We start from the raw sequence: 288358 nt of genomic DNA, 5'->3' as shown, positions 1-288358 counted from the left end.
ACAGTGGCTTCCTTGGAAATATTTAGAAGAATTCAGACCTTTGCCCCAGAGATTTGGCTACATTCCAGTGGTTCACTTTAGAACTTTAGTCATTTTGGGGCCTGACTAGGTCCAGTAAATAACAGGAAGGATTCTGAGTATCTAAAAGGAAGTAGAATATCCACCCTTTCTTGCACTTGAAACAAAATTATACTTACATTGCACAAAATATAATTAAATGATTATCCCCAAAACAAAACAAAAACCCCCACCCCTTTGCAGAAAGCATAGCTAGTTCACAGGGCTGCAGAGTGCATGATTGAGCAAAGTAAGTTCATGTCATGTCAGGCTATGACACCAGAGAGAAGAATGCTTATGCTCTGGGGTTTCTGCTTTCTTTCCTGCTCTCCCGTCTGGGTTTTTGCCCGTGAGATGGCATCACTCACAGGCAGGGTGGGTCATCTTCCCTCAGTCCTCTCTGGAACACCTTCACAGACGTGCCTGGAACTGTATCACGCTATCTTCTAGTTGTTTCTGAAGCTAATCAAGGTGATACCTAAAATGAAACATCGCAACTGGGAGCGTCTCAGTGGCATATCACTTGCCTAATATTTATGACGCCTTAGGTTCAATGCTTAGTACCATAAGAAAAGAACAACAACAAAAAGAGTGGTGTTGGAGAAAAGCAAGGTGCATTAGGATGTTGTATGGGCGAGGGAAGCTATGAGGGGAGCAGTACATAGCCTGGTAGTTGATTGGGCCTTTGTTATCATTTGTTTCTTTGTTTGTTTGAGACAGAACTTGCTAGGTAGCCATGCTGGTCTTGAACTCACAATTCCCATTGCTGGAATTACAGATATATGCCACATAGCCACCTACAACAAGGTCATTATATGGGGCAGTGGTGGCTGTGGTTGTGTCCCTGGAATTAGAGCAGCCTGAGACCCGAGTCTATGGGGTTGTTGACACTGATTTCTCTGTAACCTTGAATGCTTATCTTACTTTGTGACTTGAGCACTGGGAATGACTTTGTGGATGCTTGTGACCTGGATAAGGGGTTCATGGAATAGCACCAAAGAGGTTTTGTACAGGGGAGATTTTCTACTCTGATGAAACAGTGTGAAAAACAGTTTATCCCAAGCTGTTCAGAACTGCTTGAGCAGGGAAGGGGGTAGAGGCGAGAAATGGTGCTGGAGAGGAGGGAAGAACAGGACAATAAGAAGCACTGAAGAGTGTCAAGCAGCCAGTTGTGGATCATGGAGGGATCCTTGGGTGGATAGGTGAGTTTAAGAGAAGCAAGAAGAGGCCAACAGAACATTTAGGAGACGCAAGAACTCCTGGGAACTCCTAACCCAGGTGATGCTCAATGAACAGGAACTGTGCCAGTGATGCAGTGAGAGAGATGCTCCTGAAAGGGCATTTGGGAGGCGAAGGGGTCAGCGAAGTTGAAGAGGATTCTCAGGCTAATTGACACAGGTGATGCCAACAGCTGCCAAAACAGAGGAGTGGAAAGATGTCCAGTCCAGTTTGTAGCCTATTCAATTTAAGGAGTATATGAGTACAGATTCCTAACAGGGACCTGAGGCCTGAAGCACATCAGAGGAATCTCGCTTGGATAAAGAGGATGCCAACCTTGGATAAAGTTTGGATAGCTCTGACACAGGAGTGGTTCCGAGAGCTTGTAACAGAGAACACACCTAAGAAGTGTGGAGAAGAGTGGGGCCAGGATGAATCTTGGGCTGGTTCTCCATGTGATCTTTCAGTTCTGCATCTACCCATCTAGAGCACTTTGTCTCTCCCTTCTCACACTCCCTTTCCAGGCCTGCTGTTTTCTCTGCTCCCCTCCTCTCTCCTGGGCCAAGGTCAGATCTCAAAGCCTGACTGACTCCCCAAGGAGGGATTGGATGGAGGACGGACTCTCTTCACCTATTAGGCTGACAGGACAATCACATATCTACAAAGACCTATCAGCGTCTTGTGTGGGATGCTGGTCAGATTTCATTACTTATTTGTTAGTGAGCCTGCCTGGATGACTCACCAACTGCTCTGAAAAAACGGCACAGGAGAGCCCAGCACAAACATTCCCCCAGCCCTGCCAGGCTGTAATCTAATCTTTGCCTTCATTTGCTGAGTCCTTGAATGTGTTGCTTAACCTTTGGAATTCCTTCCCACCTCTAAGTCCCAGGGAAGACAAAAGAATTGTTTCTTATAAGACACACCGAGAAACCCCTTCATGGTTATCTCAAAGACAATTCACTTGGGCTGATAACCGAAGCTCATCTACATATAGATTAACCTCTGGACTGAAAGATGATAACAGGAGAAAGCATTGTCAACCATTTCTTGACAAAATGTACCTAGATTTTAAAAGTCTGTGCAGTTGAAGCAATTTAATTATGCTTTTAAACGTTGAACAAATCCACCACCTGCAGATAAATGAATTAACACAATGCCAGGGAACCTGCAAGGCACTAAAGGTGAGATCCAAGTCAACCGGATGAGCTAAGGTATGTGCCTGAGTTACTGCTATCCAAAGAGGTGTTGTGTGCTCTGAGGGAGGTTCAAAAGAGCATGAGAAATGCCCAAGCCTTTCAGGGAGAGGAAAGAGAAGAAACTGTGCCAGCCATTGTGGTCAAACAACTTATAGGCATTTGTTTTAGTTCATGTTTTCCAAAGGCCACAGTTCATGGTGGCAGGGAGGGGCACCAAAGAGTCGTTTGGTGTGTAATGTTTAAAAACTGCTAGGGCAGCTCACAGTGGGACAGGGAGAGTGTGGCTTCAATAAGGGGCTGGGCTGTAACCTTCGGTGGCCCAGCCCCAGTGACTTACTTCTGCCAGTCAGGTCATAATAACCTACCAAAAGGTTGCACAGCCTTCCCCAAGGGTCGCACAGTGCTGACGAGTAGGGGAACAAGCACTCGGAACATGACCCTGAAGGGACCATTTCACATTCAAATTACAACAGAAGACTGCACAGAACTGTTTTGTTTTGTTTTGTTTTTTAATTTCAGCCTTGAAAGATAGAGCTTTGTGGTCTTTTTGATTGGTTACTTGATTTTTGTTGTTCTTTTCAGACAGGGTTTCTCTATGTAGCCCTGGCTGTCCTGGAACTCTCTCTGTAGATGGTGCTAGACATGAACTCAAGATCTGCCTGCCTCTCCCACACTAGTACTGGGATTAAAGGTATGTTCCATAACCACCCAACTGAGTTCTTTTTTTTTTTGGGGGGGGGGGGCTTATTTTTATTTTTTAAAAGCATCTGTATACATGCATATGGTCACGGGTACTTTTGAATGTCTCCCTGGGGCTGCAGCTACAGGTGGTTGTGGGTCACTAGATATGGATGCTGGAAGCCAACATTGGGTCCTCTATAAATGCCGTCTCTCTAGCCCCTTACCTAAGGTTCTGAAAGTGAAAATAATTTGTGGATAAAAATAGAATATTAGCACTTATTTCATTAGAAACAATATGTAGTTGGAGGTTATACGACATCACTGGCGGGTTAAGACTCAAGATGGAATTGCCTGACATGATGCTGAGTAATTTGGGCTCTGTTTTATAAGCAATGTAGTTACTGAAGGGTTTGTCAGGAAGGCTAAGGTGACAATAGTGACAGGATGAAATCACAACTCTGGGGCATTCTGGAGTGATGTCAGGGATCAGATGACATGTCCTAATGGAAGGGCATCCTGAGAGAAGGGAGCCCAGTAAACACAAAGCTCTGAGAGGAAGCCTCCTCAGCAGAGGCATTGCAGCTCCCAGGGAGGGGTCCCCGGCTAAGCTGGGGAGCCCAGGAGCCTCAGCCTTACTCCACTTCTTCAGTTTTTTTTTTCATTGCTTCTTGCTTCTTCTGATGAGAGAGTCACACCAGACAGCAACCCCCATAAAAGAGATTTATTAGGATGGTCTAGGGTGTGGAGGGACTAATCCAGGGTTGGCTGCCCCTGCTCCAGGGAGAGGACAGCAGGGAATTGAACAAAGGGCAGAGCTGATTTCTTAGGGGGCAGAGCTTTTCAGGGCAGAGATTTCCAGAGTGAGGACTGGTGAGATTTCACATCCAGAGTGTGTGGAGTGCAGGGGCTGGGGTTTTTCACCCCCATTTCCCTGCATTGGACCCATGGGTTAGGGTGAGAAGATCTTTCCAACCTCAGGAGGCTTTGGCTGAGGTGCCATTGCTGCAAAGCTGCTCTGGGAGGCTGGAGAAGAGATGCGGCACCGTGGACAGCTCCTGTAGTATCTCAGAAAGCCAGCAGGCTGAGGAGGAGGTTTTGACAGATGCCACCATTTTGACAGCTCCTGTGGCAGTACCTGACTGAGGTGCAGGCCAGGGTGGAAAGAGGGGCTGTTGCTTTGACAGCTGTTGTAGCACGCTGCTCAGGGGCTACAACACGGACTCAAGCAGGAACTGGGGGCAGAGGCCATTTATTTGTGTTTTATTCTGGAGGCACAGTGTGTGTGTGTGTATGCTTGCTTGCTGCTCGTATCTTGAAAACTTGAATGAGATTATATTATAAGGTTAAGACTGAGCTGGAGAGATGGCTCAGTGGTTAAGAGCACTAGCTGCTCTTCTAGAAGACCCGGGTTCAGTTCCCAGCACCCACATGGTGGCTTACAACCATCTGAAAGTTCAGTTCTAGGAGATCCAATGCCCTCTCATGGCCCCTGGCAGCACCAGGCACACACACAGCGCATACATGCAAGCCGGCAGACAAACACTCATCCACATAAAAGTAAGTAAATGAATCTTTTTTATAAACAAGATAATGGAAGTCTTGCCTAGTTGCAGGAGATGGCCAGTTCAGGCTTAGCTAGGCTCACCCTCATAGATTGCCTGGAATTTCCATTGCCCTAGGTTTCTAGCTTGGCCCAGAGATGTTCATCAGGCCACAGTTCCAGTGTCTCTCCCAGGACTCTCCCCCTATCTCCCCAACCTGATCTCTTCTGTTCCCACCTACAGTCAGTCCCTCCCCAGTTCACCCACGATGTCTATTTTATTTTCCCTTCTCAGTGAGATTCACATGTGCCCCCTTGAGTCCTCCTTGTTACTTAGCTTTTCTGGGTCTGTGGATTGTATTGTGGTTATCCTGTACTTTATGGCTAATAGCCACTTACAAGTGAGTACATGCCATGTTTGTCTTTCTGGATCTGGCTCACCTCACTCAGGATGATGTTTTCTAGTTCCACCCATTTGCCTGTAAATTTCATGATGTCATTGCTTTTAATAGCTGAATAATACTGCGTTGTGTAAATGTACCACATTTTCTTTATCCATTCTTTTGTCATTTTTTAAATTTTATTTATTTTTTTATTAATTACAGTTTATTCACTTTGTATCCCAGCTGTAGCCTCTTCCCTTGTCCCCTCTCAATCCCACCTTCCTTTCCATTCTTTGGTTAAGGGACATGTAGGTTGTTTCCAGTTTCTGGTTATTATGAATAAAACTGCTATGGCCTCCAATGGAAGGATTGGGACACCAACCCAGACACAAAACCTTCAACCAACAAATTTTCCTGCCCACAAGGTGTGCTGAGGTAAAGGTGGAGCAGAAATTGTGGGAGTGGCCAATCAATGACTACTCCAGCTTGATACCCCACCAGAGGGAGCCCATACTGACACTGTCCAGAGGGTTAGGAACCTGCAGCTGGATAGTCCAGAGAACAACAGTAGAACCAGCCAATGAAATGATTCGTAATGATATTCTGATATATTCATAGACTGGTGCCTAGTCCAGTTGTCATCAGAGAGCCTTCACCCAGCAACTGCTGGAAACAGATGCAGAGACCCGCAGCCAAACATTAAACATTAGGCGAAGCTTGGGGAATCCTGCAGAAGAGAGGGAGGAAGGATTGAAGCAGCCAGGGGCACCAAGGGTACTGCAAGAAAACCTGTAACATCAACTAATCCATAGGAGCTCATAGAGACTGAACTGCCAACCAGGGAGCCTGCATGGGCCTGACCTAGGCCCTCTGTACATATGCTACAGTTGTGTAGCTTGGTCTTCTTGTGGGATTTTAACAGTGGGAGCAGCGGCTGTCTCTAACTCTGTTTCCTGCCTTTGGGACCCTGTCCTTCAACTGGGTTGCCTTAGCTAGACTTAATAGGAGAGGAGACACCTAGTCTTACTGTAACCTGACATGTCAGGGCCGGCTAATATTCTCTCAGTGGGAAGTGGGAAGCCTACCCTTTTCTGAAGAAAAACAGAGGGTGAGTAGATGGAGGATGGGGAGGGAGAAGAGACGGGGAGGAGAAAAGGTAGGGGAAACGGGTTGAGTTATGAAATAAAAAAAGGTAATGGACTAAGTTGTTTAGTGGAGAAAACTTTAAGTCTTCAGAACATTCAAACCAAGGCATAGTTATTGCTTATTGCTTTTAGTCAGTTTTTTTGGTGATAAAAAGCAGATAAAAAGTGCTCTGAGGACCCCCATCCACTACATGTTCAAACTTGTAAAAATCCGAATTAACTTAAAAGGAGAGAACCTGAACTGAGGATGCCACAGGAAGGGGTTCAATGCTGAAAAACAAAATGGCCCTGGGAAGTGTTTTCCTAGGTGTAATAGTTACTTTCTCATGGTTATGATAAAATATCCTGTCAAAAGCAAATTTATAAGCAAAGGGTTCCACTACCCGAGGGGCACAGTCCCTCATGGTAGGGCAGGCATGCAGTGGGCAGGGAAGGCATGGTGGTAGAATCTAAGCACTAACGGGATAAAGGAGAATGAAAAACATAAAAGACAGCGGGTTGGAGAGTTGGATAAGAGCAGTTGTTCTTGCAAAGGAACTGGGTTCAATTCTCAGCACCAACATAGGAGCTCACCACTATACATGCAGGCAACACATTCAAACACACGAAATGAACCTAAAATATTTTTTTAAATGCAAAAGGAAAAGAAAAGTAAATGATAAATGAATTAAAAATGGATGCAAGTCATTTGGAACTTTAAGCTATGTGTACATATGTGCATATATGTGTACTGCAACATGTGTCTGTGGTGATCCAAGGAAAACCTCTTTCTACCCTTAATGCTCTTGATTCTCAGGGCTTCAAGGCCTAACTGGAATCTAGACACCTAGAGCTTCCAGGGATCTCCTTTTCTCCATCTCCCATCTCCCTTAGGGGCGCTAGTATGTTTGCACTATGCCTCCAACTTTTACATAGGTTCTGAGGATTTGAGCTCAGGTCCTCATGATTGCGTGGTGAATGCTCTTATACCTCCACAACCAGTAATTCACAGCTGAACAAACTTACTGAGTAAATCAGATGGCTCTCCCCAGTATAAGTGGCCACCATCCAGTCCCTTGGGGGCATGAGTAGAACAAAAAGGGGGAAGAAGGTTGGATTCACTCTCTGACTGTTTTATAAGAAAGCAGGCTGAGCTACCCATGGGGTAGCTACCATGGGGTGCAAGCCAATAAGCAGCACCCCTCCTTCACCGCTGCATCTGCTTCTGCCTCCAAGTTCTAGTCCTGTTCTAGTCCTGAGTTTCTGTCCTGAACTTCCTTCGATGGCGAACAGTGACATGTAAGTATAAGCCAAATAAACCTTTTCTTCCTTAGCTTGCTTTTTGGTCATAGTGTTTCATTACAGAAATAGAAACCATAACTAAGACACTGGGTTCTGGGTTGGCTTTTGAAACCTCAAAGCCCACCCCAGTGACACACTTCCTCCAACCAGTCCACACCTTCTAATCCTTCTCAGATAGTGCCATTCCCTCATTCAAATATTTGAGCCTGTGGGGGAGTCTTTGTTTAGTTTTGTTTTTGTGTTTTGTTTTGTCCTTTTTTTTTTTTTTCAAGACAAGGTTTCTCTGTGTAGCCTTGGCTGCCCTGGAACTTTCTGTGTAGACCAGGCTGACTTCGAGCTCACAGAGATCCACCTCCCTCTGCCTCCCTAGTGCTGGGATTACAGATGTGTGCCGCCACTGCTGGCTGCAGGGGTCATCCTTATTCTAACCACTGTTGATATATAGTATAAACAAATGCAATTTATTATTACCAATACATGTGAAGTAGAAGTCAATAGGATATATTCTATATTCTAGTGCAAGGCTTTCTGTATCTCTCTCTCTCTACACACACACACACACACACACACACACACACACACATCTCTATCTATCTACACATATATATTAATACACAAGTAAATGTAGGGGGTTAATCAAGGGCTAAGTGTGGTGGCCCTCAGGAGGCAGAGGCAGGTGGATCTCTGTGAGTTCAGGGCCAGCCATGTTTCACACACAGCAAGTTCTAGGCCAGTCAGGAGCACACAGTGAGACCTTTCCTCAAGAAGTACTGAGCCTGTTTCTAGAATCAGGCCTGTAAAATGCTCACACAGTAAAGCAAAATGTGTGTGTAAGCCTTTCTCGGCAGGAGCTCTTTGACTCTGGTAACTGAGCTATATTTTACCTGCCAAGCCACAGGCTAGTCTGAGTTTACCATGCAATTCTGCAACCCCATAAAGTTAGGGTTCTTACATAGCTATAGACAAGATACACAGCCACATTTATCACAACGAAGGATATCTTGTTACTAATGTTTGAGGCCCATAAAAGATCTAGAAAACTAGGTTACACCCAAAGCCATCAGCTTACTTGAAAGCAACCAACTTCCTTTTTTACCAGCATCTACTGTACCTCGCCAAACTGAAAAAACTTGTTGCTGGTTAATTTTGGTCTCTTACCACACTTTATGTGTGTTTGGGAAACCCTGCCATCTAAGAATAACTTTTTGTTTCCTTTCATCTGAAGGAGTCCTGGGTGCACATCTTTTCAAACCACACAGCTCTGTTGCTCGAAAAAATAGCAAGCTTTCTAGTTCCGGAGTGTCACATTAACAAGTGAAAGGGAAGAAAAACAGTAGGGCTGAGCTAGGAAGGAAGTCCTTTGTTTTCAAATCTCCAAACCACAGAACTTGTTGCATAATTTATCTTGACTTTTCACATTGCCTTTTTTAAACAAAATAAGTCAAAATAACTGTTTTGCCTCTTCAAAATGGCTGGAGCATTTATGAACAGTCTCTTGGCCTTTTCCCTGCCTTGACATCCATGTTGTGAGCTAAATCTTGGGAAAGAACTGGGGCCAAGTAACCCTTCACAAGCTGAGCACACACAACAACCCTTAGCTAAGATAGCAGAGTGCTGAAGAACCAGAGGGGAAGTAGAACGGCCATCGCTATTTGGGATGCATGGGAACAGCCACACCGCATAATTCATCCATGCACGAGGGTATTAAATTCTTGTTTTGAAATTAAAAACAAGAGGAAGCACAACTGTGACTTCTTGTTCCTCCTCCCTATAGGATTCATGCTGGGAGGGTGGGGGAGGCTCTTGTTCTCTTTTTCCTTTTCTTTTTTAATTTATTCACTTTTTTATTAATTACAGTTTATTCACTTTATATCCCATCTGTAACTCCCTTCCTCATTCCCTACCAATCACACCCTCTCTCCTTCATCTCCTCCCATGCCCCTCCCCAAGTCCACTGATAGGGGAGGTCCTCCTCCACTTCCCTCTGACCCTAGCCTATCAGGTCTCATTAGGACTGGCTGCACTGTCTTCCTCTGTGGTCTGGTAAAGTTACTCCCCCCTCAGGGGGAGGTAATCAAAGAGCCAGCCCTTGAGTTTATGTCAGAGACAGTCCCTGTTCCCATTACTAGGGAACCCACTTGGAGACTGAGCTGCCATGGGTTCTTGGTTCTTAATAAAAGACTCAAAAGTAGCGCTGGGTGTGGTGATGTTATGTCCAGTTCCTGAGACCCCCAAAAAGACCACCAGGAATCAACTCCACTGCAAAACACATGAGGGTTTATTAGATATAAGCTCAAGCCCAGGTCACAAAACTTCCTCTGCAAGCAGGAGAGGAATGTGGCTGGGTGGTCTAGGGGAACAGGGTTTTTAAAGAGAAAAACTGCAAGTGGCAAGTTACATGCCTTGGCGTTACATGATTGGGTTAAGGGAAATTGACTTTTTAAATGATTGGTTTACTTTAGGCGTTAAGTCTATAAATGATTCTGGCCTGGCCATTTGGACTGGTTTTCTAGCAACTGTATCTCTACTGGGCAGGAAAAGAATGTAGTAAGGCTAATTCCTCCCCTGCAGGTGGCTGGACATGTCTCCACCTGGCTGGCCTTTGTTCAGGCTTGTGTTTTAAACTTTAAATCAATACCTCAAAAACCTAAATTTTAATTCTGTAGTCTCTCAGTGACTATTAGCAGGCAGAGGCAGGTGGATCTGTGAGTTCAAGGCCAACCTGGTCTATATCTCTTCTTCTCCTTAAACTCATCAAGTGCAGTCGGTGTTGCTCATCTACTCTTGGATATCTGGTCCTTCAATGGAGCATGGTCCCCCATCAAAAACTGAACCTTTAGAGAAAGTGACTCCCTCTCCCAGCAGCAATTATTTGCCAATAGCTCCTTAGCTAAGGGTGAGACTTTGTGCCCATTTCTCCTCTTGTGTTCAGATTTTGTCTGGCTTGAGCTTGCGCAGGTTTTGTGCATGCTGTCTCAAGTGAGTTCTTATGAGCAACTGCCCCTCTGTTTCTAGAAAACAGTTCTGAATTTTTTGCAGAACATTTATTCTCCTCATGCTGGTACGTGTGGGTGTCTGTGTTAATGTCCACCCACTACAAAAGAAGCGTCTCTGATGAAGTCTGAAAGATTCACTTATCTGTGGGAATAACAAGAAGTAAAAAAAAAATAGTAGTAGCAGAAAAAAGCAATAGTGGGTTTTCCTCTGGGGCTTATGCATGTCTAGTCACAGGTTCTTGGCCCCAACTTGGCCCCAAATTGATGCAGGTTCCAATTTGTAAAGGAAGCTTAAATCCAGTCATAAAGTGGTTGGTTTCTCCCATGCTATCATGGCACTATGGTACCAGTGGACATGTCTTGTCAGGGCGGAGATTTTTCTAGCTTATAGGAGTCACAGTTGAACAAGACTGGCAATAAGGCAAGTGAGGGGGATAATGGAATAAAAACAGGAGAGAAGGAAACCAAAGTTTCCTTACTTTACAGATAATGTGATTCTGTACAATAGACCCTAAAGACTCTAGGACAGGGAATCTTGAGTTAAAGGTCCACTTCTAGGGTGCTTTCTAAGGGTGAACACAGAACTGGACAACCAGGAGCAGATCACAAAGTTAAATATTCAGAGAAAATGAAAGTAAGCACTTATTGAAGCAAGGAGAAGGTGCCCTTTGTGATAGGCATGGGGGGGGTGTGATGTTCCAGAGCCAGTGGACCATCAAGTGGCTTCTGAGTAGGTATTTTTGTAGGGCCCCTGCTTTCTATTATCTTCCTCCTTCCCATTACTTTCTCTCATTGGCCTGGATGGTCAATGAGAAACAGGGGAGTGAGGTTGCCTCCAAGCTGCAAGGCTGGGGTGTTATCTCTCTTTACAATTCAGCTGCTCCATGGGAATGTTACCTCTTTTCCTCTGACCTTGTCCCTGACTATTTCTGCTAACTCCTCACAATTTCACCAGAAATTTCCTACAGATAAACAGGTTCAACAAAGTAGCAGGATACAGAATTAACACACAAAATCAGTATCCTTTTATATACAAATCACAAGCAAACCAAGAAAGAGATACAAATCACAAGCATACCAAGAAAAAAAATCAGAGAAACAATCCCACTCGCAACAGCCTCAAAAATGCATTGAAATAAATCTAACTCAGTGAAAGACATTGAAAAAGAAACTGAAGGTACAAGAAGATGAAATGATCGCTCATACTCATGGATTATGTTCATGGAAAAAAAATAATTTTGTATGAAAACACAAAAGGACAAAGAGGGCCAAAATAACCCTGAACAACAACAACAACAATATTGCTGAAGGTGTCACCATCCAGGTTTCAAGTTAGTATATTGAGCTATAAGAATAATAGCAGCAGTATAGTACCGGGATGAAAACAGAAGCAGCGAGTAATGCTATTGAATTTAGGACACATATATAAGCCCCCACTCCTACAGCCACCTGACTTTTAACAAAGAAGCCAACAATACACATTGGAATGAAGAAAGCACCTTCAACAAATGGTTCTAGACAAACTTCTACATGTAGAAGAGTGAAACGGGGTCCTTATCTCTCATCTTGTACAAAATGACCTACGGCCAAGGAATTGTGTTTTATCTTATTACTTTTTATTATCACCCTATTACTTATTTATTGTTATTGCTTTTCTAAAATATCATGACCAAGGCAACTTATGAAAGAAAGCACTTAATTTGGAGCTCATGGCTCCAGGAAGTTGGCCCATGATATCACTGCAGGGAGCATGGCAACAGGCAGGCGGGCATGGTGCTGGAGGCAGTAGCTGATAAAGAGGGTGAAGGAGAAGAAGGAGGAGAAAGAGGGGGAGAGAAGAGGGGAGGGAAAGAGAAGGGATGGGAGATGAGAGGGAAGGAGAGGACAGAAGAGGAGAGAAGAGAGGAGGGGAAAGAAGGGGAGGGGAGGGGAGAGGAGGGGAGGGGAGGGAAGGGGAGGAGAGGAGAGGAGTGGAGAGAGAAAACACTAACTGGGAATATCTGGGAATGCTTTTGAACCCTTAAAATTCATTGCCTCCAACAAGGCCACACCTCCTAATCTTTACCAAACAGTTCCACCAACTGGGGACCAAACATTCAAACATATGAGCCTCTGGGGGCCATCCTCATTCAAACCACAGCAACTTACAGAAGAGTTTATTTGGGTTCATAGTTCCAGAAAGAGAAGAGTCAGTCATGGCAGAGGACCCTGGCGGCAAATGCAGGCATGGCAGCAGGAGAGTACTTGTCTAGCATGCATATGCTCGGGGTCTGACCACCAGTACTGTGTAAACTGGGTGTGGTGGGACACACCTGCAACCTCAGCACTGGGAGGGGAGAGGCAAGAGAATCAGAAGGTCAAGGCCATCCTTTGCTATGCAGCATGCTGAGGCCTGCTTCGAAAACATGAAACACTTTAAAAAATATATATATATATATTTATTTATGTACATGAGCACTCTCTGTTGCCTGCATAACAGAAGAGGCATCAGATCCCATTATAGGTGGTTGTGAGCCACCGTGTGGGTGCTGAGAATTGAACTTAGGACCTCTGGATGAGCAGCCAGGGCTCTTAGCCACTGAGCCATCTCTCCAGCACCGCATGAAACACTTTTTAAAAAGAGTACTTTAATATATTCCTGCTATTTTTTTCTGTCAGTTTCAGTTATTCATTGATTCCATTTCCTTGCAAGCTTTTACCAAGTGCATGCTATGTCCAACAGTGATACCAGATGTCAAATATCTCAAAACACACAAGCAGACTCACTTCAGTTATGAGGTGTTTACTATAGCAAGGCACTACCATGGTCCACTGTGATAAGGGTTCCCATAGAGAAGACCAAGAACTGTTTGTGTACATTGTTGCTGGGCCAGAAGAGTGGCAGCCAATGTGTCTTTAACCCCCAGCCTTCCCATTCAGTTATTGTCATCCTCATTTTGGACATGAGCAAGCTGAGTCCCAGAGAGCTTATGTAATTTGAAGCAGAAGAAATAGATTTGAGCACATAAGATTCTGGAGTCTGTATTCTTAGAGTGTTAATAGTCTGTTTAATGGTCTTTCTTTTTTTTTTTTTTTTTTAATGGTCTTTCAAGTAGCCAAACAAAGAAGTGTTCATGTGACATAGTCTTTATATTTACTTTGAAGTGAGGACCCAGATTTCTCAATTCTGTACCATTTGGCTTAGTCTCAATTGACATTCCCTACCCTTCCAATAACTCTCAAAATTGACAGCAATGACAGCAATGGTTCATATTCACTGAGCACTTCCTGTGTCATAGACACTTGGTGCTTAGTATAGTTCCCACCCAATCTTCGTAACCTGGTGAAGTAGCCTGTGGCATTGTTCCTGTTCCATAGAAAGATAAACTGAGGCTTCTAGAGTTAAGTTACATGCTGTTCAGTGACAAAGCTGAGACTTGACTGTAGATCATAATCACAGAGCAACATACATAAACTATCCATCTATCTATCTATCTATCTATCTATCTATCTATCTATCTATCATCTATCTTTCTACAGGTATCTGCATGAGTTTATAGTTACCCCTTGCATGCAGGTACACATAGAGGCCAGTAGAGGGCGTTGGATTATCTGGAGCTGGAGTTACAGGCAGTTGTGAGTATTGGGACTTGAAGCAATGTCCTCAGCATGACCTGTAAATGCTCTTAACCTCTGGGGCTCCTCTCTAACACTACCTCCTAGCTTCCCAGAAAGTTTTAAAAATCATTTTGTTGCACCACTCCTGAGTTGTCTGCATTGTGGTTCTGGAAATTTGGGGTGGCTCTGAGGCACGAACAATAGTGGGTGTGACCTTTGGATCTGGAACCAAGAGTCCTCAGACACAGCCCTTTGTAAACTCCACGTAACTAGGGGACTCTAGGGTTCCATCCCACTGAAGCTATTTGTGTGGTGAGAATTCTGGAAATTTCTTTAAGCACAGAAATATTATAAACATATGCTTGTTTGTTTGCTTTTTTGTTTTAAATCCCGAGTGTGGGATATGGGGCTGCTTCGGACTGACCGAAGCAACTGACTATGATTTGTCTTGTGCCCTAACAGAAGTGTGGTTTTGCCAGCTGCAGAGAGTTTCTGTGATCGTGTGACGTTTGGAATTCTGAGAACTTTTTCAGAGGGTATATAGATGCTAGAGCCCCGGTAGGTGGTGTTGGTGATTGGTGGTTGATCAGGAGGGTTGGTTGTGGTTTGTTAGCAGTCATGCTCAAAGAAGAAACTAGATTCAGATCCCCCCTCCCTGTATTCTTCTCTCTTTCCTATCTAGTAATGAAGGAAAAAACGGGGGGGGGGATAAAGGGTGGAGAAAGATAAACCCACAAAGTAGCAAAGACCAGCTACAAGCAAAGAAACAAGAAGAAAGAAATTAGATTTAAGGTTCTCTCTCTCTCCCCCCTCTATCCTCTTTCTCTTATATCTAGTGATAGGGGTGAAGCTGGCAGGAGGGGGAATAAAAGTAAAGATAAAAGAAAAAAGAAGAATCCACGAAGTAGTAAAAGTCCAGTTACAAACTTGCCTCCCTCCCTTCCTTCTGATTCCCTCAGATGGCTGGTAAGGCTCTTGAAGGGCTGGCTCGCCCCTGAACCACTCAGAGCATTCTCAGTAGCCTCACTGCTCTGCAGGAAGGGAGGTAGAAGAAGCAGCTGCCTTTCCCCAGGCACTCAGTCCTAATGGGTGGCTGTGCTCTTCCTTTATAACTCTTGGGGCTTGGAGTGAACTGTACATGAGTGGGGCAGACAACAGACATGGATTGTTCCTTAGTAATGATCCTGGGACTGCCACGTTCTAGGGAAATCTAGGCACAGTGGAGGAAGCAGTGCCAGCTCCAGGCTAAAAGACTAATGAGGAGAAAGGCTGAGAGAGCCCGGTAAATGGCAGAGGAAGGTAGATCAAGCCCACAGCAGAGGAAACGTAGCTTTCAGAAGGTCGACCACTTCCTGTGTGTTAACTCTGCCTGTTTGCTGGGAGTTCTGAAAGCTCAAGACTGCAGTAGAGAGGCCTGAAGTGTGCTTGGCCAGCCTGGACTTCCACAGTGTGGCTCTAGGCTGCAGAGTTTAGACAGTAGAACTTATCCAGCCTTGAGGAGGGGGCCAGAGACATGCTAAGAACTTACCTGGGAAACACTGAAGTGATTGTGAACCCTGGGAACCCCAGGGCATTCGTTCCTTGCTAATGGGTCCTCTTCCATGGAGGAGGGGGCCACTGAGACAGGAAGAGGGCCTCAGAGAACTTTGCCCTCCTCACCCCCAACATATCTTTAAAGCCTCACAGTGGGAGGCTGCCAACAGGTCAAAGATGAGGTTTAGTCATCCCTGAAGACTACACCTGATAAACCTGAGCCCCCTTGGGCCAGCAGGCAGCCCTACAGGAGAGATAGAAGAGTAGATAGCCAAGGGAGCCATGGGTGTGTCCTGGACCCAGCAAACTGCAACTTCCTGGGTACAGCTCAAGATCTTTTCAGGAGTGTCTTGAGCACTAAGAACAGTAGTAATGTTAAGACATGGTGGCACACACCTGTTTAATCTCAGCCCTTGGGAAGCTAAGACAGGAGGATTGCCATGAGTTCCTGGCCAAGCTCGGCTACCTCCTAAGTTCCAGGCCAGCTTCAGTTTCCCTATCTTTAACAAAATGAAACACTCCGTTACTCTGGAAAGCAGGAAGCTGTGTCCTCTGGTGGAAAGAATGTGTCTTAGGGAAGTGCAAGCCCTTAGGTACTGTGGTGTAGCCTTTTGGAAGGAAGTAACAAAAGAAAGTGCTGAGTACTCAAAACCAGAATGGCAAGTGGGACCACGCAGGACCAGTGATGTCATCTCTGAGGGACACAGGACACCGAGGCCGCATGCTCTGACTATCAGGAAAGATCTGGATCAGGAAGGACTGTTCCTGGAGCCGACAGGGAACAGAAGGCTATTTGCTGATGATGCATTGCACCTATGCTTTCCTGGGAATTTTTTTTTTTTGGGGGGGCAACCTCAGGCCCTCAGGCCCTCAGAGTCTATTCTGTATAGCAGGTGGGATTGAAGATGAATTAAAGATTATGAAGCTGCCCTGGTAAACAGGGTGATTCATCCCAGCAAAAGAACCTTTACTGACCTCCATTAACCTTGGACAGCCTGTGGGTGTCCTCATATAATAAACAAACAAAAATATGCAAGGGCCAGTATTACAGATGCAATCTTGGTGTTTATTAAGTAAATTTGCAAACACAGAAACAAATCAATTCAACAAATATTTGCCAGATAGCTAACAAGTGCCTTTGTGGGAATTCATATTTTCATTGAGAGGTTTAATTTTGTAATGTTTTGATTGACACACAGAACTGTGTACATTCATGGGTTACCTTGTGATGTTTTAATAAGCTTCTTAATTATTTTGATTGCAAGAAATTTATTTTATCTTGATGTAAAACATATGCACACATGCAAACTTGCAACAGAAATTTCGTGAAACAATTTTTTTAGCTTATTAGGCAACACACATTCTGCTATTTTCTCCTTAAGAGAGAGAGTTACCCTATGCTATTCAAGCTGGCTTTGAATCTACAGGCTCCTGTGATCTCAGCCTCCCGAGGAGATGGGACTGCAGGTGCATTGCATCATGTCCGCTGAAACATCTGCTATTCTGTTCTATTCTGTTTCCATTTGTCAAGAAAGCAGGCAACAACCAATGCTGGCCAAGATGAAGGAGACAAAGGAATTCATATGACATTGTTGGTAGTGCAATTAGTGCAATCACCATGAGGCTCAATATGGAGGGTCCGATCCTCATAAACCTATAACAGGACAGCAATATGGCCTACCTACACAATTCCTGGGATCTATTAGAAGATGTCTAACCCTAGCCTAGGGGTGCACATCTGTGTTTATGTAAGCATTACCATAGCAGCTGAGTTAGGAAACAGCCTAGATGTCTATCAACAGGCTAATGGGTAAAGAAAAGATGGTCTGTGTATATAAACATACATATATACATACACACAACTTTTTTTTTATTTCTGTGTCTGTGTCAGTGTGAGTGTATGTTACATGTGTGCAGGTGCCCATAGAGGTCAGGAGAGGGCATTAGAATCAAATACTCTGAAGCTGGAGTTACAGACTGTGAGCTGCCTGACATGGGTGCGGGGGACCAAACTCAAATCCTGTTCAAGAGCAGCAAGTGTTCTTAATTGCTGAGCCATCTCTCCCACCTCCATAATGGAGTTTTATTCAGCCACAATGAAGAATGAAATTATGTCATTTTGGGGAAAATGTATGAAACTGGAGATGATTATATTAAGTTAAGTAAGACACATTAAAAAATATTACATTTCACTGTTCATATGCTGTAGGAGGCACAGTTTAGAGAAAGCATTGGAGAAACCAGAATTGTGAGACACACAGGCCTTTTTCTTCAGAAGGAGATGACTGATGGCTGGTCACTCAGAAGGCTGGAGGGGATGTTGCCTAAACAACCTGCTGATCTTTTTGCTGTTCTATATAGCCAGCCTTCCTGAATCCTCCAAGACCCTGAGTCTTATCTCTCAGTTTATAAAACTTGCATATGAAAGAGGTCCCATGTACTTTGCATCTGCCACCAATAGAATCCAACCTTGTAGCCATTACAAATCCTTCCTTCTTGGCCTCTGACACTGAACACTGTCTCACAATCAAGAGAATACAGACTCATTGTAAAGGTCTCAGGCCTTTTGCTACTTTGCAACGGAGTTTTGGTGTAACTATGCCTAAAGTTTGTTGCGATAGTTGTCACATGGGAACCTCTTTCCCACGTTTGACTGTGCTTAAATGTGTAAGAGAAATAAATAAACTGCAAGGACAGACTCTGGAAGTTGTGACCCAGAACCTGCTGAAGTGTGCTGAACCAGGTTTCAATCTTCACGTCTCTTGGATCATTTCCCTGCCAGGCATGAGGCTGTGTGTGTGTGCGTGTGTGTGTTGACAACATGTGGGATAGAAATTAAAATACATGCATATATATGATGTGCAAGGAGAAAGGGACAACTTGGGGAGAAGAAAAGGACCAGCTGAAGGTACAAAGAGACAAGAACAAGTAACAGGGAGTGGGTATGAGCACATAAGAACGTCATTATGAGACAATTCTTTTATATGATGAATACACACACAGACACACACAGCCAGTTCAGACCCACTGATTTTACTTCATAACCTGCTAATGTGCCTCAGCTGTTGTTTGGAGGATACCAATTGATTCATGAAGCATTGAATTTTTAATCTCCTCTCCACTTATCTAAAACTTGAGAGCATCCAAACAGCAGCTGCAGATCACCAGTAAAAGCTTAATTCACTTTCTAGTGCCACATCAAAAGTGCCTGGACCTGACCAAAGTGACAAAGTGGCAGGGAATCAGTGACCTCTGACAGAGCCTGGAGGGAAACCAAGAAAACAATAGTTTTTTTTTCTTTTGACTCTCTCCCCACAACCTTAAGATCATTAGGGAAGGTAGTTTCATGTCTGCAAGGAGGTTTGGAGGCAGAGCTCAGTGTTACAGCACTTGCTTGTTATTAAGAGAGAAAAGCATAGATTAGTTTACTAACCAAAGAGAAACAGCCACAAAAGAGAAAGAAAGTAGACATTGTGAAATGGCTGGAGGGTCTATACAGAGACCATAACTTGAGTCAGGCCCAAACAAATGCACAATACAAGATTCGTCTAATTGTACAGAAGCTGTGCACATGTAAATATGATCTTATTTTGGCTTTTTATCATAGGTCTGAGACCAAATAAAAGCTCAAAAAACAAACAAACAAACAAAGAACAAGAGCAAAAATAATCAAATAATCCAATCCATGCCAAGAGCTGTTAAATTGGGGAAGTTCAGTAGGCATGTGGGCTTTCTGGAAGGTAGTCCGGTATTTTTCAAGTTCTGTATCATGTGGCACCCCCAGAATTGCTTCCAGCCTCTGACACCCTTTGTCTCTGTGCTGTTGCATCTCTTTAAAAAAATTGGCATGGTGTGAACCCTCACTCTCTGGGTATTTTACCCACTCTGTTTGAACAAACTTCCTATGGGATCTTTATGAAGATGTACATGGTGTGAACCCTCACTCTCTGGGTATTTTACCCACTCTGTTTGAACAAACTTCCTATGGGATCTTTATGAAGATGTACACTGTTCAGATAAATTACAGCCTGATAATGGAATTCCTGATTTGATTCAAACAGTTTTAGAAGTTGTTAATTGAAAGTTGACAGCTGCAGTAAATACCTTTGTGGACCTTCTGATGCCATACCAGGAGACAGGCTTGAAACAGATTTGTGGCTTCAGATAAGCTTTCTCTCCGGAGGTGGCACCATGAATCCTGGTAGGCACCACAAATATATAGGCAAGTTGGTTTAAACTTCCCATGAACTCAAAATATAATGAAGCTACCTAGAAATGTCTAAATTAAGTACAAACCTTAGTGTCAAAATATACAAACTGTTTCATTGTAATTCCTTATACCTTGTCAGCTTACGGTGTAATATAGTCATTCTGAATTTACTTTGTATCTTGGGATGAAAGTTGTTAAAATTATTGTCCTGATCTCACTATAAACTAAGAAATAGCTGGAAAATGTGTAATCAGGTCAGTCCTAATTGAAAAGACATTTATTCTTGTGACCTCTTGGACCCTGTTAACCTTTAGGCTTTGTTAACCTTTGTCATTCTGAACTAACTGTGAACTTATGTAACAGATACATATATAAGAAATGTTTAGTTTTAATAAAAAGTCATATAACCTGTTGTATTTTCAAATTCATCTGTTTTCGTGATTAACTGCTTTTTGACTATGAAGTATTTTTTTTCTGTCGTAGAAAGCTTTGTCTCAGAAGTATAAAAATTGTGACAGACAATAAATGGGGTTGAAGTTGAAGTTTTTAACTTCATCTACCTTTTCTCTTGAATGTTTGTGTGTGTGAATGCTCTGTTTTCTACTTCTCTCTTATTTCTTCTTCCCCTTACTTCAGATTCACAAATAAGTTAACAGACTCCATCAGCCCTCTCAGACAATTAGGCATACTTTAGCCTCCTGGGATCTCTACAAAGAGGCTGACCTACAGATCAAAGAGCCTTTTTTACACAACCCCTGCAGTTTTTGGCTGGAAGCTGCTTTTTGTAGACCTGGCTGCAGGGGAAAAAAAAGTGGTCAGTTTAACTTTTCCTCTTTAGCCAGTCCTGAGTCACTAGAGAAGAAATCCTGGACTGTCTCTCCTTTTTCTTGTTTTTTCAATCATCTGTCCTGATTAGTTGCCCGACCCAAGTGATAAAGTAAACCCTAAGAAACAAAGGGAATGTTGGATTCCACACCCGTTCCAAATTCTCCCCTGGACCTGCTACAGAACCTTGGCAGATCCAGCTTCTGCTTTATCAGGAAGCTCTTAAAAAAAAAAAAAGAAAGAAAAAAAGGATAAAAACAAATAAGAAATTCTTGAAGATTTATTCAAGTTATCCCTAGTCATTGTAATGCTCGGAGAGCATGGAGTCAATGTTGGAGGATGTGATAGGCAAGGTGTGGTGAGCGCTGCTCCAATCTATGATGTTAAAAGGCCCCTTTAGGTGCACACAGCCAGGCTCTGTTGCCAATGCCACTCCTTTCTTGGGCAAAATGTTTGCATTTTCTTTTAGGTGGTTAATGACCCTTGGTCTATAGATGATTCATTGTTAGCTTAAGGAAATGGTGGGAAGCCATCTTTTTTTCTCCCTGGATTTCTGACTTCCTTGCTTCAGTTGCAATTAGAAAGGAAGCATGTACATGGCTAGTTCTTGACAATACACAGAGAAGGAAGAGTGGTGACCATGTCATTAAAGGGTAAAGATGTGGCCAGGGTTTTTCCTATTCATCCAGCCTTGGATGTGCAATGAAACCTAACGATGTGGTGGCTACCTTAGACACTCAGGAACTCTGGATCATAGCACAGAACAGAACAGAAGATTGACAAGCTGGGATCTGAGCATTTGGGCGTCTACCTGCACCCATGTTAGAGTCACACCACTGAGTGTTTTGTAACAAAAAACAAAACAACAACAACAAAAACCCAACCAAGAATTACATTTCCTTCTGTTTTAGATACTGAGGTGGATATCTTGATACTTGCAGCTAAAGGCATTCCTAATTTGAAACAGCCAGCAGAAATACACCAGGGACCAGATATCCCCAGTCCTGGCAAAAGAATGTTCTAGAACTAATGAAAGTATACTGGGTTTTAGTAAAATGCTAATTTGAGGATTTTGGTTCTACAAAAGGATAAATTTATAGTTGAATAAAAATGCCACTGTCACTTAGTATCTGTGAAGAACCAGTTCCTGGATTCCTCTCGACACTTGTCTTGTTTGCCTTTCTATTGCTGTGAAAAGACACCATAACCAAGGCAGCTTATGAAAGGAAGCATTTAAGTGGTGGCTTGCTTACAGTTTCCGAGGGTGAGTCCATGACCATCATGGTGGGGAACGTGGCAACATGTGGGCATGATGCTGGAACAGTAGCTGACATTGACTCATAGGTAGGAGGGAGGGAGGAAGTGAGGGAGAGAGAGACTGAACTTGTTATGGGCTTTTGACACCTTAAAGCCCACACCCAGTGACACATTCTCTCCAACAAGGCCACACCTCCTAATCATTCCTGTTGGTTTAATGTTCTTGTGGATTGTATACAATTTATCCTTGTTCATTCAAGTGCTGATTTCTCTACCCCACTATCTGGTTTCAATCTGGATATTGCATTATGATGCTTATTCTAAACATCACCAAGTTTGTGTAAACATGCCACCATTTGCTCTCTGTATTTTCAACAAAACAACTGGCCAATGCTAAGCAATGGAGAGAATAGGGTAAGACATCCTGGTCCAGAAGGGAGAAAAAGGAAGAGAGTGGGAGGAGTTGGAGAAGAGAGATTGGCAGGATAGGACCTGGAACCACAAGGAGAGAAGAACCGGACCTAAGATATGACTAAAAGCAAGTAAAATGTGGAAAATCTGAATGGGAGGAAACTATGTAGGCTTGGAGGTTTAGGATGGAGTAACTGTTGCCCAGCATTATGCTCTAGGTTAATTAAATAATGCTAGTCCCTGTGTGGTGATTTGGGTACACAGCTGGTTTAGGAATAACCCATTTAACTAAAAGATAAATCAATAATAAATGTTGATATTCAACAACACGTTCCCAAAACAGTTCTCCTAGCTGGGGACCAAGCATTCAAATACATGAGCCTATGGAGGTCATTATCACTCATGCCACCACAGCACCCAAATCCTCAAGTCTATGGTATGAGATCCATTTTTACATTCTTTAGTGTACTTTAAGACATCTCTAGATGACATCTGACAACTTGTACAAATTAAATAGAGTATAAGTAGTTGTGATACTGTGTCCTTTAGGGAGCAAGGATTAGAAAGTTGGCACTTTCTTTGTTCATTGCAGATGCAAATTTTTTCAAATACTTTTGATCTGTGGAGTAATAAATGGAAAAAAGAGGAATGACTGGATAGTACTAGAGGAGCAATCTGCACACACACACACACACGTAATGCTTTGTGGCAGGCACTCATGCAAGCTCACACACACATACACATAAATAAAAGATGTCTTTTTAAAAAATCAAGCTTCAATTTAATCCTTATTTAGAAAAAATAAGTTATAAAAATGGATTAAATGTCAATGGATCAGGTTTTTTCAGATGAAGAGGAGTGTGTCTAGTACAAAGAAACAGAAGTTCATTAGCTCAGGAAATCTCCACGATCTTCTACTTCCTAGAACCAGGAATGTTTGCTGTCTGTAACACTAGAGTGATCTCTTACAGACAAGAATAGGAGGATGGGCTGAGCAGGTAGAACCAGCAAGAGGAGCTGAAAACTGTATTATGGGATGTGGTGGAGAACATGGAGAATGGAACCAGGGACACCAGTTTGACATGTTAGTTACCTATGCATTTCTTTTAAAAAATGTTGTTTATTTTATTTACTGTGTGTGTATGTGTGAGAATGTACACATCTGTAGATGCAGAGATCAGAGGACAACTTTCCGAGTCAGTTCTGTCCTTTTACCAGGTGAGTCCGGGGGCTTGAACTTAGGTCATCACGCTGGCAGATAAGTGCCTTTACCTACTGAACTCTTTTGCCAGTCCTATCCAGACATTCCTTAAGGGCACCAAAGTCTTCTTTCATCTATTTGCATCCTTGTATGTATAGACCACATTGTATCCAAAACACATTCACTACAGAGCATCTCACTGTGGTTTACTCAACACTAGACCATGCAAATGGTATTTCAAAGAAACACATGCCTGAGAGAAGACTGAGGAAGCTGTGCAATGATATTCAAGACAAAGAGAAGGACTGAGAGTTGAACATTCTTCCTCCTTCTAAGACTTTCGGATGGACAGCGTGTCTCCAGAGTCCTGGTGTTAAGACTCTCTTTTCATAACCTTGTTCAGATCCACCTATCTTAGAAAGCTCCAGATCCATAGATCTTAGAGAGCCCCAAACTCACAACTTGAAAACAGACTAGAAGGCAATTAATTCATTTATATTTTCTTGAAAAAAAAAAAAAAAACACACACACACACACAACTGCCAGTTAAATAATTTTATAAAATTTTTATTGACTTTAAAAGGTGAAGATCTCTACAACCTTCCAGAAGTTTGTCCACAAAACACATGTCCCTCTTTACTACCCTGTTTATTTGGCCCCATGACCAGTCTAGTTGCATTCCAAGGCATCTCTCCAAGCACCTACGCCAAAACATCCAGGTTTGGTTGCCTTTCCTGGTTAACCTGGTCTATTTGACTGCAGCAGTAAAAAGACTCCATTGTTGGGGAGAGGCCACTTTTAACACATGTTGCTTATTTTTATTTTGTTATACATTTTAAGCAGGAGAGTAGTGGTGGCTAGGTATGAGGGAGAAAGAAGGAAAAACACATCATCAATGGCTTTAGCTAAGATATTTCTGGAAAAATAAAGGTTTTCCATTGAGCACACACCTGGGATTTTCTTGCCTCATATAGGTAAACAAAATTGCCACAGTGCAAGTTGTATTATCAACTTACAGTATGAAGATGAACATTTCGTACAAAAGGTCCTTGCAAGTGACGGGTAGGAGAAGAGAACGGGTTGGTCATCCTAGCTTCCACTGCAGTACAGTGGCCATTGTGTTCATTCTGGGTAAACTTCACAAATGTCCAAGGTAAGGCGGCTACCTGACAACATTCACACCTTAGTGTTTACATGCCAAGTACAGAGTTCTGCTGGAGTCTCAGACCACTAAGCCTCACGGACACCTCAATTGATCTCCTCTCTTAGGTGAGCATCTGGGCTCTGTACCAGGTCATATGCATGGCAGTGGCATTCTCACCGTGATGACAGGTGCAGTGTGCCTTGGTGTTAGACAAGGCCATACACACATCCTCAGGAAGAAGACCTGTTTGTTTGGAGTTGCCCAGTTGGAAGAGGTGGCCAGTTTAACTCTTCTGTTGGGAGCCATTCTACACTGCTGTTATCCCAATAACTGACTGTGGAGATGGTCACCCAGAGGCCATCTACACTCTACAGAGAAAGGCTGTTGTCATAAATACATTCATATTCTTGTTTTCCCCACCCACCATGAAATTAGTACACAAAAATAGTCCTTTTACTTAAGCTGTTTTTAACCTTCAATTAGTGGCTGGGAAAGAAGAAAAACACATTTTCTTAAGCCAGCAAAGCATTATAGTTGTTGTTTCACTTCTGCAGGATTAAATTCAGGGGTGAGGAATGCATCCAACTAATGCCGCTCTAGTAAAGGGAAGAAACGTGCTCAGAGTATGCTGAAGGCTGTGAAGATTTACATGGATGGGGACCCATTTCTAGAGGCCCTCCATGCATCAAACACCAAGCTGGTGTCAGAGACTCCAGATGGGGTCCAGGAAAGGATAAACAGAGAGGAACAGACTATTCTGGAATAGTTGCTATGCAAATTAGCTGGGGTACATGCACAGGTCCATAAAGAGCATGGAGATGGCTCAAAGGAAAGCCTTTCTGTGTGAGGGCTGAGCAAGTTCTGGAAGGATCGCTAACTGAGATGAATCCAAGGTGTTTTGCCTAAGGTAGGCCATGACAAATGGATGAGAAGGCAGACATTTTTGGAAAAGAAAGAGCTGCCTATGAGAAAAATTGCTTCTGCAGCTGTGAGAAGCAGGATGAAGGAGACAGTGTGGGCTAACCAGACAGCCAAGGGTACAGCCTAGAACCAGGTAGGCCAGGATGTCTTAAGGTTTCTGTTGCTAAAATAAAACACCATGGCCAAAGCAACTTGGGAAGAAATTTGGCTTACACTTCCGTATCGCTGTTCATCACTGAAGGAAGTCAGAACAGGAACTCAAAACAGGCAGGACACTGGAGGCAGGAGCTAATGGAGGGGCGCTGCTTACTGGATTGCTCCCCATGGTTTGCTCAGCCTGCTTTCTTACAGATCCCAGGACCATCAGCCCAAGGATGGCCCCACCCACAATAGGCTAGACCCTCTTCCCATCAATCACCAATTAAGAAAATGCCCTACAGGCTTGCCTATAGCCATATCTTATGGAGGCATTTTCTCAATGGAGGTCCACCCCCTTTAGATGACTTCAGCTTTTGTCAAGTTGACATCTAGCACATGAGCCGACCAGATAGCTAAGAGTCCGGGCTAGAACACTGAGAGGCTGGGATGTCCACCTAGTATATATGTATTTCATTTATGATGAGGTCCTCCAGAAATGGTAGCATGGTTTTATTCACCTGAAAGATAGCCCCAAAAGAAACAGATGGGTTGGAATGGGGAAAGATGGCAGAAAATGGGTGGCGAAGCTTTGGCAGGGATCATGGAAGGCGCTTAAGTTAGGCTGTTTCGTGTCACTGTGACTAAACACCCATGAGAATAACTCCAAAGAAGGAAGAATGTGTTTTTTTCTCAGTTCCAGAGTTACCCCAGTTCATGGTTACTTCCTATGTGCTAAAGCAGAGAGCTTCACGGTGGTGGGAGTGTATAGTAGAGGAAGTTTTCTACTTCATGGCAGCCAGGAAAGGGGTGGGGACAGAGACATGATGTTCCTGTTGTGTAGTAACTTCCTCCTAACTGAAACTTTCTATCCTTGATAGACTCTCACTAAGACTTGGTAATCACTAATACTCAGAAGTTCTAAAGGGATGGTTTTTAAGTTTAGGAAGTAAACAAGTCACAAGTTTTAGGAAGTCCCTGAAACTTACAGATTCCCAAGGTTCCCTCCCTCCACAGGCATTAAGAATATTTGAGGAGAGATTTCTGCAACCTGTGGAGCTGCCTGCGACTTAATGCAGAGAGGTTTGGGGTTCCAGCTTTTGTGGGTCAGCACCTGTGCTAGGGTAGGCTTTGAGTGGTGAACCTGCTTTCAAGTTGTCTGTGCTCTCCCACCCATATGCCTGTAAGTAACTGCAGTAAACTTGCTTAAACGTGGTGTAAGCAGAGAACCAACAAACCCCTCTAAGCTGGGCTTTGTGTCATCACGTTGGTTGATGTTCCTATTATTCACATCTCCTCAGGGACAGTGTCCTACTAGACCTAGTATATTTATTTCATAATAAATCTATAGGAAACTAGTTCCTATTATTCACATCTCCCCAGGAATAGTTTCAGAGCAGACCTAGCCAGTTGCTAGGAACCATCTTCCTCCAACTAAATCCTACTTCCTAAAATTGCTACAACACTCAAAAATAGTAGTAAGGGCTGAGCCTCCAACACATCAGCTTATGGAGGACAGTTCATATTCAAATAACTGACCTGGATCCGAGTAATGTTTGGGAGGGGAGGTGGCTTAAGTCACAACAGAGGAGAAAAAGTTAAAAACAACAACAACAACAACAACAACAACAATAATCATGAAAGCAAAGACTGAACAATTAAAATTGGTGGCCCTTAAATTACATGATAAGAATATTGTGCCTGTTTAAGGAGATAGTTAATTTAATTTTATGTGTCAATTGGCCCAGGCAAGGATGGACACCTAGAATCCTGGTCAAACTTTTTTTTTTTTTTACATTTATTTATTTGATGTATGTGTATGTGGAGACAGGAGAAGGAGATGGTGAAACGTGTTGAGGTAAGGAGACAACTTCAGAAAATTTGTTCTCTGCTTCTGCCATGTGGGTTCGAGGGATCAAATTCAGGTCACAAGGTGTGGCAGCAAGCATCTTTACCCCCACCATGGCCCTCCAGGCATCTGGCTGATTTGGTCATCTGGCTGAAAGTTTCCATGGAGGGACTTTGGGTCCCTCAGCGTTTCCTTGTTAGTGATGCAGATGGTCTCAGCCATTCAGCAGAGGGTCTGAAGAGAACAAAGAAGCAAAGACTGACTTCCCTTGTGCAAGAAGAGATTCCGCCAGCGAAACCCTTGATCTCAGGCCACAGCTCAGAGCCTCCAGTCTGTGGGTTAACCTCATAAGCTACGGGGCTTGCCATGTCTCAGCTATGTGAACCAATTTCTTAAAATCTCCCCCTCCCTTCTCTCCCCCTTTCTCTCTGTTGTAATCTCTTTCTTTCTCTCAACCTGTCTTCTTCTTCACTTACAAATAGAGAGGCTTTTCATATGTGTGTTCAATCAGTTACGGATCAAAATTTCTGAGGGAAAGATGTGCCTGTAGTGAACATCACTCCCTAATTCGCTGTCACAACTATCCCCACCGCAGTTACAGTTCAGCAAGCACTGTAAGTCCTCTAGAGACGGCTTCAGGTATACGGGAGGCTGGGACTGCAGTACACCCAGACAAGGGACTTGGGCATCGGTCGAGATTCTGGAACTGTCCCCTTTTTATAACAGACAGAGAAGCATGACTGCAGAAACATGCTTCTTGGCCCTGTGTGTCTGGAGAACTTTAAAGGAGTATTCATCCCATCACTAAAGAAACCAAGAGCCTGTGTCATAGGTTTAGTTCCCACTTCTGCTACTAAATGTCCAGAAAGTTCTATCCAAGCCACACAACCATTTTGAATTTGTTTTATCTTAGGTAAGATGACACTAAATGATCCTCCTATCAGTAAGATTGTTGTATACATGATCAGGCCCAAATTGGTGCTTGGAGCTCTAGAGTTCAGGTTCACTCTCTGGTGAACCCCCTGCAGAAGCCTAAGCACAAATGCCTCCCCTGAGTCTCTTGGCTCACAGTAGTCCTGGTCCTGAGAACAACAGAATGAACATTGGACAGAAGAGTCCAGATCTTTTAAGGATGCAAAAGATAGCTTTTAATCTTATTTTTATCATTATTTTCCCTAGGCGTTGGGTCTGGGCTGAGAGCCAGGGACCTAGACGATTCCCAATAAAAATTTAATGAATGCATCAATATTTGTTTAATGACACAGTCAGGGAGGTCAAGCAAAGATAAGCAAATAAATACTTGAAATAATCAGTCTGCCAACAGAAATTCTGCAGATAGAAGGAGAATTTGTTGCCCTAGTGTGCAGAGAGCCTGCCCTGGAAATAGGTCAGTAAAACCTCTTTTGTAGTGTGCATAAGAATGGAATATGTGTAGCCTACAATAAACTGTTTATAATTTGTAATCAAAGTCAAGGTCTTGACATTGGAACATTCATGCTACAAAATGCAAAGTTCCAAGGTAGAAAACTGTTCTGTTCTGCTTTTGTAACAAAGGGCTCTCTTTGGACATCCAGTCTGGAAAGGAAAATAATTTTTAATTAATTTTTTATTTATTACAGTTTATTACTTTGTATCCCAGCTGTAACCTCCGCTCTCATCCCCTCCCAATCCTGCCCTCCCTTCCTCTTCTCCTCCCATGCCCCTTCCCAAGTTTACTGATAGGGAAGGTCCTCCTTACCTTCCATCTGACCCTAGCCTGTCAGGTCTCATCAGAATAAGCTGCATTGCCTTCCTCTGTGGCCTGGTAAGGCTACTCCCTGCTCAGGTGAAGGTGATCCAAGACCCAGCCATTGAGACAGCCCCTGTTCCCCTTACTCAGGAACCCACTTGGAAACTGAGCTATCGTGGGCTACATCTGTTCAGGTCTTCTAGGTTATCTCCATGAATGGTCCTTGGTTGGAGTATCAGTCTCAGAAAAGACCCCTGGGCCCAGATTTTTTGGTTCTGTTGCTCTCCTTGTGATGCCCCTGTCTCCTCCAGGTCTTTCTATCTCCCCCTTCTTTCATAAGATTCCCTGCACTCTGCCCAAAGTTTGGCTATGTGTCTCAGCATCTGCTTCCATACTCTGCTGAGCAGAGGTTCTCTATGGTAGGCTCCTGTCCTGTTCCCTGTCTTCTCCTACTTCCAATGTCTGTCCCGTTTGCCTTTCTGAGGACTGAGCATCTTACCCAGGGTCCTCCTCCTTGCTTAGCTTCTTTAGGTGTACAAATTTTAGTATGTTTATCCTATACGTCTAATAGTCACTTATGAGTGAGTATATACCATGTGTGTCTTTTTGCTTCTGGGATACCTCACTCAGGATGATCTTTTCTAGTTCCCAACATTTGCCTGAAAATTTCATTATTTTCTTGTTTTTAATTGCTGAGTAGTATTCCATTTTGTAAATTTCTGTATTTATTCTGGCAATTACGAATAAAGGTGTTACGAACACACATCAGAATATCTAAGATCAAACACTCAAGTGACAACACATGCTGGAGAGAATGTGGAGAAAGTAGAACCCTCCTCCACTGCTAGTGGGAATGTAAATTTGTACAACCACTCCGGAAATCAATCTGCTGCTTTTTCAGACAATTAGGAATACTGCTTCCTCAAGATCCAGCTATACCCCTCCTAGGCATATACCCAAAAGATGCTCAAGTACACAACAAGGACATTTGCTCAACCATGTTTGTAGCAGCTTTATTTGGAATAGCCAGAATCTGGAAGGAAAATAATTTTAAAGATGTATTGTATTGTTTTTTAGGTGTGTGTGGATGCACCTGAGTACACGTGCCTCTAGAGGGCAGAAGAGCCTCTGGAGCTGAGCTGGAGACAGCCTCAGTGAGCCACCTGTAGCTGTGCTAGGCACTGAACTCGGGTCCTCTGCAAGAACAGTGTCTTCTCTTAACCACGGAGCCAGCTCTCTGTCCCTGAAAGGAGAAACAACTTTAAGTGTCACGTAGTACAACTATTTCCTCTTTAAAGTATGTATAAATATCACTCTGTTGTTAGATTTGGGCTTGCTAGGTTGCTTAATTAGATGTAATTTTTGCTCATCAAAGAAAGCCTTTTCTCTACCTCCCTCCCTTTTTAATGAATCATGTGTATGTACCCTGAATAAATATTCAGTTGGAGGAGTGCATTTGCAGCATAGAATTTGTAATAATGAATTCACCTTTCCTTTCATTCTAATAGCGGTTTTAAATTTCTGGATTGCATAGAGTTCTCCTTCCTCCATGGACAGAGGAAGAGGGAAAAGCACAGCTGCTGGTCCCTTACCCCACATTCACTCAGGACTTCAGGAAAGAAGTGGATAGTGGGGTGAGGCCTCTCTGGCAGGCCCTGGCCTCTTCAGTGGTGGGTGGCCCCACTCACAGTTAGCTTACACTCAGTGAGGACTGAATTCACGAGAGATGACTGTGCCTCTCTTACAGTAAATGTGGGATCATATGACACTTGTGAGCTTTGTTTCCAGAGACTTGCATAGAGGAGCAAACAGAAAGAGAGCTGCCTCTCCCTTCCTTGCCATCACTTTTCTTTTTACAGTGTATTCTCTTAGGGGATGTACAGAATAATGAAAAAAATAAGCTTCAGATTTTAATTTTATGCTAAAAGATATAAGGCACAAAAAGACCTGACCATCTTCTTACTCTAATAATCTTTTTCATTTTAAAACATAAAGATAACTGCTTTTAACGATAAAACGCCAATAACACATGAAAGTGTGCATTTGGACAGTTTTCTTCCTTGCCCAGTTCCTCTCCCAGGAGGTTTTTGCTAATGATTTCTTCAATATCTTTCCAAGAGAAAAAGATCACATCAGGTTATCTTTCCTTTTTAAAAAAATACTTGCTTTTATTCATGCACGTATCTGTTTGTATGCGATGTGTGTGCAGGCTCTGAGGAGATGCCAGAAGAGGCCATTAATCCCCCCTAAAGCTGGTGTGACAGGCAGTGTGAGCCACCCAATATGGTACATTTTGGCCCAGCAAAGCTACCTCTCCTTAGCTCCCATTTTTATCATATGGCCATTCACTATAGATCTCATAACTTTAAGTACTTATGATGATAATCTTATGGCAGATGGACATAAAATCTTTTCCTGAAGGAGTTTTTCCTTTTCCTAGTTTGCCCGAAGCACCATGCCTTGTGTAGATAGCGATGTAAGAACCGCTGGTCAAAGTGTGCTCCCAGTCTTTTGTCCACTTTTGACACCTTTGTCATCCACTTGCCCCCCTAAAAGCCTGCATCAGGGGTCCTCAGTTTTTTGTTTTTTGTTTTTTTTTTCAATGCAGTTTATTCAGGAACCTTGAACAATCATCTGACCCTGGGGAAAGCCAGCCCACAACTTAAATAGCCTCTGGGTAGCCAACCCCAGCGTGCCATGTGGGCAATGAAGATAGGTCCACATACATGGAAGCAAGCCAGATCCTTGGCCTTAGCCAAATGTGGAGTTGTTCGTGACAGAGAGCACTCACCATCGGGAAGGTGGAAGGTGGAAACCAGCTCCTTCTTTAAGGCGCGGCATTACGCAGCTCTCTACAGTTCCCCCTTTTTGTTTTAGATGCATCAGGCAAGAGTAGGGGTCTGATCTCTGATATTAGAAATAAATTGGAACTTTGTACTGATGTTCATTTAGGTGTCATCCACCAAAGAGCATCAGACCTGTCTGATACCTTCTTCTCAGAGGCGGGACCTGGGGCATCGACCCGCATGCAATCAGACATGCTCTTCTCTGGGTCGAAAGCGGCTGACCCTGAGTGCAGTGCTTAGCCTCGCATCCTGAGCATAACATTTTAGCTTTTTATGGTAGCCAACCATGCTTGGGGAGACTGTCCTGCATCAATGGCTGTAAAGGCCTGAATGGTCATGGCTGCATCACACTGTTGTGAGACTCTAATCTTGCATATATACCACAGGCAAACCAAGGAGACCAACACCAGAAGGCCTGCTAACGCTCCCATGCCCGCCCATTCAGGTCCTCAGTTTTAACTAGGAAAGTGCCTCACTTCTGCAATCCAAAATGTCAGTGGTTTTAAGGCACAGTCAATTGTCACTTACCCGAGTTTATTAAAAAAAAGAGAGAGAACAGAAGTAACAAATAAACAAAGAACAACAGCAACAAAGGCCCCAAATCCCAGCTATGGGGAAGAAAAAAAACAATGATTTGCACATTGCTGATATACTGGGGAGGACTGAAAATGAATCTCTGAAAGGAGTACGTGCCACCAACCAATAAAGGTACAGCCCTTCGCCACCTGGCACTTAGGATCCGTTCACCCCAACACCCGTGTGTTGACAGTGTCCTCCTTTGTTGACTTGTTTGTTTTCTGGAGATCTCAGACAACCAATAATGGGGAGCCATAGTGCTGTGAGGCACTTGTGGTAGGAGAAGGGCATTATGGGATTAAAGATGGGGTGCTTATGAGATGTCTGTTATAGAGTACAGAGAAGAATGCTGTCCTGTTGGTATTCTTCTCTCTCTCTCTCTCTCAACCAGGCTGGTCTTGAACTGAGAGATCCACCTGCCTCTGCCTCCTGAGTGCTGGGATTAAAGTCGTGCTTCTCCATGGCTCAGCATCTTCTCATCTCTTAAGGACAGATCAACTGTCTCAGTAAGAGGGCGAATGGCCAGTGGCAGCAGCATCCACTCTAAAGCACTCTGGACATGGTCTTACAGCTCTCTTGATCAAATGGTGTCTGACATTTCTGTCCTGCTGCGTAATGCCTATGTTCATGCCCCTGTGTGGAACTTCAAATGTGAAACTGAAAGGAAAACGACAGTTGTGGGCAGAAGATTAAGAAGCAGGACTTGAGGGCTGGGGGCACGGCTTGGATCAAGAGTGCTTGCCCAGAACCTAATAGGCCCTGGATTCAATCCCCAGGACTGATAAAAGAAACATTTGTTTTAAAGCCAGATGTGTTGGTGCACATCTGTAATCCCAACACTTAGGAGAGAGGCAGGAGGGTGAAAAGGTCACTCTCAGTTGTACACAGTGAGTTTGTGGCTAGCCTTGGCTACATAAGATCCTGTCTCCAAAACTAAAAACCAGGCTTGCAAAAAGTGGCTCATTGAATTAAAGTGGTTCACCTGCTTCCAAGCGTGATGGCTTCAGCTGGATCCCCGGTGAAGCAGAAAACTGACTCTAAGTCTTCTGACTCATACATGCCCCAAATGAACAAACGAACAAACAACTAAACAAATGAACAAACAAACAAAGTAATTTTAAAATTGAAAAGCAAAAGTGTTAAACAGTGTTCAAAACAAACTTCATAGAGAAACAAGGAAGGTGGCGGAGAAGGCCGGGCTGGGTCAAGGCCTTAGCAGGTCAAGGCAGGAGAGACTGCTGAACCCCAAGATCCTAGCCCCATTAACTAACTTTGGGCTTTCAGTGGGGGGTCCACTACCCATACTGCCTTTACTTCCCAATTTGTCACACAGGAAGAGAATGACCCCACTTCAAGGCTGGAAGGTTGAAGTCACCTCGTGAGAACACTTTGGGACGTTAGAGGCAGAAGGGAAACTGCATGCGGCCACGGCTGTGGCTGGTGGACACAACTGTGGCCTGTGGACACGACTGTGGCAGCCCTCTGCTGTTGGCTCTGTCTGGTGATCCACAGAAAAAGCATGGCAGCTTGCAGCCAGCTCAAGCAGCGAGAAAAACACAGCAAGAGACTCTTCAGAGTTTTCAGAGCCATGTATCTCCAGCAATGAGCCGGGGACAGAGAGTCTACAAGAGGCCCTATTGTGTATCTCTCTCGTCTGCCCAGTGTTCCATCTTCAAGGACGAAATACGGCTCACTGTAGATTATGGGTTTTCGTAAAGGATAGCAGTGTTCCCAGAGTTAGCTATATTCACCATTCACCAGGATGAGCACAGAGGGAAAAGCCAGATGCCCTGGGCTCCTCCTTGCATAGCTCAGGTAAGGGCACTCGGACCAGTTTCTGGATTCCACCTGTTCTGAGGTAGAATAATTTGTGGTAGAACACAGGCTGTTGATCTGCATGGACTTAGGCAGAAAGACTGAAAAATGACTGTGTACGTTCACAGTTACTTCTGGGAAAGAGAAATACTGGAGATGCCGGAGGAATAAGAAGCTAGAACTCCTCCCTCCTTCCCTCTGTCTTCCCCTTTTTTCCTCCAGGTTTCCTTGCTTCTTTCCTCCTTCCTTTCTTCCTTCCTTCCTTCCTTCCTTCCATCTATCTTTTCCTTCCTTCCCTCGTTCTAGCCTCTCTGCTACTACTGGGAATCAAACTTAGGGCCTCAGGCATGCTGAGTGGGAAGCGCTCTTCCACTTGAGCCACAGCCTCAATATTCTCTTTTTAAACCTGCCATTTACATTTATCATATGCTGACTTTATTCCTGGGCCTCGTGTTCCTTCTGGGGTGTCCTTCTCTTCCATGCCCCCTTCTCTTTAGCACAGGAACAGTCTGTCCCTTCTCAGTAATGAGTAATGACCATCTCAGTGAGGGACCCTGGCCGCAAGCTCTGTAAGCACAGAGCACGCACAGTGGGGCCTTCGTTCACCTGGATATGCTCGCTGACAAAGGCTCTCTAGTAGTCGGGTCTGATGAATTCCGGTCACTTTGTGCTTTATAGCAAGACCCTGTCTCAGGAACTGGGGGTGGGGGAGGGGGGTGGGGAGGACATATCTACAGAAGCCCTTGAGATCGCTGTCCTTCCCAGTGACTCGGTGCTCTTTTGGGCTTCTGGAGTGCTGGCTTCTGTGCCATCTCTGCTGTCTGGTCTGGTGCGCTACAAAGCAACAGCTCTCAGGCATTTGGTAGATTGCTCGACCGAATAGCTCAGTGGCCTGGCAGTCCCTCCTGTCCTTAAGGGGAAGGCTTAAATGTCTTGGTTCTTACAGCAGTGTGGGGTTTTCTGGGTCAAAGGATGTGTCAGTGGGAGGGCTGGGACTTGTTAACAATGACTGTCAGGCAATAAAGGCAGGAAAACAGAAGGAAGAACCATGGCACAAGGACCCAGCAGAAAGCAGCTCCCTGCTCGGTTTGTAGACCTCTGTCTGCGGGCGACCCGGGCCATAGAGATGCCTGTGTTCCCGAGCCACAGCATGTTTGAAGCTGAGGACGAGCTCCAGTGTGTCCTTCTGTGGCCTGAACTTTACTCCATGTTGGAAGCAATATGACCATCCCCCTCTTCCTACAGCTTACATAGGACAGGGGGAGGCAATTCGAGACCACCCCTCCCCCAGGGGCATTCGCTCGCTGCGGGTGGCTCTGACACCCCCACTCAGGTGGATGGGGAGCTGGAGCCTAACCAGGGTTAGTTGTTTGGCTGCCTGTTATTGATGGCCTCCGGCTTGGGCCCGCTTTGCTTTCCATGGTGCCCTCTTTCTGGTCCGTCTAGATGCACGCGGCCTTCCTTTACAGTCGGTTTTCTGGGCCACTGCCCCGTTGACCCTCATGGTTCATTCTCAGCATCTCCTGCGGGGCTTCCCCTTGTGATTGACAGGGACTCTTTAGACCCTTGTCTTCAGGCCTCTCCTTTAGGGTCTTCAGGGGGCAGGGTGAGCATCAGCGTCAGATGCTGAGCATCCTGGTATGAGAAGCAGGGTCAGATACACACTCGAGGCATGAAGCGTGCACGAACAGGAAGCCAGCCAAGTGCTCCGCCGCCGTGTCCCGACCCCGCCCTTTCCCTCCCTTCAGGAGTAAAAATCTTTGACAAGGCTCGGCTTAGTATTTCCTGAAATGAGACGGGAAGGGGGAAACCCCAGTCCCTCCTTTTAGACGCGTTTCTGGTTGGACACTGCACACTCAGGCAGGAAGCACTCCTGTCAGTGCAGCTGAACTGAAGAGAAGCCATTTTGATGGCCATTTGTCTCCGGATTTCACAGGCCTAAATGGAAAGTGAACAGTCTATTGATTTGATTTGCCTTTTTCATCAGTAACGCGGGAGAAAGAATTACTTGTGTGGCTTACTTTTCTAGTGGCATCAGCACCTGTGTATCTCTGACAAAATGAAAATGTCAATGGAGAATAAAATGGAGCTATCAAATAATGAAATAATTCTAGTACGGTATTTTTTTTTTAAAGGACAGAATGTTATCTGCATGTCGGTATGTGACAATCAAATTTTTAGAGAGACTTCTATAATTACCCAGACAGCAAAGGCTAAGGAAGCGGAGGCTTGGGTTCTCTTGTGACATCGTATCATGATAAGGAGACTAGACATTGTTCCGGGGACACTCTGGAGTACTGATACTATGCCCTTGTGTCCACTGTGTACAGGTTTCAGGGCAAGTCCACTGCTGGCATCCACTGCTGACAGCTTTTAGTTTCAAACCTGTTTCCCTATGTGGCTTTAAGCACAAGCTTTAAGAAGCAATGCAGGTTAGGTCTCCCGTTTGGCAACAGAAGACATTATATTCCCTCTAATGTCTTGAGATGTGGATGCAGGGTAACATTAGAAAGAAGGGATTATTGACAGGGTACCAGCGGGGGCTGGAGACTCAGTGCTAGAGGGCTTGCTAATCACAAGTAAAAGCACTGCTCCTCTTGTGTCTGCGTCCAGGCAGGGGTGTAGACTTCATTTCTTGTCCGTGATCTGCAGTTACACAGCACAGCCCAGGCTTCTTGTCACTGGTTTCCTCTGTCCCCGGTATAACCCTGTCCAGTTTGGGGTCATTCATAGCCTTATGTGTTCAGTATCCAGATGATGCCATTGAAAATCTATCCCTACTCTTGCAGAGAATAAGGCTAATTTGGAAGGTCTGAACTTGCAAATCCACAGGAACGTTCATTTCATGTAGCCAGGCCTTTTATTCCTGTGTCTGCTCCTAGGCAAGGAGGAGAGCCACTGCTCTGCTCCCCAGAAGTAACACCCTCTGGCCCCTCACCCCACACCCCTCACCATGCAGAAGTCCCTTCACATCTTCCTCACCGTACTGAAACTGCATCTCCAAGGTCAACTGTGGTTATTTCTTCACAAAGTCCAGTCCAAACAGGATTTGGTTTCATCTTCATTTTTCTCTACTCCAGACATCGATTTTCCTTGCCCTGCTCTGATGTGGTTTATGTGGTTTATATTTATCCACCTAGCTCCTAATTGGATTTTCTTAACTGGTCCTTTGCATAGCAGCATCTTGGCTGGGAAGACCAAAGCCTAGTATTAGCTCTCACCCTGCCACTAACTGTATCAAAATTAGGATAACAGGAGGTGTTATATCCTTGGTTTGGTGCCGAAATTAAATGGAATAATTAATGAAATATTTACTCTCAAGCTTGGCAAGAGAAAGTACTCGTGAATGTTACCGGATGGCACAACAGGCTCTCAAATGTGAAAACAGACGGCTTCCCTCTCATCCCTGCCCCCTTTAGCGCATTTTGTCCTCCTCATGCCACACAGGGGCAGTCAGTAAACGTTTATTGATGCACAGATTCACGCACATGGTGGCAGAGCTCAGGGAAGGAGAAACGACCCGGAGGGAGATTCCAGAAGTCTGCAGAAGCAGCAGAAGCCTCATTGTTCAGTTTTTAACTAAAACATGATTTAACACGTTGAGTGTTTGAATCCTTTCGGGACATAAGGAGTTTATTGAAGAGGAAGCTGCGTTAGCAATTAAAATACTTGCTAGTGTGACAGTTAGCCACTGTTTGGCCTAGGGACGGCGTCCAGTTCTTAGATTGAAAGCTGCTCTAACAGGATTATGTCCCGGAAAGGCGGCCAGGGCCCTGGAAGCCTTGACTGGAAGCATGGCGCCATCTACTGGCCTCGCCGGAAAATGACGCCGGGCAGCGCTTGTCTTTGGAAAGGGTGAAAGTCCTCAGAATTAACCCTTCTTTCTGCAGAGTGATTGAGACTGGACAGGAGCAATCAGAGAGGGGCAGGCACAGCAAGCAGCAGGCAGGAGACACCGCGGCAGCGCGGGGCGCAAGGGGCGAACGACGATCTTGAGGGTGTCGTTGGAGGGCGCTTCCCTCTCCCGCCTCCCCACCTCGTACTCGCGGATCCCCTCGCCTATTGGGCTCACTTTTCTGTTCTCTGCTGCCTCCAAATTCCGAGAGGACTGTCTGTCTTCTCTTTTTGTCTGTAAGGAAGCCAGGGCTGGGGAAATCTCTCCCAGTTATCAGCTGAAACAGCGCGTCTCCTGGGGGACCCCAGAGCAGCCTCCAGACCCGAAACAGCAGCTCCTCACGTGACAGCCACCCCAAGAGCCAGGTAAGGTGACTGCTGACTGAGAGCAATTGCTGGAGTCCTGGTTCCCACATCCTTCCTGGCATGTGCTCTGGCCACCTGCACTGGAGGGAATTGAATCCCAAGGTTACTCTCTGGTGATACCTCCTTTAGAAGAAGGAAGAGAGTAATACTGACATGGAAGCCAAACTATCGTTTTGCATTAGTAAACTGTGCCAATCGTCAATCGATGGGTTGTAGACCACTGTCTTTCAGGGGAGGCTTTTAGTGTAGGAAGGCCTGGGAGAAGATGTGGGCGCTTCAGGCTGAAGTGCGCGCGCACTCGGTCAGCACGCAGCGAGTTAGTGGTCTAGGGGTTTTCAGGGCTGGATGAAAAGTGCATACAGACTGTGAGCCTGCCATAGTGCTACACAACTATGACCCCCAGTTCCTGAGGGACTGAGACAGAAGGTTCGCAAGTTCAAGGGCAGTTTGGAAGTTACAAAGTTTTTTAAGAAACAAGAGTGGGGGTTTCAGATTTTTTAGTTCATTGCTATTCGTCTTTTTTTTTTTTTTCTTCTCTAAAAGGAAGATTATGAAACCTGCCTGTCAAGAAAATGTGAGAATTCAATGAAACATGATAAGAATTCTTTTAGTTGAGCTGGCGGCTGGATTTAGTTAATAAAGAAGTTAGTTAAAATAGAGGACTCACGAAAGTAACGCCTCGCAAACTGCACCTGAAGTGCAAGCTTCTTACTAATTCAGGGAGTGGCCTTGTCTGCCTTCTCATCTGCTCGTTCGCTTTTAGAGCTGTTAAACCACGAGTGTGCTGTCGAATGGTATTTTGGCTTTGGCTTGTTCTACTCGAGCAAGAATGTAAAGGCGGTGGTGACGCTACTGCGCCATCCTTTCAAGTCAAGAAGTCCCTCCAGATAACCTCATTTCTCTCAAGCTCCTCCCTATCTGCATGCCTAGCTGCACGGCAATAGTTGAGCTACTTTCCACGGTGAAGTTATTCCAAAATATCTAACTTGGCTTTCCGAGATACGACTTCCTTCCCTTGTATACCCAGACGCTTCCAGATGCTTGAGCCCTGGCATGGCGATAAATAATTAAGTAACTAATTAACTTCACGGTTTGCAGGAAGAGCTGTGAGCTGCTTCTTGGGAAGCATGCTCCCGTGGAGCACGGTACTGTGAGCACTGGCACCACTGGCCCAGAGAATCACAGTTGACCTTTCGCACTTCCTGCCTCGTGTTGAAGGTGCCTGACCCGTGCCTCATATCTATATTATTATCAGAGCTACTTGTATTATTACTATGGCTAGTGAGCTCAGAGCTCAAAGGGTAGCTGGAAATCTGGCAGGTTTTCCTCTTCATTTTACAGATGAGAAAAAAAAATCGTCTGCAATCTGGGTCTTCATAATATGCTCTGGGGCTTAGATGGTCACGAAGCTAGTATCTGAGTCTCAGGGATCTGTTTGTAAGGGAGTCTGGGTGCTAGAATACTGCTTGAGAAGCTCCTTGTGCCCCTGGTCCGTGGCTTTTCTGGAGGACCAGATAGAGCCATGATGCACTAATGGCCTTGGGGGTGGTGAAAACCTGAGCCAGGGCACGGCGTCCACTGGAAGCATGTCCAGAGGTGGAGGGGTGCAATTAGCAGTGTGTAAAGGGGTGAAACCAGTGTCAGTCAGAGTCCTGTCTTCAGCCTGAGGTGTCCGGGCCTCTTCTTCCTCCTCCTTGGGCCCCCAGCCTGTAAGCCCCACAGGAAAGCCTACCTCTGTTAGGAAATGGCTGTTTGGAGCTGGAGGGAAGAACCAGCTGACCAGGACCCTGTGTTCTGTATCCAGGCTCCTCCTAGGAAGCCTGTGTTGCCACAGGTGGAGATAAGTCTTGGCTTTGATTGGATGGGGTGTAAAGGTCACAGCTATTGGAAGGAAGCTGCACTTAGCAAGGGTGTGTGCGGGTCTTGTGGGAAGTCACTGGTACTAGAGAGGGCTTTGCAACTCATTTAAGCCTAGTTACCTGATGTTTTTATAATTGTTCTAAAGCCTAGACCTTCCTGCAGCTCATGACATTTCTGGTTTTTTCTGCCTGAAAAGTTCCCGGCGCAGCTTGCACCACCACACCCTGCTTATTCTTTTTATTTGTGTTTTTTGTTTTGTTTTAAGACAAAACTTGTAGCTCCAGGTTGGTGCCCTGGAGCTCGCAGTGTAGCCCAGGCCTTCCTTCTGCCTCTGCTTCCTGAGTGCTAGGATGACAGATGTTGTTTTGCATTCTTTTAAAGGAAATTTTAATAATGGCATTCTGGCTGGGGTCTTTTCCCGAGGTATGGCCTCAGCTACATGGAGTGTGCCAATCTTGGGATTAATTGCTAGTTCACAAATACTTACACACTAGTGTGTGCTCAGCAATACTGATGGTCTTATACAAAAAGTGTTACACTCAGGCCCTTGGCTCCCTGAGATTCTGGTCCAGCAGTTCTGAAGCGGGCCTGGAGTCTGACAAGCTCTAGGAACAGTGAACTAGAAGGATCCCCTAACAGTGTAGTAAACACTTTCAAGTTTGCATTCAACATCAAGATGAGCCCTGAAAGGCAGCCTTTGAGCTGACAGGAAATGGCAGTCTTGGTCTTTACGAGGGGAAGCAGGGACCCTGGAGAGGGTTTGCTAGAACAAATGACAAGCTACAGGGAACCCAAGTGTGCCTCTCTAACCACAGGGTCTGTATCTTCCAGAAGAAGCCGCTCAATTTACCTTCACTTTGTCCTGGCTGCGAGCGTTCCTTGACTTGGAATTCTAGTCCTGCCTGTTAGGACCAGCTTGCTGCTTGGTGCCGAAGCTGGGGGAAGCCGCCTCCGCTGGCTAGCATCCTTTGCAGCACTGTTAATCTTGCAAATGAAGTTGAGTAAGAAACAAGGAAAGGCTTGTTTTCTCACCCCATGGAGAGTAGCTCCAGGCATTATCTGCTTTGCCGTGGAGCGCAGACGCCAGCTGCTTTATAATGAGGCTCATGGCCTCCTTGGAGAGCAGGCCACAGCCTATCAGACTTGTGCTTTTTTTTTTTTTTTTTTTAACAACCCATACCTGTTGTCAGGTACCTGTCAACTCCGATGCAGAGAATTTCACCCAAGGATTAGTAGGTTCTGTTCAAACTTAAAGCAGCTTGAAGAAAACCTCAGAAGCAAACACGCACACACACACACACACACACACACACACACACACACACACACGTCTTGGCTTTGATTGGATGGGGTGTAAAGGTCTGTGTGTGTGTGTGTGTGCATGTGTGTTTTCTGTTTTGCCTCAGTATGAGTGTATAAGTCCTTTATTCTGGAGGGGACAGGCTTCTGATACTGTGACTTCTTTCTTGTATTATGATGGTTCTAAAGTGTGGCCCCCCGGGTAGTTGTAGCTCAGTGCCTCCTGAGAGTAGAAATACAGGTTAGTAGGTTGCCTGTCTATTCCAGTGCACAGAGAGAGTCAGAAACTCTGAGGAGTAGGCCTGGAGTGTGTGTTTTAATATGCTCACCCTGGAGGTTCTAATATATGCCCAAGTGTGAAAACCACTGGACAATTCAAAGTCCAAGGGGGGCGTGCCTTCATTTCAACAAAGGGATCCTCAGTAAGGTAACTGGTGGGAAGAGAGACTGACGTGTGTGTGTGTGTGTGTGTGTGTGTGTGTGTGTGTGTGTGTGTGCTGCATGTGAAGGTCAGAAGTTAACATTAAGGGCCTTCTTTAGTTGCTTTCCACTTAATTTTTTTGAGACAAGGTTTTTGACTGAACCTGCAACTCAGCAGTTTGGTAAAACTGGTTGGCTAGCAAGCCTCAGGGACCTTCTCTCTGCCTCCCAAACACTGGGATTCAGGGGTATTCTGCCATGCCTGTTTTTTTCATGGGTGCTGGATTCAAACTCAGGTCCTAATCTTGTGCAATAAGCACCCTACTGCCATCACCTCATCTCCATTTGTCCTGTGTTTGACTTTAGTCCCCATGATAGGGATAAAGGGAGCAATAGGGATGAAGGGGCAATTAAAAAAAAAAAAAAAAAAGGAGACTGGAGGCTAGGGAGGAAAGAGGGGTTTTTGTTTATTTAAAATATTTTTTTTGAGAAATTCATGAATAAGCACTGCGCCCATATCACTCCCAGCACCCTTACTGCTGTAACTACTCCTGTGTCCCCACCCTCCCTCCCAAACTCATGCTGACTTCTTTATTATTGATACACATATATATATTCACACACTCATATATACAACCCACTGAATTCATTTAGCATTGCTTGTGTCTGTGTGTCCAGAGCTGACCACTTGGGATTGGATAACCCATTTGAGAATACGTCCCTGGAGGAAATGGCTATTAGACACCTACCTGTAGCTAGAAGATGCATTTTCATGACAAAAATGACAGGGAAAACAAATATGGCCTCCTAAAAGGGGTGCGACCTGTTAGGTGGGACTGTGTCCCAGGTTTCCCCGGGGCCCCTTGACTTCAGGAAGCTCCTCAACACCAGGCAAACCAAGGCAGGTGTCTGGCCACTGGCCACTCTCGCTCAGTGATTGGCTATTTGGTTGATGCTGAGGCCACCTCCAGAGACGATGATAGCATTGTCCTGGGGCAGCAAGGACACTGGGCTTTAAAAATTCTGCAGGTGATTCTGATACATTCAGGGTTGGGGACCGCCTGCAGACATCTGTGGGCCTCTTCTGTTAAAGCTGCAGAATGTCCCAAAGTCAGTTGCCGCTGAAGAAGCACCGTACCTCACACCATATTAAGCAAGGAGCACAGAATGCTGAGTGTGGTGGTGTGTAACCATGATTCCAGCGCTCAGAAAACAGAGACAAGAGAATTGCTGGAAGTTCAAGGTCAGCCAGGGATACACAGTGAAACCTTATCTCAAAAATCCAAACCAAACCATCTTTCCAAAATCAAATGACCTAAATTTAAGAATAAAAGCTGTAAAACACTTGAACTATAACAATAAATATTCTTGACCTTGTACTTAGTAACAAGTCCTTAGATATAAATTTTAAAGCATGGGTAGAGAAAATAACTCTGGCAAGCAATTTGGCATCAAAAGTAGTTTTAGAGCATCAAAGGGACTACCAAGAAAGCAGAAGGGCAGTCCACATAGTGGAAAAAAAAATTTGAAAAATAACGTATCTGATAGAGCTTAGTATTCAGAATTGATAAAGAATTCCTGAAATTAAAACAAGAAAATATAATTAAAACTGAATAAAGGATTTGAATATGTGTGTGTGTATAAAAAGTATCCTATTGCTATGACAACACGTGACCAAGGCAACTTATAAAAGAACATATTTAATCTGGGGCCAATAGTAGCAGAGGGTTGGAGTCCCTGACCATCATTGCAAGCATGAGGCAGCACGCAGGCCTGGCAATGGAGCAGTAGCTGGCAGCTTATGTGTTGAGGCAGCAACCACTGGGCAGAGAGTGGCACACTGGGAAGGCATGGGCTTTTGAAAAACTCAAAGCCCACCCCTAGTGACACACCTCCACCAAGGCCACACCTCCTAATCTTTCCCAAACAGTTCCAACAACTGGGGACTAAACATTCAAATATATGAGCCCATGAGGATCATTCTCATTCAAACAACCACCATCGCCACCACCACTACACACACACGCACACACACACACACACACACACACACACACACACCTCTTTGTTCCTCTAGAGGACCCTGACTAAAAAAAAATTGTGGTCAAATTGTGAAGCTGGAGCAAGAGAATTGTAAAGCTGAGTCCTTTTAGTGGGCTTAGTATCATATGAAGCTGGTTCTCCAGCCGGAAGGAGCCTACGGTCACTAAAGACCCCTCATGCAGCACGAGAGCTGGACATCCATGGTGTGCACGCACTCACTGAGATAATCACACTTTTGATTCACTTCTGTGGGTGTGTGGAATTTAGTGATTCTGCGCATGAGACCTCTGAACATTTCTGGAAAAAAAATCAGGAGAATAACAGCTGGTTATTTTAGTATTTTGGGGCAAATTTACAAAAGAAAAAAACAACTGAGCTGAGTAATAAAACTGCCCGGGTCCAGATGCATACAAACTACCTGAAGTCTAAGTGTGCCCTGGGAGGGAGTCTTCTCTCCTGCAGCCAGAGAGCTCAAGTGACAGGAAACCAAGCCAAGTTCTCATTATACCGTTAGCCGAGAACTTGGTAGTGACTGTGTCCCTGAGGCTGGATGCTTCAGCAGTTGGAGTAGTCCCACAATCTCTGTCTCTCGTGTGGGGCCAACAGAAGGGAATCACTCAGTCCACAAGACAGGGTGTTTCCGAAGCCTCCTTCTGGTGCCCCTGGTTCCTAGTCCGTGATGGGAGCTTGGGGACGCTGGCTCTGCTGTCAGCGTAAGCACCCTCATGAGCAGCTGCAGCAATAGTACAGATCAACTCATTCTGAAGCAGAGAGGCCAAGAGAGTGAAAGGCTAGATGGTCACCCCTCTGACTTTCCTTTTTGTCTGGATTGCTACCAGAGGGTGGCAGCTGCGATCAGGGTGGGCCTTCCCACGTCAGTCATAACAACCAGGACGCTTCTTCAGGAGCGGCTTCTTACTCAGATTATCCTAATTTATCGTAAGTTGACATTAAAACCAACCATAATGTCTGGCATGCATGAAACCCTGGGTTCCATCTCCACCACCAGTTCAACCAGGCATGGTAGCTCACCCCTCTAATGCCAACACTCAGGAAGTGGAAGCAGGGAAATCAGAAGTTCAAGGTCATTCTCAACCCCAATTTGGGTTTAAGGTCACCATGGGCTCCATGAGACCCTGCCCTCCACCCCCCCCAAATGCCATTGACACTTTTGCAGATCTTTAAGAAACACAAATTTCAAGCCATTTCTTACTTTAACCCTTGAGGATTCTGTGGGTAGGGGCCTAGGACCTGGGTTTTATTTCTGGAATGCAAGGAGCCTATAGGACATAGGACGGAGGAATGGGGACCTGAGGAATGACCCGCAGGAGCCCGAGCTCCTGTTTTGCTGTGCTTTGATCTTGTCATGTGACTCCTGGCTCCTAACCAAGGTGAAAGGCTCCCACTGTCTTTGTACTCTTTCACAATAGGGCACATTCCACAGAGGGAACAGCAGGGCTGCCTTCAGACCACCGGCTGTGGCTCACATGCTGATTTTTTTCCATTTTCTTTTTCCATTTTAGTTTCATGGAACAAACACGGAGAATCCTGAGCCAGCTCCTTCCCACCTCCACTTCCCAGCCCAAGAAGAAAAGAACATCAGTGCTCTCTTTCTTCTCCAAGGTCAGACACAGTGTCTTTTCCCAGTCTTCACTATGTAAGATGTGAGCCTGCTACTCTGTAGCTTGAACAGCTTTGTCTGGGTTCCTTTTGGAAGCCATGGGTGATGACAGTTCTTTCAACAGGGATGGAGGATGCTTATGAGAGGATGAGAAGGATTCGTTGTGCTGCTAACTCAAAAAATTAAAAAAAAGAAAAAAGAAAAACTGCGATAAATATTTACTTTAACTCTTGAGGTATTCTGTGAGTGAGGGCCGAGAACCTGAATTTTCTTTCTTGAGTGGTTGTGATACAAGGAGCCTATAGGATGGAGGAATGGGGACCTGAGGAACGCCCCTCCACCCCCAGGAGCCTCAAGCTGCTGCTCCTGTTGGTCTGTTTTGCTGCACTTCTGAGCTTATCCTGTGACAACAGAATAGCAATGATGCTGGAAAGTTACAGTATCTCATCCACAGTGCTGAGAAACAGCTGGGCCTGGACCCCGCACCTGTACCTGTTTCCTAAGGATGAGGGCTAGTTTTTATCTTTGATTCTCTCTGTGTATGTCTCTCTATCTCTCTGTCTCTGTCCCTGTCTCTCTTTGTGTGTGTGTTCATTCTAGTGTGAATACAGTTACTCTTGTGTCATGATGCACAAGACAACTTTTTAATGTCTGTCCTCACCATCCATCTCCTTTGTGACAGGGTTTCTCTTCTCTGGGGAATCTCCCCCCACCCTCCTCCATCTTGCCATAAGAAACATGGGGTTATGGACAAGTGCTGTTGTGCCTGTCTTTTCATGGGGTTTAAACTCAGGTCCTCATGCTTGCATGGCCAGTGCTTTCCCCACTGAGCCATCATCTCCTGTCCCCGTTGTCGGGTCTTTCATCATCTGGGGGGCTGACTCTAGTGTGGGTTGCCTTGGTCTGTGTCCTGAAGAACACCAGGGCCTTCTTAGCATTGGAGCTCATCTGCTCAGCAGAAAGGTGGCCTATTATCTCCATCTATCTTTTAATCTTGCGGTTAGAGTTTAGCTTTGGAAGTGTAGGATTTTGCATAGAAGTGAGCGGTGTTTCCCCATTGTGAATTTTTGCTTTTTTTTTTTCCTCCTGAATTGCTCAGATGCATGAATTAAAAAATCAGAACAACCTTCAAACGTCATGAAATGTTTGTATAATTGGTATTTGTTGAGATGTTGCCCATTGAGTCACACTCCAGTGAGGGGTCGGGGAGAGGAAGGTGACTGCTGAGAAAGGTCTCTCAGAGTCTGTCATTTCGCTGGATGGAGATGGAGGATCATCAGCCTGACCGCACAAGTATGGAGAGGGAACCGGGTACAAACACGCCATTCATTTGATTTATCTTGAAGTATAGCGGAAGAATAAGGAAGCGTTGGAAGAGGGTCAAGGAAACTCTTCAGATAGGAGAGTTACAGCCTCGTTTAGACTATAAAAGGGACCTGTGTCTTGAGGACAGTCAGCTTAGGAAAGCTCTTAGCTTTCCTCTTAGCCTCTGTCACACAGGTCACTGCTGTGTGTGTCTCTCCCCAGAACTCCTCAACTCCACCCCTGCATTGTTTTCTCCATCAGTGTCTTCATCATGTAGACAAACATGTTTGCTGACAAAAGTAAATCATCTTTAAAGGTTGAGGTGTAGCTCCTCAGTAAGGTGAGGGCTCAGTGTATGCAAAGCTCCACTTTAATCTCTAGTGACACACACACACACACACACACACACACACACACACCCCACACTCAGGCATGCTTTAGTTATCTTTAGTCTAGAAGGAAAGACAAATTTGAACAGGCAAAATAGCATTTTCTCTAGAGAGAGATATTTTGGCTGATCAGAGTATTACTCTGAGACCTTTTTAATTGATATTCTCTGTCTCTTGTGTTTGTGTGTGTGTGTGTGCGCGCACACACAAGTGCATGCCAGACATGCGTCTTCTTCATTTGCACTCCGCTCTCACTGAACTAGAGTTTATTGATTAGACTGGGCTGTCTGACCAGTGAACTTTAAAGCTTTAAAGTTCTTTCTCTGTCTCCCTAGTGCTGAGGTGATAGACACGCCCTGCTGTACCCAGCACTTCTGTGGGTGCTGAGGATTTGAACTCTGATCTTCATGCTTGGTGAGCAAGCACATTACCAACTGAGCCACCTCCCTGGCCTCTGAATTAATGCGCTTTTGACCACCCAGGTCTCCTGGAAACTGAAGTTGCAGAAGCGGGAGCCTTTGAAGAATGTGCTTTCCATCTTGGCAGAAAGAGCCCAGGATCCTAGCGCTAAAAAGCGCTGTCTGGCGATGAGAGGCCTGGGCACTGTGGCTTGTGAAGCTCCTGAGAAGGTAGGGGAGGTGGAATTCAGATGGCCTTCCCAAGAGCTCTGAGCCCCGGGGGCACAGAGTCCCCACAGCCGGTGCGGGTACCCCATGAACTGCTGACACTGTAACGAGCCACAGGGAGACCCAGCAGTGAACAGCAGCATCTGTGTTGAGGGGCCTTGGGTATAGATCCAGACCAGTTGCTCAGGATCTTCCAAGGCTGCAAACCACTGTTGGTGAGACCGGGCTTTCCAGGAGTTCCGGGTCATATTTCAAGAGTGGCTTTTGCAGAACTGCCTCTTCCAATGGTAGGACTGAGGTTTCTCTTTCCTTGCTGACTGTCTGTTAGGGGTCACCCCCCAACCAGGATCCACACTCTCAAAACACGACGACCCATTTCTTCAAGGTGTCTCTCCCTCCTATCTGCTCTACTGGAGTCTTACGTAGTGTAGCTCAGCAACCAGGAGAGACATCTGGTGACTTTTGTCGCATCAGGCTAGAAGCAAGCCATTGGCTCTTTATACGTAGAACAGATTATATAGGGTGTGACTTGCTCAAGGTCGTCTCGGCCCGGCATGTCTCAGCTCTGTCAGCCTTGGGAAACAGAGCTGTTGGCAGCACTGACTCGGGTTGGTATCATTCTCTTTGAGAGTTTCAGCAGCTTTTTTGTAATTCGTGTTTGTTTAGTGAGAGACATTTTCCATGCTGGCTTCCTTTGCCCCTCTCCACACTTATGCCATTTTATGTCTTCTTCATTATAAAGGCACCTAGCATTCTGAAGGTTCCCGAACACTCTTTCTCTTGTCCACCCTCTGCTCTTGAAGGACCTCCCCACCTCCATCACTCAGAGGCCTCATTTCTCTTGGTCCTTTCTGTTCTTCTGAGACCAAACTGGAACCCTGTGCTGGATTACTAGATGCATTTTTATTTGGCTGAGTCTGTGGCAGGTTTAGAAGAAAGTGTGTGTGTATAACATGTATATTATACATTTTATTATATATTGTACATATGAATGGCATGAACACAAGAGAAGTAGTTGTGAGGAGGAAGGGGAACAGCACGAGGAATGGGGGAAAGGAGGATGGGAGGATAGTGGGGATGAATATGAGCAAAGTACAGTCATATATATGTTAAAAAGCCACAAAAGGAAAGCCAGGCCTCAAAGACGCAACTTGGGCTACTGGAAGATTAAGGGTGAAGTTGCTTTACAGCTTGAAAAATGTGTGTGTGTGTGCGCATGTATAAGTGTGTGTACTGGAGTGTGTATGTGTGTGGGTATGTACGTGTGTGTGTGTGTGCATATATGTGGGAGTGGGTGTGTAGGCATGTGTCTCTATGTGTCATCCTAATGTTTTTTCCAACCTTGATAGCAGGTGAGGAGGTATAAGAAAGTTATGCTTGATCTCCTCGTGAAAGGTCTGTATGATCCTGTGAGTTCTGAAGTGATCCACGAGAGCATGCAGACCCTGACTATTGTGCTGGGCAAGATCCAGGGCCAAGGGCTGGGCTCCTTCTTCATAGACATCACCCTCCAGACCAGGACTTTATTGGATGATGTAAGTGGGAAGGGTAGGCACAAAACTGCGGGCAGTGAAACTGTCCTGGATTAGAAATGAGAACCCAGGCTTCGTGATGATGTTGCGTGCCTTTAACCCCAGCAGAGGCAGAGGCAGAGGCAGGCTGTTCTCTGTGATTTTGAGGTTGGCCTGGTGGACATAGTGAGTTCCAGGACAGACAGGACTATATAAAGAGACCCTGTCTCGAAAAGCAGACATGTGGAACAAGCAGTTTATGTAGAAGAGAAGAGGGTGATGGGCTCCCAAAGAAGCTAACAAATGAGAGCAGAAGCAGGGACAGCTGTGGGGGTGTAGGGGTGGGCGCCAGAATAGGATCTTATTTCTTTGATTGGGAGGAGAAACTCAGATAGTAGGGAGAGGCGATATGGCTAAAGTGGTGGAAGGGAGGAAGAGGGAGAGAGGAAAAGAAGAAGAGGGAGCTGAGAAGGAGGGAATGAGAGGGAGAGAGAGGGGACATAGGAGGGAGAGAGGGAAAGAAGGAGAGAGACAGGAAGGGGGAGGGAAAGAGAAAGAGAAAGGGGACAAAGAATTGAGACATGAAAGCAGGAAATCTTTGGCTGATGCCATGTCAGCAGCTTCCATATAGACCGAAAGACAAGCCAAGGTGTCTAATGCCGGTGGTGTATGTCCACTTATGGATAAGGAGACACAGGGTCATGGGTAGGATGCTCACCCTTTAATGTACCTCGGAAAGATGGCTGTGTTCTGCTGTGATGGAGACTGATGATGGAGACCTGGCTCTATTTTTTTGTTGTTGATGGAAACCCACAGGAAAATGACAGTATGCGGTGCTTGGCCTTCATTCTCTTTGGGCAATTGGCTGCATTTGCTGGGAGGAAGTGGAAGAAATTTTTCACCCACCAGGTTAACCAGGCAGGAGATTCCCTCCTGACCCATTTACAGGACAAAAGCCCTCAGGTTGCCAAGGTGAGCCTGCCATTCTTTTCTCACCTCGTAAGATCTCTGCTGTCCCTAGAGAGGGATGCAGCTCTGTAACTTGAGAAGTCAGGCCCCGAAGCTCCTGCCAGTTAGAATGGCCTGTAAAATACCTAGGTAAAGCTGGGCAAAGGGGCCTGCAGTCTGCGGTCTTCTCCATTTGTCCTTGGACCTACCTCTGCCTCACCCAGCACCTGCCAATGCTAGATAGATAGGTAAAGGCCGGGTCCCCAAAGGATCATGGGGCTGGGTGAGTGCTTCAAAAACACTGGGTGCAAAGGACTCAAAAGATTACTTTGGAAGAGGAGGGAGGGAGGGAGTTCTCGGATGTGGTGTAACTGTGAGAGGGGCTATGTACATGGCACAGCTGTGCCCTCTCCATGCGCCACAGACTAAGTCATGTCCAGTTTGTGAGCAGAGCTCCTTTAAGATCCATTCACGAGTGACCTGACAATTACTTTCCAAGCCTCAGTGGCCCTGGCCGTAGAGTGGCTGCAGCTCGTTGAGATCACCTTCCCCACCTGGGATTCTAGAACTCTCTAATAGTTTAGGCAACTGGATGGCAATGCTATTTTCCTCAGGCTTGCAGAATGACTGTTCGAGCCTGTGTTCCATATCTGAAACCCAGGATGCAGCAGAGTTTCCCAAGTGAAGAAGATCAGAGGAACCCCAGGCTTTCCAGGCACCTGGTGAGTGAGCCAGAGCAGGAAAGAATTCTGTGAGAATTCCCTCACCTTCAGGCCTTGAACACCGGAAGCGACCCAGTGTAGCAGGAAGTTCCCTCCCACTACCCCCTAAAATAACTCAGGCTAGTAGTTCAGTTGCAATGGAGATGCAAATGGAAAGATGCCTGGAAGGTGATACACAATGTCATCGTTGGCTGAGCTCAAGCCATTGGCTGCTTCCACTCCTGCTTCTTCTTCCAGTGTCCCATGGCAGCCTCCCTCACATGTACCTTTTCTGACTTCTAATTTCAGAGCCACTATCATCCAGAGGTCCTGCTGTTCTTTTATGCCAACAAAATCCTGTAAGTCCAGAAGAGCAGGGCCCATGTGGCAGGATGCTTGGGCATCCTGTTTCCTCTGTCCTGCTTCATCGGATACCTCTGACTCTCATGTGACTGCACCAGAAGAGAGAATGTCAGAGGGCAACTGAGGGCCGAAAAAACACTCTGGAAGTGTATATCTGCACCCCACGTAAAAGTTCTACATTGTTTAGCTGGATCTCATTTCTTCCCTATACAAATTACCTCCTTCTCTAAATTGTGCCTGTGTGTGCACATGCACACGCACATGTGCACATGATTGTGGCGGTCAGAGGACGGCCTCAGATACTGTTCCCCAGGCACCTTCCACCCTTCCATTGAAACAGGCTCTTACTGACCTGGGGCTTGCAGATTAGGCTATGCTTGATGGCTGGTGAGCCCCAAAGTTCTGCCGTCTCCTCTCCAGCACTGAGATTATAACTATACTCCAGCTTTTTTTTATTTGTCTAAAACTTTATTTCAAAGTTGTTCACCTCGCTATTAGTAAGACGTTCAGTTAATGTGCTTTGCCAGTGCCTCCAGGCCTGCCCATTGCCGTCAATGGACTCTGAGAAAACCCACCTCTTGGCACCCAAACTTTTTGGGGTGTGGGCCTGGTACCTACCCCAGCCCAACAGATGCACACTTCCTTAAAAACATTTAACATACATGATGTCCCGAAAGTTCTTTTCTCAGTTCAAGCATTTCTAATGTGTAACTTCTGAAGCTTGGGGGAATAATTGATACTTTAAGTACTTTAAAAATGTATATGTTTTCGATGGTTTGCTATTTGCTATTGATACCTTTTCTTTCCAAGATACCAAGAAGCTGGCTTGCAAAGTGTCTGTAACTTCTCATGCTCTTAAGATGTCACTGTCCTAAAATCACCTTTAAAAAGGAAGACACTCAGAAGAAATATTGCTGAAAATCTGCAGGATGATGATAACTTACAGAATAAAAACAGTAACATTTACTGAGAGTGCTTACGACTTGTTGGGTACTATGGTGGTTTGAATGAAAATGGCCCCGTAGGCTCATATATTTGAATGTTTGGTCCACAGTTAGTTGAACTGTTTGGGAAGGACTAGAAGGTTTGTCATTGTTGAAGACAGTGGGTATCACTGGAGATGCAGTTTGAGATTTCAAAAGCCCATGCAAGACCCAGTCTCTGTCTTCCTCTTCCTCTCCCTCTCTCTTCCTCTCTCCCTCCTTCCCCCGACCCCCAGGCCTACTGCCTGTAGATCAAGATGTGAGGCTCTCAGCTACGGCTCCAGCACCATGCCTGTCTGTTTCCTGCCGTGATGGTCATGGACTAAGCCTCTGAAACTGTAAGCAAGCCCCAGTTAAATGCTTCCTTTTATGAGAGTTGCCTTGGCCACGGTGTCTCTTCACAGCAACAGAATAACAATCAAGAGAGGCACTAAGAACTTTTTGAAAACATCATTAGTTCAACAACTGTATGCAATAGGTGGTATTATTTATTTATTGGACGTGAACATGCATCATGTCAGAGGACAACTTGAGGAAGCCAGTTCTCTCTTTCTGCTGTGTGGGTTCCAGGGATCAAACTTGGGTGATCAAACCTGGCAGCAAGCACCTTTATGTGCTGAGCCATCTCACGGGCCCTGGGTTAGGTGCTGTTATAGTTTTCATTACACAGATGAGAAAACAGAGGAAATTAAGTAACTTGCCCAAGATAAATAGTAGAACTACAGCTTAGATGCACGTGATCCAATTTCTGGAACTGAAGTGGAATAATTCTTCATGGAACCATTGATGGGCAGTTAGCAATGTAAAAAATACAACAGTGGACACCACCACAGAATTCTGTTCTACTGAACCCAGATAACTTTTGTTTTCGTCTGTACATGCCAAGACTATAGGGTTAGGAGTCATTTCTAAAGGCCACTATGCATCCATTCCAAATCTACATTTAATTGCTTTAATAACTAAGTATATATTTTATTAACAATTTCACAACTAATGCACTGATGTCTTGGTGACCCATCCTCACTGTCTGAAGAGTCTCATCACTCATAAAAGAAAGAGCATCTATGTGCAGTAACGTGCATTTTTCTAGTCCTAGCCTTTCAGGAGAATGCAGTGGAAAGATCACTTGAAGGCATGAGTTCAAGGCTGGCCTGGGTAGCATATTAAGTCTCCATCTCCAAATAATTTTTCTCAAGAATAAATTTCTTAGCCCCTTCTTCCTACCAACTAGCTTGCTCCCCAGGTTTCCCTCGCCACAGTTCTGAAACCCCCGCTGTGCACGGTCACTCCTGGAACACAGCGTTCAGTTTGGGAACTGGAAAAGTCAACAAGGATAGAGAACACAAGAGGTTATCAAAACACTGGGGGATCTGACGAGTCATTCTGAGAACCCGGAAATTCTGTCACCAAGAACTGTAGAGACAGGGAGTTTAGGAGCGTCCCGGGAGAGAAAGAATGCAGGCAGCGATGGCAGACGTGACAGCAGGTGCTGAGGGCTAGTGGGACTTCTTCCTTCCAACCCCATAGCTGCTGGCAGCAGGAGCCCAACATCGATGCCTTGAGTGAGTCCTGAGTTCTTTTCCTCCCCAGATACTGGCTTGCTAAAGCGAGACAGCCACGTAGGCTTAGAACTGGGGCAGATCTGCTTAACGACCACCCAGTGACATGAGAAACAGCTGAATTTGGATGACGTTCAGAAACAGTAGCGGTAGGGGAAGGTCTGTGGGGTTGCGCGCTGTGCAGCAGGAAACACAGTGCAGTTAGTGCCCCTCAGTTATATTTGATGGTGAGTTTCTATGGCAGCCCCTCGGCAGCACACCCAGTGAGTTCCCATCCTCAAGGCCACACCCTGTGTGCACTCTTCCGCTTTGGAATCTAGGTTTATATTGTGACATGCTTTGCCCGTCGGAATATAGTGAAAGTGCACTGTGCCCATTCTAGAAGCCCTGACAGCTTCCTCTTTTGCATTCTGAGGGGAGACCAGCCTCTGCATAAGCCAAATTACCACAAGCAAAGCAGGAAGCCTGAGATCACCTTAGGGAGAGGTGGGAACCCAGCCTGCAGCAGTGTCTGAGGCCCAGATTTAGGACCCAAGCCAAATGTTATATCCAGACCCCTGCTCTGAGATTGATGACTTTTCACTTAAAATTAGTATAATCTGGGAAGGGTCCTGTTGAGGGTCTGGAGATGACCTTTGTGACAGTTACAGAGGCTGGAAACGCCATTATGACAGTTAGAGAGGTCTGTGGGAAGTGCCTGGCTGTGAAGCTCCTCAGGCATTCTCTCTCTCTCTCTCTGTGTGTGTGTTGTCTTGGGGGTTTGAAATGTTTACAAAATATATAAAGTTTACAGAGCGAATCAATTACAGGGAAGCTTTTCCGTGCTTCAGTCAGCATGAATAGCCAACAACTTTGCCTACCAACTTGAGAGCCAACCTAAAGGTTATGCTTTGACTTTTTTCCTGACTTAACATTAGATACAGGAAAGCCTGGTCCCTGCTTTCAGGCTAGAAAGAAAGGAAGCATGTGAGAAGAGTCATTCTTAAAGAGAGGATGAGAAGAGGTGATGGATAAGGGAGCTGAGGACCAGGCAGATGTGACCAGCTCTGACAGTTTGTGTATAAAGAAGCCTGCAGGCCCCAGACAATAGAGTCATTATACAGGGAGACGCCTCACACTTTATTAAAACATTATAGTGTGTGTCAAAAGGCAGCATGGGTTGTGGCGGAGGGCTAGGAATTAGTGACATACATATTTGTGCTTTCTTCACTTTCCCAAGTTTTCTGTAGTGAGCATGTATTACTTTTACAATCATAAAATTCATGCAAAGATGTTCTTTTACAATGAATGGGAAATGTCTGGGGAAGTTACACTGTGGATGCCCAGGATGGCCCTGTTCACCCTCAGTGGTTGCTCAGCAACTCTCATAGCAGTTTGTTTTAACCAGTTTGTGACAAGAACCTGTAAATGCCACGCTTTCTGGTGACAGAGAGGGGCTTGCAATTGATTATCTCTTTGTTGGTGGATCACTTCAGTTTAGCCATTGTTGAATCTTTTCTTCCTGCATTTATGTGCTAAATGTGATTAGAGAAGCCTCACCACTTGGGAATAGGAGGGCCACAAGTACTTTGAGGCCTGTCCTGTCTATAGGAGACCCTGTCGGAGGAACAATAAAAAGCCCAGACACTTGGTTTCTAGATAAAGCCAACACATCTCAGTTCTCTGTGGAGAGATGGCCTGATATGAAAAGGTCGTTACCGTTTGCCAAGTTAAGCACAAATCCCCAAGGCAAACATCTAACATTGCAGTATGTGACAACCTATGATCTTTGCTTTGCTTTTGCTTTGCTTTTCCTAAATCCCTGTGGGGAGTGCTTTGGTGTCTAGCTCCCAATTTGCAGGTCTGCCAGACAATGACCCAACTCCAAGGGCAGCGGACTTCAGTGATTGCATTAAGCAATGCTGAATGCTTGCCATATTTTCTGGTAAGCGTAAGGAATTCCAAAATGGCCATATTTTGTTTCTAACTCTCAACCGTTAGCCGGACATCAGCTCCCCCTTCCCTCAGAAAAGTCCACCTTGTTGCCCTTTCTGGTGCTATGGACCCCGCAGCAGCGGCTGCATCACCCTCTCATCAGTTCTCAAGAATGGAGCTTGGAACTGGCTTGACATGGCCACTTTGCAAAGATGAGTTGAATCTGTTGAACTGGAAATGTTGGCTCCTTGACCATGCATGCATCCGGTGCCTGCTAGGTTTTACAATGTGTGTGTGTGTGGTGTGTGGTGTGTGTGTGTGTGTGTGTGTGTGTGTGTGTGTGTGTAGAAGGCCAGAGGATGGCCTTGTGACACCTCAGAAGCCATCCACGTTGTTTATTGAGTTGGATCCTCTCAGTGACCTGGAGCTGGCAAGCAAGCCTCAGTGATTCAACCACTCAGCACTGGGTTTACAAGCGTGCACTGCAGTGCCAGCACTTTTGCTTGTGTTCTGAGGATTAAACTCAAGTCCTTATGCTTGTCTGACAGGCACCTTTCCTCACCTCAGGTTTTAAAATTTTAACAAACACCAGAATCATAACGGAATGAGAACAACAGTCAGTTGTTCACGCTCACGGAGCTCTCCCTGTTGGAGGTCTGTGACTGCTTCCAAGAGCTGCAATACTGTTTGATGTTCCAGGGCTCTGCTCATTTTAACCCAGTATTCCCAAAAGCTCTATTAGTAATTGTGTACTGTATCTTTGGGCAATCTCTTGTCAATAATTAACACCCTGCCTTCTGTTGCAGAGTGATTGTGCAGTCATGTTCCTTACAAGCTAACGAGTTTCCTAGAGCAGTTTGTAAATGCTAACAATGTCTCCCTGCAAGAAGAAAATGTTTTTCAGAAACATAGATCTGAGATTTGGAATGTCATTTCCTATGTCGTATTCCTAGGGGCACATGCCTTTGTCACAGCCAAAACGGGGTGAGAGAAAGCCTAAGCTTTCCAACATGGCTGCCCAATATGGGAGCAGACAGAGGAGCCTGCAGGGGCGGGGAGAAGTTCAGTTCTCAGATGGGTTTCATTCATGCTAATGGATGTTATATTTGATGGCCAAAGGCCTGCCTCCATGTTCTCACTTAATCACTAGCTGATTCATATCCTCCCTCCCCCAATCCACTCCTTGTCTCCTTCTCCCTCACCTTGACTTGTGAGGACAGAGCCATCTCTAGGCATCTTCTCCATCATTCTGAGGGTCTCTTGCTGAACCTGGAGCTCACTGATTAGGCTAGACTCAACAGCCAATGGACCCTGCTGTCTCTGCTTTCCAACCCTGTGGCTACAGACACATACCTGTGGGCTTAGATTTTTCAATAAGCCTACTTTACTTAGGGTTCTTAAATGCTTCTACCTCTCTTTCAACTCACTGGCCAGAGATAGGGGAGAAAGAAGGCTATTAGGAATAGGGGGTTGTGGACCTTTTTACATGTGGTTCCTTTGGGCGAGTCCACTCTTTGTTGTCTGGATACCAGCAGTCCAAAATGCCAACACCAAACAGCAACATGAATCAACATGATTCATCAGAAATAGCAAGACTCCGCTGAATCAGAACAAGTCAGCAAAAGCAGCAAGACTCAGTCAGATTGCCATGAGAAGTTCTCTGGATCGTTTCTTTCTGTGAAGTGCAGTGTCAAAAAACAAAGACCAGTGAAGTGATAGTGATCCAAAAAGCCTTGTCTCACTGTCCATGGGCTTCTATACATCTCCTCTCCTCAGAATCCACCCATGGTTCTGGCTATTATGAATAAAGCTGCTATGAACATGGTTGAGCAAATGTCCTTTTTGTGTACTTCAGCATATTTTCAACATATGCCTAGGAGTGGTATAGCTGGATCTTGAGGAAGCGCTATTTCTAGTTGTCTGAGAAAGCGCCAGGTTGATTTCCAAAGTGGTTGTACAAGTTTACATTTTTACTAGCAATGAAGGAGTGTTCCCTTTTCTTCACATCCTCTCCAGCATGTATTGTCACTTGAGTTTTTTATATTAGCCATTCTGATGGGTGTAAGGTGAAATTCATAATAACCGGAACCTGGAAACAACCCAGATGTCCCTCAACTGAGGAATGGATACAGAAATTGTGGTACATTTACACAATGGAATTCTACTCAGCAATTAAAAATAAGGAAATCATGAAATTCGCAGGCAAATGGTGGGATCTAGAAAAGATCATCATCCTGAGTGAGGTATCCCAGAAGCAGAAAGACACACATGGTATATACTCACTTATAAGTGGATATTAGACATAATATAAGATGAACATACTAAAATCTGTACACCTAAAGAAGCTAAGCAAGAAGGAGGGCCCTGGGTAAGATGATCAGTCCTCACTCAGAAAGACAAACAGGATGGACATTGGAAGAAGGAGAAAACAGGAAACAGGACAGGAGCCTACCACAGAGGGCCTCTGAAAGAGTCTACCCAGCAGTGTATGCTGGGGCTCATAACCAAACTTTGGGCAGAGTTCAGAGAATCTTATGAAAGAAGGGGGAGATAGTAAGACCTGAAAGGGATAGGGGTTCCACGAGGAGAGCAACAGAACCAAAAAAAAATGTGGGCCCAAAGGTCTTTTCTGAGACTGATACTCCAACCAAGGACCATGCATGGAGATAACCTGGAGCCTCTGCTCAGATGTTGCCCATGGCAGCTCAGTATCTGGTGAGTTCTCTAGTAATGGGAACAGAGACTGTCTCTGACATGAACTCAGTGGCTGGCTCTTTGATCACCTCCCCGAGGGGAGTGCAGCCTTACCAGGCCACAGAGGAAGACATTGCAGCCAGTCATGATGATAACTGATATGCTAGAGTCAGATGGAAGGGGAGTAGGACCTCCTCTATCAGTGGACTTGGGTAGGGGCATGGGAGGAGATGAGCGGGTGGGATTGGGAGGGAATGATGGAGGGGGCTACAGCTGAGATACAAAGTGAATAAACTGTAATGAATATAAAAAAATATTAAAGTTAAAATAAAATAAAAAAAAGAATCCACCAACAGATGTTTTCAGCTGGCCAAAATCATGCCCCTCGCATGAGACATCTCGAAGCAAAACATCACATGCCCTCTCACAAGACAGTTTCTAGCAAAACATCACCTGACACACTTGAGTCTTGGAAGAAGCCAGAAACTTCCATTTTAATAACCCCTCCAGCTTTTTATGTGGGCACTGGAGAACTGAACTCAGTTCCTCGCAGGCACGCTAACTGAGCGGTCTTCCTAGCCACAGAGCACTGATCGCCCTTCCAGATCCTCAGCTTTGTTTGTTTTCCTTTGAAACACGGGGCGAAAGATCCCATATAACGACTGATGCTCAGTGACGAAGTCTGTGTAAACCCTGTTCTTTCCTTGGTGGCCACTTATTACGGAATCTGTCTCTCCAAGAAAACAAAAGGAAAGCATGAAACACAGCCTTAGGGTAGACCCCAGTTGAAAATCAACAAACTTAATAGAAAAAAAAAAAAAAGCCGGCCTGGGGCGTAGGTATTTAATTCCAGCACTTGGGAGGCAGAAGTGAGCCTGGTGTACGTAGTAGATTTTAGGACAGCCAGAGCTACGTAGTCTTACGAGTGCCATCAGTAAAATTAGGAATGGCAGGTTGTTTTACAGAGTTGCCCCTTCTGATTAACAAATACCCGCAGCTGGTGAATAGGGTTTGCAAGTAACTGTCTGCTTTCTGTAGTTTAATTATACTCAGGATGTACAGTTCTGTACAGGAATAAGTTAATCAAAAGCCAGAGAAATCATTTACAACTCAAGTGAGCAAAGCCAATTTCCCCAGCCAAAGTCTTATATTTTACAGGAGCAATGTCCTATATTATACACGTTTCACTTGTTTGGATGAACTATTGTTTTCATGTATTACTTCCTCTTGTGATCTTGGAGGAAGCATACGGGGAAGATTCTATTATCAATGGAATACGTGCAGGTAAATCTGTTTCTTCTGAAAGACCTTTCTTTGTGTTTATACCTGGATCCAGTGTTGATTAACCCAAGAAAAGTAATAGCTGGTATAGCCTTTTGGACTTTACAAGGCTTTTCTTTCTGTCTTTGTTTCTTTGTTTGTTTCTTTGTTTCTATCTTTCTTTCTAAATCCAATTTAGACTTGTTTATCAAAAACTTACGTTTGAGTCTTCCAGCATATCTATGTGTTCCCAAAAGGCTGCGTTATTTCACTTCCTGGGCTGTAGAATGAGAAGAAAGCCGGAAGGACCACAGTGGGTCACTGTTTCTAAGGAGCATCCTTCTCATGTCTTGCGTTTCTTGTCTCTGGGGGTGTGATCCATGCTGTGACCAGTGTCTGGCAGCACACATGAGGCCTGGATGGGGAGCCAGCTTCTTCCCCTTGCTCAACGAGTTCATGGTAATCTTCTTATTATGTGGCAGTCCACACTCTCCATGGACAGGCACAGAACAGTCATTTGAAATAACCAACCAGCACCTCAAGGATATTGCTCAGTAAGGAGTGTTAGGCTAGGCTCTGGGTTCAATGTCCCACACAACAGTAAAATAAAATAAAATAAAATAATAAAATAAAATAAAATAAATGAGCAACAAACAAATGGACAAGCCCAGAATCTTCTCTTGGGTCTGTTCTCCTTTCCTCTCTGCTGGTTCTGTGGCTAGGAATCTACACAGAGCATGAGAAGTGTGAGGCCCTGTAACAAGCGCCGGATGTGAGACACCTGGAAGAGATGGTTTGTCTAGGATGGAACTCCTGCTGACACCTGGAGAGGTGGTGCAGTAAAGTTTGTGCCCTGAAAGCATGACTTTGGGTTCCTAGTTCCCATGGAAAAAGCTTGGTGGTACACTCCTGTAACTGAAGGGCCCAAGTAGCTGCGCTGCGGCACCTGTGCTGCCATGACAGGCTTCATGACACACTATAGGCCTGAGTTTCTGTTTCTTGGAAATGTTCCTACAGTTGCTGAGACACTGTTTCTTTTTCCTAGAACATGAAACTATAATCCTTGGAAATGAGATACACTAACTCAATAACCACCCTGAAAATCAGAAACAATAATCTAGTAACTGCCTTGAAAAGTCTCCAAGCACTTGAACAATCAAATTAAAGGTCAGTTAGAAACTTTTGCTTAGTTAGGCAAAATTATAGTTACCTGGGTACTTTTTGTTAGCACTCTTCATTACCTGGGCACACCTTGTTACTTGGACACTCGATGAAGTCCCTCCCTGTCCCCTAGATCAGTACCAGCCAATCAGTTTGTGACAAGCTTGGTTCTGCTAAATGCGAACCGATCATGTAACTGCCAAAGCTGGAACATCCCATTCCTTGCTTAAACCACAATAAAAACCCAGTTTTGCAGTTACTCGGGGCTCCCTCCATAATCCACTGTGTTGGACGCCAGGGAGTCTGAGCTTAAGCCAGAAATAAAGGCTCTTTGTTCTTGGTAGGTCTCCTGGTCATATTTGGGATCTTTGTGATCTGAGAATAATATACCCAGTGCTGGGGAGGCAAAATGAGGAGGAGCCCTGGGATTTCTGGCCATCTGGCCTGGCTGAATCAGTGAGCTCCAGGCTCAGGGAGAGATCCTGCCTCAAAAACTAAGGGGAGAGTGACGGAGGAAGGCATCCAGGATCTGTTTCTGATCTTCACATCCACACACATTCACGTGCCACCACATCTGCACACATGCTTATGCTCTCTCTCTTTTTTTTCTCTCTCTCTCACACACATGAAAGAGAGAGAGAGAGAGAGCAAGAAACATTCACATATATGCCCATACACTCTTGTGTGACCTAGCCAGGGATCTCTTTTAGTCTTCTCCCTTTTCCCTCCTTTCTTCTACTTTTTGAGGAGCTTGCAACTTAATAACTGTTAGTCCTCAGACCTCGGACAAATGGCTAACTGAGGTGCTTATTAACTCATCAAAGCAGACATTGCTCACCAGCCTCTTTCAACCAGCCTTTCTCAGCTTGGCTGTACCTGTTACAGAGACATCCTGGTTGGCAGATCTGCCCTCTATCCTGAACTCTCCAGCCCTGAAACTGGGCTGGACCCCTCCCTCCAGCTTTATTTCCCTGTATAACCCAGCCATTTTGACTACACTGCTCTCTTGGTCTCCTGGCTTGCTCCTGGCCTCTTGGTTCCAGGCTTTCATCTGCTACCCCCCACACTCCTTTCATGGTCTGATTCAGTATGGGCCCTTCCAGGTGCCCCTAGCTATGCTCACCCTCAAATCTACACTAAGCCTTTTACTTAACCCATATCTAAGAACAGCCATGTCTTCCCTCCCTCCCTCCTACTCTCCCTCCTTCCCTCTCTCTTTCTTTTTTCATCCAATAACTAACTTTTAGACTCTAGGGATTTGGCCTCCTCTGATCCATAATTACATCTGGAGAATTTTGGGACTTAGAGTTACATCAAGCCCTTGGCATTCTTCCTGTCCATTTGAAAATGTTCTCTGTCAGGAACTGCTGCTCTCCTTAAAGGATCCCTGTGTGGGAACACTGACTGACAGATTCTGCGTACACAGCCGCAATGGCTTGAGCCAGCATCTCTTTTCAGCTGCTGGAATGCAGCCGGAAGAACAGCTGTACTGGCCAGAGGTAGCGCCTGTGGGATGGCTTCTTTGTATACCCTGAAACTTACCTTCTGCTCCTCTTCTTTGGAAACTCCTGGCCATGCAGGAGAAGACTTCAGTCTAGCAATCTCTCTCTGCAGCCCCCTTGGTTGATGCTTCAAACCACAGTCCAGGCGAAACAGCTCCTCATGCAGGGATCCCCTGGCCAGAGTCAGGGTTGAAACAACCGCATGTGAATCTGGTCTTCTTAGCTTGGTTTCAGCGATGCTGGAACCAAAGACCAACGACTCTCTACCCTATTTCAGATGGGTCCTGTACTCTCTGGCCTCCAAAGACACAGGGCTGTTGTATCATTACATGTGAGCAGTGACCGTGTGGGATACTCGTTTTGCTACCGGGCTTCTAGTGTGTGCTGTCTCATTATGGCAGCCACCAGACACAGGGGACTGTTCAGTTCTTTACATACAGCTAGTCTGAATGAATATGTCCTAGGCAGGGAATGCAGCTCAGTGGTTAACGGCACGGGGATGCGTGGTGATGGATACAATACACAGCACCTTTTAATGTCTGGTTAATAAATAAATGAAGAAGGAAAAGAGGGAGGAAAAAGAGAAAAGAGGGAAGGACTTGGCTGTGTGTGGTGGTACACACCTACAATCCCAGTAGTCCCTGAGAGGCAGAAATAAGAGGACTGCGAGTTCCAGCCAGCCTGGGCTGTCTAATAGGACTCTGTCTAAACAGAGCCGAACAAAATCAAACAGGGGATGAGGATATGACTCAGACAGTGAAATGCTCACTCACTGAAGCACAGTTAGGATACCCAGGACACACACGTCTCCTAACTCCATTCCTGGGCCGGGGCAGGGTGCAGAGACAGGCAGATCCTGAGGGTTTGCCGGCTAGCCAGTCTAGCTGAAATGGCTAGCTCCAAGTGAAGTGAGAAGGCTTATCTCAAAATAGTAATAATAAAATATATAATATAATTAATAATATATTATAATATATAGTAATAATAAGATAATAAAGTGAAGAATAGTAGAAGGTACATGATGTTGACCTCTGGGCCTTCATGTATGCATGCACAGGTGAACAGCCCCACACAATACACATGGAGGTACACATATACCCTTAGACCCACACCTGAACAGGATGAGATGAAAAAAGAGAAAATGGAAGTTTTCCGGAGTCATGAGTTCCTCTGCACTGAACTGGGACAGTCCTCAGGGGTGGAAAACTGAAACCAGAAAGCAAGTAGAGACTGAACGGCACAGGGAAAGGAAGAGGGTTGAGGAGGCTTGCGTAGAAGCCATTAGTGAAGTGAGGAAGCACCCGCATTCTTTCTTCCTGCAGACCCCAGGGCAGCAGGTGCCTCTGGAATGACTTGGGTGTGGGAAGGGCACCAGAGCACTCAGGTCCGCGCTATAGGCAGAACACTCACTCGTAGCCTCTCTCTGCGGCTGTGTGGAGCCCACTACGTATGCGCATGCAGAATATGGCGCCTCTCAAGGCCCCAAGGTTCTCCCCACTCACCAGTGTGAGATCACAAGAAAATGTCTATCCCCACAACCTTGTTTGTAAACAGGATCGTTCTGTCCAGAACCCAGACCACCACAGGTAAGCGTAAATATGGATTGTCTCCACGGAAAACCAAGAACGTCTCCCCTGAGCTTTGTCTCCTGAAATCACAGCTTTACATTCAACTCTGTTTCTTTTCGGCCAGGCGCAGACTGGTGGCCTCTGGGTCGCCACAGCTCGGTGTATTGATGCAGTGCCACTGGCCAGGACCCTGTCAAGGATAAGCTTCCCACGGGCTTCTTGGCAGCCCCCAATCTGGCACGGTTGCTTAGAACCCACTCAGAAGGGTGGTGAAAAGGGCTCATTCTCAAACATTCTGAACGAACCATCAGAGGCGGGGCACGGGTGAGTCAGGGCTGTGAAAACTCCCCAGCCGTGTTCGATGCGCAACTCGGGTTGAAAGCAGGCACTGGCTGACAGCCTTGACCCACTTCCGGAGAGTCTTGGAAAACCCATGTGCAGTAAACATTGGGAAAGGAGCAGTGGGCTTGAAAGTGTCTGCAGGGTCAGCTGCATCGGAGGATGGAAGGTGCAGGCACGGTGCTGGAGTGAGAAAGGAGAGCGAGCGAGAGCAGAGAGCACCTTCCCTCACAGCCGGGGCACCCCGGTCCCTGAGAGCCCCCAGGCCTGCCCAGCATACACAGCCAGGAACTGCTGTGGCCTTTGGTGGCCACAGACCTTCAAGTAGAAGGGGCTTGTGGCCTAGGTCAGAGGGATAAAGTCACAGCTGTTCGGTGAGTGACCACGGGAGGGCAGCAGCACCCCTGCCTTCTGCCTAACCCAAAAGGGTTAGGATTCCCAGGCCACCCTTAGAATTCCCGCAGCAAGGAAGACTTTGTTCTTCAGGGCAGGAGCCTGGGGTGGGGGGTGGGGGGTGAGGCGGGGAGGTGGCTTTTCCAGCAAAAGCAAGAGGCCTTTTGCATTCCTAACTCTAGCCCTTCAGAGAGGCGTCTGCTGGAATCTTGTTAACTGCCCGAGGTGCCCCCACCTCGTTACAGGGGGCCGCAGCCTGCCTTCCTGAGGCTCTGGCTGCAGGTTCACTTCCAGGCTGTGGGGTGCCCTGCCCTGTGCATGCTCTGTGGCCTGGCTGCTCCCAAAGGAAACATCACCCCTGTTTTCTTGGTCTGGCTAATTCCCTGTCACCACTTTCACATTCCCTGTCACACACACACATTCTCTCTCTCACACACACACACATGCGGGCACACACACACTCTTGTGTGTGTATGTGTGTATATGCATGTATGTGTTTGTATGTGTGTATATGCATGTATGTGTTTGTGTGTGTGTGATGTGTCTATGTGTTTGTACAGTGTAACCCAGAAGTCAACACTGGTATCTTCTGTCATTTACCACCTATTTTCTGACACAGGGCTTCTCACTGGACCTGGACAAACAAGCCCAGGCTTCCTGCCGTCTCCATCTCCCCGGCTCTGAGCTCACCACGTCCCAGCCGGCTTGCTGACCCTCACACTGGCGTGGCAAGTGCTTTACCGACTGAGCCATCTCCCCCGACGCTGCATTTCTAAAAACCTGCTTTACCTACTCTAGTGTGTGTCTGTAAAGATACATCTCGTTGTGATTTGATTGGCATTCTCCTAATGCTTAATGATTCGGAGCAGCTTCTGATATGTTTCTTCGTTGTTTGGTCATCTGTATGGGTATTTGCTCAAAGTCTTTTATACTCCCAAGTTTAAGATATCCAATTGTTTTCCTTATTGAGTTGGAAAAGTTATTTGTACATTCTGGCAGGAGGCCCCTATCACACCTATGAATTGCATATACTTTCTCCCAGTCTCTGGGCTACTTTTTTTTCATTTTTATGATAATGCCTTTGAATGAGCAAAAGTTTTAAATGTTGACTAAATTAAATTTATATATATATATATATTTGTGTTTTTGCTGTAATATCTTAGAAACCACTGCTAAAATTAAGGTTGTGAGAACATTGATCTTTGGCTTTTCTTCTAAGACTGTGACAGTTTTTTTTTTTCTCATATTTTGGGCTTTGATCCATTTTGAGTTAACTTTTCTATAAATGTATTTTTCTACATTTGTTTGCCAGTGTGTGGGGGCCCCTGTTCCCACGGAGCCTCCATATGGAGGTCAGCATGTGGGGGTCTGCTCTCTCCCTCCTCAGATTGAATGTGGGTCTCGCAGGACAAGTCCTTCGCTGATGGACCCATCTCTCCGGGCTCTGCCACTTCACATTCAGATCTTAGCTTTGTCCTGCACTGCGTGCTTGCTCGCTTGCCTCTGACCTCAGCCTAAGATTCTACAAGGCCACTCACTCAACCTCTTCACCGTGGCATGCTGCATGTTCTCTCTCTCCCTAGCAGCTCCTGGGATGGTCTTTGGGGCCTGCTGCATAAGATGCTACCTTGGTGTACCTTGACATGGATGTTGCTTTCCTGTTCATTGTGTTGTAATCTGAACTGTACCTGTTCCCTTGTTGGTCAGTGTTCTTAAGGACTTGGTAAATTCTGCCTCTCCTCCTCGTCCCTCCTTCTCTGGAGGACTATAGGGATCCACTCCCCATTGTGGCCCATTTTCCCATTGTTCTTGTTTGTGTTGTTTCTCGGCCATTTTTTAATGCCGCCATCAATCATTTTACACAACATAGTCGACATTTTTATCTTGGGATCTTTTTCTTCAGTTAGTCATCTTGTTCTGCTTCAATCCACAGCGATCTTTGTGCTTGCCTTCCCCTTAGCCCTCACTTCCATCCATACTGTCCCCTTTCCTGCACTTGCTGAATCTCCCAGTGAATGTCCTTTCTATTGTGTTGCCAGGCATTTCAGGCACTTAAATATTCACAGAATGCCATGTCCTACCCCATCTCTTCCCAGCTAGGATGACACTGCGGTGCAATTAACCTCTTGCATCTCTTATAGCCCATTTCCCAGTTTTCCAACTTGCTCCATATTTGAGAAAACCAAAGAGAGAGAGAGAGAGAGAGAGAGAGAGAGAGAGAGAGAGAGTCACTGCCAGCCAGAATCCAGGATTGCTACAAGGGAAGCACACAGAAGGGGAACAGAAGCACCAGTTACGTACAGTGTGCGTCCTCCTTCCTCAACTGTCTTGACCTCGGTGTTCTTGGCTGTATATCTAACCATACACGTTTTACTTGAACATCCAGCCCTATTTTGGGCACTAAAGATACAACGAAAAAATACCCCCATGGTCTCTGTACCCTTCTAATGAGGGCAAATGGACAATGCACAGAATTCAACATGCAGAGACTGAGTTTCCGACAGTGATAAAGACGTCAACGAGGCTGGCAATGCTGGCTCCTGGGCCTGGAAGCCCTGTTTTGTTTAAAATATTATTTTCCATCCGTTCTTCTCAAATGTCACTTGGCAGAGGAGAGAAGATACACTTCACAAATAGGTAGAGAGTGAGTATTCCAGGCCAGGGGACATGTGAAGAAGCCCCCAAAAGCAGGATGCAAGCATGTTCAAGAGCATCTAATGGATATGTGAGCATAGTGATGAGTCTCTGAGTATGGAAAGTCACTCCCGATGATCAGACACTACAAAGACCCAGCTCTAGTCCCGACTGTCACAGACACAGTCAGCCTCTAAAGATGGCATGAGGTTGACTTCTTTACAAATCTCTTGAGAGGTTGCCCCTTTTGGTCTAAATAGACAACCTCAGATAGGACAGAGACAGAGGGGGAAGAGCTAGGCAAGGAAAGACAATGCCTTTGGCAGGATCATTGTGAAGCAAGGCTAGAGCATTTTAGAGATGTTGACATATTTTCTCATTCACCATCAACAGTGAAAATGGAGAATATACCTCTCAGTGCCTGGCCCGATCTCTACCAGCTTGCTCCAGCTGAAGGAAGAAACCAGCCATGTGTCTGTGAACAGCAAACCTCACCATCTTAGTGTCTTCTCGTGGAGCTGTGATAAAATACCACCAACCTGAGAGAGAGGTTTGTTCTGGCTCTCAGTTCACCATGTGGATGTGGAAGGGAATTTTGCAAAGCAGCTGGCCATGCTGCACCCGTAGTCCAGAAGCAGAGAGCAATGATGACTTGCCCAACTCACTTGTATCATTTCCTTCAGCCCAGGATCCTCTGCCCAGGGAATTTTCCTCACAATTAACAAGGGTCTTCATCCTACATCAATTAACATAATAAAGATAATCCCGTAAATGCAGGCCGAAAGGCCCATCTCTCAGGAGATTCTGGATTCTGTCAAGTTGACAACTGGCATTCACCATTGCATCCAACTTCAATGTATTTTCATCAGTGGTGTTCTGACCAATTCCCTGACCTCTTGGACCTTGCATGGCCTACCACAGACTTCACCTCTAAAGCCACATTGCCTCATTTTTTAGTGACTTTCTGTAAGCAGATTTTTCCATCCAGATCACATCCCTCATGTTGGCTTGGAGTACTTTCCTTTACAAATAAAGAAAAGTACAATGACTATTAAAATAGTAAAATCTCTGGGAGTTTAAGAGCTCATGAAGCTGGACACCCTAGAGGGGAAGGATTTGGGGCATGGTATGACAGTTTATCTGAATCTGTTAGGCATGTTCCTATGACATGTCAGCTCTATTCTCAGGCTGGCTGCCTGCATGGCAGCAGGATGGCAGCCACTGTTTGGGCCTCCACTTCTCTTTTCCACATTTTCTAAACTGAAGAATTTAATCTGTACTCTAGACTTTTGTGTCATTCAGCTTTCTATTATTGTGACAATATACGTAGGATGACAGCTTACCAGGAAAACAGCTTTATTTTTGCTGATGATGTCAGGTGTTCCAAGCCATAGTTGGTTGGTTTTGGAGCCAACAGTGAGGCAGAGCATGGAGCAAACGCTGCTTACCTCATCATGACCAGAAACCAGGGAGAGATAAGGCCAAGGTTCTTATAACCTCTTCAAGGATATCAGTGATCATAAAACATATTTCCTGTAGGTCTTCCCTCCCAATGGTACTACAAGATGCTAAGTAAGACTTGAATATATGGGCTTTGGTGGACATTCAAGACCCAAACTTCAGTTGGACATGGTGTCATGTGCCTTTAATCAGGAGGCAGAGGCAGGCAGATATCTGAGTTTGAGGCAAGCCTGGTCTACAAAGTGAGTTCCAGGACAGCCAGGGCCATACAGAGAAACCCAGACTCAAAAAAACAAAAACAAAAAGTAAAACTTCAGCAGCTCCCAATAAAGTCTTGGTAAGCACTCTAGTTCGAATTACTTGCATAACAGGGTCTCTCAGAATAACTCTCTGGACCATCAGGAAGGAAACTCTGAGCTTAGCCTAGAGCCCCTGCATCGCAGAGGATGCAAGGCTGGATGGCAAGAGCAGAAGATGAATGGAGGCTGGGGAAGCAGCCAAAGTGTGCCTACTGTAGCCTGACCGCCTGACTGCTTGACCGCCTGACCGCCTGACCGCCTGACCGCCTGAGCTGTTCTCATAAGCACACCTTCCAGAAGAGCTCAGTCCTTTCTGTCACCCCCAAATGAACTGAAAGACTCAGCTAGCCACTTTATCCTCCTCAAAACCCAGTCCCACCAAAAGACAAACAGACTTTGGATGAGCCTCAGTGGCCATGGGCAGCCAAAGATGGAAGCAAAAGTAATGAATGCCAGCAGGCTGGAAACTCTGTGATGACGTGAAAGCACAGAATGAATGCTCTGTGTAAAAAGTCAAATAGAATGTCACACATGGTGGTCACTGGGACAGAAATAGCAAGAACCCCAACTATGTCTCTATGTGCACCCCTCCCCCCCATTCATATGGGGAAACTTAATGCCCAGGGCCACAGTGCTGGAAGACAGGTCCTTTGGAAGGTGTTGAGTCAGCATGGCTCCATCCTCGTGGATAAATTGCCACTGCTGCAGGAAAGGACTGTAGAAGTGGATGCAGTCTCCTCTGCCAGGTGAAGACACAGAGTCTGGCCCGTTTCGCCCTTCAGCCTCCTGCCCCACGAGGGCACAGCAAGAAGGCCAGACGCCAGATGCCAGAGCATTGACTTTTCAGCCAGATGCCAGAGCATTGACCTTTCACAGTAGACACTTCTCTACTGTGAGAAGTGTCTGTCTCTGGTATTTTCTGGTAGAAGAGTAAGTGGAGCAAGCAGACTTCTCGCCTGCTGGGATGCCGAGGTTCCTTCTCACCAACAGGCTGTGTTTTAACTACATCTCCACGATTGACAAGTCTGAGCATTCATGCAAGCGCGAGTGGAAGTCACAGTTGACTTCAGGTTGTCTTCCTCAACCACCTCTCTCCTTTATGACATGGTTTTTCACCGAACTTGGAGCTCACCTTTTGGCAAGGCTGCTGGGCAGTGAGTCCCTAGGATGCCATCTCTGTCTCCCAGTGCTGGGGTTACTGATGTGGCCACTGTGGATGCTGAGATCCAAACTCAGGCCCTCATGCTTGCACAGCTAAGCACTTAATGCCCCGAGTCATCACTCCAGCGCCTGCTATACATCGTGATGGAGGATTGCATAGATTTATTGCGTTAGAGATCCCTCGCATGAGAAAGCCAATGACTGGACCTGACAGTGCTTGGTGCCACAAGTCCCTCTGGAAAATAGCTCTAGACAACAGAAACTGTTTACAACTCAGGCAGACAAGTGAAAAATCAAACGCCATGCTAATCAGAATGGCAAAAAGGTCTCAAGGAAAACTAATTAGATTCTGCTTAGGAGACATATTTTTCGACCACATTTTCCAATCCAAGCAAAAAGATGAGAACAGTCCATAGACTTTCCCCACCAGAACCATTGTTTCTAGATCTGAAACACAAGGCTTCATAGCTTGTGTTTATGTCAGGATTTGTAAAATAGAACTTAGACAGCTGTAGGAAATGAAAGCATGGCTCCAGCAAGAAACAGGAGGTTCATTTTCTGCTGCTGTGTAACAAACTACCACAAATTTAGTAGCTTTTAAAAAATCACCAATTTATTAGTTAACTCTTCCAGCGGGTCAGGAGCTCAGGCACAGTGGAGCTGGTGTTGTAGCCCAAGAATAACCACACAAACCACTCAGACTCCAGTCTTGGTCAGATATAGATTGTTTATTGAACACCTGTCCCAAGCTGATCACAATCAGGGCCACAGAAAGGACTCGGGAACCTGACTGTGACTCCTCTGCTTTCAGGGCAACCTTTTTACAGGAAAATCAGGGACAGAAGACAAGGGGAGCAGGCAGTAGTACATTTTAAGTTCATCTTGGCTGACTAGGCAAAAGTCTTATCAGCTCACCTTTACGCTGACTGGTCCCAAGTGAGGAAAATGAGTTTAGAGTGTGGTCTTCCGGAATACAACCAGGGTACAGCCAAGTGTAGAGATATGCAGAATGCAACCAAAGTGTAGCCAAGTGTGGAGATAACAGAGTATTTATGACACCACTGAGTCATAGGAAAATATAAGGTTAACTTGACCCTCAGGGTTTGTTAGTGTCAGCTATGAGTAACTACTTCTGGGAAGCAGAGTTAAAAATTTTTGAATTTCACCTTATGAACTAATATGGCTTCTGAATACAAAATGGTTTCAGCTATGTTACAAAGAGCAGGCCTCAACACTGGGTCCATGGTTCAGTGCCACAAGGCAGTCCGTGTGTGACTCGAGCCACATTCTCATCCAGAAGCGGAGTGGGGGAGAATCCACTCCAAATCTGCTCAAGACATCTGCTTGAATGGCATTGCTCAAGCAGCAGGGTTTTGATTACTCTCCTCTGGAGGCTAGCATTCTATCTTAGTGGCCCCTTGAAATCCCTGGAGATTGCCTGCAGTCCTGAGTTCCCCCGGCACAGCCAGTGCCTCACCAAGGCAGAACTCTGTCACCAATATCTCTGCCATGACCTCTGAGATGGTCAGTCTGAGGACTATTAGGAGTTAAGGGATGAGGCTTGATTCCTGTTTCATACTCTCTCAAATTGTATTTACTTATGTATTTTATTTATGACTGCTCTGTCTGCATGTATGCCTGCATGCTAGAAGAAGGCATCAGATTTCATTATAAATGGTTGTTTGCTGCCATGTGGTTGTTGAGAATTGAATTCAGGACCTCTGAAAGGGCAGGCAGTGCTCTTAACTACTGAGCCATCCCTCCAGGCCCCAGATATAGCTCTCTTGAGCTGTGTGTTCTTGGGCAAGTAGCTGAAAGTCTCCTGCCTACAACTTCCTTATGTATAAAATGGGTTAATTGTCTTTATATATTAATTAGGATGCTTCAACTTCAGATCAATGAAGAGTAATGAACAATCAAAGCCTTATATTCTTTTTTCTTTATTTTTATTAATTACAGTTTATACACTTTGTATCTCAGCTGTAGTCCTCTCCCGCATCCTCTCCCAATCCTACCCTCCCTCCCTCTTCTTCTCCTATGCCCCTCAGCTTATTTTCTTACAATAAATTTAGAGGTGCTACTTTACAAACAGATGCCTTCAGCATGTTTAAAGTTGGATTTTTTGTGGTGATGATTTCATTTTGCTTAGTTCTGCTCACCCCAAAGTGCTGGAATTTTGCTCTCGGCGTCATGCCTTCCTGGTTGCAGTTTGGATCCAGTAGCTGTTAGCATTCTGCCCATGCAGGAAACAGCATTGTAAGCAGTCAAAGATGGCCTGGGTTAGTGCCTGCTTATTCCCCCCTCCCCGCCTTTAAAATCTGACAAGGTTTAGTGTCTTATAAATAATAGTCTGTGTCCCACTCTGGGTGTGTGTGTGTAGTGTTTGCCTGCATGTTTGCACTTTGCAAGGACGTGTGAACGCACGAGTGCTCATGCAATGGGAAGCCAGAGGGTGATGGGAAGTGGCTTCCTTCAAAGCATGCCAGTTCTGCTAGTCTCCCCTTGCTGTCTCCACCACCTTCCTAGGCGCTGGGATTACAGAGGCCACACTTGCCTGGCAACACATGCCTCTCCTGCACCACACTTTCCCTGCCATGGTGACCTGAAATACTCTGAAACTGTGAGTCGGAACTTTCCCCTCTTGTTTCTGTCAGGTGTGTTTTGGTCACAGCCATGTGGAAGCAACTAATATATATTCATATAATGAACGCTGATCATATTCGTCCCGTTAGTCTGCTTTGTCCCCACTTCCCTTCCACGTTTCTAACAGAACCAGCCTTCTTGGTTTGCTATTTTTCGCCTGTAAACTTCTTACGGCAACAGTGAAAGTGAATACTGAATGCCCACGTCAAGAAAGCCAGATGTGCTGATGTGTGCTTGCAATCCCAATTCGGTGGAGGCGGAGACAGGCGGATCCCTGGGTCTCAACAGTTAGCTGGCCTTCTGTACCCAATGACTTCCCAGCTAGTGAGAAACCCTGACTCAAAAACAAAGGACAAAATGTGGGCAGTTCCTGAGGAACGTGCCCTAAACATGTCCTCTGATTTCCCTGTGTGTGCGCGCACAAACTGAACACACACGGACGCGCACACATGCATGCTAACGAAATTTGTAGCGTAATAGCAAAAAGGATGAATGGACTACCAGCCTGGTTGTGGATTGGGTATGAGATCATATCACTTAAGAATGAGGTGATACATAACTTCAGTTCAAGTAACCTGTTCAGTGAGATCACTGTGTAAGACTGCGCCTGACAGACCATTAGAATCTGTCTGACTGCTGTTTACTGCAAGGAGAAATACTCCACTGATATGCGTCCTTGACCTTAATAAAATGTGCTCAGCCTTGTTATAAAGGTGGAGTTCATTTGAGCCAGATGAGTGATGTCATTGTTAATTTTTCACTAGGATTTCTGGGAAAAAAAAATCAACTTCCCATGACAAATGTGACTCAATTTCAATTTGAACAGACACATTTTCTACTGTGGACATTCTCCCCTGTGTGAGAAATCTCCCCAGTGTAGGCATCTGTTCCAAAGCGAGCATTCTCTCTAGGGAACACTGCATTTGTAGGTAATCAAGCTAAGATGAGGTCATCCTGCTAGGATCTAATCTGCCATAAGGAGTATCTTTATGAAAGGGGGTGCATTTGGACACAAACATGGTTGAAGATGATGATCTGGAGACACTCGGACAGGCAACCGTGTGAAGCTGTAGGCAGAGACTAAATTGACAGTTGCAGGGTCAAGAATAGTGGCCACCAACCACTACCAGAAGCCGGGACACTAGGAAGGCTTCTACTCAAGGTCCCACAGGGAGCAGGGCTGGGTCAACGCCTTCATCTCAGACTTCTGACTTCTGGAGCTGCTTGAGAACATGTTTCAGTTGTGTGAATTCCCCTGTCCTCCAGTTTACAGTCTTTGTTACAGCAGCCCTGTGGGCTCTTTAAATCTGGGAATGATTTGAACTGAGACTAGATTATGAAACAAATCAAACCCATAGCGTTACTATGGTGTAAAATCTGGGGGTGATTTTCGTGGGTTAGTATTTGTCTTGGCCAAATAATGTGTGCCTATTAGAACATCTGCACTCTTTCCAGAGAGCAGAGCTGGCACAGTTTGCGGGCAGGTGGCTCGTTGTAACATGGGACTGCAGGCAACAGGAGGCGAACAATAAATCCGGGAGCATGGTTGAGTTGGTCACTGCTGTGAACATCTGAGGCTCTATCTAGCTTGGCATCTTTGAGGACTCGTGTGGGATGAGCCTCAGATTTCCCTTCCCAAAAAATGGAAGAGGAGAGCCTGTTTTCTTTTTCTGACCCGACTCTTCTTTCATGCTGTCAAATCATTTGAACTTCTGGCTCTGGACATGGATGAGTGTTGAGCGCTTCCCAGAAGCCCTTTGCCTTGGTGCTGAGAAGCAAGCTGGGTCAAAAAGCAAATTGGTAAGGATGAGAGTCTTCTTCTGGCCTTACCTGTTCAAAGCTGGTTGCTGCAGCTGTGGGTCAAAGCCACAGCAAGACTGCTCTCATTCAAGGACGGGAGCACAGAGCCAACCCTCTTCATTGCAGGAGTGATATGAATTTGCTGTCCTGGTTGTTTCTGTTTAGGGTTTTGGTTTTCTTCTTGTTTCCAGTCATGGTTTAAAGCACCTCTGTTCTCACTCCTCTAAGGTCTTGTGCTTACAGCTTCTGGTTCCTCATCATCTTAATCTCATGAACTCTAAGTAGAAATCAGCTTGGAACCCCGTAACTGGACTCCCCTAGCCAGTGAGCTGCTGCAAATGGCTTTCTAAACTGTTAATCGTTTCATCCTTGGGACTGGTCAAAGAGAAGGCTGAATCAAGCAAAGGATATAGGCTGGTCCTCAATAGCCAGAGTGGCCTTCTGATTTGTCATGATATGTGATACACATTCCATCATCACCTAGTCCATAATACTAGGTGAAAAATGTTGGGGTACACTGTGATGCATTGCAAGCTTCTTGAAGGCAGGACCTTATCACTTCCTTCATCTCTGTATTGTCATGGTGCCTGGTGTAATAGCAGATGATCAACAAACAGTTACTAAGTAAAAGAAGAGAGAGAGGAATGGAGGGAGGGAGGGAGGGAGGGAGGGGAGGAGGGAGGGAGGGAGGGAGGGAAGGAAGGAAGGAAGTAGGGAGGGAAGGAAGGAGAAAAGAATTTATCTCAACACTCCCAAGCCAGAAGCATCTACTGGGGGCTTTGCTTAGCTTTTCCTATCAGAAAAAGACATTCATATGCAGTGAGTGAGAATGGGGTGATGGGGTTCCTCTCTCACCCAAAGTCCTTGGTTCCAGGAAGCCAGATACCTTCATTCCTGTATGCAACAGCTTAGCATTCTTTTCACTTCCTGTGTCTCACCAGCCAACTGGTGCCTTCTCAGGCTCCACCAGCTAAGAGGCAGAAACGATTTGGGAAGGAGGGAGTCAGTAGCATAGCACAGGAAATGCACATCCCACATTTTCACACACCTCATACAGTTTCTCCAAACCTCCATTACTATCATGAAACAACACTGAGCCTTCTCCCCTGATGGCTCTTACCTGGAATCTTCCTGCTTTTCTCTGATAGGGAGGTCACAAAGAAATGTCTGCTTTGCACAAGCTAGACTCTCCTCTATGGGCCAAGGCTATCATGGTGACCTTAGTTTCCCTAGCCCTTGGACCAACTCCAGGGAATAGACTCTTGCTCCAAATTATCACACTGTGGAAATAATTGAAGCAATTTTTATTTCCTAGAGGCACAAGACTGGGTGGCCTGACCTAAGCTCTGAGTGATGGGAACGGTTTTAGAGCAATACTTGCTGAGTCAACAATTGTCTCATGGATTCCAGATGTCCACAGTTCTTCCCATCTGTGGACTTAAGAAGCTTAAGTATGAAATCCAAGCCATTTCAGTAGAGTGTCTTTTCAAAAGCCAGCATCTCTCACTTCTAAACTCAGTCTATTCTTGCTAGTATCTTCTCTTCCCTGATATGGATGGAAGTGTGGCTCTATAAATGCTGGGGTTGTGCAAACAGAGTGAGAGTGTGGGAGGCCAAAGTGGACAGCTGTCCTCTGAGCATCCCTGGCAAAGCAGGGGCAGGGGGCTGGCTGCTCAAGAAAGTCCCATAGCCATTTTTGCAGACAAATCTCTGTGCCCCTTCCTCCCCTCCTTGCATGTTCCTCTCAATCACTCCTACCTGCCTTCTCCCTTCATTTCTCCTGAGGACATTTTCCCCTTCCCCTGGATCTAACAAACCCTTATGGTTGCTTTCCTTTAGGATGACCTGATTATGTTGAGGTTCAGGGACTGATGGGGCTGGACACTGTCTGTCTTCTGTCTCTGTCTGTCTGTCTCTCTGTCCTCTACCTGTCTCTTTCTCTCTCATTGTTTTTGGTACTACAGGTGGTGCCCAGAGCCACTTTGCCAATGGTATTTTGTATGGAAATCCAAAAGACAATGACAAAGGTTTGTGTGTATGTGTGTGTGTGTGTGTGTGTGTGTGTGTGTGTAAAGAACATAGGTCAAGACACTGGAGTTGTAGGTCTTTCATCTCCAGCCCTTGCTTGCCCGTGGCCATCATAGAGCATAATCTAACGGGATGGTAGGGGCTAGGGTGAAGCTCAGTAACACCGTACTAGAGCCTGTGCTTAGTATGTTGAACTCTCACAGAGCTGCTTCGGAGTCCACCCAAGGCCAGTAGTCTTTCCCATCCAAGGCTGACGCCAGCATGGCAGGAGAGAAATGTTCTCAAGGTTCCAGGAACACCCAGCCTGTGGCAAGGTCACCCCATGAGGGCACAGTACTGACTTTACAGGAGTCAGTAGGACCTCACAGACCAGATAACGGACACAGATGGTACAATCTCTCAGCGTCTCTAAGCGCCACCAAGCCTGGCTAACTCTTGCCCCTACTCAATCCTTGCTCTGTATAACTCTGGGGCCTTTGGTAGCCGAGAAGACAGGCTGAGAGTGGGTGTGTGGGCCTTTCTTGCCTTCCCTGTGCATCTGTACTGAGGGAGGTAGAATGGCCTGGCCTCTGGCAGCCTGTTGACCTCCACACAGCATCAAGTCAGGGCACTTCTGTCACGCATAGAACAAACTTGCTCCCATGAAAATCCCGGCATGATCCTGGATCCTGACTGTAAGGAAGCTGTGTGTGCCGAAGCTGACCGACACTAGACCTTTGGCACTGTGGAGAGGTTGCAGTGCTGTAGGTCCAAGAGGCTAGTTACCTTATCTTGGGTTATTTCTGGCCTCCAGAACAGCCACCCCTTGCCTACCTCTGTGTCTGAACTACCATCTTGTGACTAGTAGATAGAAACCTTTTAGACTCTATTAACCCTGCAGACCACTAACTTGCCCCAACCCGGAAGCTAAGAATGTTACCAGATAGTGTTGTGGACCTAGACAAACTTCCCTCGTCTTGCTGTACCCAGCAATGTATGTTAAACTTGCCTCCACTTACAACATTTTTGTTGTTGTTGTTCTGTAAAACTGCAAAAACTTCCTGAAATTACTTCCATGTTGGAACATGCAATTCAGGGTAACCCTAAGTCTGTGTTCTCAAGCCGTGGCCACTCGAAATGGCTCCTGAACAAACTTTCTCTAATTCCCTTTAAGATGAGAGCTGTGGGGTCCCCCCACCCTCAACCCCTGAAACCCACAGATGGCACACACAAAGGTACTGAAAACCTGGGGTGCTTTATCCTCTCAGCAGCCTGACCCTATGTCAGAAGGGAAAGGGTCACTTCTTAGGTAAGCAGGCTGCATCTGGAGTTTAGTCAGTATCTGTGGACACGACTGGGACCCATCTGATATATGACAGATGCATCTTGGAGGAGCAGAGAACTGGAGCTTGATTCTGATGTTAGCCCAGCCTCCACACTCCTGGTCAAAAGTCAATTCCTGGATTTCAGGCCCTGGAATCCTAACAGCCGGATCTGTAGCCCTGCTGGTCTGTGCAAGTGAAAAGTTTCCCCCAGGCCAGGCAGAAGCAGGTGAGACAAATCTCTGTGGGAAGGCGGGGAGGTGATTGATTTTGGCCTGTGGCCAGCACCGGAGGGGTGTGAAGAGAGAAGGGAAAACAGAAATTACACCAAGTAACTTGGACGTTTCCCAGCAAGCAGCCAGAGGTGTTAACAGAGGTTCTCTGCTGGGCTCGTTGTGGCCATGGGGCTGGATTCCAGCATTCAGATTTCAAAGCTGAGTAGTGTGCAGGTGGCCAGAGGAGGCAGAGAGCAGCTGGTGGGCTGCAGGGAAATCACCCTCACAGCCAGGCTCCCTTCACAGAGCTTCAGCTTCATAGCCCTAGCAAGCCTCCCCCTTCCTCTCTTAAGTCAACAGACTTTCTTTCTAGAAAAGCCAAGAACCAGCCTACCACCCAGCAGGCACTCTGACACACAGAGAGAAGCAGGCCTGAGCTTGCTTGGATACCCAGTAGGGAGCACCCAGTTGGGAGTCCATCTGTCTAAAGAGACAGAGTTCCTTCCTCACCTCTGTCTAAGGGAAGAAAGCATCAAAGCAGTAGGAAGAAGAGAGAGAGATGACATGGCTAGATAATTTATGGGTGCCCCTGGGAGCCACAGGAAGAGGCTCATCATTAAGTCCCTGTGGCCAGTGCAGCCATAGTGCTTAGACATTAGGCTCTTATGACCTCCACAGCACATGATCGTACAGAGCCTGAGCTGAAATAAAAGGGGGTAGGGTAGCCAAGATGCTTCATTTGGAGGGGGTCACAGAAAGGTGTCCCTAATTTAAGGAATCATTGGAGGGGGGATTGGCTAGGGCTGGAAGTCAGGTAACATGTCAGTAAGCTTTCTGATACTATAACAAGTATCTGAGATAAATAACTTAGTTATGAGGATTCCAGTCCATGGTTACTTGGCCTGATTCCTCTAGGGCCTGCGGCAAGGCAGGAATGCATGGTAGAACACATATTTGCTAGAGGAGAGCCACCCACTTCATGGATTGTAAGGAAAGAGGAGGGAGTCACAAGATTCCTTTTAAGACTTAATTGTCCCCAAAAGCTCCCTACGAAGCTCCACCTTTTAAATACTCCACTGTCTCCTAGTAGCACCACCGTGGGGAGCAATCCTTTACCTCAGAGGGACACAAGAGAAGAGCCAAACTTTAGCTGGAAAGATGAGGTGGTCAGCGGAAATGCCACAGATAAACTTAGCAGGCTTTGTTTGTCTCAAAAGACAGTTCATGATCCAAAAGAGACTTTGAGAGCTCAGCTTTAAAGAAAGAGCAATGGGTTCTACATAGGAATAAACGGGAAGAGTAGGGGAGGCAAGTGTAGACATTTCTGGTTGCCTACAGTTGGCTTCTGTTAGAGGTCAGTTGGCAATTTCTGACAACTTAAGATCATTTATCACTTTACTGTTTACAGGGGGTTTCAGTTTGCTTAAAAAGGACCCTAAGGTGCTGGTAATTTCCTGCTTAGTAGCTTCCCAACTCAACCAACCAACCAACCAACCAGCCAGCCAGACAGCCAGCTAATAGCCAGCCAGACAGCCAGCTAGCTAGACAGCCAGCCAGACAAACAATCACCACCACCACCACCAAAACAAGGACCGAAGACACACTGTTTGCTCTTAATCACCCTGAACTGTTCTAGGCCTGGAAACTAAAAGACCTTGTTCTTTAGACTTAGACTTTCCCACTGAGGAGTGATCCACAAAGGTGCCAGACAGCTCCAAGGATTGAACCAACTGGAGCAGTGAGGGAATGAAGAAAGGACAAAGACAAGGACACACAGAAAAGCTGGGATCGGGCAGACTGGGCTCTCTCATGGAGAAGGCACAGCACTTCAGAATCTCAGGGTGTTGATTGCATTGAGAAGAACAAGAGACAGGGTTGGTCATTGCATACAGCAGAACAAGGAGTTGGGTTTTATGGTATAAATGAACAAGCAGGAGCAATCTCAATAAGGGAACAGTCTTCAGTCAGGAAACACCCCAGCGGGAGAAAGCCACAGTGGATCTTTTCTGCACACACTGTCAATGTTTACACTTGGACTAGAGGAAGGCCTTGCTCCCCACTCCCTCATGGCTTCCTGGACTGAACGATCTCTTCCTCTTTTGGAAAATACATATGATTTTTATGTCCTGAAAAGACAAAATAAAACAACAACACAATAACAACAATAACCAAACCAAAACAGCTTTCCTCCAGAAGGTTATCCTTGTGGAGATCTATCATTGATCCTTCTACCTACTCATCATCTCTGTTCCTTGGAGGGCTGTTCCAAATTCTCATATTTGCTGCCCCTGTCACTAATACTTATCTGGATGCCATCACTTTCTGAGTTGGAGAGAGACTTCATGCTAGTGTATTGTCCTTTTGAGGTAACCTAATTTCATGTGTTCTCATGGGGACTGATGTGGTGGATAGATGTTGGCACCTGAGGACAGACCAGACTTGGGGTGAGATGGGACAGAATAGCAGATCTTTGCAGAGCTTCGATTACTGCATTCAGAGGGCCGTCTGCCACTTTCACAAGTGTCATAGCCTTGGCTATCTGAGCAAGTTCATCAGGTCTTTAAAGGATGAAGTTTTATTCGTATAGCCCTGCAGAAGATAGGCAATGTGCAGATCTTCGTAATTATGGGTTCACCTTGACCTTATTTTGCAAGCTAAGGGACAAGTTACCTGAGTGTGACAATGCTTGCCTCTCCCCGCCCCTACAGTAAATCAGAGAATGTACTTGACAGCAGCTTCTTCTACTTTCAGAATCAGGCTGAGTTTCCTCTCCATGCTCAGGGTAGACAGCTCTCATTATCAAGTCTAATAAATAAATCACAGCTTAGAGCCATGAGACTCCAACATAAATTATGTCTGGCACCACTGGAGAGAAAATGAATCACCTATAATCTGGTAAGTGGGTCATCTTGATTCTGTACACTGCCTTATGGAGTTCAGTGGTGGATTGTATTAAACTCAGATGAAGCAGAAGGACATTGTTCAGGTTCAGGGCTTTGAGTGGAATCAAAACAGCTGGGCCAAAATACAAGAGACATTAGGCCCTTTACATAGGAACTTGTGAGATGAGTCTTGATTGTCTGCTTTCCTGGAGTTTAAGAACAGCTCCTGTCAGTTCTTCTTCATGTCTGACTTTGAGAGACACTTGTATCTGTCTAATAAGCACTGTATTTTTAATTGCTATTTAGCAGTTGCTTGCAAACAGTTTTAGACACCCAGTGTATCACTTTTCTTTTGACATGACAGAATCAGCTTAAGGAAGAAGTTTGCTTGGGCTTTTAGCTCAGGGGATACAATCTATCCATTGTGGTGGGAAAGGGACTGTGGTGGGCAGTTCCGGCTGTGGCTGCAGATGCTTATTGTATGGTTTGTTCTAACGTTGTGGTGAAGCAGAGAGCTCAGACTGCACACTGGGCTGGTCTGTAACATTCAAGATCCCTCGCTCAATAACCCAGCCTCTCCATGACTCAGTTCCTCCAACTAAGCCCAGCCTCCCAAGGTCCTTACAAAACAGTGCCACCTGTTGGGAACCTAGTATTCAGACTGGTGAGCCTGGAGCACAGGGTGGGGAGTGCATGCCACATTCCAGCCATTTGGAATGTATTTCACACTTACAGGAGAACAGATCCGAATACGGTGCCTTCAAGTATGGCACTCTGACATAATGATGATTTTGAGTTGCAGGCAAACAGCAGATGGTGAAGGAAAGCAACAATTTGAGTTACTTATCAGTTAGTATTTCTCCTGAGTGCTATCTGCTTCACAGGATCACAAACTTTGCTTTTCTCCCATTAACCTGTCTTCTAGGTTTAATTTCCTGGGCTCTAGCCACAAAATCTAGAAAGGTGGAGGAAAAGGTGTTTCCTTCCTTAAATGATACATCTTTACATAGACTAGATGCACTGCTCATTAGTCAGGTGTGGCCAGTAGCCATTGGATTGGACAGTAAGGCTGGGAACTTCCACCAGAAAGCATTTATTTCATAATGGCAGCCTAGGTGGGTGTTGATGAAGACAGGCAGGAGTCAGAGAGATGACTCAGTGGTGAAGAGCACTTGTTTCCTTCAGGGAACCAGCGCCTACGTGGTGGCTTGGAACCATCTGTGACTGTAATTCCAGGGGGCACCAGCCATACACAAGGTGTACAGAGAAGACAGAGAGGTAGAGAAAGGCTTTAGTTTCTTCATATTGTAGATAGCTCTGTAAGCTGTGCTGTCCCAGATGGAGTTCATGGTCTATGAGTTAGAAGGACCAGGGGTGGTTTTCAAGCCTTCTGGGTGGACCTGAACGGTACTCGTATCTTCCTGCCTTTCATTGACGCTACCCCTATTAAAAAGAAATAAGATGGGGAGTCAAGAGACCAGGGGCCCACAGGTAGAATTTTCCTTGGTAGATGTCTTTTCTCTTCCAGCAAATCATTTGGTTCAGAATCTAGCAGACATTATAGCAAAGGAGTGAGGCTTAGAGTCCAACTGAAGTTGGGTTTTTTTTTTGTTTGTTTGTTTGGTTTGTTTTGTTTTAATTCTTTCAGAATAATTTTTTTAAAAAAAATTTTATGTGTGTGAGCATTTGTGTGCATGTATGTACGTGTGCCTGGTGCCTGTGAGTTCAGAAGAGGGCATCAGACCTTCAGGAACTGGAGTTACAGATGCCTGTGAGCCACTGTGTGGGTCCTGGGAAAAGAACCTGGGTCCTCTGAAAAAGCAACAGTACTATTAACCACTGAGTCATCTCTCCAGTCCCTGACATTCTTGAGTGGGCTGTCGGGTAGCTACCTCACTAAACAGCCTGCAGAGGTGGCATATCTAGAGAACCCCACGTCAAAGACAATACAGTTGGAACAGTGTCGCTGGTGGCAGAAGGAGGTGAGATGGCTGTCGGACAACTCTCTGCACACGGTAGTTTGAGTGAGAAATGTCCCCCACAAGCTCGTGTACTTGAATGCTTAGTCCGTAGGGCAGGACACTCTCAGACCCAGTGGTAAAATAACGACCTGGAATCTTTGAGCATAGTCTCAAGCTTAGGCCTTTTGCCTGGCTGTCTCCCAGCTAGCTCATCTAACTGAACCCAACTAATCCTGGCATTACATCAAGCTACGTGGCTAGATCTACCTCTCGGCTAGGACGCAGTCCGTCCCTGTCAGCTCTGAGGCCGCCATCTCCCAAGCTTGCCGCCTTCTCCCAGCGTCCCTCTCTCGCAGAAGTTCTGCGCTCCACCCCCTGCCCAGCTATTGGCCGTCAGACCTTTATTACAGCCAATCAGTAGTGAGACAATCTCTGATATGTTCTAGGTTGTCTTAAGCAGGAGAGGAAAAACGAGTATTTACAAAATAGAAAACTGGAAAATGGGCCATAGAAAATCCTGCCAGCACGTAACTTTCTGCCGGTTTAGCAATAAAAAATTGAATATACAGAGACCCACCTTTACACAGTGTACCCCAACAGGTGGTGGTGCTGTTGAGAAAGGTTATAAAACTTTTGGGATGCCCTTGCTGTAGGAAGTATGTCACTGGAGTTGGGCTTGAGGTTACAGCTTCACCTCACCTCCAGATTATCCACCTGGCTATTAGCACAAGGTAGAGATGGGACCTTTCAGCTTCCTGCCCCTGTCACCTGTTGCCATGGCTCCCCATCATTATGGGCCCACCCCCATGGACCCAAAATCTAAAATAAACTCTCTTCTGTGAGTCGTTCCTGGTCATGGTTACTGTAGCAACAGAAAAGTATCAAGCGTGCTGTGTTTTGAAACTTTTACTCTTGTAATACAAGGAATTATATGGGTAACCTGGGCTGCAGTGGTGTGAGGAAGGATGCAGAGCAAAACAGAGAAGGAATCGGGGACTTTCAAATTAGCCCTGAGTTCACTGGGATGCCCTCAGATGCACGGGAAGACTGGCTTTATCATAAGGGCACTTATTGCCTTCTTAATAAAAACCTGTAGCTGGGTGTTTCCAGGGCTGACTCAGCAACTTTGATGATGCCACCACTGACTTGGGCTCTTCCTATTTGTTCTCCATTGTCTTTGGGTTGTTGCCTCCGGATCTCAAGATGGTTGCTGCAGTTCCAGTATAGCATGTCTGCTTAAACTAGGAAAGCAGATAGTAAAAAGTATTCTTTTGGCAAGGCCCTTTTCAATTTTGAGTATTGACAAGTTTCTCAGGGAGCATCTTTTTGTATCGTGCTAAGCTGGGTCACGTGCTGGGGATTACTCCCCGAGAAAGCCACCTTTCAGCTTCTAGAGAAGGAGAGAGGCAAGAAAGAAGGGTAGCAGAATTGGCTTTGAGAGTGTCAACAACAATCAATGTCCCTAGTCCCAAGACCAAGCATCATGCTGTAAAAAAACAACACAAAGTCACGACTTAGAGGCTACCTGTGGGACTCTTCGTCGGTCAGTTGCCTGTCCGAGCATGTGGGAGGGGATCCTTCCCACCTTCAACACTCTTAATTTTATTTAAAAGTCCTTGCAGGTGGTGAGTGAGTTGTTCAATGGTATTATTATTATTATTATTATTTGATTTTTTTTGAGACAAGGTCTCTATAGCCCTGGGTGTTCTGGAACTCACTATGTAGACCAGGCTGGACTTGAACTCACAGAGACCCACCTGCTTTTGCCTCCTGAGTGCTGGGATTAAAGCCTGAGTCACCATGCCTGGCTCTGTGGCAGCGCTTTTAATTTAAAGAGACCCAGCTGTTAAAGGCCCTTCTTTACTCCGTTTGCTGAGGGACAAACTCCCCTGCTCACAGACAGATGGAAAATGACTTGCAGAGGCTGCCTCCCTGCTCTGGTTTCTGTTTGTTTTTTTTCCCCCCAGGGAGAACAACAGGTTCAAGAACATTGAAAATGAAGACCTCGTGTCTGAGCTAGGCTGAAGGCATGCCTCATACAGTGGAGGACTCTCTGGCCCCTATAGAGCTGAGGAGAAGGTTCTGCATCCATCTTCTCCAATGAGGCATTCATTGTCTCCCCAGGCAGGTTCACGGCTCCATTGTCCAGATGTAGGCCTTATAAAATTTCCTAGAGCTCTGTCCACAGTTCAATTCATGCAACAACAAAAGACTGACCACCCCATCCCCCCCCCCCCCCCCAATCCCAACACACACACCTGAGTCTTCAAACTATATTCCCAAAACACAGACTGTAATTTACCAGTTTGGTCCGGAAGCAGTTTGGTTACTGCATCAGGTGTGGCAGGGACGGTCAGCACAGCGCAGTCCTGAAGGCAGGATCCTTCTCTGTGGGGCCGTGAGAGTAGTTGGTGTGCTTTCGGGGAACAGGGACCTGTTTTAGACTGGGTAAATACTCCAAAGGCTTAGCGTCTTTGTGGCCAATTTTTGTCTTTAAATGGGCAAGTAATGCTGGGTGATTTCATCTGATGTTGTTCGGATGCTAATGTGTAAGTATTTTCGCACGGGATTCATATCTTGATAAGTGGTTAAGTGGGCTGCTTTCAACAGTGTGGTCGGACTCCTTTATCAAAGCTTACGCAGAACATAGTAATGACTTCCTCCTGCCAGCAGAGGGCATCCCCGCATAAACCTCAACATCGGTGCTTCCGGGTCCCTGGCCTGCAGCATGCCCTGGAGATGTAGGCTGTGCTAACCTCCATAATTCCTTAAATTCAATAAATCCAGAAGTCTCAGCAGGTAGAGGCCCATGTTGTGTGCAGGCAGGCAGGGCGACCTGAGTTCAATCCCCAGAGCTCCTATAAAAAGTGAAGGAGAGAACCAATCTACATTGTTGACCTCCAGCCTCTGCACCCATGCCTCCCATACTCATGTCATGCACATATGAAACACACACACACACACACACACACACACACACACACACACCTTTACTAGTACTAATTGTGTTTCTTTCTCCCAGGAATCCTGGCCCATAGAGCAGTACAGGGATTTACACGCTGCAAAACACTGTAACTTCCACAACATTGTGGCCCAGACAAACTGACAAATCAAATGAACCATGGAATCCTTCAGCCACACCTGTGGGAGCCTGTTGGTGAGAAGTCATACCTTTGCCCTCCTTTCTGCTTCCATAGTCCTGGGCTGTAGACTCTGCGCACAATCTTGATATCACCTGGGGGTTGGAGCTGCAATATCGCTGTTGATGTACCTGGGGAACATCATTCAGAGATGAATGGCTGCTGACGTTCATCGCTTACCTTGCCTTTTCTTCCTGTGGCCAACATACAGACCTTCACAGCCAGGAATCCTTGAAGCCTTCAGCTCTGCTGCAGAACTTCTCTGGGGTAGCCTGAAGCAATTGCTTCCTGAAGCATCCCATCATGCCCCAGGGATAATAACCATGACAACAGAATGAGCATCAGGGTACCTTGTAAATTCATCAACAGGTCCAGCTTTTGTAAACATGGAATGAGTTAATAAGATAAAGGAATCTCAGAATTGCTCTGCCCCGAATGTGTGCTTTCTATTATGACATTTTAACAATGCAATATATGCTTAAAAGTATGTAGGCACATGGAACCAAACAGGATCACCAATAATGTAATGACTTATTGCCTCTGCTTAGCTGTATTTTCCTATAAGGTGAAAATCCCCCATAACTTTGGAATTGTAGGAGACACAACTGTATTCACCGTCACTTCGAAGTAAAGGGTAATTCAGCAGGCTTTGGTTGCTCAAAACCTGCACATTCCTAACAAAGTCTAGTATCTAGGAGGACTGGTTCTCAACTGGCTCCTGAGTAGAATGTCTGAGCTCTTGGAATATAATGTGTCTAGACCCTTGATCGGAGTTCTGTGCTCCTCTGAGGCCTGGAAATCAGGTCTGATCTTCGGGGAGGAGGCATCTGTAGATCCAGCAGCTAAGGTCAATCCCTTTGGCACAGCATGATCACTTGACTGATCGTGCCCCATTAAGATGGAGGGCTCAAGGCTCAAGTGGAATACCCTGGTAAACAGTACGTTACCACGAGTCATGCTGCACTGTTTCTGTCACTATTAAGCCCACCCACAGGTGACTGTCCTGGGAGGTGGCGCCTGGAAGCTTGTTGTTGGTTTCTCTTATTTGTCATTGATGCGCCTCTTCCCTTGTGAACCCAGATCTGTGTACCATACCGTAAGGGTGCATGCTCCAGCTTTTCCAAGTCCTTACAGTAAATCAATAAACCTAAAGGGGGTCTTGGGACTCCTAAGAGCCTCTCAGTTAAGGGAGAGACAGCGAGAGGGTGCCAGCAGTAAGGAGTCAATAGCACGCGAGCTGGAAGTGGACCTCTGAGGACTCGCCATGGGAACTCTGAGGGTCTTCCACTTGGACCTCAGAGAGCTTATTTCTCATATTTCCCCATCCAAACTGTAGACTTTTTGGCATCAGATCTTCTCTATTTCTTTCTCCCAAAGTGCCCAATGTAGTACCTTGCAAAGTAGATGGTGCCAACTGCCCAGCTGTTTGGGGTTTGGGCTTCTCAATGACACTTCATAGTCTCCAGAAGAGTCCTTGGCTGAATGGAGCTGACAGGGAGGCACAAAAAGCCATCAACAACTTTTCCTGAGCAGGGACCATTCCTGTGGTGTAGTTTGTGATCCAGAGTTCCCCATGAGGTCAGGCAGAAGTTGGTTGCTGATCTAGGCACATGTTTGTGCATTCTTTCCCAGCACCATCTGCTTTCTGTCTCTGCTCTCTTCCTAGAGGACTCCTCTTTATATATCACTTGTCTGGGAATCTCCAACTCCAAAACTGGTTGGAAGAGCCAGCCTAGGTCAATGATAATCACATTCTCATTGGCCATTGAAATCTCCACTATGTCAATGGAGCTCAAAATACAGACTACAACATTTTTGTTTCTCAGTCAAAGCTCTACCTCAGTTCTGTGCTCATTAACTAAAGGGGAGAAGACAAACCATACATTTATATCTATCTACTTATCTATCTATCATCTATCTATCTGTTTATCTGTCAATCAGTTCTGGGAGGCAAAAGGTGAAAGAAACTCACCATACAGTCCTCTTTCCCACAGCAGTGCCCACCTGTCCACAGGGAAGCTCTAGCTAGGCTGTCTGTGGAAGTCTGCTGAAGGGCCAACATGATCCCATTCCATGGACATTGATGCTGCATCAATTGTTGGGATAGCTTTTTGGTTTGGAGTGGGAACAGCCAATTCTTCCCAATAAACTAGAATTCAGTCTAGAGTTTAGCTGAGCTGCTTAGTTAAGCCTGGTGCCAAGGAGACTTATTCCACAGGTGTGGTCCCTTGGTGGTTGTATTTGGTTTCCTGACCTCAGACTGTACTTGGAATCTTGCCCTATCCTATTGCCATTTCCTCTGTGCCACTGGATGCTAACAGATATCAAGATATAGGAACTTTCACACATAGCAGAGTTGAGAATGAACAAAGAGAAACAGGAGGCTGTCCAAAGGAAAGCCTTGAACTCTAAGACCTGGAAAAGATTTTAGCCGTCTTTGTGATGTTCTTACTCTCATTCAGTGAGATATGGATCACGCCTCACCTCCAACAGCCTAGATGTCCAGCAATAACACAGTTGTTTCATTTAAGCTCAGATCTGCTGGCTGGCTCTGACACAAAGACTCCATTGCTTTGACCCCCACACTTCCCATCAGTAACTTGGAATGCTGATCCCAAGAGACTACTGGTAGAGTACTGATGATAGAACTGGTGTGTCTAGGAGATCAGCAAAGAAAAGCCATCTCAGCATGGTGGTGCTTCCCTTTAGCCCTTCGGATGCAGAGGCAAGCCTATCTGTGTAAGTTCCAGGCTACCAGGGCTACATAGTTAAGATCTTGTTTCAACAGAAACAACAAAGATAAACATAAAGTAAAGGGAAGACCATCCTGGAGCAGCAGAGGAGACTTTCATGTCAGTGCTTTTTTGTGTGTGTTTGTGTAATTGTGGTGTATTTGTGCTCATGTGGGTGCTTTGTCCATGTGACATTCTGTGCCTGTATGTGAGCATGCATATGGAGGTCAAAGGTCGATGTTGGTTTTCTTCCTAGATCTCTACCTACCTTAATTTTTTTTTTTAAGTGAGGCTCTCTCACTGACTCTGGAACTCATCCACTTGGCTGGGTTGGTTGTGTTGATCTTCTTGATCAGGTGAGAAGGTGTCCAGGAAAGGGAAGGCTATCCCGAGACATGGGAGCCCAGGAACCATATAGCTCTGGGAGGAGGCCTCCTGAGCAGAGACACGGCAGCTCTCGGGAGAGGGTTACCCCAACTGCTTACGAGCTAAGGAGCTTAGGAGTCTGAGCTCTGCTCCTTCTCCAACTGTTGCAGCTTTAGGGAAATGTTACCCCAACCTCTGATGAACCAAGGAGCTAAGGACCTCAGCCCCACTCCTTCTCCAGCCAATGCAGTTCCCAAGGGCAGACAGCCCCAACCCCTGATGAGTTGAGGACCTTTGGAGTCTGAACCCTGCTCTTTCTCCAGCTGATGCAGCTCCCAGAGGAGGGTTACTCCCCTCCCCATAGGCTGAGGGACTTAGGAGCTGAAGCTCTGCTCCTTCTCCACTGCTTCTTTCTTCTCTTCTTCTTCATTGCTTCTTCTTCTGATGAGAGAGTCACAACAGACTTACTGGAGGGACGAATCCAGAAGAGGAGGTATGAATAGAGGAGCGGCTGCCTCTGCTCCCAGGAGAAGGTGGCAGAGAACTGGGCAAACACAGCCTTTACACAGGGGTTTTTTTGGGGGGGAGGGGTTGGAGAGGGAGGAAGAGCTTTTTAGGGCAGAGATTTTCATAGTGAGGATTGGTGGGAATTGAAATCCTGAGCTTGGGGGAAACTTAGGAATGGGGTGGGGGGGGTTGTTCAGCCTTCTCATCTAAAATTAGTGCAAATCTGTACACAGACTTGAACTCTAATCAAAACAACTTTCCTTAACTGAACTATGGATTTATACTAAGGGTCAGCTTTCTAGTTCTGGTCCCTGGTTGGCAGAGTCAGACCATGTAAAGCTCTGAGCCTCAGAGGAATGTCTAGTTTATAGATTGTTGCCACAAAGATGGCACTGCAGAAGCTCACAGACTAGCTTCAGTTAAACACACCTCCCTCCCCAGAATTTCCTGTCAGCAGCAGCCTTAACTGAGGCCTCAGGTGCTGCTGAGTTCTCTGCGGGGTTCTCTGTGGTTCAGCTTCGCAGTTTCACCAGGAGATTTAACCTTAGCCACGCTGGAGTTCTGAAGTGTTGCTGTCTGGAGGTGTAGAGAGGACAGCAGTACAGACTGAAGATCCGAGCAACCCTTTTCAGGGACCACAGGGTATGGCACCAAGGAAAGCTGAAAGGGTGAAAAAAGGTACCCAGGGAAAGATGGAGAGAGCCCAGAAGCAAAACTTGAAGCAGCCCCCACCCCACCCTGACAATTTTCTACAGAGTATACAAAGTTTACAATGTATGCAAAGTAAACAAAAGGAGTCTGGCCATGAATAGCCAATTGGCTGGCCAGTGATCTCTGGGGGAATCTTCCCGTCTCCACCTCCCACACCAGTGTGGGGATTACAGACCCGCAGTGTGCTTCCCACTTCAGCTGGGTGCTGCGGTTGGAGCTCAGGTCCTCAGGCTAACACAGCCGGGCTGAGCTATCTTCCCAGCTCCTTCTATTCTGAAGTTCAGTTGCAGCTGCAAGTCCTGAACTCAGTTTTTGTTCTTGTGGGCAGGAAAGAAGAGATTTGAGAAATTCCTAGCCAGGGCAGAGAGCCCATTTCCAGCACTAGGTGTTTTTCCCCTGCATCCTGGACCTGCTTCATGAAGCTGTAGGAGTTTGGCCCTCACCTTTCTGTGCATGCTATGCTAGCATCCACTTGCCTACACTTGTGTCCTCTTGCCTTTGGCTACTTGCCAGCCAGTGGGACCTGTTTAGATGCAGTGGAGGCCAGAGTTACTGGGGAAGTGCTCAAAGGCAAGGTGATATCAGTAAATATCCTGAGGTTACCCACTTCATTATTGAGCTAGGACTCTGCCTCCCAGAATTCCCACACCTCTGCAAGACACAATGGCTGCCTAGGGTAGGTTCTGGCACCCTTCATAGGCTTCTTCCTCCTTTCTATTGCTTTCCCATTACCCTGTCAGTGTTTTCTGAGTCCTTCCCCACAACTCTTGAGTCTTAACCTTAGTCGCTTCTGAAGGAAATAAATCTATATTGGTACCATGGTGTCTGTTTCTCTTTCCCCACCAGTTCCTCCACTCCCTCCCTCCCTTCTTTACAGACCAGGCTCAAAGAAATTATCTGTAGAAGGAGCTAACCAGGAGGAGTCCCTGCTGTCCTGGGACTCCAGGCAACTAGAGGCAAAGATGTAAAGAGAGAGAGGCCTTCTGCGATCCAGATCCTCACCTTCATGTTCCATCTGCTGCTCCAATGGCAGTCCCACCAAGGGCTGGGCTGCTGTGGTGACTGCGGCCCTTGAAAGAGCACGTAGATTCCAGTCCTAGCTCTTCCACTTCCTACTTCATGGCTTCAGGCAAATGCTTACCAGGTTCCAGGTTTCAACTTACCCCTCTGCAAAACTGAGGGGCTGGAAAGAATGACCTCTCAACTCCATTTCTTGTGTGCATCTATATTTGTTTAATAGAGAGGGGGGGCAGCTATGAGTTGTCATTAGGGGAGAAAATGTTTGATGCACACTCACAACCATGGTTATGAGGGGTTGTGTGACCCTTCCCCCTGCTACATGGAGCTTGCCGGCTCAAAAGAACCCCAGCAATCAAGTTGGCTTCCCTTTTGCCTGTTCTAATCATGCCAGCTAAAAGTCTGGCTTCGATGCAGGAGAAACCTGGAGGTGATAAAGTCAATGCCATAAAGGATTTACTAACAAACTTGTTTAGGAAATACTAAGTTACAGGAAGTAGAATTTAGCTAAAGGAGCATGGCCTCAGGTAGTGTACTGACCGGGGAATGTCTGTGGCTGGTAAATCATGCCTTTATAACAGTGGTCCTCAGCCTTCCTACCGCTGCGGTCCTTTAATAGAGTTCCTCATGTTGTGGTAAGTCCCAACCATACAATTATTTTTGTTGCTACTGCATAACTGTAATTTTGCTGCTGTTATGACTCATAATGTAAACATCTGTTTTTAATGGTGTGAGGTGACCCCTGTATAGGGTTGCTGGAACCTCCAAAGGGGTGGTGACCCGCAGGTTGAGAACCGCAGACTCATAAGGTTGTAGACACCATTGTACTAGGGGTCAGCAAACTTCTGTACAGGGTTAGAGACTGACCGTCTCAGGCTGGTGGACCAGGTGGTCGCCACTGCACCCTCTCAGCTCTGATGCCAAGAGATGGCAGATCAAAGACTACAGCTGCACTGAGGATGAGGGAGAGGGGGACAGGTACCCAGGGCACTGAACTTAAGAAGGCCAAAAACCCAATAATCAAGTTAAGTATTTTAATGCTGTTATTTCCCTAATTTTTTTTTTTTACCAAAAGAGCTACCCCCAAATAAACAAAATATGAAAAATTCAAACGAAGAATCAGAAGATATATATGAGTGCTTGGAAGTTGTTGTGTTTCAGTAAAACCCTTTGGCTGGTAGGCTAGTTTGCTGGCACAGGTTAGGCAGTCCTTGGGGCCTTTCAGGTAAATGTTAATCTTAGCCTCATGTGGCTAGGAGTAATTGTGACATATTCCTTTTAGGGACACTTACCCCTTCTCTTAGTTCTTAGCGCTCTTTGGGCTTCTCATCTCCCTCTGTTTTACACCCGTTACATTCTTAAACATTTTAATAGCCTGTGCTTCCAATTGGGCGTAGAAGTTTCTCTAATAAGAAAGCAAGGGGGGCTTGAGAGATGGCTCAGTGGTTAAGAGCACCGACTGCTCTTCTGAAGGTCCTGAGTTCAATTCCCAGCAACCATGTATAAGGACTCTGATTCCCTCTTCTGGTATGCGTGAAAACAGACCATTCATATACCTAAAATAATTAAATCTAAATAAATCTAAAAAAAAAAAAAAAAAGAAAACAAGGTTCCTGTTCAGACTCTTGGGCTGTCTTCACTCACATCACTGGGTAGGGAGACTCCCCTCGTGGTTGAAACTATGCGTAATACCCAGCCCCATACACAAACACCAAGATGGCTGTAAGAGTGACCAGCAGGGCCAGTGGAGTGGATATACTTGACAAGAGTGACTTGGGTCCCAGTAGGGCCATAGCAGAACTGTGTGAGCCTCTGCTGTGCTTCGGAATTCTGTGAAATGTGAAGCTTGGGAGTTATTTATTTCTGGACTCTTCCAGTTTCTTTCTTCAGACTGCCGTCGACTGTGTTTATTATCTGAAACAGTGGGCTTGACAGATGGTTTGGCGAGAATCTGGTAAGTGGCTCAGAACCTGCTCATCTTGGCATAGGCCCATTTCAGTAGTAATGTGTTCTAACCAAAAATTGCCTCTGAGTCATCGAACAGAGACAAAAATGTAAAACTCCATGGTCTATATTTGTTGAGTAATGAATGAAGCCAGGGCTTCACAATTCTCATCACAGGGATTACAGAGCAGTCAGCCTCAGCCGGAAGCAACCTCAGGTACCTGTGAGGGGTGTGGCTCAGGTGGCTATTTGGGGTAGGTTTGTTCTTTGCCATCTCAAGATGTTGAGAGCTTCTATGACAATAAAGACCAGCCCCGTTCCTTAGAGAGCTGGAGTTGACACCAAGATAGCAGAAATCTATCTATCAAGATAGCCTCAGCAGCTAATTTTGGAGTCACTGCCTGATCGTACGTGTGAACCCCATCTTCACCCCTGTAAACAGTAACTTTCACAGTGCAGGGAGAAGCCAATGAGGCTCTCATGCCTTAACCATGGTAAAAGATTGGGTCAGGTAAGATGTCAATTAATGTGACAACTCATGATGAATCTATGTTCCAATAAAAGTTTATTTGGCTCATCCGGATCAAGTTTAATAATATTTAACAGATTCTTTGAAGAACATGAATAATTATAACAGTTTTCCGGGAACTCCTGGTCAGTCAGCAGCATGTCCCTTTACTCAAAAAGTAAAGCTTCCCTCTGAGGACAAATGGCACATAAGGAGTGCTGTGCATTGCATTTTCTTAAAGGAAAAAAAAAAAGTAAAATCTAAACACTTTATATATTTACATATTTTCATTTAAAAACTGGTCAGCGTGATTGTTTTAAAATGTTTCTAATGCATTGTAGGTTTCAATATATAAATCATAGTTAGCTAGATTTAAGGTGCTGCCATGTGAGGGTGAACACAGCGCAAGGAGATCTCTCAACAGACCAGTTAGACTTCCTGTGGGTATCTTTGGGATGTTGGCAGGGGTAGGGGGTGGATAGACACCAGTGGCAGAGTGTTCAGGAACAGACTGGGGACTGTTGGTGTCATCTCCCATCCCCATGCTTCTGGAGAGGGCTCTGGGCTCCAAGTTCATCTTAACCTAACCCATGAGGGCAAGGTTATTTTGAATCCCTTTGTCTTGGGTTTTCCACATTGACAGCTGGCTCTTCAGGACACTTGAGGTTGGCACCCTTTTTTGAACACCTAGTTTTTCTCCCTGGGTTTCCTGCCGGCAAGGTTGCTAGCTCTCAGGTCATTCCTCCAGGGCCCACTCTTGGCTAGGACTAAATGGATGCTCATGATCAAGGGCAACGTTAGTGAAGCATGGTGGGGCCTCTGTGGAATCTTCCCTCCTAACTCATTTGCTTCTATGGAAAGCACCTTATTGCTTTTCCTACAAATGAGCACTCTGTGCCAAGAACATTTGGGCCCCAAGTAGGCTTGGAGAGGAGCTGTGTGCATGTGGGTGGGGTGGGTGGAATGCTGTGGGCTGGACAAGAGGGAGTCTTGGAATTACTGTCTTCAAACTCACCCGTGAATGACATCCACTGGGGAACGGGGGGCTGTGTTATGTTGAGTCAGGAAAGTGCATAGGGCATGCAGGAGGCGTTTGTATGCACAGGCCTGGGAAATGACGAAACCTATCCACAGTCCCCAACTTCAGACTGTGCTGTCGGGGGCAAATACAGGGAGGCAGTAGGTGAGCATTTAAGCACTTTGCGGAGTTATAGAAATCTGGTGACTAGGAGAAAGAAGCTGGTTCTGTTTCCAGTTTCAGGATACAGGAAACATTGTTCTAAATTAAAGGAAAGGATGGGGAAGATGGTAAGGAACAGTGAGAAGCACTCAGGACCAAGTTTTCTGACCAAAAAGCCAGAGTGACCCCAGCAGAGGAAGACATTATACTGTGGTCAGACACTGGTCCAGGGGGCAGGAGCCGGGGATTCAGACTACACTGATACTCACTAGGCCTGTGGTCCTAAGTCATCACAGCATCTCTGGGCCCAGAGGTCCAGTGGAGACTAGGTGGGTCGCATGGCTTGGAGACTATGTCTGTAAGCTCTCTCTGCCCCCTTGACCCTGGTAGGGCTGTAGACTGCTGTCCGAGATCCCTTCTTCCCTGCACACTGTCGCTTAGAAAACACACGCCTTCCCTTTGAGGGGAAAGTGATAGCTCCCAGCCAGGCTCTGTTCAAACCCGCTTCCGGAGGTTAAAGGCTAGTTATTAAGGCAGTTTAAGAAACGGACATTCCTCTCGCTCCCTGGATCCTCGTGCGTTCTGCTAACCCCAACGCAGCAGAGCGGGGCTGAAGGAGTGGTAGCGGGGCAAGGACGTGGTCCAGCTTCCTGGGTGGCGTCTTGCTCCTGGAGTTCTCCTGCACCCCTTTCTGTGCTCACCACCTTTCTTTGGAGAAGGCTTCTGTCTGCACGAGGTCGCCAGGGTGCTCGGAGATGCACGCACCATTCAGGTCACCCAGTTTGTTCTCTGGTAGGTCCTCAGGCTTGGTGCAGAGCTTTAGAGCACGCGAGATGAATACGTCTAAGTCGAACTGAGGACTGGCACCCCCATCGATGGGTGTCGGGTGTCCCGGGGGCGAGGCAGAGAGACGGGGTTCTGGGGCATCAGGGGGAGGACTGGCGCGCTCAGGGCCACTTTGCGTGCTCTTGACCCACTGCGCAATCTCCAGGAAGAGGCTGGCCGGCTCATCCTCACAGGACACCGGGTCTGTGGGTACCGCGGCCTTGGGCGGCCCGGTGGCCGCCTGCTTCCAGTGCGACAGGTCCAGGATGAGCTTGGGCTCGGAGTAGTGGTGGGGCTTGTTGTCTCGCCACAGCAGCTTATCTAGGTAGGACGGAGACCCCACCTTGTAGTCGCAGGAGCGCCCGTAGTCAGCCTCGAAGGCGCGCTCCATGGACGGGTGGGACTGCTCCAGGAAGCGCTCGGAGCTGCTCTGGGAGTCCTTGCGTGGGTCCACCTGGACGTCCTCGGCCAGCGGGGCAGAACCAGCGCGTGGGTCGCGCTGCACCTCGCTCGCGTCCTGGCACCTGTCAGGCCGCCACTCCAGGTCTGACGACAGACTCACAGGATACCTGCAGGGAGGCAAACGGAGGCACCATGGATGAATGGGGAGCCAAATCGCCTAATCGCTCATTATTCCTCCCAGTCCCTAAAGTGCAGGTACGCTGACCCTTCGAGGTCGGAAGGTGGTGGTGCAGGTGAACGTGAGCCTCAATGGCTCAGTAGGGGACTGATCCTTGAGTTTGGCCTTCATAGTCTTTAATAGTCAACGTCGTTCTTGAGCACTCACTGTGTGCAGGCATTACACGATAGACTCGAGGATGAAAGAACACAACCACCATCTTACGAAACTTTCTAATAGGTTCACCTGCATCACTCATAAAATAACACGGGGTCTTGTTAAACTGCAGATCTGGACCCTGCAGCTCTGTATGGGGGAGGAGGGCTGGGATTCTGAATTTTTAGCAGGCTCCCTGTTGCTGCTGATAATCCGTGGATCCCACTCTGAGTGGCAAACCCAGGCACTTCCTAATCCTGGCTCAGATTTGAATCACAGAGGAGGATTAAAAATAAGTGTCAGGTAGCCCTGGCTGCCCACCACCAATTTTCTGGTTTAGCAGCTCTAGATGGTCCTGCCTGGGCATGTTTCTGAGACTTCTCCCAGGGATTCTAAGATGTAGCCAGGCTGGTTGACTTAGCCAGGATGGATCTGGACAGGTGCCTTGTAGCACCCTGCCTCCAAGCAGAGCAGACGGGGCCTACAGAAAGATCACAGACCCCATCGAGGGAGGCCAAAGAGCCTTGGAATTCTGCCCTCTGCTGACTGCCCTGTAGCCAAGGAGACTGTTGCCAGATAGCCAAGAGCAAAGGAAGGGCAGATGGGCAGGCAGGAGGCTGGCTGTCAGCTCTGGCTGAACCCCTTTCTTACGCCAGGTGCTCAGGTTGGGAGCACAGACAAGGTGGTAGCTCCTGGCCAGCTGCTCCCTCAGCCGGAGCTCACACAGGACAATTAGACCTGCAAGGCGAGGCAGCTGCAGCCCATAGACTATGGGGTACTCTAACGCTGGTTGGAGGAGTAGGGGAAAGGCTGGAGCTGCCCGCCTCCCAGGGACACTATTCACAAAGGCATGGCTCTCAGGGTTCAGTACCATCTTCCCCCAACGACCCCCACCAATGCCCTTGAAATTGCAGGGGTTTCAAGGAGGAAGAGCTGGGAAGCATCAGCAGTTGTCTGCTGCACCCCAAATGCTGGCCATGTATTATCTACTACCTTTGCAGGGGACTAAGTTTCACCACCAAAGCCTTAAAGATAAGAAAATTAGCATGCCACAAAGGTGAATGTCACCACAGCACTGACATGGACTTCCTCGCCCCTGCCCTTTGTGCAGGTGTGATGGGGAAGCCCAGAAGCAGGAGTGTCCAGCTTGCTATTGCCCTGGACTGACCAGCAGTGATCTCCGCTGGTGCTGATCCAACACTCTGTGCCCTGAATTCCGTGGCATGGAAGCGGGCCGGGTACAAGTCTAAGAACTACAGTCTAGGGCAGCCCCAGCATGAGGCTGGCAGAAGAGCCTATTAATCTCCATTTGCTGACAACGAGAAGCTAGCAAGCCTGCCCCAAATAACAGTGCCCTGCCCCCTTTCTGCACCCCCTCAATTTGAAACCTATCATCTGTCAAATGACTAAAAAAAATTGCCTATCTGTCACTTATGTAACAAGCTGTCACATTCCCATGGCAGTAGGGCTCCCAGTTAGCCCCCTTGGAGCTGGAGCAGCTAAGCACCCCCTCCATTGCTCTTTCTAAATTGAGCAGTACTGGTGCTGCCTCCAGAGCAGATGGCGGGGCCCTGGGGCCCTGAGAAAGCCAGGACAGGAAAGAACCTATGAGCTCAGGACTATCCCCGCAGCAATAGTTTAAACAAACAAACAAACAAACAAACAAAAAAACAAAACAAAAACCTACTTTTCTTCAGTACTGACACTTGTCAAGGATCCCGAAGCCAAGTGAAGCTTAACAGCAAAGCTCTTAGTCTCATGGACGCCAACACAGTTAGGGGATGGCCCCGCACGGGTTTGCTGTGGAACGCGATGCCAATGTCTTAATCTTTCTAAGCTGTGGCTCCCTCATGGACACTGACGATCACACAGCCTCCTTCAAGGGCACTCACAGGGGGCGTGAATGATGTGCAAAATGAGAAATGTTTTGCGACAAGGAGTTTGTGCCTGGCGGTTCATACTTGGCCTTCCAAGGGCAAAATCTTGACTAAAAATGTAGCTCGGCAGCAGAGTGATTACTCTAGGAGAAAATTCCAGCCCATCGTTCACAAAACACTACAGCTGGTGACTCAGTGTCACTTGCCCCTGTGGTCAGTGGTTTTAGGGTGTCAACGAAAGCTGGACAGAGTGGAAGTCCCTGACTCACGTGGGAAGTGCCTAATAGGGGGCTACACATGGGCAATGTTTGGGGACAGGAGAGAAGCAGGAAACGGAAAGTGCCCAATGCAATATACAACACGAGAGAAGGAGGTCATGGAGGATCAGTGGGAAAAGGGAAGTGAGAGAATATGGCAGCGTGGCTCAGGACGCTAGCCTTGGACACACACCTGTCCCAGTTGGAGAGCTGGCTCTGGCTGGCAGCCATCAGCACGATGTCGTCGATCTCGTCTTCGATGCGGAAGGGGTGCTGTGAAGTGGGCTCATCCTCTGGGCAGGAGTAAGGGCTCATGTAGGGGTGCTGTAGCCCCATCTCAGCTGTTAATCGGTCCATGGGGTTAAAGGTCAGGATCTTCTCCAGAAAGTCAATGGCTGTAGGGAGCAAAGGCAGTCATAGAGGTCACGTGCTGCTCCTGTCAAGCTGAGAGAGGAACGGGGTGGGCAAAAAAGTCCAGAATTCCTAGAGCTAAGGCAGTGCCTCCGTTTCCCCACCTTTCTCTGGGGGAAGAGGGCCACATGCTAAGCTGGCAGCCTGTCAGAGTGCCTGCGTGACCTTTGTAGAGCAAATCTACTGTATTGGCCCAGGCCACTTGCCATGAGATATTTATGTGACAGAAGGATACACTTCAAGACCAATAAGAAATACATCTTACTCAAGCCATTGGGGTCTTGGATCTCTTTTCAAATCGGCTGAGGTTGTATCCCACCTACACTCGAGGCCCACTGGAGAAGTAGCACATATAACCTACAGAACGACTCCTTTGCACCACAGGGTTTGCTGAGCTCATGTTACTTAACTGTTACAGCCACCCCATTATGGTCTGGATTGGAAATGAAGGCTCCATGCCCAGACCAGTGATACTCAGAGAAAGACCTATCAGACGGCGGCTGGATCAGGAGGGCTCTGACCTCACCCGTGGGCCCACTCATCAGTGTGTTCATCAGTGAATAAACTATCAGAGGAGATGGTGAGGTCGGATTGGTGGAAGTGGGTCCTGGGGTGTATTCTTCAGGGGTGTGTCCCATAGATGGCCGCTTGCTCATGCTCTTGTCTGCATAGCCCCTCTGCCATAATGCCCTGATTCCCACAGGCCCAGGAACAAAGGGCCAAGTGACTGAAATTTGGAAACTGTAGGCCAAATGAGCCTTTCCACCTTTCTGTCTCTCATGCATCTTGTCACAGTCAGAGAAAGCTGATTGATATATGTTCTAAAGCAGTACCACGCCTATTTTACAGGTAGATGGTGTGCTCAGGATGACATAGCTAGTCACTGGGAACTGGGAACTGAGCACCAGTCCAGCCCTGAGGCTGAGAAGTCACACATTCTCTGTACTACGGCAAGCCTTCAGGGGCGAGGAACCAGTAAGGCAGACAGACGGGGAGTGGAGCCTGCTGGCCTGCTACTGACTGACTGCCTCAGGAGTTGCCATGTGGCTGGGAATCTGCACTCTTGAGAGTGCACAGGCTGACTGTCCCTCATCCAGAGTGTTTGCCAGCTGAATCTTGTTTTGAATGTAAGATATTTTCCAATCTTTAAAATATTTATATACTCCTTCCTGGGTGTGAACCCCTAATACCCAAAACTAAACACCTACGTGTTCTAAACTGTGAAACTTCTTAAGCTTCTAGCTAGAAAAGCTCCTATTGCCAGGGGTGCTTGATGTCTGAATCCTAGACAGCATTCTCGTCTATGGATGGAGGCCCACCTGCTCCTGTGCCACAAGGTAAAGCCAGAACCCAGCCTCTTGGGATGGTGCCCCCCGTGTAGGCTCAGGTACCTTCACTGTTGACATCAGGGAGCAGCTTGCGCAGTGGCCTCTTCACTTCCCAGGTGCTGCTAACGAAGGATGGCATCACCCTGAGCAACTCCTCCTTGTCCTCCTCCCGGACCACAGGGATGGTCTCCAGGATGAGCTGCATCTGCTCCAGCTCGTGAGCCCCTGGGGAGGCAAACGCCACACGGATAAGCCAGGTAAGCCATTTCCCTGCACAGCTGCCTCGGATGAGGCTGCTCCAGAGGCGCTCCAGCTGGCTAGAGAGGACACCAGGGGGCAGCATGGAGCACAAGGCTCTGGCAGAGGGACTCACCCCCTTACTCGAGGTGTGGCCACTGCAGAGTGCTTGCTATCTCTGGGGTTGGCTTTGTTAAGTGAAAAAAGGCAGGGCTTTCTTATGGGCGAACGTGAAAAGTCCCTCAGGGGCTGGGAGACTGTGGACTTTTGTGATATAGGGCTTGCCTGGCTGACACAGGCCAATGGGGGAAGGCCTTGTGGTCAATAGCCCTGCTTCGGACCTGAGTTCTCTGCTTCCTGTCCACCACAGTGATGTTAACCAGCTGTTCAACAAGTTGCCGGTGCTACTGACCCGGCCACTTCAGCTACAAGCCTTGCCCTGTAGTGAGTGACATTATAAGCCAACACAAACTTCTGCTTCCTTAAGGTGCTTCTGTCAAGTATCCTGTCACACTGACGAGGGAAGTAACTCATCCAGGCTTGTATCTAGTTCTGCCTGAGGCACATCTGTTCTGCTAGTGGCCTGGCATTCCAGGAGCAGGTTCTCATGTGGACTGAGTCAGGGGACGCTAAGGCCGAGAGGCTTGGCACACTCTTTACTAGGCTCGGGAAGGAAACAGTTGTAAAGAAAGGGTGAGCCATCTCTGTAGGGTTCCAAAGAGGAGGATCCCACCCAGAAAATTCTCAGGAGCAAGAGCGTAGGGAATAGCAGGTGGATTTTAGACGCAGGGAGGACGGTGGGTTCTCGAAGCTCTGAAGGAGAGGTAGCAGGGCTGGACAGAGCCTCGCGTTCACTCCTCCATCCGTGGTTATGAGCTGGCGCTGCGGTGGCCTGAATGAGAACGGCTCCCACAGGCTCTCAAGTTTGAATGCTTAGTCACCAAGGAGGGACACTGTTTGGAAGGATTAGGAGGTGTGGCCTTGTTGGAGGAAGTGTGTTACTGGGGGTTGGCTCTGAGGTTTTAAAAGCCCACACTAGCCCCAGTGTCTCTCTGCCTGTGGATCAGGATGTAAGGTTCTCAGTTACTGCTCCAGGGCCATGCCTGTCCGCTCCCTGCCATGGCGACCATGGACCTACCCTCTGTAACTGTAGACAAGGCCCCAATTTATGTTCTCTTTTATAAATTGCCGTGGCCATGGTGTCTTCACAGCAACAGAACGCTAAGACAGGTGCTCTCTCTCCGCCAGGCTGACCCCTCAGTCATACCTGGCCTTCCTGGAAAGGCCGGCCTCCCTGGCCACCCACTTCCACGGAGAGCCAGCCCTTCTCTGCTCCTGCAGAATCCCAGGCTTCCAGCAGCCGGTGGCTTAAGGAGTATCATGCCCTAGTGACTCCCGCAAGCCCATCAAGCACTATTATAGTCAAGGGCCCACAGCTTTGGGAATTCCTTTAAAGAGATGCCTTGGGCCTCTCCCTGTCCTAAGCTCAAAGCTAGGGGACACCAGAAGTGTCCCTTGTGGGCTATCCTCTCTGGATGAACACTTTAGATAATTCTCCAGGGGACCAGAAGGTCTAGGATAATCAAGTCCGATTGTCAGACGCTGACACCTTGCTCTCTGGACCCTGACTCCTCTCTGACTCCTTCTTAGTACACCAGGAATACACAGCTCTGAGCCTCGAGTCACCTCCTCAGCGAGGGTTGAGCTGGCAGGGAACTAGTCCTCATTTGTGAGCTCCTGCTAGGGAGTAACTGTGTCATACCAGAGAAGCCAATGGAGTTTCACAACTTATACAGTGGACAAAGGGCAGGACCTGGGAGTCAGACAGCCCCAGAGGAGACCTGGCTGCCCGTCATCTCTCTTCCAACACCTTATAGAAAGAGGATGACTTCAGACACTTGGAATGACTGATGAAAGGAACCCATTACGTTGGCACAGCAGGGGTGCCAGCTCATGGCAAATGTGTGATAAACCTCATCTTCCACTGCTTTCTGGAGCTGGGGAACATGAATTTCTCAGAGAAGCCAGTGATATGCATCCATGTGGAAGACTGAGGCCCATTGGTGACAGATGTCACCTGGGGGAGGCACATTCCCATTCTGAGTTTACGAAGGAACCACTGAAAACTGGGAGCAGGGTGCTGCGGTTCTGAGCTCTCTTTCTTCTCTGCTGACATGTCCTTGGGGTCAGAGACAACCTTACTAGCTGCTGCCTTTCCTTTCTCCTTTGCAATGAAGTTCTGATTGTCACTGTCTACCTGAGCATATGGAGGTCAGCTGTACACTGCTTTGGTTATCCAACACTGCAGCCAGAGGGACCAGGGCTGGTTTAGAATCCTGAGAATCAGCAAAAGCACCAATTTGTGAAAATGGGCGGGAATTAGGGAAGGGTGGGGGAATCTCAGACAGAGGAAACAGTAGACTGAGAAGCAGGTATGGCGACCTGGCCAGAGAGGGAGATAGAAGACATCAACCCAAGGCCCAGACTCAGGAGGAGCAGGGGACAGCGGCTGCTAGCCAGCATGACAGGATGAGAGTAAAATGGATTTTTCTGGAGTAAGGACAGTCAGGCCTGTGGTGTGGGTACAGCTTCCATGGCCAGTATTCAGAGGCCACTGAGTTGTCAGTAGCTTAATGCACTGAGGAGTTCACAGCTGACGCAGGAGGGAGGGAGTGCTACCTTGAGGAAGTAGCTTACTGTGGGCATGCATCTGAAGGGTATCTTCATTCCCCTACCCGCTCCACAGCATTGCAGCATTCCCCAACACTGCCTTTCCACCATGACATGTCTGCCTTGCCACAGGTCTCACTAATTGCAGGCAGCTGAACAGTGGCTGACAGCACTGAAACAGACCAAGTTGAGGTTTTAGGTGGTTTATATCAGGCATTTTGTCAGCAATGCAAAATGACAAAGAGAGACGAGCTAGAGGGGCGAGGAGAAGCTGGAGGAGAGGAAATGGAAGCCACAGTGGCACCTCCAGGCAAGGAGCAGGAACAAGGATGAGGATGAAGTACCTTGCGAGAGCCAAGAGTGGATGACTGCCTGGGGCATTAGCAGAGCCATAATGGAGGCCAAGGCACAGACTGAGTTTTCTAAGCAGAAAAGGGTTTCTTTATTTTGTGTCAAGGTGAAGAAAATCTTGATAGATTAGGGAAGCAATGGGTTACTTGTTTGGGCTACAGGAGAGACAGTATCAGAGAGGGAGGGGGAAGAGGCTGAAATACTGAGTGGGTGTTTTCAGCACCGAATCTGAAGGTGTCGGAGTACAGGTGATTTAGCTCACTCCAGCTGTTAGAACAACATATCCTGGACCAAACGGCTCACAAGCAACAAACATCTGTTCCAGAGACTGAGATCAAGGCACTGGCAGATTCAGTGACTAGGGAAGAGCTTGTTCCTCATGAACGGGACATTCCTGCTATGTCCTCACATGGTGTCAGGGGTGAGGGGATGCTTTGGGAACTAATGCTTTGGGATTAGGAGCACTAATCGCACAGACCATTTCCTCCAGGTCCCATTTTTAAATAGTACCACAACAAGGTGGTGGCTACTTCAGACCAGAGCAAAATGGTTAGTTGATTGTAAAAGTCCTGTGCTCATAAGCTAATTTGAGCTTTTATTGTATTTTTTTGTGTGAAGACATTACTATGAAATACTACATCTATGAGAAGTAATCATAAAAAGCAAAAAAAACAAAAACCAAAAAAACAAAAACAGAAAAAGAACAGAAAAAAGTCATTTAAGCAAAAGGTAGGTATATTCTGGGCTTGGTGAGTGTGTTGTACACAGGTTGAACACCACTGGGAAAGAAGCATGTGGCCTCAGTCATCAACTTACCCGCGAAGAGCATTTTCCCGGTGAGCATCTCTGCGAGGATGCAGCCAGCTGCCCACATATCGATGGCTTTTGTGTAGTTGTTCGGGGACAGGAGCAGTCGTGGAGAGCGGTACCACTTTGTCACCAACCCTTCTGACAGATAACCCTAAAAGATAAAGTCCCCTACGTTATCAGTCAGAGATCTGCAGATGCTGCCCCTCCCCTCCTTCTTGGTTTCCCCTCCCAGAGAGGATTAGAGCTCCTTTCGTAATCCCTTTTCCCTTTGGTCCTTTTCTCTTGATCATAGCTGTGGGCCTAGGAGTCTTATGTGTGGGAGGGCAGGATTCAGGATATCAGTATTTTGGAAGGAATGGTTTTCCATACCCCTTGATATAACTGAGTCTGCTGACATTGGTTAACAGGAGCCATGCTCAAGTTCATTGCTGCTATCAACTATCATAAAACATTGTTTTTGTCTAGTGGCTGACTCTGAAAAGTAGCCATAGATTTGAAAGCGAGCCAGTGGCATTTATACCGATGATGGGAATTAACACTGCCCCAAACCCAGGTGCCAGGTAGGCCCCTGCTGAGAACAAAAAGAGTTTTTTAACAGGTACAGGCAAATGATGCACCCACCAAGTAGCCAAGAGCCACAGGGCAGCCAGGGGTTCTGTATGTCCAGGGAATCCTGGGTATCTACAGAGTCTTGAAGGATACTTTGATGATTTGGGTCACTGTATCATAATATGTAGTCTGGGGTGAAACTGGTCCTAATTGCATATGGCAATGCTCTTTTATACACAGATAGGGCAATATAGTCAGGCAACATAGAATTTGTCCTCCATGTAACTCAGAAACTGGGTCCAACAGTGAAGCCAGATCACCTACATGGAATTCCCAGAATAGTTCATCACTGAAGGAAAAGCCCAGACCCATTTATAGGAAAAAGTAAGAACAAAGGTCCCATAGGAAATTCTGGGATTGTTCTTGGTATTTGCTGTTGCTCCCAGTTTTGCATTGAAAATTTTCTTTGTTCTGATATAAAGAGTATCACAGACTCAGGTTAAAGCAGATGAAAAATGAGAAAGCCCAATTACCCTGGTTGAGCAAAGACTTAAGAGCAGGCCCAACACTAGTGGGAAAAAGTGGGGACTGAGCAATATGCTGGTGACATCGTCATTTGAGGATTTGGGACTGTACTCCTGGCTCCTCCCTCCTCTCCCAGTCAGGCCACCACTGCTAGAATCCTTCAGACCCAGGGTGGCTAACAATAGCTCTAATTTTCCTGCACCTTACTTACTATCTTGGAGCTGACCACAAAGACATTCTCGGATCTACCCTTGTCCACAATTGTCTATAAAAGGCATTCCTCAATTTTGAGGGTTCCTGCTCCACAAATCAGAAATGAACAGACTGCAAGACCACACAGGTGTCTCACTCAGTCTGGAGCATTTGATCTTTTTTTTTTCTTCCTGGTCTGTTTGCCATTCTACACAGTTGTGTACATTTCAGTCATGCTTATTCAATGAATTCTCCATGAAAACCTGAAGGTCTTGGAGACGGGGGGTTCCCTTGAAGGTAGTGTGCCCAGAGAAGGCTTAGAAGTGCCATACCTCCTTCAATATATCTCACTCTATTGCATTTCCTTATCTGTGTTCTCTAAATTTCAACCTGTAGATGTGTTTACTTGAGTTCTGTGAACCACTCTTATCAAATGATCTAACCCAAGGAGGTGTCATGGGAACCCAGAGTGACAGCTGGCTGGTCAGGTGTTCCAGAGACTGGGGCTCGGTACTGGGGTCTAAAGTGGGGACACTCTGGTGGTACTGAGCCTTCCCTGTGGGATCTGATGCTATCTCCAGCTAGATTAAACTGTCTTTACGGATATTATACTGGCTAGCTTTGTGTCAACTTGACAAAGGCTAGAATCATTTGAGAGACAGGAACCTCAATTGAGAAAATGCTTCCAGAAGATCAGGCTGCAGGCAAGCCTGTAGGACATTTTCTTAACCAGTGATTGATGGGGGAGGGCCCAGCCCATTCTGGATGTGGCCATCCATTAGCTGGTGGTCCTATGTTCTATAAGAAAACAGGCTGAGCAAGCCATGGAGAAGAAGCCAATAAACAGCACCCCTCCATGGCCTCTGCATCAGCTCCTGCCTCCAGGTGCCTGCTCTAAGTTCCTTTCCTGGCTTCCTCTGATGATGAAGGAACAATCATGTGGAAATGTAAGCCAAAGAAACCCTTTCCTCCCCAAATTACTTTTGGCCATGGTTTCATCACAGCATTGATAACTGAACAGGACAGAATCTAGCTGGTGGCCCCTGAAGCTACCTGCTGGATCCTCACTCACAGGTCCTGGAGTCACGGAACTGGTCTTTTGGTAGGAATAGGAGGGTGAACTGCACATGTGCGCAGTACTCTCAGGGGTCACAGAAGGACCTTAGATCCCCTGGAACTAGAGTTGCAGATGGTCGTGAGCCACCATGTGGGTGCTGGGAATTGAACCTGGATCTTCTGAAAGGGCACTCATTTCTCCAGACTCCTTCTGTTAGTTTTGTCCAGCATGCCTCTATCCTCCTAACCTTGGTATTTCACAGTTCAATTTCACGATCTCCAACAATTCCATCATGTCTCTCCATTTCTAGTTTCAAGCCCTGGCAACCATTGTTTTCTGTTCGCCTGGACTTTTGTACTTTTTTAAAAATTAACGTATTGATAAAGTCTAACTATGAAGCTTACTAGGAAGGTTGGCTCTGAAACCCCTTTTAATTTGTTAAATAAATATTTTATTTATATGTGCACAACTATTTGCCTACATATGTATTTATATGCACCAAGTGAGGGCCTGTTGCCTATGAAAACTAGAAGAAGGCATCAAATTTTCCAGAACTGGAGTTCTAGACAGTTGTGAGGCACCTTGTGGGTGTTGGGAACTCAATCCCTGTCCTCTTAACCGCTGAACCATCTCTGCAGCTCCAGCCTCAAACTCTTGATGCTCCTGCCTCCTGAGTGTGGATGAAAAGCGTGTCCCACACACCCAGGCTCCTTCTGGTTTTACTTCGAATATGACACATATAAGTGGAACCAGTTTTTGGCCCTTCGAGCCTGACTTTCCTCACTTGCCACATGTACAACAGTTTTCCATCATTCTTAAAATCCCAGGGACAAGCCAGAGTGTCTGTAGTAGTTCCTTACTTCAGGGCTTGGTTTTGTTTTCTGACTGGAGGGTGAGACTTTCAGAAAACTAAAGCACCGTGACCAGCTGGGACATGGTTTAAGAGATTTCACTTTCCCCAGATGAGCTGCCTGGTTGGGCCTCAGTGGAAGAGGATGTGCTTAATCCTGATGTGTCTTGATGTGCTGGGGTGGGTGGGTCTCCCCTTTTCTGAGGAGAAGGAGAGGGGGGAAGGGGTAAGAAGATGGGGTTGGAAGGAGAGGAGGGAGGGGCTTTGATAGGGATGCAAAATGAATAAAAACAAAAAGACTTTTCACCGATAAGTCAATAAGCAATCTTGTATTGACTTGAATGTTCTGGAAGTAATCTCCCTTACCACAGAGTCTAGAGCTGGAGAAAAGTGAGGACATAGGACTTACTTCCCAAACACCTGCTCATTGGCAGGACAATTTTGGCCACAATTTTGAACCCATTTGTGATACAAGCTAAGTCAACTCTTTACCTTTTATTGAAAACCAACAACACACTGGATCAGTGACAACCACAGTTATTTCCATATGGATGCTGGTCCCCCAACATCTTTACAAAAAAATGATACATGAGGGTGTACTCCTGGGCATTTGGGGATTTGGACAGTCACCATGTCTTCTGCTGAGCCCCATAACAAGAAAAGGCCCGGGACAAACAGGGGGCTCCATTTCTGGGTCTAAGGGGTAGACACTGGGGTCAGGGAATCCTGCCTGGATAAACCCTAGAAAGCTGATTGGTGGAAGCCGGCAGGGGGGGGGCAGGGCACATGACATCATACTGGTGATCTGAATCCAAAAGAGGAGTCTTTGTTGAGTGTGTTGAGTCTTTGTTGAAACACTCAGAACTTGCTAGAAAAAAAAAAAAAAAAAAGAATCCCATAAGTAACCTGGACATGGAACTTAATTCACCAGCAAAGTCATAAATGAGTGAGAGGAGGGTCTTCCGGCCTGCGGCCCCATCTGTACGAAGCCTGTCCTCAGGTCTCAGGGTTTTGGGGCAGCATGTTTGTGCACTGACAACTGGCAGAAGGGGTGACAGGTGCACTCACAGGGCACCAGTAGGCACTACCTGCAGGGCAGGGGTCGCAGGCTGGGACCAGGCTGCAGTGAGACTGTGAGGCATCCCTGCCCTGAAAGGACAAGAAACCCACTCCCAGGCAGTCTCTCCTGCCTTCCTCTCGGTGTGCAGAAGTGAGGTTCCTTTGGATAGCCTCAGCTGCTGTTCTCCCATCCTTCTGCAGCCAAGGAGGACTCTGGAGGAATGATGGGGGAGCAGAGGTGGTCACCGGAGAGGGCATACCCTTCTGCGGCTGTTCCCACCAGGCCATTTGCTAACCTTCTTGAGAGTGTAGAACCCATAGAAGGTTTTGCTTTCTAACAGCTTTGAAGTGTTTGGGAAGTAATCTAGCAGCAGCTGCCCTCTACAGAGTGTAATTGCAGCCCAGCTGATCTAGACAGAAGGTGTAATTAAAGCTCTGGGTGTTCCCTTCCCACGGGGGGCAGGGGGCAGCCCTCCCAGCTGCCTGTGTGAGAACTCAGAATAGCCCGGATCTGTATCCCTCCGGCCCCATGGGCTGTCACTACTCCAGCAAGCTATACTGGGCAGGTGGGCGCGCCCGCCATGTCTCCCCAGCCCTAGCCTAAAAGACCCTTTAATATCCATGTTGCCACTAAGTTCTTCCAGGTGGGCAGGACTATATACCGAGAGAGAGAGAGAGAGAGAGAGAGAGAGAGAGAGAGAGAGAGAGAACACAATTCTGCAGAGTTAGTTTTCTCCTTCCACTGTGTAGGTTCTGGGGACTGAACTCAGGTGTCCATCCTGCACAGTGAGTACCTAGATTCAAGGATCATCCTGCAGCCTCCTCTCCCCACCCTGCTTCCTTTAAATGTAGTTCTCTAGAAATAAAACCCGTAGACAGCTTCATACATGCATATATTGTATTTTGCTCGTTTTAGTCTCAATTCCCCTATCACCCCATCACTCCTTCTTCTTCCCACGTCCCCTTCCTACCTATTATTACTTTTTTATGACACACTGAGTTTAGTGAGGGTTGCTTGCATGCACACGTGTTTGTTTACTGGAGTATGAACAATTTACACCACTGGGGGGAAAAGCCTCTCTTCTCTCTGCAACTATTAGCTGGAAACATGAGCCCTGTTTCCCTATTTGTGAATGCCCCAGGCCCTGTCTTGTGCAGATCTTACACAGGTAACCACAGCTGTGGTGAGGGCCATGTCCATGTCCCATTCAGAAGAACAGCACCTCATAGCACTCCTCCCCACCTCCGGGCTCTGACAGTCTTTCTGCCCCCTCTTTTGAAATGTTCCCTTAGCTCTGAAGGAAGTGAAATGGATTCACTCAGATAAACTCTTGTTGGTCTCTAATACTCTGGCCTGTCTAGGAACTGGTAACTGTCCTTGCTTACTGGCTAGGGAGGCTTCCCCAAGCCAGCAGTAGACGGATCTGCCTCAGAGGTTAATTCTTTGTTGTGGGTATTCACCAAAGATCATTTAGAAGAGCAGAATGCTCTCAGAGGCCCCACTTAAGCAGAAACACACGGCCTCCTTTTCCACAATCTACTCCTCCTGAAGATGTAACTCAGACTGTGCCATTACACATTGAAGCACGTTAGAAACCCTTTTTAGAAAGGAGCCATGGCACAATGAAGAGACGTCATGTTTACCACTGCACTGTTCACGATAGCCAAGAGGCCAGCCAAGATGGAACCAGTCTAGATGCCCGTCAACATCCAAACTAAGAAAGAAGATGTGATATAATCAGCCATGAAGAATAAAATCAGGGCTGGAAACATGGCTCAGATGGTGAAGCGCTTGGCCCACAAACACAAGGACAGAAGTTCAATACCCGGAATCCACATAAAAAAAATGGTGGTGCCACACAGTTGGTATTTCTAGCACTGGGGATGCTGGAGACAGGAGGATCCCTGGGGCTCTCTGTGAAAGAGAAGAAGGCCTACATGGAGGGGAGAATAACCAGATACTGCATGTTTTCACTCAAATGTGGAACCTAGATTAGATATACTACAGATACACACACTCGGGGGTAGCACAAAAACAGAGCCATTTGAGGTGAAGTAGGAGCCCAGTGGGAAGGAGGAGAGAGATGGGGGGGATGCAATGATAAACAAAAATGTCATGATTAGGAACTGGAGTGCTGGTATAGTGATTGAGCACATGTACAGTCTCGCAGAGGACCCCAAGTTTGGTTCCTGGCACCCATGCCAGGCAGTTTACAATTAACTGGAACTTCAGCTACGGGGGATCTGACACCCTCAACTGGACTCTGGGCAACTGCCCTCACACACACGCATACCCTGCCCCAGACACATAATTAAAAATAAATATATATTTTTTAAATAATGCCATAATAAAACTCATTATTTTACATCCTAACTAAAATCACAAAGATTATATTAAGTTCCCCAGACTCCATTTGTCACTGAATTGTTACTTATTACTGTGACAGGAGGAAGAAAGGCACTTTATGGTAATGTGGTTGTCTTTGAATTCAACTAGAGTTTACTGACACAGATAACAGCTCTGGGCCTCTTCTTCATACCACCCAAATGAAGAATTCTGAATCCTATACCAGTTCAAAGACAGGACAAAATGTTTTGTTTGTTTAGACATATATTAGAATAAGCATCTCTAATCTTGCCACCCTGTGAAGCCAATGCTGGGACGATTAGACTCATGAGCGGGGGTGGGGTGGGTAAAAAGTTTGGTTTGGATTTTCTAGCCTCAGTTTCCCCATTTACTTGTGCTGCGGGGTTTCCCAGGTTTTTCTGTTTGCATCCTGTGACTTAACATTGGTCAACAGCTCCCGTGCCTTGCCCTTCCCTTTTTTCTTTTTTGAGGCAGGTCTTGCAATGTTGCCCAGGCTGGCCTGCGATTTTACATGGTGCTGGCTCACACACCCACCAGCCGAGCCCTCTTCAACAGGCCTCTCTTAACAGAGGAGCCCCGCCAGACCACAGTGATGGATTTTTAATGAGCCAGTTTTCCAGAAAAATTTCTCTCTTTAGGAAGGTGCAGGAACTGCCAGACCATAAATAGACATTTGTCTCACTGACTTTCAAGGGGAAATCCATGGAGCAGCGGATCTAAACCCGCAACAGGTTGGAAGCACCTGGGGAGTTAAAGAAAAAAGAAATCCTGGTGTTCAAGCCACCTGCCACATCAGTGACATCAGAACCTCTGGGGCGAGAGCGAGGCATCAATAATGGTTAAGAGTCCCCTGTGGACTCCAACATGCAGTTAGTTATATTTGAGAAGCGGGGTCTCGCTTAGAGATTTGGAGTTCACTGGCTTTGGGAAGGTAAGCAGCAAGTTCATAGTCCTAATTAGTGCAGCTTTCTATTTTCAGCTCCACTCAGGATGAAACAAGTCCCCAAGCAGCTACAGAGGCTCTCTGCACACAGCTGATCCTGGGAAGATAACTAGAAAATAATTCATCAAACGATAGGATTGATTGAGAACTTCGGGCTTGCCAGGCACGGTGCCCAGGGTTGCTTTCTTATTGGTGCATTTAATTATCAAAATGACCCAAGAGAGTCAAGGGAGCTGAATGATATGGCCAAGGCCAAATTCAGCAATAATTTGTAGAATGGAGACATGAGGCCAGCAGGGAACACAGAGTCTCTGTAATAGGAGTATGCATTTTAGTAGGAAAGACAGCTGAGCAGACAAATGTATGTGTATGTCCATAGAGATAAGTGTGGGGGATGGAAAAACAAAACAAAACAGCATGAGGAGATGGGGTGAGTGGTCCAGGACAGCAGCTGGACAAGAGCTCAGTTTATCCTGGAATTGCATGGGAGAACACCAGATCACCTGACCTCCGAGCAGCGGGTCTCGCCTCTCTGTCGTCTTCCCCTCACCCAAAGAAGGCAGCGAGCTTGCTCTTCCCCTCCCACCTGCAGGTCTTCCTCTCAGGCCTCCCGTTTGCAGGCAGTGCTTAGGCTCTGGGAACATCTCAGGAGGGAGGAGGGAAGTGACATTGAGCCCCTGCCCTGCACAGAGGATTTGACAGCAGCAGCAGCCAGAGCTCACTTCCTGAGGATCTCTAGCATTCAGGAGGCTGAGGCAGGAGGATGAAGCTAGTATAGATTACATAAGTGTGATCTGTATCATTGTCATCTCTCTGTACCTATCATCTATTTGCCTATCAGTCCTCATGTTTTTCCGCTTATATCTGTGAGAATTACTGTAGTTTCCTTTATCTGACCTTGCTGATGGTTGATAGACCTTGGTGTTCCACTGCTCAGCCCCACAGTTCTTTGGTTGTCAGTTCTACTGTAGGGGAAGGTAGACGTTTCCTGTTTTAACTCTGCTTCTCCAGTGCAGCCTACACAGTGTCCATGCTTACTTAACCTTCCTTGAATGAATGGAATATAAATGGTAAGCCAAAGGAATGATAGCTATGCCCAAGATTGCCTATTTGAAATTCTTGCTTAATGATATGCCCAGACCAAAGGAAATGCCAGGAATTGATCACCAGTTAAAGGGGAGTTAGCTGTTCAGAAGTCAAAAACACAGGCAGTCTCTGTTCAAGTCCAGAACCTGAAATGTAGGCTCTGTAGAGTGTTGCTGTAGACTCCCATTTCACTGGGATGTGGTACAACGGTGTGCTAGGTGAGACCTCTGGGCTGCTGAGCTTGTCTTCAGCCAACTGTGCTGTGAGATCCTGGGCTTTACCAGACACCATGCCCCTTCCCCAACTCAGAAAGTCAGAAAACATTAATCCTAAAGCACTTGAGTACTCTGAGTAACAGTGATGAGGCAGGGGTATGTCTTCAGAGAGCTTACAGTACCAGTCTGGGTGGAGAGCACATTAGTTCAATCTTAAAGAGCACTATTAACCCAGGGAACAGTCAACACTGGTCAGGCCGGACAGAGAGAGCCATCACCGAAGAAGGACCAAGGGCCAGGATGGAATCAGCTTTGGGGATTTTTTTAAAAATACCAAATTATGAACATAAAATTAGGTATGAAAGTGAATGTTTATTTTTGAATCCAAAAAGTAATGGCAACAAATTACAAATTACAGAGAAAGTTGGCAGATACTGCAAACATCACAGAATTCATAAAAATCACATTTTCACTAATTAGCCGCTTGGTAGCAAATGTGTACTGCATAATTTTTAATTATCTTTTCTACGAGAATTTTGCAATACGATTTTCCGCAGAGAGAACTTAAAGATAACTCGGTGTTTGGAAGATAATTGAAAAGATAATATGGTCTCTTCCTCCGGCGTGGGTGATACTTCAGTTTGGTTATTTGAGACATTTCTCACACTCCAAACTAGCTGTTATAGTATCTTATGCATTTGGAGGATTGTTATAGGACATCGGGTGAATAATAAGTATCCTTTTGTACGAATTCTAAGATTTGGGAGCATTTTAGTCAGTGTGTGATATACTGTTGACATCCCGTCGTCCATTTGTTGGTTATGTTCTCCTTGTAACCCCACGATCTGAGTCCCCAGGCTAGCCTTGTCTCTCTGTGTAATGACCTCAGGGAGTTGATTCAGTGTGTCACAGAGTCTCCGGGGTGAGTGAAAAGGCAGGAGGAGAGGAGTGACCAAAGAGGGTAGGGAAGCTTTTGTTACAATCTCTAAGCCATGGAAGGAGGCAGAGATATGCTAGAACCTTCTTTGAAGTCATGGGCTTCCATGTAGAGTCGGATCATCTAGAGATCTGGCCACCGTGGACGGGGTTTCTTCAGAAGAGAGATTGTGATGGGGTAAGCAACTTCGGAGAAGCTAGCATGAGATTTTGGTCACTAGAACATTCTTTCTGGTTTCCTCTCCTTCCTCCTTGGCCCCCTTAGATTCCTTTAACAAGAACCTAAATCCTGACATCACATTCAGAGGAACACTGAGAAAATCACATGCTCCCCTTCTCACCCCAGAAGAACAGGCAAGCATTTCACTCTCTACCTGGGCAATGCATCAGCAAGGATTTGGCTCCATGGAAGGAGCCAGAGACGGGGAGTCAAAGGCATGTACCAGTGCTGGTCATTTAAAGGAGGGGGTGGAGCGAAGAGGAGAGGGTCACAGGAGGTCGTAAGGCTCAGTCACTCCTCCAACTGGTGGTTCTACAGAGGACTGATGATCTCTGCATCATGTTACCCACACAGCGCTGTCAATGAGTTTGGCAGCCCCAACCGTAATCTGAGTTAACACTAATGAGGCAGCTCCTGGGCCGTGTCAGAGCAGAACGGAGTTGGACAGTGTTTAAGTGGGCATGACTAGGACATTCATACTTAAGTGACAGACCTTCTTTCCTGAAACCAAACCAACTGAGATCCTCTGGACCCTGAAGGTCACCCGAGTGACACATGTCAGTGTGGCCAGAGATGCATTGGAACAAATGCACTTTGCACTTGCGACCTCTCCTTTCATCTGGTCCTAGTTTGTATCTCTCCAAGTCATTTTGTGATCTAAGTGTAGGACTTTCCTAAGTTCTGTAAACCAGAGAAGCAAACTGTTAAGCCCGAGGGGAAGATGGGAAATGCAGCTAGTGTGCGGACCCGGCTCCTGTTCCGAGGCATCTGCTCTGACTCTGGGTCAGGATCACAGTACCCAAAGTGGCAAATACTATTTGCTTGCTATTTTAAACTTAAATGGCAGAGTATTTAAGCTAAATTGTGCTTGAGAAAGCATGCAAGATAAAGTTGACTTTTGTGTATTGCTGTTATATTTAGCAACACTACCAGGGTCTTTATTTTTTCTAAAAACAAAACAAAACAAAACAAAACAACAACAACAAAAAAACCCAGTTTTTATTATTATGTTGAAACACCACTTTCTGTTTAACTAAACTCTAAATTTTTACTGAATTGTCACACATACTTTCTGGGAGAGAGAAAATCAGTTTTCTCCAATAGAGTGACACTGGGTATATCAACCACTTCAAGACAGGAGAAGTTGAACAGAATACAATGGACTCCACAGTACTTTTGTGTGCTTTTATTTGGTTAGTTTGCTGTTTTTTTGTTGTTTGTTTGTTTGTTTTGTGTGTGTGTGGTTTTAATTTTTTTTCTTGGTTGGGGAGTTTTGTTGTTGTTCTGGGCTTTTGTTGGCTTTTGAGAAAAAACTTAGAGTTGGGGTTGTAGGGATGGGGAGAGGATCGGGAAAGACTTGGGGGAGGGAAAGAATATGATAAAAATTTTTAAATAGTAAAAATATAATAAAAAAGAAAAAAATTACCGATAATGGTATTGATTGTACAAGCAAGGGGATCTGGCTGTGTGGCCTGCATTTACTGTTCAGCTCCGTTATTTTTGTACAGATGAATGTGTGAATCAGGTGTCTGACCACTGATGTCTTTATCCATCCCTGGAAAAATATTAATACTGGATCACTTATTGAAACCCACAATGTCTTTACTTTTTAAGCTGTTAATTTGCCTGTAGGTTCATGTTTTATTTAGGCAATGAGACCATCTATGAATGAGCACAGCTTCCTTCACTTGCTAGGACCACTGGTGCAGTGCTGAATGAGACTCTAGACAGACACTTTCCCTGTCCCATGTCATGTACCGGCCTCCCTGGCAGCTCAAGCACCCACCTTGCTATTTACATATGGACTAAGTGAGGCTTCAGAAAGATACAGTGGTGGCAGCAAATAAGTCCAGGTTCCGTTTTGAACAGTGAATGCTCACATCAGCAATTCTCACTCCTTTAGTCAGTCACCTGAAACTCAGAGGCTGGACCTGCCCCACAGCTTTGAACCCACTGGATGTCATGTGGAAAAATTTGCATGTCTAACAGCTCCCCCCCAGCCTGAACCAAGCTTCTGAGCCATCCTGCCGTCCTGCTCCATTCAGGCCCCACTGCTTTTCCTGTTCAGGGTTTGGGAGCCGTGCCTCTCCTCTGTGGGTTCCACTGCAGCAGTTTCTGGATCCATAGGTCCATGGGTCCCATGAGTGGTCACTGCTGTCACCACCTGTCCCTGCATGGAATTACCCTCACTAAATACATTTGACAACTATCCATGTATACAAGCTCTGTTTAGCAAGGGCTTTGTCTGCCCCTGATGCCAGGCTGTGCCAAGATGGCACACAGCTGAGTCCTTGCCTGTGGGTCAGGACGTTCTCTTCTCTGTTCGGGGCAAGGGCTACCCTTAGTTGTTCTCGAAAGCCTGCAGGCTCTGCTTCACTTTCCACTTCCATCTTTCCAAGCACACCCTGTGACCGGCGCTGGGATTCCAAGTCAGGGCAGCTGGGATGCTCTATCCTGATGAGGGTGGAGCAGGGCAGAAACATAGCAAGAACGGGCAGGGCCAGATCTTCCCAGATGAATTAGTGGCCACCTGCACGGTATCATCCAAGGCTTCCTTATCCAAGTGACTTGGCTTGTGGCCTGATATTTCCACATTAAGAATATATTCTGCTGGGCATGGTGATGTACGCCTTAATCTCAGCACTCGGCAGGCACAGGTAGGCAGGTCTGTGGGAGTTTGAAGCCAGCCTAGTCTACATGGCAAGTAGGACAGCCAGAGCTACAAGATTGGGACCCTGTCTCAGAACAAACAAAACCCCCAAAAGACTATATTCTATTCTTCCCTCGGTAATTATGGTGGAGGTTTGGTTGAAGGACCCCTTACAGATACTCAAATGTGCAGGTTCTCAGTCTCTTGTATAAAATGGCATAATATTTACTCGCCCATGACACCCCCGTAGGCTTTAAATCATCCTTAGGCAACTTGTAATACCTACTATAATACAGGCACCATATACATTGTTGTTATAATGTATTATTTGGGGGAATAATGATGGGAATAAAGTATATAAGCCAATATTTTGGAAAGTTTTTGATCAACATTGATTGAATCCATGGAGATGGCACCCCTCGGCACAGCAGGATGACTCTGTTTGGAGGGACAGTCTGGCTGTGCAAGAGGCCACTGTTGAGCACAGAATGATGCCTGTCGCTCATGCAGTAAGCATCAGTTGGTGAGCTTCGGGTCTAAGCCTACCATGAAGAGCTTAGTGTGTGGCTGTGCTGGATGGAGAAGACAGCATGAAAGCTGGCTCTGTTAGAGTGCCACCTGCAGCTGCAACAGAGCGCTCTCAGCGGCACACTGAGGAAGGGCCCAGAACCCCCCTGGGGGAGGGTCTTGTAAAATGAGAGCTAGAGGGACATGTTTGGCTCATGAGAGAGGGTCACCAAGGGTGCCAAGGGGCCCTGGGTGGCCTGAGGATGCTGGGTACATGAGGTGGGTGGTGAAATAATGGAAGCTTAACACCTAGCTGGTGAGGGGGTCCTCAGGGAACCTGAACCCTACACACTAAACACACGATGCTCAGAGGCAGTAAGCCGTGACCCTGCTGTAACCCTCACAGCCCCCAGGCAGACCCAGCCTGCCAAGTTCTATGCTTGGAAATGTCTGGAAGGACGAGCTTTGTATTTCAAGACAGAAGTCCTGGAGTCAAGCTCAGATCACCACTCTTCAGTTCTCCAAACCTGGAAAAAGTCTCAGCCACCTTGAGGCCTCAGTTTTCTCATCTATAAAACGGGTCCAATAACACAGGCCCTTCCTGTACTACTGGATTGTCACTGGAACCAAAGGAAATGAAGGGTGAGGGAAGCTTACGCATACTGGGAGCTATGGCCAAAGCCTGCTGCATTTCTACCAGCTTCTTTAAATACACTGAGCATAACTTGCTACATCTGAAGGGGCAAGATTTGGAGCACTGGCTACAATCTAGGGCTCAGCACAGCTCTTGGGATCTCTGCCTAAAAGCCTGGAGCTGGGCCTGGTGATGTAGTGTCGGCTTCTCTAGTCTGTCTTCTTACTGCCAGACAATCAGCTGCCATTTTTCTCTGCTCAGAGTGTACCTGTGGTCCCTATTCCCAGATTTGACAAATGGATAATAATAAAGTGTGATAAAAGTTGTGTGTGTGTTAACTAGGGCACATTGGCTCTAAATTGTGGTCTTTTGTAGAGTGTGTGTGTATATGCATGTTTGTGAGAGAGAGGGGAAAGGGAGAAGAAGAGAGAGAAAAAGAAAGAAAAGAGGGAGGGAGGGAGAGAGCGAGAATATGCCATGAAGTGCATGTTAAGGTCAGAGGGCAACTTTTGGGATCAGTTCTCTCTCTGCTTCTCCTATGATAGACCTGGTATAAAACTCGTTTTTTTCAGGCTTGACAGCAAGCCACCTCTATCTTGTCAGCCTGTGCAGAGCATTTTAACCTTTTCCTGAGTGGAGTTCCTGTCTCTACGCAGGAATTTAAAAATGTGGACTCCTGCTGTCCCTACCCAGAGTTTCTCTCCCGGGGAACCACATAGGAGTGCCCTCAGTCAAAGCTGGAGCAGGTAGGAGCAGGGGTCTTTGTTCCAAGTCTCCAAATCCCAGCTTCGAACTTACTTTCCTCCCTCAGTGCTTCCTTCCATGTGTCTCTGGCTCTTTCCCAAAAGTATGAGCTTCAAAGACCTTACTGCCCACCCACCCTGCCCAACTGCACAGAGTTCCTAAGGAACGGGACTGGGACGTATACCCTGTCAGCGCTTCATCACAGAGGAGGAAGTTCAGGATTCTCCCCAGCAAGACCCAAGACAAGTCTCCCCTTGTGTACAGAGGCCCATCCTGTAGATCCCATACATATCACCAGGCCAAGGGCAGACTTCCCGCCACGGAGCAGAGGGCCCGCAAGGGATGAGTGCAGCCCTCCAGGCGAGATGCCCACGATCTAGGTTATAGAAAGACAAGCCCATAGCAACAACAAAAAGGTTCTCAAAAATTATTACCCTCCACCCCGCAAGCTGGCCAACACGTGAGGGTTCTTCATGGGCTAAAACTTTCCCTTTCATATCAAAAGTAAAATTATGGTGGAAATACGTGTAAATGGCTGACGGTAGCCAATTTTTTAAAGGCTAGAGGTTTTAGGAGTAGGTGTGTAGGGGGTAGAGGGGGGGAAATGAGAGAGGGGAGAGCAAAGCATGGATGCAGGCACTAATGGGGGGATATTGGGAGATTACAAAGAAGACTCCAACTCCACAAAACTAGTCTAAAACTAGTCCTGGCTATGCATAACTGCTGTCCTGAGGAAGCAGGGGCCAAGGGGATGTTGAAAACCGTCATGTGAGGATAACGGAAATGAATCGAGATTGCTCAGAGAAATCCTTTAGGCTAAATGTGTCCATCTCACATGCCCCTTCTGGAGAACATGTCCTTCAGGAAAGCTGTCTCCATCTGCACGGTAGCTGGGCACGCGTAAGATCTGACCTCCACCGGGTCTTGTTCCTTAGTCCCACAGCCCAGAATCTGCCGCCTCCGATGAGCTCTGCCCCCATCTCTTCCAGCTATCTGAGGGTCCTGGGTACCCAATACGGGCAAATGTCACACAGGGACTTTAGGAAAGTCCCACTTTACAGAGCAGATGAGCCAACATGGCCCAAGCTGGATGGAGTGAAACCTTACAGACCTTGAAATGCACGAGTTTAGAGGGCACAGGTGGAAGCCTGTTTGCAAAGGCAGCACTGGCTCTGTAACGGGAGCAAACACCCTGAACTTAGCAAGGTGGTTGAGTTCAAAGCAGACAGACCGAATGTGTTCAAGCCAGGAGCCACATCTGAGAACAGCAATTGTTCAAAAGCCTAATGCTGCAAAGAACATGTGGTGGCCAAAGCTTTGGTGGTCGTTTAGGGAGCAGAGTGATGGTCTGGCCACACGAGGGTTAAGCAGAAAGACTTTGTCTCAAACCCTGTTGCTAGAAATATCTCTCAAATGTCCTCATTCAATTTCCGGCCTTGGTACATAACACCTAGGGAACAGAATTTAATTTTCTATGACTGAATGACTTCCTTCACTTGCAGGACTTTCTGAATTTTGGTTTATTATGGTGCAAACTCACAGGTAGGAACAGGGAACCTTAAATTACATTTGGCAGCTTGGACTACGAATGTTCAGACTAGAAACCAATTTGAAGTTAAAAAAATCCAATAGAATTCCTGAAGAAACTTGTTCTAATTTTGCTGCCTGTTGCCTTTTTTCCACAAAGCCAACTGAGATTCTGCCATCACCTCAGGCAAGTTACATTTTGGAGGGTCAGGAGCTGTACAAGATGGCTGCCGTGTTGGCTTCTCTCTCCACCTCCTTCTCTTCTCTCCACCCATTTCCTTTTCTAGAGATCTCTGTGTGTACATGGCCTAGTTCAGAGTTGTTGTTGGTTTTTTTTTTGTTTTTGTTTTTGTTTTTTAAACCTGGCTTTGAAAGCCATGTGGCTGGGAAGCAAGAGTTAGTCAAGAGTCCCCGTTGACAAGCGTTTTGGTGTTTGTGGATGCCACCCTCTTGTTAGAATCCTGCTGGGTCTCTGGCAGGCCTCACTGGAGGCTTCAGACACTTGTCACAGAGACAGCGGTGTGTCATACTGAGCTTGAAGCTGAGGGTCACTGTCTGGAACCACACCTAAGATGTGGCTTTAGCCACAGTTTAAACCAGACAACTTCCCTAAACATAGTCTGAGAGTGGGAAGCACAGGGAGCCGTCAATGGTTTCCTGGTTAAGACACCACGGACCAAAGTAACAAAAGGAAACAAGTAAAATAAATACTGCCGAAATGAAAACACATTTTCTTTTCTTTTTCTTGAAATGCTGAAGGAAATCCCAGGGCACCTAGCAGGCTGGGCCAGGGTGCTTTCCCACTGAGCAAGACCTCAAGCTTTAAAAAATGTACTCTTAAAGACAGTATCAAGAGAGTGAAGCAAAAGCCACAGACCTCAGATCAAGAAGATTCTAGAATTCATCTGGTGAGAGAGTCTTACATTCAGGATTCATGACCCTCCAAGTTCAAAACTAATAACAGTATAATAATAACATAACCCAATTAAAATAGGCAAAGATCTCAAAATACAAAGACATGTAAAAGGCTGATATGCACATGAACGGATGCATACCAACAGAGGCTCCGCACCACTTACCAGGAATGAAATCAAGTAAAAATCACAGTGAAACCTAAAGCATCACCACTGGAGGACCAGGGAGAAACAAAGTTTCAGGGGTCATGGAGAGAACAAACCCTCGCACCTTGCCTATGGGATAAAATGTTGCAATGGAGTCTGATATTTCCGTTCTTCGGAAAGAAACACACGGCCTCGTAATGCCACATCACAAAACATGTCCATAGAGGAACTTGTCCATGAGTGTCCGTCCATGGTGGCATTAGCCCCCACAGAAGAACCCAGATGTCTGTCAATGGATGGACTATGAGACAGCTAGCATATAGATTAGATAGTAAAGTGAAATGAAGGTCTTATATCTGCCTCGACCCTGAATAAATCTGCTGTGCTGAATACAAGAAGTCAGACTCCAAAGATAAAGGCTCATAGTTACACGCCTCCATGAAATATCCGTCAAGGTCAAATGTATGGGCACGAAAGTAGACAGGTGGCTGCTTAGAGTAGGTGGTGGTGGGAACTTAAGGAGAGAGGTAGCAAGTGGGGGTAGCACTGCTATTTTGGGGGGCAATGAAATGTTCTCAAATAAAGTGTGGCAATAAATGCACAAATGAATGATTCTAAAAGCCATTCAATTACACACCTTTAATGGAGAATTGTATAGCACATTTTACAAAGAACATAAAGACGAATAAAAGCACAGTCTTACTGAAAGGAAGACTCTAGCACGTGGCCTTCTGTGTGCTGGAATTAGGGAATGCTGGGTCCCTCTGTGGGAATCTATGTTCCCGAGGCCTGCGTCTAAGTAAGTTTCATGTGGGGAGAATGAAGTTGAGAAAGCAGGGTGACAGAGGACGCAGCCACTACCTCCTCTGACTGGTCACTGTGGTGTCTATTCTCATCAGTTGGTCCAAAGTCTACCTATTACAAAGGATTTTGGCACAAGTAGAACTGGCCTTTAGCCAAACTGCAAAAGTGTTGACATTTAAGGCCTTCTTTCAAGGTGCTCCCTATACAGGTGACCCCATAAACCCAGCACCTCCTCACCAACTGTCTGCAACAAGTTCACCCAAAGGTCTTCTCACTCACTCTCTTCTTCATGCCTCTGCACCTTAGAAGAGAAACAGGGTATCAGTCCACCTCGCAACATACCTTTAGTGGCAGAAAGTCTGGTATCTTAGGTCCCACTAAGAATCATGGTTGATGAGTTCACAGGTCACTTGGTGTCTCCCTCAGCCCAGCAAGTGGAATCTGTTATTTCCAGGGCATGGGGGCCAGTGTATCCTGTTCCTTCAGAGGCCAAAGCAGGGCTCTGAGTGGGTGAGGAGGCAAGGCTACACATAGGAGCCAGCAAACAGCTCCCTGTAGACTCCTGGGCCAGAGGCAGGTACACATGGCTATTCTCCCTCAGAAGCTGATTTAACATTCTTTTCACAATGAACACAGTTTTAGTGAACTTCCTTTTGTGCCAGATTTCTTGAACTCTCACTAGAAAAACTCATTCTCATGGAACCATGCCTATCCACATCCTAGGTTTTGGGGAACTTTAAAAGCATAATTGAAAAATTAAAAAGCCATCAATTTTTTGTCATCAACAAGTTGTAGTTTCTATCTGTAGTCTATTTTAAAAATTATTTTAGTTAGTTTGTGTCTGAGTGTATGTCATGTACATACAGGTGGCGGGGCGTAGAGAGAGAGTTCCCATCGTGGTACTGGGAACCAAACTCTTCCTCTGGAAGAGCAGCCAGTGCTCTTAACTACTGAGCCATCTCCCCGGCTCCTGTGGCCTATTTTTAATATGAATATCTTCCTCATTTTTTTTTTCAGTTGCTTTCCTCAGAGCCCCTATAGATTTCTATGTACTGTGCTTTAAAATGATTTGTGTGTGTGCATGTGGTGCACACAGCATGGTACTCATGTAGAGGTCAGAAGATAACTTTGTGGAATGGGTCCTCTCCTTCTACTTTTTCCGGGGCTTCAGGGTTCCAAGTCTGGGCCAACTTGTGGGAAGCGCTTTTACCCACTGAGCCATCTTGCTGGCCACTATGTTGTCTTTTTTTTTTAAGATTTATTTATTTATTATGTATACAACGTCTGCACCCCTGAGAAGGGCACCAGATCTCATTATAGATGGTTTTGAGCCACCATGTGGTTGCTGGCAGTTGAACTCAGGACCGTAGGAAGAGCAGCCAGTGCTCCTAACCCCTGAGCCATCTCTCCAGCCCCCACTATGTTGTCTTTTAAGCGCATTATTATATAAACCTTTTTTTCTGTTATTGTAAACTCTGTAAGCAACATTGAAAACAGTTGTTTAGCATGCTATCGTGGGAGTAAACATATTTCTGTAATGTTTAGATTTTCACTTTCACGTATCAGGTTTTCTTAAAGTGGTAATGTCTGCCAATACCTGTGCTCTGCATGTCAAGGACTGAGGTGTTGCAGATGGCCACGCAGCTTTATTTTACGTCAGGATGAGCTTCAACTGTACTGAGGTAGAATGCGAGAACAGTGCCCTGGAGTCTCAGGAAGGCATTTAGCTCCATCTCCTAGAACACCTTTTGGATGATTTTTTAAAATGTGAGTTAAATGACTATGTAATTATGCGGATGGGTAACTGGCTGGGCCACCCACTTACAGGTCAGAGGTGCCCGGTGGCCATGGAGCTGGGCCTTTGGCCTAATCTCTTTATGCATATTTTAATAAGTGATATAGGTGAAGTCCTAGAAGGCAGGTTTAAATATATTATGAAGCTGTAAAGGGCAAGATTGTATGACAGAACAAAGATCCAAAAAGATCTCTTCCTGTTGGAATATTTATCTGAGCCAAAAAGATGAACTCCCAGGAACAAAGGTGGATAACTTGCGCTGCAGTACAAAAACCAAAACCAAAACCAAAACCAAACATCAACAGGAAACAAAAACTCAACCACATAAACTTAGAGTGCAGAACTAACACAAGTTAATTGGCTAACAGCCCGCTATGAGCACTTATGATGATGACATGTTGGCCAAGGACCCGCAGAAGCAGCCTGTCATTTACAGAGCAGAGATGTCACATGCACACTGACACTGTGCTGATGAGGCCACACAGGGTCCACTCTGCAAATGGACTTTATGAAAGGCCTTGACAGGATAAGGAGGTCAGTGATAGGGTAGTTAGAATGGTGGGCTCTGGAGTGCAGTCAGCTGAATATGTGTTCTCTGCAGTGGGGCGGGGACTGAGGTGTGACCTCAGCAGGGGGGTGGGGACTGAGTTGTGTCCTCTGCAATGAGACAGGGATTGACTCTGTCCTCTGCAGTGGAGCAGGGACTGAATGAGTGTCTTCTGAAGCTAGCCTCTGTTGTGCTTAGAAGCCCAACTCTCCCATAGACCACCTGGGTGACTGTTGCGCCTCAGTGTCCCCATCTGCCAAATGATGGCGCCTATTACGTTATTTTGAGGGCTGAATGAGTTAACACCAGCCAGTACTGAGTGCAAAGCCTGAAAACCACTGTGTGAGAGGAAAAGGGGCTCCAGACTACAGGGCTGTGGAAGGGGCAGGATAGGGGATATTAAATGTTCATTAGTCAACCAACGTTTCCTGAGCATATTTTATGGGTCAGATACTGTGCTAAATGCCAGGAAAATGGACACAAAATGAGATGTGTACTTAATTCAAGGGCCCATTGGGTCGATCCCGGGAGAGGAATGCACACAGGCTACTCAACAGTGTGCACAGTGCTTTGGCCAAGAGCAGGGAGTGACTAAGTCTCCCGGAGAGCTGGATGACGTGGGACATTTGAGCGGAATGTAGGGGTGAATGGCAGTTTGTGTGGGAGTGAGGGAACAGTATGTGGGACCAGAGCTGTCACTGCTTGTGGCATCTTCTGGGGCAAGATGACAAGCCGCTGATGCTACAACACTAGGTGAGGTGGGTGACTGCAAGTTATGGTCTCGAGCTCATATCTGTATGATCCTGATTTAGAAGGGAGCCATCAAAGTTGGAAAGTTCAGAGCAAAATGGTTCTCACCCTCAGATCCTTCGATTTCTATAGCACTATCCTCAACGGTCCAACACAGCAAAGGCAGGATAAGGAGGACCATGTTTCAGACACTGAAAGTTAGACAGCAACAGAAAACCTTGAAAGCAGCCAGAGGACAAAAGACATATTACATACTAAAGGCAGGAAGGAGAACCACTAGCTCATCTCTTTGGGAACAATAGCAAAGAAGGGGCATTGTTAAAGACTGGGGGGAAAAAAACTTATGAATCTTAAATCCAGGGAACATAAACTTTTAAAATGAGAGTTAAAATAAATATACTTTATTCCAGCAATAAAGAATTTGCCACCTGCCAGCCTATACTCCATAGAATGCGCCTCAGCAGCCCCTGCTGCCTGAGTGTTCCTCGACTCTGAGCCTTTTGTGCTTGCCACAGCAGAGGGCAGCTCAGATGAAGAGGTGAACACCAGGTGGGTGTTCACAGCAGGGAGGCCAGAGGAGGGAGCCATGGATACCTCTGAGCCACTGAATCAGCTACTTGTTCCCCATGGAAAAATCCATCCCCCCACCCCCACGCTGGGCACCATCAAGAAGCTGAGCTTGGGTTTGGGGATGCACCGCAATGTGTGGACGCTGTGAGCCTTTTTAGCACAACCACAGGGCAGACTGGTTGGTAAATGGCTGGTCCTCCGAGGCCCTCACTTCCTGGTTCAGCTCCTCCCTGTGGCTGCCAAGGATGACCAGCTGGCAAGCATGACAACTTCAGGACCTCACCTCAGGGCTTAGGAGAGCTCTGTCCTGAGCAGTTGCTGCTTGGGCTGAGACTCACCACTGGAGCTCAGTGGGGTTCCTTCTCAGGAGGGTCTGGGTATAGTGAGGAGAAAAGGACAGCAAGAGGCTGAGGGACCCGCCCCCAGGACCATGTGTCTCCTAATGTGTGAGAAGAAAGCACAGAGGCTCCGAGAGCCAAGAAAATTAGCTTTCCAGGTCTGCCTGAGTGTTCAGATACTTGATTCTTCAGCACAACCTACCTTCTAATCCCTTAGGTCAGATTTTTCCTCTTTAACAAGGGGATATTCCGTAGTCCTTTAAATACATCTTTTCAGCTCCACTGATTTGGAATAACATGTTCAACAGCTTAATAAGAAAGTGACCTTCCCTGCTGCCTCCCTCTACATGACCTCTGTGGGTGTTCTGGATCACTCATGATACTAATATGATGGACCCTACCCCTGTTTGGGGGTCCTGGGTAGTTCCTTCTCCACCCTCTGCACTGTGGGCTTTACTTTCTGTCAGGTAAAGGCCATCCAGATATCAGAAAGCACTTAAGAAGCTCCAAAGGGTGCTCTCCTAACTGCAAAGACTCCCTGGAAGTCATAGACATGAGCATTCTTCCTCCTAGCTCACTTTCAAGGGTTAATGCTGGGAGGAGGACACTTTCTGGTGTCTTCTCAGGCAGGTGGCAGATGCCATCAAAGACAGCTAGAACAGACAGGAGAGGAGGCCGAGTGACATCAGCCAACACTATGAGGCTAGCATCAGCTTTCTGGGTTGTCCCTGGAAGGGTTTCCTAGTCTGTGCTCAGTCTCATGGACTCCTCCGGGGCCTCAAATGAACCACGGCCTTAAACAAACCACAGCAATCCGCTGAGCCTTCAAACACTCATTCCTCTCCAACTGTGAAAACAGTGTTTTGTTTTTTAAATAACCATCTTGGTGAAGCAATTTACACCAGAAAGAAAAGTCCATGGTTTCCAAAAATCACTGTTCACGTGCCCTAACTGTCAAAATCAAGCACAAACAAGGAGTGCTCCCTTTGTTTAGGTTCCTGGTTTGGGTAACTTTGTGCCAAACCGCACCATGGGGAATAGGCGGTTTCTGAGGTAATGTAATTGAGGTTACCCAAAGCCGTGCGGTGCCTCACAGCCCCACCACGAGCAAGCCCTCCAGTTAAGGCACATGCTTCAAGTTCGCCCACACGGTCTTCCCAGCACTGGTGTGAGAAGCTCAGGGCTGAGCATTAGGGAGCACATCACGAGCACAGGCTTCCATCCACAGGCGAGGCGCCTCATTAGAGCAACGGCCGTTGGAAGGTCAGGAGTACTGCCTGAAGGCCTGTGGACACACAGACGGCTGGATCCGAGCTCTTGACTCAGGAAGCCTGAGAGGACAGCCAAGAGCATCAGCCCCCCTGATTGGTCCCTCAGGCATGCTTGATGGTGCTGGTTTGTTGCACATTTAGGAACCCCACCACGCTAGTTAGATTTTAAGGCACTGTAAGGAGATATGGTAGTGAAGCGAAAGCATTCCTGTCAAGAATGAGTTAAGAAGACAACGGACTAGGAAGCAGTTGGGGGTTTGTTCAAAGCGTGGACCTAGCAGGAAGCATAGACTTGTTTGAGAGATCTGGTCCCCTAACAATGGGAGCAGGGGCTGTCTCTGGCTTTGTTGCCTGCCTTTGGACCCCTTTCCCCTAGACTGGGCTGCCTTGTCTGGCCTCAGTGCAAGAGGATGCACTTAGTCCCGCTTTGCTGTCAGGGCGGGCTGGTACCCCTTGGGACTTCCCCTTTTCTGAGAAGAAGGAGAGGGGGAGAATGGGAAGGGTGGGGCAAGAGGAAGGGACTGGGAGGAGAGGAGGGAGGGGGCTTTGATCAGGCTGTAAAGTGACTAAATAAATAAATTAATTAAAGAAAAAATATAAAAAAGTAAGACCTTTTGCTGCCCAAATTCTCATGAATCTGTTCCTCTCATATTCTCTCCTGGGCATTTCCCACCTGTACCTCATGAAAGCTGGGTCTGCAGGTTGTCTCCTAGAAACCCCTGTGAGACCCCTTTTAGGCAGGTTGGAAGGCCCTGGGTGGCCCTTCCTGGGGAGTCGCATCCACTCAGACAATGAGGCTGTCAGTGAGTGGGTTGAGCCTTGCCTGCTCTCAAAGGAGTCCGTAACATTTCTTGGACTTTATACAGGACTCAGTGAAATCTTATATATTTTCTTTTCCTTTTGAGATCATTCATCTCCTAATATGATAAATTCAAAGAAAATATACTCTGATCATTCAGGTACCTCTTCTTGACACAAAACAACAAGGAACGAATAATCAGGTTTGTGGCGGGAGTGAGTACACGGTCAATAAAAGCCTCATGGCTGCGAATGCAGGGCCAAGCTGACTAGAGTGGGTCCATGTTTTAGCATGGGTAAACTGGCGCCTGCTACATCATGACGTCTACTTAGGCAAGTGGCTCTGTGAGGATTTAGTTCCTGGTGTATCTGAAAGCACGCTGCTGCCATCCTCACTTTCAGCTGACTAACAAGAATCCTAGGACAGAAGCAGAATGGAAGCTGGACTGCATTCAGATGGGGGTGAAAACCTGTCATATAGCACTTAGAAGGCTAAGCCAGAAGGACTCTGGGGTACATCATGAGTTCCAGGCCAAACTCTGACTTACTGAGCAGCCCCAAACAGAAACAGAAGCAGCAGCAGAATGGGAGTAACAGCTGAGAAGGGCGGACACAGGTGCAATCCACAGGGAGTGTTCATCATATGACCTTGAGCAGGGCTCCTCCCCTTTCATACTTAAATCTGTGAAAAGTCAGGGATGGGCAAGATGGCTATGAGCCTGTGTAAAGATCTCATACTCCGGGAATCAGCTTTGTTAGGAAGTGGAACCGTCAACCATACAGTCAGCTAAATGACTGTCATGGCTTGAACGTGAAATGTCCCCCAATGGGTCATATTCTGGGAATTTGTGTGGGTCTGTGTAACCTCTTAGGAGGTGGGGCATTGCTGGCAGGAAGTCACTAGCTGTGACTTCCTGCAACCGTGACCTCCTGCTATCATGGACTGCAACCTGGTATTGTGAACGAAGGCAAACCCTTCCCCGCTAAGTTGCTCTTTGTTGAGGTATTTTATCATGGCAAGAGAAACAAAACTAGAACACTATGGGTGGGTGTTTGAAGGTTTTACCACCTTCAAACTGAGGCAGATGAAGGACACAGGAGTGAAGAAGAGACATCAGCTACCCTTGAGAAAGATGGAAGAGTGAGGGCCAGACTGCTACACATTGTTAGGTGCGTCATGCACAGCCCAGAGCTCAGTTTTAACCAAGTCCTCAGCTGCGCCATTCTGGCCCTGTACTAGATTTGTGTGTGGAAAAGGGAATATTTTTCTGAAGTCCAGGGAAGTAATGGTCCTTTTCAAGAGAGATTAAGTGTCCACAGAAAACATGGCTTGTAAAAAGCGTCCTCCAAGAATCCCGGCAAGTGCAGATACACACAGTAGTGTGCACGTCCGACCCCAGCCATGTCTGAAGAGTATAGAGTTCTTTTTCTGAATTAGACTTCGCATCCATGGGATCCACAAACATTAGCTTCCTATATGTAAGGTTCTGGTAGATCACTGTGCTTCCATCTGTCAAGCACAATCAGCAAAATCAAGGCCCAGATCTCAGGGACAATGATAAGACTCCACAGAGGAGACTATTATAAATAAGAAACATTTCCCCCCCCCCCCCACTCCAAGCACGGTATTCTGTGGCCAGACACAAACACCCAGAAGGCAGAGTGAGAGCGCTCAGAGTTAGAAGACATGGAAGGGTCTGTAAGCTCAGAGGCAGTTCCCACGCAGAATCCAGGGCGCTTCGGAAAGGAGAGTCCTCACCCAGACTGCTGAGGAACGGGGAGGCCCCGGTTCCTGGGGATCCTTCTGCCAGTCAGCCCTGGAAGCCGCATGCTTTCTCATAAAGCCACTTCTCTGGGTTGTCAAGCCGCCGCCCATTTGCTCTAAGTGCCTTGAGGCATTATGAGGATTAAGTGAGAACTGATTCAAATGCACATTGGATAAATAAAAGCACTGAGTATGAAGCCTTTCATCATCTCTGGAGGGAGAGGAGGGCCGTAAGCTAAGAATGGAAAGTGAACAGGGACAAAAGGTCGCAGTGGGTAGTGCCTGACAATCCCGGGGGGGGGGGGGGGGGGTAACCAGGTTGATGTGAACACACACCAGGGTAGTAATTCGCTCCTATTACTGTTTTTAGCGCACACACACACACACACACACACACACACACACACACACACACCTGCCGTCACTCTTTTTCCCTTTACTCCCCCATCTCTCTTAACTTACAGAGAACCCGAAGAGGTGAAGTGAGAACAGTGTCGTTGCGTGGGGCTAAGGAAAGTCCCCACGAGGAGAAGTGGCAGGGACAGTGTAGATACTGAATGGAGTCATGTGAGCCTCGGCCTTCTCCAGCTCCTGCACTGGGCTTGGGCCAGTGTTAACGCTTTTCAAGAAATTCTAGACTCATGTTTAATTTTGATTCTTATCCACAAGCTGGAGAGGCAGGCAGGGCACAGCTCTTGTCAATGGAGGGGAAACCGAGGCTCCAGGGTGATAGTGCCATCAAGGGGAAGGGAGCCCCATCTTCTCAACTCCTCTCACTTCGGGGTCATTCATATCACCAAACATTGCAAGACCTGTTTCAACAACTGGGACTGAAGGCACACGCCTGTAATCCTAACACTAAGGAGGCCAACGCATGAGGAGTGTTGTAAGTTTCAGGCTGTCCTGGGCTACAGAATTGGACTCTGTTTCAAACAAACAAAACTGCTAGAACAGCCGATCTTCACCTCAAGGAGCCATCTTCCCGACTGCGCTGCAGCCACAGTGCGTCTCCAGGCTTTGCCCACGACACTTTGCTAGACTACCTCATCAGATGGTGGCCTCCCAAGAGTACTGGTTTACTGCACTTAAGAGATTGTGGAGCTGGAGAAACAGCTCATTGGTTAAGAGCACCTGCTGTTCTTTAAGAGGACTTGGGTTAGACTCCCAGGACTCAAGTGGTGGCTCACAGCTACCTATTAACTCCAGTTCCAGGGGATCTGATGGCCTCTTCTGGCCTCCTTAGACACCACACACACACACACACACACACACACACACACACACACACTACAGCCATTCATGCAGGCAAACATTCACACACATAAAATAAAAATAAATTTTTTAAAAAGAGAAGGTTTTTGTGGGGGCTGCTCTTCCAGGGGACTCGGGTTCAATTCCCAGCACCCACATGGCAGCTCACAACTGTCTGTAACTCCAGTTCAAGTGGATCTAACACCCTCACACAGACACGTATGTGAGCAAAACACCAATGCACACAAAACTAAAAGCAAATCCTTAAAAAGAAAACAAAAGAAAGTTCGAGAAGGTTTTTTTGTGTATTCCAAATAGAAATGCTATAGATTCTCTGGATCTTTTTGCCATAAAAACAAAAACAAAAACAAAAAAGAAAAAACAATTGGTGTTAATGCCATTGGTTCAATGACTTGACATCATAGCTCCTTAGGAAAAGGAAGGGAACCAATAGCATATAGTATTGAGAAGACAGAGAATCTTTTGTTTTTTTTGCCATAGCTTCTTGCCTACAAGATTCGGTTGTCAATCTTGACAGATGACATGGCTGCAGGAGTGTGTGCAGAGGGCAAGAACATGGTTAAGATGGCAAAGTGATTTGTGATATTGAGAGCCAGAGGCAGTGAGGCTGGTGTGGGGTGGGAGGCTAGTGGGAGACCAAGTTCCAGCCAGTGAGGGTGGACAGGAAGTTGTGGCTCCCCTGCATGTTATGCCTTCCTACTGCACATAGTGGTGGAACAGGGAGGGTCTGAGAGAGAAAAAGTGAGCTGAACCATGTTCAAGGTCAGAGCCACCCTCATTTTCCACGGCCCACTCTCACCCTTGGCTATCAACATTTCATGGTGTACTTGCTTCCTTGCCGTTCCCAAAGACACAGCACGTCAGGAGTGAGGGTCTTGAAAACAAATCATGGTGGTATGTGCTTCTTTCAGTGAGGTCAGAGTGCACCATGGGGAATTTTAACAGAACCATCCTCAAGCATGGCTGTCCTAGCACACTGAGAGGAAGGCCATCATAGGGCCCAAGAGGGCAGAGTCGTCAGCTGACGTGCGCGTCACTTTATCAGCTTTGCCTACTCATCCCAGATTGCTCACTCTTCACTGACTGATCAAAAGGACCTCAGAACAGGCCAGCCCTCGTGAGAGGGCCAGGTGACACAGATCATAGTGCTTCTAGTGTGGGGAGCCTTCCGGGGTCTCCTGAGCACTGAGTAATGGAATCAGCGGATTCGAGAGAAAAATCCATGAGCCACACAGAGCTCTGGACTAAAAAGGAAGTTTAGACACTGTCCAGTGTGACCTTTCACTTGTACAGCCCAGAGTTATTGGCCACAGTCATGTGGCAGAGCCATGACCAAGACCCAGATTCCCCCGACCCACAACAACTTCTCAGGCCCTGGATCTCTCTTGCACCTTTCGGCTCCTGATGACAACCCCCTGAAATGCTGCGTGTGTGTGTTGTTGAGTGAGCGGCAGGTCACTAGCAGCAGCCTTTCCAGGGAAACATACCTTGTGTGAGTAGTGCTGATCCACGATTCTTGCCAACCCGAAGTCCCCAATCTTGAGCACAAGGTCCTCTGTGCTGATGAAGATGTTGGCAGGCTTTAGGTCCCTGTGCAGCACATTGGCAGAGTGGATGTACTTGAGCCCACGGAGCAGCTGGTACATGAACAGCTTGGCGTGCTCCTCGGTCAGCGTGCCCTGCTCCAGCAGGCGAGCCAGGTCAGTCTCCATGTACTCTTGGACGATGTAGGCCACGCTGAACTTGAAGAGCTCGCCCTGCAGGTCGGCACCCTTGGGTCCTAGCACCTCATACACCTTGACGATGTTGTCATGGTCCAGGCGCCGGATGATTTTGATCTCTCGAAGTGCATGCTTCATGCTTTGGGCGTCACTCAGAGCGATCTTCTTCACGGCTACCTTCCGGCATGCCCTGCTGTCCACAGCCGACAGCACCAGCCCGTTGACCCCGAAGCCGAGGGGTTGGAAGTCAATGAAGCGCCCACCAAGGTCATACCCGTAGACACTGGAGATGCAGTCACCTTTCTCAGCCATTGTTGACTCAGTGGTCTGGGGCCGGCTGTAGAATGTAGGGGCAGTTGGAGAAGGCCAAGTTCCAGCTAGTGACTTCCCCAGCACACCTCATTCTGTCAAATCTCACAACCGAGGGATGCTTTTGCTCCTGGTGAGGTCACTGCTGCCAGCTGTCAGGGGACAGGAACGGCTGCAAGTCCTTGCTCACCGACCTGCTCGGCTGGAGGCTGCAACGGTTCTTACCAGCACTGGGAGGGTTTTCCACCAACTCCTGTGCTTCAAGAACCCTCCTAGATGCTTAAAATGGTTCATGCCTCTTCCAGATCTGGCAGTATTAGAAGGAAAAGCCAGTATCGTTATCTTCCATCTCCATGGATCTCAGAGTAAAATATGCGGTAACTCTTCTTCCCCCCTTTGAATCCTTCTGTCTGACTCAAGTGGAGGAGCTGCTTGCTGAGCTGTGTAGCTTTACTTAAGTGGGTCCAAAGCTTAATCGGATCAGAGCCTCCCTCTGTGCTCTGAGCAGTCAGAGGGATCCAGTTAATGGATTCTGGAAGCTTCTAGGGGCTTCTTCTCGTTTCTTCTTCTCTTTCTTCTCAGTTTATCTTCCTACAAGTTTCCTTTAGGTTCCAAAACCCCAACCAGCCTGGTGAGGAAAGATCTGGAAAAAGCTACACTCTCTCATAAGCTCGGGAGTTACACCTGCTGTCCCAAGTCAAAAAAGAACTGGGCTGCCAGACCGGGACCCTCCAGAGGCTTCAGATGGGGGCACATTCTCCTTCACTCATGTATCTGCGCCACCTTGAGTGAGACCGCTCTGCTGGATGCGGTAGGGACGCAGGCATGTAGCATCTTTCAGACGGTCCCCTTTCCTGTCAAAGAAACAATGTTGGGTAAATTTCCACACTCTGGCTCCCAACACCTTCCCACTTGCGTCTTTTGTTAACTAGCCCAAGTGTTATTTGATCTGTCCAGCCAGCTGAAACGCTGCTTGCTCAGGGGATTCCAGCTCTGCACAGCTCAGCCACCCTCATGCTGTGTGCAGCAGTGCCCTGGCAGAGGAGAGAGACCGCTTGATTTGATAAGCCCATCAGACGGTGTGCTTCCCTGTCAGTGCCTGCTCCCCCAGGGCTGACGTGCAGACTGGGGGTGGGAGTCATCCCTTTTGACCTTTGCAAAATTAATCTGTTATGCTTTCCAGACACACACACACATCAGCGCTAGCTAGGAAGGTTGAAAGTCGAAAGGAACTAGTTACAGATGAAAATGAGGGCTCAATAATCCTGTTTTCCCATGAGGGTCTCTTCCTTATTTTGCAAATGCCTTTGAATACTTTAAGAGAAAGTTAGCCTCTGACTGAGATTTAATAGCATTTGTAGTCTTTGCTTTCCATATGGGTGGCAGAAACAATAAAACTCTCCCCATTCACAGGAAGGGGCTGCCTGCCCAAAAGCCAGTGCTGGCATGCCGAGCCCTATTCTTTTTATGTCGGAAACACTGGGGACCTAACTGCTTAAAGCAGTTGGCCACATCTGTGTTTGACGGTTCCCCTCTGATGGCTGCTAACTCAATTTGCAGGTATAGGATATTACGTGAAAAGGGGAAAGCCCTACAAATCTTAGCCTGGTCAACGAAGAACTCTGAAGTAAGGCAACATGGTGACTTCAGGAGTATGGCATGTTTCCCAAGTGGACAAAGTTCATGGCTGCACAGAGATAGAACTTTGTATCCATCATGGAGGGAACCTGGCCGGGTTCCTCAATTCTTAACTCCCACCTCATCTATCTTAAGTCTCATCCCAGAGCAGAGCCCCATGTGTGTACACACGTACCCATGTGAGCTCTGTATGACTCTACAAATAACAAACGAAGCAAGACAACCATGAGCTTGATGCTCTGAAATTACAGTGTGTGTGCATGGGGGGTATGGCATACAGATGATCAGAAGAGTGAATAATCAGATCCCCACTGAGGGCTGTGCATTCGGGCACGCATCTGTGCATGCGGAAGCCTGAAGTTGATCCCAGAACCTTTCTTCAATAGCTTCTCCGAGTTATTCTCTGGATTGCCTCTCACTGATCCCAGAGCTCCTTGACTTGTCTAGGGTGGCTAGCCAACAAGCCCCAGGGAACCTCTTGCCTCTGTTCTCCCAGCTCCAGGGTTATGGGCTTTTATATGGGTTCTGAGGAGCTGAATTTAGGTTTTTATGCTTGTGTGGGCAAGCATCAAAGAAGCACCTCCTGGCTTGTGCCACGGGCCCCTGCCCTGTCCCCTCTGTACAAGGAAATTTGCGCTGGGACACAGTAAGTACTCAGCTCTAAAAATGCCAGCCATTATGGTTGCTGTTCAGCAGGTCCTCACACCTGAATGAGATGGACTGGCTCTTTGGACAGCCTGTCAAATTTACAGTGGTTCACCTCTGAAGCTCTTATTGGGCCCAGAGGCAAAACAATCACAGACCTAAGAAAACTTCAGGCTGGTGAACAGTCTGAGTGAACAAGTCCCATTGTCCTTATCTACAGATGGTACTGTCCTCCTGGGCTCATGTGACTGGGAATCACTATTAGCCTTTATTGGGTAGTGACAGGCTTCTAAGTAGTCTATTGAGCAGCTCTATTAGTAACTGACACATGCCCCCCCCCCCCCAGCCTGGTGTCCCCAGATGCTAAGAGCATGCCTTATGAAGCTGCTTCTGATCCAAGTTCTCACTTGGCAGGTGAAGGACTCTGAGGCTTTGTGAGCACTGGCTGACTGGTGTGAGCACAGAATGTGGCTAAAGGAAGACCCTTCACCTACTGTGCAGATGCCTGAGCCACCTCAGAGGGGGTGCTGAGACTCATGGCTGTGTGCAGGAAAGTCCTCCTTTTAACTCAGGGATGCCTGACTTAAACTTCACGCTCGTTAAACTCCATGCGCACATCCTGGTTCTAGCCTGACTCCAGCAACCACGCCAGAAGATCCCCCCTGGAGTCGGGGCTTCTTGCAGTCCCACTTGTGAGCCTCATCGGGTCCTCAGCAGTATGGCAGAGGGATCTAATCACATCCATCTCTCTCTGAGGAGGAGAGATGCCCAAGCCTCCTCCCCTTTCTAGCTCCTGCTGGGCGATAAACAGAGATTGGAATGGCTCAGAGGAGGAGTTGTTGGCAGTAGGGGCTGCAATGCAGATAATCTGTGAATAATTAAGAAGGGCTTCATTTATTTTTAAATTCTTTCCTCTTTCTGCCCCCAGTGGGAGGGACTGTCTTTTTCTCAGTGCTCAGCTAGAGGACACAGGGAACATGTCACCTTGGGAAGGCTCCACTCCAGCAGCGCCATCTTCCTCCGGGGCGTCTAAATGGACCCTTTCAATTCCCTGCCTCGCTTCTTTGATTGTGCCTTTCGGATCCGTTCCTGTCTCAGGGGTGTGCGCCCCTGTTTTCAGCACTTTTCATGCCTCTCTGTGTGCTGTGAGAGAGCAACATGCTCAGTAGGCTCTTTTTACATCGATCCCTAATCATGCATACAAAGCCCTGTACTTGAACTTTGACCCTCTCAGCAGCCTCTGCCACTCCAATACTACCTCTCAGAATCTCAACACCCTATGCAGGTGGCCTTCATCCAAGCATTCTGTTCCCACCTGCGTTTCCTGTCACTGTCTCTGCTTCCTTTTCTAACTTCCTCTCTCTAGCGCCTCTGTAATATCTCCTGCAAACCCATTGCCTTTCCCCACAGGCAGCTGGCCATGAAGCAGCCTCTAACTGGTCTCAGTTCACTTCTAGCGTGATGTGCCAACAGGCAGGGCTAGTCAGCCCCAGAGAGAGGCAGATGGCACATAGATGTGTCCCTGGGTAGCGGAGTAGACTCAGCGGCAAAGACTGGTCATCTCTCTCTGAGAAAGCGGCAGCCCAGAATCCCAGATATGATTTCAAACCAGAGGACTTGGCATTCACCGTACGAGACAGAAAGGTCAACCTATTCAGCTGTGCTAGGATGACAGGCAGCAAAGATGACGGCGTGTAGCTCCCCCAAGGGCAGCGCAGGCTCTCCCAGTCCCATAGAAAACAGTGTGATAAACACAGAAATAAAAACTCTACCCTAGGTCTCCCACCAGCGGAACCCCGCTTTCGCCTGGTTTCTCGCTAACAGCTTCCAGTGAGCTATTCTCCCCCTATGTAGCCTTTTAACAGATGGAGGCAGAGCAGAGGGGAGGCCGCATGTGCCGCCTCTCCCTTTCTGTGATTCCTGGGGCTCTAGTTTACAAATTGGCTTTAGAAAAATCTAAATTTAGACTCACCCCTCTGCCTGCTCACGGCCTCCCAAACCTCACAGTGTTGACTCCAGCAGGAAACAGTCTCCGGTGAGACACTGACATTTCACAGCTCCCGATTCCTTCCTTCTCCCAAACACCCCCAAAAACCTGTAGTTGATTTTCAGATGGGGCTGAAGTGTCAGTCGAACAGGCGAGAGCCTGCACAATTTCAGGTGAAGCCATTTATGCCGCACTGGGGCCTGACTGACTCCAAGGTTCATGAGTAAAGGTCAGAAAGCCACTTCTATAAAGGGACAGAATAATTTTTTTGGCCATGTTGTGGCCAGCTTCCTCCAGGTGAGCCAAGTCCTCACAGAGGTGCTGCCTGGTGGCACCTCTTGAGCTGACACTGACCACTGTCGCCTCCTGCCTATGAACAGAAATCACACCTGGTTCAGCCGTGGAGAAGCTGTCCCTACCCTGCGCTTCTCAGTCTCAGAACTATTGACTTTTGAGTCCAGGTCTTCGTCAGCAGGGGCCCTCCTGAGCACGGGCCCCTCTCCACTCCATGCCACTCTGCAGTGTCTCCAAACACTGACCATGATGTCCAGTCAGCTCCATGAGTTGCTGGTCTACTGGGAGGTTTCAACAGAGACAGGCTGGCATTGGAGAGGCCAGCTGGTGCCTGGCTCGGTGTCTCTTATAGGATGCCAGTCATGCTTCCTGACAAGGCTGTGGTCACGTGAAGACTAGCTGGGTTAGTCTCTATCAGGATCACCAATGTGATCCAAGCAGGTCCTGCTCAGGGTCAGCAGCAACCTCCTTGCGTGTATGTGTGCATGATGTCATGTGACTCCCGACACAATTATGCCAGGGCATACAAGTGAAGGTCAGACAACTTTGGGGACTCCCTTTCCACCTTCATGTGGGCTCTGGAGTTTGAACTCCAATCTGTATACAGGTTGTCCAATCTGTATAGCAACTCTCTTTACGCACTGAGCCATCTTACCAGCCCTGCCACTAAGGTTTATTAATGCTGGTCTAATGGTACCACCATGTGTGAATGGTACCCCCTAGTCACACGGTCCTCACACAGTCCCTAAAGTCCTAGAGGGCAACTGTACTTCTCAAACCCAAACCCACTGAAAATCCCGAGTCGAAGCAGTTGTAATCTGTGGGAAGAAACTGACATTGGGTGATCACAGGATCAATTCCCAAACAATAAGCTTTTAAGAAAAGCTTTTTAGGGTGGAGATCTGGGAAAAATCTTCCTCCCCGAGGAGCAAGAAACCCTACCTCCTGTCTGAGGACACAGCTGTAGAGGAATCGATGTTGCTGTAATGGCAGCCATCTGAGACAATGCAGAAAAGCTGGAGGACCAAACCTAGCACACTATGAGTGGCAGATGGACAGTGGGGCTTTCTGATAGCCGTGAGTAGCTGGGCCACAATTACTGGTCTCTATCTCCAGCCTTCTTGTCAGGAGGAATGGTCATGTCTGTGAATGTACTCTAATGGCAGACACTGTCCCTCAGACACAGACATACCATCCACCATGGGCTGCAGTTCCCTTATCAAGTTTCCTTAAGAACCATGCTAATGGGGACCCTAGGAGAGGAGATGAAGACCCCTGTTGTTCTTCTCTCTCCGAGTAGGAGTTAAGAATAGAGCAACAGAGGGCTTTAATAAAATAGTTTGCTTAAGGAACATCAGACCTGTGCTATAGTCACTTCCATGAAAGAGCAAATTACAGCTTGCAGGCTTTGCTTATTTAAAAAATAATAATGGTAATAATAATAATAACTATTGTATTATTATAATTTTTGAGACAGGGTCTCATTGTGTAGCTCTGGCTGTACTGGAACTCACTACGTAGACCAGGCTGGCATTGAACCTACCTACCTTCACCTCTAGTGCTGATTATTAAAGGTGTGAGACACCAAGCCCGACTTTACTACTTTTGTAGAACATTGTGTAACCATTCAGGAGAACAAAGACCTCCCAGAACTTTTAACACTCTGAAATAGTGGGGAGAGAGAAATGCTGGCTGTTTTCATGGGAGGTCCCAAGAAACAGTCCCAGCCTGGGAGAAGCCAAGGAAAGGAGCAACCTGGATTCCCTTATATGAAGTGTTGGTGCTGGTCTCCATGGAAACTGTGCCAGCTGTGTAGACACCTGCTCAGCCTGAGACTAGAAATATGCCTTCTGGGATATGTCAGGAAAGTGCGGTGCATAGCAATGATTCAATTCTGACTTGAGATGACGCCCACATTTGACTTCTGTACTTTAAAGGCAAAACTTCCTATTTTCTTTCTTTAAAGGATGGAAATGTAGAAGAGTAGAAACTGGGGGTTTCTTTGTGTGTAGGGTAAGAAGGAATGACATGGGGTCTTATTATGTGGCGCAAGCTGTCCTTGAACTCATAACCCTTTGGCTTCAGCCTCGTCAATACTGGGATTATAGATACATGCTGCTGTGCCCAGCTGAAGATAGTGGTTTCTCTCAAAGTCTAACTCAGCACAACGGCGACTTTGGCAGCTAGTAGGTGAGGCCTGTTTATGGCTGACTTGGTTGGGCTGTATTCTGGAGGGAAACCAGAACATGTAGGTTCTCAGTTTTGGAAGGCAGAGTCTGCCTCTTCAATTCCTTGGGGCCACAGCCTTTCCTGAGTTGGGAGCTTACTGTCTGTGAGCCCACGGGCAACAGACTATCCTGGGAAGGCCCAGAGTTTGCACTTGAACTTTCCTACCAAACTCCTATTGAAGATACGGTCTTCAATACGATCACACCCTCCTCACCCAGAGCCCAGGGCAGGGATATGCAAGGGCTGTGTAACCACGGGAGCGAGCATCACCTTGTTTTTGATCAGAAAAGGCAAACACATCTACCTATTTATATGGTCCTTGTACTCCGACGTGTGCTGATGGCAGAATTAACCAGCAGTCCTTCCTCTTCCTTTTCTGATGAGCCAGAAAAACCAGACTCTTCCTCAAACAGCATCCCATTGACACTGCCTCTGTCCATTGCTGGAGCCGGAGCTCGGACAGAATTCCCTGCACCTCAAATATGACCCTGACTGCACACTCCCATCTCTGTGATGGCACCCCTGTCCCACCAGCAAGACTTCACAGCACAGCAGCTGCCTAGCAAAGAGGGGGCTCCATGTGTGTCACCCACCACTTCTTAGCAAATTGAAGAGGGAAAAATTGACTTTCTAAGGTCACAGTGCAAAGAGGTGGAGCCTGGGTCCCAGCAAACTTCAACATGTTCTGTCAGTGTGGGGCTTTGGCCAGGCAGTCCCCCTCTACCTAGCCCTTGTCATGTTTGAGTGCTGGCTTCCCTTTCTCATTTCCTGGTTCCTTGGAGGAGGATTTGTCATCCTTGGCTGAGTCACTTGGGACCTGACAACCTTCCTAAGCATTTCTCCATACTCGGGACTACACCCACCAGCCACACAAGGTACCTGTCTTTAGAACAAACAAACAACCACAACAACAAACCCCTTTTAGATTTTTATTTTACATGTATGCTTTGCCTGTGTTTATGTATGTGCACCACATGTGTGCCTGGTGCCCTCAGAAGGCAGCACGGGATGCCCTGGGACTGAAGTTACAAATGGTTATGAATTACCATGTGCGTGGGTTGCTGGGAACTGAGCCTGGGCGCTCTGCACGAGCAACGAGTGTCTCTAACCCACAGAGCCATCTCTGTCCCCCAAGATGCACCTCAATCCGCTGGCCACACCCTTCTCTTGCTGCCTCATCCCCAAGCACACCATTCCTACTGCCAGCAGGATTTCCTTCCTACTTCACCTGGTTCTTTGTACACATTCCCTAAGTCTAAGCTTTCCTAACTTCCACGAGGCCTTCCCAGGTGTCTCTAGACTAGCCATCTTCTCAGGCTGTGTGCCCATCGTCCTTTCTCAAGTCTCCTCTCTCTCTTTCTGTCTGGAAGCTTGCTGTGGGGAGGGCAGGAGCTCCTCCATTACTCCTCCAGGTGCCCAGTCTCTAACTAACCATCTCAATAATAAAAATATTTGAGCAGGACAAATGCGTCTTGAGAAGCACCACGCCCCATGGTCAATTCAAATGTTCTTTCTTCTTCCCACAGGGAATATGAGAGTACAAGAGTGCGTCCCGGGCCTTACCTGACTCACACGCTGGGCTCTCTCCCTTTAAGCTTCAGAGACTTCTGACTCCCCACCACTCACACTCACTGCCTATCACCCAGCTAATTAAGGCACATGGCTGCCTGATCATTGACAGGGGTGTACTCAGAGGCCAAAGGAGCTATTCCTCCAGCAGAGGGAAGTGTTTCTTTTCCCAGCAGCTGCATCTGCCCCATTCACAAGTGGCCAGAAGTGCTGTCTTGACAGCTTGCGTAAAGAAAACAGCAATTCTTAGGCCATTCAGGGATGTCACAGTTGAGGAAATCTGGGGGCTGGGGGTCAGGAGGCCTGGATTCCAGTGCTGTACTACCTGTGAGCTTTCCACAGCAAAGGTCTCCCCTCACCTCAGCCACCTGCCCCACCTCTTCACAAAGAGAAGAACAAAGATGGTGAATACGCATCCCCAAGAAAAACATACCAGTCAGGAGCACAACTCAGTACAGCAAACGTCAGATCTTCCACAGCACTGACACCGGGCTCTGGGGTCAGTGTTATCATTTCTTGTCGCAACACTCCTCCATTACCAGTGGCCTTCATATGGCAAAAGGTGAGCAGCAGCCCTTAAGCTACCGAGCCTGCGTTGAGCCTCTTTTGAGAAGCGGGTGGAGGGAGGACGCTGAAGGCGCCTTCAGGTTGTTACCTGTGGTACCTGCACTTCTAACCAGCACACACTGAGACACCCAGCTGGGGTGGGGAGTACAGGAAGGAGTCTGCGGGTAAGACCGTCCACGCTAGCTGTGTTCCCACACCCCAAGCCCCGCCACCACACACCCGACACCCACTCTCCTGCCCCTCTCAGTGAGCATCTCCTTCAGACAGAAGCTTCTTAGCCAGAGAGCCAGAACCATGGGCCAGACAGATGCTGGACAAAAGACATGCTTCTGTCCAGATGTGCACTTGTTCACTTTGCCGCTCGCTCTATCAGGGGATACGGGAGGAACATCACGGGTCTCTGGTCGGCGATGTGATCCTTGAAAGGCATTCCACACACACACAACCTCTTGGTCCTGATGGTCAGGACCCCTGGGGAGGCCGTCTGGCAGTAACACACATGACTCAGGGAAGGCAGAAGCCATCAGCTATCCAATGAGGAGCCCCCAGAGGGAGCAAACAGGGTGAACACAGATGGAGGGAAGGCTGCAAGAGCCAGAAACACAGCAGATGGAGCACAGAGTGAGTAGTGGCCCGGTGACCACACTTGCTTTTAGAGAAAAAGCTGAAGAACGGCGTCCGAGTGACTGGTTTCCCACCAGCAGGCATGGTTCTTCCTAGCGCATTTTGGTTTCTCTTGGACAACGGTGTTACCTAAGTGCAGGAGATCCCTACTAATTACCATAGAAATGGAGGCCTCGCCCACAGCTGGGTGGAGAAACTGAAGCTAGGAGAAAAGAAAAGGCTCGCCCCAGGTATTGTGTGACTTTTCCTCTGGGGAGACCTGCACCCTTGAACATGAATCTATTCACGGACTGAAGATCAAAGATACAACTCCACCCAAGTCTAGACACTGAACCAGAGGACAAATGGTGACTCAAAGACAGGTGCATCACGGAAAAGACCGGCCTGGCCTGGGTGAGAGCACACCAAAGCTGCATCCCTAGAGCACCCTACCTCACCTGCACTCAGCTCCCCGATGCTGCACAGTTGTTCCCTATTTGTGTAACCCTGGAAAAGGCCCCTGAAAACTCTGAGGGTTTCCAAGTCTTAGGCGCCTTGCTCCAACCTGAAGAGAAAGCTTACATTCTGAGGCAAGAGCCACAGCACACCGGCTCACTAGAGTGGCCGGACCCAGCCCTGCAGAGCTGTCTGGAGAGCTGTCTGGAGAGCAGCCCCATCTAGGTATGCCTTGATCTTCGGATGACCGTAAAAGCACCGGGCACCTAGGGCAGGGCCAGGGTCTGAAGGTTAAAGTTAGCTCCATATCAACTTAGTCTAAGGAGAGCCTGGTGGGAAAAGACTCTCTCCCCCCTCAGGTGGAACCAAGACAGTGAAATGACTCAGAGGTGTGGCCCTCCACAGGAACCCACCCACTCAGAGTCCTGGTGGTACAAGCCAGCCTGTGGGCCCAGTGTTAAAGAAGAGCAGCCAGGAGAGGGAACAGCAATCGGGGAGGGAGGCCTGGGATGGAGCGGGAAGACTTTGGAAGCCTCACGTCCACGTCCAGGGTAGCTATCTCCCTCCCCGAGTTACCAGATTGCTGCTGGCACCGGGTGCACACCTCCATCTTCACCTCCCAGGAGATTCTCCCCACACTGATAAAGTGCCCGTTGCAGACGATGCTGGGACCTTGGCATAGCTAGCAGCAGCAGGATCCATGTGGACTTAGTCTGGACAGCTCTCCCTGCATCAGGACCGGGGTTCCCTCCCTTTCCCTCCCCTCCCCTCCCCAATGGTGGAAGGAGTTAGCTGGGAATGTAGGATGGGGCTGGCACCCAGGCTCAGGCTAGTGCTCCAGCCAGTGCAGAGGAAAGTCTGGCTGGTCAATGACACAGTGGAAGAGCATTCTCTCCACCCCTTCCTAGCTCTCTGTTCCAGGTAAAGAACTTTGGGAATTACTGAGCCTCGAGAACCAGCCCGAGGCAGGCTCTGTCTGTTGGTATGATCTGGAGGCCCCATGTGAGAAGGATAGGTGAGAAAGGTAGTGCCAGGGAAAGGCTGTAGCCACCGAGGCTGTGTACAGACCCTACTTCCAAGTTGCCCTCATCAGTGCCACGGGAGCAGGCGACTTGGGGCCTAAAGTAGAAGGCATAGCAGTGGGCTTCTGCATTGTGGCCGGAGCTGGCCCCAGAACATACAGGAAGCTGGGTGGGATGGTGCCACGCAGTCAGAAAAGAGCATGGAGCCAACTTGCCAGGGCTGGCCCTATTCTACCTGCAGCAGGCCAAGTACAGAGCTGCTCACTGGGGGACACAGAGGCGACAGAGACCTGAGCGAGACTTCCAGCTTGAAAGAAGGCCGCTTTTAGAACCAGGGTTTATTTTACCACTAAGAAAATATTTTTCTTTATGCTAGTGATGTAGATTGTTTCTAGTTCTGAAGCTAAAATTGCAAACTTGGATTTCAAAGGAGGCCAGACATACAGGCTCACATTCCCCTGGCTCCAGGGGCCAAACATCCCTGTGCTCCTTTGAGTGCGGAGCAAAGATGCCTGGGAGAAGAGGCGGGACTGCCTTGTCTGCACCTAGGGCAACGGTCCTTGACCTTCCTGATGCTGCAATCCTTAAAGCAGTTCTTCATGTTGTGGTGACCCCCCAACCATAAAAATTATTTCCATGGCTACTTTATAACTGTAATTTTTCTACTGTTACAAATTGTAATGTAAATATTTTTGAAGACAGAGGTTTGCTGATGGGGTTGTGACCCACAGGCTGAGAACCACTGGCCTGGAGCCTCTTTGAGCTTAGGATTCTACCTCTTTTCACCTCTGCCCGAGGCCTGGCTGTGTGGCCCCACACAGGGCTTGACCCAGGGAGCCACAGGTGAGAGCATCTCTCTAGGTAGAGTCTTCTTGCACTATGTCTTGTCACCATGGCAGCAGCAGAGCAGAGAATGTTCTTCTCCGCTTCCTCGTAATGGAAACACGAGAATCAATGGAACCTTCAATGAGCAGGCTCAGAAGAAGCCCCACAGCTCTCTCCATCTCCCGCTGCACTTCACAGCCTCTGTTCTTCTCATTCTCTGATTGTAATATTGTTTGCCTAGCTCTCCATTACAGAGGTTCAAGTCCGAGCTCCCTCACAGCACCCCAACTTAGACCTTCATCATTGTGTTTCCCCTCAACTCCAGCTTCTCTGTGAATGGCATGGGTCGGGGTGACTGTCCTGCGCTGCCACCTTCCTAGACTGTGAAAGACCATCCACATATGACTCTGCTTGGAGGTACTGTCACCTTCTCAGGGGAAATGACACCTCCAGAGTTGCTCCTCCTCCTTATTCACAGCACACACACAGGCTTCTTGACAGGCCAGGGCACAGGCTTTTATCTCTTAACTGGGTTTTCTTCCATTAGGTTGAGAATCCCAAGACAAGAGCGGGGGCTACTTTACCCTGGTGTTCCTGCTGTGTACAGCTCCTGGCACATTAAGAGGTGAAGGCTAAATGAAAATGCAGGGTAGGATTGGGACTGGGTCTAAGGATGGAAAACATTTGCAAGAAGGGGCCAGGGCAGTGGTGTCTGAAGGAGCATCTCCTGAAGGGTGTGGCTGGCTAGGGGAGTGAGGGTCAGGGCACAGGGCAAGGGCAGAAGGCCAATGGGGAGCAGTGTGAGAGAGCAGCTGATGGTTGAGCAGCAACACTGGGGTGAACTTAGAGATAACAACAGACTAGTGCCTGGGAATGGGGCAGAAGAGTGGCCAATGGTGGGGTTGTGTAGGGCCGAAGGGGTGGGGAGTGAGAGTGAGCAAACCTGAGTGTGTGTATGTGTGTGTAACAGGTTGTGTAGGACAGTGTATCCAGAACACAGAACATGAGTGTTCTGAGCAAAGGAGATGCTTGGCAGTAGAACTCTGGTGACTGTACATTCTCTTGTCACTTGCAGGCAGGATGTCAAAGAGCATGGTTAGGAGTCTACTCAACCAAAACCAAACCTAGAGAGCAGGGCAGTCCTGGACAAGTTCCCTCTTTCACGTTTCTTTCCTGGCTATCAGATCACACACTGACAAACTCAGGATGTTAAATTCAGCTTGTTTCCGAGACCGAAGATAAACTGTCCCCTCAGATTGACTTTTTATTTTTTACTTTTTAAATCTTCCTTCTTTGGGTGCAGCCACGGCACAAGAAATCATGTAGTTTTCGAGCCATTCTGATTAAGCCCTCCTTACAAGTTGTTCTGCTCTTCTTCCAACAGTCTCGGCTGCTGTAGAGAGAGCTCTTTTATTGTTTGGTAACCCTGAAGACAGCAATAAAAAGTAAAACAAAAACTCATTTGCAAAGCAACTTTCCACTGTCCAAAGCACTTGCCCGTAGTGCTATTTAATATTTAATATTTTCATACAATATTTATTTAGCAGCCCTATGATCCAGGCAGTGGGATTCAGGTGCAGATGAAGCAGGCACAGTCCTCAGCTCTGAGAAACTCACAGTTCAGAGGTAGAGAGGCCGATGTGACAGAAAGACTGGCTAGGGTTCAAGCGTGGTGCAAGTCTGATTGGAAACCACGCAACGCCGAAGAGTGGAGGCAACGAGGACCAATTACTTTGGGGAACAATGGTAGACTTCCTGAAGAAGTGACATTTAAGTGGAGACTTGAAGAGTGAAAATGGGCCGAGAGGCGGAGCACACATGGGGTGGGGTGTCAGTATCGTGGCCTTGAGAAGTCAGTCTGTGCTGGAGGAATGGAAAGGTCTGATGGGGTGGATCTTGACAGCCAGGGAACAGATCAGCCTGGGCTGAGAGAACCTACCATTTGATTTTGTTTTAAAAGAGCCCGAGCAAGAGGCAGCAACTTCCTCTGTCCTTTGTGAAGGAGGAGGTCTGATGCATCAGGAAAGTCTGGGGAAAGAGGCCGTTGGCAGACCCGCAGACAGTCCTTGCACAAGCCTACCCTCTGTGGTTTCACCTCCATCTTACAAACAGAGAAACTGAGGCTCAAGTCTATACAGCTGGAAAGGGGAAGAGCAGTGTACTGACCCTAAGTATCGAGTACTAAGTGAATTAAATGCCCCAGTTTCTAGGTGCTGTCCTGACAGCCAAACTATGTTCTAAATGACAAGTCCAACTTGTGAATGGTCAGTGCCCAGGCCTCTGACATGAGATCGCTCTTCTCCTACTGTTCCCATTTGTGAAAATGGGACAATGACCAGATTTTAAATAGAGATAACTGGACACTACAGCCATAGGTAAGGGGCTAGACATGGTGGGTAACAATCATACACAATTCATCACAGATACGCATGATCCCAGCTCTCCTCCAACTCCAATTCCGAAATATAATCTCTCCCAGGCTGGAGAGTGTGTGGCACATGAGAACTTTCTATGGTCATGTTTGAAGTACATCCTTACCCGGCTTTGGCCTTCATCCCCCTTCTTTAATCACATTGCTTTAATTCCTTACCTGACTGCAGCTTCTTTTGAGCCAACTCTACCTTCCATCGCTCTGCCATCTTGTTCTTTCCTGGCCTCCAGATCTTTCATCTCATCCCTTAGAGACAGTTCCCCTCTGTGAAACCTCTCCCCAATTCCTCACTACACGTTTGCTTCAGAAAGGCCACAGAAGAGGACAGAAAGTAAGCATGGGAGAGGGTGTGAATGGGGAAAAGGAATCGTTAGCTTGGTTCCAGGGTGCCTTCTGCTCTTTTCTTTCCTCTAACACGGTTCCACCTCCTTTCTTTTCAAACATGCCTACTCTTCCCTTTGTCCTAACCTCGGCAAGATTTAAGTTCAACTGTCCACACTGATAGCAGGTTCTTCTCCTAGAGGATCTGTAATTTCCACTTAAGTTCCAAGTATGAAAATTTATGTCCTGGCTATGACATAAGTTGAGCATCCCCTGGGCTATCTGGAGATGATGTTTTTGGCAACTCAAAAGATTATACCCTAGGGACTGGAGAGATAGACAAGCTCAGAGGTTAAGAGTACTGGCGGCTCTTTCTGAGGATCCTGGTTCTATTCCCAGTACCTACACAGCAGCTCTCACAGTCTGTAATGCCATTTCAGGGTATCTGATACCCTCATACAGACATCCACGAAAGAAAAACACCAAGTCACATAAAAAATAAAAAGGAGAACCGGGCAGTGGCGGCGCACACCTTCAATCCCAGCACGTGGGAGGCAGAAGTAGGTAGATCTCTGAGTTCAAGGCCAGCTAGTCTACAGGGTAAGTTCTGGGACAGCCAGGACTATACAGAAAAACTTTGTCTCAAAAAACCAGACCAAACCAAAACAAAACAAAAAAGAAGTAAAATATAAATGAAAAGATTAAAATGTTAATAATTAAAAAAAAAACATATCCTTGGCTTCAGGGGAAAGAAAGGGGACATAGGAGCCATTCCAGAGAGAGGAGTAGAGATGAATTTACTGGAGAGTGCATTGGCCCCTGTAGTGAGGTGGTATACTCTCTCGGGCTGCTCTGAGGTGTCAGCTGGCATGTCACAAGAGTTTGGAACACTCCTGATGCCCAGACAAGTATGACTTTTTTCCCAGAGATCTCTGTCACTCAGGGGTTCCAACGTGACAGCCACCTTCCCTCCTCCCACTCTGAGGACCTCGTACAGGACTAACGAACGGGTGCTGTTTCCAGAGGAGGCAGTTACCAAGGCAACCTGCCACGGGCACTACTCAACACTATCATCTTCTTCTCCCCTCTTCACACCACAGGGAAAAATCATCCAAGCAGTTTCCCCTTCAGTGTGCAGAAATTCTCAACCTTGGAGTCAGTCCTACTGGCTCCAAAGGTGGAGAGGTGGCACAGCTGTGCAGAGCTACGGCTGGTCAGGGGACAGATCGGCAGCAACTCTCGGCTGTGGAGACCTCCAGCAGGGCATGCTCACAGGACAAGAGATGGAAAGCTAAGTCTCAGTCCAGAGTGCAGTGCAGTCAGTTGAAACAGGGCATGAGATCAGCTGAGGGGAAACGCAGTCAGCCCTGCTGATGCAGAGACCCAGGCCGGGGCTGGACAGAGGGGCTAAGAGAGCAGGCTTATTCACAGTTGGTATTAACGCAGCTCCCTTCCCAACCAATGGCCTCTCTGAGGAGAAAAGCAGGCAATTCCTTCCTCCTCACACTCCTACCATCATGTTCTCTGAACTCCAGGTGGAAGGCAGGAGGAGGAGTTGTTCAGAGTTGCAGCATGAGATGGGAGGAAATTTAGAGAGATGTGACTTTAAGCAAAAGCTCAGTGGCGAGGGAGATGGTTCAGCTAGCAAAGTGCTCGCTGGGCAAACCCAAAGAGCTGGGTTTGATCTTCCGTGTAAAAAGCTGGGCATAGTATCACACACATATAACCCCAGCGTTCAGGAGGCAGAGGTCCTGACCGCAAAAGGATCACTCTATGTGTCTGTGTTAAAGGCCAGTGGAAGACATGGCAGCAGTCATCATCCTGCGAGACCATCCACAGCATATGTTGTAAGCAAGGAGAGAATGTTGGGAACCCAAACTCAACAAGCTAAGTACCTGAGCCGAAACTTCCTCCCCGTTTAGTGGCTGTGTCTTGAGCCAGGACTCAAATATGGTTCTTGTATGCACTTTCACACACATGAGCCATTTCCTGGGGCACCGGGCCTCCAACCTGCTAATGCATAGCTGGCTCAGCCTGCAGTGGCTCCTGGTTCAGTGATCTGAGGTGACCTGAGAATCTGTATTCTCAAGTTCCTCGGTGAGGGGGCCTAAAGAAGGAAGGATGGATGGGATAGTGGGTTCAGACTTTCCTTTTCCCACGACATAAATAACAAAAAAGCAGAGCTGGGGGTAGGGCTCAGTGCGGGAGCTTCTACTTAGTATGAAGAAAGCACTGGGTTTCATCCCAGACACACACACACACACACACACACACACACACACACACACACACACACCCCTCTTTGCTGTCCCAAGAATGCAATGCAAAGGCAGCTACAGAAAGTAGTGCAGGCCTTTGGTCTCACTGTGAAGGCTGAAGTCTGAAGCCCTTTACCAGTGACCTCCATAGTCTCCTGCATGGCATTAATCACAGGGTCCACCCAAGCTTGAACCAAGTCTGAGCCCCATTTCCATGTTCCCTGCTCAGCCAGACCACAGGCCACATCTATGGCTCAGCGTGTTGAACTCCTGGTAAACAAAGACAATTAAATGACAGGCATGCATTGTCCCGAGTGCTGCCCTGGGGTTGGATCTGGGGTGAAGCTGCTCCTGAAGAAATTCCCTGCTTGCCTTGGTAAGCCTGGGGTTAGGCAATCTCTTGGAATTTTATTTCACTTAGCATATCGGTGTGGTCATCTTATAAAATAAGACACAGGAAGACAGCAGAACCCATACACCAGCCAAGTGTTTTTCTCCCCCTAAGCCAAATTTAAAGCCAGTACTTTGTAGTTTAATTTAGAATGATCAATTGAGCAGTCACCCAAGCCCTATTTCTTAAAATTCCCTGGGGTAGAATTCTTCAGCTTTGGTGCTTAGCACGTAGGCTGGCTTTCAGAGTCCTCAAGTAAATTTCCTCTTCCCAAATATACAATAACACATTTCTGCTGACAGGCAACAGCAGCCATACAGTGAAGAAAATAATTAGCAAATTCATTAATTAGGATTCTGCTTGTACTTCTTCTACAATGGTTAATATTTGCTTATTTTAATTATAAATCCCCTGTCTTTTACTAAAACCACTAATGGTCTTCAGTACATACTGTTACGTTTGCAGAGCCAAACTTTTTTTTTTTCTTTTTGCATGTAGAAAATGAATTTTGATGTAGTATTTCATCTGAAGGTTGCTCAGACGTCAAAGCTCAACACTTTAAAATAACAAAATCCTACAGGAAACAAACACACACATTGCAACAGATACTGGGCTATGCTACTTAGTAAAAACTCACTTTCAACCATTTAATTTTAAAATCAGTCAATGAAAACACTGAACCTTATTTTTGTGAAATAATTACCTAGATTATTTCTACACATTAGTGAGAAAATCTTTATCCATAAAGATTAGTTTATGACAAGTTGTCATAGCAATTAAAAAAAAACATTTCACATTGAAAATCTCAAGTTATTTTCAAGCTAAAAGAGATGGCAGCATTAACACTGCGGATGGATAAAAATCAAACAAGCACATCAAGGGATTCAGTTAGAAACTGAGACCATACAAGTGTTGTTCGGGAAATCAGTTTTAGAAGAGATGATAATATAATTCTTAAAGTTCAACTCCTATGTGTAGAACAACAAAGGCACCTTTGAACACAGGTTGCAAACTATAGATCTTTATGACTTCGTAGATGGCCTCAGAAAAGGTAGAGGCCAATCCAAATCCAATAAACAAGAACTGGCATTTCCCCAAAAGATGCCAGCTTACTTTGTATGTTCCACATTTCAGAGCTAGAGAGTGGAAACAAGAGGAGGAGGGAAAGCAAGAGAAAGTGGGAGGGAACAGGGGAGAGAGAAAAAAAAAGGAGGAAGAAGATAATTCTTGGAAAGAGACACCTTCAGGGGCCAGGAATGGAGGTTGGTTTGTTATTTTAGGTGTCATAACAGGACTTATCACTGAAACCCCCTCCAGGTTGACTGTGTGTGTGTGTGTGTGTGTGTGTGTGTGTGTGCGCGCGCGCGCGTGCACGCATGTGCGTGTACTATCATATAAGAATGCTGTGTATGGTGCCATATCCCAGGACATCATGGATCTGAAGCTAGCCTGTGTTACATAGTGAGAGCGTGCCTCAAAAAAGTAATAAATGGCAGTAGCTGAACATTAGAAAGTTCAGCCTTCCTCACCTCCCCTCATTCTTCCCTTAACAAAACACCATGCTCACAAAGCCACTCAAAGGACAGCCACGGAAAAGAGTCTTCTCAGAATACAGACTGTGTACGAAAAAGGGAGATGACAGATTCCTGTCTTGGAACTCAACTAGTCTGGCTCAGGTTTAAAGGTTTCTATTTCTCTGGTTCACTCCCATTGGCAGTCATCAAGCTTGGCATTAGCCCTTGGGGAATCACTTCCCTTTCGTCAAGGCTGCTCCCTTTTACCCACAGGCTGGGGCTGAGCTGCCTGCTTCATTCCTCAGGTTTCTGCAGCAGCGGGTCATTTCAGGTCTGCACCCGGGTACTCCCTCCAGATGGAGGAGACTGCTGTCCCCTTCTTGTCTACCTGGCTACTTCACAGCACTCCCTGACCATGCCCTGAGTGCCCTCCTCCCCTGTGAGGTCTGCGAATGGGCAGAGGGTCTTGAGTCCCGACCCTCTGCTGTCACACCTGGGTAGGCTGCTCAGCATCTCTGAGCCTCAGCCTCCATTTGGGAGAAAGCAGATCATTAAGCTGACTTCCAGGGCGATGTAAAAGTTGAAGGTCGTGTGCTAAGGACTGTGTGTGGTGCTGGGTGTGTGCGGGTACCCAGGCAATGGCTGCTGCGGCTTGATCCTTTCTCTCAGAGGCTCCCCAGTGCCTCTCCACAGTGGTAGCGCTACACATACTGTGTCAAAGCATCCTAAGAGAGCAATCTCCTGGCTCCTTCTGCATGGTTCATGTCTAACCTGCTATGGCTATGGGATGGTGTCCCAGCAAGGAAGGCAAGGCCCTAGCAGTGAACGCAGAAACCTATGGGGTGAGGCATGGCAGCATGTGGCTTCCCTGAGACACCTGTTTGTTGCTACTTATAAAAGTGCTGATCCCTCTCCTGCCCAGCTGTAAGAGGAAGAAGAAGCTGGTCCATTTGGAAGGGGTAAAGCCAACTTTTGAAAACCAAGCTAACATCCTTAGGTAAATATGCCATGTACGTTTGAAGGGCTGCAACGTATCATAATATTTTTCCAAGACTTCAAGGCATCCGATGTTAACTTGAGAACTGTAAACTACGCCATGAGCAATCTAAAATAAGGAAGGGCTTTTTTTTTTCTCTAGAAATAGCTGCCAAACAGACAGATTCCACCCTGTGTCACTTCCATGTTGCCAGCAGAGCCTTCAAACCCCGCCGCTGCCCAAGAATAGAAGAAGGATGGGTATGAAGTTGGAACTGGCAGCAGGAAGGGACATAAGATGCTCTTAAAGCTGTATTTAAAAAATCCACTTGTTAGAGTCTGAACTGTGTCTCCCATGTTTCAGTCTAAGCTCCCAGTACCTTAGATTGTGACTATATTTGGAGATGAAGAGTTTTAAAGAAATAATTAAGGTAAAGTGGGGTCATTAGGGTGGATCCTAATCCAGCAAGATAAGTGTCCTTCAATAATATCACTGTCAAGCAGCAGAGTAAAGGGTGGCCACAGGGGACCCAGAAAGACATGTGAGATAAGGTCAGGGCTGTGGAAGAGACTACCATTGCTGGCTCAGATCTGTGAGGAAATAAACATATCTGTTGCTCAGTTGCCCAGGCTATGACATTTTGCTTTAGTGGTCCTAGCAGGCTCTGCACTTTGATGCAGGACTTTCTCATAGTCCATGTAGGGAACAGAAGTAGCCTGGAAGGCCCCACAGCTAACAGAGGTAGTCCTCTAACGTCGACTCTAAATCTTGCTCTCTGTCCTTCATGTGAGTTATGTAAGAGTAAGGGTTTGGCTCTTTTAGCTCATCTCCATTCCTGTGTGTCAGCACTCTCTCCCAGGGATCCAGTGGCCCCTGGGACTCAGGCAGGTGGTTTGCACTGTCCTTACTGTCTTCTATCATGACCTTTTTGGCCTGTTTGTGGGAGCCCCTCCCCCTGTTCCACCTCCATTCCCTGGAGGCTCTGCATACAGGAGCAACCCCAGGCATCCGATCACTTTCTGGAGGCCTTTATCAACCTTTCTGCCTAGCTCATCTCCATTGCTTGATGTCAGAGAGCACTCAGAAACCCACAGAAACACTCCCTTCTAGGGACCCCAGAGCTACTACACTTGCCTCGTATCAAGAAAGGGTAACAAAAACCAAAGAATGGGACACTCACCTAACAAAGACAAAACTAGAACTCAATACCAAGAAACACCTCAAACACCACAACTCCAGATGCCTAGATCTCAATACAAAAGCACAACCGTGAACAGCCAAGACAATATGCTTCCTCGAGAAGCCAGCAACTGTATTGTGTAGACCCTGAGAAATGCAATATAGCAGAAGCCCAAGACAAGATTTTGAAACAGTAATTACAAATATGTTCAAGGACCTTAAAGAGGATATGAATAAATCCCTTAATGAAATCTGTGAAAACACAGCTTAATGAAATAATGAAAACTATTAAAGACATAAAAGTAGAATTTAACAAAGAAATAAAATTACTAAAGAAAACGCAAACTGAAATAAAACTGAAAATACAATAGTTAGGTTGTCAAATAAAAACCTCATGGGTAAGCAACACCATCAGATTACAAGGCATGGAAGAGCGAATCTCAGGTGTTGAAAACAAGGTAACATTTTCTGTTCAATCTAAAACAATCCAGGAACAAAATATCTAGGAAACATGGGACACATGGGAAAGACCAAACCTATAAGTAGCACGAGAAGCATATAGAACCCCAAATATACAGAAACAGAAAAGAAATTCCCCAAACACAAATTTCTTCAACAGATAAATATTTTCAGTTAAGTAGCAGAATACAAAATAAATGCACATAAAAAATGACACTTAGAAAGAAATTCAGAGAAAAATACCTTTCACAATAGCCTCAACACACACACACACACACACACACACACACACACACACACATCTTGGGTTAATTCTAAGAAAACAAACAAAAGAGTTGGATAAAAACAATTTTTAAAAAAAGAAGTTGAAGAAGATATCAGAAGATAGAAAGATCTATGCTCATGGATTGGTAGGATTAATATACTGAAAATGACCATCTTCCCAAAAGCAATCTACAGAATCAATGTAATCCCAATCAAAATCCCAACAGAGTTATTTACAGAAATTGAAAAGACAATTTTCAACCTCACATGGAAACACATAAAATTCAGGACAGATCAAACAATACTGATTAACAATAATAATAATAATAATAATAATAATAATAATAATGAGGGCTTAGAGCCAGTCCTGCTGGGTGCAAATCCTGGCTCTGTGGATCAACCTCACTGTGCTTGAGTGCCAGCATTTATAAAACAGGCCATAAACTTCTGCTTTGTTTGCTGAATGAATAATTTTAAAATGAACTGATAAAATATACATGAAATATTTAGTGCTTGGCCATGTGATATTTTTAATAAATGTCAGCTAATATGATAATTGCCATTATTGTTCCTAATATTTTTAATACTACTGAGCAATTCTCAATAATCTAGCCCAAGCATTTTATTTTACCTAAGATCAGTAGAGTGAGGCTCAAAGACAAAAAAAAAGTGTCTTAGCAGGTCACAAAACCAAGAAATTGAGGTCTAGTCCATTTTTTTTCTGTTGTTTTGGGAAGGTTCAAAGAAAGATGTTGAGATGCAGGGTATTATTTCCAGGGGGGGTTGAGACTAGAGAGGGTGCAGTGGAGATGACCAAGCAGCTACTGCAGGAGCTAGGAGACTCACCCTGATGCCTTTTACACCCAGGCTCAAGATTATGGGGGGACAAGGACACTAAATGTGAGTGAAAGCACCTGCGTGACATGAGACCATGATGTGAAATCAGAAAACGAGAAGAAAGAACTGCAGAAGTAAGATAGCTGCAGTCACTTGCCTTGCAAGCCTGGAGACTCGAATTTGTTTCCTGGGACCCATATAAAGATGGAAGGGAAGACCTGAATTCACAGAATTGTTCTCTAACATTCATATGTACACAATAGCACACACATACATACTCACAGACACACAGATATACACACACACCATACACATATACAGTAATCATAAATAAAAATTAAAACAAGCAAAAAAATTCTTGTGAGAAATTTAAACAAAACACCTTTGCAGGCCAAAACCCTAACTCAGTTTTGGGGAAGTTCTAGGAGATAAAGAAACATTAAAAGAATCCCAGAGAAAAGCAACTGATGGCAGTAGATATTAATAGATCTTTAGGAGGCTGCTAAAAATAGAGCTAAGCAGACATGTCATGTGGGCTGTTTTACGTAACTGTGCTTCTAGGAACCACATGGGTCTCAGGGAGGAGAGGCAGCCCCCCACAACCCCGTCCCCTCCTGAGGAAGGGAGACAGGGGAAACTCAATGATCACACGGCAGCTAGACCAGCACAGTTTGGAGCAGTTCTGGGAGAACGATGCATCATCCAGCTGGTCACTGTTGACTGAGCCCTTTCTCCAGGGCCTTGTTCTCTCTGTCTAGCACTAGGGCGAGCCTGAGTGAAGCCAGCCACAGGCTCTGCTTAGGTGGACTTCAGTGAAGTGGGCAGTGGTGCATGAGTCCAACAACACAAATGGAAGTGAGGGTTGCTGACTGAAGAAGGCGCTCACAGAGGGGCGAGCATGGTGCTGACAGCATGACAGGGTTGTTTTGTTTTGGCTGGAGTCTGAGACACTTGCACCAACTTACAGGCCCACAAGATGAGAAATAAAAGAGCACCAGCAATTAACTAAGCAAGGAGGGACAAAAAGAGGGAGAAAATGTTCTAGATGGAGGAAATGGGTGTACAGAGCTCCTGGGACTCCTGGGATGGAGGAAGACAGACAGAAGCATAAGAATGCTAAGAGAGAGTGCAAAGACAGGGGGTGAGGTGGATGAAGACTGACAAGTAGATTACTCCATGGGGCCATTGGACCAGACCAGTGGGCCTTGTAGGTCACAGGGGCCCTATAGGCCCAACCTCAGGGTTACTGTACAGTGTAGCATGGGGCTTCATGGGCCACACCGGGGCACCTAGATTACTAGAACACAGCAGCCCATAGATTCTTGTGGATGAGGAAAAGGAGTCTGGGTTCTCTAAACGCATCCAAACTCCACGGATGTATTTTAATCATTGGATCACATTTGAATTTTGAAAGGGTGGTCTTGAATATAGAGTGGAGAATGGCTTGGTTGCTCCAGGAGTATTAATGGGTGACCCAGTTCAGGAGTTGGCCTGGGGGCCTGAAGATGGCATCTGGCCTTGGATGGTACTGATGGTTATGTAAATAAGTGCACTGACATGATGAGAGATATTCAGTATGGAGAAAAATAATCACTGAGTATAATGAAGGACTTGAGTGTTGCAGTGGCGTGGAGTGGGTGGAGATCAAATATGAATCCCGTTTCTGATTCATATTCCTACTTGGATAGGGTTGCAAATACTTAGGTGATGAAACTGGGAAGGGGCGAGCTCTGTGCTGGGTTTATTGTTTACATCTGTGAGGAAATGCTGATAGAAAGTGCTAACAGCTACTGAGGCCCAAACACTGCTTGGAGCTCTGGAGAAACAGCAATTACAAAAGCAGGTTTCCTATCCTCAAATAGCTCATGCTTAGAGTAGGGAATGCTCTTTGAAGTCAAGTGGGAAATATGTCAAATGAAAGTACCTGGATCCCATGTGCAGAGGGATTCAGCTAACTGTCCTATAGAGCTGGCAGAGCATAAGGACAGGGAAAACTCCCCAGGGGATTCTAACCATGGAGGCCAAGAACAGGTTTCCTGAATATGAAGGACCTACCCGGGTCTGCATCTGATCACACAAAAGGGAAGTGGCAGAATGAACCATGGTCTTAGGCCTTAAGAATTTCCAGGAGAAATACTGAAGTACATGGGTATAATGAGAATAGTGTCATTTGGATATTAAACCAATATATTTTCATCCCTAGTAATTCATGGTCCCTGGGTGTTTCCCGACTCACTAATCAGGAATGGAGCCTGGCTGTTTTAGCTCAGAGAATTCCTTCCAGGCACAGAGAAATACCTCTTCTTCCTCTGGGGAATTAACTAGTGATAACAGGTGACCCCTACTCCACAAGAGTTGACAGGCCAATAAGAGGTATTAGTCAAATAGAAGGCAAGATGTGACTCATGCCAGTAATCAAGGCGTGGCGTAACGTAAGGAATTTCAGAGAAGTCTAAGCCTACTTAGTGTCTAGTGTTCAGTTACCTTGTCTAAGTCACCACAAGGGACCCAGTCAGGTTTCTGGCTCTGCAAATGGACCGGGGACCTCACAGGTCCTTGACCCAGTCTGAGAGCACATATCTCTCAGTTTTCCTGAAGAGCAAAAACCAAAACAGAACTTGATGGAAAATAACACACACCCCAGGTAAATGGCACTCCAGGCTGTGCCTGGTGATTGTACTCCACCCTCCTCAGACAGAGACAGCACTGTTCCCAACACCTCTCTCTTTGCCACAGGCTGACAGTAAGGCAGGTGTTGGCATTTATCACCATGATTAGAAAGAGAAATAGAGCAGCTGAAACACAGAAAATGGCACATCTGCCTAAGGACAGCAATGACCTGGAAAAGACAAATCCCGAACTCCACCCACGCAGTTGCCGTTACCTTGCTTCCTGACCTGCTCCCTCGATTCTTCCTAACGCTCCACACACTTATAAACAAGCCCCAGACATAGAGTATCCCTAAACATGACAGGCTGTTTTCTTTCTACCTTTGGAGACAGGGTCGGCTGTCTGAAAGAATTCTTGGCTCACAGTTCTCCACAGTGATCAGAGATAAGCTTTAACTCCCACATCCCTGACCTTAACTCTTCTAAGGAGACCATAGCGGAGGATCACACAGGGTTTATAACCTTAAGGCCTTAAGGTAAGATTTAAGGAATTTAATTTTATCCCCAGTGTGAAGCTACTTAAGGTAGCTGAGCTATAAAACCAGTGAGATTAACAGACAGCTGCATGTCCAAGCGGCCTGGGCTTGGGAGCTACTGATCCGGAGGTCCCTGATAAGACTCAAGCCCTCAGTGTTGTCAAGCATATCACTGATACCTAGAAGACACTCTTGAGACAACACTATGTCTCTTGAAGCAAGACACAGGACCTAGCCAGACCCTTCTGCCATACAGTTCGGGGACCAGCATATTTTAGCTAATGCCAGGATGCCTGGGTAGGAATGACTATCCATTCTCAGAAGGCCACTGTTCCTGAGCAACAGGTCAAGACAGATTGATAGTATTCTGCACCTCCCAAAATATTCCCAGGGGAAAGGATTTTCCAGTGCCTCTAAGGAATCTCTAGATTGTAGAAGGACTTGTTCTCCTTTCTGTCCTCTCTCATATTATAATCCAAACTCTTTCCTCATCAGGATAGATATATTTGGGGGCACAGGCTGACATGGCACACCCATGTCCTTTTTATCTAGGGACCCAGAAATATATATCTGTAGCCTTTATTAGGGCTTTTATTAAATTACCCCATTCAACCGATAATTATTATCACCACCATCATCATCATAGTAATAATCACAAAAATCTATGAGACACTAGAAATTGCACTAGACATAGCGGCACACAGAAGATCACCAAACTAGACTCAAAGTCTGTCCTTACTATCTTTAAAGTCCAGAGATGTTTGATGTTAATTCACAAATATCCACAGTTAGAAACAGAATAGGACAGAACACGAAAGAACGTGAGAGGAAAGGTTGAGGAAAATCCCAAAGGCAAGAAGATGCAGATATGACTTGGGAAAAGAAAGATTGAGAAATGTGTCTAGAAAGGCAAGGGTGACATTTTAATTGGGCCCCAGAATGCAGGGTTTTCGTTTTGTTTTCTTTTGAGACAGGGTTTCTTTGTGTAGCCCTGTCTGTCCTAGAACTATCTCTGCAGACTAGGCTGGCCTTGAATTCAGAGAGCCACCTGCCTTCACCTCGATGGGATTAAAGGCATGCAGCACCACTGCCCAGCTTAGAATGCATATTCTAACAAACTTAGAAAAATTCCCAATCATTTGGAAATCAAGCAACAATAGCAAGAAGAGTGTTGGCTTCTTCCAGTTGAAGTGAAAGAAGCCCAGGTGTCCATTCCCTACGAGCATCCTATGTAGCTTACTGCCTCCCAGGAATGTCCCGTCCTGGGATGCTGAGCTCCATCTAGGACCTCTTGAACCATGGGCTCTGCAGCAGGATGGCTAGAATCTTGTTCTTTCCTCTTAGCAACATGCAAGGTTTGATAAGACACCGTGCCCTGTAGATCCAAAGCCTTTCTCAGATGCAGAGACTAACACACACACACACACACACACACACACACACACACACACACACACTACCGTCCAAGTTTGTGGTGTGCACAGGTGCTTACTGATGAGAGCTTTGTGGTATTGCGTCCGACTGAGCTAGGAATTTATGAGCAAGCACATTTTATTCAAACCCTTTCCCCACTCTTGGGTTCTGCATATCTTCCTTGTTCACCTCCCTACGAGGGACACCGTGTAAATCAACAGTTCTCTGTTTTACTGGGACTTGCTGTGCAGCTGGAGACTTAAATAACAATATTTCAAGCGGTGTCAGAAGACAGAGTCTGGGTGCACATGTTATATAGAACAAACAAGCGCTCACACTGAACAGTATCACAGGGGAAGCCCAGAGACCCATTCCAGTGGGAAGCCTGGGACACTGGAAGGGTTTGTATGTTAAGTTGGTGATCCTTGCTAGGTGTGGCAGTTATGTCCTATAAACCCACAGCGAGCAATGATTTAGGGAATGCTCACCCACTGTTCTTACTGGAGGCACTCAATTGCTCACGCCAAAGCCCAAGAACACTTTCCTGAGTCTCCTCTTCTTTTTTCTGAATGTAGCACTCAGGTTCTCATTAACAACAACAATACAATATTCTTGTCTGGTTGAAGGTATGTACAGGTGAGGAGGAGCAGTAAAAACAAACAAACAAAAACCTGCCAACATGACCAACCATTCCATGTTATGGTTAAGGTTGTTATTGTAGATATGAGAAAACAACCAGAGAGGCATCTGGAAGATTCCAGAGCAGAAAGAGAAAGAGGTGGACTGAGCATGATCAGGGCCAGGGAAGCAGAAGGTGAGTGGGGATATCAAAATACAAAGACAGAGCTCGTCACGGTGACGACACACACCTGTGATCCCAGCACTCTGGAAGGCAGAGACAGGAAGATGTCTGTAAGTTCGAGGCCAGCCTGGTCTATAAAGTGAATCTAAGACAGACAAAGCTACACAGAGAAACCCTGTCTCAGAAAACAAACAAACCAACTAGGAAAAGATTTTTTTTTAAAAGGAATAGAGCAGAGAGGGACGGGAAGGGGAGGAGGGAAAAAAGTAGGAAGAGAAAGAGGAGATAGAGGGTAGAGGGAAAATTCTTGCCCTTATAAAGAGAACAAATGGGTATCTGGGAGGTGAGAAGCCAGGATACTAGGGTGAGGTTTTGAGATATATGAGGGTGACTGTGATGCTGAGGGAGCCTGGAGGCCAGCATTGCTTTTGCAATGAAAAGTAGCCATTTGTCCCATCTGCCAGAGGTTAAGGGAAACCACTTCTTTGGGCAGATGGAACTGGTTTCACAAGTTCCCAAAGAATGCTGGCTTTTCTCTACCTGTCAGAAATCCTGCAGTCCAGCCTGAGCTCATTTCTAGATATATGGATTGCCTTTTGGAGTTTGGAAAATTGGAGTTTCCTGAAGCTGACAATATGTGACACCCCATACTTCTCAGTGAGGCACATGGCAGCCTTCCTGAACTTAGAAATAGTAGACAGCACTTCAGCACTGTGTTTAAGGGCTATTTCAAACTGTAAAATCAACAAAAATAGCACACACACACACACACACACACACAGTAGCATTAAATAGACCATGAGGACACTTGCTTCTAATAAGAGCCAAAGCAAGGGTGAGTGTCAACCTGTCCGCCTTCAGCTGAGCGTTGTGCATGTCAAGCCAGCAAAGGCACTCACCACTTACCCTTAAGTAACTGGATGGACCAAGGGTGCTGACCTGGAGCCACAAATCAAACTCAGCGGCAGCTAAACTGGCAGGCATGCAGCTGGGAATTATGCAGCCTCTGCACATCTTGGTCCAGAAGGTATAATGGAGAGGGTATAGAATTGCCTGGAGGCCACAAAGGCAGATGGCAGGACTGCCAGATGGGAACCACCAAGGTAGAGACCCGCAGAAGAGCAAGAAGCAGGTGGCGCTGTGTAATGGAGTGGTGAAAGGGCACAACAGGCAAGCTGTCGTGGGCAGTGCCACTAGAGATCTCACCTACATCCTGCTGCCCCTGAATCCCCAGGATGGCTCAGGGGAGCTTGATACAGGAAATGATAAAACAGCTTTACTCCACCATACCTCGGCATCCGTGTAAAGCTGAGCAATCCAAATCAAGGTGGGCTGAAGGCCCTGAGGGGTGGGCTTGTCCTTCTCCGTCCTCTATCAAACCAGAGGAGTCTGAGAGGTTCCCCGTGGCACACTGGTGTCTGTCCGCTGCCCGTGTGCATCGTTAACTTCATTAGAATGCTTACTGAGCGGTGGCATTCTCACAGGCCTAGTGTGCTCAGTGGTGGATGGCGAGATAGTTACAAGGCCATTCGCCGATAAGAAATGGATGAGTAAGGCAGGACTCATGAAACTCACTTGAGGCTGGCTGCTGGGGCTGCAGCTCTGACGGCTGCCTGTATGGCTCTTTAAGCTCTCTGCTCTGGGACAGTCTCTGTACACCCAGCTTCTTAGGCAGGAGGTCTAGGAAGGACTGGCCAACGGGCCCCTCAGGACAAGACAAATAACAGCAGGTGGTGACAGCCATGATAGACAAACCAGCCAAAGGAGCACCCACAGAGCACCGCCACCTTCCCCCACCTAGGGAATTTTTCAGTTAGGGGTACCTACATCCTTATGCACGTCCCTACACCTTACACACCTACTCATAACATTCTGGGTAAAATGAGCTTCTGAGAAAATCACTCTCCTTCCCCAGAGATGCCCAAGCTGAAAGGCACAGGGGAGAGGAAAACAGAAGAGAAATACAAGCCCCATGTCTGGAAGGATCAGGGCCACTGCTGGCTGGCCCAGCCTGCTTTTTTACTAAAAAGTACTTTCTTCCTTTCTTGCTTGCTTGCCTTCTAATTAAACTTCTGGCTAGTTACTCTACCACTGCCTCCCACGTGGATTCTCCTCTTTGGGGAACACAAGAATCGAGACTGCTACTGGCATGAAGGCCGGAGGAAGCTCCGGATCCCCTTGGAACCAAGGCATCCCTGGAATCTTGAGTTAAAGGTCTCTGCTCTCAGCCTCCAGTGGGGCATCAGTAGATCATTCTGGGCCACTTGGCTCTCAAACCCTACCCTGTTTCCCCTGCCCCCTCCCTCGTTCCAATCTGGGCGAGCTTCAGAGGACAACACCCATGCCACTCAGAAGGACCACACATCGTGTGATCCACTCCTGTCCTTGTTTTGAAAATTTCCAGTGACTTCTGAGCAAGTGTGCATCAGAGAACAGAAACTGAGTTGCTGATTCCCTGGTTTCCCTCCACCCTGGGTCCCTTTCGTGTTGGCTAGACGTGAGGACCAGCCACAAGTCTGTGCAGGTAGGAACTGCTTGGTCGAAACTTTCCATCCTAAGTGAACACACATGTACCTACTCTGGCCACAGAGCCAACCGACGTGTGTAACTTAATCACACCGTTGTTTGCTCAGACTGCCTGCAAACTGTGTAAACTCCATCCTCCCAGGAGCTTTTTGCTGCCGGCTGGGAATTAGCCACACACGTCAAGCTGGTTACATGATTCTCTCTGGGTTCTGCTCTCCAAATCTCCAGCCCTTGGTATGCTGCACTTCAGCCCTAAGCAAGGCCCTCTAGAGTGTCAGTGAACTTGAGTGCTTACCCTTGAGGAAGCCCAAACAATGAAACTCTAAGCTCACAGTGTTCCTAGCCAACCCTTCCAGGTATATATGATAAGGCTTAAGTCTCAGGATCCCTTTCCCTACTGTTTCCCACATTTCTTCTCCCCAGACCAATCTAGATATAAAATGAGACAGAAAAATCAACAAGTAACTTTAGGTCCCCGAGCCTCAGTTTATCAAACAAACAACTGTGTTTGAACTACTTATTTACATTTGCCATCATGGCCAAACAGATCTGAAATTGGATGTTAGTCAGGAAAACTGTGGTATGAAACAGTCTACTGCTGCCGAGAGATACAGCAAAGGCCAAGGGAAAGGCATGGACAAAGGGAGAGGTCGGCAGGGGACCTGGGTTTGAGCCCTGCTGCCGCCATTCACTACACCCTGGAGCTGGGTTATATCACCTTGATCTCGGGGGCCTCAGTTTCTTCCTCAGACAGACATTTTCCAAAAATAATAGCTGAGAGTAAAATTAAAGAAGACCACAGGTCCCCAAAGCACTTCGTGAGATCGCCCAGCCTTACTGCAAGATTCTAGGACAGCGTGTTGTGCAGGCCCACGGCTGCAGACTCTTTTGAGTTTGAGTTTAGCAGGTCCTTGGAAAGTGCCAGGAACCTGAAAAGATTTCAGGAGAACCCAGGCTCCCAGGGAGGTGAGACCAAACTGCAATGGAAAGAATTTCCCCTCCCCATGCCTGCCAGCCCTTGGCCTCCTAAAGCGATCAGATGCTGAGCCTAGAAGAGCATGGTAGAATTCTTCACACTTCTAATTACCTCATGGTTTGTACACACTTTGGCGGTTGCTTGAAGGCTGTTTTATTAATTCACAGATTTGTACTATTTTTTTTTCTCCTTTTCCTTTCTTGCCAATTAGCTGAGCTAGCTGCCGCTGGGCATCTAGGGAAAGCTACAATGGGAACCAAGCCTCCTCCTGCCCAGCCCCCACTGTCTGGGAATCTCACCTCAGAGAGCTCACCAGGAGTCAACTCCGGGAACAGATGGGGAGGGGTGCTGGCAGGTGCCGGTTCCCTGATGACTAAATCTCTGCTTCCTCTGCTTTAAGACAAGATTCGTAGTTACTCCTAGTCTGTCTAACACCAACACCCATACGCTCCGGGTCTCCTGGGCTCACGCCAGACCAAACACATCAGGGAAAAGGCTGTGGCTGGCAGACTTACCTTGTCGGTTAGTCTTAACGGTTTTCCCATCCAGACTGTCTAAATGGCTGGATCTCCACTCTGACCTGTACATAACATACAAATGAAAGACGGAGTGCAACAGGGCAATTGTGTCATCTCCACACAGGCTATCCCAGGCGTGCTGTTTCAAGTCCTGGCACTGATTATGAATGAATGCTGAGTTCCAGGCCCCTCTCTACTCATCGAACATGCGATGGTGATACACCTCATTGCCAAGTATTGAACACTGTAGTGAAGAATGAATGCTGTAAACCGTTGACTGCAGACACCAAACCACTGCAACCAGACAACTTGGTTTGGAGATAACCCTGTGGCACAGTTGGGCTCTGCTTTCAGATGAGAAGGGTCTCAGGGGTGGATGTTGGCAGGAAGTGGAAGAAATGGCTGAGACCTCCAGAGCCCAGGCCAACTCTGAAATTGGTGGGAGCAGTAAGGAAGAATCTGTGGTCTCACTGGGCCACTGCTGGTCATTGAAACTTCCTTGGATAGTTTGTGAGCTTCTCAGACCTTGCCTTCAGAAAGATGTCTCACAGAACCCAGCTGAGGAAACAGTAAGAGCCGGAAGAGAGGCCCCGTGGAGGACGGGAAGGAGAACACAGAGCTGCAAGAGTAACTGCCCCTCCTTTAGTTACAAGTCCAATGAAAACAGTCATTTGTCTTGCAGATTGATGGGAGCCTGTGGTTGGCCAGGAAGCTGGTTTCCCTGTGCAGCAGGCTCCTGGAAATTTACACCTATATGATGAATGCCCTTGTATCACGTTAGCAAAGAGCCCCAGGTCTGGTCTTTCAGAACTCAGGGGTATCTGGGTGCACAATGGAGGTGGTGGTTTGTTCTGAGGGTTTAGAGTGAGCTGGAACGTCTTTGCCAGTGCCTGTGGGCCCTGATGGGTTTCTGCCTCCCCTGAGGGAAACGCTTAAAGACAGAAAAGAGGACGACCAGGAAGAGAAGTGCACAAAGAAGGAAAAATAGGTTCCTATAGCCTTGATGACGCCCCCAACTCCATCCTGCAGCCAACACAAGTACACAAGGTGCCAGCAAGTCCGCTCCATCCATCCAGTCCACCTCTCTTCTTGAGAAGCAAGAGCCTTTCTCTAGTCATTTGGTCTACAGTTCTCAGCCCTTCCTTCTGCATCCAGGGGTGGCTTTACCCAGTGCAAGAACATTCTATGTGTCAACTCACTTGGTTATTCTAGATGCTTCTATGAGAGAATTTTTTAAATATTTACAAGGAAACTGGTGGGTTAGCAGTAAAACAGGGTGCCTACCACATTCCATAATGGACAGGCCTCATCTAATCAGCTAAGCGACCTAGGCTGAACTAAAGAATGACTTCCACTCACCAGGACGGATTCAGCTAGACACTGTTAGACTCCAGCTTCAGCACCAGCTCTTCCTGAGTCTCCAGCTCTTGGCTCAGCGTGCAGGTTTTAAACACACCACCCACCGTAATCACGTAAGCTGAGTCCTTACGACAAATTTCAATATGTAAATACATGCATATGTACACACACACACACATACACAGGTCTGTTTTTCTGTAGAACATTGACTAATACACCAGGTACCAATGAAGCCCACTCCTTCCAGAGGCTTGGGAGGGTCCAGTCCACCAGCATTTCTGCTTTATAGTTGGCCTTGCTCACAAGAGCATCCCTGACCTCTTGCTTTCAACTGGAAGCTCAATGATGGTCAGGTTGTGGACCCGCTCCCTGCCTCTTCTGTGCTCTGTGCCTTGGCCTTCACATGTTCTAAACACTTGGTTCTTGCTTGCTTTTGGCTCCTGTGAGTCTTTAAGGAGTCGGGGGCAGGATAGAAAGGAGCTTTTGGAGAACGATGCCAAGGGCCAGGATAGGAGAAGGATGGAAGCAATGTAAGTGAGAAGCAAGGAAGGAGACGAGGCTCATCATGGTTCACACTCGGCACTTGCTGACTGTTAGCATCCTGGGATTCTGGTCACTGAACTTATTCTCTGGAGGTTATGGAGGCCAGCTTCCCCTGATGTGGCATTTTCTGTGAAAGACTCAGGTCCTTGTACCAGCGGTGGCCTGTGCTGAGTTGGTTTAGGAAAAGCACACAAGAACTAAAGCCCCAGGCAGCCCCAGGGATCCAGTCTCTCCAGGCTGGTATGCTGGAGTCTCTCCACACTGGGCCGCTGGGGCACATACACATCAGCCAAGATATGAATGAGTTCATCTCCATGTGTTTTCCATCTCTTGGGTACCCAAGAGAGAGAATTAGCATCAAATTCAGTGCCTCAGGCTGAGAGAGGAAGCAAGCTCTTCTCTAGCCAGGCTCTGGGTGTTGACGAAGCTGACAGCTGACTCTGCATTTCCTGAGCAAGCTCTTGAATGCTGTCAAGGGTCCTTTTCTGAACACAAGTTCTCCAAAGACCCAAGGCAGCCACAGCTCCCAGGTGGCAGACAGACAGGGCCCTCCAGCAAAGGCACCTGCACTCCTGGACAAGCTCAGTCCCAAAAGCATGAATTCACACCTGCAGTGCTGTCCCCACAAAGCTCCTGACTCCCAGCGTATCTATACAAGCCACAGGCCCGGGCATACACATTTGGATTCAGACAGGAGACAAAAGCGATGGTCACCCTGAAATCACAAAAAGGATTTGCCTCTGGTATTGCCTCTTTCTTTCTTTCTTTCTTTCTTTCTTTCTTTCTTTCTTTCTTTCTTTCTTTCTTTCTTTCTTTCTTTCTTTCTTCCTTCCTTCCTTCCTTTCCTTCTTTCTTTCTTTTTCCAAAAAGAACTACCGTTATTGTTGTTGTTTTTAATATGTGTGCAGTACATGTGCACACATGTGTTAATGTATGAATGTGTGTGCTGGTTCATGTATCTATGCTGCCCTTATCACTGTGAACCAGTGCAGCAAATAGCTCTCTGCTTCGATGGAACTTAGACTAAGAAGAAGACAATCAATCAGTGCCCAGTAACTGGAGATAAGCCAGGCTACACTGAGGGGGCCAGCCATGAAGGTAACAGACAGGGACGGGCCATGTGTGACCTTATCTTGGCTGAGAGATTATTTTAGGCTGACTTGAAAAGATACAACTTGACTAAAACCTGAAAGATAAGAATAAACCATTCACTAACCTGAGAAAGGAAAGGCTAAGAAAAACAGCATGACCAAAGGCCCTGAGGCAGGGCAGGGTTTGGAATACTCAGGTAATGTGGACATGAAGCCAGCACATGGGACAAGGTGGATCAGACAGAGCACAAAGAAGCCTGTGTGCCACCAGGAAGAGTTCCAACCCATTCCAAGCACCCTAGGAAGCTATGAACTGGTCCAAGCAAGAGAGCAACGTGACCTGATTTGTAGGTTTACAAATTCCTTTGGAACAATTCTTGGAAGTTGATAAATGGCCTAGAGAAAGCAAACGTGGAAACACCATGGTCTCTGGGGTGGTGACGATAGTAGCTCAGATTTAAATGTCAGGGACAGGACAGCATGTGGAGAGAAGCGGACCAGAGCAGATTTGCTGATGGAACAGCTGCTCTCAGTAAAGGCAGGGATGAAGGCAACTAGGGACCAGCCCAGCCAGGATGAGTCTTAGTTTGTGACATTTTTGCACTGCTGGATGGTGTGTAAGGCTATATGCTCCCAGAACCCTGATGCTTCAAATTCTGAACCCCAGCTGGCTCATGTTAAGGGTCAGGATTACATGCCCCACCTGAGCTTGAGTCTTCCAGGGACTTCTCTTGCCCTATGAGGTTTCCTTCCACCTCTGACAAAATGGTGGAACATTTGCAGTAAACACCCATTCTGGTTAGTTTTATTGTTAACATGCCACATGCCAGAGTCACCTGAGACGAGGGACCCTCACATAAGGAATTTTTGCCATCAGATTGGCTTGTGATAGATCTGCAAAGCATTGTCTTAATTGCTAACTGATCTAGGAACGTCCAAGCCACCTGGGCAGGTGAACTTGGCTTGTGTAAGAAAGCTGGCTGTGCAGAAGCCAAAGTGAGTGCCTTAGTTGAGTTTTTACTGCTACAACGAGACACCAGGACCAAAAAGAAGATGGGGAGAACGGGGTTTCAGGATATGAACTCAAATAGGGCAGGAACCTGGAAGCAGGAGTGGATGCAGAGGCCAGGGAGGAGTGCTGCTTACTGGCTTGCTTCTTGTAGAGCCCCAGGACCAACAGCTCGTGGATGGCACCACTCACAATGGGCCAGGCCCTCTCTCATTCTTCACTAGTTGGGAAAATGCTCATGGAGGCACTTCCTCAACTGAGGCTCCTTCCTCTCTGATGGCTCTAGCTTGTGTCAAGTTGACACAAAACCAGCCAGTGCAATGAGCAAGCCAGTCAGGAGAACTCCTTCATAATTGGTGCAGTCCATTTCTTGCCTCCAAATTGCCTTGAGTTCCTAACTTGGTTTCCCTCAACAATGGATTGTAACTTATAAACCCAACGAATCCTTTTCGCCCTAAGTTGGTTTTGGTTAGTGAGGTGGTTTAAATAAGAATGTCCCACATAGTCTAGATGTGATGCTTGATCACTGGAGGATGGCACTATGAGGAGGTATGCCCTTGTTGGAGTAGGTGTCACCTCATTGGAGGAAGTGTGTCACTGGGGTGTGAGGTTTCAGAAGCTAAAGCTGGGCCTAGGCTCTCTCTCTCTGTCTCTCTCTCCTGCCTTCTCCAGCACCATGTATGTCTGCATATTGGCATACTTCACACCATGATGACAATGGATAAATCCTCTGAAACTGTAAGCCAGCCCCGATGAAATGTTTCTCTTTATAAGACTGGTCATGTGTCTCTTCACAGCAATAGAAACTCTAAGAAAGTGTCACATATCAGAGACTAAACTAGAACACTCCCCTTTCCAAACTCCAGCAGCTCTAAGATTGACAAATGATTGATGCCCAAAGTCTTGGCTGCTCCTTGCACATAACATGTTCCCTAGATTAATTATCAACTGTATCCATGTGTCCAATACTCCAAGGGCTCTGTTCTTAAGACCTGTTGAAAATGAAACCATATAGAAGCTCAACAAGTCTCTGGGGAACAGTGTTTAAAATAATGGCATCTATCTCACCATAGGTCACTACTCCCACCTCCAGCAATCATGAACTAGCTTGGGAATGTTAGCTTTCTAACTGGCTTGAGGCTGTGTACCCTTTCCAAACCTCAGTCACATCATCTGGGAAATGGAGATGACAAAGCTGATGTGATTTGAAGTCTAATCAGTGCCAAATACAGTGCCTGCTGATGCAAAAGACGTGTGATAAAAAAATGAAAGGCTACTTTTTGTCTTTAACTGTTTCCAAGGATCCTATTCCTGAGCTAGTCAGGTAGTAAGGAGACTTCTTGGCTCAAAAGAACTGGAAATAAGATTAAATATTTATTCTGAGACCTATCTAAATCCATGGACAATCTCCCAAAGATTGAAGGGAAAGTTGGAAACTAGCTTGGGTGTTTTTCTTGGTATGTGTTCTTTCTTTAAGGTTGTTTTCATGTTTTGTAATGGGTTTTCATGTGATTTTGATTTGTTTGTTTGTTTGTTTTGTTTTTGAGACAGGGTCTTCTGGGCTTTTGATTTTCCTGCCTCTACCTCCATGTGCTGGCATTACAGGTATTTGCCACTATGTCTGGTACATGCCACTATGTCATGTTGTATAAAATTTTCAACAAACACAAGCATACGACATTCTTCACAACTATTCACACAGCACCACTTCCTGCCCTTAGTGGAAAACAGGTGAAATTAGTGAGGTGAACTTCAGTTAGCTCAGCCAGGACCTTGACCTCAGGCTGCAGTCACCTGAAGAGAGCCAAGGATCTACCTCCCAAGAAAGAAGCTCCTCAGGTAATAAAATGCCTCCAAAGTTTGCAACATCCTTCTGTTGGAAAGGTTTTGGAGTCAAAGATCCAAGTTCTAGCCTTGGCTCTGCTGCTGTCTTAGAAAGCCACATGTCCTCTTGGGTCCCATTTTATTTTTCAGCTGTAACACTTCTAACCCAATGATCAAGGGAGAAGGGGTCACTCACATCTCCTGTGGGCAGCCATGCCAAAGAAGAAAATCTGGCTAGAACTCCTGGATTCCTGTGGAGAGCTAAATACTCTTTGGAACAAATAAATATTAAGCAAGTGATTGGCCCCGGCACAGTGAAATGCATGTCTACTGTTGCCAACACAAATAACCAAGCTGCACAGCCCGCATTTCCACGGGAGGCTAACGTTCTACTTCTGTTTCATGTCTGGCCTACAACACAGCCAGCGTCTCTGCTCATGCCAACATGCCAGCCTGAGGTCGTGCCTCCTTCCCTCCTGGGACTGCAGAGGGAATGGACTGCATGGAGGACACGGAGAAACAGCGAGCAGTTAGGCTGAGCTTTAACAAAGGGATGGCACAGTTAGAAACAACCCACAACAGAGATGTGGCACGAGGTGGTTTCCAAAGAGGGGGTGTGTGCGTGCCATGTTGGGACAGGAAAGGTGACTGAGATACAGGAAGAAAAGGGCAGTCACTAGCAGTGATGGCTGTCATTTGCTCATCTTGCTGGATGAGTCAAGGACTCAAGGATATTTAAACTGAATTCTGAGTGCTGGGTAAACATCCTAATGACTCACAGCAAAACAAATCATGGCTGGTACTTCATTATTTTTCTCATAAAGGTTCTCATAATTGCAGACTAGCTAATATACAATATCAGGCCCTGTGTACCTTAAACTAGAAGTCTGTGGCTGGGCCATGCTAATTCAGGTTTATAGAAATTTGAACCTTCACAAGAGATCATTCAAATTGTTCTTTCTTTTTACAAGGGAGATGGCCTAATTAAAATGATACATTTGCCATTTCTCAGTTTCCATTTACCTTCTTGCATAAGTGATATGTGATGACCTTAATAAGCCTGGGTCATAGAGAAACATGCTATAGCATGAGTACCCAGGCCAGTGCCCAAATTTTGGAGGGGTTAAGTATGTACCATTCTGGCTAGCAGACAGTATTCTTCAGGACAGTCTTTGCATATTCTCTTTAGGTTTAGGATAGTCTTACTGGCCTCCGTGTGTTCCATTAAACACCTGTGCCAGTCTGTCCAGAGGCTCTGTTCTCACCAAGGGAGCCACTGCTTGCTCATCCAGTCCAATCTTCCAAGGACAGACATGGGTCCATCCATTACTTCAACACAGCATATCCATACTTTAAAAACACAAACATCTTCAAAGTTAAGAAAATTTTAACAGAAACGCAATGAAAATGCACATTACCAGTTTTTATCAATACAGCACCAATGATCACTGGAAAAAGATTATGGCTACAGTATATTAAGATGATGTGACCGTAGCAGTTATGTACCAGCTCCCTAAGTAAGCTTTACCCACAGATTGATGCCCAGGCAGGTGAAGATCACCAGGAGACACCAAAACTGAGAAGAAAATTCAACATGGAGGCAGAGGTAGGATGGTCGTCACCTTTTGCTGGGTAGCCAAAGGAAGACAGATCCAGTTAATGGAGGCGTGCTATAGAGGGGGACTTTTGCATCTAAGAAGGAAGCCTAGGTGCCAAAGAAGAAAGTTTTCAAAAAAGTTGGAGCTTCCCTCCAAAGGAGTGGCCGACAAAGCTTCCCATCGTGGGATGTGCTTGAGAAGGAGCAGAGATGACCTTTCCAAGGATGACATGGAGAAGCTCAATTCAGGGCTAAGGACTTCAGATTCTGTGAAGGCAAACAGCCAGAGGAACAGAAACGAGATGGATGAGGGTGACTTAGAAGCCAGAGCACAGACGTAACAAGAACACTGTTAGGTCATAGAATGTCACCCTCACCCCACTCCTACTCTTTTGACATGTGATTGGCACATGAGAGCTGCCACCTACGCATCAGAAGTCCTCCTGGCTTCAGGCTCACAAGGGTTGGACTCTGGACTCTGTAAAGGACGTCTGTGTGACTTTCTTGTGAAGAGTGACCAGTACAATCAGCTGGAGCCTGTCAAGGATTTAACAAACTGGAATAAGCAAAGAAGAGCCTAAGGTCAAGGTTAATCCATAGCGAGTCGCCATCAACAAGCTGCAAAGCTGTAGGTCTTCCTGTGTCCTCTTTAACTATCCAATGTGCTTCAAATCTGCACCTTCCTGCTGTGCGCAGTGGGGGGGGGGGGGTAAAATCACTTTCCTTCTTAACTTAAAAATGCACGTAAAAGCATATGAATACTCTCCTCAATTAAAACAAAGTTCTTTCAACAATGCCTTGGAAATAAGTGATAGAACCTCCCACTTCAATGTTGCTCAAATTGGTTTGTCTACCATGGCCTAATCCTCGAATGCCTCACAAGGAAACCTTCAAAGATCCCAGCATAGAGAGAAAAGCCCGCTGGGGTGGTTGTTCACATTTGAAGACCTCCAAATTGAAGCTACAGGATGGAGGAGGATGGGGCAATGACAGTCATCACATTCACTAAACATGTCCTCCTTCCCAGGCACTGTTAAGCCCTCTTAGATATAACACCATATACTCCCTCACTTGAGCCTTAATCGGAGCGATAGAAAAGAATGACAGTATGTAATAGATGACGACAAACATTTAAGAGTTAAACCTCACCAGCCTAAGCCTGAAGTGCCAACAAGGTCGATGACAGAGAAAAGGTTGACATTCAGACCATGTGACTCCATGCCACGCTGCTTCCACCAAGCATCACGCTCCCCTGCCATCTCTAAACTCTCCTTTTGGCATTAAGTGCCCTCAAGGCCATCCCAGACCCCCTTTGCTCACTTATCACTGTCATTCTTACCAAGGCACATATGAGGTCAGAGTACAACTTTTTAGAGTCAGTTCTCATCTTCCACTTTTATGTGGGTTCCAGGGATCAAACTCAGGTCAGCAGACTTGTGCAGGAAGCCTTTCTATCCACCGAGACATCTATCCCACAACCCCCTTCGCCCTTAGGAAAAAAAAAAACTAATCAAAATGGAGTTGCTGTGGCCAATAGAAAATAATAGTTCAAAGACAGCCACAGTGGCTTGGGACAACAAGGAGGAGTCCTAGAGTTCACAGGCACCCAGTCTGCAAACCAGGAGTCTAGCGCAAAGCCCTGGGTTTACTGGAAAGGAAACTGAGGCTTCCAGACGTCACATAGCTCCCTCAAAGGTGCTTCACTACTTGGTGGCTGGCTGCAGATCTGAACTCAGTTCAGTTTTTGCCTCCGGGGGCCTGGAAAGAGTTAGAAACCTGAGCTGACACCAAAACTGGTATCTGGCCTGCAGATAGGCTCAAACTGCTGTCTTCTTTTAACAGAGAAACTTCTGGTTGGGCATGAGGCCACCCTGGGAAGTCCCCACGCTCAGTTTTCTGTGGCGACTGACATGTGCAGGACTGTGTGACTCAGGGTCCTGAAACAGAGGCGTGTGCCCTGCCTTTCAGCTTCCTCCTTCCTTTTGGCCAGGCAGAGGAGGCCCTCAATCTCAAGAAAGGTTCCAGTAAGAAAGAGGAAGCTCGGTCCCTCAGCCTAGGCAGTCAACATGATTATGGTGGGCTGCTCGTCTTTGAAGGAGAGAAACAGAGCACTGGGTAAGCAACCAAGACCTGGGCACCGCTCCCTCCGAACTTAGAGGGATTAGGATATATGTGATCAGTGGACTGCACTCACAACACACACACACACACTTTCTTACTGAGGAACAAATGAACATCCCTGTCACCCAGAGGCAATGCCAAGCCTGACCCAGCACACACACAGAATGTCCATAGGTGATTAATCGAGTTAAAGACCGCAGGCAAGCACAGCTCTGTGTCTCTTGCTCAACACAAAAGGCCAAGGTGTCCAGTGGGAAAGATTTGGGACTGTGTTATTAGCATTAAGGATGGGCACAGCTTCTGTGGGCGCCGGCAAGTGAGTAGGCGCGGGTAGGAACCAGCTTTCAAGCTCTTCCTTTTAGATAGCAACAAGGTAACAGATCCGAGCCGAATAAAGAGTCTGACTTCCCAGAAAGCTGAGGTGTTTATCTTCTGGCTTCTGTCCCTCCAGGAATTCTTGGTTTTACCAACACCACTGACGTCATGTCGGATTCAGAGAATTGTAGCAGAAGTAGCAACTGCTCAGTTGTTGTCATCACACCCAAAGGACTGTGAGCTTTCTACGTGTCTACCGTCATCAGTCTGAGGTGACGAGGGACCCTGAAACTCATGCTTAACAATGGCAACCAGACAGACTTTAAACTTTGCAATACAATAAAATAAAATAAACATTTTATTTTTATAAAATGTTTAAAAGACAGAGGAAGTGGATGGGGGAAGACAGAAGGGAAGAACTGGTATAAAGAGAGTAATTGTGTATGAAAAATCTCAAACAAAATTTAAAAGTTTTTTAAAAGAATCAATGACATATTCAAGTTAAGTAATTTTAGCCTAGTTTAAAGAATTTTAATTTGAAATTTGATATTTTATTTATAGTTTGTGTTTTGACTTTTAATTTTAACATAGTTGGAACATATTAGAAAAAACATTTGAAAACATTCATTTAAAATGTTTAATTTTCTAACTTCAAATTTATTTCGGTCACAATGTATTTAAATTTGGAACACAGTTGGTTTTTAACCCTTCTGCTCCTTCTTATCAGGTGACTCTAAATTGTACTGAACAATGTAATTAATGATTGCTCTGAAATGAAGGCAAGACAATAACCTTTTGGAATACACATCACTTATCATCTACCACGCCTCCAACCTCTATCCATAGCAGAATGCTCAGCACCCATAACAACAACTACACTTCCTTAGCTTTAATGTCTTGTCAACTTTAAGTATTTTTTTTCTAAGGGTCCATTTACATCAAGTTCAAAGGCAGACAAAAAACCATGGTCAGATGGGAAGAAAGAGAGAACTTGAGAAGGGACATGAAGTCTATGCTGGGACAGGCCCTGCAGTCTTCCATACTATTTACTGTTGCAAAGGCCATCAGGCTGTACTTTCAGGATTCAATGTAACTGATTCCTTAATTTAGGATGAGGGGAGAGTGCCTGATGGTGATAGAAACCAGTATTCTTACCCGGGCAAGGGATACCAACAGTGTGACCATCTTGAGGGAACCTAGCCTCAGGATCTTCCCAGCTGTTTGACCTGATGTGCCTGTGTCTTGATGACGTGGGCAGGTGCCTCTAGGGCAATACGACCATTTCCTCTGGGCCACTTTATCTTTCTCTGTAGACTTTCAAGATCAGTGCTGTGTCATTAAATGACTCCCTGGAGCTTCCTCGAATCCAGGGGACAACGTTGCAGCAGACAGAGAGAGGACGGCAGCTCTCCGAGGTGATTTCTGCAAGGTCACTTTGGCCTAGGCCTGGATAAGGATTTAAGTGGCATCCTGCTAGTAAAAGATCCAGGCTGCTCCCTTCTTCAGGAAAGATGCACTCTGGGATGCTCCCAGGGGAGAATCTGTGTCTCGGGGTCAGCTCGTTGGAGACAACTGAAAAGCAGCCCCCTCTGAAGTGATGAGAACACTTCTCTGTGCCTGACTAATCCACCTGAACTTCTTCAGCTTAAGGCAGTTCCCCGTGCATGCAACTGTTCTTTGCTTGTTGGGGTTATCTCACCTGTATAAAAACAGCAGTTAGTTCATAGCCAGGCCATCCTTCATCATGCGTTGCTTCCCGAGCTGGGGCTGGCTGTATCAGCTGTGGTCATGGAATATCCAGTAACATATATGTCACCTAAATTGGATCGCTATCGGATCCAAGCCCATAATGAGTATGAACCACACGAGCTATCTGCAGCACCAAATAGTCTCTTTCCCATTCCTCAAAATGCTCCCCACCAAGCAGGAGGAGAGCGCGCGCGGCTTAAGTTGACAGTATTTGTGACACAAGCCAGGAGAAGGGCACGGAGTCCCATGCAGCACCCACACACTGTGTGCCTAAGTTCATCACCGATAAAGAAACGGCACTACAAAGATGGATACATTTGGCTCTCAGCTCTGAACCATCCCTTCTATTCTCTGTTTTCGGATGCTACACTAGAAATCTGCCACAGCAAACCACAGCCCATCAGACAGCTGGCTCCCTACTGGTTTTTGCCAACAGGGGACACTGTGAGAGACTGCAAGGCTCTTCTGTTAGTATGCCTCAGTTTCTCCATTTGTAAAATATAGTTGGGACCAGAACCTATGTGGGAGACAAAAATATACCAGCCCCAAACAGGAAGAATAATGAAGCTGCAAATAAAAAAGAACCAGATGTTAGAGAGCTCTTTGCCCTTCTGCACTCACCCAGAAGCAGGACACAGATTTACAAAGTACACACACACACACACACACACACACACACCTGTCAAAGGAGGTCAAAGGTTAACCACCAAAGACAACTTGGACCCTTCTTGTCTTGAGAATGACACCCTGGGAATCCACATGAACAAGCTTTCGTAGCTAAAATTCACCTGTCAGTTACCTGCCTTTGCCCAGAGGCTCCAAGTCCTTCCCTTTGAGTTGTCACTGTCCTGAAGGTCTCCTGGGTTTTGCTGAAGATCCTGTGCATGCTGGACTCCACAGGTACCTCTTTGAGAACTACTCATGTACACATGCACGTCTCATACGTGAGTAAGAAGTGTACATGTTAATAAATATTTGCCTTTCTAATGGGGCTCCCTTCAAACTTGTAGTTGCCCTCAGCAACTACAGGATGCTAAACTGCACGAGCACACAGTAGGTACTTCAAACTGTACTTATATCACTGTACATCACTGTCCTTAGCAGCAATAGTGCGGGCAGGAAGCAGAGCAGCATAGTGCAGAGGGCAGTTCTCAGCCACTGTCACCTGTTGGAACCTTGTTTCTACCTCTTACTCATTGTGGGAGCTTATCTATAGGAATGCTACCTGTCTGAGCCTCAGTTCCCCCATACCATAAGACATCTTAGAGGGCACAGGACTAAACATGACAAAACACACCAAAGGCTAGTGTGGTGCCAAAGATAAAACGCTTAGGAGAAGGTATTTGCTATTGTTATTCATCTTTCTAAATTAACGAGCCAGAATCCTCCCTCTCTCTCTGCTGTCTCCGAGGCACGTGTGTTGGGTGAGTTTAGAGAAAGATTACCTCAAATGGCCTCTGTGGCAAGGACATGGGTCTGTGTTTTCAAGTCACTCCAAACAGCGACAGCTCACACTCCCAGAGGACATACAAGAACTTCCAGCCAGACTGAGGGACGCAGAGCTCCAAATGCTCACCCTGTGCTACTCACGGACTCGGGGCCAAGTCAACTTAGACTCGGAGTCAACGACCAAGAAGGACTTCTGATAATCTCAATATAATGTTGCGCAATTTAAACCAATGAGCCCAGGAGGTGAAGGGGAGGGGGAGTGAACGAAGGTAATCTACCATGATCCTGAGTGGCAATGGTTATTATTTTCAAATACCAAATAAATCTTGTTCCACAGCAAGCATGGCAAAGGGGAAAATATAATCACTGATGTAATTCTCCTTTTTGATTAGGAAAAAGTATTATTTTATTGAAAGAAAAAAATCCATGATAGTGCACCAGAAAGTAATTAAATGGGACTTTAAATAAGGAATATAGAATAGCATGCTGGCAGTGTCTTGAGGAATTATAAGAACACATTTTGTGGAGTTTTATTGCGTACGCTGTTATTAATAATAATAAACCCAACGGGGTTAGCTGTTGCAGCCTGAGATTGCTAAGTCGTCTGCATCCCCACTGAAGAGAACAGCCATGGCTTAGCCAGTGACTCCCCAGGCCAGAAAGGAAATAACACAATTTCCACAAGACAGTTCCAGAAAGCATTTTTCCCCCTTTCAGAAAAAGGCAAAAACATGACTGAGAATGGAAAGCTAACAAGCCTTAGACATGACTGGTAGAGACACAAAGGTATGCGACTCGGCATTTCAAGGGCGTGGCAGTTCCAACATGATAGCACATCTAACTGTGCGTGTTGGAACTGCCAGCTCGATCCATCCTTCCGGCATTACCATCTGCTGCCCCACTCTTCCACAGTCAGGATCCTTCATTCTCACCCTGCAACAAGATACTGGATGGCATCAAAATAGGCCATACAACCAACAGCAGCAACCAAACAGCAAATGGGTTCAAGGGATGAATGAAAAACCAATCCAAGCAGGGCGTGCTATGCTGGCCTGGAATCTCAGTATATAGAAGGCAGAGGCAGGAACATCAGGAGTTTAAGGTCATTCTCAGCTGCATAACAGGTTCAAGGCCAGCCTGGACTAGACAAGACCCCCATCTCAAAAAACAGAAAGGAAAGGGCAATCCAAAGGCCCAGACCCAAGGTAGGATACAGAGAAGGTGAGAGCTAGGAGAGAGAGTTAGAAAACCAGAGTCTCAGTTTAGTGCCTTAACCGTGTGTAAGACCATTTGCCTATTAAAAATGTCATTTTGTGTTTCTGGAAAAAATGGATATGACTATACAGTGTCAGCTTTGCATCACTGTCGCCGTCCTTGAGAAGAACAACTTAGGCTTATGCTCATGGTGTCAGTTGAAGCTAGTTGACACCATTGCATGGAGCCTGAATGGCTGGAGCATGTGGCAAAGGAACTGGCAGGCCGGAGCTTCTGCCCAGGTCACTAACCTCAAGGTCAGCTGTTCCCGATCGGCAAAGGTGATCCAGCACAAACAGCGGCCTACAACGATCTGTCTGGCCCAAAGCAAAATATTCTACAGGCTTTTTCCCCTAGTACAAAAATATGTCTACTCCAAACTTAACAAAACAATCATGGATAGGGCCTCTGGGTCAAGAGAAAAAGAAGTTAAAAATAGAGCATGTCGTAGGGTCGCTTTCACAACCACCGTCAGACTCTGCTTCAGGTCTATCATTCAACAGGCTCTGCGTGTCCTCACCTGTTGGGAAGACTCCCTGGGACTTAGCAAGAGGAGGCTCGGGAGCGGTTAATCTAATAGAGTAAGGTTTGTGCCCATAGCTTTGTGGGTGTTTTAAAATTAATTGCCACAACCACTGTAGCAATGCCTCATTTATCCAGTTGGATCTGGGAACTGTGCGTATGTTAAATAAATTGCTTTAACAACAACAGGACTGTGATTAATTACTTCCAGCATCAAGATGTTAACATTCACCACTTTGCTGGGGATTCTAAGGCAGGCCACATGCTTTCTTGCCTCATCAAACAAAGCATGCTAGCAACCATCTCACCACTTTCCCAGCTCAGGACCACCATTATAAACATCAAGGACCACCCAGGGTGTTAAGACAATGACATTACTTGAGTTATCAAGATATGGGAAAATTTTGTCTCTAACGGGATGATCCCAGAATTTATACCTTCTTCTACCTGACTTTTACGGCTTTTAGGACTTTTCTTCACTATTGGCAGTCTACTCCTTATTGCCGGCATGTCTGCCTCAAATTCCTTCTAATTGGCCCTTTTAAAAAGATAAACGATTAATCTTTTGTCAGTGTGACTAGACTGAGAATCACCTAAGAAACTGTGGCATACTTCGGGGTCTATCTGAGAGGATTAACTGGAGGGAGAGACCCAATCTGAATGTAGGAGGAGCCTTCCCAGGAGCTGGGTTGGACGGAACACATGGGAAGAGGCCAGGGCCTCCAGCATTTCCCCTCTGCTTCTCAACCTTTCAAAATGTGAGGGGGCAACACTTTGGCCCGCTGTGCTGCTGCTGCTGCTGCTGCAACGAACTAATCCCACAGTTCCTTCCTGGTCATGATGGATGAATCCCATGGAACTGTGACCTGAGATACATCCACCCTCCTTTAGGTTCCTTCTGTCAGCTATTTTGTCATAGCAGTAAGAAATATAATGAATGCACTAAGCTGAGAGCTCAGGGGACAAATTAATCTCATTAGAAATCCATCCACAGCGAACTAAAAAAAAAAAAAAAAAAAAAAGCTCTGGGTGGAAGGACCCTACAGAGTAGAGAGGAACATTAATACAAGGTCTTGTGACATCGGCCTCAGATAATAATAATAGAAGGCTGCTACAGGAAGGTAAAGGGAATGACGATTGACTAGCCTAGTTGCCAGACAAACTCGTTCCCCCATCACAGGCCACAAAGAGAGTCTATTGTAACCATGCTGCAAGTGCAGACTGACGCAGAAAGGCGGAAAGACTGACCAGATGGATCTGGCATGGAAGTGACAGACAGGGGGGCGGTCTGGGAAGAGGCGTGGTTTCTGCAGGAACCAGGAGAATACATGTGCGTGAGGTATCTAAGAAGAAGTAGAAAGAAAGAAGAATGATGGTAAGAAGCTGGGCCGAAGCTGCCTAGCACAGGGTCCCTTTTGGGGGTGGCAGCAGAAATAGAAGGGAGGGGCGTGTTTCTTAGCACTGTGCTTTGGTGGCTCAGGGTCCCTGGTGAAGCTTTCACTCCGAGGAACAGAGGGCTGAAGAGAAGGCTGAGCTCTGAGGACGTCAATAACCTTCTGTCCCGTCAGACCCTTGGAGAACACAACAAGGGCAGACCTGTCTGTCCCAGCCAGCCTGCCAGGTGTTCTGCAACGCTCCACAGCTCTGGCTCAGAGGAGAAGCAGGAGATAGGTTCAAGTAGGACATAGATGAAATCTAACCGGTACGTTAGTTGCTTCCACACACTTGGAATCACACAAGCAGGCATGATGGTGTCCCAGTCAGAGCAACCACTTTGTCTCTGTTTCTTATGATGAGGGAAACCTTTCCCACAAGCCTCAAGCAAGCCCTTCTCAAGGCCTCTTTGGGGTCATGTGTGCCTTCTTCCAGTCATCATGGTCTGGTGTTCATGACTAACTGGATCCAGCTCTGAGTCTGTGTTGGGATGGGGACCAGTCTCCCCTAAGATGCCTGGCTGGGGAGGGGGAAAGGCACCTGAGCAAATCAAGAGTTTATTACACAGAGGACCAAAAATGGCTGCTGTAAACGCAGCATGCAACCTTCCATGGGATGCAACTATTCTCAAACCACAGCTGGGGGAAAGAGGGAGAAGGTACAAACTGTCCCAAATACAGTGTGTTCTTCATAATTCAAGACAGTCTCACCTAAACCAACTCTGCTATACTGGAAAGCAACCCCCAAGGAGACTCCATGATTTGAAAATACAGATATTACTTAATTATATATCATAATCGGCTTTGCACCCCTTAGAGGAAAGTGCTCCATTTAGAGGCTTTAATACAATAAACGGATTAAAATCCAAGGCTACTTTCACAAACATCTCCTTAAATGACTTAGGATAGTGCTCCACAGGCAGGCAGAAAACACAAGGTGAAATATGTCTGGGTGAAGCCATTTGAGCTGGGTCTCTGTAGATAAGTTAGAAATACAACCAAAGACAGGACTCAGCAGGGTAAGCGTATACTGCTGAATTTAGTTCTATAAATCTCAGTTTAGAAGGCAAGTAAAGACTGATGGGCTCTTTTGAAAACTGTTCTCCTTACAGATCAGTAAAGCAAGAATTAGCAAGATTCTGTATAATTTCTCCTCAGGATTAATTAACTAATACTCTTAGAGAACAAAGCAAAAGTTAAGTACCGCGTGAGGCTGAGTGGTCTTTGTGGTAGACAGGGTGATTATTCATTCTGTTCAAAATATATTCACCTAAATAATAGTTTCTGCTCTAGGAAATTTGCAGTGTCCTGGGCTGAGGGACATGCACTTAAAGAACAGAGAAGGGTAAGAATAGTCAATGGAGAGTTAGGGGGCGGTGTATGACCAATCAAGGGCTCAGAGTCAGCATTACCAGTCATGTGGATGTGTCCCTTGAAATAGGACAGGACACCTGGGTCAAGGTCTTACAAACCCACTAATCACAGTCTAACTGCAAGACTTCAGGGGTGGGGGATCTGGCTAAGAATTAAGACCTGTCAGTTTCCTGAGAACACGAGAGATGTTAAGAAACTGTCGTGATTGAAAGGGTCCTGAGGCAAATGAGAGAAATGCTGAACACCAGACTGGATCATGAAACAGGGTGAGGACATCAGTGACCAGCATGGTGAAAGCCGAACACAGTAGAGTTCAACGTCAGCCTAAGAAAGGGAAAGGCATGTGGGAAAATTTATCCACAGCATAAGGAACTGTATTAAAGAGTTACAGCAACCGGGCGTGGTGGCGCCTTTAATCTCCGCACAGCAAGTCCAGGACAGCCAAGGCTGCATAGAGAAACCCTGTCTTGACAAGCCAAAAGAGGGACGCAGTATTAGGAATGTTGAGAGCCCCTGGTTTAGACAAAGGATCTAAACAGGTTTGCAATGAGTCTCCTATCACTTTCTAGTTGATCTTTCAGGCACAAACTGCTACTGAGCACTGTCTCCCCAAGCTGGGTTCACAATAGTGATGTAGAGCTTTTAGGAGAGCAATGTGTGCCTGGTGGCTAGCGGGCCGTCCATTTGAGTTCATTGTTCTTGGGTGTATGGAAAGAATGGTGAGGGCTGAGCTCTGAATGGGGGCAACAGAGCTTGGGAGAGCTCGTCTATACACCTTCATGAACTGGAGCCCCAGGAAGAAATAAACGCCCTGCCTGTGATGCTTCTTGGAAGATGAGCTGGGGCTGAACTATTATGAGAGGGTTAACCGGAAACAGGCCAGATCCCAGGGCAATTAAAACCAAAGCACCAACAGAAGATAAGCATGAGCCAGGCATAGTATACCACCAAGTTAAGACAGATATTCCACCCTTGGGCCTGTCTGGATTTGAATCCAGCTCCATTGGTAATTCAATGCTGAACAAGTCATTAGCCTCGCTGGGCCTCAAAGTTCACTCATGGGGGTGACAGAAACACCTGAGCTCACATAGGTGTTGTAAGAGATAAGCTGGTGAACAAGTATTATTAAGCTCCAGGAAGGTTCTGGGCATTCAGTCCTATTTGATTGACAAACACCAATTTTGTTTATCCAAGTTCCATTCTCTCCTTCCAGAGCTGCACATAGGCCTCTTGAATAAAAAGGAGGTGTTTCCCCAAGGAGCACTTCTTTGAAGCAATTCACAGCTAAGAAAAGACACCCAGCCACCATTAGCTAGGACTTCAACAGACGGCAAGAGTGAGATGAAGCTGTTCAGAACAATTGCAGGCCACTTTAAGACAGAGACAGGCATGTTGTGAGAATAACCGCCCTTGGTACTATTTAGAATAAATCATAGCATCTTCAACTTCGGGTGCTACTATCCACAATGCTTCTTAACATCTAGGTGGAATTTATACCATCGTTAAGTGATTTAATAAGTTCTGAATGTTCCACCCACCTGTAGGGCTATCACCACGATTACTAAGCAATAAAATAATGCTTGCTGCCTGTGGGGACACACACCAATAATTTCACTCAGAAGGCAGAGGCAGGAGGACTGCCCCAAGTTTAGGGCCAGCTTGGGCTACATAGTAATATCCTATCTCCAAGAACCAAAAGCCATAATAAGCACAAAAAGTAAACAAAGTATTTCCATTCCCTAGCATGCCTCCTGATGCCCTCCTTCAGTCTGTCTCACCCACCCTCATCAAAGCCTCTCTGTCACCAAGTAGTCCTGTTTTCTATTCTTGTAGAACATTTAGAAGGTGGTGTTTCTCCTGGATTGCTTTAACACTGTTTTCGAGACTTTATTACACGCATGGGTATTTCTCACCAATGACAGTTATTCTTCTTTCCACATCATACCTCTGTTTGTTTAGTCACTCCCTACCCGCATGTCCTTGAGTTGACTTTAATTGGGGACTAAGCTGCAAGAAACATTTTTCAGTCAGTCTCAATGGAATGCGTCTTCACTCCTCTTATACACTCCTCTTTAGCCGAGCTGAAGCTAGACCCGATTAAGTATACAAATTGCCAAGCGTTCCCTAAGATGCCTGCATTACTTTATACTCCTGACCGAACTGCAGGATGTTTTCAGCTTCTAAACCCTTGCTAGCTTTGGTATAGGCCAGTCTTTCTGGTTACAGATACTCTAGTGACTCTGAATGACACCTCATTGTGGTCAAAATGTATACTTCTCTCATGATGGATGACCCAGGGAGGTTCGAATTAGTTTCACACCACAAATGAAGAACACCCTGTTCAGACAGACTGAGCAGAATCTGGCCAAGTGTATACGGGTAATATCCATGGAAGCTCTGTTTTCACCAGAAGGAGCTGAACGTGAATCTGTGTTTTCCACCAGGGCTTCGGAAAAGCTGGCATGGAGCCAGCAGGGATGGAATCCATGCCAGGAGAGAGATATCTGGGGGAATTAAGGGTCGCCAGCCTGCATAATGATGAAGGGAAGACACAATGGCTCGTCTGAAATACTTGAAGTATCATGCCCTGAAAGATTCTGGAGCAGAAAATTCCAAAATGTTGATGGTGTAAAATGAGAGGGGAAAAAACACCTCATCAGGGAGGGACACAAAGCTGTTGGCAAAGTACACACACAGACTGTGGGAAGAGGTCACCTGAGTTCTAATCCCATGTGTCACCGCTAGTCTGACCTTGGGCAAGTCCCATAACATTCCCATGTCTCCATTTCATCCTCTGTGAAATACGGCTACGAAGCATATTGGATGAATGGCAGTAGTTACTAAAGGCCCACGACAGTCAGGTACATAGTGGGGGTTCTGAATAGAGAGGTCAAAGGTTCAGACACATTATACCAATCTTGTCAAGTTTTGCTCTGCAACCACCATAATGTGTCTGAAGCACCTTCTATTTAGAAGTAGCAGGAAAGAGAGCTGAACAGCTGGGCACCGTCCTTCTACATCTCCCTCCCTTATACAATGATTCTAGGTCCACGCCCTTGATACTTATGAACAAAGTAAGAGACACAGTGGCCTTTTTCCTTCTGCCCATCGATATTCTCACTTTATCCTATTAATACATCCCCTCACCACTGCACAGAAGCAAAAGGCTGTAATGATGGAAGAAACATAAATCAGTGTATGCCTTCAGTCACACAGCTTGACAGAAAAAGACCCTAAGGGTGCTTTTGATCAGTTTGCTAATGACAGGAGTTAGCTACACCTATTGTTCTAAGGGCCAATATCTTGGATTCTTTTACTGAGATCTATCAAAGAACACGGTGAGTGGGAATGCCCTCATCCAGCCTCAAAGAGAGTGGATATTGTTCTCATGCCCATACTGATATTTCTTGTCTGGCTCTCCACGTCTTCAATTTCTGTTTGTCTGAACTGTCAGGCCCCTCAAGTAGTCCTTGCCAAGGAGTAAGCAAACACAAGTCCCCAACAGTCAGCTGGTACATCTTTGAACCTGCTCTGAGCTTTATGTTTTATCTCCCGTAACTCATGAACCTCTAGACTCCCTCCGAGCTCATTTCCTATTCATGACAAGCAGAGGCTGCAAACCTTCAAAACATGCTGCTTCTGTCTTTCCCCTGTGTAGGTAAGGGGATAGTTCTGGATTCTCCACTCCTCTAACTGCCTTCTAACACTTTGCTCCACTTGAAAATGAGCCGCTTAATTAACCTCTCAGGCCTCCTTGGCCTTTCTGGTCATTAAAACTGTGCCCACTACATACAAGGTGGCTGTATTTGTAACGGTCATAGCAGTCCAGGTTCACACTTGTTTCCCTTCACAGAAGAGGATCTTCCCAGCATTAAGAGTTGTTTATTATAAGCACTGCTGGACCTGCAATCTTTTTTACATGGGAGAAAAGCCCCTTGAGGTTCAGGAGTGAGCTTGGGGGGGATGAGCAATCAAAAGCACTAGCCTTGAGCCACATGCCTCCGTCACCAATATGTGACCGGGATGGCTCACTTCATCTTGCTGAGCCTCTTTCTTCCTCTGAAAGAGGAAAAAAAATAGTGAAAGAGTGGTGCTGATGTTTACCTGTGCTTCAGCTTTGGACACATCAAACAAATGCCCCCAGCAGACAACTGTGCACACAAAGCTTTGTAGACCAGAAATACACTCAACAAACACAAGGCTCAATCCATGCAGCTGCCTCCTGGCTAGGCAGGACAAATGAACTAACAACATGGCATGCTCCAAAGCAACCCAGCTCTGCACTGTCACAGGCTTTGTCCCCAGCCATCTTACCACACCTGTCCTGACTTCCAATGATGTGCTCAGTGCTGCATTCTAGACAGCCCTGTAGCTCAAATCCAAGGGCCATGAATAAGTCCCTGGCAAGCAGAACACGCTGTCCCCCAGTTTCTGCATAGTTCTCAATAGAGCTTTGACCAGCTCTGTTGGCAAATGAATCATTAATCCATGTTCAGCTTTTCCCATATGGTATAACATTGTTGTTCCTCTCCACTGATATATCTGTGTTTACCTCTCAGTTCTAATTTCATCCCAGCAGGAAGGCCCATTAGTTGCTGTTGAGAAAGTTTCCCCATTAACTCATGTGAGATGTTCTGTACTGGACTCACAGGTCCACGAGGATACCAGTGGGGCCTGGAACCATCCATTCCTGTCCAGTTCTGATCCGGAAGGACTGATATTGAAGTGCTCTGCTGATTCCTCTCCTACATGACTGTAGTGGTTTGAAAGAGAATGGTCTTCATAGGCTCATATGTTTAAATACTTGGTCTTCAGTTGGTGGAACTGTTTGGGAAGAACAAGGAGGTCTGGCCTGATTGGAGTATGTGTGTAACTGGGGGTGGGCTCTGAGGTTTCAGAAGCTCACACCATTTCTGGTAGCTTTTTTCCCCCCTCTGTTCTGTGCTTATGAATAAGATGTAAGTTCTCAGCTACTGCTCCATCATCATGCCTGCCTGCCACCATGTTCCCTGCCATGATGGGCATGAACTCACCCTTTGAAGTTGTAAGTCCCAATAAACTGTTTCTTCTATAAGTTGCCTTGGTTATTATGTCTCATCAGAGTAATAGAAAAGTAACTAAGGCAGACCCATCCTTCAAGGGCTTAAATCTTCCTCCAATGGAGACATCACTACCCAGATTGGGTAAGGACATATCTCATTGGACTCCCTCAACAGGCTAAAACCAGCAAGGCTTCATACCTTGGAAGAGGATAGCACAGTGAAAGAGGACCAAGGTCTGGTCTTTCTGCTCCTTGATCAAGTTCTTAGCATCCCTGAACTTCAGCTGTCCGAAAGAGAGTAATCATATTGAATGCTATCTTATGGAATATTAAATTCCACGGTGAAAGTTGAGTGTGGTGGGAAAAGAATAATAACACATCTGAAAGGTTTGTTTGTTTTGCTAAGCTGTGACTGACCAGATTACAAAAATGCCATGGCCCACACCTTAGTTCATCCATCTAATAAGCCTGTTTTTCTGGTCTCCCCTGTTGCCAGCATCTCCACCTTCCACAAAGTGAGTGCATTTTTCTTCATTCCACCTCATGGAAGAGACAGTTTGAATGGCCGAAGGAAGTTATTTGCTTCCTTGAAGTGTTTGCCAACTATACAGAGCTCATGAATTAGGTCCTCCATGCAGATGATACAGAATTTACCAAGAGATCCAGCAATCAAGGAATTATCTGTCAAAGCAACTTGCTGCTTATTGATTTTGCCATAACCTCTCTTGTACATTCGCTCGTTTACAGACCTCAGGTTGGGGTACCCCCACACAATATGCGGTTCCACAATCCTCGGCATGTTAATCAAAGCCTTGCTGAGCTTAACAAAGGTGCCACGGAAGATCTCACAAAGACAGAGAAGCTGCAGTACCTTTTGGACCTTTGGGCTTACACCACTGATACCTCAGATTCTGATGACATATGCCGATTTTGGCTCTGCAGGTGCATAGAAGTTTCCCACTTTCCTTGCCATCCTGGCCATCCAAATCTCAGTCAGGTACATCTGCCCGTACTCTGTGATAGCGCCTGACCTCATAGGTAAGCTTCCTCCTTGCCTTTCTGAAGAGCAAGCCACCACTGTATCAGGGTGATTCCACAGGTAAGCAGATAACCACACAGAATGAGAGGCTCCAGCTGTGAATGCTCCGTTAATTGCAATTTGAAGTCTTCTACACAGTTCTCAAGGCAAACAGGAGCAAACAAAGCTTTCTCAGGGAGTAAGGTTGTGGTTGAATGGATGAATGGAAACTGAATAAGAGAACCATGCAATAGCCCCAGCAATTAGAGAAGTATAAATATGACCAAAGGCTCTGAACACACCTGCCTGTGTCCAACTTTTGGTGTTTTGGTTGTTTGTTGTTGTTTGTTTGTTGCTTTGTTTATTTGTTTTTAACACACACAGGGTCTCTTGATGACACGGAACTCACCTAGTGGGCTGCTCTGGCTGGCCAGTGATCTCTCTGGCTTTCACCTCCAGCTCTGAAATTGTAAATGTGTGCCCATGGGTTCTGGGGATTGCTTGCAAGGCAAGTACTTTATCAATGAGCCATCTAGTGTCATTTTTTTTCTAATTTTTGTGTACCAAAAATACCCATTAGAACTGAGTTTGGATTAAATACAGTAAGAAAGCTTTAATCCTAAAACCATGATTTCTGAGGCTAAGAACAGCCTCTAATAGGGGCCCAAGTGTAGACATAGACTGTCAAAAGCCAGAGCTGTGTTCAGGACCATTTCACTATTTTAGCCTTGAATTAAGGCTGCTGTTCCTGGGGTTGTTAATGCTTTGTGCACACTTGATGGATTTACTCTGCTTTGTGACTATGGACGGTACATGCTAGGAAACGTTGTCTTGATGAGCAGCCGTGGGCTGTGACCATGGTAGGCAGACTCCTAATAGGGCTGTCAGGGAGCCCCTCCCACCACTGTGTGAACATGCTGCCCATCCCACCAAGAGGAGGGCCTTATTTCTTCTCCCTATAAATCCAGGTAGTAGAAATGATGCTTATTATGGTACTTTGACGCCAGGTGTGTCTTAAGAGAATGAACAGAAGCCAGCCTCTATACAGGATGGCCAGCCACCTTGAGACCACTTTGCTGTGAAAAAAGCTTAAGCTAGACATAGACTGGTCACAAAAAAAATGAGCCTGCACATCTCTGATGAGAGCAAGACCCTATCCAAACCAGCCAGCGGCCAAGAGCAGCCAAATATAACCAGATGTGATAGCACAGGGAGAACCACCCAGTCATGCATAGCCCAAATCGCAAAAGTATGAGAAATAATAAATCACTGTTATTTTAAGATACACGGGAGTAAATAACTAACATAGCAGTCCTCATTTCACTTAAAAAGACTGATATGAATGATGTCATGCACTATCTAGACAGAGTCCCAATTCTGTGCATCATGTAGCTGAATTCACCTAGCTGGAGCTTTGGGAAGTTATGTAGGCTATGTGCTCCCCGCTCCTGCCTCACCTGCTAATCCTCTACCTGCCTTCATTGTGAGTTTCACCTACCTGGAGAGGCCTAGCAGGCCATACTCCAGCTTTTACTCTCCCTTCCAAATTTTGGACAAGGCACTTACTATAGTTCAGCTCTTGAATGCCCTGCAAAGGTCCATGTGTCAAAGGCTGAATTTCCAGTATGGTGCTACATAAGAAGCGGGGCCTGCTGGGAAGTCTCTTAATCATGGGAGACATAGCTTAAAAAATACAGTAGGATCCCGGCCCTTACCCTTTCTCTTCTCTTTGGCATCGAGGCCATAGACGCTGTTTGCTTCCACCTTGATGTGCTGTCCTGCCATGGAATCAAAACAATGGGATCCGTTGATCCTGGACTGGAATGCCCAAAACTAAAGAAGAAAGCATCTAGAAAGGAATACTAGAAATTAAAATAGAAACTGCAGGACACAGCAGTAAATAACTCAAGTGAGTTCACCATATATACAAAGGCCTCTTAGAAAGGCTGATGAACCACAGAAAACCTTTCCTCTCGAACCATAGGTTAACCTCTTATCCAGTTACTTATCCACTGCACTCTTGTCGTCTTGTGCAGTGACGACAAGAGTGCACTCAGCTGCTGTTCAGGCTGTAGCACAGACCTCACCAGTGCTGGAGGGCTTGCCGAGCATGCTCAAGGGCCTGGACCTGACCCCAGCACTGGGAACTAAATGGATCATGAGTGACGGAAATGTAGGCTTCGAGTTCTGAAGGCTGGGAAGAGATCAAGGTGTTGGAAAATGTGGCATCTGTCTTCTAAGCTGTCACCAACATAGCAGAAAAGGTGTGAAACCCCTTCAGAACTCTTTCACAAGGCCTTTGATCACACTGCTGAATGCAAAGCCCTCAGGACTTCCATTACAAAGGAAATAACTCTCAACACCATCCTACTGGGGACCAGATTTCAGCACAGGATTTCTTTTTCTTGAGGTTATAACATAATTTAATCATTTCCCCCCTTCCCTTCCCTCTCACAAAACCCTCCCATTTACCACTTTTTGCTCTCTTTCAAATTTTGGTTGGCTTGTAACTCTCTACATAGAGTAGGCTGGCCTCGAACTCAGAGAACTGGCTGCTTCTGCCTTGTGAGTGCTAGGACTAAAGGCATGGGCCACCACACACAGCTACGAACACAGGAATTCTGAGGGACACATTCACACCACAGATCTCTTTTGCCTCTTTCTCATTTGTATTTACCCTATCTTTAGGCTTCTCACGGTGGTGGACAGGGCAGAAGATATAAGCACACTTTGAAAAATATAATGCTCTCCTTTGACCAGCTGTCATTTCTTTTCTTTTTTTCTTTTTTTTTTTTTTTCATACAGAAAAATCTTTTTTAAAAAGATTTGTCCTCGGAAACACCCTGCAATTTGAGGGTATTGCCACCAGATGGCAATGGTCCGCAAATCAGAATCCGGGAAATCCTAAGAAATAACTACAGGATGATGTTTCCTCAGGAATATATGGAGGTCCTTGCCTGGAGAGGGAACATTTTGAGCATTTCCCCTGGGTCTGTGGGAGAAAGAATCCCTTTCCTCCTTTATGTAGATCATGGAAGGAGAAAGGAAATGAAAGTATCCAAAACCTGAGGCCCACTAACAGGCTTACCAAGTAACTCGTGGTTGACAAGCGTCCTCTGACTCCATCCTCAGGACAGCTGTCTAATTATTGCCCCGTATTCACAGAGGGGGACCCTGAAGTTCAAATAACCTATCTGCCCAGATGCAGCTCTCAGCCAGGAGAACCAGGCATATAAACAGCTCTCACCCCCTCAGCACCAAGAATTTTCAGGTGCTTCCACGCTCCTCAGATGGAAGGACATAACTTCCGTTTAAAACCCTGACTCTTATGTTTCTTACAGGGCTGTTAACTAGAGATAATTTGTGCCATTCATAATTCCCATAGGTTGTCTTTAAGCTAACCTGATCAAATCAAGCCTGGCAGCTCTGACAAACCAATATTGATCAGAAAGATTGCTCCAAAATGTTTTCTAGCTGTGTTTTAAAGCCACAAATTAAAATCTCAAAAAGCTCTTGGAACACAAATACGATAAAGGCCTCTGCAAGTTATGACTGGATGGGTATGGGTTTTCCTGTCGCTGCACGGCAGGGACCATCAACATGTTTTACATTCCTGATCTGGGCCACTTCTGAGATGCTTCCACCCAGTCAGTGAGCCCCTTGTTGAAAAGACAGAACCTGTATCTACATGGACGATGATACAAAGCGGTCCTCAGGACAGTGTCTAAGGGAAGACACAGGCAAGGGGAGGGTCTGATTTCTGCACACCATGGGCAACTTCAAGGCAGCATTTGACTCGCTGAGTAGCAAGGTCCAGAGATGTCAACACACAACTCCCCCTGTTATCACACAGAGCAAGGAAAGAGTACCAAAAAGGGCACAAGAAGGTGTGTAGGGAGGGAAGGACCCTTCTCATCCCAGCAGAGTGCCTCCTGGAAGGCAGAACATTTCTTTGAGGGTGAGCTTTGGAGAAATCTGTATAGTAGGAAACAGGGGCAACAATGTCAAGGGCCAGGGAAATGTAACTGATGAAAGCTCTAAGCCAGTCCTCCGCAGCCCAAACTGCAACCAGAATCAACCTGGGAGCTTTAAAAAAATACTTGTCTAGTATCCAGAGTATATAAAAAACTCAAGAAGCTAGACATCAACAAACGAAACAATCCAAGTTAAAAATGGGGTACAGAGCTAAGCAGAGAATTCTTAACAGAGGAATATAGAATGGCAGAAAAGCATTTAAAGAAATAAATGTTCAACATCCTTACTTATCAGGGAAATGCAAATCAAAACAACTCTGAGATTCCATCTTACACCTATCAGAATGGCTAAGATCAAAAACTCAAGCGGCAACACATGCTGGAGAGGATGTGGAGAAAGGGGAACCCTGCTCAATCACTGGTGGGAATGTAACCTTGTACAACCACTTTGGAAATCAATCTGGCGCTTTCCCAGAAAATTGGGAATAGCACTACCTCAAGATCCAGCTATACTACTACTCCTGGGCATATACCCAAAAGATGCCCCAACATTCAATAAGGATATTTGCTCAACTATGCTCATAGCAGCTTTATTTGTAATAGACAGAATCTGGAAACAACCCAGATGTCCCTCAACAGAGGAATGGATACAGAAATTGTGGACACAATGGAACACTACTCAGCTATTAAAAACAAGTAAATTATGAAATTTGCAGGCAAATGGATGGAACTAAAAGAGATCATCCAGACTGAGGTAACCCAGAAACAGAAAGACAGGCATGGAATATACTCACTTATAAGTGGATATTAGCCATATAATACAGGACAGCCATCTACAAAGAAGCTAAACACTAAGGAAGACCCTACAGAGGATGCTTAAATCTCATTCAGAATGCAAACAGGATAGACACCAGAAGTGGTGAAAGAGAGGGAACAGGATGGAAGCCTGCTATAGAGGGAGACCAACAAAACTAAAAGATCTGAGCCCAGGGGGTCCTGCAGAGACTGATGCACCAATGGAGGACCAGGCATGGAGAGGACCTAGACTCCCTGCTCAGATGTGGCTGACTGGCAGCTCAGTCTCCATGTGGATCTCCGAGTGAGGGGAGCAGTGGCTGCCTCTATCATGAACTCAGTTGACTCACCCGTGATGATGCAGCCTTGCCAGGCCATGGAGGGAGAGGATCCAGGCAGTCCTGATGAGACTTAACAAGCTATGGGCAGAAGACAATAGTGAAGAACTGCCCCTTTCAGTGGACTAGGAGGAAGGGGATGGAGGAAGAAAGAGGGGATTGAGATTGGAGAGAGTTGAGGGAAGGAGCTTCGATCGGGATATAATGAATAAATTGTAAAAAAAAAAATTGTTAAAAAGAATACTGGTCTAGCTGGACCTGTGAAATATAATGCTGGCAGATCAGAATGTCTGGGGCTGCTTCCAAGCATCTGTATTATTTTTAATGGTTCCTATGTACCAGGAATCTAAGCACACTGGATAGATATAAAGCATAATTAGGAATTAGAACATATTATCCTCTACCCCTGCCCCTCCTCTCCTCCTCCGCTTCTTCTTCTTCCTTCCTCATTCCTTACCCCCTCTCTCTAATCACTCAAACACAAGACCAGAAATGGAAAACAAAGATTTTTACAGGAGAGACAAAGACATCCTCTTCAGTGGTACAAGGCTGTGGGTACCAACAGCTCCTTGGAGAGGGGAGTATAGGATGAAGCTATTGATGTTTGTAGTTTATGTGGTCAATGCTTGTGTTTTATGTCACTATTTAGTATTTCACGTACAGGTCAATCTTTAAGTTCCACATAAGTCATTTCCATCTAATCCTTTTGTTATCTGTGTTAGCTCTTAGACTAAATGTATATCAGTGAGCATCAAAGGTAAATATACAACTCGATGGTTCTCACTGCCTAGACAATCAAGGTCTCCTGATGTGGGAAGCAGAGGAAACATAGAGGACTCCTCCACTAACGCTTTTTGCCAGCTGGGTTTGCCATACACACCACAAGGGCACAAGATGACCAGTAAAAGTTGGGGACACACTTTGCAGGAAGAGGGCAACAGCAAACCAACAGCCTGTACCTAGTTCTAACACTCATGATTTTACTCCCTCCAGATCAAGAACTCTGCATTGCCCAGGATATAAAAAGAGGGCATTTTATTTTATTTTCATTACAAGCCGTGCCACAGAGACTTGCTTCTTCAACTAGGTTCATATCGTGTAGTTTCCAGGGGTACACGAACTGGATGGGAAACGATTCACTCTCTCTGTCATAGTCGCAGAACACTCCTGCAGGTGCATGGTATGGTTTAATAAAGAAGAGAGGCACAAGAGTTTGGACAGGTTCCCTGGACTGTAGCAAGCGGCAGCAAGGATGTGCTGTAGGGAAGCAGTGGTACACAGATGCTGAGAAGTGATACACTGTTTGCTTTTTCTCTCAGATTCTCTCCCAGCTGAGCTCCCAGCATCAGTCCTCTGGCAGAAGCCGTAGCCACTGTGGTGAACATGAATCCACTCTCCCCAATACGCCATCTGAGGTTTGTAAGACAGTCATTTATGCTTTCAAATTCACTGCTACACAGAGGAAAGCTTGAGATAGGCAGGAACCTGAGAAGCACACTTATCCAAGCTTCTCAAACTTTATCTGCACCAGGACCTCCTGTAGGGGTCAGATTATAGCTTCAGACTCACTGTAGGAGAAAGGGAAATGCACACCACTAAAAACAAAATCCCAGGTGAGGCTGCACATGCTGAGAACTACTGGCCTGGTTTACTCATCGCCCAGTGCAGACATTCATCCCTTGATATAGTTACAGGCTGAGCTGTTTTAGAAGCACGTAAGTCATTACTCACAACGTAGACTAGCACTTCTTAGACAGGAGAAAGATTCGGGTCCCTCAGTAAGGTCATGGGACATCTTTAACAACCAAAACCTCATAATCCAGAGCCACCACACATGAAAACATAGAGCATCTTCATAGTCACTAGCCCATGATCACATGACTCACAAGTACAATGTGTCAAGCTGAGGAGCCAGGGCACCCAGACCTCCCCCAAGACTGGATGGATCAGAATTCCTGGGGGCATTTTCTTTTTATGTCTCCAAGGTAATTCCCAAAGGCCTAAGGATAAAGGCCCACTGAACATATCTATCTCCTTCATTTTGTAGGTAAGGCTTTGTTGGTCTCCTGGTGGAGCTCCTGCCTCCAGGCCCTTCTATCTCCCCATTCTTCCCTAAAACTCCCAAAGTTTAGCTCTGAGTCTCAGCATCTGCTTCAATCCCCTGCTGGGTAGAGTCTTTCAGAGGACATCTATGGTAGGCTCTCATCCTTCCTGTTCTCTTTCTTCAACCACTTCCGGTGTCTATTCTATTTGTCCTTCTGAATGAGAATTAAGCATCCTCCCTAGGGTCCTCCTTGTTGTTTGGTCCTTTAGGTCTGTATTTTAGTATGGTTACCCTGTATATGGCTAATATCCGCTTATAAGTAAGTATATGTCATGCGTTTCTTTCTGGTTCTGGCTTACCTCACTCAGGATGATCTCGTAGAAACCAAAAACTGTTCAACGATTAAAATTAACTCTTCTTTAAGCTTACCATTCTTCCTATTTCCACAGAGAGTAGAAATGCAGTCAACAGACAATGCCTTCCAAAGGATGGTGGTACACATAAAGGGTGTCATTGACCTGTGAGATCTGCAAAAGTAAAGAACATGGGACGCCCTGTCCCCAAACTCCTAGAAGATGGGGTGCACGCCAGTCAGTAACTATTGTCAGACTAACTCTACAGTATATTTTCCAAAGGCACAGGGGGATTCTTTGAGAAGCCTTCGAGGGCCCCACATGAGAAATGAGACCTTAGCTAAGGATAGACTCAACTATTCTGCTTGCTCATTTGGGCAGACCAAAGAGCGAGACTTTATGTGGTGGTTTAAAATGTATTAAAGGAGGAGCTTCAGACAAGGTTCAGTGGCTAAGAGCATCTGTCACCTCTTAAAGAGGACCCACGTGGCAGCTCATAACTCTATAACGCCAGACCCAGGAGATCTGATACTTTCTTCTGGCCTCTGCAGGCATCAGGCACACATGCATACATTCAAACACTCATGCACACAAAAGAAGAATAAATAAATATTTAAAAATAAATTTTAAATGTTTTCAACACATTAAAATGTTTTATACGATTGTGTGTGTGTGTGTGTGTTTATGTCGTACTGTCATGGTGGACATGTGGCTTCCAAAAAACAACATGGAGGAGTTTCTTCTCTCTGTTCACCATGTGAATCCTGGGAATTAGGCTTAGGGGCTTAGGTTTGGTAAGTGCTGAGCCACCTCTCCAGCCCCAGCAATTCCTTCAGAACAGACTCACTTCTAATGAACAGAAAGAAGGAATGACAATATTCACTGTGGGCCATAAAAGACACTACAGATTCCTACTTGCTCTTCTCTAGCCCTAGCAAGGCCCTATGGAGAGAGCCGTGGAAAGAGAACTCCCTCCAACACCCATCTGAGTGACCTTGGAAGCACATCTTCAGCCCAAGACAGCCTTCAGCTGTCTGCAGCCGTAGCCAACATGTAACTACACCTTCACAAGAGACCCTGACCAAAACCACCCAGTCAGGCTGCCGTCAGATCCCTAATCAACAGGAGCTGTAAGAAAACAAGCGCTAGCTTTCTGAAGCACTTAAATGATAAGCAACGGATTATCTAACATATAACCCTCATTTCTAAAGTAAAATCACTAGTGCATTTCGGGATATGGGAAGGACTGAGCACAGAAACTACAGCTCCTGCGCTGCTCACAGCATGAACAAGAGGCAATTGCTACAGTCAGTCCTCCAGGGTGAATCGGAGTTGAAAGGCCACGAGCAGTGCTGGGTGAGGATTAGAAAGCAGATGCGTTCAGATACGGAATTGCCTCAGAGCTGAGGGAGATTTAGACATCCCGTTACTAAATCCAGATTTAGACATGACAGCTACTGTGGGAAGCAAGGGAGGGCCTGGAAGGGGGTTCCACAAGAGGCCTAGGTTCCTGACCTAACAAAGCACCCGAGGAGACAAGGTTTCTGCAACTGACATTATTGAGGAAGAAGGCAGTGGACAGCCTAACGCTGTTTCACAGAGCCAGGCTGACAATAAACAGCATGAAGCCAAGCAAGAGGGAGAACCAAACGCCCCAAGACAGACTCCTGTGCCAGCATACAGTAGTACGCGACCTTTGCTTGGAGCCAAGCAGCAAACGGAATCAAAAGACACTTTGCCAGCCAAAGATGAATGGAAGTCTTCAGAAGACATCTGACCAAACAGTTTCAGCAACACGTTCCCCTGATAGTCCCAGGTGGTCAGGGCCCTATCCCTGGCCCTCTGATCAGGCCTCTTCCCCGGGGCAAACATGGGCAGGTGGCATGTCTATTACCTCTCACTCTTCCAGCCCTTCCAATCTGGGACATGCCTCTGCTCTCCTCCTGCAAACCACAGCAATCTCTGTGGACCTGAAGCAGGAAAGCCACCTTGACAAAGGTGACTTAAAAATCTTGATGCTATTACTAATGCTGATAGGAATCATCAGTCCATGCCACGTGACTCCTGTCACCGCAGCATCCTCCTCCAGAAGCCCTCCCACAGCTTCCAAGGGAGCACCCATTCGGCCACAGGGGAAAGCCATGGGCAAAAGGGTGCCACAGAGGAGGTGGCGCCTGTGGGGATTCTTGTTAGACAGTCTGGGTGCTGATGACACCTGTCAGAATTGATTTTTTTTTTTCTCAAGAGCCACGTGTTGGAGATGTATCAATTACTGTGTGATGAAGAGCCCTGAGAGGAAACCACAAATCAAATTTTCATTACCAGACTGGAGCAAGAAGCACCACGCTGAAATCTATCGCTGCTGTTTTCTGCTCTGGAGAGCTACACGAGAACTCACCTACAGCCCAGCCCTTGTGCACCTGTCTCTATCCAACTATTAGCTCACTGCACCCTACTTATCAGCTTCCTTTGTGCACATGCGGTTTGCAACTGTGGTGTTGCAACTGCATCTTACTTGCTCTGCACTGGAGCCATTGTTGGGGTACCATGCGAGTACTGTGGGGGCCTGCCCTGGCTAAAAGCAAAACTAAAATGAGCTAGGAGGTAAGGAAATGTGGTAACCTAGGGCTGCTTTTCATGTCTCAAGATCAGAGACGGGGAGAATGTGACCCTAGGTAAGGCTAAGCCAGGAAAGTCGATGGGCTGAGGGTCCTGTCCAAAACCTCAGCTAGACTAAGGAAGATGGCCTAGTCCCCTCTCAACACTCCTCACATAGTTGCACTCTTGTGACTCGGCTGCTCCAAAGCTTCCCCAACACTCAGTCTCTTCGTTTTCCTTGTGTAAGAGGACCAGAGTGGCCACCATCTTGAAAATTCTGAAATACTAAGCAGAGGCAGAGGGTGATGCAAGGACAAGATGTAAAGACCATGTCCCTGGAGACCTGGTCACTGTCACGGGGATTCCTGCGACTGTTTCCTGTGGATCTCACAGGTGCACGCTCTTCCATTTTTGTTTCCTCGCCTGCTTCAACATACAACAACCTCACTCAACTTCAGATCAGCCCAAGCTCCTCACCACAAGGGCAAGCTTCTGCTATCAACCTCTGCTTGTCTGGAGTCAGTGACCTGATCTTCCCCTCAGGCCACACTTGCTTCTCTCTCATCTTCTTCTGTGCTGTCTCTGGGATACTGTCCAGTGGTCCCCTAGCAAACTCCTGGGCATCTAGATTCTGGGCATCATTAATTTCTCCCAGAAGCCACCTTTGAGCCACATTGCCTCTGCCTATTTAAAAAAAAAAAAAAAAAAAAAAAAAAAGTATGTCTCATGACAGCCTCAGGTGCCCCCTACAGAGCACCAAGAAACAGCAGTATGGTTAGTATAGCTAGCTCTGCATTGGCCAGTCACCCACACCCACACATGTCCTACACTAAACACAACTGCTTCACATAGGAACAATATAGCAGCACGGCGTGCACAACACCTAGCAAGTAGTAGGTCTTTTGGAGTACAAAACAACAATAAAAACAATGATCAGTTTTCTTGACTGAGAGGTCATTTCTGGTTCCTTGTCTCAGTGCCTTTTGACCATTCCCTAAACCACACAACGCCAACATTTCTTTCCTCCCTCTTGTGTAGCAGGGGCAGATCCTGAACAGCACATGAACATCTCCCGGTAAGGTTAGAGACGCTGTGATTCCACCCCTACCTGCTGAATCAGAAGCTCTGGGGATCCCCCAGCACTGAGGTTTAACAAGCCCTCCAGATGACTCCGATACACGCTTGGCATCTTAAAAGTTTCTATTGCTGGAACACCCTGACTAAAAAGCAAGTTGGGGAGGAAAGGGTTATTTGGCTTGAACTTCCATATTGTTGCTCATCATTGAAGGGAGTCAGGGCAGAGACTCAAGCAGAGCAGAAATCAGGAGGCAAGGAGCCATGGAGGGGTGCTTCTTACTGGCCTGCTCCCCATAGCTTGCTCAGCCTACTTCCTTATAGACCTCAGGACCACCAGCCCAGGGATGGCACCACCCACAATGGGCTGGACCTTCCCCATCGATCACTAATTAAGAAAATGCCCTACAGCTGGATCTTACAGGGCATTTTTCTTAGTTGCGATTCCTTCCTCTCTGATGACTGCAGCTTGTGTCAAGTTGACATGAGACTAGATAGTACACTTCGGTTAGAGAGCTACTGCCTCAGGCCTTTAGAAACCGTGAGAAGAGATGATATCACACTTAGCAAAGGGCCCCTGTTGCAAGCTGGCTGAGCCCTTTCCACTGCAGAACAAATTGTGCATGCCCCTGCAGGGGTCAGATTTGCACACACTCCTTCCCTTCCCCCTGGACTAAACAAGAATCACCCAGGGAGCAAAGAAAACAGGTAACACAGGTACTGAGGCCCCAGGGATCTTTGAGCCCTGGGAAGTGGGAAGGCTCTGGGTAGAGTCTTTCTGGCCTGGAAAGAGTTCACCCAAGGTTAATGCCAGTGCTGGCAGGCTTCTTTATCGCAGATGCCAGTTTCTGGCCACATGTTTCTGAAGAACAATATTAGCTACACGAATGTAATAGACAGATATGACACACCCACTACAGCAGAGACAATTGAAGGGCAAATGGACAGAAGATCTTGGCTGCCCGTTTTGGTTTAAAGTTCAGTGTCTTTGAAGGCTACAGCTACTCGCTGAATTTATTAGGTTTTATACCTGGTCTTGTTTAGAGTCCACAAGAATCTGAAAGAACGACCCCAGACTCAAGTGGCATACAAGCAACAAAAGGCATTTATTCTGCAGAAGACCAGCATGCTGGGGCCACCATCCAGGCAGAGTGGCTTAGACAAAAGTCCGCAGGTCTTTTTATAGGAAACTCAGGGGAGGGAGCTGGAGAGACGGATCAGAGGTTAAGAACACTGGCTGATCTTCCAAAGGTCCTGAGTTCAATTCCCAGCAATCACAGGGTGGCTCATAACCATCTATCCTGAGATCTGGTACCTCCTACTGGTGTGGAGGTGGACAGGCAAGTAGAATGCTGTATAATAAACAAACAAACAAACAAACAAACAAATAAATAAGTCTTAAAAAAAAAAAGAAAACCAACCAACAAGAAAAGGAAACCAGGGGTATTTCAGGGAGAGGTAGATCATCTTTATTGTGATTGGTGCAGGTCAAAAGCAAGCATACCAGTGCATCTGTGATTGGCTAGGGCTAGCTAGGACTTGATTAGGGGTTGGGGGCATCTCTAAACTGGTCCAAACCAGCCCAAACTGGTGGGTGGCAGGGAAGCCACAAGGGTTAATTCCTGACTGGCTGGCATTCAGGTGGTCAGTGGGCTATGTTCTTGTGTTAAGAATGTAAGATAAGGCTGCCCAGAACAGAGGTCCCTTCCCATTTTTGTGGTTATCTCTAGGCTGTTTCTTGGGTGGGAGGTTTTATGGTCTTATTCCTGGAATTGGAAACCTAGGTCCTAATTCCTAGAACTGATACTTTTTTTTGGGGGGGGCAGGGTGAGGGTGAGGGAGGTCAGCCTGGTCCTCTCAGTCTAAACCACAGCTTAACACACTCAGGCCTGTGGAAACAGCCACAGAGCCAGGAATGTACAACTTCTCATCACGTACATTTCATATAAATCCTCCTAGGTTTCATGTCGTGTCACCTTTGAGCACCTCCTACACTCAAGGCAAGCCTGCTCTGCAGGAGTGGGACCCAGAACACAGAGAAATCAGCCTGGACTTGATTTGAAAACTTCCTCCTTGCTAGCCAGTTTTCACAGTGCTAAACCCAGTCTCACCCATCAGTGGACCCTGTGTGCTACAATACTGACCTGGCAGATAGGATGTGCCCACTGGTACAATAGTGGCATGACTGTTAGGGGAGCAATCAGGGATTTCTTATCTGGTAATCCACAGAGAGGAATCCATTGACTGGTACTGTAGACTGGTAAAAAGCTCATGGGGAAGTCACAGACACTGGGGGCAAAGGGATGAGCACCCACTACTGTTGGTGTCACTAAATGGACATGTTGTCAAACTACCTTCTAAATATATATGCTTATGCAGATAGGCTGGTGCTGCTCTCGACCTTGGTCAGAAAAGTTTTGTTGTTTTTTTTTTAATGGGCAGTAGCTAATAAAGAGACCCAGAAGTAGTCAAAGTGCTGAGAACGACTCCTGGGTGCTCATATCTTAAGAGGATATCTTTATCATACCCCTCTCCAAGCCTCAGCAGACACTTCAAAGAGGGGATGGGAAGAATGTAACAGCGTGGATTGCTGTGAGACGCTGTCTGGTAGACACGACGCACATACATGAACACACAGCAGCTGCGGTCACCTGTGTAACATCCAGCCTGTCAGCCTTTCAGCATGGAAGGGGCTGTTGTTCAAGGGGCCCTATCTATCCCTGAGGAGCTACCGGCTGTTGAGGGAGAGGGAGTAATCTCTCCTCAGTGGTGTAGCCACTGTTAAGTTGCCTGTGCTGCAGTTGAAAACAAACAAGCCCCACCCATATGCATGCAAGCAACCCTAATTAAACTCATTGGGTTATAAGGGAGGAGGGACATGAAAATAGGTAGGGAGTTGCTGAATAGCATAGAAAGGGTCCAGATGGAGTAGGATTGGATAAAATAGGGCAATAGGGGAGGCTGAATAGGATTAAAATATATGATATATAAAAACATTGGAGTCAGCTGTGATGGGTGAGACTTGTAATAACAGCATGTGGGAGACTGAGGCAGAGGTATTACTGTGAGTTCAAGGCCATCCTGGTCTACCTAGTGAGTTCCAAGCCAGTCTGGGCTATAGACTCTCAAAACAAGAACCAAATCCTTGGAAAAAAGGCTCAATACAGACTCTCCTTTTTGAGATTTCCTCTTCCCAATTGGAGTTTTCATTTACGGTGACCCATTTCTTGCCAGCATTGATTTTCTAAACCCTGAGGGCTATGACAATTGTTCTCCATGGCTGCTAGAGCAGGAGAGGAAGCTTCCTGAGCTAGAGGTCAGGAGAACCAGACCCTGCATACCACAGCATCTCTACCTCCCTGTGGAGTCTTGGACAAGTTATGTGATCTTCAGTTACTCATTTATGAAACAAGCAAGCCAGTCCTCCCAAAGAGCCTCCTTCCAGCCCGAGCATCACGTGGCTTGAATGTTCTTCCGACAATGACTTCAGGTTAGCCTGGTGGACATGGCTCCGTTTATAACTCTGGAAGGAGTTCCTTGAGGATCCAATTCCACAAAACAAAGACACAACAAGAAATTTGTGCACATAATTTACCATAATGGTAAGTCTATAAAGGAAGAGCCAGGACCTACCACTGATGACATTAGTGAGGACAATTGTAACTGCTAATGAGAGTTCAGTGTACAAAGAAATGGACATAATGGCAGGAAACCAGAGAGGCAGCATGGAGCGGGTTTTCGTTGTTGTTTTTTAAATATGTCCTGAATAAAGTTGATTGTACTGGGGACAAAAGGACATTGAACAAAAAAAAAAGCTTGGATTCTGGTCCTGGCCTGGTCTACCAGGCAGTGACTGTGCCATCTAAGACAAGCCAGCCATCTTAAGCTGTAAGAACCTGGAAAGGGGGAATCATCATAAAACTGGTCCAGCATATCGGATAGTGCCACTCGGAGGCTCCAAGAAGACAGGCAGGTTTTGTAAAATGCTCCATCCTGGAAATTACACATGGTAGATACACATGACCCATAATACCCACATGTTCCTAGACATTTTTGAACCAATGCATTAAAACCACAGTTTCCAATGAAAAAATCTAGAGACTGAACTCAGGGCAGGATCTTATATTTCTGTTGCTTTTCTTCAACGCCTTAAGTTTTTCCATTACTTTTTCACTGAATAAACACTATTGACTTAATTTAAAAATTAAAACAGTATGGAGACTGGGGGCTCAGCAGTAGGTCCCTTACCTAGCCTGTATTATCTAGCCTGGGTTTTATCTCCAGCACTGCCAAAAGTAAATGAGTAAATAAAATATAGAAAAGTAGAAAATATAAAAATAAATTAATAAATTCTTCCACTCAATCTTACTTCATCACAGCTAACAACGTCTCCTATCAAAAAAGCCTGCATATTTATTCTACATAAGTGCAGGTTTCTGGACCTGCCCCTGGGTCTACAACAATATATGTTTTTTTTTTCTAGATATCCATTACTAGAGAGGAAATATCCTCTTTCAAATAATCTAAGCGTAAGGCAATGTAGTTTTAGATTACTGAAATCTGACATTACTTCTAGTGGTGATAATTAAATAATAAGGCTACTATTATTTCTCGTCGATCGGAAAGGTAGAAGGAAAGACAAGAAGGTTGGTGATTAGTGAGGAAGATGGGGCCTGAACAGAGGTAAGGGGTAAAGCTCTGAACTTGGTTTGTGAAGTGAGGCTGGTGAGAACACACTTAAAGGGTGACGGACTTTGAGCGTAGGGTCTTGGGTCAGATACCGACGTCTGGATAAACTGGAGCGATGCCCAGGGGGTGATTACAGCATGCGGTTGCACAGGTACATCTGAAGTTCATGGTCCCAGACTGCTCATAAGAAAAGTGGGCTTCAGGGGTTTGCAAAGAGTACTTTGAGCTTTTGACCAAAAATCACTAAATAAACTGAAAGCATTTCCACTTTGGACTTGTGCACGTGTCCTTTTCCATCAAGATACCCCAAAAAATTAGCAAGGTCCTGAGTCTTCCATGTTTCATTCATTCATTCATCTTCAATCTCCAGCTTAAAAAAAAAAAAAAAAAAGAAAGAAAAAGAAAAAGAAAAGAAAGGGGGCGTAGCAAAACACAGCAACACAGTCAAGACACAGCATGCCCACAGCTACTTTCATCTGCAGTGTGAAAAGCTCCCTCCTCCCTCTGGGGCCCTAAGCTCTTCCTTTTTGCCATTTGAACGGTGCGTATTTCACAAACTTTACTGAGCAGCAGAAAGACAGGCAATCAAAGCCATCCGAGTCCTTGGCTGCAGGTTCTGAAATATATAATAACCCCTATGAAAATTTTCATTCTCCTTCCTCCAGTCTTGAGACAGAGCGGGCCACAGTGGCTCTCCGTGGGTGATCTTTTTCCCAGCTCTGCTCTCTAAATGACTTACTGCGACCATCTTCTTTATCTTCCTAACAAATAAGAACATTCCAGCTTCCAAATGCCAGTCCCTTCCATTGTGTTGAGTTCACTATAACAGTTGTGAATCCTCTAGAAGGTGCTGGGCACTCAGGAAAACCCCAGCACTCCCTGGAACTGATGCCTGGGTGGACCCGCACAGGAGTCCACTAAGCTTACAATGTCTGAGCTCCCTGTGACTGTCCTAACACCCTGTTACTTCTTATCAGCAAACAAGATAGTTTCAAGGCTGTTCAGGAAACAAAAGCAAATCCCAATAAATGGAGGATGTGACAAAAGTAAAAAATACAACAATGCTGATGAATCCCAAATAACTTTACCTTCTTTAAGAACAAACAAACAAACAAACAAACATTTTAAGAGCCCAGGTTACTAACCAATAAAAGAACCTGGAGCTTGGAGCTCATACTTAAATCACGATGAAAAAATTTAATCTATTCATTTCAGGCTGAGGGGTGAATTCTTTCCTCAAAAATATCTTATACTTTGTTCAGCTTTCTTCATTGTATATAGTCATTATGCACAGTACAAAAGGACATTTTCATACAAGTACACACGGAACGTTGGGCAGAATCCCATGCTTTCCTATTCTCTTTCTCCCCATCTCCCATAGATGCCAGGCTTCCACTCCCATGCCATATATACATATGTGATTGTATGTATCTATACAAAAATCTAGGACATGGTTCATAAATCATCATAGCTGGTAGGAGTTTTTGCTGCTTCTGCCTCGAAAAATAATCATGGGTACATTTTCCCAGAGACTAGAAAATGTGCTTCTTCACAGTTAATTAAGTGATTATTATTTCTTCCAGAGGGATCAGTCACAGACTAAAACTACAAAATAGAGTGACAGATCTGTTTTATGGGCAGTTGTTAAAGTCTAATTAATTGGTGGATTTCTGTTTCTAGGAAGATGACAGATTATTAAATGTATTCTTTCCTAGTGTGAAATATTATAAAATTAATATATCAGCTGGATCAATCACCATGGAATAGGCAAAACAGTTCATGGTATGGGGCAATCTCAAAAAAAAATTTGGTTGAAGACACACTGTCGTAGTTAGGGTTTCTACTGCTGTCACAAAACACCATGACTGAAAAACAAGCTGGGGAAGAAAGGGTTTATTTGGCATACACTTTCATATTGTTGACCATCATCCAAGGAAGCCAGGACAAGAACTCGGGCAGGGCAGGAACCTGGAGGCAGGAACTGAACAGAGGCCATGGAGGGTGCTGCTTACTCCCTTCTTCCCCTGGCTTTCTTCTTTCTCAGCCTGCTTTCTTTCTTTCTTTTTCTTTCTTTCTTTCTTTCTTTCTTTCTTTCTTTCTTTCTTTCTTTCTTTCTTTCTTTTTAAATAATAGAATGATTTAATATTAGATGAGACTAATACATTTAGTGTCTTCCATTATTTTAATTACCTCGTTAGACAGTTTGGTTACTTTCTTTATATATATATATATATTTTTTTAATTTTTACTATTAGTTATATTTTATTAACTCAGCATCCCAGCTGTATCCTGCTCCCTCATTCCCTCCCAATCCCACCCTCCCTCCCTCATCTCCTCCCTGCCCCTTTCCAAGTCCACTGATAGAGGAGGACCTCCTTTCCTATCATCTGACCCTGTTTTATCAGGTATCTTCAGGACTGGCTGCAAAGTCCTCCTCTGTAGCCTAGCAGGGCTGCTCCTCCCTTGGGAGGTGGGGAGGTCAGAGAGCCTGCCATTGCATTCATGTCAGAAAGAGTCCCTGTTCCCCTTACTAGGGAAACCCACTTGGTTACTGATCTACCACGGTCAGCCTGCTTTCTTAGAGAACCCAGGTATAGCAGCCCTGGGATCGCACCACCCACAACGGGCTGGGTTCTCCCCAATCAATCACTAATTAAGCAAATGCCTTACAGCTGAATCTTATGGAGGCATTTTCTCAATTTAATTTCCTTCCTTTCAGATAACTATAGTCTATGTGTCAAGTTGACATAAGACTAGTCAGCACACACAGCCCACCCTAGATAGTCCCTTTTCTGCTGGACCGACCCTGATGCTCACACCCTTCCATTTACCTCATGGCTCCATCTGAAGTAACTGGAGATTTGAAGCTTCTGGGGAGAAGAACAAAGAAACAATGGAATGTATCAAGTCTAGGGTTCAAAAGAAAAGTTAGAACTTCCTTACTCCCTCTAAAGAGCCAATACAGGCTCTGGTGAGGTGGCTGACAGGACTTGCCAGCACTTTGTTCCTTTGCCCAACCAATACATTCTTCTCAAAATAAATTGCTCTGGTTACATGAACAACACAGAAGAAACACCTATATGGTTGGAAGAGTGGGGGAAAGACATCTGGCTTCGATTTTGAGATCATGGTTGAGTGAATGGCTTCTAAGGACCAGAAACACATCTTAAAGCTTCCTTTAAGAAACCAGAATCAGGCGATTGAGATGGCTCAGGGGGTGGGTAGAGGCTTGCCACAAGCCTGGGACCTGTTCCACCCCTGGCTGGAAGGATCCCTGGTGAAAGAAAGAACCAACTCTTACAAGGTGTCCTCCAAGCTCCCCAAAAGTACCAGCATGTCCCTGCATACACTTATACACATACTCACAACAAGCGGATGTGATTTTTAAGGCAATCCTTTAGTTATTTGCTTGGGGGTGTTGTTTTTGTTTTTCAGCTCAAACATTTTTTGACGTCATAGCTTTTCCCCTTCCCTTTACTTCCTCTAAGCCCTTCCCATACACCCCTCCTTTCAGATTCACGGCCTCTTTTTTTCACTAATCTTCATAAACATAACTTTTTAAAAAACTAGAACCAAGATTCACTGAAAAGGTTATCTTGAATCTGGGGGCTGGGTATGACTAGTCAGCCTCCGTAAGGCATTCTTTGGCCACAAGTGGGAGGTTCTGCTTTCTATACAGAAAGATGGGCTGCATGGTGAGTGAAAAGGCCTCACTAGCTAATAGTCTACTTCTTACTGCTCGGCCTTAGTGTGGGAACACCTTTTCCCTGAGTCCTCACAATATGCACAAGAAGGAAGATTCCTGGGTTACTGCTCCAATGTCTTCTCTCTCAAAAGGTCAGGACAATTAATTTTAACCACAAAGGGAAATAGAGCTGCATTTACCTGTGTCCAATTAAGAAAAATTTACTCGCCCGAACCTCTGCATTTCCAGCTGCCCAGGGATGGCCTTTGGGGAAAAAATAGAGAATAGCCTCTAATTAGAGGCTGGCAAAAAGAACGGGGGATCAGTACTGCTTTCTAAGCAGTCCCTACAATGAATCAGGCTTGCTCCTACTTCCTACTGGTGGTGATGAACTAACTTTCCCAATAAGCGTTAGAATATGGGAGAGGCAGCAAGATAGCCCGTGGGTAATGGCGCTGCCACCAAGCCTGACAGCCTTAATTCAATTCCTAAAACCCACATCATGGAAGAAAAGAACGGACTCTGGCAAGTTGTCCTCTGACCACACACACATGTATAACACAGAGACACAGACACAACCCACAATTAATTAGCAACAAGTTTTAAAACAAAACGTCCTAGAAACTGCAGAGAGCTAAGGTAACAAGGCTGCAGGTGTAAGATTCTAGGGAAGAAGAGAACCGAGGCCCACGGACCCAGCATCAGGCCACTTTGTCCCAGGTGGTGGGGCACTTGCCAATCACAGAGAGGAAGCCAAAACTGAGCAGCACATTGACAGCTCCGTGGGATCAAGAGGCCAGAGCCTCTTCTACATCAAAAGTAGGAGCCCAAAAGAGCAAGGTAATGGGAATAAAAATATAAACAAGTCTGGCTTCACATCATCTGGGGGGGCCTAGAGTCTCAAAGCTTCCTAAGAGAGTTTTTCTACAAACCCCAAAAGAAAGCCTGTAGAAGCCAGTTAGAACTCTTTTTAGAACACTTGTCATATTTAGCAGCAGCAGCCAAAGCTTCAAATTATGTCATCAAATGCTAAATATTGCTAATTATATGATGCATTATTATTTAATGTAGCAGAGAAAAAGAAAAATGCTGCCAAATATGAGTCCATTAACTGTAAAAATAACTTGATTTCATGTACTAAAATGTAGAAATATTTATATTTTAAGATATAAAATATGGTATTAATATATACATAATTTTTTTAAGTCAGGGTCTTACTATGTAGTTCAGGCTACTCATGGTCTTCCTGACTCAGCCTTCCATGTGCTTAGAGCACATGCTGGTGCCATTATGTTCAGCTACACAAATATTCAAAGTCACATTCTGCATACATTCAAAGATAATCAAACAAACAAGGAAACATGATAGCATAAACATGAACCAGCAAGGCAATCAGAAAATGCAAGGAACAGGAAGAGCAGGTGCTTAGGTGTTAGAACAGGAAAAATTCCCAGACATAGAGTGCAAAATATCTATGCCTAGAACACAGATACAAAAGCTGGGCCTAGCCAAGGAGCCAGGTGTAGTGATGATGCTCAGCTGTAATCCTGGCACTTGGGAGGCAGATATGGGAAGATGAGTGATAAGTTTGGAAGTCAGCCTGGGCTTACAGCAAGGCTCTGTCTCAAAAACGACAACAAAAATTACAAGGGAAGTTGAAACAACATAAAGTAAGATTATGACGTTGAAGAAGAACTAGAATTCCACAAAAGAAATTCAGTGATTACTACTGAAATTGCAAACAAATAGATGGATTCAACCCAGATTAGATACAGCTGAAGAAACACATTGAAACTTGGAAGACAGAACTATTCAGAATGTAGTCTGAAGAGACTTTTTTACAATGGGGGTGGGGGTGGAAAACAGAGCAAGCAGTATGAGAGTGGGCACCGTAAATATAGGATGGAAAATTGACCTTGAACCACAAAAATTCTCCCACAGAGAAGCAATCAATTTTGGAGAGAGCTGCGACTATTGGCCAGCCTAATTCTCTTCAAGTCCACAAACACAACCAAGGCAGGTGGCACAACCACAGTGGCACTGTGGCGAAGAGCTGTGACTGAAAAGTGTGTGGAAGGGTGGGTATTAATCTTTCTGCCTGCCACTTTCCACTTGTCAGGCTGTTGCAGGGATGAAGAATTAATACCTGTGAAGGTCACTAAAGGTTCGCTGCCTGCACAGTGAATAACACAGGTGTTATCACCAAAACCAGACAGGAAAGTAACTCACCAAAAGAAAATACAAAGAGGAAACAATTCTATACAAAAAAGAAATGTTTAGTTGCTTGGCAACTAAAAAATGCAAATGCAATCAACAGAACTAAATTCATTAATTTCGTCAATCAAATGCAGAAACATTGAGGACCATGCACTTTCAATGATGTGAGGAGATTCCGTCACTTAGCAGCATGCTACCAACAAGAGTGAAAGCCAGCAGGCCACGTTCATAAAGTCACTTAATACAGGTTAGTTGGTTAAGTGACTTCTGGGAATGTGTCACAGAAAAAAAATAAAACAACAACAATAATCTAAGTTGTCGAAAAGTATGGGCACAATCACTCCTCGGAGAGAACGTGGAAGAAAATTTAATATCTGCTAATAGCAAAGTGTCGGGATAAACAAAGGAGCTTGCAAATACCAAGTTACCTATCGATTAGAAACTATATTTAGCAAGAGTTTGACTCACAGAGATCACTTGTTCTAGTATTAACTGAAAAGGGACTAAAATGAAAATTATACATGTAATGTGGTCTCAACTGTATTTTACAATGAGCCAAGGAAGCCACTAAAAAATAAAGAAGTAAACTATGAGTGCGGTTAAAGAAGCACACAGGTAGATTGGTTCATTCTTGATGCATGAATGTGTATTGCTCTCCTATATAGAAACATAAATATTAATTTTCTTCTTATTCATTGTAAAGATACCTTAAAATAAGCTCTATTCAATGATTCCATTCCCTCAATCCAACTATTAGCGTTTCCCCCTCGGTTGTCTTCAGAATTAGGCATGTGTACCCACATGCTGCACCAATGTAATTAGTTTGTATCTGTGAGTTGCTTTCTCAGAGTGATATGCCCTGGAAACGAGGCAAGTAATTAAACCTTTTTCCTGCCTCCCGCCTTTTCCACCAACAAGCTCTGGCAACCAGGAAGACACAGGAGTATCCCAGCAGCACTCAGGGTCGGAAAGACAGAGTAAACTCCTGGCTGCCAGCTCCAGCCTCCTCAGGCACCTTTCTGTAAGGCTGCAAACCACGTAACTGGCTGCTATTTTGGTTTCCCCACTGTTATGATGGGCAGGGAGTGCTGATCAAAGGACCCTTAAATCTCTTTCAGCCCTATTTTCTCTGGATGTGTTAAAAAAAAATCAATAAATCTCAACTCTTAAAAAAGCTCATATAGCCGGGCATGGTGGCATAAGCCTTTAATCCCAGCACTTGGGAAGCAGAGGCAGGTAGGTCTCTGAGTTTGAGGACAGCCTGGTCTACAGAGAGAGTTCTATGACAGCCAAGGTGACACAAAGAAACCTTGTCGAAAGAAAGAAAGAAAGAAAGAAAGAAAGAAAGGAAAAAGAAAATATATAAATAAATATTCATAAATTACCAGTTTAAAAGGAAAAGTAATACTATTTTTAAAAGGTCCCCTATCTAGCAAATCTCCTTGTACAGTCTTTATTTTTTTGTTAATCTAGACATTGATACATTGGCTGATTAACCTCCCACAGAGCCAGGGATATTGATATAATGAAACATGATTGTTCTAAACTAAGGCAAAAGATTAACTTACTGACAGATTAATTCAAAACCTAAAATACAGTTTTTCATGTTTTAATATTTAGCTTACAAATGCTGATGTGTACCACCCGCTCCCCCCAAAAAATAAGAGGACAAATATCTCCCACTTGCTCTGCTTAATGCATGAAAAAGTCTCACTTTAAGCTTGGGAATTCCAAAAGAGAAATCTAAATCAATGAACTCTGAAACTTCTCAGTGAGCATTCCATGACCCACGGCCCGCTTCACTCACTTTCCGAAGGAGCAAGCTGAACACTGATCTGCCCTAGGAGGCACAAAAGTAACTTCCTTCACTGCAGCTCAGACTCTGCTTCGTAAACTCACTGGGCCCTCTTCCCATCCAGCCCTTGATACCACTGCTGACAAGGAGACGCAGGACAGAGTTTAGGGTCTTGGTTTTAAGGTAGATACGAGCAGAAGTACGGATCAACCTGAAGTGCATGGTTCTTTGTTCATCTTTCTGTGATAAAAGATAACAGTCTGACAAGCTCCTCTAAGTTCCGACTGGTCTTGCACACTCATGCATGCTCCCATCACTTCTAAAGTCCCGCCCAGAGACAGCTTTACCCGGAAACAAACTGAAGCTTAAATTCACAGGCCCCCCCTTGAATTGTTAGAGGACACATCCAAGACCCAGCCATTTTGCCTTTTTCTTAAATAGGACATCTCCAAATTACAAAAGCAAATCCCTGTAGAACTCAACCTCCATGCCCACTTTCCTGCCCAGCTGTTGCCCATCAGCTACTACCCAAGCAGCGGGCTCAGGGGCTCCTGCAGGGTATGCTGGCTGCCAGAGGTGGTTCTGCCACTCACACTACTGGTACTATAAATTAGCTCGGCACGGAGGGAAGAATTTGAGAGGGGAAGAATTGCCTCAAAAAGTAAAAAATAAAAAATAGAAGTGAACTTAACAATTTGATGACCTGATGTGAGTATGTGTGCTGACAGAGAATGTTAATTCTGATCTGAAAGTATTTATATGGAAAGTCCTACAAAGTTAATCATACATTCATTAAGTCACTCAGCTGAAAAGAAGCAAGTGACAATAAATTAAAGCCTTTCCCAGATAGCTATGGTACAGCATGATACATACTATCCAGTATTCCATAAAACAGTGGTCCTCAGACAAGAGGAACCTTTCTCCCAGGAGACATTTGCTGATATCTGGCAATACTTTGGGTTGTCACCGTTTAGAAAGGGTGACTATATAGGGCTACCAGCATCCAATGGGTAGAATCCGTCAACCTAACTAAACATTAGGTCAACATAACTAAACATTAGATAAGGTATTTTCTGTGAAGAAAGCTGTCCTACTCCTACAACAAGGAATCACAAAGTCTGAGAGCTGTGGTTAAGAATCTGAAGAATCTGTCTTAATTGATACATCAGTCTCTGCAGGACCCCCTGGGCTCAGGTTTTAGCTTTGTTGGTCTCCTGTCCCCTCCATGTCCTCCTATCCCTCCCCCCTCCTTCTTCCATAAGACTCCCTACACTCTGCCCAAAGTTTGGCTCTGAGTCTCAGCATCTGCTTCAATGCCCTCTTGAGTGAAGCCTTTCTATGCATGGAAAGGACTTAAACTTCCTGCTCAGATGTAGCTGATTGGCAGCTCAGTCTCCATGTGGGTTCCCGAGTAATGGGAGCAGGGGCTGCTTCTGTCATGAACTCAATTGTCTGTTCTTTGATCACTTGCCCCTGGGGATGTGGTCTTGCCAGGTCACAGAGGAAGAGGATCCAGGCAGTCTGGATGAGACTTGATAAGCTATGGGCAGATGGCAGAGGAAGAGAACTCCCCCTTTCAGTGGACTAGAGGAAGGGGATAGAGGGGAAGAGGGATCAAGGGTGGGACTGGGAAGAGTTGAGGGAGGGGGCTTCAATCTGGATATAATGAATAAATTGTGAAAACAAAAATTAAAATTAAAATAAAAAAGAATCTGTCTTAAAGGAATGGGTATTCATGGAGAGAGAAGCAGATTCCCACTGCAAAATAAAATGGTTACAAATCTATAGACCTTGGGGGAGAGCATGTGAAGGCCAAGTTGACAGGTGGCTCACAAGAGCTAAATTCTGACATCAACTCCCACCCCATGATAGAAAGCAATGAAGCCTCTGAGGGGAAAATGGAAATTTTGTTTACAGCAGTGGTTCTCAGCCTTCTTAATGCTGTGACCCTTTGTCACCCTCGTGTCGTTGTGACCCCCAACCATAACATGCTTTCATTGCTACTTTATAACCATGATTTTGTTACTGTCATGAATCATAATGTAAATATCTGATGTGCAGGATATTTATATCCTGTGACACCCCCCCAAAAAAGGGGGTCTCGACTCACAGGTTGAGAAATGCTGCTTTAAAGAGAGGGAGCTGGGCATGGTGGAGCATTATCTCTAATTCCAGCACCCAGGAAGCTCAGAAAGGAAAAGCTGAAATCCAAGGTCAGTGAACATAGTAGTAGGAGGAGGAAGAAGAGGAGGAGTGAGACCTGGTGCAAAAAACAAAAACTGAAGCCTCCAGATGTTTATGGATCATGGGACTGCAAGGACCCTGGACTGAGTTATCATTTCAGGAGTGCCAGGAAAGGCACCTTGCCTACCTGGTAACTACCAACCCCTGGCATCCTCAAAGGATGGAGGTGGTCCTTCATTCCCTAAAGAAGCTTAAAGAACAAAGACCCTTGAAGACAGAACAGTGACCTACTGTCACATTTGGGACAAAGTGATGGGTAACAGAGTGCTTTCCCCTGAGACCAGTTTTCATATAGAGCAAAGCTTGCCCAAGCAGCTCAGAATGATGACAAGGATCAGAGCACCTGAGCACAGAGGGAAAGGGTAAAAAAAATGGGCAGCAGGAGACACTGAAGTGTTACCGACTCCAATGACTGCCTGCAGCAGCATGCAGAAAAGGACAGATGCAGGGAGGAAAAGAAGTCAAATTCCTGGCCTGGAGGAAGATTACAGTGGAGCTCAGCTCAGGTGAAAACACTTCAGGAATGCTTGAAAGAATGGGGGAACCGGGGTGGGGGTTTGGGGGTGGGAGGATGCAGGGCTGGCAAGTTGCTGGGCAACTAGATCTCATGAAAACTCCAACTGGGTAATACCCACATTTAAGCCACTCCGTAAGTCTCTCAGGGGGCACTTCTCCGGTGAATGAGGGGAAATCCCTCCAGATGAAGATTCAGTCCCTTCTAAGGGTTCTGAAAGCTGGCTTCTTTTCCCTGACACTTTCCTACCCGCCACGTCCCTCAACTGGAGTCCTCTTTTGTCTTGCAAAGCCACCTTACGTGTTCTCTAGAAATCCCTACTGTTGGTCTCCTTTGGTTTTCCTTCTCTTTCCTCATTAGTGAGCACAGAGCCTGGGAACATGCTCATTTGGAGCTCACCAGATTTTCTATGAAGTTTTTCTAACACACCTAACTTCCAGAAAAAAATAGGGGTGGGGGAAAGGATGGTGGAGGGTGGGGCAGGTTCAAGTTCCTAACAGAAATAATGCCATGTAGTTTTAAAAGAATTTAAAATGGAAATCAGAAATAGTTATGAAAAGAAAAGTTCATTGTGTCAAGAAGCTGGGATTAAGCAGTTACCAGAAACTGCAGAAAGTCCATGTCAAGAGATAAAACATACAGAACAAATGGAAATTCTCCATTTCTGATCAAAGAAAAACCACAATTCTATAGCGTTGTTGTTTTGTTTTGTTTTGTTTTTAAGCATGTTACTGGATTTCCTTTTTTGTTGCCCAGACTGCCATTTTACAAGTTATCTCATGAACTCTGTCAGATTCTGCAGGACAAGGACTATGTCTTAGATTACATTTCCATGATTGCAGGAAGGTTCAAATATCTGCCATCATATTAAGAATCTACAATTTCTGGCCAGTCTGAAGCAAGGTTGGGGACAATTCCTCAAATCTCTTAACAGGTTCCTCATACCCCTTGTAAGGATAGGATTAAGGACACACTCCCTCGGCCATGGTACCAGTGTGAGCGACCCCTGGCTGAAGGAAGTGTAGCTGACCCCATTCTTCTTCCTCCCTCCCTCCTTATTGGTTCCTTCCTTCTTGAGCTGGCTGTCCACCTGTATGTCTTTCTGCCTTCAACATAGATTCCCCTTTTTAGCACTAGGGTTTTGCCACATAAAACTTTGTTTCATTCTGTTAGAGTTGGCAAAGTTCTTTCTTGTCATTATTCTGCCTTGTTCCACTCAGAGCAGCTGTCAAGCATTCAAGCGTAAGTTGCCTGATAGGTAGAGACAAGCTCTTTTCACACCACACCAGAAGTTAAAAGGCAGTTTTCTCCGGAAGTTGAAGACCCATTATACTCTCCCCTTCTTGTCTCTGTCTACACCGTCCCCCTACCTCCTCCCCGACTCCTCTCACAATCCCCCAACCCTCACACACACACCCCCGCGCGCGCACCGCAAGTACACTGGGCACCCATTCGGCCAAAAATGTCTTCTGTATATTGGGTTCGTAAATAATGATTATAATAACAAGGTCATAACACAGCTTTCTCAGACATCGGGAATACTCAACAAGTACCTGACAAAACCTATAAACGTCGGGGCGCATCCGTTTTTCACCTAGTAGGTGCTCAACAAGCATCTCTGAAATTAAGCTAATCTTAGGAAAGCTGCCCCGCACCCAGTAGGCCTCCAGTAAAAGGCTACAAAAATCTAATAGCAGCCAACACTCGTTCTTAGACAACCTGGCAGAGATGACATTAATCAAGACCCAGGCACAGATCCATGAATGGAAATGCACGTCTCGAGGTAGCACTTTCGAGAGTGCAGGAGAGGCGCGTGACAGAGCGGCCGCTGCGGGAGGCAGGAACCGCGCTCTTTTGGGAAGCCATACCCACCTCCGCTCCGAGGTATTGATGGGCAATCGGAATTCGGGGGCTGGAAAGAGCCTCCCCCAACGACTGTCACTTCAGGGCAGCACCGGGAACTCTCACCACAACCCCTCCTTCGGGTAACCACCCAGCCGGGATTCTCCCAGGAACCAGGAGTAGCAAGGAGAACAAAAGCCAAAGCCCGCCGGGCTTCGGGCTCTTTTCTGATGGAGATCGAGCCGGCCAGAGGCTGAGGAAGCCGGCCGGGACCGAGCAGTGATGTCAGCCCCCGGTGGCTGCCCGCACCGCCTGCCCTCCCCAGCAGTTGCGGGCTCAGTGCAGCTCAGCCAGGGGAAGCAGCCGGGTCCTCTCCCTCTCGGGGCCACCGGCCCGCAGAGGGGGCGCCTCTTTCGGGTGCGGCCGGGGCAGAATGCGAGGCTAACCCCTGAACGGGGGGATAAACTGGGGAGGGGAGGCTCACAGGGAACTAAACCAGACCCCCAGATCTGGAAGCAGAACTCGCGAACCGCCCCTCCACCACCCCGAACGCGCGCTGTCCCCAAGGGGTGGGGTCCTCTCGAGGCGGCCATCCCCTCGCTCCTCTCCCCTAGCACACACCCACGAGGGAGCCCGGCGGCAACCTCCCCACCCAAACTGGCGACCCCGGCACGGCACCGGCGCGCGCGCTGAGCGGAGGAAGAAGAGGTCACGGAGGGCGGCCGGGGTGGGTCCCGCTGGAGACGGTGGCTGGCGCTGGGAAAGTCGCGAGTTGGGTGTCTGCTCGGCCTTTGGGGGGGCGGGAGATCACGGGTCAGGTGAGGCTGGGGTGCAGAATGAGCCGGGAAGTCCCGGTCCCTGCTGTCCCCGGCTCCCGGGAGCCGGCGGAACTCCGGGAGACGCTGGCCGCGGAGAAGAAAGCCGGCAGGCAGGGGAGTCACTCACCGAGACAGACGGAGCGCGGCGGCCCTTTGTCTGCGGCCGCGGCGCCGGCGCGCTCGGCCCGATCGCTCCGGCCCAGGCGCGGGCGAGCTCCCGCCGGCTCCCCGACAGTCCGGCTCGGGCTCCCGCCCGGCCCCCACCCGCACTGCCTCCGCCGCGGCTCCGCCCCCAGCCCCGCCCCTGCCCTAGCCCGCGGGCCCCCACCTGCTGCGGCGCAGGGACAACGGGGTCCCCGCACATCCGCCCCGGGGGCCGCCCAGCCGGGACCCAGACCGGAGGAGGGGGGTAGCCTCACCTGAGCAGCCCGGCTTCTGCACCTCCTGCCTGGAGCCCGGTCCCCGGGCAGCCTGGCCTTCCTGCCGGGCACCTGCTCTCTCGGGGCCCCAGTCGCTCTAGCAGCCGGTTGTCACTCCTGAATGGGTTGGGGGTCCCCTCAAGGGCCTGTCCGGGAGTAAGGGTTGGCGGGAAATGGAGCTCTCCCGGAGCTTGGTCTTTTCTCCCGATCAGCCCTCTCTACCGTAACCGCTGAGACTGAGGGCGGAGAGAAAGAGCCGGCTGGAACTGGACCGCTCCAGGCAGGGGGAGACCCGCGTGGGCGGGAGCCACCCCCTGGCTGAGGGTCGAGGGGTCGCTGTGGGAGCTCAGGTCACGCTAGTGGGCGTTGGGTATGCAGCCTAAGCCGTTCATCTGTCCCGGTTCGCGGAGTCGAAGTTAAATTCACAGGAGAACCGAGACTTTGGTAGCCAGAGAAAAACCTGAGAAGCCTCAGACCCCAAACTTCGGTGGTGACTGGTGTTGGAGGTGTCTTCCAGCAGGTAGCTGCGTCTCTGAGTGCCCGCATCCCTTTAAAAGGAAAAGCTGCTTTCCTTACTAAGCAGGGGCGGGGGGGAAATGTGATGAACAAAATATTGTATAATGAGGTCACCAGTGGCTTTGGTTGCCCCCGAGCCTTCCCTCCTCCCAACCAAAACACTCGGGGCGGGGGCTGCGCTTGCACAGTTCAGAGTCTGCTGTGTGAGGCTTTATTTCTGTCTCAACCTGAGCCTGAGAGCGGTACAATTGCAGGTGCTTAGATACTCCGTAACAGTTGAGATTATATTCGGGTTGTGTAACCGCGCTAAGGGTAACATGGGTTAAAAAAAAACAACAACAAAAGTTAGAGATTGTGGGATTGCACTGTAGCAAGCGGTCGTCCTATAAAGGGTACAGATGGTAGATGTAATTACTATGCAGATATAGTTGTCATTAATCATATGTATGTAGGTGACCAGGAGGTTTGGGACTAGGTTAGAGAAGGGGGTTTATCTCGGTTTGCGTTAGCCTAAAAGAGAAGGCGAGGATAAGGGTGTGTCCATCTGCAGTCAGACATTTCAATGTGCCTTCCCTAGGGAACATTTTAACATTCTGCTTACTTGATTTTCATTACAAACAAGTATTATCAATTCATCTAGTATGCATAAATGAAGTGTTCTGTGTTGATGTATTCCTTTTTAGAATATCTCCTCTAGGAAGGAAGAAAAAGAGGCCTCAAGATGCTCGTTTTATGCAAAAGAGATAGAAGAGCAAATATCTCACGAAGTAAATCCACCAGTTGAGGGTCTGGTGGGTGGGGATGAAGAGCATGACCCAAGACAGCAGGGGTCTCTGAGTCTCCCCTCCTCCGTGTGTGCTAGCTCAGAGTGTGGGGTCTGGAAACCACTCTTTGCAGGAGTGTACCTCATCCATGTGAGAAATTTCATCTCTTCCATTTGGCAACTGGGGAAATGTAATTTTCTCCATGTGATCAGCATGAGGGAATGGCTCACGCATAGCAAATGGCCCTCCTCCAAACTGTGGGATGAGAGACTATGAAACAGGCATTTGAATATCAGGGTCCACTGCTGCACAGGGGACCAGATAAGAATGGGGGTGTCTGTCTAGGCTCCTTCCATCAGGCTTCTCATGTGGAGTCTGGCTTGTGTGGACGCTGCTCTTGGGAAACAACTGCTTCCTTGGTTTCGCTCCCCAGGGAAGACGCCTGAAGAAACAGCTGGAGGAAGCAGGTGTTAGTCACTAAGAGTAGCTGCTGGAACCAAGGAGCCAGGGAGTTCACCAGGTCATTCTGTCCCATGCGCCACTGCCTGGTAGTCTGGACACACAGACTACCTCAGTGGCTGGCCAGGGAGCCGCCGTCTGTGCAGCCCTGGAGGACCTGGGAACGGAAAATGCCCCAGATCCAGATCCACCTCAGTGCATTCACTATGACTCAGGGTTAGGTGCTGAGGAAAACCAACTCTCCAGACCATGAAACAATTGTCTCTGCTCCCTGCCCTCTACTCCCTGGGAGGAGTCAGCATCACCGGAGGGACAGTGGCTTTGCATGTGGCCTCAGTCCCAGGGATGACCACTGGTCAGGTTTGAGAAACCTACTAAACCTTGGCTTCTAGGTGGTGGTGTCCTTAGCAAGGACATGACAAGTAAGCTTCTGTCCCTTTGCAAAGTTCCCCCTCTCTCCTTTCCCTCCCCCCTCTCTTTCTCCCTCCATCTTCCCTTTACTTCTTTCCCTCTTCCTGTTCCTTCCTGTTCTTCTCCCTTTCTCTTCTACCCTCTGCCTCCCTGTCTCTCCTCTGTTTTTAGCCCTTCTGTATCTGAAGGAAGTGCCACTTGTGAAAGGTGCACACAGACACACACAGTGTTCAAGCCCATAATGAAGCATACCTGAGGGATCATTACAGCCTCAGTCAGGCCTCGGGCCTACAAATCAGAAGCCACACCCCCTCCACTGTGGGTTCAGGTTGTTCTAGAAATGCCTTTGTTCTATGGTGGAGATGAAATCCAAGATGTGGGTGCAGACCTGGGGACAGGAGGAAGCAGGCTTTTTGGGTTGCTTGGTCCTAACTGTGGGTTGGCGAGCTGAAACCTTCATGGTCTTCAGAATCACCTAGGAAATGTTCCCGTGTACCAAGGAAGAGTGACAACAGAGGCACACTTCCAAATGTCCATCTGCTGTGCTCTGCCTTCCCTCCTATGACTATAAACAAGCTGTCCTTGCTCTAGGCCAGGGCTGGGAATCAGGGACAGAGAACAAGCTTAGGGTGGAGATGTCCCTGGGTTCAATCTCTAATAATCTCTAATAATTTGTTAACTCACCAATAAATAAACACACCTGCCCCTTATGTGTCTGATTCAAATGCCACTTGCAGGCACAGTCTCATTCCCTCTTCATTTCAGAACATCTTTCTAGAAAAATTCTTCCCATTCCCTCTACCAGTTTTCCTCACTACAGGATTATGAAGAGCAGCACTTAAAACTGGTTTAAGGGCCAGCAAGATGGCTCAGCAGGTAGAGGCGTTGCTGCCAAAGCCTGGTAACTTGCATTTGATATCCAGAACTTACATAGTAGGAAACTGACTCCAGGAACTTGTCCTCTGACTTTTACACATGCTCCCCCCCCAAAAAAAATAAATGTAATAAAGGACTGTAGTGGTTTAATGTTGCTGACCTTTCAGAAGTAAATCTAGGGCTAGGCCTGTGATACCATGATTCCAGAAAGAGAAGTAGAGGCAGGAAGAGTGAGAGATCAAGGGTATTGGTAACACAGAAGATGGAGGCCGAGAGAGGCTACATGAGACCCTGACTAAAAACAAAAATAAATACCAAATCCAAAGCAAAACAAACAAACCAAAAACCTGCTTTGACTTTTCTCTAGGTATCTCTCCTTCTCCTCAGTCCATCACAATAAAATCTGGCAAAACAAAGTTTTCTACCTCTTACTTTTTCCACTTCTCCTCCATTCTCTTTTTAATCCACTCCTGCTATCTAGGGGAAGGATAGCCAGCGGCCTCTGTGTTCTTAAAGCTAGTGATCTGATCTTGAGCTTTAACTGTAGCTCATCATCCCTGTCTTCTTAAAATATTTTCTGTTTTCTCTCAGCATCCTTTTGGTTTGATTCAGTCTTACTGGCTTTTCAGGGAACAGTAAATGCCAGCTACTTAACCCAGCAGACAGTGTACAAAATAAAAAGTGCTAAAGGCATTTCTAGGAAACTCAAGAATAGGACAAAGATGATGTCACCACTATTAACATTGTTTTAGGGAATCAATTAAGCAGTAAGACAAGAAAAAATAAATAATAGCGATGGATACTAAAAAGAAATAGATGCAAGTCTTGTATATGCTTATAATCATGCAACTAAAATGTGAGACACCGGTTTTGCTTTTGTTTTTAAATGCTACTAGAGAAACAGCTGGACGAGTTAGTGGTTAAAGGAACCTGATGCCAAGCCTGACTATCTGAATTCAATCCCTGGGATCCACATAACAGAAGGAGGGAATCAACTGCTGCAACTTGTCCTTTGACCTTCACGTGCCTACACTAGTACACACACACACACACATTCATACACACCCTCTAGTAGCATCTATAATTTTTATGTTACACTGCCAGCCATGGCAGTATACCCCTGTAATCTCAACCCTTGGAAGGCTGAGACAGGAGGATTAGGAGTCTGAGGACAGCCTGAGCTACATGGTGAAATTCTTTCTTAAAACGATTTAAGGACTTCCGGGTAAGACAGGAAACTATAGGCTGCCTCTGTGTTGAGCCAATAAAAGGGGGATTTCAAAATAAGAAGCCTTATCTCAAAGAGAGAAGTGAAGGAAGAGGAGATTCAGAGATGTACAAAGAAAGCCATCAGAGGAGAGCCCAAACAAAGACAGAAAACCCAGAGCAGCAAGCTGAACATAGCTCCCTCATGGAGGAAGAGAGACTGAAAATGCTTCTAAAAGGTAAGCCAGATAGAAATGGTCAGCCTTACCCTCAGGACAAAGCCACAGCCCTTGGGAGCCTCAAGTCCAGTTGTAGGCTTTGGTGAGGTAGTAGTTCTCAGGCGGCAGGTCAGAGGTGAAGAGAACTTCATTTTGACATACTGTGTGTCTAGTACGACAGAAACAGGCACCATCTGGACAGAGAATCTTTTGTTTAAAACTGAGGCCTGGGGTCAGGGAGCATCCACAAAGCAGGGAGTCTCTGTCATAATCCTCCATTGAGGGAAGGCCCGTAAAGGGGACTGTGATGAGCAAGAGGGCCAGAGTGCTGGTGGCAGGAGGCTGGCTCAGGTTGACAAGCGCACAAGGTGAGGGGAATGGATCTTCTCTACTGAACACTAGCCTGGAGTTTGATAGTTGTCAGCCCGAGGTCACAGGGTAGCTTACCTTCTCTCCAGCTCCCCATGTTTAAAACCACTTAAACTCTACATTACTACTCTACATTTAGCAGAATTTCTACTTTTTTTCCTCTTACTTTTTTTATATTTTCAATTGTTATTCTCCTTTAACTTCTTTACACGTTTTTTTCCATGTGGGGGCAAAATTTTTTTATTTTGCTTTCTTGCTATGTTTCCTTGTTAATAGCTTCTATACATTTAGGGGTATCTAATTATCTCATTTAAAAAATCTTATATTTGTATTTTTATTACTCTAGTTTGTATTTTTTATGTATGTATGTATGTATGTATTTATTTATACAGTATTCTGCCTGTATGTGTGCCTGTATGCCAGAAGAGGGCACCAGATCTCAGTAGAGATGGTTTTGAGCCACTACATCTGGGAATTGAAGTCAGGACCTTTGGAAGCACAGCCAGTGCTTTTAACTGAGCCTTCTCTCCAGCCCCTCTAATTTGTATTTTTATTATTGTTTGAACTTTTTCGTCATTGGTAAGTCTTTGTTGTTTTCCCCTCTCCCTACCCCAAATATTTTCTCTAGTCTTCTCTTCTCTCCTAACATTCTTTTCTACTCTTTCTGCTTCTCTTCTTTATCTCACTATTTTCTATTATCTCACTATTTACTATTTTCACACTTATGCTAATTAATTGTGAACTTACTTCATAGTTCACAATTAATGGGGTCTGCTTAAATCCAATGTAACTCAAGCACCAGGTCAATGCAGATAACAAAAGTTTATTGTAACCAAGCCACCACTGATGGGTCAGGCCGCAGAACAGACTCAGGAGCTGAACTTCAACCCTAAGGGGACATTGCACAGTCTATTTAAAGGATGAAACCATAAAGCAAGGAGGAGCAGGGTGGGCTATAGTATTGTTCAATCATATTTGGACATAACAGTTGAGTAAGGGAGTTTCCATCAATCAGGATAGAAGTCAGTTCCTGTGCCTGAGAACATGAACTTAGTTTTATGCTGACAGCAACATGGAGAAGTTGTTCTTTTGATGTCCGGACTTAGACAACTGTTTCTTTATGACAGAATCTATTCAGCTATTGGGAAGTTCCCAGCTCCTCTAGAGCCTAGAACCTTGAACTTAATTTCTCCCTATGATTAAATGGAGTCTGAAAACAAAATGGCAGTACTTAGAATAAGTTTATTTTGCTTCTTCTCAACAATAGTGTATTTTCTACAGTAGTTTTGCCAGTTTTAGTTGTCTAGTTACTGGCAATATATTAATAGGCTGTCATTAATTTTTTTCTGAACATTTCTACATATTGTATGGTTTTGTGTTGGTGTTGATATAGCAGTTTGTCTTTCCTTTGCTGAATGGTAATGGCAGCCCAGCTTTCAAGGACAGGATGTCAATAAGAATACTGCCACCGCTACCACCACAGCAAACAAACCAGAAGAGATAGCAGATTCAAGTGATGTGCAAATCTCAATATAAAATGCCAGAAATGTGAAAAAGCAAGGCGATTCTCCAAGAAGCAAGGTGACTCTCCAAGCAAACATAACTCTCAGATACAAAAATAATTGAAAGGCCAAGAGAAAAGTAATTTTAGGTGTACATGGGCAAATGAACACATGGGTCATGAAAGAGAAAAAGAATCTGGAGGAAGAGGCTGCAAAGGAGAAGGGAATGCAGTCAAAGGGGAACAAGGGAGATGGCGGATGTCATAATGGTATCTGTGGTGGTTTGGAAGAGAATGGCCCCCATAGGCTCTTAGGTTCGAATGGTTGGCCTAAGTTTGTAGAACTGTTTGGGAAGGATTAGGAAGTATGGCCTGGTTGGAGGAAGTGTGTCACTGGAGGATGACCTTGGGCTTCAAAGGACTCCCAGTTTTCTCTCTACCTTTTCCTTTCAGTCAGGCTGTGAGCTCTCAGCTGCTCCTGCTGCCCTGCCTTTTCTTATTATCATGGACCATGACCCCCTGAGACAGTAAGCCAAAGTAAACTCTTTCTCTGAAATTGCCTTGCTCATGGTGTTTTGTCACAACAATAGAAAAGTAACTAAGACAGTATCTAATGCATTCTATGCTAATTTTTAAAAATTAAAAAAGAAATTTTTAGAAATGTATTTAAAAAATTTTATGGTAGAAGTGATCAATGACCTGATAAAATATTATAAACCAGTTAATAAGTTCAATCCAGAACTGGAAAGGAAAGTCAGTAACATAGATGAAAAGTCATTAAAAAAAGAATGAGAAAGCCAGCAATGTGGATTTAAAAAAAAAAAGTCAGTAACATGAAAGAAAAATTCTGCAAAGAAATTGAGATAAAAAAGGAGATGTTGGAAATGAAAACATCGATGAATTAAATAAAACCACAGTAGACAGCATCACCAATAGACTTGACAAAGCAGAAGAAAGAATATCAGAAGCAGAAGAAAAGGTTGATGAAATGTTACATTTCGGGCATCAGTAAGGGAGTTGGAGTGTAAAACAACATGAACACAACATTTAGGAATTCTGGGATTCAGTCAAGATAACAAATCTATGAATCCATGGGATACAAAAAGGAGCTGATTTACACATTAAAAACCCAAACCTAGAAAAAGATGTCTTCAAAAACAAGAAATATTTAGACCCCAAGACAACTTTAAATAGACATGATCAGAGAAGAACTCTGTTATATAAGATGCAAATATGTTATATATATATGCCAACCTGCTCTAGAGAGTAAGTTCCAGAACAGCCAAGGCTAAACATACACATATACACACACACACAACACTATTTAAAAAAAGAGCCAGGTGTAATAGCACATGCCTTTAATCCTAGCTCTTGGGAGGAAGAGGCTGGCAGATCTCTGTAAATTCAAGGCCAGCCGTGGACTTGGACTCTACAGAATGAGTCCCAAGCCATCCAGGGACACATAATGATAGCCTGTCTCAAAAAAACCCAAAAAAAGTTTTAACTGAAAATATTAAATCATCTACAAAGTCAAAACGTCAGAATAATAACAGGACTCTCATCATCTACCTTAAAGCCAGAAAGTATGGAGTGTCATATTTCAGGCCGTGACAGGAACTGCCAACCAAGATTGCTATATCCAGTAAAGCCATTTTTTAAAGTTGTTGGAGAAATAAAGACATCTCAGAACAAGAACAAACGAAGACAAGTAAAACTACTGACTCAGTGGACATTTAAAGGAATATTCTACACACAGGAGGAAGAATACCACCCACGAGAGTATAGGGAAGTATATAGGAAGAGAGAGTATATAGGAAGTATAGGGAAGAATTCATGAGAGCAATGGCTGGACAAGGGAGTAAAAAGGAATATGCATTCTAGCACACCAGTTCTCAACCTTCCTAACGCTGCGACCCTTTAATACAGTTCCTTGTGTTGTAGTGACCCCAATCATAAAATTATTTATTGCTACATCATAACTGTAATTTTGATACTGTTACGAATTGCAATGTAAATATCTACTTTGAAGGATATCTGATATGTGACCCATGTGTAGGGGTCAAGACCCATAGGTTGAGAACCACTGTCCTAGCACAATAAGCCTGGAACCCCCTAACGATGACAGGGATCCAGTGAAGAACAAACAATAACCCAATCAACCAGATGAACAAACAGCAAAATTATAGAAATAAATAAACATGTTCCAATTACAACCTTAAAGTCATACTGTAGGCATTATTTTTTATCTGCTTTATTTTATTTGGGATTCTTATGCCTCTACCTCCCTTCTCTATCCCTTGTCTCTCCTAATACCCTCCAACAGCCCAACAGTAGGTAGGAGAGAAAAAAGATCAGTGGGGAGAGGCAGGGAGTTCTCTTTGGCCGCTTCTGGCTGGGTAGGGTTGTCAGGTTCCTTGGGGCAATACCAATCTCAGTCATCAGGATAGCCAGTGGTCCAGCAAACACAGCAGCAGGACAAACAAGCAGCCTTCTTTCTCCTCCAACCATCTTCTCATGGCTCTGGTATTTATATCCTCTCAGAGTCCTCAGAATTAAACCAACTGCAGCTGGCAAAGACCACGCCCCACTCTGAGCTAAACGAGGCAGTTATCAGTGTGGACAAACTAAGAGCAGCTCCATATCTCATACCTGGGATTAAAACAAAAACCTGTTTATATAACATAGCTGAGTTTTTAAAGAAACCAAAACTTTCTCTATAGTAAATAGCCCCAACTTGTATAAAAAAAATCAGGCTTGACTAACTGAATTAAAAAAAACAAACAAACAAACAATAAACCTACATCCAGCTCTCTGCTGTCTCCAAGAAATATACCTCATTAGTAAAAACATCCACAGACGGAACCCAAAGGATGAAAAACAACCTGTCAAGTGAATGAAAACCAAAACTAAGCTGGCATGACTATTCTGATTTAAGAGGAAACTTTATAGCGATGAGTAATTAACATTAAAAAGTAAGATCGGAAATAAATAATCAAGGTCTGAGAAAAACAAGAACAATCCAAAATGAAAATAAGCAGATGGCAAGAAATATAAATCTGAGGGAAGAAATTAATAAAATGAAGACTAATAGAACAATGCATAAAATGAACCAAATAAACAGTTGGTTCTTTTAAAAACATCAATAAGATTGCTTAATTTTTTAGTGAAATTAACTAAATAGAAAAGAGAAAGATCCAAATTCATAATATAAGAGATTAAAAAGAAGTTACTATAGAATCCAGTTGAACCCAGAGAATAATTAGGGAATATGCTGAAAATGTATATTCCAAAAAGCCTGGGAAAACTAGAAGAAATAGATAAATTCCTAGACATATATGCCCTCACAAAGTAAAACCAAGACAGTATTGACAGCTTCAACATGTCCAAAGCAATCAATGAAATTAAAGTAGAAATTTTTAAAACTCTAGGGCCAGAGGATTCACTAAAAACTTTTATAAAACCTATAAATAAAAGCTACTTCCATTCATGTTCCTAAAACCATTGCACAAAACAGAAAATGGGGGACTGCAGCCTACAAAGTCAACAGTACCCCAATACTAAAGCCAAATAAAGACACATACAAAAGAGAGAGAGAGAGAGAGAGAGAGAGAGAGAAAGAGAGGAAGCTGTAGGCCCACCTCCCCAGTGAGCATAGGAGCAAAAATTCTCTCTATGGATTTTGCAAGCCTGATTCAATGACACATTAAGAAAATTGTGTACAGTGATCAAGGAGGTTTCATTCTAGTAACGCAAGCTTGGCTCAAGCTGGGCAAAGCAGTAAGTGTAATTCCACACATAAGTAGACTTAAGGCCAGATATCATATGCTCATCTCACTTAATACAGAAAATGCTTTCAGCAAACGTTAACATCCCTTCGTGATAAAAAGCCCGAAGAAACTAAGACTAGAGGGAACATACCTCAACATAATAAAAGGCAATATAAAACAAACCTTTAGCCAACATTATATTGAATGGGGAAAAAACTGAGAGCATTTCTTTAAAATTTGTCATGAGACAAGGGTGTATACTCTCTATGTTCTTATTCATTGTAGTGTTCAAAGTCTTAGCTAGACCAGTCAAATGAGAGAAAGACATAAAATGGATGCAAATAAGAAGAGAAGAAATTAAATCATATCTTTAATGTACAGTGTTAATTTAAAACTTGGCAGAAATGAGAGTGACTTAAAAGCCCCCCCCACACACACACTGTACTTTCCAACTGTGCAGTTAATTCTGAATTGAAAAGCCCACTTCTGCCATAAAATATGAACAAACACAGACACTAAACCTGGAAAAAGCATGGTGCCATGAGAGGGGCCTGTTTAGAAGGATGGCACCCAAAGAAATACATAGAGAGAACGTTACAGCTCGGTTGTACCAGGTTTCTCACAGTTTTCTAATTTATACTGATAACAATGCCTGGTTAAAATTTTTGAACAAGTTGTGATATAAAGAATTGAAAACTTCTCAGATCCCACAAGAAAGGCAGCAGGTCCAGGTTTATTCCAAGCTTGTGTTGCCTATCTGCAGTTCCTTTGCTGTCCCGATCTGCAGTCATTGATCTTGAATATGGGTATGTTTACATCAGTGAAAACCAAAGGCTACCTATAGATTTATGAAACACTGGAGAATACCAATGAGTTTCAGATAATTGAATTTAATTTTATTCTTTATTGTTTTTAAAGCATTCATATCTAGTATTTCATAGAAATCTATGGAATTTCACATTTTTTTTAAAGGCAGAGATGTATTTTTGGCTGGCTATTAAGTGTTGGTTTCCAACAAGAAGCGTGGAGCAATGTCTGTAGCTCTAGGCGGACAGCCTCCGTTAGGGCTGCTTGACTGTACAAATACCGTGGCTCTCTTTGCTTGTGTGCTAAGTGTGGCTCCACGCAAATCCTAAGCACTCAGTCAAATGAAGATGTTGTCACTACAACAGAGAGCTATCGGACTATGTAATACTATAGTCATTGCTAATAAATGCAAGTTTTCAAAATAAAAAATAACAAGATAAATAAATGATTGTATGTATGTGCTATCAGGACTCATAAAAGACTATGGGAAGAAATACCAGAAAGAATAAGAAATACCAGAAAGAATAAATCCAAAAGTAAATTACTTGAAAAGAATAAAATCTGTAAAAAGCTGATTCAAGAAGAGAGAAAAACACTCTTAAAATATCATCAGTTAAAACAGTTAGAGAGGTATAGATAAACATTCTGAAAATGATCCAAGAAAATTGAGTATGGCCACCTATTAAGACACTCATGCATTCATTCACTCATTGATTCCGAGGCAGGGTCTCACTGTATTACTCAGGTTAACCTCCTGAGGCCTGAGCAGCTGGGGTGAGAGGAGCATGCCGTCAGCTGTGGCTCTGATGTGGTTTGTCTAGTTTTTAAAAACTACATCTCTTATTTCTGAGGTTATAACATAATCGTATCATTTCCCCTTTCCCTTTCCTCCTTCCAAACCCTCTCATATACCTCTTGGTTCTCTCTTTCAAATTATGGGCTGTCCTTTCATCAATTGTTTTATCAGAGCTCACAGAGATTCATTTCTGCAGTTCAGCGTTACACAGGTGATTGGCACTGTTTCCTCTGTGTTTGCTTACTTTTCCAGTTGAAGTAGTTATGCTGGTCGTGGCGAGAGACAGTGCGGGCCATCATGTCAGAAGGAATGGCATCTAAAGAGGCTGAGTCCATATCAGTGAAAGAAAGTGTGAGGCTTCCTGCCATATCTTAGCAGCTGAGGGAGCAGGCTTCAGCCCTCGGTAGCCTTGGCCCTCTAGCCTGCCCCCTTTTGCCTTACATCTGACAGCTATGTCCCAACGAACAATGCCATCAGCTGGGGAGACGTGCTTTTTCGAGCCACAATGCTCAGCAAGGTCTACAGAGAGTGTAACTACACAGCAATGTAGATCTTCCAGGGTTCCTTGTCCCCAGTGTCATTCAGTGATATCAATGTCTTGTCCCTTCCATTCTCTGAGGATCCTGATAGCTGATCAGTGTCAGCAAAGGTTCCTTCACATCTTTGAGGTAACAAGTACCTAGCACTTTGGATCCAATGTTGGCATGCCCATGGTTCCCCAAGGAAAGGGCAAACCTTTCAACCTGCCAGATCACCAAAAGTTTTTTGACTCGCGTGGGCCATCCAAATGTTGTTTTGTCTTTCAGTAGGACCTCACTAAAAGTCTTAAGTACTCTGGACCTCACCCAGTCCTGATTTTTCAAACCAGAGATCATAACTCACTTGCAGAAACAGTGAGAAAAACAACATTTCTGAAATAATGAAGTGAAATAGAACTATCACAGTTTATTGTAGTAAGATCCTTGTCGAGTGACATTTTACTATTCAGTATATGAGAGGCTGGCCTGGGGTGCTCGAATGCATACACAATGCTACATGAGTATGGTCATAATATGCCTCCCTATTTTAGTTCTGTAGAAACTCAAATTTCCTGAGATCTGGCTTTTCTCTCTTGCCTCATTTCTTGTCTCCAGGTCAGTTTTATTCATCTCTTGATCTGTTAAACTAGTCTGTTCCTCTCATACAAACAATTCCATGTTACTAGAACATATTTGAGTTTCTCCCCTAATAAAGGGGCTTAGTTTGAGGTTTTTTTTTTTTTTTCTCCACAGGCTCATTCTTATAGAATATCCATAGTTTGCCAGATAGCCCATATCTATGAGAACATGCAGTTCATTAATTTCATCCTTAAATTCTAAAAACCTTCATGAAGCATGCATTTTTGATCTAGATACCCAAACAAACGCTATACTAAAGTTACCATTGTCCATAGTATCTAGAAGTATAGACACAATCTAGTGCCTGTCCCTGTCAATCAATTGCTTAGATTGACGTTTTGCTATTTATACCTTGATGGTTACAACCAACCAGGCAAAGACTATTAGTTTTGTGATAATTGTTTGGTTGACTGACTGACTTTTTTTTCTATGTAGTGCAGACTGAGCTTGAATTTGTGATACTCTTCCTTTGGTGCTCCCGACTCTTCTTTTAGTGCTCCCCATCCCTCAGTGCTAGGATTAGGTCATCCGTTGTCAAGCCTGACTCTTGCATACCTTTTAAAAGTGGTCTCTGCTGAGTAGTATTCCATTATGTAAATGTACCACACTTTTCTGTATCCATTCCTCCATTGAGGGACATCTAGGTTGTTTCCAGATTCTGGCTATTACAAATAAAGCTGCTACGAACATAGTTGAGCAAATGTCCTTATTGAAAGGTAGGGCATCTCTTAGGTATATGCCTAGGAGTGGTATAGCTGGATCTTGAGGAAGCTCTATTCCTAATTTTCTGAGAAAGTGCCAGATTGATTTTCAAAGTGGTTTTACAAGTTTACATTCCCACCAGCAAGGGAAGAGGGTTCACCTTTCTCCACATCTTCTCCAGCATGCATCATCCCTTGAGTTTTTGATCTTAGCCAATCTGATGGGTGTGAGGTGGAATCTCAGGGTTATTTTGATTTGCATTTCCCTAATGACTAAGGACATTGAGCATTTCTTTAGTGTTTTTCTGAATCCTCTGTTTAGCTCTGTACCCTACTGGATTTGCATTGTGGAAGAACTCTCTTATCCAGCTGTCTGTTAACATATATGAGAACCAGGCATCTTTAGTTATTGTTGGATATTTAATAAAAAGTAGCAAACCAAGAGAAAAATGTTTTTCTGTTGAGTTAAGTATCCCTTTGTGTTTAACACTGATAGAAAGAATATTAACTTAATAAATAGTTAAATAAAAAAAAAAAGCGCTCTCTGCTATCTTCCAGCTCTGCCTCCTCTCCACCTGGAAGCCAGCATTTTCATAGTCTGAGAGTTTCTAAACATCAATACGGATTTGATAAACATTTCTTAACATCTCTGTAAATGCTAAATAAATGTATTGTCAGATCACTATCTCCAACTCCCCATTCTCACAGCCAGATGAGAAATATGCCCAACCATGTGTTGTTTTTGTTGTGATTGTTGTTTACATGAACTAAAAAAAAAGCCTCAGGGGCATTTAAAGTTTTCTTTCTCTAAGCATGCTGAAAGAAGTTTTGCTTGGGAAGGAGATTTTGTCTTGGTAGAGACAGTCATTTTTAAATGACTGTAAAGTTGAGAATAAACTGTAGTTTCTCTGACCCCAACGCACAGCCAAGTCGGCCTCCATCTAGGTATGAGGAATTTACTAGTGATGGCGTTTCTTATGATTAGTCCAGCCTGAACAAGTAATTTTCACGAAAAAAAAATTGTAGCTGAGTAGATGAGCTACAAATGTGTTTTTAATATTAAATAAACATGCACAGACACATCCAGGCCTCCAGTGAAAACAAAGTGAATTCCGGTTATTTCATGAGGGCAAATCAGCCAACTGTCAAACATCAGAACACACGTTTCACTCAACTCAAGAACAGAACTATGTAAAACCTTTCAGAAAGTGCTGTGTCTTTGGGGAAAGCATCCGCACAAACTGGAATTCACATGCTGACTCTCTCAGGGCGGGAAGTGTGTTTGCTAAAGCAAAGACTGGGAAACAGGAGTGTGACTGTGCATGCTGACCCTACCATGGCTTGTTTGTACACAGTGCTCTGCTGTGTCTTTTCTAGCTGCTTGCCAGATGGTAGGCTTGTGCTCAAATTCACCAAGGAAGTATATGCCACTCAAGTGCCATTCCCCTGGAGAAGCCGGGATCAGGAAACCATTGTACAAACTGACAGTTTTTAGGAAGGTCCCGAATCTAAGCAAGGTGATGAATGACTGACTCTGTATACAATGACAAGTAGGACTAGTGTACGACTTGCTAATCCCTTTCCTCCATTTGGTTTTGGTTTCTAGGAGAAAATCTGTTTGTGATTATTAGAGCCATGGCTGGTTTTACTGTCGATTACAGAAGAGCTGTGAGGCCATTTGTAGCATTGAAAAGGAACATATGCAGCTAAAAAGTAGCCCTGAAGCCTTTGCTACATCAGTGTTGGTTTAGCATCATCCTCTCATCTTATTAAACGAAGAGAACTCCTGGTGAATCCTGGTGAAACTGAAACCAGCCTCCATGTGTTCCTGCCAGGTGTGGCTGATGGCAACTACCTTCCTTCCAGAGAACTGCCTTTCCCGAAGTCCAGGAGAACCTATTAACAAATGCATCCCAGTCTCTTTGACTTTTTCATCATCTGGTGAGAATGTGCACCCAGTCTGTGATGAAGCCGATGCAAAAAGCCACTTGGGGAATTCCTGAAGGCTTTGACGGTGGTTTCCTGGGTCCTGAGGCAGAAGACAAGCAGAATCTGCACGCAGTGACAACTGAGTGTAAGAGAAACACTGAATTCATCTAGGACAGCACTGTGCCATTAACCGGCTATACAACATGCGGCACTGAAGTTCTTCACGGTGTTAGTTTTCCTGTTTGTACAATGCGGTGCTCTCACACATTGTCAGACACATCTTAGACCTTCCTCAGTTCCTGTGGCCTTGCCTGGTTCTGGCTGGCCACCTTGTATGTTCTGGATGTTCTGATAGCACCTCACTATCTTTAACCACCTGCTCCACTCCCCCTGCCCCCTACCCCAGCTGCCTCTGAAGTGTGACATGCTGTGAGATCCACGACACTCCTTTGTGTAAGGGACCAGGTGTGAAGGGCAGTGAAGGTACACTCAGTGAAGTTTTGGATTCTAGGAACCCTCAGACGTAACTTTACCATATTCTCCTAAGAGCAAGCTATCCTGAGTCGCAATGGCTCCTGTGCCACTCAGAAAAAGATCTAGTCGGAAGAGAGATTGAAATAACAAAAGGGATAGATGCCAATTTGAGGCGAGATTCTTAATGTGCTTGCCTCTTTGCTCTCCTTTCTTCTGGGTTCTGGTCCCTTTCTTCTGGCTCCTGCTTCCTGTCACTGACCTCCTAGAGAAAGTAGAAACAGGCAGAACTTTGCCTAGGGTTGCCTTGGGACACCCAAAGCCAAGACACCAAGATCCACTCTATTCCTGGGTATCCTCCAAGGAGTCTCAGAGATGCCCAGTGCTGACCACGAAGCAGACATCAAGATGCTACTTTACATAGCATATTTCTGGGTAAGGTTCATTTAAGACAACTGTAGCTACACCAAGGCTGGAGATACAGGATTTGAACTGTCATCCCAGTGTGGCAGGATGGAAGCTATGTTTGCAACTCATGCTTTCAGGGAGCAAGTCTCATGGGAGGAGGGCAAAGGGATGAATGATAATCACAAGTTGCAACCAAGGCAAAGCTATTCTGCCTCCAATACTCCCTTTCTCCACTAACGTAACACAGATTCCTTTGGGTAGAAGGTTGAGGTTTCTTGATCTCAGGGGGTTCCCATCTTCCAGGCCTCTACAGGAAGAACTGTTATTGACTTAAAGCCAGATGTGTGATTCACCTCTAGCTAATGAAACAATAAGAATTCTGCCAGAGAATTCTTTTCCTGCAGAGAAAGTATACAAAGAGGGGGAAATTGCCGTATCCTTTCTTGGATGCAGATCTGATGCCTGAGCCACACCAGCTACATTGTGACCTTGGACACACATGAATAAGGACAAAAGAGTCTCAGAGATACTGGTCCTTGCTTCGGTGATCTACCAAGCCAATTTCAGTAGCTGTGTGTCATCTTCTCATATGTAAGAAAAAGCCATCCTGATTCACTTATCTCTGCTAGTGGGGTTTCCTGTTACAGGTAGCCCATGTTATTTCATGTCTAGAAAGATGTGGTAAAGGTCCAGGAAGTGGGACATGAAAGACAAGGATGCAGAAGTCCAAGAATTAGAGTTTTGAGGAAGAGAGCAAATGTTAAGTACAGGCTCAGCAGGTGAAAAACAGACAACCTGAGCTGGGTAAGTGGTGGTTTCCATATAAAGGAAAGAGAAAGGGCAAATGGGAGAATTAAGAAGGAGTCTTTCTTGGCACAGTTTAGACACTCTGAATATATTGATTGTTGCAACAGCTTCTCAAATTGAATGAAACTCTAAGGTTGATAGAGGCAGTAAGGATCCCCTGAGGAGGACGGGTGTGTCCAGGCCACAGGGCCACTCCATTCAGCCCATGAATATTTAACATTTCTCAGAGCAGAGGCCAGCAGGAGGGAGGGAGGGCTAGACCTTGGAAGGTGGGTGCTGGAGAAAAGGGCTCTTCCAGGTGTTCTGGGGACAAATCGTGGTGCTGGAGCTTCTAAAACCTGAGGATGCCAGGTTTGTGTGTTCCTGGGAAAGGGTGAATGGGACCCACGTTCTGGTCTACCATGATGAATCTGGCCTGCTAGAAGCTTTGAGGAAACAGTGGATAAGCCTGGCTTGGAACAAAAACTGATGTGTAACAATGTTCTTCTCCATTCACTACCGTGGTTCCGTGTCTCCACAGAATGAATCCATTCAGTATATGCCCATAGGAGTCAATATACATAGTAAAGTCTAGACGTGGAATGAAGAATCCTAAAACAATCTGGCATCAATGGTTTTCACCCTGAAGGCATTTGAAGGACAGTAGGATAGAAAAATTAAACCAGTGGACACATCAGAGTGATGTTTCAAAGCTACAGGAAACAAGTGATAGATGAAAATCCCCTTAAAAGATACTAGGAGTAAAAAGAAGTGATTTGCAGCCGTGGGAAGGGATGTTTCATGGGTGAGATACAAGATGAAGCAGAGGGATTTTAGTCCAGCCACATGCTTACTCTGGCTGGAATACAGACAGGCCCTTAGCACTCACTTTAACTCCTCTGGCTGGAATACATACTTACACCCTTGGTACACACCCTTAATCCCAAATAATGAAGGTAAAGTTAGTTTGTAGAAGAAAGCACCCATGTTTGAAAGTGATGTTTAATTGAGAAACAGACAAAATGATGAATCAGAGAAAGATTTGACAGAATAGGATGTGCCCAACTCTCAGGAGAACAGAGAGGAAAGAGAAGAAGACTTAAGAGAGAACAAGGCCTCTTTGATCACCTCCCCCTGAGATGGGAGCAGCCTTACCAGGCCACAGAGGAAGATAATGCAGCCACTCCTCATGAGACTTGATAGACCTGATAGGAGGACCTCCCCTATCAGTGGACTGGGGGAGGGGCATGGGTGGAAAAGAGGGAGGGAGGGAGGGTTTGGGAGGGGATGAGGGAGGGGGCTAAGTTGGAATACAAAGTGAATAAACTGTAATTAATAAAAAATATTATACTCTAGGTATGCAATATATAATACTCAATATAAGAGAGAGAGAGAGAGAGAGAGAGAGAGCAGGGCAGAGGAAGAGATGGAGGGGAAATAGAAGGGGAGGGAAGGAGAGGTAGAGAGAGAGAGAGGAAGAGGAGGCACTTATGCTGGGAGAGTTTTACAGAGACAGGTAAAAGAACAAGCTAGGCACAGGTGAAGACAGAACAAGCCAGAGTATGAGAAAGAGCCAAAGATTAGAACAGATTGCTAGAGTTAGTTTGAGACCAAGTAGAACAATTTAATCAGAGGTTGAGAGAAGTCAGATTGAATCAGTCAGCTTGGAGAGGCATTTGAGCCAGAACAGCTGAGCTGAACCAGCCAGCCAGAGTTCAGAAAAGAGCTAGAAAGGGTAAGTTTATTCAGCAGTAAGTCTCAGAGGCTAAAAACATTCTAGGCCTATGTTAGATTATATGGAGGCCAGAAAAGCTTCCAGGACTAGGACTAGGTTAGCAGATGGAGGCAGTAAGCCTCCAAGATGTCAATTAAATCAGGTGAAAAAAAGTTACTTTTACACACTGACCTTGAAGAATGCCCAGACATGGAATGGTTGGAAGATGGCCGATGAGATTTGAGGTAGAGTGGGGAGTAGTGTGCTCAGAGACAAGGGGAGGGAATGGATGCTGCAGCAATAGTGTAGCCGCAGGAGCAAAAGAGATCTGTCTTCTGCTGTAAAGAGTGTGTCTTGGACTGGAAAAATGGGTTAGGACTTGAGTGCACCCTGAAAAGGGTTTGAAGAGCCTGTAAGGCTACTCCTCTGAGTCCACCTATGTGGAGCATAAGACAGCTGTGTCCCTTTGGGCCAGTATATCTGCTCTGTTTCCACAGGCACGGTAGCTACTGAGTCCAGAATAACAGGGATGTATAAAGAAGCTGCAGTTGGCAAGGAAGCTGGGGAACGGAGCTTTTGTACAAACAAAACAAAACAACAACAACAAAAAACTAACAAAACACCTGAGAAGTATTTTCTGATGGACTTGGTAGAAAGGTATTGAAATTAGAGACTTAAGAAGGTTTCCTTGCAAACCCAGACCAGAACAAAACAAAACAACTGCACAACAAAAACAATTGAAAGTTGAAAGCAGGCAGCGACAAACATGGTTGTCCCCTTCCCTGTGAGTACTACTCGTGGCTCTCAGATATAAGGAAACAGGCATTCTCATTGTGGAGAGATGCTGATTTATGTGCCGTTGACAATTATCCAAAGAGAGTTTAATACATTTGAATTTGACATAGACCTTGACTTTCTGCTTACCTTGAAGTGACCACACAGCCACTTTCTCACTGCCAGCTATCACGTTGGTTCTACTCAGTCTCATGAGTCAAGATGAGTGCAGCAGAGGTGCCTTTCCTTTTCATTCCATCTTGGCAATTCCATCTGGAAGAGTCAGATGACTGTGTGAAGCAGGGCAGAGTTCCAGGGGTCAGCTGGGCAAAGCATTTGTGCTGGTGGTTGGAGGGATGCCTAGCTTCCGCTGACCAGAGTCCTTCCTGGATGGGAAGACAGCCACCCCCTGTTCCAACAGTGATGGAGATGCCTCCAGAGGACATCTATTCATCTGCAATGTGAACACAATTTCCATGTGACTTTCAAGCATTTTAGATGGTCAAGCCACCATTCTTAACTGCTGATATGAAATGAATCCAAGTTTCCTGATTGGCAAGGCTGCAGGAGAAGATTCTAGACATCTCAATGCGTATGCCTGCTTCATCTTACATGCACGTGCCCTCTCCACGTCACCCATATCTCTACTCATTGATTTTTGGTTCCTTTCCCCTAGCCACACAAACCAAACCTTGCCTGTCCTCAGACCAATGGCAGCAATTAACCTTTTTGTTTCAGTGTTTTGCACTGACCATTCCAAGCACTGCTGGCCCTCAGAGTCCATCATTCTTTCAGGTGAAGACATCTGTAAGGTGTCGAGAAAATTCTGAAATCCTGTTCCAGGAGGGAGAGCACACAAGAGCAAACATCCCCCGTATCAGGTCCCCATACTGGTGATAATAGCCTTAATTTATTCGTGTAGGCAGAGGGCTCATGGGCTAACACCTCCTAAAGGTCTCGGCTACTAACACTGTTGCACTGGGGAGTAGCACAAACTTCGGTGGACACCACAGAAGTAGGGGAGAGGAGAAACAGAAATGCTAATCACATTGCTAATGAGAATGTAAATTGGTGTAGCCCACCATGGGGGAAAATCTTGGCAGTTATTTAAAAATTCAAACGTAGACTGAACCACATGACCCAGCAATTCCACACCTAGGAATGTTCCCAAGGGAACTGAAAATAGGTACTCAAGCACTTGCTTGTGAATGTTTATAATAGCATTGATTACAACAGTCAAATATGAAACAACCCGACACATGACTGAATATATAAAATTTGCTTTATACTCACAAGGGATTATTAAAACTTAAAAGGAATGAAGCATAAATGCATGCTGCAACATGGATGAACTCTGAAAACATGCCACTAAGATACACATCATGATTCCATTTTTACAAGTCTCAATAGTGCCATACAGACAGAAAGTAGATGAGTGATTGCAAGGGGGCAGAAGAAATAGGAAGGGAAGAGATTACTTACTGAGCAAATGGTTTGTTTTAGAAGCGCTGGAAGTGTTCTAGAATTAGACAGAGATGAGAGCAGTACAGCACATCCTGTAGGTGCTGGGAACTGCTCTATTAAACACTTGAAAATGATGATGAGTTTTATTTTACGGGATTTATTTTTAAAAGTATGTTACAAAATGGACTTCTTTGGAGACAGAGTCTTATGATGTACACCATGATGCCTTGATTTTGCAGCAATCATTCTGCCTCAGCCTCCCAAGTAATGGGGTTACAATATATTCTACATATACTGTAGTTCAGCAAAATAGATTTTTGAAGACTTATTCTGTGACTGTGCTTTATACAGTTTAATAGAGTTATTGTACAGCTACTTGCAATTCCTCTTTTGCCTTTAGATTCACACTTCAGTTATTCTAGGCACCAGGGTCATTGTATAGGCTGGTCTGTGACTGGAGACCCATTTCTTCAGGGGGCTTTTGCTGGGGTCCTGACACACTGTCACAAGAAGGAACATGGTGGCTTCCAACAGCCTTCAAATGCAGTAGTCCCCCGCACACAGCCCCGATTCGCTTCCATAGGCTGCGTTGAATGGTTCTGTCTTCCACATATGAAGAGAACCCTTGTGTCTAGATGGCTGACCTCTTAAAGACTGGCCTCACCACAGGTCCTCTTATCCCTCTGCGGCTGTGTTCTATTCTTTATCCATTTAATGTTTTCAAAGGAAAATCTAATTGTTCATATGATCAAGTCCAGTTATTTCACAAAAGCAATGGTGTGTATTTGTGTGTGTGAATGTGTACGTGTGGAGGCTGGAGACAGACAGATACTAGGTGTCTTCCTTGGTCCGTCTCCACCTTCTCTTTTGAGATAAAGTCTCTTGGTGGACACGGTGCTCAGATTTTTGACCGGAGAGCTCTGGGTCCTACTAGCTCTTGTCCCTGCCACACTAGGGTTAAATATGTCACTGGCTTTTTGATGTGGGCACTGGATATCCTAACTCGAGTTCTCATGCTTGCTGGCTGGCACTTTACCCATGAACCTCTCTCCTCCATGATCACACGCACCACTCAAAGCTCATAATCCACTTGCCCGTAGAATAAAATCCTCAAGCATGCAGTTTCTAAGGCCTTGGGTGACTTGTTCTGACCATCTCCTCAGTTTCCCCAACAAGTCACGCCACACCAAGCATGGAAGAAAGATTATTTTTGTCTCTCGCTTATCTGCTCAGTCACTTATGCCGTTATCTCTTTCGGTGACACTCTTACCTTCTCTCCAGTCTGCAGCTGGCCAATCCTAATTAGTTCTAGAACTCAGGTGGAATGCCAGTCTCTGAAGGATGTTTCCCTTCAGAGGATGTGCCCGAGTCTCCTCTTTTATGGTGAATATTACTGTCATCATTTACAATAGGTGATTAATCACTGAATGCCCAAACCCTGTCACTAAAATGTGAGGCCCGGCTAGAGGAGATTGTCTTGTTCGGTGCTACAGCCCTGTGTCATTCCCAATGTCATGTAGATGGCCAGCCGTTAATACACATCTGTGAACTTGAAACTATGGAATACAATTGGGTCTCATTGATAGCACCGTGGTAATCGGTTGATATCCTGGTAGCAGGGACTTGGCAGCCTGCCAGAGAAAGGAGGCCAAGAAGCCTTATCAAAGAAGCAGGGTGGAGTGATGGGAGCATGATGCATCCCTCTCCACAGAACTCTAAATGGAGCCAGCAGAACATACTTTAGATCACAGGAAAGCTCACACAGGCCTTTGCCTCTCCCTTCCATGCTCGGTTACAACACACACAACATTGCCAGGTTGGTGGAATTCAGGGAGTAGACTATCCACTCCAGCCTATTCAGATTTGTAGCCTCTTCACTACATTTAGGGTCATTTTGTAGGCTACTAGCTGCTCCAAGTCACCATCCCTTGTAGGGGACTGATAAACATTAAGTTCATAATTAGAGAGCGGAGGAGATGGACCAAGTGTTGGACACTCGTCACCAGCTGACATTGCAATGAGACATAGATAAATGATCAGATCTTGGTCGAGAGAGATATCCCAGTGATTAGAGCACCTGCTGCTCTTGCAGAGGTCCTGGGTTAATTGCCAGCACACACATGATGGCTTACAGCAGTGGGTCTGAACCGTCTTAATGCTACAGCCCTTCAGTATAGTTCTCATCTTGTAGTGACCCTGAGCCATTAAATTATTTCATTGCTGCTTCATGTAATGTTGCCACTGTTACGAGTCATAACGTAAATATCTGATACGCAGGCATATCTAATATTCCGTTGTAAGTGGGTTGTGACTCGGAGGTTGAGAACCACTGGCTTACAGTCATCTCTCTGTAACTCCAGTTCCACGGGACCCGACACACTCCTCTGTGTCAGGCACTGCACACACATGGTTCACATACATATATACATGTCAGTAAAACACTCACATACATGAAATTAATTAGTTAAATAATAAAACCCAATCAGATCTTTCATCCTACCAATGCTAAATCCCTGCTGTTGTGCCAAAGAGGATGCTTCTCTTGTCCTGCCCCTGGCTTTATTGCCAAAGGTCCATGTGTAATTTCAGTTTCAGTGGTTGCCAGGGCAGAGAAAGAGTGGCAGTAATCCAATGCAGGGAGGCTATTCAGGTTTTATCAGCTCATGGGCTGTTTAGAAGTCAGACACACAAATATTTCTTACAGAAAACAAGTACCTTGAGAGACACTAAAGAATGGGTTCCGTGAGGTGTTGGAGCAGACACGGCATGCTGCGAACAAAACTGAGCAAACAAACTCTTTATCTCTTTCCTGCGTGCTTTCATTTGTTTCACCAAGGAGGATAGGTCATGAACTTCAGAGGGTAGGACAGAACGTGAGCAAGGCCAGGTGGAGACGCTGAGTGAAGAGAGCATGACGGGAATAAGTTGTTTCTAGTGAATGCACCTGCCAACCCAGATAGGCTGCATCTTGGAGAAATGAGCACATCACCAAAGAGAGAGGTGAGCCCTCTCTTTGCTGTGCTTTAGAGGACCACGGAGTAAGTGAACTGTTTTAGAAAACTAGAAACAGGCTGGGTTTGGTATCCATTCAGAGGATTAAAGGCATAGTTTGACAGCAGTGAGCTTACGAGAAAAGTGACCACAGGCCTGCATGGAAACAGCAGCTTCCTTTCTGCCACTTGGCTGCAAAATAGCATTATGTAGAAGGTGCTGCAGCTAAATATCTTCAAGTGTTGGCTGCCATGAACACCTAAGAGAGCTCACTCAGGAGCAACTGAGCAATGCTGGTCACTACTAGAGACAGTTATAAAACATCTCTCAGCAATCCTAAGAAAGACAAATACCACGCATTCTCTCCTACGCACACCCTGACTTCCAGGGTTCACATAAGTGTGGTTACATGGGAATGAATGTGGGCATAGGTCATGGAACTAGAAAGGGTCTTTAGGGGTGCTGGCAGAAGTTTTGAGGAATCAGGGTGGGGAAGATAATAGAACACATACCTGTAATATGAAAGCAAAAAGAATACTAGTGGGGTAGAAGGTATAAAGAGTGGGTGGGGGCAGGAGGATGGCAGGGAACTCAGGGAGAGAGGATCAGCCTAAATAGTCCTCAAATTCTGCCTTGATCCTGCTTCTGACCCTAAGCTGGCATCATTAAATTTAGCTGTCCTTGCACATAGCCCATCTTTTCCTATATTTCCCAAAGGATACGATTTAATAAAGTTAAACAGTGATAAATATGAGGTTCCTATACTTTGGTGAGAAAAAAATAGAATCAGCAGCACACCCATAAAGCAAGGAGGACACGGTTTAGCTGAGAGTGGCACTTTGGACTCTTTCAGAGTTAATCATTTGCCTCACTTGAGAGGATCCATGCAGCAAGGTCTCCTGCTGGATGATGATGTCAACATGAGACCTTTGCTCCCTTTTGATATGAGTCTATTAATTTCATTATCAGTATCAAGGACTCTGTGATTTGATCTCAATTCACATACAGACTAAGTATTTCCCCAAAGCGCTTTTGAAAATGATTTCCTTTCTCAAGGTCAGGGCGGGAGTCTATCTTATATATCTTGCAGTTGGAATGCAGTTGGAATCAGAGTCAGAACAGCCAAGAGCGCCAGGGGAACAATGGGGAAAACACTCATCTCTGTCAGCCGCTGGGTCTGCGGCATTCCTGCGACCTTAAGCATGCTTTCATGCAACTCATTCAGTCCTCTCCTGTGCACAGGTGCGGATCTCCAGTTGACGGGTGGGGGAGTCAAACAAGACAAGGGAAGCTATGTCTCCCCAACTTCTCAGTGTCAGGGCTGAGCCTAGGAACAAGTTGCAACTTCAAGTCAGCTCTCTGTGCACCGATGTGTCTAATGTGGAGGTGCATAAAATATGAAGTTTAAAATCGATCTCATTGGTGAAGGGCTTGCTGGTAAAAGGAGGATCTAAGTGGGTCTCAGTACCTACACAAAAAGCCGTGCACTCTTCCCTTGGGCTCTTTTCCTTCTGTTTCTGATGTGATAGTTTTAATCTTATGTATCTCTCATCTATCTGCATCTATATCTATATCCATGTCTAAATCTAATCTACATTATCTCTATATCACCTATCATCACCTCTACCTCTATATAATCTAGATTAGCCATCTCTATATCTGTATCATCTCTTTATCTCTATTATCTATATTTTGGCTTCTCTATATTTTAGTTTCTCTGTGTATCTCTGGCTGTCCTGGAACTCACTTTGCAGACCAGGCATGCTTTCCTGGCCAGCATCATCAGTTTTAGCTGTGAAGGTGCTAGAAATATAAATTCTCAGGCCCTATGCCAGACTCCAACCAGAAATTCTGGGATTAGAGTACAGAAATTAGCAAATTAATAAAGTTTCTCAGGTGATTCTGATGTCCACTAAGTTTTGAGGCGCACTGATATGGAGGCCTGGAGCTCCAGGCATGGCATTGTTCTTTACCAACAGTCTGTTCTTTTGAAAGGCCGCAGCCTGTTGCAGTTTTCCTGCTGCTTCTTCTTGCCTCGCTTTCTTGTTACTCGCTGGATTCCCACCTGCTCAGCTTTGCCGCATTTTTCTTGTTTGTGTCTTATCTTGGCTCTTATTGTCAAAACTAGCTGCTTAGGCCTTGGAACTCTTATGGAAAAACCCAATGGTCTCTGCCTACTCCCAGAACTCGGCAGGAGAGGGGAGGCTTTTCCTGGGACACACCCTGGCCTCATGTGTACTATGGGCTTTGTGGTGGCCAGAGGCCACCCACTGTTCTCAGGTCTCCTACAGAGTCTACTGAGGGTTCTTGATCGGCACCTTCCCTCCGTGGCTTATCCTCCTTTCCCCAGGGAAATACTTGTGGCTCTCTTGCACATCCAGGCATTGGCAAGAAGACTATCTTCCTATCATACTGAAGCCACAGAACATCCTGGTCCTGATGCAGGCCACTTCCAGGCATGGTACTGATGCCATGTGACTTACCCAAGATCACTCAGCTCATGTGAGACATTGAAGGGTTCATATCCATGCTCCTTCTTGTACAGGCTTGATCTAAGGCCTAGCTGAGAAGAGCTGGCATCTACTCTTTCTTCTGCTCAGCATATCCTTTACCAGTCTTATTTTGTGTTGTGATTTGAATCTCACTTTGCGTCCAGAAGGCTCACATGCTAAATAAAGACTTCATTGCCAAGTGGTGTGCGTTTTAAGGGTGGTTGGATCACGAGGGACCTAACTTTATCCATAGATTAATCTATTGGTGAGCTCATAGCTGAATGGACAGGTTGAAGGGGGGAAGAAATGTGCCACTGTAACTTTGGTGCAGCTTTCTTTCATTGTACCCTTCTGCCATGATGTCTCCGCCTTGTTACAGGCCTACAAGCAATAGAGCCATCCAACCATGCACCCAATCTTTGAAAACTGCACCAAAATAAAGCCATCCCCTTTAAGCTGATTTTCTCAGATACTTTGTGGTAGCGACAACAATGACCAGCACACTTTAGTAACCACGTCAACTTACATAAATTTTGCCTGAAGCTCAGAAGCCCACGTTTCCTTCTACTGTAGTGGGTTTCTCCATGCTAACTTACTCATTAGAAAAGCCAGGGTGGAATATGAATTAAGCATGCAGAAGATGGAGCCGTGCCACCTAGGTTCAAATCCAGGCTCTGCTACTTGCCTAACAAGTTTGGTCAAGCAGTAAGACCTCAGGCGAGCTCACTGTCTTGTCTGTGTCTTAGTTTCTGGATTTATGATGCAATGATAGTAACACATCCCCTCTCTCGATATGTATCTACCTTGTAGGGTTACAGAGTGTAAACATCTTGTTTAGACAAAACACTTCGGAGGGTGTCTGCCTCTCCTCCCCCCCCCATCAATCCTCAGTTTCCTCTGTTTCAGGCTAATCCATTTACTTGTTGCTGTGTCCCCACATCCACCTGCTCTACCCCAAATCCCTTCAGTCCACTCTACTCTTAGAAGAAATTGGTTCCTTGCTTTTGTGTTAATTCTAAAGCTGGAGGCTGGCTTCTTAACACACATACCTCTTTTGTATCAAAATATTCCTTGACACGTGACGGTAGGCTACCATGACACTGATGCTCTGGAAAGGCATAAAAGCCTTAATTCAGATCTGAGCTCTGCCACTTAGAGCTGTTGGCTTTAATTCCTAAGTGTCTTCCTCCATTTTAAAGATGGTTTTAATTCAGCCATCTGATTTGTAGGGTAATTTTTGAGGATCAAATAAGATTATGTAAAGATGTTCTCTGAGCTCTGAAGTATTCATTACTACCTGAGAGAGTGCCATGAAGCTGCAAAGTTTGTTGTCGTGGGCTCCCCATCCCAGCTGTGTGCCTTTTGCTTTCACAATCAGTAAAATGAAAATCTAACTCAAGAGATTTGAGAGCCAGTAGGCACTTAGGGGAGTGAGGCACCTCATCAGTCAAGAGTGTTGGCTGCCAGAAACCAGGTTTGATAAATTAAAGTGGAAAAATATTTACCAGGGCTCAGAGAAATCACAATAGATCAGAGGTCAAGGCCCAGAAGAGGAGCTCTAGAAACTACACAGGGACACAAAGCAAGCAGAGTCTGCTTGTCGCTGGTCTAACAGATAAGCATAATCATGGAACTGTTAATGTTAATCTAGGATTTCTATGGAGAAGAGCATCTGTGCAAGCCTGTGGGGAGTAATCCTGATTACACTGAGGCAGGAAGCCCCGCCTACTGTGGGTGACAGCCATTTCTGTGGCTGGGTACTGGACTGCATAAAATACAGAAAGTGAGCAGAGCACTAGCAAGCATGCAGCCATCCATCACTCTGTTTCCCAATTATAAACGCAGTGTGACCAGTTCCTTCACGATCCTGCTGTGTTGATTTCTCTACCATGGTGGGCATACTCCAAACTATGAGCCCAAACAAGCCCACCCTCCCTCACATTGCTGTTGTCAGAATATTTTATCTGAACAGTAGGGGATAGGGGGAGGACCTAAGACATCTTGAGTTTAGGAAACTACTTCAACAGTTTTAGGAGCAAACAGCTTTGGGGCTATTGCCTGAGTCGTGAGCTTAGCTTGTATGTGTGTGTGAATGTACTGGGGTGGGAGAAGAAGGACCTGGGACTTGTGTGGGATGTTTGCTTCAGGGTGAGGGTTAGATCTCTTCAGTACTTTGGATAGAACTGACCAGAGGGTCAAAAACATAGTTACCCACTAGAGTCACTGAGCTACCTTCCTCCAAAAGGGTTAGTATTTTAAAGACTTGTGTACATGTGTGTGTTAGTTAGGAGAAATAAATGGAAGCTGGGTGTGGCAGCAGAGGCTGGTATTACTGTCCTTAGGAGGCTGAAGCAAGAGAATAGAGAGTTCCATGCTAGCCTTGGCTACATCATAAGTTCCAAGACAGCCTACGAAACAAAGCAAGACTCCATCTCAAAAATAAGATAACAAGGAGGAGCTGAAGAAATGGCTCAGGAGCTAAGTCACTGTTGCTCTTAGAGAGGACCCAGGTTTAGTTTCCATCACCCCACAGTTGGTTGACAACTGTCTGGGGTTCCAGTTCCAGGGACTCTGACACCCTCTCTTGACCCCCATGGCCACCAGGCATAGATGTGGTGCACATCTATACTTGTAGCCACAACACTCAGACAGATAAAATAAAATTAATATGTCTTCTTAAGAAAAACGTAATAAAATGAATGAATGGGAGAGTTTGGCAACAGAAATCTCCACAGGTCCCCCAAGTTGGAAACAAAAGTTTCAACTTGTAACCCTTAGAAGGATTGGTCTCATAGAGCTGAGTCCAAACCTCAGGAAACATTCCTAGGAAGTACCCATCGGAGCCATATTTGATGGGTTCCTCAGGCTCTCTATTCTAGGACAGTTTATTCTTATAATCAATTTGGCCAACTGCTGTCTCTCAAAGAGCAATCCATTCCCAAGACAAGTATCTGCCCATCCCTGTGAAGGCTCTAAGACCCAGCAGCAAGATAGCCTGCAACCAAGCCAGACTTGTTTTTACTGCACATTAATGGTTTCATTTATTCATAATCTGTCACAGTTCTTCATTCGTAGACTCTACTGGGCCCTACTCCAAGGGATCACAGAGTGGTGAGAGGCTGAGAGGAAACGAGAGCCCTACACTCAACTGCCAACCACACTGTATTCTTGAAGAAGTCAATGCTAATTTCCACCACCACCCCCAATTTTCAGCTGAAAGGTGAAGTCTGCTTTTTCTCTGATTGCACCGTGTGAGGTGAGGTGCCATTCTGGTATTCTGGAAGGGCTGCTATGCTGCCAGCTACATTTATGGAAACATTTCCCTTTGTGTGAAACTCTTAGCTGTATGGAACTCTGCTTTCAGCAAGCTGAAAATGTGCTCCTGAGAACATATAGGCATTGAGCAGGGCCAACGCTGGCCTCGGCTGCTGGGTGGCAGAGGATCTCTCTGCCTACCCCAACCCTTGCTCTTTAGTCACTGCTGTGTATATTTTCTCATTTAGCTTTCTTTTTTTGTGGAAGTCTATCTGGCCACCTGAACTTCTCCAAAAAGACTGCTCTTTCCCTTGAACTCTCAGGGGCCTCACTGTGGAGATTTAATTGGATTTAAAAAAATAACATTCCCCCCCCCAGTGATTTTAGAATTGAGTCATGTTATGAGGTATAAGATGAATAGTCTTATACATATAGATATCACTGCTTGCAAAACACGAGGTACCCTCACCAGCAACGCTTCTCAGCCTCAGAGCTCAGAGATGAGAAGCATGGACTTAGGCAGAGGCTTGGTTTCCTACAGGAGCTAAGTGAGGTGTAACAACGAGGGTATTGTTCAGTGGGCAGGGAGCAGGCAGCTCACAGAGAGGAGGAGCGAAGGAGGGAGCAACACCCAGGAGCCCCCAGCTCCACAGAGGAAATGGGGCACTGAGTTCCCACCAGCGTGATGGAACAAAGCCCTCAAAACTTCAAGTGTTGCCCTGAATAACCTCAACAAAAGTATCTCAGTCAGCTGCAATTAGCCACATAATTGGACAGCTATGTTTGGAGGAAAAAAATAAATAAATAAAAGGTATGAAATAGCCACAGAACATTCTGACTACAGCACAGTTTCAGATTGTTCACCAGACTGTTCTCTTGGTTCCTTGTTCTTGTTTGCTCTCTCCCTTCTTGGCTAAATTTGTCTCATTATTGTTCTGGTCCTTCCTGTGGTCTGATCTCGTTGGTCTCAGCTCAGCAAACTTCTTTAGAATGGTTTAGTCCCTCCAAAATTTCTCTAGGGCTAGGAAGATGGCTCTGTCAGTAAAGTGCGTTTGAAAACCTGAGTTTGGATCCCTCAACACTCTACAGAAAAAGTCAGGTTCTATGAAACATGTGCCTGTAACCTGTGCTGGAGATATGCGGATCACCGGAGCTTTCTGGACGACCAGTGTAGCCAAGTCAGTATCAGCTTCAGCAAGAAACCCTATCTCAAACAGTAAGGTATTGAGTAATTGAGAAAGATACACAAGTACGCCCACGGACACACATACACATATGAACATGTACATACACACCTAGGACATAACCCAGTAATAATAACAAAAACAACCATAATAGTAATAATAATTTCTCTGATGATACAGAGAGTATGGTTTTCTATGGCTGAGACAGACTTATCAAGCACAAGGCTCTTTGTTTTCTTAGGTTAGTCAGAGGATAGACATGCATCCACTACCAAACCACGGTCATTCTAGGAGCAGCATACAAAAGCTTGTTAGGGAAGGCAGCTTGTAGGTCCTACCCAGACCCCTGCATCAGATCCTAGGTGGGACACATTGATCCCTGTTTTAAGAAGCTTTCTAGGTGGTCTGATACACTCTGAGTCTGATATGAAGATATTCCAGTAATTTTCTGCTGCCTGATTTTGTCTTGACAATGAGGAAAGCCCATATGATACTATTGGACCCTAAGAGGGAGGTGGTAGGGAAAGTGTGTGTGTGTGTGTGTGTGTGTGTGTGTGTGTGCGCGCACTCTGTAAAAATAAGCTGAACATGGTGGTTCATACCATTAATCTCAGCACTTGGGAGGCAGAGGCATGTAAACCTCTGTGAGCCTGAGGTCAGCCTGATCCACATGGCAAATTTCAGAGGGTTACAAAATGAGCCACTGAGGCAAAATTATCACTACTGCCGATCATAAAAATGATAACCATAGGTTCACAAGGGACATACGTATGTGAAAATATTATTGTTTACCTAACATTTAAAGTTTACTTAGTGTGGAACTCCGTGTGTTAAACTATGCGTTTTTATTGGAATGTGAATTTCAATCAATAGAAGGGCTTGATCCAATCTCTCCCAGAATGCAAAGGGCCTGCACTCACTGAGAGGGACGGTAGAGGCAGTTTTGGGTTGAAATATAAAAGAAGCAGGATTCTGGTTCTGACCTAACCTAAGGCGAGTCACTCCCCTTCATTAGGACCCAGTTTTATTATCTGTGCAATGAGAGTATTTGGTCCAAGTTCCCTCCAAGTGTCTGTGTTATTTTTGGCTTTTGTCCTACTCTTTGATTCAGTGATTTTACTTTTTTTTTTTTTTCTTTGCCTCCCCTATTGTTTAACTTATGGGAAAAACGGGTTAATTATGTGAAATTTACAGGAATAGATTTTATTGAGCTGTGAACTGTGAACTCCTTGAGAGTGGTCTTGGCATCAAAAAGTGGCTTTGATAGAGTAATGGGCCCTTGCTTTTCTACATAGCATCTGCTTCCACAAAGTTCGCAATTTAGTCACCATAGTTCCTGACACACGACTTTGTTTTTAGACGTTGTGGTCGTTAGAATGAGAATTGTCTCTTACAAACGCTGGTATTTGAGCACTGGGTACCCAGTGGGTGCTGCTGTTTGGGGAGTCCACGGGCGAAGTGCAGCTTTGCTGGGGAAAGTGTGTCGCTGGGGGCAGGCTTTGATAGTACATAGCTGTCTCCGTTCGGGTTACTCTTGCTGTGATGAAACACCATGACCAAAAATAAGTTGGGGAGGAAAGGGTTCTTTTGCCTTACACTTCCACAGCACTGTCAGGACAGGAACTCTGACAGGGCAGGAACCTGGAGGCAGGAGCTAACACAGAGGCCATGGAGCGGCACTGCTTACCGGCTTGCTCCCCAGGGCTTGCTCAGTTTGCTTTCTTATAGAACCCAGGACTGCAAGACAAAGGACAGCCCCACCCACCATGGGCTGAGCCCTCCCACGTCAATCACTAGTTAAGAAGATGCGCCGCCAGCCTGTCCATAGACCCAGCTCATGAGGTATTTTCCTCAACTGGAGCTCTCTCCTCTCCAGTGACTCTAGCTGGTGTTAGGGCGACATAAAACCAGCCAGCACCGTAGGCGGGCCCCACTTCTGGTGCGCTACTTCATGTTTGCGGTTGAAAGTGATCCTCAGTTTCCTCTTCTTGCCACTATGCCTGCTTCTGCCATGCCTTCCCACTATAATGGACTCCTTAATCCTCTGGAATAATAAACCGAAACAAACTCTTTCTTCCATAAGTTGCTTTGGTGGTGGTGTTTTATCACAGGAACAAAAAAAGAAACTAATACAGACAGCATGAACAATGACAAAGTTTTTTACATGAACTTGATACTGTTCCCTGAAGCTATACTTGGAGAAGAAGGTTCTTATGGTGAAGGTTCTTTTCTATTCTATCACCATACCATCACCACTACCTCCACCACCACCTTCATCACCTTCACCACCATCACCTCCACCTCTACCATTACCATCACCACCACCACCATACTCTCCCTACTGTCCAAGAAGGCCAAGGTGGATCTTTACTAGCCACATTCTGGGTCACATGTAGCTATCTCAGGAGGGTATTGCTAAGCTAACTAAAGTATCTCCTTTCTCCAGCACTCTTACCCAGCAGAGATCTTAAACAATGCCCTGAACAGGCATTATTCTGAGAACTCCTCTTTCGGGTTCCAGTGGGAACAGCTGGCATTCTTTTGGGCCATGTGTGGAAGACCTCATTAGCCATCATTAGTTCAAAGTTGTCAGCCCAATTATTTTTTACTATAGGTGCTCCATTCTCTCCAGCAAGTACTGGATGGGAAATCAATCTGGCACTTCCTCAGACAATTAGGAATAGCGCTTCCTCAATATCCAGCTATACCACTCCTAGGCATATATCCAAAAGATGCTCAAGTACATAATAAGGACATTTGCTCAACCATGTTTGTAGCAGCTTTATTTGTAATAGCCAGAAGCTGGAAACATCCCAGATGCCCCTCAACAGAGGAATGGATACAGAAATTGTGGTATATCTACAAAATGGAATATTACTCAGAAATAAAAAAAAAACAAGGAAATCATGAAATTTGCAGGTAAATGGTGGGAACTGGAAAAGATCATCCTGAGTGATGTGTCCCAGAAGCAGAAAGATACACAGGCTATATACTCACTCATAAGTGGGTATTAGACATATAATGTAGGATAAACATACTAAAATCTGTACACCTGAAGAAACTAATCAAGAAGGAGGACTCCGGTTAAAATGCTCAATCCACATTCAGAAAGGCAAAGAGGATGGACATCAGAAGAAGGAGAAAACTGGGAACAAGTCAGGAACTTATCACAGAGGGCCTCTGAAAGGCTCTACCCTACAGGGTATCAAAGCAGATGCTGAGAGTTATGGCCAACCTTTGGGCAGAGTGCAAAAAATCTTATGAAAGAAGTGGGAAATAGTAAGACTTGGAGAGGACAGGAGCTCCATGAAGAGAGCAACAGAACCAAAAAATCTGGGCACAGGGGTCTTTTCTGAGACTGATACTCCAACCAAGTACCATGCATTGAGATAACCTAGAAACCCTGCACAGATGTAGCCCATGACAGTTCAGTGTCCAAGTAGGTTCCACAGTAATGGGAACAGGGACTGCCTCTGACATGAACTGATTGGCCCACTCTTTGATCACCTCCCCCTGAGTGGGGATCAGCCTTACCAGGCCACAGAGGAAGACTGTACAGCCACTCCTGATGAGACCTAATAGACTAGGATCAGAAGGAAGAAAAGGAAGACCTCCCCTATCAGTGGACTTGGGGAGGGGCATGCATAGAGAAGGAGAGGAAGGGGTTGGAGTGGAGGAGGGAGGGAGCTACAGGGGGGATACAAAGTGAATAAAGTGTAATTAATAAAAATTTTTAAAAAACATTAAAAAAAAAGAGTACTGGATGTCTAGCTTTGGTGGTAATGAGCTGGATCTCCTTGCTGCAATTTTTTACTGTGATCCCTTTGGGTATTTTCCTTCTACAGTTACCATGTGAAGGAAGGGGTTCTTGGGCAAGGTGATATTTTTCTACATCTGGTCTACTCCACAGACAAATGCACAATCACACATGACAGAAAAAAAGATTTTTAAGGTTATTCATATTTTTGCCAACTTCCATAATGAGCATTTATTATTTTATAAAAAGAAAAAGTTATCCTTTCAAAAAGACTTATAGTTACTGCCAGCTGTTCACTTTTCTCAACTGTATATTTTTGGAGTAACCCAATATAATCCATTGCTCTTTAACTGATTTGCTTTGTAGAAGAGTTCAGATCTATGATTGATAATTGGGCCTTTATACAATAAAAGTAAAGACATTTATAAGTAGGTCACAGTTGGTCTTTTTAAGAATTAAGAGGAGGAAAGAGGTAAGCCCAGGGAATGAATCTAAGAGAAGAATGACAGGATTAAATGAGGGAGCTCTCTCTCTCCTGGAATGAGTGTGTAGCTGTAGCTGTCCTGCAAAGAGCCATGAGGTGTTCAGGAATGCCAAGGTTAAGGCAAGAGCCTTGGGGGAACCTTGGATACACCCTGGAGCATTAAGAGTGCCCTGGGAAGCCAGGCATGTGGACAGATACCTTCAGTCCCAGCACTGGGGAATCAGAAGCAATAAATCTTTGTGAAGTGGAGGCCAGCTTGATCTACAAAAAAAAAAAAAAAAAAAAAAAAAAAATTCTAGGCTATTTGTTTCTACTTACTGAGATCCTGCCTCAAAACAATAAAATTAAAAAGGTAAAGGTAATTTATATATATATGTGTGTGTGTGTGTGTGTGTGTGTGTGTGTGTGTGTGTATACAGCCCAGCATAGTGGTCTGTGCCTACAGTCCTAGCACTTAGGAGATGGTGGTAGGGTGATCAGTGCAAGGCAGTCCTCAGATACATACAGAATTTGAGGCATCCTGGGCTATGTGACACCTGTCTGAAAAACTAAAGCTGAAGAAAGAGCATGTGTGGCTCTTGCACAGGAATGCAGATTTCTGTGAAATTTACATCTTACTATGTCCCAGTAGTGACTTTCTCCCTAGCCACACAAAGCCGTGCCCCAGGTACTTAAGACTGATACGTACTTGAAACTTTGAGACCCGTAGGTCTTCAAGCTGTCCCCCTGGAACAAAGAGAATTCATCAAAGGTGATGACAGCAGCGAGAGCAACCCAACAGTGTGAAGCAGTAGGAGGAGGGCTGGAAGGCATCCCTGGGTAAGGTGGTTTTCCTACTTGGCTGGAGCCTCTTGGTCCTAAAGATATTTCACGAAGGTTGACCCTATCCAAAGATTTCATTCTTGGCTTTCAGAAGTATTTTTGGAACCCATCAAGAGCCTCAGGGAAGCACAGCTGACGTTAGCGTTGGCTGAAGTTCTGTGCAGTTCGTCCATAGGAGGGAAACTGGAAGTTAGCTGGGTCTTGGCCAGCTTGAACATTTGAAAGAAAACTAGCTAAAAAGGTTTAAAGAGGTTTGCAGTTGTGTTTGTTTAGAGTGTTGCCAGATCTCCCACTAAGAAAGAACATTCTTTAACTTTTAACATTCAGTAACTTGTTTCTCAGGCAAGTACCTAAATCTCTCTCTCTCTCTCTCTCTCTCTCTCTCACACACACACACACACACACACACACCCCTTTATCATCATTTTTTAAGCATCAACAGCCCAACTGTTGGCTCTTTTTGTTATTGTTTTGTTTTGCTTTTGTTTGGTTTTGAAACAGGATCTTGCTATGTTGCCTAGGCTGGCCTCAAATTTGTGGATCATGCCTTAGCCTCCAAAGCTTATAGGTTTGTGTCATCATATCCATGACAGCTTGTTAGCTCTTTGTTTTATGTTGAGGCAGAATATCGTTATATCCTCCTCAGCTGTCCTCAACTCACTATGTACCTGAACATGACCTTGACCTTCTGATCTTCTTGTCCCTATCTCCTGAGGGCTGGAATTTAGGCATGTGCCACGACACTGGAGTCCATTCTAGAGCTGTGTTCATACAAGGCAGGAGCCTCGCCAGCAAAGCTACGCCCCCAGTCACACTGTGCCTCTAATTTATGCAACATTGTGGCTGGGATGAGATTGGTGATGCAAGTTACCCCTTTAGTCTTCTCTCTTGTGCGGTCAGCAGGACTAACAAGGAAAACAAGGGCTCCAGGTAACTCTGAGTTGATAGGTAGCACCAAGGATCTGAGGTGTCTGGTCTGGAGCTCTCTAACATTTTCCGAGATGGCTCAAATTCACTTTTCCCAGCTCTCTTGATGTGCGCTGCAGTAAGGATGAGAAATAGCAAACTTAAATAATGTTTGTTTTAAACAGTGCCTTAATAATAATGTCAACTGAACACAATGGGTTCTTACCTTCATGATTATAAAGCACAGACCAAGCATTACTCAAAAATAAGAGTGGGAAAAGATTTTTTGCTTGTAGCAGGTGAAGAAAGCATGGAACTTCCTTCCAGAGCCATAGAAAAGCATCTCAGAGGTAGGCACAGTCCTGAACATACTCAGGACTTAGAGAAGAGAAGCTGAGGGCTGAGGATGTAGCTGCACGGGTTGAGTAGCATGCATGAAGCCTCAAGGTTCAATCCCCAGCCCCCCAAAACAGAGCATGATGGCACATGCCTGTAATCCCAGCACTCAAGAAGTACAAACTGGAGGATCATGAGTTCAAAGTCATCCTCACCTACACAGCAAGTTCAAGGTCAGCCTAGGTTATTTGAGAAAATAAGGAGGAGGAGAAGGAAGAAAAAAAGAAGTGGCAAATGTTTGGGGGCATGGTTATTTCAAGGAGCACATGTTTGAAAGATTAAAATGAAACATGTTCAACTCACAGCACAAAGATGTTGGGCCAGAACACCACTGAGTATGCTCAATTTTCTCCAAAACAGTTTCAGCCATTAAAACAAGAAAGGACACTGAAGGTGTGTTACAGTTGGAGTCTGACCCCAGTGGTGCCTTTCTCACTAAGCATCTAACAATAACAGAAATGAATCAGAGAAGTCATAAACAACTTTCATAGGAAGATAAATGAAATGATTACAATTATTGAGCTTCAAAGGGAACAGATCAAAGGATGATGAAGGGAAGTTGGCTTTCCTTTCAGCCTCAGAATCCACACACCTCAGCTGGGTGTGGAGGCACACAACTGCAGTTCCCACTGAGTGGACACTGACTGTAAGAACTGCTTAAATCCAGCAGTTCAAAGCCAGCCTGGGAAATACAGTGAGGACTCAATCCATTGAAAAGGCAAGAGGGAGGGAGGGAAAGAAACTAGACATTGTCACTTGAATGTCGGGTGATGTTTAGGGTAAGCACAGATGGCAGGTTCCTTTGGTTCATTTTCAAATGAGGAAACCCTGTCTCCTAACAGATTGGCTCAAATACCCATTTCACAGATTGCAGGGTGTTTAAAGTCTTTCCTCAAATTTTGACATACTGCCAAAACTTGTGTTGTCATGGTGACCAGGGCTCTAATTTCTGTCTTTGATAAATAACTTGAATTCATGAATTTTACATTACTCCTTATTGGATCTACCCACCATGATAGGGAGCTGAGCCTGGTTGATCTCCTTCACCCTCCTCCTACCAAGAAAACATCAAAATTAAATTTTGTTTGATCATAAAGGCCTTTGTTGCTTGTAGAAAACTAAAGCATATAAACTCCCCATATTTCCATCTTCCCCACTGGGTTTCATGTAGCCCAGGCTGGCTTTGAGCTCCCTATTTATCTGAGGATGACCTTGAACTTCTGAGCCTTCCGTCTCCATCTCAGGAGTGCTGGCAGAAACCCAATTATGAAATTGCATACCACTGTTCCTTTTCTAATGGCCATCTATGCCACTATGCCACTGGATACTTTCCTGGCCAGAATCCTTACATATATGGTGCCCAGCCTTGTAATAACTAGTTGTCTCCCTCCATTCCCTCTAGTACTTTTTCTTACTTCTACCTTCCTTTAATCAGATTGTCCCAAGAAATTTCAAATTCATTACGTTATTCATAAGGACCTGCCCTTTGACGCTTGTGCTGGACAGTTTTATTTCACCTTGACACAAGGTAAAGTCATATGAGTGGAGAAGATCTTAATTAAGAAAATGAAGATAAGGTTGTAGGCAAGCCTTTAGGGCAATTTTTATAATTAGTGATCAGTGGAGGAGGTCCCAGCCCATTGTGGGCTGGTGGTCTTGGGTTCTGTGAAAAAGCAGGCTGACACCTTGCACACAAAATTCAAGTCCAAGTGGACCACAGACCTTAACATAAAACCAGAGACACTAAATCTATTAGAAGAGAAAGTAGGGAAGAGCTTTGAATTCATTGTCACAAGAGACAAGTTCCTGAACAGAGTACCAACAGCTCAGGCTCTAAGATCAACAATTAATAAATGGGACCTCCTGAAACTGGAAAGCTTCTATAAGGCAAAGGACACTGTCAACAGAGCAAAACTACAGCCTACAGACTGGGAAAAGATCTTCATCAACCTTACATCTGACAGGGGGTATCCAAAATATATATCTAAATATATAGAGATATAATATCCAAAATATATAAAGAACTCAATAAATTAAATACCAACAAATTAAATATCCAATTAAAAATGAGCTAAACAGAGAATTCTCAACAGAGGAATATCAGATGGTGGAGAAACACTTAAAGAAAAGGCTCATCTTCATTAGTCTTCAGAGAAATGCAAATCAAAACAACTCTGAGATTCTATCTTACCCCTTTCAGAATGGCTAAGAGCAAAACCTAAAGTGACAATACATGCTGGTGAGATGTGGAGGAAGGGGAACACTCCTCCATTGCTTGTGGGAATGCAAATTTGTACAACCACTTTAGGAATCAGTAGAGGTTTCTCAGAAAATTGGGAATAGCTATACCACTCCTGGGTGTATACCTAAAAGATGTTCCACAATACAACAAGGACATTTGCTCAGCTGTGTTCATAGCAGCTTTATTTGTGATAGCCAAAAACTGGAAACAACCCAGATGTCCCTCAACTAAAGAATGGGTAAAGAAACTGTGGTCCATTTACACAATAGACTACTATTCAGCTATTAAAAACAAGGAAATCCTGAAACTTGTAGGCAAGTGGATGAACCAAAAAAGATCATTTTAAGTAAGACCCAGACCCAGAAAGACACATATGGCATGTACTCATTTATAAGCAGATATTAGCCATATAGTACAGGATAACCATGCACAATTCACAGACCCAAGAAGCTAAGTAACAAGGAAGCCCAATGCAGGATATATAAATCTCATTGAAAAGGGAAAATAGAAAAGACAGAGGAAGTGCTCAAAGAGAGGGAACAGGACAGGAGAAGGAGGGCTGAGGAAAATGAGGGTGGGGATCTGATATGGAAAGAACAGGGGAGTAGCAGGGGGACAGAGGATTTGCAGAGAGAAGAGAAACCATGGCTTGGGGCATCTCTGAGATAGACCGGAAACCTACACCATGGTAGGCTGTTGGGAGGATATAGGGGTGACTCTAGCAGAGACTCCTACTAGAATGGTACATGGAGACTGAAGAGGCCACCCACTAACCAGACAGGACTCCTAGTAGAGGGAGGAGAACAACAAGCCACCCCTAAAAACTTAGACCCAAAATTTACCTTGCCTGTAAGATGTGCAGGGATAAAACTAGAGCAGAGATTGAGGGAATATCCAACCAATGTCTGGCCACACCATGGGAGAGAGCCAACCCCTGACACTATTAATGACATTGCTATGCTTTCAGACAGGAGCTGCCCTCTGAGAGGCCCCACACAGCAGAGTGAAACAGATGCTGAAATTCACAACCAAACATTGGGTGGAACACAGGGAGCCTTGTGGAAAAGTGGGAGGAAGGATAGAAAGACCCAGAGAGAATCGGAACTCCACAAAAAGACCAACATAGCCAACTAACCTGTGTCCAGGGGGGCTTGTGGAAACTGAAACACCAACCAAGGACCATGTATGGACTGGACTTAGGACCCCGACACATATGTACCCAATGGACAGCTTAGTCTTCATGTTGGGTCCCCTAGTAAAAAGGATGGGGGCTGTCTCTGACAATGATCCTCTTACATGCTTTTCATTTACTTTCCTTTGGTGGGGCTGCCTGCCAGGCCACCATGCCAGAGGCTGTGCTAAGTCCTGATACAACTTGATGTGCTGGGACGGGTAGGAGTGGAGGTTCCCCTTTTCTGAGGGGAAGGAGGAAGGAGGGTGGGATCAGGAAGAGAGGAGGGAGTGGGCTACAATTGGGATGTAAAGGAATAAATAATTTTTTTAAAAAGAAACAAAACCAAAATAAAAGCAGGCTGAGCAAGCCATGGAGAGCAAGCCACCAATCATCACTCCCTCATGGCCTCTGCATCGACTTCTGCTTCCAGGTTTCTTCTTTGTTTGAGTTCCTGTCCTGACTGCCTTTGATGGACTAGGATGTGGACATATAAACCAAATAAAACCCTCCCTCCCCAACTTGCTTTTGTTCATGGTGTTTCATCACAGAAATAGGAACCCTAACTATGATATTTCTCTTCTAGCCTTATGCCTAATCCAGCACTAGGTTATACATAAAGCCACCATGGTGCCTGGTGGCAAAGCAGCTCATTACCATATTAGCACAGAAGGTTCTGGTACTTCTGACTTTTACAATATATGTACTTTTTGAAGGCTATTGTTACTGTGTAAAGGGTTTCCTCATTTCTTACTATACAACCCTCCCTCTGAATCAGTGGGGGATTGCTTCCAGAATACCTCTCCACCTCTGCATGTACTCAAACCCACCAGTGAACAAGTCCCTGTATAAAATGTCCTAGGAGTTGCATGTAACCTATGATTATCTTCCTGTATGTTTAAAATCATATCCTAATTGTTTACAATAGCCAATGCAATGTCAATATTATGTAAATAGCTTTAATGTTCTACTGACTAAACAGTAAGAGCAAGAAAAAAGTCTGTAACATATTCACTCTAGATGTAATTTCATTTTCACATATTTCCTATTCAACATGGACAAAATTCACAGAAGCAAAACCCATGGCTATAGAATGTAGTGGAAGATTTGGTTTCTTGGTAACCTCAGTTATGTTATGTAAATATGTTTTTATTTTAATCCTAAGTGTGGGATCTCAGTTGGGCGATAGTTTGTCCACAGCTGCAGGGCGTGTCTTTTGCTAGTTGGTAACGGCCTTCCGTGTGTGGTACGGAGAGAGCATAGTCTAGGACTCTGAGACTGTAAATGTGAGAGCCCAGAAAGAGAAGAGGTGGGGGCGCTCTGTGTTGGTGCATGGTGTTGTAGCAGTTCGGAGAGACCAGAGACCAGAGAGCAGAGACAGTGTGGCAGTTTGGAGCAGACAGACAGACAGAAACGCTTCGGGTGCAGCGGCGTGGAGAAGCCTGCTAGCTGAGGAGATTGGTCTAAAAGAACCCCTTGACACTAAGTAGCCAGGAGAAGTAAAGGAGTCTATGCTCTCTCCCACTAACCTTTTCTCTCTCTTTACTAGGGTTGGGAGGTGGAAGGGAGGTTGAGGTCTAAACACCCCAAATAAGGAAGAGTTTTAAAAATGAGTGCTACAATAGAAAGAATATTTTTTTTTCAAAATATCAAGGAGTTCTGGAAGGTTTTAGAGGTAGAAAACTGGAAGAGAATGATTATTCTGACATCCCTACTGCATTGAGGGGGGAGATGGTGAAGGAAGTCTGAGGACTTTCTGTTGTTTGAGACAAATAGGCCTCAAGATGTAAGGAACCCTCCTATCCTAACAGAGAGTCTATTAGTGAGAGCTCTATAGAGGAACAGGATTGATAGAGTGAGTATATCTTCAAAGAGGATTTATTACATTGTCTGTGAAGTCCAAGATGGCTGTCTGCAAACTAAAGAGCCTGAGAACTTGGAAGCTGCTCAGCCTACAAGGCTGGATCCCTCAGTAGTACTAATCTGGCCCTGAAGGCCTATAATATTCCCAGGGAGTCCATGTTGAAGGACTAAAGCAGCTGGGTTCTGATGGCAACAGAGCACAGCAGCAACAAGATGAGTGAGTCACCAGAAAGCAGCTAAGACAGGCAATGGGTCGGTTCTTCGTTCCCTTGGACTGCCTTGTATCTGGGCCACGGTGCAAGAAGATGCCCTCCACCTGGGGAATCTTACCCCACCCTCATCAATCCTCCTTGGAAATAGCTCACCACCCAGAGTGCTGGTTGATCCAACTCCAATCAGGTTAACGATCAAGTTAACCATCACAGGGACTAGTCAAGAGAAGACTGAGCTAACTGTACAGACAGGCTGTGTGAGACAAGTCCAAAGAAGGAAAACTAAACTGCCTAGCTCCATATCATACGGCATGCTTCGCTTATTATCTCTTTGTAGTAATCTGAAAACTCCAGCTAATTTACTTCCTTTATACTTGAATTCTGAAACTGTCCAGATATTAATGAGAGAAAAGAAGGAAGCTATTCAAGCAGAAATGCCAGAAGACTTAAATGCCTAGCTTGAAAATTTAATTTTTTTTTAATTTGTGGTCCAAGAACTTATTTCTATACAGCATTTCAGACGATGAGTTAGTCTATAATTTGAGAGGACACTTACCCAGCCTAGCCTCTTTTCTCTTTGCAAATAGCAAGCTTAGTAGCAGAATCATGTGAACCTTGACACCTTCAACATCTCTGATTGACTTTGCCAAAAAAGCAAAACCCTTCCTTGTGCTTGTGACCATTATGGCTGTAGCTAACGTGTCTGTTCTTAGCCACAAATGTGATGCTTTATAAAGGCATTATATTATTATTATTATTTTATTATCATCATCGTTATTATTTTGTTCTCAGCTTTGGTTTAGTTTTGGCTGTAGTTTTTTGGGTTTTTGTCTTGTTTTGTTTTTTGATGGGCAGAGTCTCATATAACCCCAGATGGCCTTAAGCTTGTTATGTGCTTAGATTGGCCTTGAACACCTGATCCTTTTGCCTGCAACTCCCAAGTTCCACCAACTTTTGTTATAGGAAAATTCCAATGCTCATAGAAGTGAAACTCCCTTGGCTCCATCCCCTATATAAAAATATCAGTTCTCTGTAATTCTTTTTACATGCATGCCCCACATTTCTAATGAACTAACGTCATCGCTCTAAAGCCATCATATAAATACCTCAGCATGTGTCTAAAGGTTGAGAACTTTTAAAAGATAACCATTAAACCATGTCACAACTAAGAAAACGTACGATTCTTCAGTGTCATATATTACTCCATATTGAAGTCTTTCTGATTGTTCAAAAATGTCTTCCACAGTTGGTGTAGTCCACTCAGGACCCAAATAAGAAGTACTCATTGTATTTTGGTATTATGATTTGTCTCATTTAACCCATGATCATTCTCTCTCTCTCTGTATCCTTGTTTATATTTTATATACATATATACATACATATATTATATTATATGTAACTTTTATATTCCTGTTTATTAACTACTTTTATTTAGGTTTGTTTGTTTACTGTGTGAATTTTAAGTCTATTTATATTATGGTCATTAATTCTGTCTTTTCTATGTGTAACAATTATTTTTCTCTGATATGGGAACGTCTTTTACTTCATGACTTTTTTTTGTATAAAGTTTGGAATTTTATGTCATATTGAAGGAAGAATTTCCTAGTCCAAAGTTATGTTAAAAATTATCCATCCACATTTCATTCTATCCACTTTTGCAGTTTCATTGTTAAATCTGAATGCTTCTACTGTGAAAAATAAATTGTGCACCTAAATTTAACTGTAATTGATTAATTCATCTTCTCTCTGATTACATGAAATGATACCTTATTAAATTCTATTTTAACATGATAAAGACATATCCATACTTATAAAGACCACCCACAGATCCTCAGTGGGGGTTGGGACTAACAAAGGAAATTCTCTATCAAGAACCCAGAAAGAGGGCTGGTGTGTTGGCTCAGAGTGAAAAGCCATTTACAACCAACCTGGCAACACGATTTTTTTGTGGGACCACATGGAGAAAATCAAAGTCTGAAAGTTGTCATACTGACCTTCACAAACAAAGTGGCAGTGCTCACACACACACACACACACACACACACACACACACTAAATAAGTGTAAATTTTAAATGTATTCAAAAGAAGTACATAAACAGATAATGCAATGACATACAAATAAGAAGCATATTGCAAGCATTGGTTATATAATACAGTTTTTGTACCAGGTCTCACTCTCTAGCCCTGGCTGGCCTGGAGCTCACAGAGAAAACCCATCTGCTTGCCTCTGCCTCCCAAGTGCTTTAAAGTGTGGGCCACCTTGCCCAGCTATAAAATAATTATTTTAAAATAATTAGATTAACTAGCTGAGGCCTCAGTTCCCCCTGCCCCATCTCTAGTGGATCACACAGATCTTTACCTCTTAACTTTCCTCCACCTACTTTATCCTAGCTCCCACACCAACAGAAATTTCCTGGGAACCCAGAGGCCACCTTGGCCAGGGAAGCAGGTAAGCTAACTGGAGATCTTCACTTCTCCCTTCGTTCCTGCAAGTCTATTCCTCTCGTCCCATCCCCAGCTCTGTAGCAGGCCTTCTGCAGTAGCCTCTCTTCACTCTCTGCTTCCATCCCCAGGGTACTAGGAGACCCTGACCCCTTCCAACACTACCCAATCATCCCCATTTCTAAGTAGCAGCTCCCAATACCTGTAAAGCCTCAGTGGTCACACCTATCAGGATCTTAGAAGAATGTTCTACCAAGCAACACTCAGCCACTACACTCTTCTGAGAACCAGAAAGGGTATCAGAAACCAAGGAAGAAAACACCTATTCAACAAAGACAAGACCAGATATCAGCACCTAGAATTACAGTCTTCCCAAACCCAGATGCCTAGAGACCAGGGTGAAAACACAATCAGTAACAGCCAGGACAGTTTGTCTTTACTGGAGCCCAGCAACCCTACCACAGCAGGCCCTGAACAACCCAACATAGCTGGAGCACAAGAAGATATCCTTAAAACAGCCTTTATGAGCATGATAGAGATCCTTAAAGAGGAAATTGATAAATCCCTTTTAAAAATCTATGAGAATACAGTGAAAAGAAATGAATGAAACCACTCAAGACCTGTAATGAAAATAGAATCAATAAAGCAAACTCAAACTGAGAGAAATATGGAAATGAAACAGGCACTCAAACAGGAACCTCAGGAGCAAGCCTCATCAATAGAATACAAGAAAGAATATCAGGCATGGACAACATAATAGAAGAAATGGATACCTTAGTCACAGAAAATATTAAATTTAAAAACTTTTGGCACAAAAAATCCAGGAAATAATGAAAAGACCAAATAATAAGACACTGTGAAAAGACCAAATAATAAGAATAAAGGAAGGAGAAGAGACACAAGGCAAAGGCATAGAAAATATTTTCAACAATCATAGAAGAAATCCACACAGAACATCAAATAGACTGGGATTGAAAAAGAAAGCCCCCTCACCTAAGTTAATAGCACCAAGTGCCTACATTAAAAAAATCTGATACCAGTAACTTAATAGCACACTCGAAAGCAGAAAAAAGCAAAGAAGAAATTATACCCAATTATATCCTTTGTTCTGTAAATATACAGAACAAAGAAAGAATAATAAAGCTGCAAGGGAAAAAACAACAACAACAACAACAACCAAGTAACATATAAAGGCAGACCAATTAAAATTACACCTGACTTCTCAATGGAGTCTCTAAAAGCCAAAAGGGCCTGGACAGATGTGCTGCAGACTCCTAGAGACCACAGATGCCAGCTCTGACTACTATACCCAGCAAAACTTTCAATCACCATAGATAGAGAAAATAAGACATTCCATGGTAAAATCAAATTTAAGCAATATCCATGTACAAATCCAGCCGTACAGAAGGTGCTAGAAGGAAATTTCCAACCCAAAGAGGTTAATCACATCTAAGAAAATCAGGGAATGAGAAATCCCAAAACAGCAATCAACAAATCAAAAGAGAGAACACACACACACATACACACACCACCACCACCACCACAACAACAACAACAGGAATCAACAAAAAACTACTCATTGATACCTCTGAACATCAATGTTTTCAAGTTCCCCCAAAAAGACACAGACTAACAGAATGACCATTATGGATGAAAAAAGTTATCCCATGCAAATAGACCTAAGAAGCAAGCTGGTATAACCATTTTAATCTCTGACGAATTAGACTTCAAACCAAAACCAGTAAGAAGAGATAGGGAAGGTCTGCATACTCATCAAAGGAAAACTCCACCAAGAGGACATTGTAATCCTCAACATCTATGCACCAAACACAAGAAAAGCCAAGTTTAGAAAAGAAACATTACTGCAGTGTAAACCACACACTGACCCTCCCACACTAGCAGTGGAAGGCATCAATCACCCACTCTTGCCAATAGACAGGTCATCAGAGAAAGACTAAGCAGAAAAATGCTGAAGCTAATGATGTCTTAACCAAAACGAACTGAATAGATCTTTACAGAACGTTTTAGCGGAACACAAAAGAATATATTTTCTTCTCCACACCTCATACAACTTTCTTGACCACATATTTGATGTCTCAACAGATAGAATAAAATTTAAATAAAAGTCTGCATCCTCTCTGACCACCATGGATTAAAGCTTGATATCAACAGTAACAGAAACAACACAAAGCTTACAAACTCATATGTACTGAGTAACTCACCACTGAATGAAAATGGGTCAAGAAAAAAATTAAAGACTTTCTAGAACTGAATGAAAATGAATATACAACATAAGCAAACTTATGGAACCGTGAAAGAGGTTTTAAGAAGGAAGTTAATAGCACCAAGTGTCTACATTAAAAAATCTGATACCAGTAACTTAACAGCACACTCGAAAGCAGGAAAAAGCAAAGAAGAAATTATACCCAAAAGGAATAGACTACAAGAAAATAACTCAGACATGAAATCAATAAAATAGAAACAAAAAAAAACACAAATAAGAACAATATAAAGATTCGATGAAACAAATAGTTCTTTGAGAAAATCAGTAAAATTGACAAACCTTTATGCAAATTAACAAAAAAGGCAGAGAGAATATCCAAATCAACAAAACTAAAAGTGAAAAAAGGGAGATAACATATACCAGGGAACTCCAGAGAAAAGGACATACTTTAAAAATCTGTATTCCACCAAGTTGGAAAATCTAAAAGAAATTGATAATTTTCTCAATATATACCATTCAAATCCAGAGCAGATAAGCAATTTAAACAGACCTATAATCCTCAATGAAATAGAAGCAGTAATCAACGCCCCCCCCAACCAAAACAAAAACCTAGGGCTGGATGGTTTCAGCACAGAATTATACCAGACTTTCAAAGAAGAGTTAACACCAATATTCCTCAAACTATTCCACAAAATAGTATATCTAAAACTCTGAATGACAACAGTATGAGTATGTGTAAGATTTCAGACAGCAGAGGAACCATAGATTTTGGTTGGAGAGTCAGTTTTCCCTAGGTTGTTTCTTAATACTATAAACTTAAGTATTCACATGACAATTTAAACATAACTATAATTTCTATGAATTAAAGTAAAAATGTCTGGCAATGTTAAGAACTGATAATGATATAAAAGAATAAGAATGTCATATACTTGGGGTGGCGTATACATTACTTGCCCACTTTGAGAAACAACTTGAGGGCCTCGAATGTTGGTACAGGACTTTAATCCTGACCCTCTGGAGGCAGAGAAAGGTGGATCTCTATGTGTTCAAAGTCAGCCTGGTCCACAGCAAGTTCCAGAACAGCCAGAGCTACAAAGAGAGACCCTGTGTTAACTCCTTCTTTCTCAAAGAAAAAAAAAAAAAAACAAGACAAAAACAGAATCAGAAAAAAACCCAGCTTGATGTTATCTCCTCACATTGAAGATTTCTAGGTACTATGACCCAGCACTGTGTCTGAAGGGCCTTGTATGTGCTTCATTTTATTTCTACTTACTTCCCAGATATAAAAACAAAACAAAACAAAAAAACCGTTCATTCGGATTTGACAAACTCAGTGTTTGGACTTGTTTTCTACAAAAAATTGGGCAGTGGCTGCCTCTGGGGAGAGAAGGGGTGTGTGTGATTGTTAACGTGTACAATAAATGTGAACTGCAGAGCATCACTATCAAGCAAATATTTGGGCTCCACCATCCACACCCATAAATAGAACACTGCCTGTGCCTAGAAATCCCTGTCTGCTCCTTCCTAACTAAGAGAGACATGGAAAGAATTCCAAGTCCACCATCTATGCTTCAAAACATAAGAACTGAACTCATTCACGAAAATGCACATCCGTGGAGAGAGGCTTGTATCACTGTGTCTTCCTGGGTAACAGTGAATTTTCCCTTCTCCTTAATGAGCTAATTCTACCTTCCCTTTACTTATATCTTTCTTCCTTTATGACTTCCCGTAGAATTTTAAAGTCGTCTTGCTTCAGTCAAGTATTTCTCATGGAATTCTTTGTCCTGTGTTTGATTTCTATTTACCTGTTTTTGTTGTTTTAGTGGACTTGGGGGATTTTAGTGATTTTTGTTGTTTGAGACAGTCTCGATATACCAGAACTCTGGCTGGTCTGAAATTTGGGATCATCCTGCCTTAGTTTTTCAAGCACTGGGTTGATTCTCCCCACTCCAAATGTGTCAGAAACATAATTGGCCTTTATTCTTCTGAAATTTCAAGCTTTCATTTTGTTTTTTCTTTGTAATTCTAATCTGCTTGTTTCACTCAGATATTTATCATCATGCAAATCCCTGAAATAAAATGATGATTGGGGCAGATTTAAAGCAGAGCTCTAGAGTGTGATGAAAAGGGTCCTTTTGAATGTGGACATGGCCCATTAGTCAAAAGTATTTAATTGTTATTAAGTATCTATAACTTTAACAATATCAAATATAGGAACAGCCTTTCTGCATCACATCTTCAACATCATGGAGACTCTGAGTATGGTACCATGTGCCTATAATCCCTATACTTGGTTAAGGCAGGAGGGTTTCCAGTAAGTTCCATGCTAGCCTGGGTTTCATAGTGAGTTTCAAGCCATCCTGGACTGCAGAGTGGAGAACCTGTCTCATTAAACAACAATAACAAAATGATAGAAACAATTTTAACATGCCTTCTGGAACCCTAATGAAGTACAGCTGCCAGATTCTCTTGACTCTGTTGCTAAATAAATACAGTGGGTTAAGGAGAGGAAAAAAATTGTAGTTGACTGGATTTATTCTCAATAAAGATGTGCTGGCTTATTGGGTGCTTTTGTTGGTTTGTCTTTGCTTTTGTTTTTTAAAGAGAGTCTCTTGTTATGTTATCCAGGCTAACCTCTAACTGGAAATCCTCCTGCCTCAGTGTCCTGAGTAGGAACACCTTGGGAGGGCACCATAGGCAAGCTGTGGCTTCTTAGAGTCATTGCTTCCTAAGTTCTCACTGACCGTCTATCTGTTAAGCAATCTTGGATCTACTGATGCTCACTAAATAGGACACTTACCAATGTCTTCCAGAATTGACTATCTGTGGTAGATTAGTGTCTTGCTCCTCAATTTTCCTCCCCAGTGCTTGAATCTAAGATGTTTGCCACATGCAACTAAACTGGTTGGAATATAATTCAGTTGAGAACTTAGGGGCTAGTGATGTCTTGGGCCATAGACACAAGAATATTTTTTTTTTTCTGGCTGCTCCATGTCCTTGATTTAAAAAGAAAAACCAGTGAGAAGAGGACATGATGTCTTATTCCCATCATCTGTGCATATTGCATCACCCACCTCAAGTAATTGAACACATTGACAGACACTGAAGCATTCAAGATGCTCCCTATTTTTGTGGCTTTTCTAATTCCTCCAAATTTCATCAGCCCACCCCTGCTACTTGTCTTCCAAAAGCAAGAGAGAACACTTTGAAAATCTAAGTTGTTAGTGTTGTTCTCTTTTAACAGGAACTATTAAATCCATGCCTGTCTGTGTGTCTGTCTCTGTGTGTGTTTCTCTCTGTGTGTGTATGTCTGTGTGTTTCTATGTGTTCCTCTCCCTCTCACTTTCTTTCTTTCTCTCTCTCTCTGTGTTAAATACCACCGATTTCTGATCATCTTCAACTTGTATCTATATTTGACTTCACAAATTTTTGAGATTGGGTTCACTGGCCTGATAACAGGGTGGGGTCCTCGTTTTGAAGGACCCTTCTCCAGTGTTCTTTTCATATTGGTCACTAGTGGGTTAGGAGGTGGACCAAATGCTTTCTCATTAACCTCCCACAAGAACAGCTTGTTCTTAAATTTTTGAAGCCAAGAAACTTTGAATAGAATCTGTTTAGAGGGACTGGGATGTTGTGTTTTTGTAAATTCAAGTGGAGCAATTCTTATTCAGTCAGAACCAAAATCCTGTCTCTCTTTATTTGCATCACATTTGCTGGCATGAAGAGCCTGGTGATGAAAATAAAAGAGCCTGTGTGAAGGTCTGGGAATTAAAAACAACAAGCATAAGAGAAAAAGAAAAATAAGGTTCAAGGGAGAAAGGAGGGAGAAAAGGGCAAGAAGGCAAGGTGGAGGAGGGAAGGGGGAAATGTTAATTGAAGAGAATCCTTATTGAAAGAATTGTCATCTTCAAAAAAGTCCAGCTTAACTGAAGCCACATTAATGTGGATGTTGAATCCCGGCCCCACAAAAAACTAATTTACTTGGTAGTACCTAGTAGTTTTTGACTCCCAACCCATATGCACACCCATTTTTTCCTTTTATCCCTCCTTCCCTCGTTCATTAAAAACAAAACAAAAACAAACAAACAAACAAACAAATACACTGTAGTGATTTGTATGAGAAGTGACCCCCAGAGGATGGTGTATTCTAATACTTGGTCCCAGTTGACAGCACTGTTCAGGGAGGTTGTGGAACCTTTGGGAGGTGGAGGAGCTATGCTGAAGGAAGTACGTCACTGTTGGGGGGACGGGCCTTCAAGGTTTACATCCTCAACCCACTTACTGTTCTCTCTGCTTCCTGTGTGGTCATGAAACGTGGTCAGTGAGCTTCCTGTTCCTGCGGATCAGGGCGTGCTTTCTCCACCATGGTGGAGCCCACCCTCCTGGAACCATATTCTAAGATAAATTCGTTCTTCTGTAAGGTATTTTATCACAACAGAAAAGTAGCTATGACGCACGCAGACATTAACTTTTAACCGGCTTTAGTGAGACTAGAAAGAAATGCCTCTGAGAAAAGTTCAGAGGAAAGGGTTGGTGGATTTGAAATAAACTAGGAGATTTCTGGTGAGCTTCTTTTTTATTTGCCTGCCTGGAAACCAAACTCGTGGAGGGGCAAAGAAAATCCTTGTGAGCAGTTCAAGGCACCCGAAAGGTAGGCAGAGTCCTTACCTACACGGCCACACTGGGTGATTTATTTAGCCTTCCCACCAGACGTGCTGGGATTTCCAGAAAGGAAAAGGTAAAGCTAAGTCAGACCGGCAGGTCCACCCCCAAACTCAGTTACTTGGAGGGCTAAGTTGCAAGTTCAAAGTCACCCAGGGCAACTTAATGAAGTCTTGTCTCAAAACTAAAAGTAAAAGGAGCCAGGCATATGGCTGTGATGCTCCTCTCCTCACATGTATGAGGCCCCAGGAGCAATTCCCAGCACTAACTACAAAAATAAATACATATATACATGGTGTAACAGGTAGGGCTTTCCCCTCTAATATACCAAAGTACACAGGGGTCAGCATCAAACATGCAGTCACCTATAACATGAGTCACTTGAGGATTTTAGACTCCTTCACCAATATTTATTTTCTGTACCATATGGCTCGAAGGAGGGGAAGGGTATCATGCAAACACACACACACAGATTTCTTCCTTGCCTTGAAGATGTTGCAAGTATCTCTGTCAAGCATTTGGAATCCTGCAAATTAGTGGGGTGATTCTGGGGGAGCTTGTAGGTGTCAAGGGTCTACTTGCTTTACCTTTCCCCTTTTTGAAATCCTAGCACATCTAAAGGGAAAGAGAGGTCACCGTGTGGAAGTGTAGGCAAAGACTCTGCCTACGGTTAGGGAGCCTTGAACCTGTGCAGAAGGATTTTCTTTGTTCTGCCACAGAGTTTGGTTTTCAGGTAAGCAAATAAGGGAGTCGCTCCAGTGTTGAATCCAGTTGATGTGCTTTGAGAGGAATGGCTAATCTGTAGGGCAGATGTTATAATAGTAAGTTTAAGGGCAAAGACTTAACTTTTGATAGCCACCCAGGAGAAGCCCCTGGAGATATTGTGTATGTGAAGGGAAGCAAAAAGACACAGGGGATAAGCTTTGCTACCTAAGTACCTAGGAGCAGATGTAGAGCCAGGGGAGACGGGGTTGGAGAATTCTACTCAAAATGTAGTATAGTTCCAGTGGCTTACGGACAAAGATGAAACAGAAGCCAGACACCAGAGATACCAGATACCATCAGAAGGCTTCAGGACTTTGAGAGTTCCAGGCAACAGCATGGTAAGCAGGGAAATCGGAGCCCTTGGGGAGAGGCCCAGCTGCTGCTGCAGTGGTGAGACACTGCCCTCAAGTGGCTTATGGACTGGAAGCCTCAATGCCCTGGTGTACATCAATGATGTAACGATAACTTGGGGTATATTAAAAAACAAAAACAAACAAACAAAAAAACAAACTGGCAGTCTGGAGAGAGATATCTCAGCAGTTAAGAGCACTGAATGTTCTTCCAGAGGACTGGGGTTCAATTCCCAGCACCCACATGGCAGCTTACAACTGTTTATAACTCCAAGATCTGACACCCTCACACAAATATACATGCAGGCTTAACACCAGTGCACATAAAATAAAATAAATACTTTTTTTAAATGACAGTCTTAGAGATGGGTTCCATGACAGAGCAGTTTCATGTGTTAATGTTAGTATGCTTGGCCTAGGCAGTAGGAAGGCCTATAAAGAGGCTTCTTTCCCTTTCTCCTACACTTTAGCTCCATCTTCCTCCTGGATCCTTGGATTCCAGTTGCCCAGACAATGTTTCCCATACTCCCAATTACACAGATGCCAGAACCAACCACTCACCTAATAAACACCCTGGATTTGTGATGTCTTTGTAAATCATTTTTTAATTTAATTTTATTTTTTATTGGCCAGTGGTGACCCTGTGCCCAGAGTTCCTTGAGGAAAAGTCTCTACTTCAAGTGTGATGACTCAGGAAGCAGCAGTTGCATGGCCTCAGAGCAAACCCATTGCCAAGACTAAAGTTAAAATGGAGTTGATGTTGGAGTTCCTGGTAGTGTTACTGTGTAGCATGGTTTGGAGAAAGTATGGGAGGAAATGGGTGGATAGTTGGTGATTAACCTTCCAATTATGAGCTAATTTATAAAGACAAATTGTCCCTATCCAGGGAGCAGCTCTAGACTGACAACTCTGAGGTAGACATTTTGTGTGTTGAACTCTCTGGTAGTACAGTCTAGATCTAAGGCCTTAGTGTTTAGGAGTAGACTACTTTTGAATTCCTAGTTCAACAAGGTTTAGCAACAACCACATCAATATCTGTCAATTTAGAAGCTTTACCGGTTCCACTTAGGAGATCATTCTAAAGTATAATGCAATCAATTTGAACTTTTCTTTGTATCACAGCTTGAGTGGATTCTGTCTGAGGAGTCCCCAGGATTCCAAATGTCATACAGTTCCAAACGTCACACAATCACAGAAATTATTTGCAGCTGACAAGACCGTGCTTCTGCTAGAGCACAAGGCAAATCATGGTCAGCTGCTGCGGACTGTCTGAAGCAGCCTCATACCCCCAGACCTGGGATTAAACAAAAGCACATTCTTAGAATATTTATGTTTTTAAAGAAACAAAAATCCAGAATTCTCACTACACCACCCTGGGGTGGGATTTGTGGTGATGCAGCTGCCCTTGAGACATTGGTGCTCTTATAAATAACCCCTCACCCATAGTCACAGAAGGAACCCCGAAAATGTACTGGTTCATTAAACTAGATTTACAACTAGTGGAATGATGTCTTTGGTCCCTGGTTTCCTGTTGGGAGTGAATAGATGTTGTTGTTTTTGTTTATATCAGGGACAAAAGTCATGCCACATGTGTCTCTACCCAGGGCCAGAGATGCCACTCAAACCTGACTCTTCTGACCAGTGAACAAAGCCCTGAAGTCTCTGTTCCTAGTTTTACAAGCTGTGTCTGATGAGGGAAAGGCCCATCACTACTTATCTTCAAATCTACATGACAAGCTATTTAGCAGTGGCCTTCTCAGAGTAGGAATCTTTTACAAGATGAGTAGCTTGATTCAGCTACTTCCATATAAAATAGGTCATAGAGGAATTTAGCCTGCTCTTCTTGTTGACATTTCAGCCTTAGTGGACTATCGCAGAAACTCAGATTGATGGAGTGAGATTGCCACAGGACCTTCCAAGGGATCAACTGGAAAAGAAAAGAGATAAAATTGAGATAGCAATTAAGTACAAGGGTCAAGAAGGAATAAGATCACTAGCAAAGCAAAAACAGACATAACCCATTTCTATAATGAAAGCCGGAAGCTCCAATATGACAGCTGTTTATGAAAAGTGATGGTGGAATCTGACATAGACTGAATCTACTCTTGTGTCTTATGTGAAGAAGATGAGACATTAACGGAAAGCACTTAATTTTGTTCAGATAACATCCCATGGTACTATAGATGGGAAATGGAAACTCTTATTATTATACCAGTGGAAAAAATTGAGTTTGGTGATTGTCTCAGTTAGGGTTGCTATTGCTGTGATGAAACACCATAAGTCATGGCAATTCTTAGAGAGGAAAGCATTTAATTATGACTGGCTTACAGTTCAGAGGTTTACTACGTTATCATCATGGCAGGAGGCATGGTCAAGAGCTAACTTAGAGTTGTACATCTTGATCCACAGACAGTGGGAAGAGAGAGAGACACTGGGCCTGGCTTGGTCATCTGAAATCTCAAAGGCCATCCCCAGTGACATCTCCAAGGCCACACCTACTCCAACAAGGCCATACCTCCTTATCTCCCTCAAGCAGCACAACTCTCTAATGACCAAGCATTGAAATATATGTGCTTATGGTGTGTGTGTGTGTGTGTGAGAGAGAGAGAGAGAGAGAGAGAGAGAGATTCCTACATTCCTATTCAAACCACCACAGTGATGATATAACATAGGTAAATTAGAAGGTCTATTTTTTTTTTCATATGGGGGACAGGAAGGCAGCCACAGGGCCAATGAGATGGCTCAAATGGAAAGGCGCTGGCCTCTGACACTGACAACTTGGGTTCAGTCCTTCAGACTGAACAAGGATGTACAAGGAGATGTACAAGGAGAGACCTGACTTCTACAAGTACTCTATTTTATGTGTGTGTGTGTACACACACATAATATCTAATTCCCAGGGGTTTAGCTACAGACTGAGTGACCTGGGAAGTAAAGGAAAGGAAGAGCCATTATCACCTTGAAAAGATCTTGGGAGCCCAAACCAAAAAATAATTTTAATAGCCAGCATTGGGGTATTACGGGGGGCTAAAAGTCCACAGTAGAGGAATTTGCTGGCTGGGGTCGAAGTCCTGCCTGGGCTTCAGGCCAGAGAAAATATTTTTCATGGTTAGTAAAAGCCCAAGAGTTTTTAAATCTGATTATAGCTGGGTGGCTATGATTACCCTACCTGGCATGCCAGTAGCCCACACTCAGGGTAAGGGGGGAGGCCCGTGAGGCCTGATTTATTTTATTCCCTCATGTTAAAGTCTAGTCTTTGTGTTTTGTGTTTTTTCCCCCTATCATTCCACTCATTGGCTACACTTAATTGCTAGGTATTTAAATACCATACCTAGGCTAGGTGGCCTCCAATTAATTATTTTCTTTTCCTGTTAAGGTAAATTAAAGTCCTTGGGAGTAACTTTTACAGACTCAGGGTGGGAGCCCCACTTCCTCTAGGTTTGTCTCATCGGCTGGGCTGGGTCCAGGTCGTGTTGACCATGTAGTATCCCCTGGAAGACTGAAGACATTGCCCACAGCAATGAGCCTTCTTTGGTTTCAAAATGTATACTGGTGACAACTCACACTCTGGAGTCCTCACTGCCTCTCTATTCAGCTGGAGGTGTAGGATCATTTAGTAATGTTCCAGCATTTCCCTGGACCTGGCTGATCTGAGGAAGAACCAACATATCAGCTGACTCTTAGCTTTCTTATCCTTACTGGCTTTGACCTACTACTGTCTGGAAGAGTTAATAATGGCATAAAATTTTAGGGTAACACTTCATTGACAAAGACAATTTAAAAATGAATCTGGGATCTTTTAGGCCTTAGTTTTCCTAGTAGTTTAAAGGCTGACAAAGTCAATAGAAATTATAAGCAATTATTTTTATAAATACAAATCTCTTTTCTCTATTTTCTTGTAATTGTTTCTATGAGAAAATTAACATTTTAAGGAAACCTAATTGTTGTAAACAGAGAATCATACAGAGAATATGGTTCCACACCAGTATTTAGAATTTATCACAAGCTTTTAATAATGTTTAATTATAGCCAGCTTGATTAAATGTATACCACCTTTCTTTAAGCTTGAACTTCTATAAAATTTCTTATGACATATTTTAACCTTTTGCTTTTTCCTTAATCGTTTTCTATTTCTATTTTAAGTAACACTTTAAGACAAAATTTATTTGTCATACAAAATCTTTTTCATCAAGAACTATTTCCCTTTTTAACAGAAGTTTATTTTAAAACCTGTAACTTTGACATCTATCTCTTTCCCACACTAAGGATTTTTTTCTGTCTTACTTTTATAAAATTCTTGAAAGCCTGGACTACAGTTGATTACTTTTATCAAACCTTTTTAGATGGAGGATGACATTAAAGGTTATCAGTTATATTAAGATCTAACATCTAAGTTAAATTATCTGCTTATATTAAGAATTCAAATTAAGTGCCTCCCCCTTTTACAGCTTGGGGGTCAAATTCATCCCACTTTGGAAGGATATATACAAGAGGTAAATCAAAAGGAACTGAAGAGGATGTACTGTTTAGAAAAGAGAGCAAAAGCACCAGTAACTGACTGTTACATCCCCATTTCACTCAGGAGGTTGGGAATCATGAGTAGCATCCCTGCTTGATTCCAGAGTGGTCCTGATCAGGAGTCACCAAGTTCCATAATCTACCTGGAAGCCGGGTGCAGCATGCCTCACCCAAAATATGTTGCAAGGATCTTGTTCTTGCCTTCCCTCATCTCCGTGTGTGTGTGTGTGTGTGTGTGTGTGTGTGTGTGGTATGCACATGTGTGTGCATGCATAGAGGCCAGATGAGGACATTAGGTATCCTGTCATTCTCTGCCTTATTCTTGTGACACAGGGTCTCTCACTGAACCCAGAGCTAAGATGGCAGTCAGCAGCCCCCAGACATCATCCTGCCTCCTTCCCCCACAGCACTTGTATCACAGGCGTGTGTACAACCATACCTAGCTTTTTCACCTGGGTGTGGAACCCAAACTCAGGCTCTCATGCTCAAACAGCAAGCACTATCCAGGTGGAAACATCTCCACAGCCCCTTCATGGCCTTTTGAAGTCTTTCCGTCCATTATGTAACCTACACATACACACATGTAGAGATACAATGCTGTGTGTAGTGTGTGATCCAAAAGTTAATATCAATAGTTTAGACTGAGATACCTATTTTTGTTCCAGCCAAGGCTATTAAGGGACTACTTAAATAGGGCTACTGGGCAAATTACTGCTAATGAAACTCTTTCACCTTGTAAATTCATTGCTATTCAATAAATTCTGGCATTGTGGAAAGACACAAATGTGCCCATCTGTGTTTCTAACATGCTCTTGACATTTGAACTCTCTCTCTGGCCATAATCTCTTTCAATCTAATAGCAAGAGAGATAAATCCTCATGTTGTCATATTCTATCCATTAGCCTGTAAAGTCATGAAAGTATGTAACACTTATGAAAGTTTTTAAAATATGTGAGATTTTATATAGAATAGTGGGCTTCTGTTTAAAAGGAAAAAGGTAGGTGATCTGGATGAAAGTGGCCAAGTCCCAGAAAGACACTGTGGGATGACTGTTTTCTCTGAATGGAACTTTTCTAGCAGCCTGTAGATGTCCTTGGCCCTCAGCTGCGGCAAGAAAATAAGTAACAACAATACAGCTGATAGCAGGGCTGTGGAGAAAACGATGAGGCTGTTCCCGCTCCCCCTTGGAAGGAAGGAGAAGGATCATGAGAGGCTCTTCTGACACTCAAGTGCCCACTCCCGACTCCCAGGGCACATGGCCTGCCCTAGCTGCTCTAACTATGAGAGATGCGCTAGATTCTTGGGAGATGGAGTCTTGGTGGGGAATTGGGATTCTGCAGGAGTACAGCTGCTCGGAGTTTGGGGTGGGACTTCCTGGTAGCTTCACTACCTTTGAATCTTCCATGCCTTGTAATTAATCTAATAAACTCATTAGTTCACCAAGCAGGACTTGAATGGAGTCGTTTCTCTGTCGGCGCCTTCACTATCAAGGGTCTTTAAGTCTCCTCGGGAAAAGTCATACAGCAGATATAATGTCTTAGTCAGGGTCCTACTGCTGTGAAGAGACACCATGTCAGGGCAGCTATCACATATATATTAAATATATATGTTAAAACGGTCTTGAACTGGGGCTTTCTTACAGTTGGAGGCTACGCCATGGTTATCATGAGGGTTGCAGAGAGGCCTGGCTCTGAAGCCGTAACTGAGAGCCTTACATCCTTCACCCACAGTAAACTTTTATTCGCCTGTTTCAGTTGTCTCGGAAGATTACTGCCTCTGTCTGCTAACCTGGGCCTTGTCCTGGAAGCTTCTAGCCTTCGTACAATCTAATCTAGGCCTAGAATGGTTTCAGCCTTTGAGACTTACTAGAATGTTTTCGCCTTTGAGACTTACTGCTTAATAAGCTCACCCTTTCTTCTTCTTACTGAGCTCTGAACTGGCTGGTTCAACTCAGCTGTTCTGACTCAGACTCCTATCCCAGCTGACTTATTCAATCTGGCTTCTCTCTCAGCTCCTAAATTACTCTGCTTGACTTCAAACTACCTCCAGCAATTGCTTCTCATCTCCTGGCTCATTCTCATTCTTTGGCCTTCAACAAGCCTTTACCTCGCTTGTTCTAGGTGTCTAGCTTGTGTCTAGCTTGTTCTCTCATCTAACCCCTCTACATAAAGGTCTCCTGGTAAAACTGCCTCCTCTCTCATTCTCTGAGTTGCTCCCTTAAGTAGCTTTCCTTTCCTCTCTGTTCTCATGAGAGCTGGGTGAATCCTATTCTGTCATCTTTCTCTGACTTGTCACTTTCCTGCCACTCAATTAAACAACTTTCTAACATGGGTGCTTCCTTCTACAAACTAACTTTATCTTTATTATTTGGGATTAAAGGCATGTACCACCATGCCTTGACCTAAGCTTTTCTTTACCCGATGCTTGCTCTATACCAGTCCATCCTTGAACTCAGATCCTCTTGATTCTGTCTCCTAGATTAAAGGTGTGTTTGTATTCTAGCCTGATCACACAGACTTAGAAATGTCTGTGATGTGATCTCTTGCCAGAGCAGCCATGTTCTAAATTAAAATTCCTCTACACACAGGAAGCAGGAGGAGAGAAACACAAGACCTGGTATGGGCTTTTAAAACAGTCCAATCCAGTCACATACCTCCTCTAGCAAGGCTGTACCCACTCCAACACGGCCACACCTCCTAAAAAAGTTTGGATAAATGGTGACCAAGGAATCAAACATATGAGCCTATGGTGGCCATTCTCATTAAAATCCCCACACATAATAAACTAACAACTAACTGACTCAGGAGAAACAAACAGGATGTCCACATACACCTAAGATAAAGAATGAAGCCAGATGTAGTGGCACACACCTCTAATCATATTTCTTGGGAGCTAGAGGCAGGAGGATTATGATGGCAAAGCCAGTCTGGACTAAATAGAAAGACCTTGTCTCAAAAAAAAAGTAATAAATAAAATTAACTATGCAAAATGGAAAACATGGCTTCACTACAAAATGCAACTGAGTATCTAAGAATAGCCATGAAGTGTTCATAAACTCTGCTACAAAACATGGAAGAGGAGGGAACATTTTTCAACTCAGTCTGTGAAGCCAATATTATCTTGACTCCCAAATAAGACAAAGATATCTTTAAAATGATACAGATTCATACCTCCAATATATATATATATATATATGTAAATTAACAAGATACAAATTTAGTCTGGCAATATATGAAAGGAATTATAATAAGGAAGAATGAAATTTTCACCTAGAGAACTACAAACCATTATGAAAAGAAAACCTTGACTCATTTAAAAGAATCGTCTGCTCTGGAGTGGCATTGCTAAAATACAAACAGTCCTCAGGTTGAGTTGCTCAGCCATCACAATCCCTGTCAGAATCCAAGATGACTGCATTGCAGAAACTGAAAAACTGGTTCCAAATTTCATAGCTAATTGCAAGGTAGCCAGAATAACATAAACAGCTGTAACAAGGAACAAAACAGAACTTCCATGTCCAGGCTTTAAATTTTAACATAAAACAACAGACCCGCTACTATAGAACTAGCATGAAGGTAGACATGCAGACTAAGAGGAACAGATTTAAAAGTCCAGAAACAAAGTACAGGTCTATAGTCAGCTGACTTTAATAAGGCTGTTGAGACCATTCAATGCTGGGGGGAGCAGTCTTTTACATGACAGTGCAGGAGCCACTGCACAGAATCACACCCGAGATGATTAGGTTGAACCCTTAACTCTGTACATGATAAAGCAGGCATCATCACCCCTGCGTAAGCCAGAAATTAACTAGTTCAGATCCAATATCAGTAAGTTCTCAATGTTCAGTATCCACATTCAAATGTAGATCTCTCTGGTGGTAAAGAACATTTTAGTTCTTATACTCAGTGCTAAGCAACCTTCTATTTCTTCTCAGTATGAAAGTTAATTTAGGAAAGATTAACATGTTTGCTTTCTTTCACCAAAAAATCTAAAAATGGCTTTATTGAATCACAAAGAGAGGGAGAAATGTGTGTGTGTGCCATTGATATCGCCTGCTTCACTGAATAGACTGTCAATAAGAAAATAAACCTAGCTTTCCCTTACTAAAATACTAATATCCACACAAGCAAAGGTCCAGCAGACAACAGTATTCTATTCTGCCATAGTTGCTCTCTTGTTTATCTCTCTGAGCATGCTTTAAATTTTATCCTAGAGCAACAGTAGACAGTCAGGACTACCAGCCCATTCTGAAGAGGAAACCTTGGCATTGGCAAGAGTACGTGCAGCCCTAAGCTGAAGTTGCCTCATTTGAGCCAGTGTGACATCTGCTTAATTAATGAACTTTGGTTGCAAGAGAAAGAAGACTAATGTTCATTTAGGCATTCAATATATGGACTAAGAAATGTAGAGATGGGATATAAAGGCCTATGGTGTCATCAGGAGCCCAAATAAGAACCTGTTTCTCTGTGTCATGAGATGCTTTAGTTCCTGTGTGTGTACCTGTAGCCATATGATGCTGCTGTAGCTTCAAAGGTTAAGATCTTCACTTTGATATACCAAACACAAAAGGCAGAGAATGCCTGCTGCAATATCACAGTCTTGCAATCCTTTCTCATATAAAGAAAGCACCCCCAAAAGCTCCCATTCATCTCACCCAACCACAAATTCAACCCTAGCTATAGAAAATCTGGAGATGCACCTGGGAAGAGAGTAGGACTGCTGTGTCTGTTTTAGAGCAATCTGGAGTCTGCCATTTCTGATGTCAAAGGACATTTACCATACCGCTGAGTAAAGCAGGGTTTTGTTAGTAGGAAGAAGAGGATGGGTGCAATGGCCATTGAGTAAGATAGCTATGCTGTCCCTTGGAAGCAAAGATGAATGGATAGCACATGGCCCCACATGATGTAGAATGGACCTTTTTCTCTGGTGGCTGAAGACAATTCCCCTTCCTACTTGGGCCACCTGTGCTTGGGTAGGACAAAACAAGAGGAATGGTGTGACACTGAGTACCCCACCAATGACCACAAACAATTTCCCAAGTGACTGGCACTAGGTTTCTTGGCCACTCAACACTAGACTGACCTTCAGTGGCCATCTCTTTGCCAATATGAAGGCCCCAAATCCGCTTCTCTCTTAACATGGTCTGCAGCATATTCATAAAGGGATTCTTTCAAAACATAAGTATGAGCTGGCAAAATGGCTCCCTGGGGGAAGGCATTTGCTACCAAGGCTGATGGCCTGAGTTTGATACCCTGGAAGGAGAGGTTCCCACAATTTTCCCTCAAATCTCCAATGTTAAACTCCAGAGTGAACTAGTTATCTGATATACATCCAGAAACGGTTGGTGTAAATGCCAGTATATGTTCCTTATATCACCTGTACACATGACTTACTCCAGCTATACTTGAGCGGGCGTTCATTCCTCAAGCCCTTCTTTCTCTCCTAATACTGCCTTAGCCAGGCTGTTCACATAGGCTGTACCATGTGCTTCCTCACCATTAGAAGGGAGTTCTGAGCTTGCTGATGTCTGAAGTGCTGGAACCTACAAGAGCTTAGTAATTGAAGCCCACTGGATGCTGATGAATACTTAAATGAAGCCTTGAGGCCGGCACACTGGCTGAGGTAGATTTCTCTCCATGACAGATGTGATTCTTTTAAAAACAAACTGATGGCTGCTGGCTACATCCCTCTTATTCCCCTCAATGCCCCCAGGACCCTTCTTCCAGCTGCAAGGTCCTACTTGAGGTCAGAGACCAGTCAGCTGCCCAGAATGTCCTGGGACATTCTCAGGGCGTGTTGACTGAGCTGCCCAAGACCCAGAGGGAAAACCAAAATCAAGAAAACTAAAGAGCCAGTTTCTTAAATAAACCTGAAGTGCTGGCTCACTGCGTCCCCCAAGGCTGTCCCTTGGGGCCTTATTAAAATGCAGCTCCACAGGAAAAGGAGCCTTCTCGCTTGAGGAGAAGGAAGGTACCTTTTGGGCCTGACTGAGCAAAACAATTCAGCCCCCTCCCCTGCCTCTCAGGAAAGGACAATGAAAAGAGAGCTCTGGTAAGACTCAGACAGGTAAGATGTAGGCACGTCCACAGAGAAAACCTGTATCTGCAAATAAACTGAGATGCAGGAAGAAAGTTAACTCATTCTTCCAAATTCTCTACCCCGTTTCGGTTTTGCCCACTTACACTTTTCATTTATTGGTTAAAATCCAAGTTTAATAAGCCTGACAGGACTTTAGATTTGCTTCATGGGATCCAAATAGGGTCATTAGAAATCTGTCACCATCAGGTACAAAGAAAGGGACAGTCTGAAAACACCTCCCCCCTTCCAGCCCAACTGCCCCTCCCCGCATCCCTGAATCCTCCCTGCCAGAAGTCAGGAGGAAATGAGAGCATCTTTCCTCTGCGTTAGCAGGAAATGAATCCTGTCCTTATTCTCCAGTGCTTTTGCTCTCTTTCTGGCAGCAGGCTTCTCAAACTTGTGCTGGGTGCTATGGGAAGGAAATACGCTTCCATGGGAAACTATTCCTAGACTCCAAAGGACACCATGAGTATTGTGATTCCAATTCTGTGGAAGCTATTTTACTTTTTGGTAAACTGTAGGTAATTGATGACGATGGAAAATAGTTCTTGTCTAACACAGGAGGACCAAGTTTCCAGCAAATTCCACCCTGTCTAGGAGGAGTTTAACTGGCATTCCTGGCCCACTGTGGAAGAAGCTAGCTATGCCTCTGTTTGTGCATCCAACATTCCTTCACTCCTATAAACTTGGGCTTTTAAGACTTCTTTGAACTGGCTCTGACATCTGGTTTCCTCACTGACTCATGAATCAATAAATGTCTTTAATATACTCTCCATTAATATCTGTGTGAGGATCATGATTTTACTGTCTCTAAAAAATCTAGTTTTGTTATTGGAGCTGTTAAGATCAGGCACAGCCTGGGCCCTGGCAGCCCCAGTAAGTTGAGCCACTTGACCTTAGCAGGCCGATAAAGATACAATTAACAGTGAAGAGCAGAGGAAAGATAATCAATGCAGTCACACTGGAGAGAGTAATAAAGAGGTCTGGTGACCTTCCAAGTCCATGTTAGGGGCCCTAACAGGAAGTTTAGGTTTAAGTAAAGGACCAGAGATATGCTTAGCTAATGCAGTAGATGTGGTCTTACAGTTATTATTGGCCCCAGTCTCTCCAGTAAGGCTGCTGGACAAGTTATCAAAACTGTGTGCAATTTTCCCCAGAAAAACTTTCTTCTCTGGTGAGTACCAAGGTCCAGCCTTTAATTTCTCCCATGCTACATTTTCTGGAGAAATGTCATGAGGTCCATGATTTCAATAGTCTAAAAGCTAATTGAAAGACACAAGTATCTCTTTAGAGTTCTAATCTTCGTTCCTGCCTGGAATGTGTGCATGTTCTCAAGTTTGACACGTGCACACTCCTATGTGGTCGTGCATGCATACACATGTCTTTAGCAGGTGCTTAAAACAGCTTCTGCTAAAAAGCAGACACTCCTTGTTTGGCTCCACAGGATAACACAGCAAGAGAAAAGCCCGGCGTCTCTCATTCTGTTTCTGTCTCATTTGCTTTGGGTCATGTAGGGATGTTAATTCCTCAATGAGTATCTGGCTGAAAACCAGCTAAATAGTCAAAGTTTGTCTGCTCCATAAGCCGAGGGCAAAAAGATCAGAATAACTGGGGCGTTGTACTGTTCACCTGTAGAAGCCACATTCCAGATGCACCCCCCAAAAACATTATTTAGAATCTCCAGTCTTTGTCCCATCAGGCACCGGAGATTTCAGGAAACAGGAACCCGCCCCACAATGAGATCACACTCCTAAGAGGGAGCTTTTCCTCCATGACAGGAACGTAGGTTATCTTACCGTGAGCAGGAAGCATCATCCCACGACAAGTGCACATCCCTGCCAGCGGGAAGGACTGTCTCCCGGAAGGAATGAGACAATGACCAGTCAGATCACTCTTTCAGTGAAATTGCTTAATTATGTACATTTCTTGCCCCCTGCCCTGATTCTTTTATTTAAAACTAAAGCTTATATAACAAAGAGCAGCTCTAAATTCAACTGCACCAGGATTGCAACTCAGACATGAATTCAAAGAAGCCCATTACAGAATATATCATGTAGAGGAAATTCTTCTTACACACACACAGACACACACAAATCAGCCCTAAATTTTTGTTTGTTGTTTGTTTTTCCCTTTCCCCTTTCTTAAGCATTGTCTTTAAAATATTCATTGAGCTTTACATGAAGGGCATTCTGAAGAGGCTAATGGTGTTGAGGAAGGAGGGACAATGGCAAAGACACCACGCTGAGCTGTGTGCTGTGAATTCACGTGGTCAGGGCAGAAGAAGAAAGCAGGTTGACAGTCAGAGGCAGTGGATCATAAAACGCAGGTCACTGCTTTTTTCAGAGCAATTCTTATTGTAGCCCGAGTGTTTTGTTCAGCTTAGTGACACTGTTTCTCCTGGAAGTCTCTTATTGTGGCAGTTTTTACAAGACCTGTATGCCTCAGGGCAGTGGTTCTCAGCCTTCCTATTGTTACTACCCTTAAATACAATTCCTCATGTTGTGGTGACCTCCAACCATAAAATTATTTCACTACTACTTCATAACTATAATTTTGCTACTGTTGTGAGTCATAATGTAAATATCCGATATGCAAGATAGCTGATATGTGACCCCCAAAGGGATCATGACCCACAGGCTGAGAACCACCGACTCAGAGGCATGTAATGGGTTCAGGCTCACCTGATAGCTTCCATGTTGAAATACCCAAATACAGAGGAAAAAAAGAAGTCTTCTCTTCATTCCCTTCCCCAGACACAAATGATTTCTTTGTATTGGGTTTTTAAATACTGTATGCTTGAATAAATGAAAAGAGTGATATTATAGGTTATGGGTAGTTTTCAAAGTGCTGTTCCACAAGCCTGTTAGAACCCACGGAAAGGGCCTGGGCATCACAGCCCACACTCTTTTGACTGGATGCAGGTGGTCCTCTGGCAAGCACTTCCTGTCAATGTTGCCATTTTCATTGAAATGACAAGAAATTCATTTAACAATATCTCTTAGAAATAATGTTATATCATTACCTGGCTGGACTTCATTCTTTTAAAAATTAAAATTAGATTTTTAATATTTTTATTTACACATGTGTCATTTTGTATCAACTTGACACAGGCTAGAGTCATCTGAGAGGGAAGAACAATTGAGAAAATGCTTCCATAATATCAGCATAATATCAGGCTATAGGAAAGCCTACAGAACTTTTTTTGGGGGGGAGGCAGGGAAAGTTCAAGACAGGGTTTTCCTATGTGTTTTTCTTATCTGTCCTGGACTTGCTTTGTAGACCAGGCTGGCCTCTAACACACAGAGATCTGCCTGCTTCTGCCTCCCAGTATGCTGGGATTACAGGCATGCACCACCACGCCTGGCTCAGAACATTTTCTTAATTAGTGACTGATGAGGATGAGGGCCCAGCCCGTTGTGGTTGGTGCCATCCCCAGGCTAGTGGTCCTGGGTTTTATAAGAAAATATGTTGAGCAAGCCATGGAGAGCAATCCAGTAAGCAGCACCTTTTCATGATCTCTGCATCAGCTCCTTCCTCCAGGTTCTGCCCTGTTTGAGTTTCTGTCCTAACTTCCTTCAATAATGAATAGCAATGTGGAAGTATAGGCCAAATAAACCCATTTCTCCCTAATTTGCTTTGGTCATGGTGTTTGATCACAGCAATAGTGACCCTAATTAAGACAGATGTGTCTGGTCACATCTGCCACAGTGTGTGTGTGCAGACCAGAGAACTGTGGGAGTCAGTTCCTCTCCTACCACGTGGGTCTCAAGAGTCAAACTTGGGTTGCCAGGCTTGGTGGCAATTGCTTTCATTCACTGAACCATCTTGCTGGCTCTAAATTTCATTCTTTAACATAGCATTCAGTTGGATGAATATATTATACCTTGTTGAACTCATTATCTACTAGTTTTCTGCTGTTTGCTACTTTAAACAGTATGCCTTAGCACTTATTGTTACATATTTCTATAGAATGGAAATTCAGGGTTCTGTGTCACTGTGCTTTCAAAATGCTATTGTGTGTGTATGTAAGAGAGAGAAAAAGCATGTGTGTTCATATATATATATATATATATATATATATATATATATATATATATATTTAATGGTTTAAGTTAATGGGAATAGTTTTAATTAAATTGTTATTCCTTTTTAAAATAAAATCAGTTTACTTTGACCTTAATAAAAATATTTAAACCTTTAGCTTTAGTGTTCAGAAATGTGATTATGGTTATAATACCACTAAAACTGACAAACATCGTTATTCTTTATATGTTTTCGATGTACAAAGATGAAAGAGTGCCTCTTGCTCTAATATTGCTATTGTGTGTGATCTTGGTCAAGCCATTTTACTGCTGGGCCTCAATCTCCATATGTAAATATATAGCCTTGTTTCCCTTGATTAATATTGATGTCCTGGACATCATTAACAGTCTGTGCTAAGTGTGCTGATGATAAGGGATTGGCTCAGAATTCATTCATGATAGTGTAGTTGGTAATCTATAGGACAAAAGCAAGTTTGTCTGTTATATGAGGGCAACTAGGCCAGCCTAGATGGGTGTTGTGCACAGTTAGTCTGTATAATGTTCTGTAGTAATTGATGCAGATACACTCACACTCATACTTCAGTGGTGTGAAGAGTTCAGGAAACCACCGTTTTACTGCAAGCAAAGAGTAATCCCATCCAAGAGGTGGACATTGCTTCATCTCTCAAGTTTTCAGTACACACATAATACTGGAAAAAATTGTCCTTACATCCTAGCATACAAGCAAGAGCAAAGAAGAGCCACAAGGATCTGTCTCCAAGCAGTGATGAATTGATGAATGACTGCGCTGAATGAGAAAAGCCATCCTTAGAACTGTGTGTTTCCAGCTATATACAACTGTGTCTGCATGCCTTTATTTGTGCACATATCTACGCAAATTTCTGAAAGGCTCCTTGTCAAGAACTTAACAGTTCTCTGGGTGGCACAGAGGGAGACTATCTTTAAATTTTTCTCTAACTTCCTATGTGTATCATTTGGATTTGTGCCATCAAGAATATATCATATTTTCATACAAAAAAAATAAGACTTATTTAAAGAACATCTTGATGAGATCAGTCCAGAGTGAATTCTAAGATTAAGTTACACTCAAGAACATAGGTTAAT

The 288358-nt window shown here is 45.4% G+C and overlaps 2 protein-coding genes, 1 long non-coding RNA gene and 1 pseudogene across 12 annotated transcripts; 2 read left to right on the top strand and 2 right to left on the bottom strand.

Moving 5' to 3' along the window:
* Nucleotides 1-38449: 38449 nt before the first annotated feature.
* On the top strand, nucleotides 38450-52858 carry Mro (maestro). Of its 5 annotated transcripts, XM_021640794.2 has the most exons (7): nucleotides 38451-38806; nucleotides 45952-46051; nucleotides 48226-48372; nucleotides 49719-49904; nucleotides 50697-50852; nucleotides 51443-51550; nucleotides 51839-52858. In XM_021640794.2, the coding sequence occupies exons 2-7, from the start codon at nucleotides 45956-45958 to the stop codon at nucleotides 51890-51892; spliced, it is 747 nt and encodes a 248-aa protein (XP_021496469.1). In that variant the 5' UTR covers nucleotides 38451-38806; nucleotides 45952-45955; the 3' UTR covers nucleotides 51893-52858. The 5 variants fall into 5 exon arrangements, with proteins under 5 accessions (XP_060233042.1, XP_021496469.1, XP_060233043.1 ...); XM_060377059.1 differs by lacking the exon at nucleotides 48226-48372 and having other exon boundaries at nucleotides 38450-38806; XM_021640795.2 differs by lacking the exon at nucleotides 38451-38806 and having other exon boundaries at nucleotides 45846-46051; nucleotides 49722-49904.
* A 12012-nt stretch (nucleotides 52859-64870) lies between these two features.
* Nucleotides 64871-87303, top strand: LOC132652279 (uncharacterized). 2 transcript variants are annotated; one of them, XR_009589754.1, is made up of 4 exons: nucleotides 64871-65246; nucleotides 68293-68449; nucleotides 86673-86807; nucleotides 87002-87303. It is a non-coding gene; the product is annotated as an uncharacterized LOC132652279 (long non-coding RNA). The 2 variants fall into 2 exon arrangements; XR_009589755.1 differs by lacking the exon at nucleotides 64871-65246 and adding an exon at nucleotides 66454-67569.
* A 7312-nt stretch (nucleotides 87304-94615) lies between these two features.
* Mapk4 (mitogen-activated protein kinase 4) lies at nucleotides 94616-219851 on the bottom strand. 5 transcript variants are annotated; one of them, XM_060377056.1, is made up of 8 exons: nucleotides 219011-219141; nucleotides 209654-209717; nucleotides 208600-208638; nucleotides 133817-135213; nucleotides 105303-105447; nucleotides 101292-101453; nucleotides 99683-99884; nucleotides 94616-97149 (listed from the first exon to the last, which is right to left on the bottom strand). In XM_060377056.1, the coding sequence occupies exons 4-8, from the start codon at nucleotides 134360-134362 to the stop codon at nucleotides 96453-96455; spliced, it is 1752 nt and encodes a 583-aa protein (XP_060233039.1). In that variant the 5' UTR covers nucleotides 134363-135213; nucleotides 208600-208638; nucleotides 209654-209717; nucleotides 219011-219141; the 3' UTR covers nucleotides 94616-96452. The 5 variants fall into 5 exon arrangements, with proteins under 5 accessions (XP_060233039.1, XP_060233038.1, XP_021496467.1 ...); XM_060377055.1 differs by lacking the exons at nucleotides 208600-208638; nucleotides 209654-209717; nucleotides 219011-219141 and adding an exon at nucleotides 219303-219851; XM_021640792.2 differs by lacking the exons at nucleotides 208600-208638; nucleotides 209654-209717 and having other exon boundaries at nucleotides 219011-219157.
* LOC110550710 (large ribosomal subunit protein uL30-like) lies at nucleotides 189332-191688 on the bottom strand (annotated as a pseudogene).
* Nucleotides 219852-288358: the final 68507 nt, after the last annotated feature.

The sequence above is a fragment of the Meriones unguiculatus genome, chromosome 2 (genome assembly GCF_030254825.1).
Source record: "Meriones unguiculatus strain TT.TT164.6M chromosome 2, Bangor_MerUng_6.1, whole genome shotgun sequence".
NCBI lineage: Eukaryota > Metazoa > Chordata > Mammalia > Rodentia > Muridae > Meriones > Meriones unguiculatus.
This window is presented reverse-complemented; position numbering and strand designations above follow the sequence as displayed.

Coding starts and splice junctions, on each gene's coding strand:
- Mapk4 (XM_060377055.1), bottom strand. CDS start 134,362: ATGGCTGAGAAAGGTGACTGCATCTCCAGTGTCTACGGGTATGACCTT. Junction 101,454..105,302: donor CGGGAAAATGCTCTTCGCGG/GTAAGTTGATGA, acceptor TTGCCTCCCCAG/GGGCTCACGAGCTGGAGCAG. Junction 97,150..99,682: donor CAGCTCTCCAACTGGGACAG/GTGTGTGTCCAA, acceptor GCCTCCCTGCAG/GTATCCTGTGAGTCTGTCGT.
- Mro (XM_021640794.2), top strand. CDS start 45,956: ATGGAACAAACACGGAGAATCCTGAGCCAGCTCCTTCCCACCTCCACT. Junction 46,052..48,225: donor TGCTCTCTTTCTTCTCCAAG/GTCAGACACAGT, acceptor TTGACCACCCAG/GTCTCCTGGAAACTGAAGTT. Junction 51,551..51,838: donor CCAGGCTTTCCAGGCACCTG/GTGAGTGAGCCA, acceptor TTCTAATTTCAG/AGCCACTATCATCCAGAGGT.